General features: G+C 44.6%; 3 protein-coding genes and 1 long non-coding RNA gene across 27 annotated transcripts in view; 2 read left to right on the top strand and 2 right to left on the bottom strand.

Annotated features, from left to right (window-relative positions):
* LOC110509197 (neurocan core protein) overlaps nt 1-97,657 on the top strand; it is a 115,007-nt gene extending 17,350 nt beyond the window's left edge. For 3 of the 6 annotated variants that reach the window (XR_005040219.2, XR_016492973.1, XR_016492974.1), the window contains 19 exons: nt 42,711-42,790; nt 46,796-47,014; nt 47,253-47,435; nt 48,543-48,717; nt 48,944-49,071; nt 49,279-49,593; nt 50,243-50,392; nt 50,507-50,590; nt 50,713-50,912; nt 51,057-51,222; nt 51,745-52,551; nt 59,768-59,884; nt 78,491-78,604; nt 88,399-88,450; nt 91,955-92,144; nt 92,378-92,522; nt 95,826-96,008; nt 96,182-97,072; nt 97,182-97,657. Coding sequence is in view for 3 of the 6 variants with exons in the window: in XM_036966522.2 (XP_036822417.2) it covers nt 42,718-42,790; nt 46,796-47,014; nt 47,253-47,435; nt 48,543-48,717; nt 48,944-49,071; nt 49,279-49,593; nt 50,243-50,392; nt 50,507-50,590; nt 50,713-50,912; nt 51,057-51,222; nt 51,745-52,551; nt 59,768-59,884; nt 78,491-78,604; nt 88,399-88,450; nt 91,955-92,144; nt 92,378-92,522; nt 95,826-96,008; nt 96,182-96,306 (3,426 nt within the window). In the remaining 3 variants the exon portion in view is untranslated. Of the gene's footprint in view, nt 1-42,710; nt 42,791-46,795; nt 47,015-47,252; nt 47,436-48,542; nt 48,718-48,943; nt 49,072-49,278; nt 49,594-50,242; nt 50,393-50,506; nt 50,591-50,712; nt 50,913-51,056; nt 51,223-51,744; nt 52,552-59,767; nt 59,885-78,490; nt 78,605-88,398; nt 88,451-91,954; nt 92,145-92,377; nt 92,523-95,825; nt 96,009-96,181 lie in introns of all 6 variants that reach the window. The other 3 variants (XM_036966522.2, XM_036966523.2, XM_036966524.2) reach the window with 1 other exon arrangement.
* On the bottom strand, nt 83,636-87,211 carry LOC118944845 (uncharacterized). Its single transcript, XR_016492975.1, has 2 exons — nt 84,804-87,211; nt 83,636-84,613 (listed from the first exon to the last, which is right to left on the bottom strand). It is a non-coding gene; the product is annotated as an uncharacterized LOC118944845 (long non-coding RNA).
* Nucleotides 97,658-117,496: 19,839 nt separating the features above from the next.
* Nucleotides 117,497-266,457, top strand: LOC110509196 (myomegalin). 11 transcript variants are annotated; one of them, XM_090225947.1, is made up of 46 exons: nt 117,497-117,749; nt 135,551-135,609; nt 136,430-136,497; nt 194,876-194,986; nt 220,773-220,849; nt 224,117-224,240; nt 224,376-224,527; nt 224,671-224,827; nt 226,685-226,738; nt 236,751-236,888; nt 237,058-237,177; nt 237,301-237,393; nt 237,744-237,968; nt 238,066-238,224; nt 238,319-238,420; nt 238,832-238,969; nt 239,082-239,261; nt 239,587-239,781; nt 240,020-240,190; nt 240,314-240,556; nt 240,688-240,794; nt 241,016-241,155; nt 245,917-246,035; nt 246,404-246,585; nt 247,227-247,680; nt 250,292-250,496; nt 250,679-250,795; nt 251,180-251,445; nt 251,585-251,802; nt 252,418-252,535; nt 252,639-252,756; nt 252,928-252,982; nt 254,089-254,339; nt 254,450-254,710; nt 255,466-255,717; nt 255,948-256,196; nt 256,338-256,527; nt 256,816-256,916; nt 257,204-257,491; nt 257,815-257,919; nt 258,177-258,379; nt 258,544-258,690; nt 258,902-259,040; nt 260,096-260,142; nt 260,378-260,432; nt 263,688-266,457. In XM_090225947.1, the coding sequence occupies exons 1-46, from the start codon at nt 117,703-117,705 to the stop codon at nt 263,825-263,827; spliced, it is 7,140 nt and encodes a 2,379-aa protein (XP_090082073.1). In that variant the 5' UTR covers nt 117,497-117,702; the 3' UTR covers nt 263,828-266,457. The 11 variants fall into 11 exon arrangements, with proteins under 11 accessions (XP_090082073.1, XP_090082072.1, XP_090082074.1 ...); XM_090225946.1 differs by having other exon boundaries at nt 241,013-241,155; XM_090225948.1 differs by lacking the exon at nt 257,815-257,919.
* Nucleotides 266,458-267,030: 573 nt separating this feature from the next.
* On the bottom strand, nt 267,031-284,890 carry LOC100653486 (5'-AMP-activated protein kinase subunit beta-2). 9 transcript variants are annotated; one of them, XR_016492971.1, is made up of 10 exons: nt 284,503-284,641; nt 284,294-284,378; nt 276,168-276,357; nt 275,720-275,871; nt 275,496-275,589; nt 270,845-270,959; nt 270,031-270,164; nt 269,812-269,880; nt 268,922-269,580; nt 268,135-268,880 (listed from the first exon to the last, which is right to left on the bottom strand). XR_016492971.1 is itself a non-coding variant. In XM_021588846.3 (9 exons), the coding sequence occupies exons 3-9, from the start codon at nt 276,324-276,326 to the stop codon at nt 269,503-269,505; spliced, it is 801 nt and encodes a 266-aa protein (XP_021444521.1). In that variant the 5' UTR covers nt 276,327-276,357; nt 284,294-284,378; nt 284,503-284,646; the 3' UTR covers nt 267,031-269,502. The 9 variants fall into 9 exon arrangements, 6 of the variants coding, with proteins under 6 accessions (XP_021444521.1, XP_090082077.1, XP_090082080.1 ...); XR_016492972.1 differs by having other exon boundaries at nt 284,473-284,538; XM_021588846.3 differs by having other exon boundaries at nt 267,031-269,580; nt 284,503-284,646.
* Nucleotides 284,891-288,358: the final 3,468 nt, after the last annotated feature.

The raw sequence follows: 288,358 nt of genomic DNA, 5'->3' as shown, positions 1-288,358 counted from the left end.
ACGAAACTTACTCTCCGTATTTCTCTGATTCCTCCCTGATTCCTCTACTCACCTCTCCTTTCCTCTCAGCCTGGTCTCAGAGCCATATGAAACTTACTCTCCGTATTTCTCTGATTCCTCCCTGATTCCTCTACTCACCTCTCCTTTCCTCTCAGCCTGGTCTCAGAGCCAAACGAAACTTACTCTCCGTATTTCTCTGATTCCTCTACTCACCTCTCCTTTCCTCTCAGCCTGGTCTCAGAGCCATACGAAACTTACTCTCCGTATTTCTCTGATTCCTCTCTGATTCCTCTACTCACCTCTCCTTTCCTCTCAGCCTGGTCTCAGAGCCAAACGAAACTTACTCTCCGTATTTCTCTGATTCCTCCCTGATTCCTCTACTCACCTCTCCTTTCCTCTCAGCCTGGTCTCAGAGCCATACGAAACTTACTCTCCGTATTTCTCTGATTCCTCCCTGATTCCTCTACTCACCTCTCCTTTCCTCTCAGCCTGGTCTCAGAGCCAAACGAAACTTACTCTCCGTATTTCTCTGATTCCTCCCTGATTCCTCTACTCACCTCTCCTTTCCTCTCAGCCTGGTCTCAGAGCCAAACGAAACTTACTCTCCGTATTTCTCTGATTCCTCCCTGATTCCTCTACTCACCTCTCCTTTCCTCTCAGCCTGCTCTCAGAGCCATACGAAACTTACTCTCCGTATTTCTCTGATTCCTCCCTGATTCCTCTACTCACCTCTCCTTTCCTCTCAGCCTGGTCTCAGAGCCATACGAAACTTACTCTCCGTATTTCTCTGATTCCTCTCTGATTCCTCTACTCACCTCTCCTTTCCTCTCAGCCTGGTCTCAGAGCCATACGAAACTTACTCTCCGTATTTCTCTGATTCCTTTCTGATTCCTCTACTCACCTCTCCTTTCCTCTCAGCCTGGTCTCAGAGCCATACGAAACTTACTCTCTGTATTTCTCTGATTCCTCCCTGATTCCTCTACTCACCTCTCCTTTCCTCTCAGCCTGGTCTCAGAGCAAAACGAAACTTACTCTCCGTATTTCTCTGATTCCTCTCTGATTCCTCTACTCACCTCTCCTTTCCTCTCAGCCTGGTCTCAGAGCCATACGAAACTTACTCTCCGTTTTTCTCTGATTCCTCTACTCACCTCTCCTTTCCTCTCAGCCTGGTCTCAGAGCCAAACGAAACTTACTCTCCGTATTTCTCTGATTCCTCCCTGATTCCTCTACTCACCTCTCCTTTCCTCTCAGCCTCGTCTCAGAGCCATACGAAACTTACTCTCCGTATTTCTCTGATTCCTCCCTGATTCCTCTACTCACCTCTCCTTTCCTCTCAGCCTGGTCTCAGAGCCATACGAAACTTACTCTCCGTATTTCTCTGATTCCTCTCTAATACCTCTACTCACCTCTCCTTTCCTCTCAGCCTGGTCTCAGAGCCATACGAAACTTACTCTCCGTATTTCTCTGATTCCTTTCTGATTCCTCTACTCACCTCTCCTTTCCTCTCAGCCTGGTCTCAGAGCCATACGAAACTTACTCTCTGTATTTCTCTGATTCCTCCCTGATTCCTCTACTCACCTCTCCTTTCCTCTCAGCCTGGTCTCAGAGCAAAACGAAACTTACTCTCCGTATTTCTCTGATTCCTCTCTGATTCCTCTACTCACCTCTCCTTTCCTCTCAGCCTGGTCTCAGAGCCATACGAAACTTACTCTCCGTATTTCTCTGATTCCTCTACTCACCTCTCCTTTCCTCTCAGCCTGGTCTCAGAGCCATACGAAACTTACTCTCCGTATTTCTCTGATTCCTCCCTGATTCCTCTACTCACCTCTCCTTTCCTCTCAGCCTCGTCTCAGAGCCATACGAAACTTACTCTCCGTATTTCTCTGATTCCTCCCTGATTCCTCTACTCACCTCTCCTTTCCTCTCAGCCTGGTCTCAGAGCCATACGAAACTTACTCTCCGTATTTCTCTGATTCCTCCCTGATTCCCCTACTCACCTCTCCTTTCCTCTCAGCCTGGTCTCAGAGCCACACGAAACTTACTCTCCGTATTTCTCTGATTCCTCTCTGAATCCTCTACTCACCTCTCCTTTCCTCTCAGCCTGGTCTCAGAGCCATACGAAACTTGCTCTCCGTATTTCTCTGATTCCTCTACTCACCTCTCCTTTCCTCTCAGCCTCGTCTCAGAGCCATACGAAACTTACTCTCCGTATTTCTCTGATTCCTCCCTGATTCCTCTACTCACCTCTCCTTTCCTCTCAGCCTGGTCTCAGAGCCATACGAAACTTACTCTCCGTATTTCTCTGATTCCTCTCTGATTCCTCCCTGATTCCTCTACTCACCTCTCCTTTCCTCTCAGCCTGGTCTCAGAGCCATACGAAACGTACTCTCCGTATTTCTCTGATTCCTCTCTGATTCCTCTACTCACCTCTCCTTTCCTCTCAGCCTGGTCTCAGAGCCATACGAAACTTACTCTCCGTATTTCTCTGATTCCTCTACTCACCTCTCCTTTCCTCTCAGCCTGGTCTCAGAGCCATACGAAACTTACTCTCCGTATTTCTCTGATTCCTCTCTGATTCCTCTACTCACCTCTCCTTTCCTCTCAGCCTGGTCTCAGAGCCATACGAAACTTACTCTCCGTATTTCTCTGATTCCTCTACTCACCTCTCCTTTCCTCTCAGCCTGGTCTCAGAGCCATACGAAACTTACTCTCCATATTTCTCTGATTCCTCCCTGATTCCTCTACTCACCTCTCCTTTCCTCTCAGCCTGGTCTCAGAGCCATACGAAACTTACTCTCCGTATTTCTCTGATTCCTCCCTGATTCCTCTACTCACCTCTCCTTTCCTCTCAGCCTCGTCTCAGAGCCATACGAAACTTACTCTCCGTATTTCTCTGATTCCTCCCTGATTCCTCTACTCACCTCTCCTTTCCTCTCAGCCTGGTCTCAGAGCCATACAAAACTTACTCTCCGTATTTCTCTGATTCCTCTCTGATTCCTCTACTCACCTCTCCTTTCCTCTCAGCCTGGTCTCAGAGCCATACGAAACTTACTGTCCGTATTTCTCTGATTCCTCTACTCACCTCTCCTTTCCTCTCAGCCTTGTCTCAGAGCCATACGAAACTTACTCTCCGTATTTCTCTGATTCCTCTCTGATTCCTCTACTCACCTCTCCTTTCCTCTCAGCCTGGTCTCAGAGCCATACGAAACTTACTCTCCGTATTTCTCTGATTCCTCTCTGATTCCTCTACTCACCTCTCCTTTCCTCTCAGCCTGGTCTCAGAGCCATACGAAACTTACTCTCCGTATTTCTCTGATTCCTCTACTCACCTCTCCTTTCCTCTCAGCCTGGTCTCAGAGCCATACGAAACTTACTCTCCGTATTTCTCTGATTCCTCCCTGATTCCTCTACTCACCTCTCCTTTCCTCTCAGCCTCGTCTCAGAGCCATACGAAACTTACTCTCCGTATTTCTCTGAATCCTCCCTGATTCCTCTACTCACCTCTCCTTTCCTCTCAGCCTGGTCTCAGAGCCATACAAAACTTACTCTCCGTATTTCTCTGATTCCTCTCTGATTCCTCTACTCACCTCTCCTTTCCTCTCAGCCTGGTCTCAGAGCCATACGAAACTTACTCTCCGTATTTCTCTGATTCCTCTACTCACCTCTCCTTTCCTCTCAGCCTTGTCTCATAGCCATACGAAACTTACTCTCCGTATTTCTCTGATTCCTCCCTGATTCCTCTACTCACCTCTCCTTTCCTCTCAGCCTGGTCTCAGAGCCATACGAAACTTACTCTCCGTATTTCTCTGATTCCTCTCCGATTCCTCCCTGATTCCTCTACTCACCTCTCCTTTCCTCTCAGCCTGGTCTCAGAGCCATACGAAACTTACTCTCCGTATTTCTCTGATTCCTCTCTGATTCCTCTACTCACCTCTCCTTTCCTCTCAGCCTAGTCTCAGAGCCATACGAAACTTACTCTCCGTATTTCTCTGATTCCTCTACTCACCTCTCCTTTCCTCTCAGCCTGGTCTCAGAGCCATACTAAACTTACTCTCCGTATTTCTCTGATTCCTCTTTGATTCCTCTACTCACCTCTCCTTTCCTCTCAGCCTGGTCTCAGAGCCATACGAAACTTACTCTCCGTATTTCTCTGATTCCTCTACTCACCTCTTCTTTCCTCTCAGCCTGGTCTCAGAGCCATACGAAACTTACTCTCCGTATTTCTCTGATTCCTCCCTGATTCCTCTACTCACCTCTCCTTTCCTCTCAGCCTGGTCTCAGAGCCATACGAAACTTACTCTCCGTATTTCTCTGATTCCTCTCTGATTCCTCCCGGATTCCTCTACTCACCTCTCCTTTCCTCTCAGCCTGGTCTCAGAGCCATACGAAACTTACTCTCCGTATTTCTCTGATTCCTCTCTGATTCCTCTATTCACCTCTCCTTTCCTCTCAGCCTGGTCTCAGAGCCATACGAAACTTACTCTCCGTATTTCTCTGATTCCTCTACTCACCTCTTCTTTCCTCTCAGCCTGGTCTCAGAGCCATACGAAACTTACTCTCCGTATTTCTCTGATTCCTCCCTGATTCCTCTACTCACCTCTCCTTTCCTCTCAGCCTGGTCTCAGAGCCATACGAAACTTACTCTCCGTATTTCTCTGATTCCTCTCTGATTCCTCCCGGATTCCTCTACTCACCTCTCCTTTCCTCTCAGCCTGGTCTCAGAGCCATACGAAACTTACTCTCCGTATTTCTCTGATTCCTCTCTGATTCCTCTATTCACCTCTCCTTTCCTCTCAGCCTGGTCTCAGAGCCATACGAAACTTACTCTCCGTATTTCTCTGATTCCTCTACTCACCTCTCCTTTCCTAACAGCCTGGTCTCAGAGCCATATGAAACTTACTCTCCGTATTTCTCTGATTCCTCTCTGATTCCTCTATTCACCTTTCCTTTCCTCTCAGCCTGGTCTCAGAGCCATACGAAACTTACTCTCCGTATTTCTCTGATTCCTCTACTCACCTCTCCTTTCCTCTCAGCCTGGTCTCAGAGCCATACGAAACTTACTCTCCATATTTCTCTGATTCCTCCCTGATTCCTCTACTCACCTCTCCTTTCCTCTCAGCCTGGTCTCAGAGCAATACGAAACTTACTCTCCGTATTTCTCTGATTCCTCCCTGATTCCTCTACTCACCTCTCCTTTCCTCTCAGCCTGGTCTCAGAGCCATACGAAACTTACTCTCCGTATTTCTCTGATTCCTCCCTGATTCCTCTACTCACCTCTCCTTTCCTCTCAGCCTGGTCTCAGAGCCATACGAAACTTACTCTCCGTATTTCTCTGATTCCTCTCTGATTCCTCTACTCACCTCTCCTTTCCTCTTAGCCTGGTCTCAGAGCCATACGAAACTTACTCTCCGTATTTCTCTGATTCCTCTACTCACCTCTCCTTTCCTCTCAGCCTCGTCTCAGAGCCATACGAAACTTACTCTCCGTATTTCTCTGATTCCTCCCTGATTCCTCTACTCACCTCTCCTTTCCTCTCAGCCTCGTCTCAGAGCCATACGAAACTTACTCTCCGTATTTCTCTGATTCCTCCCTGATTCCTCTACTCACCTCTCCTTTCCTCTCAGCCTGGTCTCAGAGCCATACAAAACTTACTCTCCGTATTTCTCTGATTCCTCTCTGATTCCTCTACTCACCTCTCCTTTCCTCTCAGCCTGGTCTCAGAGCCATACGAAACTTACTGTCCGTATTTCTCTGATTCCTCTACTCACCTCTCCTTTCCTCTCAGCCTTGTCTCAGAGCCATACGAAACTTACTCTCCGTATTTCTCTGATTCCTCTCTGATTCCTCTACTCACCTCTCCTTTCCTCTCAGCCTCGTCTCAGAGCCATACGAAACTTACTCTCCGTATTTCTCTGATTCCTCCCTGATTCCTCTACTCACCTCTCCTTTCCTCTCAGCCTGGTCTCAGAGCCATACGAAACTTACTCTCCGTATTTCTCTGATTCCTCCCTGATTCCCCTACTCACCTCTCCTTTCCTCTCAGCCTGGTCTCAGAGCCACACGAAACTTACTCTCCGTATTTCTCTGATTCCTCTCTGAATCCTCTACTCACCTCTCCTTTCCTCTCAGCCTGGTCTCAGAGCCATACGAAACTTGCTCTCCGTATTTCTCTGATTCCTCTACTCACCTCTCCTTTCCTCTCAGCCTCGTCTCAGAGCCATACGAAACTTACTCTCCGTATTTCTCTGATTCCTCTCTGATTCCTCTACTCACCTCTCCTTTCCTCTCAGCCTGGTCTCAGAGCCATACGAAACTTACTCTCCGTATTTCTCTGATTCCTCTCTGATTCCTCCCTGATTCCTCTACTCACCTCTCCTTTCCTCTCAGCCTGGTCTCAGAGCCATACGAAACGTACTCTCCGTATTTCTCTGATTCCTCTCTGATTCCTCTACTCACCTCTCCTTTCCTCTCAGCCTGGTCTCAGAGCCATACGAAACTTACTCTCCGTATTTCTCTGATTCCTCTACTCACCTCTCCTTTCCTCTCAGCCTGGTCTCAGAGCCATACGAAACTTACTCTCCGTATTTCTCTGATTCCTCTCTGATTCCTCTACTCACCTCTCCTTTCCTCTCAGCCTGGTCTCAGAGCCATACGAAACTTACTCTCCGTATTTCTCTGATTCCTCTACTCACCTCTCCTTTCCTCTCAGCCTGGTCTCAGAGCCATACGAAACTTACTCTCCATATTTCTCTGATTCCTCCCTGATTCCTCTACTCACCTCTCCTTTCCTCTCAGCCTGGTCTCAGAGCCATACGAAACTTACTCTCCGTATTTCTCTGATTCCTCCCTGATTCCTCTACTCACCTCTCCTTTCCTCTCAGCCTGGTCTCAGAGCCATACGAAACTTACTCTCCGTATTTCTCTGATTCCTCTCCGATTCCTCCCTGATTCCTCTACTCACCTCTCCTTTCCTCTCAGCCTGGTCTCAGAGCCATACGAAACTTACTCTCCGTATTTCTCTGATTCCTCTCCGATTCCTCCCTGATTCCTCTACTCACCTCTCCTTTCCTCTCAGCCTGGTCTCAGAGCCATACGAAACTTACTCTCCGTATTTCTCTGATTCCTCTCTGATTCCTCTACTCACCTCTCCTTTCCTCTCAGCCTAGTCTCAGAGCCATACGAAACTTACTCTCCGTATTTCTCTGATTCCTCTACTCACCTCTCCTTTCCTCTCAGCCTGGTCTCAGAGCCATACGAAACTTACTCTCCGTATTTCTCTGATTCCTCTCTGATTCCTCTACTCACCTCTCCTTTCCTCTTAGCCTGGTCTCAGAGCCATACGAAACTTACTCTCCGTATTTCTCTGATTCCTCTACTCACCTCTCCTTTCCTCTCAGCCTCGTCTCAGAGCCATACGAAACTTACTCTCCGTATTTCTCTGATTCCTCCCTGATTCCTCTACTCACCTCTCCTTTCCTCTCAGCCTCGTCTCAGAGCCATACGAAACTTACTCTCCGTATTTCTCTGATTCCTCCCTGATTCCTCTACTCACCTCTCCTTTCCTCTCAGCCTGGTCTCAGAGCCATACAAAACTTACTCTCCGTATTTCTCTGATTCCTCTCTGATTCCTCTACTCACCTCTCCTTTCCTCTCAGCCTGGTCTCAGAGCCATACGAAACTTACTGTCCGTATTTCTCTGATTCCTCTACTCACCTCTCCTTTCCTCTCAGCCTTGTCTCAGAGCCATACGAAACTTACTCTCCGTATTTCTCTGATTCCTCTCTGATTCCTCTACTCACCTCTCCTTTCCTCTCAGCCTGGTCTCAGAGCCATACGAAACTTACTCTCCGTATTTCTCTGATTCCTCTCTGATTCCTCTACTCACCTCTCCTTTCCTCTCAGCCTGGTCTCAGAGCCATACGAAACTTACTCTCCGTATTTCTCTGATTCCTCTACTCACCTCTCCTTTCCTCTCAGCCTGGTCTCAGAGCCATACGAAACTTACTCTCCGTATTTCTCTGATTCCTCCCTGATTCCTCTACTCACCTCTCCTTTCCTCTCAGCCTCGTCTCAGAGCCATACGAAACTTACTCTCCGTATTTCTCTGATTCCTCCCTGATTCCTCTACTCACCTCTCCTTTCCTCTCAGCCTGGTCTCAGAGCCATACAAAACTTACTCTCCGTATTTCTCTGATTCCTCTCTGATTCCTCTACTCACCTCTCCTTTCCTCTCAGCCTGGTCTCAGAGCCATACGAAACTTACTCTCCGTATTTCTCTGATTCCTCTACTCACCTCTCCTTTCCTCTCAGCCTTGTCTCATAGCCATACGAAACTTACTCTCCGTATTTCTCTGATTCCTCCCTGATTCCTCTACTCACCTCTCCTTTCCTCTCAGCCTGGTCTCAGAGCCATACGAAACTTACTCTCCGTATTTCTCTGATTCCTCTCCGATTCCTCCCTGATTCCTCTACTCACCTCTCCTTTCCTCTCAGCCTGGTCTCAGAGCCATACGAAACTTACTCTCCGTATTTCTCTGATTCCTCTCTGATTCCTCTACTCACCTCTCCTTTCCTCTCAGCCTAGTCTCAGAGCCATACGAAACTTACTCTCCGTATTTCTCTGATTCCTCTACTCACCTCTCCTTTCCTCTCAGCCTGGTCTCAGAGCCATACGAAACTTACTCTCCGTATTTCTCTGATTCCTCTCTGATTCCTCTACTCACCTCTCCTTTCCTCTTAGCCTGGTCTCAGAGCCATACGAAACTTACTCTCCGTATTTCTCTGATTCCTCTACTCACCTCTCCTTTCCTCTCAGCCTCGTCTCAGAGCCATACGAAACTTACTCTCCGTATTTCTCTGATTCCTCCCTGATTCCTCTACTCACCTCTCCTTTCCTCTCAGCCTCGTCTCAGAGCCATACGAAACTTACTCTCCGTATTTCTCTGATTCCTCCCTGATTCCTCTACTCACCTCTCCTTTCCTCTCAGCCTGGTCTCAGAGCCATACAAAACTTACTCTCCGTATTTCTCTGATTCCTCTCTGATTCCTCTACTCACCTCTCCTTTCCTCTCAGCCTGGTCTCAGAGCCATACGAAACTTACTGTCCGTATTTCTCTGATTCCTCTACTCACCTCTCCTTTCCTCTCAGCCTTGTCTCAGAGCCATACGAAACTTACTCTCCGTATTTCTCTGATTCCTCTCTGATTCCTCTACTCACCTCTCCTTTCCTCTCAGCCTGGTCTCAGAGCCATACGAAACTTACTCTCCGTATTTCTCTGATTCCTCTCTGATTCCTCTACTCACCTCTCCTTTCCTCTCAGCCTGGTCTCAGAGCCATACGAAACTTACTCTCCGTATTTCTCTGATTCCTCTACTCACCTCTCCTTTCCTCTCAGCCTGGTCTCAGAGCCATACGAAACTTACTCTCCGTATTTCTCTGATTCCTCCCTGATTCCTCTACTCACCTCTCCTTTCCTCTCAGCCTCGTCTCAGAGCCATACGAAACTTACTCTCCGTATTTCTCTGATTCCTCCCTGATTCCTCTACTCACCTCTCCTTTCCTCTCAGCCTGGTCTCAGAGCCATACAAAACTTACTCTCCGTATTTCTCTGATTCCTCTCTGATTCCTCTACTCACCTCTCCTTTCCTCTCAGCCTGGTCTCATAGCCATACGAAACTTACTCTCCGTATTTCTCTGATTCCTCCCTGATTCCTCTACTCACCTCTCCTTTCCTCTCAGCCTGGTCTCAGAGCCATACGAAACTTACTCTCCGTATTTCTCTGATTCCTCTCCGATTCCTCCCTGATTCCTCTACTCACCTCTCCTTTCCTCTCAGCCTGGTCTCAGAGCCATACGAAACTTACTCTCCGTATTTCTCTGATTCCTCTCTGATTCCTCTACTCACCTCTCCTTTCCTCTCAGCCTGGTCTCAGAGCCATACGAAACTTACTCTCCGTATTTCTCTGATTCCTCTCTGATTCCTCTACTCACCTCTCCTTTCCTCTCAGCCTGGTCTCAGAGCCATACGAAACTTACTCTCCGTATTTCTCTGATTCCTCTACTCACCTCTCCTTTCCTCTCAGCCTGGTCTCAGAGCCATACGAAACTTACTCTCCGTATTTCTCTGATTCCTCCCTGATTCCTCTACTCACCTCTCCTTTCCTCTCAGCCTCGTCTCAGAGCCATACGAAACTTACTCTCCGTATTTCTCTGATTCCTCCCTGATTCCTCTACTCACCTCTCCTTTCCTCTCAGCCTGGTCTCAGAGCCATACAAAACTTACTCTCCGTATTTCTCTGATTCCTCTCTGATTCCTCTACTCACCTCTCCTTTCCTCTCAGCCTGGTCTCAGAGCCATACGAAACTTACTCTCCGTATTTCTCTGATTCCTCTACTCACCTCTCCTTTCCTCTCAGCCTTGTCTCATAGCCATACGAAACTTACTCTCCGTATTTCTCTGATTCCTCCCTGATTCCTCTACTCACCTCTCCTTTCCTCTCAGCCTGGTCTCAGAGCCATACGAAACTTACTCTCCGTATTTCTCTGATTCCTCTCCGATTCCTCCCTGATTCCTCTACTCACCTCTCCTTTCCTCTCAGCCTGGTCTCAGAGCCATACGAAACTTACTCTCCGTATTTCTCTGATTCCTCTCTGATTCCTCTACTCACCTCTCCTTTCCTCTCAGCCTAGTCTCAGAGCCATACGAAACTTACTCTCCGTATTTCTCTGATTCCTCTACTCACCTCTCCTTTCCTCTCAGCCTGGTCTCAGAGCCATACTAAACTTACTCTCCGTATTTCTCTGATTCCTCTTTGATTCCTCTACTCACCTCTCCTTTCCTCTCAGCCTGGTCTCAGAGCCATACGAAACTTACTCTCCGTATTTCTCTGATTCCTCTACTCACCTCTCCTTTCCTCTCAGCCTGGTCTCAGAGCCATACGAAACTTACTCTCCGTATTTCTCTGATTCCTCCCTGATTCCTCTACTCACCTCTCCTTTCCTCTCAGCCTGGTCTCAGAGCCATACGAAACTTACTCTCCGTATTTCTCTGATTCCTCTCTGATTCCTCCCGGATTCCTCTACTCACCTCTCCTTTCCTCTCAGCCTGGTCTCAGAGCCATACGAAACTTACTCTCCGTATTTCTCTGATTCCTCTCTGATTCCTCTATTCACCTCTCCTTTCCTCTCAGCCTGGTCTCAGAGCCATACGAAACTTACTCTCCGTATTTCTCTGATTCCTCTACTCACCTCTCCTTTCCTAACAGCCTGGTCTCAGAGCCATATGAAACTTACTCTCCGTATTTCTCTGATTCCTCTCTGATTCCTCTATTCACCTCTCCTTTCCTCTCAGCCTGGTCTCAGAGCCATACGAAACTTACTCTCCGTATTTCTCTGATTCCTCTACTCACCTCTCCTTTCCTAACAGCCTGGTCTCAGAGCCATATGAAACTTACTCTCCGTATTTCTCTGATTCCCCCCTTGTTCCTCTACTCACCTCTCCTTTCCTCTCAGCCTGGTCTCAGAGCCAAACGAAACTTACTCTCCGTATTTCTCTGATTACTCTCTGATTCCTCTACTCACCTCTCCTTTCCTCTCAGCCTGGTCTCAGAGCCAAACGAAACTTACTCTCCGTATTTCTCTGATTCCTCTCTGATTCCTCTACTCACCTCTCCTTTCCTCTCAGCCTGGTCTCAGAGCCAAACGAAACTTACTCTCCGTATTTCTCTGATTCCTCTCTGATTCCTCTACTCACCTCTCCTTTCCTCTCAGCCTGGTCTCAGAGCCATACGACACTTACTCTCCGTATTTCTCTGATTCCTCTACTCACCTCTCCTTTCCTCTCAGCCTGGTCTCAGAGCCATACGAAACTTACTCTCCGTATTTCTCTGATTCCTCTCTGATTCCTCTACTCACCTCTCCTTTCCTCTCAGCCTGGTCTCAGAGCCATACGAAACTTACTCTCCGTATTTCTCTGATTCCTCTACTCACCTCTCCTTTCCTCTCAGCCTGGTCTCAGAGCCATACTAAACTTACTCTTCGTATTTCTCTGATTCCTCTCTGATTCCTCTACTCACCTCTCCTTTCCTCTCAGCCTGGTCTCAGAGCCATACGAAACTTACTCTCCGTATTTCTCTGATTCCTCTCTGATTCCTCTACTCACCTCTCCTTTCCTCTCAGCCTGGTCTCAGAGCCATACGAAACTTACTCTCCGTATTTCTCTGATTCCTCTACTCACCTCTCCTTTCCTCTCAGCCTGGTCTCAGAGCCATACGAAACTTACTCTCCGTATTTCTCTGATTCCTCCCTGATTCCTCTACTCACCTCTCCTTTCCTCTCAGCCTGGTCTCAGAGCCAAACGAAACTTACTCTCCGTATTTCTCTGATTCCTCTCTGATTCCTCTACTCACCTCTCCTTTCCTCTCAGCCTGGTCTCAGAGCCAAACGAAACTTACTCTCTGAATTTCTCTGATTCCTCCCTGATTCCTCTACTCACCTCTCCTTTCCTCTCAGCCTGGTCTCAGAGCCATACGAAACTTACTCTCCGTATTTCTCTGATTCCTCCCTGATTCCTCTACTCACCTCTCCTTTCCTCTCAGCCTGGTCTCAGAGCCATACGAAACTTACTCTCCGTATTTCTCTGATTCCTCCCTGATTCCTCTACTCACCTCTCCTTTCCTCTCAGCCTGGTCTCAGAGCCATACGAAACTTACTCTCCGTATTTCTCTGATTCCTCTCTGATTCCTCTACTCACCTCTCCTTTCCTCTCAGCCTGGTCTCAGAGCCATACGAAACTTACTCTCCGTATTTCTCTGATTCCTCTACTAACCTCTCCTTTCCTCTCAACCTCGTCTCAGAGCCATACGAAACTTACTCTCCGTATTTCTCTGATTCCTCCCTGATTCCTCTACTCACCTCTCCTTTCCTCTCAGCCTGGTCTCAGAGCCATACGAAACTTACTCTCCGTATTTCTCTGATTCCTCCCTGATTCCTCTACTCACCTCTCCTTTCCTCTCAGCCTGGTCTCAGAGCCATACGAAACTTACTCTCCATATTTCTCTGATTCCTCCCTGATTCCTCTACTCACCTCTCCTTTCCTCTCAGCCTGGTCTCAGAGCCATACGAAACTTACTCTCCGTATTTCTCTGATTCCTCTCTGATTCCTCCCGGATTCCTCTACTCACCTCTCCTTTCCTCTCAGCCTGGTCTCAGAGCCATACGAAACTTACTCTCCGTATTTCTCTGATTCCTCTCTGATTCCTCTACTCACCTCTCCTTTCCTCTCAGCCTGGTCTCAGAGCCATACGAAACTTACTCTCTGTATTTCTCTGATTCCTCTACTCACCTCTCCTTTCCTAACAGCCTGGTCTCAGAGCCATATGAAACTTACTCTCCGTATTTCTCTGAATCCCCCCTTGTTCCTCTACTCACCTCTCCTTTCCTCTCAGCCTGGTCTCAGAGCCAAACGAAACTTACTCTCCGTATTTCTCTGATTCCTCTCTGATTCCTCTACTCACCTCTCCTTTCCTCTCAGCCTGGTCTCAGAGCCATACGAAACTTACTCTCCGTATTTCTCTGATTCCTCTACTCACCTCTCCTTTCCTCTCAGCCTGGTCTCAGAGCCATACGAAACTTACTCTCCGTATTTCTCTGATTCCTCCCTGATTCCTCTACTCACCTCTCCTTTCCTCTCAGCCTGGTCTCAGAGCCATACGAAACTTACTCTCCGTATTTCTCTGATTCCTCTCTGATTCCTCCCGGATTCCTCTACTCACCTCTCCTTTCCTCTCAGCCTGGTCTCAGAGCCATACGAAACTTACTCTCCGTATTTCTCTGATTCCTCCCTGATTCCTCTACTCACCTCTCCTTTCCTCTCAGCCTGGTCTCAGAGCCATACGAAACTTACTCTCCGTATTTCTCTGATTCCTCTCCGATTCCTCCCTGATTCCTCTACTCACCTCTCCTTTCCTCTCAGCCTGGTCTCAGAGCCATACGAAACTTACTCTCCGTATTTCTCTGATTCCTCTCTGATTCCTCTACTCACCTCTCCTTTCCTCTCAGCCTAGTCTCAGAGCCATACGAAACTTACTCTCCGTATTTCTCTGATTCCTCTACTCACCTCTCCTTTCCTCTCAGCCTGGTCTCAGAGCCATACTAAACTTACTCTCCGTATTTCTCTGATTCCTCTCTGATTCCTCTACTCACCTCTCCTTTCCTCTCAGCCTGGTCTCAGAGCCATACGAAACTTACTCTCCGTATTTCTCTGATTCCTCTACTCACCTCTTCTTTCCTCTCAGCCTGGTCTCAGAGCCATATGAAACTTACTCTCCGTATTTCTCTGATTCCTCCCTGATTCCTCTACTCACCTCTCCTTTCCTCTCAGCCTGGTCTCAGAGCCATACGAAACTTACTCTCCGTATTTCTCTGATTCCTCTCTGATTCCTCCCGGATTCCTCTACTCACCTCTCCTTTCCTCTCAGCCTGGTCTCAGAGCCATACGAAACTTACTCTCCGTATTTCTCTGATTCCTCTCTGATTCCTCTATTCACCTCTCCTTTCCTCTCAGCCTGGTCTCAGAGCCATACGAAACTTACTCTCCGTATTTCTCTGATTCCTCTACTCACCTCTCCTTTCCTAACAGCCTGGTCTCAGAGCCATATGAAACTTACTCTCCATATTTCTCTGATTCCCCCCTTGTTCCTCTACTCACCTCTCCTTTCCTCTCAGCCTGGTCTCAGAGCCAAACGAAACTTACTCTCCGTATTTCTCTGATTACTCTCTGATTCCTCTACTCACCTCTCCTTTCCTCTCAGCCTGGTCTCAGAGCCATACGAAACTTACTCTCCGTATTTCTCTGATTCCTCTCTGATTCCTCTACTCACCTCTCCTTTCCTCTCAGCCTGGTCTCAGAGCCATACGAAACTTACTCTCCGTATTTCTCTGATTCCTCTACTCACCTCTCCTTTCCTCTCAGCCTGGTCTCAGAGCCATACGAAACTTACTCTTCGTATTTCTCTGATTCCTCTCTGATTCCTCTACTCACCTCTCCTTTCCTCTCAGCCTGGTCTCAGAGCCATACGACACTTACTCTCCGTATTTCTCTGATTCCTCCCTGATTCCTCTACTCACCTCTCCTTTCCTCTCAGCCTGGTCTCAGAGCCATACGAAACTTACTCTCCGTATTTCTCTGATTCCTCTCTGATTCCTCTACTCACCTCTCCTTTCCTCTCAGCCTGGTCTCAGAGCCATACGAAACTTACTCTCCGTATTTCTCTGATTCCTCTCTGATTCCTCTATTCACCTCTCCTTTCCTCTCAGCCTGATCTCAGAGCCATACGAAACTTACTCTCCGTATTTATCTGATTCCTCTACTCACCTCTCCTTTCCTCTCAGCCTGGTCTCAGAGCCATACGAAACTTACTCTCCATATTTCTCTGATTCCCCCCTTGTTCCTCTACTCACCTCTCCTTTCCTCTCAGCCTGGTCTCAGAGCCATACGAAACTTACTCTCCGTATTTCTCTGATTCCTCTACTCACCTCTCCTTTCCTCTCAGCCTGGTCTCAGAGCCAAACGAAACTTACTCTCCGTATTTCTCTGATTCCTCTCTGATTCCTCTACTCACCTCTCCTTTCCTCTCAGCCTGGTCTCAGAGCCAAACAAAACTTACTCTCTGAATTTCTCTGATTCCTCCCTGATTCCTCTACTCACCTCTCCTTTCCTCTCAGCCTGGTCTCAGAGCCATACGAAACTTACTCTCCGTATTTCTCTGATTCCTCCCTGATTCCTCTACTCACCTCTCCTTTCCTCTCAGCCTGGTCTCAGAGCCATACGAAACTTACTCTCCGTATTTCTCTGATTCCTCCCTGATTCCTCTACTCACCTCTCCTTTCCTCTCAGCCTGGTCTCAGAGCCATACGAAACTTACGCTCCGTATTTCTCTGATTCCTCTCTGATTCCTCTACTCACCTCTCCATTCCTCTCAGCCTGGTCTCAGAGCCATACGAAACTTACTCTCCGTATTTCTCTGATTCCTCTACTAACCTCTCCTTTCCTCTCAGCCTCGTCTCAGAGCCATACGAAACTTACTCTCCGTATTTCTCTGATTCCTCCCTGATTCCTCTACTCACCTCTCCTTTCCTCTCAGCCTGGTCTCAGAGCCATACGAAACTTACTCTCCGTATTTCTCTGATTCCTCCCTGATTCCTCTACTCACCTCTCCTTTCCTCTCAGCCTGGTCTCAGAGCCATACGAAACTTACTCTCCGTATTTCTCTGATTCCTCCCTGATTCCTCTACTCACCTCTCCTTTCCTCTCAGCCTGGTCTCAGAGCCATACGAAACTTACTCTCCGTATTTCTCTGATTCCTCTCTGATTCCTCCCGGATTCCTCTACTCACCTCTCCTTTCCTCTCAGCCTGGTCTCAGAGCCATACGAAACTTACTCTCTGTATTTCTCTGATTCCTCTACTCACCTCTCCTTTCCTAACAGCCTGGTCTCAGAGCCATATGAAACTTACTCTCCGTATTTCTCTGATTCCCCCCTTGTTCCTCTACTCACCTCTCCTTTCCTCTCAGCCTGGTCTCAGAGCCAAACGAAACTTACTCTCCGTATTTCTCTGATTACTCTCTGATTCCTCTACTCACCTCTCCTTTCCTCTCAGCCTGGTCTCAGAGCCAAACGAAACTTACTCTCCGTATTTCTCTGATTCCTCTGTGATTCCTCTACTCACCTCTCCTTTCCTCTCAGCCTGGTCTCAGAGCCAAACTAAACTTACTCTCCGTATTTCTCTGATTCCTCTCTGATTCCTCTACTCACCTCTCCTTTCCTCTCAGCCTGGTCTCAGAGCCATACGACACTTACTCTCCGTATTTCTCTGATTCCTCTACTCACCTCTCCTTTCCTCTCAGCCTGGTCTCAGAGCCATACGAAACTTACTCTTCGTATTTCTCTGATTCCTCTCTGAATCCTCTACTCACCTCTCCTTTCCTCTCAGCCTAGTCTCAGAGCCATACGACACTTACTCTCCGTATTTCTCTGATTCCTCCCTGATTCCTCTACTCACCTCTCCTTTCCTCTCAGCCTGGTCTCAGAGCCATACGAAACTTACTCTCCATATTTCTCTGATTCCTCTCTGATTCCTCTACTCACCTCTCCTTTCCTCTCAGCCTGGTCTCAGAGCCATACGAAACTTACTCTCCGTATTTCTCTGATTCCTCTACTCACCTCTCCTTTCCTCTCAGCCTGGTCTCAGAGCCATACGAAACTTACTCTCCATATTTCTCTGATTCCCCCCTTGTTCCTCTACTCACCTCTCCTTTCCTCTCAGCCTGGTCTCAGAGCCATACGAAACTTACTCTCCGTATTTCTCTGATTCCTGCCTGATTCCTCTACTCACCTCTCCTTTCCTCTCAGCCTGGTCTCAGAGCCAAACGAAACTTACTCTCCGTATTTCTCTGATTCCTCTCTGATTCCTCTACTCACCTCTCCCTTCCTCTCAGCCTGGTCTCAGAGCCAAACGAAACTTACTCTCTGAATTTCTCTGAATCCTCCCTGATTCCTCTACTCACCTCTCCTTTCCTCTCAGCCTGGTCTCAGAGCCATACGAAACTTACTCTCCGTATTTCTCTGATTCCTCCCTGATTCCTCTACTCACCTCTCCTTTCCTCTCAGCCTGGTCTCAGAGCCATACGAAACTTACTCTCCGTATTTCTCTGATTCCTCTACTCACCTCTCCTTTCCTCTCAGCCTCGTCTCAGAGCCATACGAAACTTACTCTCCGTATTTCTCTGATTCCTCCCTGATTCCTCTACTCACCTCCTTTCCTCTCAGCCTGGTCTCAGAGCCAAACGAAACTTACTCTCCGTATTTCTCTGATTCCTCTCTGATTCCTCTACTCACCTCTCCTTTCCTCTCAGCCTGGTCTCAGAGCCATACGAAACTTACTCTCCGTATTTCTCTGATTCCTCTACTCACCTCTCCTTTCCTCTCAGCCTGGTCTCAGAGCCATACGAAACTTACTCTCCGTATTTCTCTGATTCCTCTCTGATTCCTCTACTCACCTCTCCTTTCCTCTCAGCCTGGTCTCAGAGCCATACGAAACTTACTCTCCGTATTTCTCTGATTCCTCCCTGATTCCTCTACTCACCTCTTCTTTCCTCTCAGCCTGGTCTCAGAGCCATACGAAACTTACTCTCCGTATTTCTCTGATTCCTCCCTGATTCCTCTACTCACCTCTCCTTTCCTCTCAGCCTGGTCTCAGAGCCATACGAAACTTACTCTCCGTATTTCTCTGATTCCTCTCTGATTCCTCCCGGATTCCTCTACTCAACTCTCCTTTCCTCTCAGCCTGGTCTCAGAGCCATACGAAACTTACTCTCCGTATTTCTCTGATTCCTCCCTGATTCCTCTACTCACCTCTCCTTTCCTCTCAGCCTGGTCTCAGAGCCAAACGAAACTTACTCTCCGTATTTCTCTGATTCCTCTCTGATTCCTCTACTCACCTCTCCTTTCCTCTCAGCCTGGTCTCAGAGCCAAACGAAACTTACTCTCTGAATTTCTCTGATTCCTCCCTGATTCCTCTACTCACCTCTCCTTTCCTCTCAGCCTGGTCTCAGAGCCATACGAAACTTACTCTCCGTATTTCTCTGATTCCTCCCTGATTCCTCTACTCACCTCTCCTTTCCTCTCAGCCTGGTCTCAGAGCCATACGAAACTTACTCTCCGTATTTCTCTGATTCCTCTCTGATTCCTCCCGGATTCCTCTACTCACCTCTCCTTTCCTCTCAGCCTGGTCTCAGAGCCATACGAAACTTACTCTCTGTATTTCTCTGATTCCTCTACTCACCTCTCCTTTCCTAACAGCCTGGTCTCAGAGCCATATGAAACTTACTCTCCGTATTTCTCTGATTCCCCCCTTGTTCCTCTACTCACCTCTCCTTTCCTCTCAGCCTGGTCTCAGAGCCAAACGAAACTTACTCTCCGTATTTCTCTGATTACTCTCTGATTCCTCTACTCACCTCTCCTTTCCTCTCAGCCTGGTCTCAGAGCCAAACGAAACTTACTCTCCGTATTTCTCTGATTCCTCTGTGATTCCTCTACTCACCTCTCCTTTCCTCTCAGCCTGGTCTCAGAGCCAAACTAAACTTACTCTCCGTATTTCTCTGATTCCTCTCTGATTCCTCTACTCACCTCTCCTTTCCTCTCAGCCTGGTCTCAGAGCCATACGACACTTACTCTCCGTATTTCTCTGATTCCTCTACTCACCTCTCCTTTCCTCTCAGCCTGGTCTCAGAGCCATACGAAACTTACTCTTCGTATTTCTCTGATTCCTCTCTGAATCCTCTACTCACCTCTCCTTTCCTCTCAGCCTAGTCTCAGAGCCATACGACACTTACTCTCCGTATTTCTCTGATTCCTCCCTGATTCCTCTACTCACCTCTCCTTTCCTCTCAGCCTGGTCTCAGAGCCATACGAAACTTACTCTCCATATTTCTCTGATTCCTCTCTGATTCCTCTACTCACCTCTCCTTTCCTCTCAGCCTGGTCTCAGAGCCATACGAAACTTACTCTCCGTATTTCTCTGATTCCTCTACTCACCTCTCCTTTCCTCTCAGCCTGGTCTCAGAGCCATACGAAACTTACTCTCCATATTTCTCTGATTCCCCCCTTGTTCCTCTACTCACCTCTCCTTTCCTCTCAGCCTGGTCTCAGAGCCATACGAAACTTACTCTCCGTATTTCTCTGATTCCTGCCTGATTCCTCTACTCACCTCTCCTTTCCTCTCAGCCTGGTCTCAGAGCCAAACGAAACTTACTCTCCGTATTTCTCTGATTCCTCTCTGATTCCTCTACTCACCTCTCCCTTCCTCTCAGCCTGGTCTCAGAGCCAAACGAAACTTACTCTCTGAATTTCTCTGAATCCTCCCTGATTCCTCTACTCACCTCTCCTTTCCTCTCAGCCTGGTCTCAGAGCCATACGAAACTTACTCTCCGTATTTCTCTGATTCCTCCCTGATTCCTCTACTCACCTCTCCTTTCCTCTCAGCCTGGTCTCAGAGCCATACGAAACTTACTCTCCGTATTTCTCTGATTCCTCTACTCACCTCTCCTTTCCTCTCAGCCTCGTCTCAGAGCCATACGAAACTTACTCTCCGTATTTCTCTGATTCCTCCCTGATTCCTCTACTCACCTCCTTTCCTCTCAGCCTGGTCTCAGAGCCAAACGAAACTTACTCTCCGTATTTCTCTGATTCCTCTCTGATTCCTCTACTCACCTCTCCTTTCCTCTCAGCCTGGTCTCAGAGCCATACGAAACTTACTCTCCGTATTTCTCTGATTCCTCTACTCACCTCTCCTTTCCTCTCAGCCTGGTCTCAGAGCCATACGAAACTTACTCTCCGTATTTCTCTGATTCCTCTCTGATTCCTCTACTCACCTCTCCTTTCCTCTCAGCCTGGTCTCAGAGCCATACGAAACTTACTCTCCGTATTTCTCTGATTCCTCCCTGATTCCTCTACTCACCTCTTCTTTCCTCTCAGCCTGGTCTCAGAGCCATACGAAACTTACTCTCCGTATTTCTCTGATTCCTCCCTGATTCCTCTACTCACCTCTCCTTTCCTCTCAGCCTGGTCTCAGAGCCATACGAAACTTACTCTCCGTATTTCTCTGATTCCTCTCTGATTCCTCCCGGATTCCTCTACTCAACTCTCCTTTCCTCTCAGCCTGGTCTCAGAGCCATACGAAACTTACTCTCCGTATTTCTCTGATTCCTCCCTGATTCCTCTACTCACCTCTCCTTTCCTCTCAGCCTGGTCTCAGAGCCAAACGAAACTTACTCTCCGTATTTCTCTGATTCCTCTCTGATTCCTCTACTCACCTCTCCTTTCCTCTCAGCCTGGTCTCAGAGCCAAACGAAACTTACTCTCTGAATTTCTCTGATTCCTCCCTGATTCCTCTACTCACCTCTCCTTTCCTCTCAGCCTGGTCTCAGAGCCATACGAAACTTACTCTCCGTATTTCTCTGATTCCTCCCTGATTCCTCTACTCACCTCTCCTTTCCTCTCAGCCTGGTCTCAGAGCCATACGAAACTTACTCTCCGTATTTCTCTGATTCCTCTCCGATTCCTCCCTGATTCCTCTACTCACCTCTCCTTTCCTCTCAGCCTGGTCTCAGAGCCATACGAAACTTACTCTCCGTATTTCTCTGATTCCTCTCTGATTCCTCTACTCACCTCTCCTTTCCTCTCAGCCTAGTCTCAGAGCCATACGAAACTTACTCTCCGTATTTCTCTGATTCCTCTACTCACCTCTCCTTTCCTCTCAGCCTGGTCTCAGAGCCATACTAAACTTACTCTCCGTATTTCTCTGATTCCTCTCTGATTCCTCTACTCACCTCTCCTTTCCTCTCAGCCTGGTCTCAGAGCCATACGAAACTTACTCTCCGTATTTCTCTGATTCCTCTACTCACCTCTTCTTTCCTCTCAGCCTGGTCTCAGAGTCATACGAAACTTACTCTCTGTATTTCTCTGATTCCTCCCTGATTCCTCTACTCACCTCTCCTTTCCTCTCAGCCTGGTCTCAGAGCCATACGAAACTTACTCTCCGTATTTCTCTGATTCCTCTCTGATTCCTCCCGGATTCCTCTACTCACCTCTCCTTTCCTCTCAGCCTGGTCTCAGAGCCATACGAAACTTACTCTCCGTATTTCTCTGATTCCTCTCTGATTCCTCTATTCACCTCTCCTTTCCTCTCAGCCTGGTCTCAGAGCCATACGAAACTTACTCTCCGTATTTCTCTGATTCCTCTACTCACCTCTCCTTTCCTAACAGCCTGGTCTCAGAGCCATATGAAACTTACTCTCCATATTTCTCTGATTCCCCCCTTGTTCCTCTACTCACCTCTCCTTTCCTCTCAGCCTGGTCTCAGAGCCAAACGAAACTTACTCTCCGTATTTCTCTGATTACTCTCTGATTCCTCTACTCACCTCTCCTTTCCTCTCAGCCTGGTCTCAGAGCCATACGAAACTTACTCTCCGTATTTCTCTGATTCCTCTCTGATTCCTCTACTCACCTCTCCTTTCCTCTCAGCCTGGTCTCAGAGCCATACGAAACTTACTCTCCGTATTTCTCTGATTCCTCTCTGATTCCTCTACTCACCTCTCCTTTCCTCTCAGCCTGGTCTCAGAGCCATACGAAACTTACTCTCCGTATTTCTCTGATTCCTCTACTCACCTCTCCTTTCCTCTCAGCCTGGTCTCAGAGCCATACGAAACTTACTCTTCGTATTTCTCTGATTCCTCTCTGATTCCTCTACTCACCTCTCCTTTCCTCTCAGCCTAGTCTCAGAGCCATACGACACTTACTCTCCGTATTTCTCTGATTCCTCCCTGATTCCTCTACTCACCTCTCCTTTCCTCTCAGCCTGGTCTCAGAGCCATACGAAACTTACTCTCCGTATTTCTCTGATTCCTCTCTGATTCCTCTACTCACTTCTCCTTTCCTCTCAGCCTGGTCTCAGAGCCATACGAAACTTACTCTCCGTATTTCTCTGATTCCTCTACTCACCTCTCCTTTCCTCTCAGCCTGGTCTCAGAGCCATACGAAACTTACTCTCCATATTTCTCTGATTCCCCCCTTGTTCCTCTACTCACCTCTCCTTTCCTCTCAACCTGGTCTCAGAGCCATACGAAACTTACTCTCCGTATTTCTCTGATTCCTCCCTGATTCCTCTACTCACCTCTCCTTTCCTCTCAGCCTGGTCTCAGAGCCAAACGAAACTTACTCTCCGTATTTCTCTGATTCCTCTCTGATTCCTCTACTCACCTCTCCTTTCCTCTCAGTCTGGTCTCAGAGCCAAACGAAACTTACTCTCTGAATTTCTCTGATTCCTCCCTGATTCCTCTACTCACCTCTCCTTTCCTCTCAGCCTGGTCTCAGAGCCATACGAAACTTACTCTCCGTATTTCTCTGATTCCTGCCTGATTCCTCTACTCACCTCTCCTTTCCTCTCAGCCTGGTCTCAGAGCCATACGAAACTTACTCTCCGTATTTCTCTGATTCCTCCCTGATTCCTCTACTCACCTCTCCTTTCCTCTCAGCCTGGTCTCAGAGCCATACGAAACTTACGCTCCGTATTTCTCTGATTCCTCTCTTATTCCTCTACTCACCTCTCCTTTCCTCTCAGCCTGGTCTCAGAGCCATACGAAACTTACTCTCCGTATTTCTCTGATTCCTCTACTAACCTCTCCTTTCCTCTCAGCCTCGTCTCAGAGCCATACGAAACTTACTCTCCGTATTTCTCTGATTCCTCCCTGATTCCTCTACTCACCTCTCCTTTCCTCTCAGCCTGGTCTCAGAGCCATACGAAACTTACTCTCCGTATTTCTCTGATTCCTCCCTGATTCCTCTACTCACCTCTCCTTTCCTCTCAGCCTGGTCTCAGAGCCATACGAAACTTACTCTCCGTATTTCTCTGATTCCTCCCTGATTCCTCTACTCACCTCTCCTTTCCTCTCAGCCTGCTCTCAGAGCCATACGAAACTTACTCTCCGTATTTCTCTGATTCCTCCCTGATTCCTCTACTCACCTCTCCTTTCCTCTCAGCCTGGTCTCAGAGCCATACGAAACTTACTCTCCGTATTTCTCTGATTCCTCCCTGATTCCTCTACTCACCTCTCCTTTCCTCTCAGCCTGGTCTCAGAGCCATACGAAACTTACTCTCCGTATTTCTCTGATTCCTCTCTGAATCCTCTACTCACCTCTCCTTTCCTCTCAGCCTGGTCTCAGAGCCATACGAAACTTACTCTCCGTATTTCTCTGATTCCTCTACTAACCTCTCCTTTCCTCTCAGCCTCGTCTCAGAGCCATACGAAACTTACTCTCCGTATTTCTCTGATTCCTCCCTGATTCCTCTACTCACCTCTCCTTTCCTCTCAGCCTGGTCTCAGAGCCATACGAAACTTACTCTCCGTATTTCTCTGATTCCTCCCTGATTCCTCTACTCACCTCTCCTTTCCTCTCAGCCTGGTCTCAGAGCCATACGAAACTTACTCTCCGTATTTCTCTGATACCTCTCTGATTCCTCTACTCACCTCTACTTTCCTCTCAGCCTGGTCTCAGAGCCATACGAAACTTACTCTCCGTATTTCTCTGATTCCTCTACTCACCTCTCCTTTCCTCTCAGCCTCGTCTCAGAGCCATACGAAACTTACTCTCCGTATTTCTCTGATTCCTCTCTGATTCCTCTACTCACCTCTCCTTTCCTCTCAGCCTGGTCTCAGAGCCATACGAAACTTACTCTCCGTATTTCTCTGATTCCTCTACTCACCTCTCCTTTCCTCTCAGCCTGGTCTCAGAGCCATACGAAACTTACTCTTCGTATTTCTCTGATTCCTCTCTGATTCCTCTACTCACCTCTCCTTTCCTCTCAGCCTAGTCTCAGAGCCATACGACACTTACTCTCCGTATTTCTCTGATTCCTCCCTGATTCCTCTACTCACCTCTCCTTTCCTCTCAGCCTGGTCTCAGAGCCATACGAAACTTACTCTCCGTATTTCTCTGATTCCTCTCTGATTCCTCTACTCACCTCTCCTTTCCTCTCAGCCTGGTCTCAGAGCCATACGAAACTTACTCTCCGTATTTCTCTGATTCCTCTACTCACCTCTCCTTTCCTCTCAGCCTGGTCTCAGAGCCATACGAAACTTACTCTCCATATTTCTCTGATTCCCCCCTTGTTCCTCTACTCACCTCTCCTTTCCTCTCAACCTGGTCTCAGAGCCATACGAAACTTACTCTCCGTATTTCTCTGATTCCTCCCTGATTCCTCTACTCACCTCTCCTTTCCTCTCAGCCTGGTCTCAGAGCCAAACGAAACTTACTCTCCGTATTTCTCTGATTCCTCTCTGATTCCTCTACTCACCTCTCCTTTCCTCTCAGCCTGGTCTCAGAGCCAAACGAAACTTACTCTCTGAATTTCTCTGATTCCTCCCTGATTCCTCTACTCACCTCTCCTTTCCTCTCAGCCTGGTCTCAGAGCCATACGAAACTTACTCTCCGTATTTCTCTGATTCCTGCCTGATTCCTCTACTCACCTCTCCTTTCCTCTCAGCCTGGTCTCAGAGCCATACGAAACTTACTCTCCGTATTTCTCTGATTCCTCCCTGATTCCTCTACTCACCTCTCCTTTCCTCTCAGCCTGGTCTCAGAGCCATACGAAACTTACGCTCCGTATTTCTCTGATTCCTCTCTTATTCCTCTACTCACCTCTCCTTTCCTCTCAGCCTGGTCTCAGAGCCATACGAAACTTACTCTCCGTATTTCTCTGATTCCTCTACTAACCTCTCCTTTCCTCTCAGCCTCGTCTCAGAGCCATACGAAACTTACTCTCCGTATTTCTCTGATTCCTCCCTGATTCCTCTACTCACCTCTCCTTTCCTCTCAGCCTGCTCTCAGAGCCATACGAAACTTACTCTCCGTATTTCTCTGATTCCTCCCTGATTCCTCTACTCACCTCTCCTTTCCTCTCAGCCTGGTCTCAGAGCCATACGAAACTTACTCTCCGTATTTCTCTGATTCCTCTCTGAATCCTCTACTCACCTCTCCTTTCCTCTCAGCCTGGTCTCAGAGCCATACGAAACTTACTCTCCGTATTTCTCTGATTCCTCTACTAACCTCTCCTTTCCTCTCAGCCTCGTCTCAGAGCCATACGAAACTTACTCTCCGTATTTCTCTGATTCCTCCCTGATTCCTCTACTCACCTCTCCTTTCCTCTCAGCCTGGTCTCAGAGCCATACGAAACTTACTCTCCGTATTTCTCTGATTCCTCCCTGATTCCTCTACTCACCTCTCCTTTCCTCTCAGCCTGGTCTCAGAGCCATACGAAACTTACTCTCCGTATTTCTCTGATACCTCTCTGATTCCTCTACTCACCTCTACTTTCCTCTCAGCCTGGTCTCAGAGCCATACGAAACTTACTCTCCGTATTTCTCTGAATCCTCTACTCACCTCTCCTTTCCTCTCAGCCTCGTCTCAGAGCCATACGAAACTTACTCTCCGTATTTCTCTGATTCCTCCCTGATTCCTCTACTCACCTCTCCTTTCCTCTCAGCCTGGTCTCAGAGCCAAACGAAACTTACTCTCCGTATTTCTCTGATTCCTCTCTGATTCCTCTACTCACCTCTCCTTTCCTCTCAGCCTGGTCTCAGAGCCATACGAAACTTACTCTCCGTATTTCTCTGATTCCTCTACTCACCTCTCCTTTCCTCTCAGCCTGGTCTCAGAGCCATACGAAACTTACTCTCCGTATTTCTCTGATTCCTCTCTGATTCCTCTACTCACCTCTCCTTTCCTCTCAGCCTGGTCTCAGAGCCATACGAAACTTACTCTCCGTATTTCTCTGATTCCTCCCTGATTCCTCTACTCACCTCTTCTTTCCTCTCAGCCTGGTCTCAGAGCCATACGACACTTACTCTCCGTATTTCTCTGATTCCTCCCTGATTCCTCTACTCACCTCTCCTTTCTTCTCAGCCTGGTCTCAGAGCCATACGAAACTTACTCTCCGTATTTCTCTGATTCCTCTCTGATTCCTCCCGGATTCCTCTACTCACCTCTCCTTTCCTCTCAGCCTGGTCTCAGAGCCATACGAAACTTACTCTCCGTATTTCTCTGATTCCTCTCTGATTCCTCTACTCACCTCTCCTTTCCTCTCAGCCTGGTCTCAGAGCCATACTAAACTTACTCTCCGTATTTCTCTGATTCCTCTACTCACCTCTCCTTTCCTCTCAGCCTGGTCTCAGAGCCATACGAAACTTACGCTCCGTATTTCTCTGATTCCTCTCTGATTCCTCTACTAACCTCTCCTTTCCTCTCAGCCTCGTCTCAGAGCCATACGAAACTTACTCTCCGTATTTCTCTGATTCCTCCCTGATTCCTCTACTCACCTCTCCTTTCCTCTCAGCCTGGTCTCAGAGCCATACGAAACTTACTCTCCGTATTTCTCTGATTCCTCCCTGATTCCTCTACTCACCTCTCCTTTCCTCTCAGCCTGGTCTCAGAGCCATACGAAACTTACTCTCCGTATTTCTCTGATTCCTCCCTGATTCGTCTACTCACCTCTCCTTTCCTCTCAGCCTGGTCTCAGAGCCATACGAAACTTACTCTCCGTATTTCTCTGATTCCTCCCTGATTCCTCTACTCACCTCTCCTTTCCTCTCAGCCTGGTCTCAGAGCCATACGAAACTTACTCTCTGTATTTCTCTGATTCCTCTACTCACCTCTCCTTTCCTAACAGCCTGGTCTCAGAGCCATATGAAACTTACTCTCCGTATTTCTCTGATTCCCCCCTTGTTCCTCTACTCACCTCTCCTTTCCTCTCAGCCTGGTCTCAGAGCCAAACGAAACTTACTCTCCGTATTTCTCTGATTACTCTCTGATTCCTCTACTCACCTCTCCTTTCCTCTCAGCCTGGTCTCAGAGCCATACTAAACTTACTCTCCGTATTTCTCTGATTCCTCTACTCACCTCTCCTTTCCTCTCAGCCTGGTCTCAGAGCCATACGAAACTTACGCTCCGTATTTCCCTGATTCCTCTCTGATTCCTCTACTCACCTCTCCTTTCCTCTCAGCCTGGTCTCAGAGCCATACGAAACTTACTCTCCGTATTTCTCTGATTCCTCTACTAACCTCTCCTTTCCTCTCAGCCTCGTCTCAGAGCCATACGAAACTTACTCTCCGTATTTCTCTGATTCCTCCCTGATTCCTCTACTCACCTCTCCTTTCCTCTCAGCCTGGTCTCAGAGCCATACGAAACTTACTCTCCGTATTTCTCTGATTCCTCCCTGATTCCTCTACTCACCTCTCCTTTCCTCTCAGCCTGGTCTCAGAGCCATACGAAACTTACTCTCCGTATTTCTCTGATTCCTCCCTGATTCCTCTACTCACCTCTCCTTTCCTAACAGCCTGGTCTCAGAGCCATATGAAACTTACTCTCCGTATTTCTCTGATTCCCCCCTTGTTCCTCTACTCACCTCTCCTTTCCTCTCAGCCTGGTCTCAGAGCCAAACGAAACTTACTCTCCGTATTTCTCTGATTACTCTCTGATTCCTCTACTCACCTCTCCTTTCCTCTCAGCCTGGTCTCAGAGCCAAACGAAACTTACTCTCCGTATTTCTCTGATTCCTCTGTGATTCCTCTACTCACCTCTCCTTTCCTCTCAGCCTGGTCTCAGAGCCAAACTAAACTTACTCTCCGTATTTCTCTGATTCCTCTCTTATTCCTCTACTCACCTCTCCTTTCCTCTCAGCCTGGTCTCAGAGCCATACGACACTTACTCTCCGTATTTCTCTGATTCCTCTACTCACCTCTCCTTTCCTCTCAGCCTGGTCTCAGAGCCATACGAAACGTACTCTTCGTATTTCTCTGATTCCTCTCTGATTCCTCTACTCACCTCTCCTTTCCTCTCAGCCTAGTCTCAGAGCCATACGACACTTACTCTCCGTATTTCTCTGATTCCTCCCTGATTCCTCTACTCACCTCTCCTTTCCTCTCAGCCTGGTCTCAGAGCCATACGAAACTTACTCTCCATATTTCTCTGATTCCTCTCTGATTCCTCTACTCACCTCTCCTTTCCTCTCAGCCTGGTCTCAGAGCCATACGAAACTTACTCTCCGTATTTCTCTGATTCCTCTACTCACCTCTCCTTTCCTCTCAGCCTGCTCTCAGAGCCATACGAAACTTACTCTCCGTATTTCTCTGATTCCTCCCTGATTCCTCTACTCACCTCTCCTTTCCTCTCAGCCTGGTCTCAGAGCCATACGAAACTTACTCTCCGTATTTCTCTGATTCCTCCCTGATTCCTCTACTCACCTCTCCTTTCCTCTCAGCCTGGTCTCAGAGCCATACGAAACTTACTCTCCGTATTTCTCTGATTCCTCTCTGAATCCTCTACTCACCTCTCCTTTCCTCTCAGCCTGGTCTCAGAGCCATACGAAACTTACTCTCCGTATTTCTCTGATTCCTCTACTAACCTCTCCTTTCCTCTCAGCCTCGTCTCAGAGCCATACGAAACTTACTCTCCGTATTTCTCTGATTCCTCCCTGATTCCTCTACTCACCTCTCCTTTCCTCTCAGCCTGGTCTCAGAGCCATACGAAACTTACTCTCCGTATTTCTCTGATTCCTCCCTGATTCCTCTACTCACCTCTCCTTTCCTCTCAGCCTGGTCTCAGAGCCATACGAAACTTACTCTCCGTATTTCTCTGATACCTCTCTGATTCCTCTACTCACCTCTACTTTCCTCTCAGCCTGGTCTCAGAGCCATACGAAACTTACTCTCCGTATTTCTCTGAATCCTCTACTCACCTCTCCTTTCCTCTCAGCCTCGTCTCAGAGCCATACGAAACTTACTCTCCGTATTTCTCTGATTCCTCCCTGATTCCTCTACTCACCTCTCCTTTCCTCTCAGCCTGGTCTCAGAGCCAAACGAAACTTACTCTCCGTATTTCTCTGATTCCTCTCTGATTCCTCTACTCACCTCTCCTTTCCTCTCAGCCTGGTCTCAGAGCCATACGAAACTTACTCTCCGTATTTCTCTGATTCCTCTACTCACCTCTCCTTTCCTCTCAGCCTGGTCTCAGAGCCATACAAAACTTACTCTCCGTATTTCTCTGATTCCTCCCTGAATCCTCTACTCACCTCTTCTTTCCTCTCAGCCTGGTCTCAGAGCCATACGAAACTTACTCTCCGTATTTCTCTGATTCCTCCCTGATTCCTCTACTCACCTCTCCTTTCCTCTCAGCCTGGTCTCAGAGCCATACGAAACTTACTCTCCGTATTTCTCTGATTCCTCTCTGATTCCTCCCGGATTCCTCTACTCACCTCTCCTTTCCTCTCAGCCTGGTCTCAGAGCCATACGAAACTTACTCTCCGTATTTCTCTGATTCCTCTCTGATTCCTCTACTCACCTCTCCTTTCCTCTCAGCCTGGTCTCAGAGCCATACTAAACTTACTCTCCGTATTTCTCTGATTCCTCTACTCACCTCTCCTTTCCTCTCAGCCTGGTCTCAGAGCCATATGAAACTTACTCTCCGTATTTCTCTGATTCCCCCCTTGTTCCTCTACTCACCTCTCCTTTCCTCTCAGCCTGGTCTCAGAGCCAAACGAAACTTACTCTCCGTATTTCTCTGATTCTCCCCTTGTTCCTCTACTCACCTCTCCTTTCCTCTCAGCCTGGTCTCAGAGCCAAACGAAACTTACTCTCCGTATTTCTCTGATTACTCTCTGATTCCTCTACTCACCTCTCCTTTCCTCTCAGCCTGGTCTCAGAGCCAAACGAAATTTACTCTCCGTATTTCTCTGATACCTCTCTGAATCCTCTACTCACCTCTCCTTTCCTCTCAGCCTGGTCTCAGAGCCAAACGAAACTTACTCTCCGTATTTCTCTGATTCCTCTCTGATTCCTCTACTCACCTCTCCTTTCCTCTCAGCCTGGTCTCAGAGCCATACGACACTTACTCTCCGTATTTCTCTGATTCCTCTACTCACCTCTACTTTCCTCTCAGCCTGGTCTCAGAGCCATATGAAACTTACTCTCCGTATTTCTCTGATTCCCCCCTTGTTCCTCTAATCACCTCTCCTTTCCTCTCAGCCTTGTCTCAGAGCCAAACGAAACTTACTCTCCGTATTTCTCTGATTCCCCCCTTGTTCCTCTACTCACCTCTCCTTTCCTCTCAGCCTGGTCTCAGAGCCAAACGAAACTTACTCTCCGTATTTCTCTGATTACTCTCTGATTCTTCTACTCACCTCTCCTTTCCTCTCAGCCTGGTCTCAGAGCCAAACGAAACTTACTCTCCGTATTTCTCTGATTCATCTCTGATTCCTCTACTCACCTCTCCTTTCCTCTCAGCCTGGTCTCAGAGCCAAACGAAACTTACTCTCCGTATTTCTCTGATTCCTCTCTGATTCCTCTACTCACCTCTTCTTTCCTCTCAGCCTGGTCTCAGAGCCATACGACACTTACTCTCCGTATTTCTCTGATTCCTCTACTCACCTCTCCTTTCCTCTCAGCCTGGTCTCAGAGCCATACGAAACTTACTCTCCGTATTTCTCTGATTCCTCTGTGATTCCTCTACTCACCTCTCCTTTCCTCTCAGCCTGGTCTCAGAGCCAGACGAAACTTACTCTCCGTATTTCTCTGATTCCTCTACTCACCTCTCCTTTCCTCTCAGCCTCGTCTCAGAGCCATACGAAACTTACTCTTCGTATTTCTCTGATTCCTCTCTGATTCCTCTACTCACCTCTCCTTTCCTCTCAGCCTGGTCTCAGAGCCATACGACACTTACTCTCCTTATTTCTCTGATTCCTCTCTGATTCCTCCCTGATTCCTCTACTCACCTCTCCTTTCCTCTCAGCCTGGTCTCAGAGCCATACGAAACTTACTCTCCGTATTTCTCTGATTCCTCTCTGATTCCTCTACTCACCTCTCCTTTCCTCTCAGCCTGGTCTCAGAGCCATACGAAACTTACTCTCCGTATTTCTCTGATTCCTCTACTCACCTCTCCTTTCCTCTCAGCCTAGTCTCAGAGCCATACGAAACTTACTCTCCGTATTTCTCTGATTCCTCTACTCACCTCTCCTTTCCTCTCAGCCTGGTCTCAGAGCCATACGAAACTTACTCTCCGTATTTCTCTGATTCCCCCCTTGTTCCTCTACTCACCTCTCCTTTCCTCTCAGCCTGGTCTCAGAGCCATACGAAACTTACTCTCCGTATTTCTCTGATTCCTCCCTGATTCCTCTACTCACCTCTCCTTTCCTCTCAGCCTGGTCTCAGAGCCATACGAAACTTACTCTCCGTATGTCTCTGATTCCTCCCTGATTCCTCTACTCACCTCTCCTTTCCTCTCAGCCTGGTCTCAGAGCCATACGAAACTTACTCTCCGTATTTCTCTGATTCCTCTCTGATTCCTCTACTCACCTCTCCTTTCCTCTCAGCCTGGTCTCAGAGCCATACGAAACTTACTCTCCGTATTTCTCTGATTCCTCCCTGATTCCTCTACTCACCTCTTCTTTCCTCTCAGCCTGGTCTCAGAGCCATACGAAACTTACTCTCCGTATTTCTCTGATTCCTCCCTGATTCCTCTACTCACCTCTCCTTTCCTCTCAACCTGGTCTCAGAGCCATACGAAACTTACTCTCCGTATTTCTCTGATTCCTCTCTGATTCCTCCCGGATTCCTCTACTCACCTCTCCTTTCCTCTCAGCCTGGTCTCAGAGCCATACGAAACTTACTCTCCGTATTTCTCTGATTCCTCTCTGATTCCTCTACTCACCTCTCCTTTCCTCTCAGCCTGGTCTCAGAGCCATACTAAACTTACTCTCCGTATTTCTCTGATTCCTCTACTCACCTCTCCTTTCCTCTCAGCCTGGTCTCAGAGCCATATGAAACTTACTCTCCGTATTTCTCTGATTCCCCCCTTGTTCCTCTACTCACCTCTCCTTTCCTCTCAGCCTGGTCTCAGAGCCAAACGAAACTTACTCTCCGTATTTCTCTGATTCTCCCCTTGTTCCTCTACTCACCTCTCCTTTCCTCTCAGCCTGGTCTCAGAGCCAAACGAAACTTACTCTCCGTATTTCTCTGATTACTCTCTGATTCCTCTACTCACCTCTCCTTTCCTCTCAGCCTGGTCTCAGAGCCAAACGAAATTTACTCTCCGTATTTCTCTGATTCCTCTCTGAATCCTCTACTCACCTCTCCTTTCCTCTCAGCCTGGTCTCAGAGCCAAACGAAACTTACTCTCCGTATTTCTCTGATTCCTCTCTGATTCCTCATCTCACCTCTCCTTTCCTCTCAGCCTGGTCTCAGAGCCATACGACACTTACTCTCCGTATTTCTCTGATTCCTCTACTCACCTCTACTTTCCTCTCAGCCTGGTCTCAGAGCCATATGAAACTTACTCTCCGTATTTCTCTGATTCCCCCCTTGTTCCTCTAATCACCTCTCCTTTCCTCTCAGCCTTGTCTCAGAGCCAAACGAAACTTACTCTCCGTATTTCTCTGATTCCCCCTTGTTCCTCTACTCACCTCTCCTTTCCTCTCAGCCTGGTCTCAGAGCCAAACGAAACTTACTCTCCGTATTTCTCTGATTACTCTCTGATTCTTCTACTCACCTCTCCTTTCCTCTCAGCCTGGTCTCAGAGCCAAACGAAACTTACTCTCCGTATTTCTCTGATTCATCTCTGATTCCTCTACTCACCTCTCCTTTCCTCTCAGCCTGGTCTCAGAGCCAAACGAAACTTACTCTCCGTATTTCTCTGATTCCTCTCTGATTCCTCTACTCACCTCTTCTTTCCTCTCAGCCTGGTCTCAGAGCCATACGACACTTACTCTCCGTATTTCTCTGATTCCTCTACTCACCTCTCCTTTCCTCTCAGCCTGGTCTCAGAGCCATACGAAACTTACTCTCCGTATTTCTCTGATTCCTCTGTGATTCCTCTACTCACCTCTCCTTTCCTCTCAGCCTGGTCTCAGAGCCATACGAAACTTACTCTCCGTATTTCTCTGATTCCTCTACTCACCTCTCCTTTCCTCTCAGCCTCGTCTCAGAGCCATACGAAACTTACTCTTCGTATTTCTCTGATTCCTCTCTGATTCCTCTACTCACCTCTCCTTTCCTCTCAGCCTGGTCTCAGAGCCATACGACACTTACTCTCCGTATTTCTCTGATTCCTCTCTGATTCCTCCCTGATTCCTCTACTCACCTCTCCTTTCCTCTCAGCCTGGTCTCAGAGCCATACGAAACTTACTCTCCGTATTTCTCTGATTCCTCTCTGATTCCTCTACTCACCTCTCCTTTCCTCTCAGCCTGGTCTCAGAGCCATACGAAACTTACTCTCCGTATTTCTCTGATTCCTCTACTCACCTCTCCTTTCCTCTCAGCCTAGTCTCAGAGCCATACGAAACTTACTCTCCGTATTTCTCTGATTCCTCCCTGATTCCTCTACTCACCTCTCCTTTCCTCTCAGCCTGGTCTCAGAGCCATACGAAACTTACTCTCCGTATGTCTCTGATTCCTCCCTGATTCCTCTACTCACCTCTCCTTTCCTCTCAGCCTGGTCTCAGAGCCATACGAAACTTACTCTCCGTATTTCTCTGATTCCTCCCTGATTCCTCTACTCACCTCTCCTTTCCTCTTAGCCTGGTTTCAGAGCCATACGAAACTTACTCTCCGTATTTCTCTGATTCCTCTTCTCACCTCTCCTTTCCTCTCAGCCTGGTCTCAGAGCCATACGAAACTTACTCTCCGTATTTCTCTGATTCCTCTCTGATTCCTCTACTCACCTCTCCTTTCCTCTCAGCCTGGTTTCAGAGCCATACGAAACTTACTCTCCATATTTCTCTGATTCCTCCCTGATTCCTCTACTCACCTCTCCTTTCCTCTCAGCCTGGTCTCAGAGCCATACGAAACTTACTCTCCGTATTTCTCTGATTCCTCTCTGATTCCTCTACTCACCTCTCCTTTTTTCTCAGCCTGGTTTCAGAGCCATACGAAACTTACTCTCCGTATTTCTCTGATTCCTCCCTGATTCCTCTACTCACCTCTCCTTTCCTCTCAGCCTGGTCTCAGAGCCATACGAAACTTACTCTCCGTATTTCTCTGATTCCTCCCTGATTCCTCTACTCACCTCTCCTTTCCTCTCAGCCTGGTCTCAGAGCCATACGAAACTTACTCTCTGTATTTCTGAGCACCTCCAAGGCGTTTGATACCTACAAATGGACTAGTTACTTTAGACAGAAACAAAAGTAGGGAGGTTGGTCGGGGAGGATGGGTGGTCGTAATCCGCGACCATCTAGCATTCCAAATGTTGCATGTTCGAGTCACGTTTGGAACAACTGTAGAATTTTAGCTGACCCCTTCCCCTAACCCTTATTCTAAACTTAACCCAATTCACCTCACCTTTGTCCTTTTAGTTCCCCCAACTTTAGAAGTGAATGATCGTAACCTTTGTTGTTAGTTCACCTCACCACCAATGTAAATTCTCCATTGTTGTTACAATGCAACAAACAAGCTGGTCTCAGAGAAAGACATATAATACTATACGTTCTCCAAGACATATGATAACTTACATCACCCAATTCATATGATATGTATAGTACTATATATCCTCTAATTTGTATGCTATTGTATGGCCAGGTAAGATGTATAGTACTATATATTCAAATTCATATGCTATTGTATGGTCAGGTAAGATGTATAGTACTATATATCCTCTAATTCATATGCTATTGTATGGTCAGGTAAGATGTATAGTACTATATATTCTAATTCGTATGCTATTGTATGGCCAGGTAAGATGTATAGTACTATATATTCTAATTCGTATGCTATTGTATGGCCAGGTAAGATGTATAGTACTATATATTCTAATTCATATGCTATTGTATGGCCAGGTAAGATGTATAGTACTATATATTCTAATTCGTATGCTATTGTATGGCCAGGTAAGATGTATAGTACTATATATTCTAATTCATATGCTATTGTATGGTCAGGTAAGATGTATAGTACTATATATCCTCTAATTCATATGCTATTGTATGGTCAGGTAAGATGTATAGTACTATATATTCTAATTCGTATGCTATTGTATGGCCAGGTAAGATGTATAGTACTATATATTCTAATTCGTATGCTATTGTATGGCCAGGTAAGATGTATAGTACTATATATTCTAATTCATATGCTATTGTATGGCCAGGTAAGATGTATAGTACTATATATTCTAATTCGTATGCTATTGTATGGCCAGGTAAGATGTATAGTACTATATATTCTAATTCATATGCTATTGTATGGCCAGGTAAGATGTATAGTACTATATATTCTAATTCGTATGCTATTGTATGGCCAGGTAAGATGTATAGTACTATATATTCTAATTCATATGCTATTGTATGGCCAGGTAAGATGTATAGTACTATATATTCTAATTCGTATGCTATTGTATGGCCAGGTAAGATGTATAGTACTATATATTCTAATTCATATGCTATTGTATGGCCAGGTAAGATGTATAGTACTATATATTCTAATTCATATGCTATTGTATGGCCAGGTATGCTATTGGAAGACCGCTATTCCATTTATAATTGAACCTAACCTAACGTAACATCATACTAAATGGAGTGTCCCAGAATAATACCCATTTCCCTGAGACCACGTTGCTCCTTTTAGAGCCTCTCTCTTCTCACGATTCCCACCAGCAGCATTTCATGAGTCATTAGCTGTTTTGAGTGTGATTATTCACCAGACTTATTCGACACACAAGTGGAAAGTGTGTGTGTCACTAGGCAAACACACAGATCAAAATACCTGGGGGAGGGTAGCAGGGAGAGAATAATGCCTGATTCAGCTCCATTACCTTTCCTGGTGTTCAGATCTTCAGATGAGGATTTGGATTTGGCGGGTGGAGGGGAGTTGTAGTCGGGTAGCTACTTCTGATAATGTCTTAAGTAATTACTGTGCAATTCTTTGTCTACTTCCTATTTCCTAGACAAATGTGCCCGTGGCTTAGGTTTTTCTGTTGCTGAGTCATTTAGTCTTTCCTGTTATTATGTCACAATGCCATGCTGAGCCTATAGGGATAAAGAATGATGTTCTCACAGATGATCAAATATTACCTAGCACATTACCTTTTCAAAATGATGGCACAAACAATGTTCTGCTCCTAGAAGTATAGCAATTAAAACCCATCCTCAATGTCAAAGCGCAAGACCACCTGTGAGGTACAGCCCCAGTCCACACTGTATCACAGCAATGCGAATAGCATTATAGCGAATAGCACTGTGCCAGCCTGTCCATTTTCAAAGAGCTTTTAAATTTCAAATTGGCAGTTCGATTTGGCATTATTTTACTAGTTGGTTTGAAAGTGGCCCTCGCCTCTCCTCTCTACCCCTCACTTAGTCTGTCCATCATTTGGAGCCCTCCGCCGCTCTGAAGAGGTCATTGTTTTTGTAAGACATGATTAAGGAGGAGGAAAGAGAGGAAAGTCATTTTCAGCTGCCAGGTCCCCAGCGAGAGTAAAAAAACATGACGCAACGTCTGACAGTTTTGCTTTATGAAACGGTTTCTCTTTATAAAACAATGCTATGCTCTATGCTCTATGCTCTATAAAAGAGAAACACTTACACAGGCACACACACACACACACACACACACAGTCATCATGACTGAACGTTCCATTGTCGTCCTCTTTGTTTCTCTTCTTTCATCTCTTCCTAGATTGACATGTAATGAAATATCAAGGGAAGTTTAATAGTCTGTTGCATCAACCGGGGCCTGCAATCTTTTCCCCAGGTTGTTGTTGTCAACGAAAGTGTGTCCTCTTAATTAACTCATGAAACACTATTGAACAGTTACTGACCTCCTCCTTTTCCCAGGAGGCATTGAGACTTGCAGTGCCTTCCCAAAGTATTCATACCCCTTGACTTATACCCCTTGATATTCCAAATGTTGTTGTTACAGCCTGATACGTCATCCCATCTGGTTTGCGCTTAGTGGGACTATCATTTGTTTGCCAAGAGTACAATGACCCACCACACCTCCAGGCTGTGTAAAGGCTATTAGACCAAGAAGGAGAGTGATGCATCAGATGACCTGCTCTCCACAATCACTTGACCACAACCAAATTGAGATGGTTTGGGATGAGTTGGACCGCAGGGTAAACGAAAAGCAGCCAACAAGTGCTCAGCATTTGTGGGAACTCCTTCAAGAATGTTGGAAAAGCCTTCCAGGTGAAGCTGTTTGCGAGAATGCCGAGAGTGTGTAAAACTGTCATCAAGGCAAAGGGTGATTATTTGAAGAATCTGAAATATAAAATATGTTACATTTGTGTTTTCATTGTGTTTTAATTTGTGTTACAGTTTTTTTGGTTACTGCATGATTCCATATGTGTTATTTCACAGTTCTGATGTCTTCACTATTATTCTACAATGTAGAAAATAGTCAAATTAAGAAAAACCCTTGAATGAGTAAGTGTTCTAAAACTTTTCACTGGTAGTGTACGTATTCACACCCCTGTGTCAATACATGTTAGAATCACCTTTGGTAGCTGTGAGTCATTCTGGGCAAGTCTCTAAAAGCTTTGCATACCTGGATTGCACACTGCACATTATCTTTTAAAAAATTATTTAAGCTCTGTCAAGTTGGTTGTTGATCATTGCTAGACAGACTTTCAGAAAGTATTCAGACCCCTTTACTTTTTCCACATTTTGTTAAATTACAGCTTTATTCTAAAATTGATTATATAGTTTTTTCCCCTCATCAATACCCCATAATGACAAAAACTGTTTTTTAGAAACTTTTGCATATGAAAAAAATAAAAATAAAATAATAAATAAATAAAATATCAAATTTACATAAGTATTCAGGCTCTTTACTCAGTTGTTGAAGCACCTTTGGCAGTGATTACAGCCTCGAGTCTTCTTGGCTATGATGCTTGGCACACCTGTATTTGGGGAGTTTCTCCCATTCTGCTCTGCAGATACTCTCAGACTGTGAGATTGGATGGGGAATGTTACTGCACAGAGCCCGTACAGGGTTCAAGTACGGGCTCTGGCCACTCAAGGACATTCAGAGACTTGTCACGAAGCCAATCCTGCGTTGTCTTGGCCAATTGCTTAGGGTCGTTGTCCTGTTGGTAGGTAAACCTTCACCCCAGTCTGAGGTCCTGACACCACCATGCTTCACGTTAGGGATGATGCCAGGGTTCCTCCAGACATGACGCTTTGCAGTCAGGCCAAAGAGTTCAATCGTGGTTTCATCAGACCAGAGAATATTGTTTCTCATGGTCTGAGAGTCATTTAGGTGCCTTTTGGCAAACTCCAAGTGGACTGTCATGTGCCTTTTACTGGGGAGTGGCTTCTGTCTGGCTACTCTACCATAATGGCCTGATTGGTGGAGTGCTGCAGAGATGGTTGTCCTTCTGGAAGGTTCTCCCATCTCCACAGTGGAACTCTAGAGCTCTGTCCGAGTGACCATCAGGTTCTTGGTCACCTCCCTGACCAATGCCCTTCTCCCCCGATTGCTCAGTTTGGCTGGGCAGCCAGCTCTAGGAAGAGTCTCGGTGGTTCCAAACTTCCATTTAAGAATGAGGGAGACCACTGTGTTCTTTGGGACCTTCAATGTTGCAGACATTTTTTTTGGTATCCTTCCCCAGATCTGTGCCTTGACACAATCCCGTCTCTGAGCTCTACGGACAATTCCTTCGACCTCATGACTTGATTTTTTCTCTGACATACACTGTCAACTGTGGGACCTTATATAGACAGGTGTGTGCCTTTCCAAATCATGTCCAATCAATTGAATTTACCACAAGTGGACTCCAATCAAGTTGTAGAAACATCTATGGAAACATTGATCAGTTTTGAGTCTCATAGCAAAGTGTCTGAATACTTATATAAATACAATATTTCAGTTTTTTATTTTAATACATTTGCAAAACCTATTTTTGTTTCGTCATTATGGGGTATTTTATGTAAATTGATGATAATTTTTTTTTTTTGAAGAAGGCTGTAAGGTGATACTTTCTGAATGCACTGTAAGTCAAAACTGTAATTTGGCCACTCAGGAACATTCAATGTTGTCTTGATAAGCAACTCCAGTGTATGTTTGAATTTGTGTTTTAGGTTATTCTCCCTCTGAAAGGTGAACATTCCACCCAGTGTCTGTTGAAAAGCATGCTAAACCAGGTTTTCCTCTAGGATTTTTAGCTCTATTCCGTTTATTTTTACCCCCCCCCCCCCCCAAAAAAAACAACAACAACAACCTAGTTCTTGCAGATAAGAAGCATACCCATAACATGATGCAGCCACCACCATGCTTGAAAATATGAAGCGTGGTACTCAGTGACGTGCTGTGTTGGATTTTCCCCAAATATAAAGTGAATTCTTTGCCACATTTTTTACAGTTTTACTTTAGCACTTTATTGCCAACAGGATTGTTTTGGAATATTCTGGCTTCCTTCTTTTCACTCTGTCATTTGTAAGTATTGTGGAGTAACTACAATGTTGTTGATCCCATCCTCAGTTTTCTCCTATCACAGCCATTCAACTCTGTAACTGTTTTAAAGTCATCATTGGCCTCATTGTGAAATCCCTGAGCAGTTTCCTTCCTCTCCAGCAACTGAGTTAGGAAGGACGCCTGTATCTTTTTAGTGACAAGGTGTGCTGATACACCATCCAAAGTGTAATTAATAATTTCATCATGCTCAAAGGGATACTCAGTGTAAATCACGTTAAACACACTATTATTGCACACAGAGTGTGTCCATGCAACTTATAATGTGACTTGTTAAGCACATTTTTACTCCTGAACTTAGTTAGGCTTTCCATAACAAAGGGGTTGAATACTTATTGACTCAAGACATTTCGGCTTTTCATTTTGTATTCTTTTGTAAAAAAATATATATATATAAAAACACATACTTCCACTTTGACATTATGGGGTATTGACATTATGGGGTATTGACATTATGGGGTATTGACATTATGGGTATTGACATTATGGGGTATTGACATTATGGGGTATTGACATTATGGGGTATTGCGTGTAGGCCAGTCACACAAAATCTCAATTGAATCCATTTTCAATTCAGGCTGTAACAGAAGAAAAAGTGGAAAAAGGGGTGTGAATACTCTCTGAAGGCCGTGTAGGTCCTCTGCCAGTGGAAGGAGACTAGAGCGAGACTCTATCCACGGCCAGGTAGAGGGGACAGCAGATCCCACAAAGAACATACGGGGTTTGTTATGTGTTGTATGTGTGACGTGTGTCAGCATGGCGTGTGTGTGCGCACGTTGCTTTTCTTGCCTCCTCTGGGAAAGAGCATTCCCACTGGGCTGGTGGTAATTTGTGTGTGTTTGTGTGTGTCACTGAGACAGATGAAGTGTTCTCAGGTGCCTGTGTATCATGAATCCAGACCGGAGCAGCCAGTGGGTTGATTAACTGAAGGGACTGAACGGCCCTCAGTCACTGCTGACTCTATTTATGTGAGTCTGAGCTGAGTTGGAAGGCGTATACTGTAGAGATACACACACACACACACACACACACACACACAAGCCTGCTCATATCTGTGGTAATGAGAGCGGGCCGGGGAGAGAGCTCATGCCCACTAGATGTATGCGATCGTAGGGAGTAATTTAGAGGTGTCCCCCTTCCTTACACAAACATGGGGTGGAAAGATGGATGGATCAATGCTGTGTATTTCACTGGTTTTCAATTTCTCTTGTGGCGCATAGCAGTTTCATCCTTCAATTTCCATTTAGGTTTGGAAGTGCCGGAAATCCTCCATAGCAAGCTTTAAGGGAGAATCCCACTGAAAGACTTGGTGGAATGCTTTGAGGCAGGGGGGTGGGAGGGGGGGATAGGCTTCCTTTCCTGCTGAAGTCATGATAGCTAAGGCATGAGTTCAGGGCCTTTGCTGTTCTGCACTGATGGACAGCAGCTCAACACAGAGCAAGACTGTATCTCCCTTCTCCCAGACCTGTCTATCACAGTGGTGGTTGCCTGGTTAGATCTCTACTGTGTGCTCTGTCGGCCCTCTTTGAATGTCTTGTAGTCAGCCCATACATTCAGAATGGACAGCCCCATTCACCGACACAGTCTAGAGCCTCTTTGAGTTATTTTCTCCGCCTAAGACAACTCTGGTTGTGAAATAAGGGAAGACGTGCAGAAAGGAGTCTTAGAAGAGGGCATCAACGACATCCAATGGCTGTAGTCAGTAGGGTGAGGCTGGTTAGTATACAGCTGGAGTTGCCCTGGTACATGCAAAACCGTCTGAACACAGGATTTCCCAGTTGCCAGTTCTTCGCACAAATCATTTGATCTTTACGTAGCTTGTCTATACACCCTTTGAATGCTCGACTGATTTTCCTCATCCTATGGACATGTCCTCTAAGCCATTTAAATTCAGAGCTGATTGTATTGCAAGCGTGGCTGTACAGTAGGCGAAGAGGCGACGCATTTTCAGGAATGGGAGAAAGATGGAATAAAACGTTATTGTCAGTTTGCACAGTTTCCTCCTATACCACAAAGATACCAAACCCACATTCCATTTCTTTGAATGCTCCATCCCCCTCAGCCATTCTTAGATGCTCTACTGTCAATGTTACTTCTGTCTTGTCTTTCTGTGTTGACTGAGAGGGGTTGGGCACGCAGCCAGGCTCTCTGCACGACTCCCTCTCTGCCAGAGGCTCATTCCTCATGTGGTTCAGGATTTCCAACATGGATAATAGGTCAAAGGTCGCCATGTCTGCGCACATTGAAAGTGATCTAGCAGCTCAACAGGGCGTAGCGCAAAGATTCTGTCCTCTTGCATAATACAATAGAAGAATGGAGACAAAATAAGCTTTTAATATCTATGCAGCTCACTCTTTGGTGAGGGGATGCAACACGAGGTACACATACAGGACAGGACACACGGAACACACACAGTGTACGTGCTCATAGCCCATTGACCTACAGAATGTACCTGGGGAGAAGTGGAAGAGAGAGAGTGAGAGATTGACAGACAAATACTACTTTAACCATGCAACGTGAATCTTAATGGTCTCTGTCCCCGTCTATCCCCCTCTCACTCTCTCCCCTCTCTGCCTCTCTTTCACCCCCTCTCTCCCTCTCTCTCTCCCCCCCCCCCCCCCCCCCCCCCTCTCTCTCTCTCTCTTTGCAGGTCCAGGATGGCTGTGGCTGTGCATGTACCTGGTCGACAGGCTGTCCCGTCTCTGCTGCTGCTTCTGTGTGCTGGCCTAGGTGAGTGCTCTTATCTGTGCTCATCCACTCGTTTCAGCCCTCAGTTTCTGCTCATCCTTCATTCTGACACACTGGTTTCAGCCCTCAGTTTCTGCTCATCCTTCATTCTGACACACTGGTTTCAGCCCTCAGTTTCTGCTCATCCTTCATTCTGACATGCACACTGGTTTCAGCCCTCAGTTTCTGCTCATCCTTCATTCTGACACACTGGTTTCAGCCCTCAGTTTCTGCTCATCCTTCATTCTGACATGCACACTGGTTTCAGCCCTCAGTTTCTGCTCATCCTTCATTCTGACATGCACACTGGTTTCAGCCCTCAGTTTCTGCTCATCCTTCATTCTGACACACTGGTTTCAGCCCTCAGTTTCTGGGAAGCTGGTGGACAACACATCATCAACACGAGGTGCTGCTGGAAATCCCAGGCACAATTTTTGGAAAATAGAAGCCGAAAATGTGGCCTGAGCGAACAAGTTTCGGATCAGTAGTAATGTTGACTGCTACTACTTTTTGATTGTGTAGTTTGAATGTTGTAACGGAGAAACACGATGTGGATGTTTGCAGACAGGCTCTGTGGGAGTGTGCTGGAACTGTTCCAGACCCATTGATGGTAATTTAGTTGACCGTCTGTTCAATTACACTGCGTCAAATTGTCCTGCGCTGGAGCAACGAAAACAGGAAGTATATCTAAGCATGTGGTTAAAACCTGTGATGTTACAGGAACCACAAACTGACTGTGTCCCAATAGGCTTAGATACAGATGTAGGATCTTCATTTGACCCAGTTTGCTACTGCAGAATAATAATCATTCAGCAACAGGAAATGGGAATTATTATGTGGATTCTTTTTTGTAGGGATTGATACAATTTTTGATTAATCAAATCTGACATTAAAGTGGAAATGACAAACTTTAGAAGCCTTTCAGAACCTCTAATACACTACAGGTTTGCATTTCCTGCCAGGAAAAGTGTAAGCAACAAAAGAGTGATCAAATTAAGGTCCTACGTCTGTAGTTACCATCCTTTCCTCGTTTCGTCTCCGTCATGGTCTACATTATTTGAACTTAATGGGATTTGGCTCAAAAGCAGATACTGTAATGTAATTGAGTGTGAGAGAGAGTGTGTGTGTGTGTGCGTGCGTGTCTGGTACACGCGTGCATGTACGTGTGTGTTATTGCTCTCTGTTGCTCAGATGGACGAAGGGTCTCAGAGGCCACTCACAGGTTACGGTATATCACTCTCCTACCTAACCTTCCCCCACACACCACACAACCTATCTGGACACTATCCTCCAGCTGCTGTTGCCATGGATATCCCAGCTAATAGATGGATGGCTGGGGGATGGAAAGGCATGCATTTGCTGGGAGAGAATGCCTCAAGGTCTTTGACTCTGCTGGGCTTTGATGTGTGTGTGTGTGATTGTATATCTATCACTTATTGACATGAAGCTGAGGAACCATCACTTGTGCCGGGCTCGTCAAATAGGAAGACAGTTATGCAGTAGCAGAACAGACACGACTGAATAACGTGCTTCTCTCTCATATCACTGTCAGGGCTCCTGTATGTCAGCGCTGCACTGCATGAAACTTGTCAACCATTAGTAATAGGCAGGGACAAGAATGAGACAAATGAGAGGAACAATACATCCTTGATTGACACTTCGTAAGGCCTAATACTGGCAAGATCTACACACGGTTTGCCACTCTGACGAGCATACAATAGTAGAGCGGCTTCTGTTGATGACAGTAAAAGTCCTCCGTGTCATCACCCCCCTTATTTCCATTTTTAGAAGTCTCCCTCTTTCCTTTTTCTGCTGTCAATTCCATCTGTTTTTCCATTCACAGTTATCTGTGTTCATCTCTCTGTCTGTCTCTCTCTCTCTCCACGTACCAAACAATGTTTGTGATTACTTCTGGCTTGGGGATAAAGCTGATTGTTAGAATACTGACATGGGGATTCTCTCTAGGGGGGGGGGGGGGGTTCCACTAGTGAAGACATTCCAATCTAAATGCAGATGGGAGAGCCTTGTAGTTGGCCTTTACCGGTATTCCCATTTCCATGGTTACCCTGAGGCTGTATCTCACGGCATCTGGAGTGAGCGAACTACTGATGCCCACCTGCAGAGTGATGAACCCTGTTCTTTGTGCGGCAAACACCGTCCCGACACATTTACGTCCAATCAAATCAAAGAGAGGGGAGGGGAGGGGAGAGGGAGTGAGGGAAAGGAGAAGAGAGGAAAGGGGGGACAGAGAGGTTAGTGGTAGAGAGGGGAGAGAATGAAAGAGGGGGAAAAGAAACAGGGGGATGGGGGACAGAAAAAGAGAGAGGAGAAAGAGAGCGAGAGAGGGAAAGCAGGTGCATGAATGCAGATATGAATGTGATGAAATAAGCATACTGAAATTGGAATTAATTATCTGTCTACCCAGCCATGTGTCAAGTGTGTGCGTGTGCATGCACGCACGTGTGTGTGTGTGTGTGTGTGTGTGTGTGTGTGTGTGTGTGTGTGTGTGTGTGTGTGTGTGTGTGTGTGTGTGTGTGTGTGTGTGTGTGTGTGTGTGTGTGTGTGTGTGTGTGTGTGTGTGTGTGTGTGTGTGTGTGTGTGTGTGTGTGTGTGTGCGTGCGTGTGTGTGTGTGTGACTCTACACAGTGCTGTTGTGTCACCTCTACTGGAATGGAGTTTCACCGAGTTGGGTTCCGGAACATTCTCTGAGTGTTACTCTGGTAATGAATCCCAGAGGTCTGGTTAAGTATGGCTCCCTGGAATCTCAGCTCCTCTCATTCCTCTTCTGCTCTCTCAATAGGTAATTGGCTTGGCTCTAATAGACCAAACTGACGGAACTAACCATTACTCCTGTCTGTCTTAGCTTACTTGAGGATCTTACATAGAAATAGAATTACCATTCAAGCCAATGATGGGTAGATAGGCCCCCATATTGAGTGAACGCATAGGAGTACATTTGATCTCTTCTTCCCTTTTTCCCTCATGACCCTGTCTCTTCTTCTCTTTTTCCCTCATGACCCTGTCTCTTCTTCTCTTTTTCCCTCATGACCCTGTCTCTTCTTCTCTTTTTCCCTCATGACCCTGTCTCTTCTTTTCTTTTTCCCTCATGACCATGTCTCTTCTTCTCTTTTTCCCTCATGACCCTGTCTCTTCTTCTCTTTTTCCCTCATGACCCTGTCTCTTCTTCTCTTTTTCCCTCATGACCCTGTCTCTTCTTCCCTTTTTCCCTCATGACCCTGTCTCTTCTTCTCTTTTTCCCTCATGACCCTGTCTCTTCTTCTCTTTTTCCCTCATGACCCTGTCTCTTCTTCTCTTTTTCCCTCATGACCCTGTCTCTTCTTCTCTTTTTCCCTCATGACCATGTCTCTTCTTCTCTTTTTCCCTCATGACCCTGTCTCTTCTTCTCTTTTTCCCTCATGACCCTGTCTCTTCTTCTCTTTTTCCCTCATGACCCTGTCTCTTCTTCCCTTTTTCCCTCATGACCCTGTCTCTTCTTCTCTTTTTCCCTCATGACCTTGTCTCTTCTTCTCTTTTTCCCTCATGACCCTGTCTCTTCTCTTTTTCCCTCATGACCCTGTCTCTTCTTCTCTTTTTCCCTCATGACCCTGTCTCTTCTTCTCTTTTTCCCTCATGACCCTGTCTCTTCTTCTCTTTTTCCCTCATGACCCTGTCTCTTCTTCTCTTTTTCCCTCATGACCCTGTCTCTTCTTCTCTTTTTCCCTCATGACCCTGTCTCTTCTTCTCTTTTTCCCTCATGACCCTGTCTCTTCTTCTTCCTCTCCTTAGGCGTGAGCGAGGCAGCCTCCATAGTGAACATGCGTAGAGTCATCCACCCTGCCTCTTCTTCTTCCTCTCCTTAGGCGTGAGTGAGGCAGCCTCCATAGTGAACATGCGTGGAGTCATCCACCCTGCCTCTTCTTCTTCCTCTCCTTAGGCGTGAGCGAGGCAGCCTCCATAGTGAACATGCGTAGAGTCATCCACCCTGCCTCTTCTTCTTCCTCTCTTTAGGCGTGAGCGAGGCAGCCTCCATAGTGAACATGCGTAGAGTCATCCACCCTACCGTACAAGAGCCACTGGCCGGGTTCGCTCACCTCCCCTGCGTCTTCACCCACAAGCCCAGTGAGCCCAGCCCCTCTAGCCAGCCTCCCCATATCCAGTGGACCCGAACCTGGGTACTGCGTGGAGGAATGGGGGATCCCCTGGAGCAGATGGTTCTCTCAGCCAAAGGTAAAGAAAGTAACAATAGTCTGAAATTAAAGCTAATGATTCAATGATAGTGTTTCAACCAACATGGTCGTAGACTGTTTCAACCAGTAGGATATTCATTTCAATCAACACTTACACACGCCACATTTGGATTTTTGTATTACACTATGAAATAAACAGGTCATTCATTATGACCAAATTATGTAGAGTATACACTTTCATAGAAAAAACAAACATATTTTGTAACTCTTTGCCAAAGGTGACGTGGTGAAGGTGAATAAGGCTTTCGCTGGGCGGGTCAGGTTGCTTGGATACGCTGCCAACAACCTAAATGCTACCATGGAGATCTCAGGCCTCCGTAGCAACGACACAGGCACCTACCACTGCCAGGTTGTCGTGGGCGACAACTACGAGCGAGACGTATTGCCCCTTGTGGTCATGGGTGAGGAGTTTATACTGTAACTGACTGCATGTCGTTGTAATTGAAGTTTTCTCTCCGATTTAATACAGTATATCTTTGTTTGCAACAATTACAAGAAGTACCTTCTTTGAATTCTTGAATTAGTGTGTTTTGTGAGTCACTTCTCATTTTTTACAGTTGTGGAGTAGAGTTCATCAATAGTGAAAAAGCCTACTTATTATATTTCTGAAAGCTCGACAAATCCATACGGTGGATAACCAAGCTCTTTGTCCCTTCAAATGATCATTAATGGCATCTTAGAAACCTCAGTGTGAAAATGTGACCTTTTACTTAATGACCATTGGTCCTTCCCATTGAGTGTTGGGACAAAGCCTCCTTTATCTCATTCAACACTAATTACATTGATTCATCATATCAATATCACAATTACTTTCTCCAGTCTTACTTTTCTGTGCTTCTGTTTGTGTTGTCATTACGGGTTCATATTAACTGACTAATAGTCAGTAACACTGTCATTAATATTAAGCACATGGATTGAATACCAATGACAAGTACCCTGTGACTGCTCTTCCATGAAAAGCAGCTAAAAGAGCACAGCGGTTTTCCAATTGATCTGTTTCCAATGGGAACGGTGAACCTATTTGGTTGCCGACCAGCGCACCTGTATAATCTGTCAAAGTCGGGCAATATCACGGACATCCGATATACTGCTGCAGATGCAGGGGAGGGAACAAAAGGGAGAAAAAACATCTTCTACATTCCGATGTTAATATTAGCATAATCATTTAGTGTCTTACAATGCCACATGGAGAGTAACATTTCATTGGGTGACCTTCGCCAGTGAATGAACATCCTAATGATCTAATTGGTTGTACAAGCTCCCATCTGTTTGTCTGAGACAAATACACACTTGGCATCACAACCCAAACCTGTGTGTGGCTGTGTCGTACGCTGCTCAAATTGAGTGCTTGTTTTTGTTGTTGTTGTGAATACGTGTGCTGTATGTGTGTGTCCTTGAGGTGTTGAGCAAGAAAGAGAAAAATACAAGCGAGGGGGAGAGAGAGAGAGAGAGAGAGAAGAAAGAGAATGTGTCTGTCTGTCACCTCACCTCTGTGTCTCTCCTCTCAGGTGTTGTGTTCCATTACCGGTCTCCTAGTGACCGTTACGCCCTCTCATTCGATGACGCCCAGTGGGTCTGTCAGGAGAACTCTGCCCTCATCGCCACGCCGACCCAGCTGTGGGCAGTTTTCTACAATGGCTATGCAAACTGTGCTGCCGGATGGCTCTCCGACCAGACTGTCCGGTGGGCACACACACACACACACACACACACACACACACACACACACACACACACACACAAACACTCTCTCTGACCCAGTCACCCCTGTCACATCCAAACACTCGCTCACAATACAACGAAGACCGCATACTGTTTGGAGGACAGCCGTAGTTTGATATTTTGAACATCTGGTGCGAACACAGAGCCTAGTTTTCTGACTCTGATCCTATTAATATTATCTCCACAGCTATCCCATCCAGTCACCAGAGCGTGGTTGCTATGGACAACAAGAGTACTCGGCTGGTGTGAGGAATTATGGGAAGAGAGACCCTAATGAGCTGTTTGATGTCTACTGTTTCGCCGGGGAACTGGACGGTGAGACACACACGCACGCATACACATGTCCACACACACACACACAGGCAGACACACACAGAAACATCTCACTTCCACTCCTGAGTCACTTTAATAATATTGCCTTGTGAATTTGTAGGCTTGTGAAAGAACAATAAAGATATCTGAGTCAGAACCTCCTCTCTCTCGATCCCCTCTTCCCCCCTCCACCCACCTCTCTCTATCCAGGTGAGGTATTCCACTCATGGGTCCCAGGGCGTCTGACTCTACCCTCTGCCTCAGAACGCTGCATCTCCCTGGGGGGACAGTTGGCCACGGTGGGGCAGCTCTACCTGGCCTGGAAGGCTGGGCTGGACAGCTGTGCTCCAGGCTGGCTCTCTGACGGCAGTGTCCGCTACCCTATCACCCAGCCCAGGCAGGGCTGTGGAGGGGACCAGCCAGGGGTCTGGACCGTCGTTCCCAACACCAGTGAAACCACAACCAGCAGCGGATCTGCTAATGCTACGGACGCCACACCACTCTATGATGCCTATTGCTACAGAGGTGAGAATGAAGTCCAGATCTGGAGTCCAAGAGTTCAAAGTTCATAGGTTACATTGTCAGTGTTAGGCTAAAATGGAAACTTCTCTTACACGAGTCACTGATTAACACAAAGTTCATAATGTAACATCACGATGATAAAACATCCAAGGCCTTTCCTCCATTCACTGATTCTTAGAGGTGTAGCTACAGTATGATTTAACCATCTCTACTGAATCGCCATGTCATTGAAATGGATGGTTTGAGAAGTAAGCATGACGATGCTGTTGCCCACCGTGACATGCGTTGCCAAGGATGTAACCACAGCAACACTGGTTAAGACAACCTAATAATTCCATGAGGAAGCTTTTGAAAATAATTTGATTCATGAGACCACCGCTGTTGCAAACTACTATAGCATAGCTGGTCCCTTTGTTAAGAAATATTCCTAAATTATGCAAAGAGTTGTGGGATATTAGAATCCTCTTGTTACACTGGAAGTGCTGGATAGACTTGTAGGAAGTGGAAGAGAGCGTAAGAGAGAGGAGAGAGATGATTCATTAGACAGGTATGTATTGCACATACTGACCATGAACCGTCAGTCATTGTTCATTCATTGGGTTGTGACGTCTCCTGCACATGTATGCTCTTCAATTCCTCATGGTTTCATCAGGGAACGTAAAGAAGCCAGGCCCCATCTCTAAAATCTACACGTCTCTGTGGAAGCCCTGGAGCTACCTGACCGGCCCCAGCGACACAGGCACTCCAGGAACAGGCAGCCTTTCCCTGGCTACTGAGACCAGCAGCAGCCCCCCGACCACAGGTGGGTGTGGAGATGAATGGATAGATGTAGAGTAATGGGTGTTCAACATGGTTGAATGGCAAGAAGGTTTTTCTCATTTTGTGAATAATCCTCCCTTCTCTCCCATCTTCACAGGGAGCCGTAACCTTTCACCTTCTGGTGACCTCACACCTTCGACCTGGTCAGGATTGATTGATCTGGAGGAAGAGGCCCGCTCTTGTAAGAAACTTGAACCACATCTAAAAGGATATTATATTGCACATATAGAGCATTCCTTTTGACCAAAGCACCTGCTTTTGGTTGATTATTGTTACTGTAATTCAATGTGTTGATCTTCTCAGCTTCAGACCCCTGGTCCTCAGAGTCCTCTGAGGGGTATGTCACCCTGCAGCTGAGCCCAGGAGAGAGCTCTCTAGCCTGGGGAGATCTGGGAGACATGGACCCTAACTCTGGAGTTTTCCTCAGACCTCCAGCCACGCCCAGCCACGGTCCAAGTTCTACCACACAGAAAGAGGAGTTATCAGCCCCCACTGACAGAAAGGTTGCTACATTTTTACAATATCGATTTATTACAAGTACTGTATAATCAGGGTACTTTGGCATACTGGCACTTTGTGGCTCTAGTATTGTTAATTGTATTACAGTAAATTCATTGTATTGGCTGTATGGTGGTCTCTGTCTAAAGGTGATGGCCAAGATAGTGAAGTCCATGTGGAAGCCGTGGAACTACCTGGCAGGGGTGACAGAAGGTACCCCAGGAAGAGGCAGTCCAGAGGTGGAGAGAAGGGGAACTACGGGGGGGACTGAGAGCGGGACTGTGCCCACCGGTTCTCCTGGCTCTCCTGCTCCAGGTTAGTGTGGACTTTTTGCTTTATTTTGGTTGTGATACTGAGACAAACAGCTAGAGAGAAAGAAAAGAGAGAAAGAGACACTGTGTTTGTGAGTGTGTGCTTGCCTGTTAGTCTGGGTCAGAAACTGTTTTACTGCCCTTTTCAGTAGTCTAAGCTTCATTATTACAGATATGTTCTCTGGCCCCATTCAACTCAAAGGCATACATGTTTAACAGAGAAAGGAACCTTAGGCATTGTTGCCTGCATTATTTAAGCCTTTTCTTCTAATGGAGGGTTTTCTGGGATGGTAAAACTATAAAACATAAAAGAAATAGAGGCACAATAGAAGACAAAAGCTTAGAGGTATTGGTTTTGTATCTTAGGGAGCACAGTGTATATACAATATGCTCTCCGCTATGCTCTGGCAGGATCTCTCGCTCTCTCGTTCTTCTTACAGCTCCTGCCCCTTCCCTCTTCTCCTTCCTTCTCTATCCTATCTCTCCCACTGCCTCCTCTAACTTCTTCTCTTTCTTCCCCCTGCAGGTTTACTCTCATGGGGTCATGGGTGGTGGGATAGCTTAGGGCTGGGGGAACTAGATGATATACCACCCACTGGTGAGCCCTCGTCCTCCCCAGCCCGGCTCACCTCTACCCCAGCCTCGGAGAGCCAGTCCTCTGCCTCCTCCTCCACCCCTGGAGGACGGGAGGCTGTCCCAGACACCACTCAGCCCAAAGGGGGGACGTTGGTACATGTGGCCCCATCAAAAGTTGAGATCTCGCCCCAGCCGGATTATATTCCCACTAGAGCAGATGGCCTGGCCAGTGTTGGGAGAGAGAGAGTGATGGTGAAAGAGGAGGGGAGTGCTGAGGGGGCCTCCGAAGAGGCGGGAGGGAAGATCCAGTTCACCCGTCTCCCCGTTGGAACCAGAAAACCCATAATCAGAGTCCCTCCATCCAACGAGAGAACCACAAGGAAGGATCAGTCAGGAGCCAGTCGCAGCACAACTCAACCACCAGTCAGCAGCTCCCCTGCTGGGTCAGACAGCAGAGACTCTTTCCCTCCATCCAGACCAGGTACTGGAGCTCTAGCCCCTCCACCCTCAGCCTCAGTCATCCAGGGAAGCTCCAAGGAGGCCTCATGGTCCCTCTCCTGGGTCTCAGTGGAGAGATCTGCAGAGCAGGGAGGTGAGGGTCCAGAAAGTGGGCCCTTGGCGCTGCCCTCCGGACCCCCAGTGGAAGAAGATACAGCCTGGTCTCACGCACTGGGCTCTGGTTTGCCTAGCAACCTGGGAGAGGAGGGTGGCAGGAGTGCAGGATTCAACCGGAGCAACAGAACTCTGGGCTCAGCTGGTAAGTTCTGTCTGCCTGTAGGCCATGGTGCTTACAACACCAAGGGTTGTGGGTTTGATTCTTGTTGGGGCCACCCATACAACAAATTAATGTGTCGTGTCTGGACTATCATTAAATGTGAAGACTTATTTATATCAAATCAGTGCTCCTAGGTTTAAATATTACGTGATTAAACAAATCATGTAAACATTAATTTCACTAGGAAGTCGGGGCACCACAGAAACTGTTTTCTGAACATATCTGATCAATTAGTCTTCAATTAATTAATTATTAATTGTTACCTCATCAGTTCTCATTACTAAACATCGCAAACTCTTGGATATCTGCACCAACCCTAAGTTTCCATAATGAATCAGCAATATACAAATTGGCTTAATTATTTATTTTCTAACTAACTAATCACAGAAATACTTAAACAAACAGTAGATATTGTTTACTAACAATGATAGAAAAGTCCCTAGTGGGCGATATGACGGCTTGGTAGACAAAGGAAAGGGGTGGGGACTGAGAAAGAGCGGGAAAGACAAAATGGACCCACTACACACAGTGGATAATTATAATCATTGAAATGCTAATCCTTTGTACATGAACGGCCGCTCATTCGAGAATAATTGCAATGTATATATTTCTGCTCGTATGTCTTTGTTGTCTTCTCTGTTGAAATCCTCAATCATCCTGTAGAGTTCATCAATGTCTTTCATGGTTGTCGGTGGTTATAATGGATACTTCAGAGTACCATTTGGAAATGTTCTCAAAGAATAGATGCTTCGGCGGTTGTCGGTATTCTCGTTCTAGACTTATGTCATTCCTAGCAGCAGACTAGTAATTATGCGTCTAGAATTTGCTCCTGTAGTGATCGATAGTCTCAGAGTTGAACCATTTCCAGCCGTGTAGCCAAAACTACAGCTGTATGGTCTAATGGTCTATAGAATTGTAGCCATTCCAATGTGGGAACTCCGTCCCGGCGTTCTCTGACTTAATGTATATTTTGTAGGATGGTGTTTTATACTTGTGGAAGAAGGGGTGGTTCTATGACACCTAATGGGATGTCTGGGCTCACGGGGGCGTGGCCACTGACTAGTTCAGCTTTATATGAAAATCCATACTCTCATTTAGAAGGTTAACATGACATTACAACAAATTACTACATTACTACAAATAGTTTCATGTTTAATCACATACGTTTCACAATATTTAAATGTAAAACCTGACAGCTGGGAAATGTACACTTTAAAAGATACAGTTATGTGTGTTTCCTGTCCTTCATGAGATCACCAAATGAAACACACTCGACACGACTGTCCCTTAAGTGTCCACGGACCATTCCCACATTCTCAAAAGTAGAAATATTGTTTAGTTCTCCCATTTTGGGGATTGGGAGTTTTAAACTAAGAGAAGCTCTTTGTTCTGGTACTCTCTCCCTCAGTACTGCATGGCAGTTTCTACCAGGTATTTATGACCTATCGTAAAACTTGCGATGGGGAGAGTGAGAGAGGCGGGAAGCCACGATATACACCCCCAAAGGGCCACGTCGTGACATATGCATGCACGACAGTAAGTCGCTTTGGATAAAGGCGTCTGCTAAATGGCATATTATCATGATTAATATTCATAGAATTCTTACTATTATTAGATTTTATTTTTTATCAACAAAATTACATGCAAAGCTGAACAAAACACCAACATTATATTTTCCCATGTCTGTACAATCCTCTCTGTACAATCCTCACAATCCTCACAGTTGTTTCTTCGCTGATGTTATTCAATCTGTTTTTCAATTCAGAGATAATACCGCGTTGCGTTTCGACCTACAATACACCTCGTACCAGACCCATGCTGTATGTAGTCCAACTAGGGACTAGGAAGGTAGTCATGCCTCCATAGATACAGCCCTGATTAAGTTCACAGGCAGGTTTGTGTTTTGTAAATCTAGCACCTGCTTTAGTGTCTCTCTCTCCAGAGCTATTTCTCACCTGATAATGAATGAGGCTTGTAGCTGGATATAACCTCTCCCTTAGGCATTCCTGCACTACACATTTCTGTGGTGATTTATTTTTGCTCTCTTAGCATCATTGCTCAACATTGCTAGATATCAAGGATTTATACAGTACCAGTCAAAAGTTTGGACACACCTACTCATTCAAGGGTTTTTCTTTATTTTTACTATTTTCTACATTGTAGAATAATAGTGAAGACATCAACACTATGAAATAACACATGGAATCATGTAGTAACCCAAAAGATTCTGAGATTCCTAATGTTACTGTCCCCACTACAACAACACAAGTATGTAAATACATGTAATTTTGTCCTTGAAACATTACATTTAAATACTGTATAATTCCATTGATTCCTATAGAGGACTGCTCCTCTGGGGAGTGCCAATATGGCCGTCCGGTGGCTGCGAAACCTCTCAATGGTGGCCATTACATAGCATTAGCAATCTAGGGTTTATAAACGTCACTGGTAGATATGTTGTGTGTTCTGAGATGTGATGAGTAAATGTGTAACCAAAGACTTTGGGTTATAACAGCGAATAGTATTGACAGGGACTTTAGAGAATGTTATGTGGTGTTGTTCATTGAGTTGATAGCCTCTGGAGGTAAAGAAAGCATTGGGCCACTTTACTGACCCTGTATTAACCCCTTATTTCCATCCCGTACAGTACATTAGCAGCCCCATTGCTGCACAAACAGAAAAAATCTATTTGAGGAGCTCATGGGATACTGGGTCTCGTTCTCTCTCTCTCTCTCTCTCTCTCTCTGTGTTCTGTCTGAGTAGAGAGGTGGCTAATGTTTGTTTTTGCTGACTGGATCAGAGTGGACCTCATCAGGCTGTGTAATCAATAAAGGGCTGCAGGAGAAGCTGCTCATGTTTTATATACAAGCCTCAAGGGCCCTTCTCTCTCTCTATCCCAAACTCTATCACATCCTCCTTTACCTCTTTCTCACATTCTTTCTTTCTCTCCTTCTCTATCTCAACCTTTCACCTCTCTTTCTCACCCACTCTCTCTCACGCTCTTACCGCTCTCTTTCCTTCGCTCTCCATTTCTCTATCCCTCTCCCTTCTCTCACTGTGGCAAGGAATGAGCAAGAGTTGCATCAAGAGCTGTAGGCCAAAACAAGCAGCTTCTCTGAGTCGTTTGGTCTGTTTGTCTATTGGTGTGCTGTTTTGTTGCATATGTCTTGGTGTCAGGCGCAAGGTGAAGGCATAGCCTGTCAGCTCATTCTCTGCCCTGTTGATTTCTCTGCTCCACTCACTTTAATGAACAACCAGCCACTGTAGGCTAATCTGTGTTACACACACACACACACACACACACACACACACACACACACACACACACTGAATTATTTTATTGGTCCTCTGGCTATTATAAAGGCTCCAAACAGTGATGTTTGTGATGGCTTGTCCTGACTTTGACTGTTAGAACAATATACTAGTGGCACGGTAGCAGCAACACATCGCTAGCCTTAGCACCTGACCTCAGCAAGAAATTGACCTTAGAAGGATAAACACAGTGGGTCAAACATACATCTATAATCCAAAGCGTACAGTAGCACTGGGAAAGGGACAAGAGGATACCTAGTGAGTTGTACAACTGAATGGATCAACTGAAATGTGTCTTCTACTATTAACCCAACCAGAGGCAGAACGACAGCTGGACAGAAGTGATGACTATGTTCATAGAACATATCAAGGATTTACTTTGCTCAGTTCCTGTGGTTTTACTCCTGTTAGAAGTTCATCTGTCTAGTATTGTTGGCCTAAACGAATAGCCAGCATGATGATTATTGTGAGGATGTCTTTAAGAGACGCGTGCTATGTAGAAGATGGAATCAGGCTACAGGCTAATCATAGCCTGGGTCAAAGCTGGGCTAAATGGACAAGGATGCTGTAGCTATCAATTGTCCCATTTAACAATCACCTATATTAGCAAACTTATTTTCATTCAAACTTCACATTTCTCTAGTGAAGGCTACTTATCATAATGAACGATTTCAGAAAAATGCCCACAATAAGTGGTCGGTGTAGTCGGTGTCAATCATTTTCGGTTTATTGTCCCAGCTCTAGCCTAGGTATTCCTTTTTACCCTTTGTGTGATGGGTAAACACACACACGCATGGTACACACAATCACGTAGACACACTCTGTCTCTTATATACACACACACACATGCATGTGCACGTCACATGTGCACACACACACACACACACACACACAAGATTGTGCTGTCTACAATCTCTGCCGTTCGTTCCAATATATCATGATTGTGTTGTATCATAATTCATATCAGCAGTTTAAGTGATGAGCTATTTAGCCTCAGACATAATGAGACAAGATGGAAATTAGCATAAATGTAATGCAAATTCAAATCACTTTGATTATACACACACACACACTCACACACACACAATGTAAGGAAGAACACACACACACACATACACGCATAGATCCACACACTCCTAGGTGTCAGAGGGCGGGAACAGAACATTCTTAGCGGGTGAGTCGGCACCTTCAAAGGCCTCAAGGTTCCTTAACGATCCACTTATGAGACAACCAGGCGTCATGGCGACCGTTGATATGGAAATGATTAATTATCCTGTGAACAATGATTGGCTGAATTATAGGGGGGCCTGAGAGATCAGTAGGTGGTCTGTTCCTTTCTCTATTCTTCATACCACATCTGAAGTTCTTTCTTGATCCAAGGATCACTTTCCATATGGTAACCATGACAACAGAGACGAGGAGAAAGGTGACGGGTGGTTGAAGTTTGAGTCTAGACATAGTGTCTTTCAGAAGAAACAGGAAAATAAATATTTATGTAGAAGCATTAGTTATAGTTATGATGATGCCCACACTACCACCATTACTCCAGAATGGTTGTGTATACAGATCATGACTGTTCACTACCACACTCAACTCCCATCACTACTCTATCCACAATGCACTGTGTGAATGTGCTCCTGCGGTGTGGTTGGTTGACTGTCCTTCCTGGTGCCAGTGGTGTTTTAACCCAATAGCAGCAGACTCGGCAGAGCACTGTGGTTACGTTGCACTTCCCTGCCTGTTCAATGGAGTTGAGGTCAAGGGATTTGGAAGAGAGCGAGGGAGAGAGCTGCATGAACTGCATGGCTCAGTAATTTTATGTAGCGGTGTGTGTGTGTGTGTGTACTGTGAAGGCTATGAGCCTATATACTGTACAGATTAGAGAAAGAGAAACAAACTATATGAGAAGGACAGAAAGGGGTGGATCAGAAGTGTATGTGTTCTTGGCAACGTTTAGTTGCTGCTAGATGCATTTATGTACTCTTGAGGATGTTCATTGTAAAAAAGAGTACTGCCCTCCAGTCTAAGGATATCTCAATACCTTATATCTGACAACAGCAGGGCAAAAACATAGATCTAAATGCACACTGTTTGACCGCAACCATACTGCCTTAGGGAATTGCTGCACCTCGTCTGGTTGTGCTTAGATAGCTAAACCTGGTGTCTTGCTTATCGCTGAAATTAGAGTAGGAAAGCTGGTCATTTCAGCTGCACTGCCCTCCCTCTCTTTCAGGAAGATATCCAGGAGATGCTAACTTCTCCTGTGCTGCCCTCCCTCTCTTTCAGGAAGATATCCAGGAGATGCTAACTTCAGCTGCACTGCCCTGCCTCTCTTTCAGGAAGATATCCAGGAGATGCTAACTTCTCCTGTGCTGCCCTCTCTCTCTTTCAGGAAGATATCCAGGAGATGCTAACTTCTCCTGTGCTGCCCTCCCTCTCTTTCAGGAAGATATCCAGGAGATGGTAACTTCTCCTGTGCTGCCCTCCCTCTCTTTCAGGAAGATATCCAGGAGATGCTAACTTCTCCTGTGCTGCCCTCCCTCTCTTTCAGGAAGATATCCAGGAGATGGTAACTTCTCCTGTGCTGCCCTCCCTCTCTTTCAGGAAGATATCCAGGAGATGCTAACTGCAGCTGCACTGCCCTCCCTCTCTTTCAGGAAGATATCCATGAGATGCTAACTTCAGCTGCACTGCCCTCCCTCTCTTTCAGGAAGATATCCAGGAGATGCTAACTTCTCCTGTGCTTTACTATCTCCAAGGGGACTCGGAGGACAGCTACTCTTTCATATCGAGTCAAGTCGTTTTCACCAAAATGCGTTGTCCCCCCATAGAGTCAAGAAGCTGTGTTTAAACCGTGACAGGACGCCAAAGTGTGGACTGAGGACTGTGTCCTCTCTGAGGACTGAGGACTGTGTGTCCTCTCTGAGGACTGAGGACTGTGTCCTCTCTGAGGACTGAGGACTGTGTCCTCTCTGAGGACTGAGGACTGCGTCCTCTCTGAGGACTGAGGACTGAGGACTGTGTCCTCTCTGAGGACTGAGGACTGAGGACTGTGTCCTCTCTGAGGACTGAGGACTGTGTGTCCTCTCTGAGGACTGAGGACTGTGTCCTCTCTGAGGACTGAGGACTGTGTGTCCTCTCTGAGGACTGAGGACTGTGTCCTCTCTGAGGACTGAGGACTGTGTCCTCTCTGAGGACTGAGGACTGTGTCCTCTCTGAGGACTGAGGACTGAGGACTGTGTCCTCTCTGAGGACTGAGGACTGTGGACTGTGTCCTCTCTGAGGACTGAGGACTGTGTCCTCTCTGAGGACTGAGGACTGTGTCCTCTCTGAGGACTGAGGACTGTGTGTCCTCTCTGAGGACTGAGGACTGTGTGTCCTCTCTGAGGACTGAGGACTGTGTCCTCTCTGAGGACTGAGGACTGTGTCCTCTCTGAGGACTGAGGACTGTGTCCTCTCTGAGGACTGAGGACTGTGTGTCCTCTCTGAGGACTGAGTGTCCTTTCTGAGGACTGAGTGTCCTTTCTGAGGACTGAGGACTGTGTGTCCTCTCTGAGGACTGAGGACTGTGTCCTCTCTGAGGACTGAGGACTGTGTGTCCTCTCTGAGGACTGAGGACTGTGTGTCCTCTCTGAGGACTGAGGACTGTGTCCTCTCTGAGGACTGAGGACTGTGTCCTCTCTGAGGACTGAGGACTGTGTGTCCTCTCTGAGGACTGAGTCTTCTCTGAGGACTGAGGACTGTGTCCTCTCTGAGGACTGAGGACTGTGTGTCCTCTCTGAGGACTGAGGTCTGTCCGAGAGTCACAAGTCTTGCATGCATCTAAAAATGAACAAAAAATCTCTTAATTCTCCATTATCTAATCCCCCCCCTTCCTCTCTCTCAGGTGAGGGGGAGCCCTGTGTGACCAACCCATGTCTGCATGGAGGGCAGTGTGTGCCTCAGGGCAAGGGCTACAGCTGCTACTGCCCACAAGGCTTCACGGGGGAGAACTGTGAGATCGGTGAGTTTACAATACACACACACACACACACATGGACACATGCATGTGTATGTATTTGTGTGTAACTGAGTCTTAAAATATATTAGTGGTAGGTCTAAGGTCAAGTTCTCCATCACCCTTTAGACAGGGGTTTGGGGGTTAGAGGTTAGAGGTCAGAAGTATTGTTGTGGTTGGCAAGGTCAATCTCCTCTCTGTGCCTGCTGGCTCTCACTTGGATGGCTTTGTTACACACACACAATGAAAGGTTCGATCAGAAACACCAACTAAACCAAATCCTGTTGTTTACCAGTGTGTGTGTGGTGACTTCCGACTTTAGTTTACAGCAACTGTCTGAATACTGTCAGGACATGAACTACTTTAGGTAGTAACTACTTTAGGTAGTAACGTGTTGGCTATGAATCTCAGTGACTTTCTCCCATTAGGTTGACTAACATCTCTACCTCAGCCCTGACCCAGACTCACAAACCCTGCAGGATCATCTCCCATCTTACAGCAACAGGGCGGCAGGTTGCCTAGTGGTTAGAGCATTGGGCCAGTAACTGAAAGGATGCTGGTTCGAATCCCCAAGTTGACAAGGCTCTGTCAATGTGCCCTTGAGCAAGCCACTTAACCCTAATTGCTCTGGATAAGAGCGTCTGCTAAATGACTAAAATGTCAATGTAAATACCCGAGAGATGAGACAGCGCCAGACATTCATTGTATTTACCTGTCTGCTGTGGTGAGGAGGTACACTACATGACCAAAAGTATGTGGACATCTGCTTGTTGAACATCTCATTTCAAAATCATGGGCATTAATATGGAGTTGGGCCCCCCTTTGCTGATGAAACAGCCTCCACTCTTCTGGGAAGTCTTTCCACTAGATGTTGGAACATGGCTGCGGGGACTTGCTTCCATTCAGCCACAAGAGCATTAGTGAGGTTGGGCGGTTAGGCCTGGATCGCAGTCGGTGTTCCAATTTATCTCAACGTTTTCGATGGGGTTGAGGTCAGGGCTGTGTGCAGGCCAGTCAAGTTCTTCCACACAAATCTCGACAAACCATTTCTGTATGGACCTCGCTTTGTGCATATGGACATTGTCATGCTGAAACAGGAAGGGCCTTCCCCAAACTGTTGCCACAACGTTGGAAGCACAGAATCGTCTAGAATGTCATTGTATGCTGTAGCATTGTGATTTCCCTTCACTGGTACTAAGTGACCCAGTCTGAACCATGAAAAACAGCCCCAGACTATTATTCCTCCTCCACCAAACTTTACAGTTGGCACTTTGCATTTAGGCAGGTTCTCCTGGCATCCACCAAACCCAAATTCGTCCGTCGGACTGGCAGATGGTGAAGCGTGATTCACAACTCCAGAGAATGCGTTTGTTGCTCTTAGACGTTTCCACTTCACAATAACAGCACTTACAGGGCAGCTCTAGCAGGGCAGAAATTTGACAACCTGACTTGTTGGAAAGGTGGCATCCTATAACGGTTCAAGTTAAAGTTACTGAGCTCTTCAGTAAGGCCATTCTACTGCCAATTTTTGTATATGGAGATTGCATCGCTGTGTGCTCAATTTTACACACTGAAATAGCCTAATCCACTAATTTGAAGGTGTATCCACATACTTTTGTATATATAGTATATTTGCCTAACTGGGTACTGCTGGCTTCTAGAGCTGTGAGACAGAGAATGGGCTGCACTGCCCTCCCTCTCTTTCAGGAAGATATCCAGGAGATGCTAACTTGATGATGCCCATTGATGCCAAGGCAGGGCTGTGTGTGTGCGTGTGCATCAGTATTTGTGGTATTATCTCTCTCAGGAGCAGTGGTGTAAAGTACTTAACAAAAATACTTTAAATTACTACTTAAGTAGTTTTTTTATGCTTTGCTTTACTATTTATATTTTTACAACTTTTACTTTTACTTCACTACATTCCTAAAGATAATGATGTACTTTTTTACTCCATACATTTTCCCTGACACCCAAAAGTACTCGTTAGATTTTGAATACTTAGCAGGACAGGAAAATGGTCTTCAATTCACACATCCCTGGTCATCCCTTCTGATCTGACAGTCTCACTAAACACATGCTTAGTTTGTAAATTATGTCTATGTGAAGGAACGTGAAATAAATAAATAAATAAATAATAATGTAAAAACGATACGGTCTGGTTTGCCTAATATAAGTCATTTGAAAGAATGTATACTTGTACATTTACTTTTGATACTTAAATATATTTAAAACCAAATAGTTTTAGACTTTTACTCAAGTAGTATTTTACTGGGTGACTTTCACTTTTACTTGAGTCATTTTCTATTAAGGTATCTTTACTTTTACTCAAGTATGACCAATGGGGCAACTTTTTCCACCAGTGGTCAGGAGCCCTAACTCCTCTGCATTACGCATGACAGGATTAAACATTCATGTGTGTTTTGAGACAAGGTGTGTGTATGCATGTGGGTTGATACTGTACAGTATATTGGCAAATGTTGACTTGGAGGTGAGAGAAAGGTTACGGGGTGAAGAGATGACCAAGCTCATGCTGGGGTGAAGAGATGACCAAGCTCATGCTGCGGTGAAGAGATGACCAAGCTCATGCTGGGGTGAAGAGATGTTTAAGCTCATGCTGGGGTGAAGAGATGTTCAAGCTCATGCTGGGGTGAAGAGATGTTTAAGCTCATGCTGGGGTGAAGAGATGTTCAAGCTCATGCTGGGGTGAAGAGATGTTCAAGCTCATGCTGGGGTGAAGAGATGTTCAAGCTCATGCTGGGGTGAAGAGATGTTCAAGCTCATGCTGGGGTGAAGAGATGTTCAAGCTCATGCTGGGGTGAAGAGATGACCAAGCTCATGCTGGGGTGAAGATATGTTTAAGCTCATGCTGGGGTGAAGAGATGTTTAAGCTCATGCTGGGGTGAAGAGATGTTCAAGCTCATGCTGTGGTGAAGAGATGTTTAAGCTTATGCTGGGGTGAAGAGATGTTCAAGCTCATGCTGGGGTGAAGAGATGTTCAAGCTCATGCTGGGGTGAAGAGATGTTCAAGCTCATGCTGGGGTGAAGAGATGACCAAGCTCATGCTGGGGTGAAGAGATGTTTCAGCTCATGCTGGGGTGAAGTGATGTTTAAGCTCATGCTGGGGTGAAGAGATGTTCAAGCTCATGCTGGGGTGAAGAGATGTTTAAGCTTATGCTGGGGTGAAGAGATGTTCAAGCTCATGCTGGGGTGAAGAGATGACCAAGCTCATGCTGGGGTGAAGAGATGTTTCAGCTCATGCTGGGGTGAAGTGATGTTTAAGCTCATGCTGGGGTGAAGAGATGTTCAAGCTCATGCTGGGGTGAAGAGATGTTTAAGCTTATGCTGGGGTGAAGAGATGTTCAAGCTCATGCTGGGGTGAAGAGATGTTCAAGCTCATGCTGGGGTGAAGAGATGTTCAAGCTCATGCTGGGGTGAAGAGATGACCAAGCTCATGCTGGGGTGAAGAGATGTTTCAGCTCATGCTGGGGTGAAGTGATGTTTAAGCTCATGCTGGGGTGAAGAGATGTTCAAGCTCATGCTGGGGTGAAGAGATGTTTAAGCTCATGCTGGGGTGAAGAGATGTTCAAGCTCCTGCTGTGGTGAAGTGATTACCAGAGATAAAAGACAGCGACACTGACTCCAAAGATAGTGATGCCTATGGAATTGAAGTTCTGATGAAGGACAAGTGATGAAGAGCAGAACCATTTTAGACTATTGAGATGCACCCCTAGAACAGTCATGGTAGTATGTACTGCAAAACAACCTTCAGTTGATAGTACACTCTTTGAAAAAATTATATTATCTAGAACCTAAAAGGGTTCTTCGGCTGTCCCCATAGGAATAACTTTGAATAACCCTTTTTGGCTCTAAGTAGAACCCAATTTGTTCCAAGCAGAACTGTTTTGGGTTTCATGTACAGTAGAACCCTTTCCTCAGATGGTTCTACCTGGAATCAAAAAGGGTTCTCCTATGGGGACAACTGAAGAACCCTTTGGGAACCCTTTTTTTCTAAGAGTGTAGTGACTGAGTTCTTTACATTTAATTTCTATTTTATGTAGTCTAGAACCTGTCAGTTGAATTCAAAGCCCATGTGCTATGTTTGTCCAGACATGCAGAACTCGGGGTTAATGGTTCAAAGGTCCCATCAGAAAGTCTTGGCTGTCTGGATTTGATTTGTCTGACAACCTTTCTGCAACATTCTTCCTGAGGGCTTTTCTTTGCTTCGTTTTCAAGCCCTTATCAACTATCAGAACATAGGATATCGTTTAGTTTGAAGTGACCTTGAAAGCACAATTTGGTGCCTTTCAACCTTGAATTGAAGGATGAATTGATATGACGCTTCTACTTACCCAACCTGCCAACTTTAAACGCAGTGTCTCCCGCGTGCTAGCGTAGTAACGACTTCCCTGTTCCATCTATTGCTGTTCACTGGACCCTATGATCACTTGGCTACATAGCTGATGCCTGCTGGACTGTTCATTAATCACGGTACTCCATTCTGTTAGTTTTTTGTTTATCTGTCGGCCCCAACTCATGCCCTGTGTGTAGTTAACCGACCCTCTCTGCCCATTCATCGCCATTTTACCTTTTGTTGTCTTAGCTGATTGGCTGTTGTTGTCTTACCCGTTGTTGCCTTAGCTAGCTCTCGCAATCAACACCTTTATGCCTCGCTTTATGTCTCTCTCAAAATGTCAATATGCCTTGTACACTGTTGTTTGGAATAGTTATTATTGTCTTAGTTTATTGCAGAGCCCCTAGTCCCACTTGACATTTTTTATTTATTTTATTTATATTTCACCTTTATTTAACCAGGTAGGCAAGTTGAAAACAAGTTCTCATTTACAATTGCGACCTGGACAAGATAAAGCAAAGCAGTTCGACACATACAGCGACACAGAGTTACACATGGAGTAAAACAAACATACAGTCAATAATATAGTAGTAACAAGTCTATATACGATGTGAGCAAATGTAGTGAGATAAGGGAGGTAAAGGCAAAAAAAAGGCCATGGTGGCGAAGTAAATACAATATAGCGTGTAAATCACTGGAATGGTCTATTTGCAGTGGAAGAATGTGCAAAGTAGAAATACAAATAATGGGGTGCAAAGGAGCAAAATAAATAAATAAAATAAATACAGTAGGGAAAGAGGTAGTTGTGCCTCAGATACCTCCTTTGTCCCACCTCCCACACATGTGATGACTTCACCCAGCATAACTAGCCCATCCAGAGATGCAACCTCTCTTATCATCACTTGGTGCCTGGGTTTACCTCCACTGTACCCGCTCCCCACCATACCCCTATTATGCCCTGAGTTTATTCTACCATGCCCAGAAATCTGCTCCTTTTATTCTCTGTCCCCAACGCACTAGATGACCAGCTTTGATAGCCTTTAGCCGTACCCTCATCCTACTCCTCCTCTGTTCCACGGGTGATGTGGAGGTTAACCCAGGCCATGCGTGTTCCCGGGCACTCTCATTGGTTGATTTCTGTAACCAAAAAAGCCTTGGTTTCATGCATGTTGAAACTTCTTAGGGCTGCAATCCCGTTAATGGGATGATATGATAACAGCCAGTGAAAGTGCAGGGCGCCAAATTCAAAACAACAGAAATCTCATAATTAAAATTCCTCAAACATACATGTACCGTTATACCGTTTTAAAGGTAATATTGTTGTTAATCCCACCACAGTGACCGATTTCAAATATGCTTTACAGCGAAAGCACCACAAATGATTATGTTAGGTCACCACCAAGCCACAGAAAAAAACAGCCATTTTTCCAGCCAAAGAGAGGAGTCACGAAAAGCACAAATAGATAAAATGAATCACTAACCTTTGATGATCTTCATCAGATGACACTCATAGGACTTCATGTTACACAATACATGTTTTGTTTGATAAGGTTCATATTTATATCAAAAATCTGAGTTTACATTAGCGCGTTACGTTCACTAGTTCCAAAAACATCCAGTGATTTTGCATAGCCACATAGATGCAACAGAAATATTCATAATAAATGTAGATGATAATACAAGTTATACACATGGAATTATAGATATACCTCTCCTTAATGCAACCGCTGTGTCAGATTTAAAAAAAACTTTACGGAAAAAGCAAACCATTCAATAATCTGAGACTTTAAACTTGGCCCACGATTAATCAAATTAGCCGCCATGTTGGAGTCAACAGAAACCAGAAATTACATGATAAATATTCCCTTACCTTTGATGATCTTCATCAGAATGCACTCCCAGGAATCGCAGTTCCAAAATAAATGCTTGATTTGTTCGATAATGTCCGTTATTTATGTCCAAGTAGCTACTTTTGTTAGCGTTAGGTACACATATCCAAATGCTTGTGCGTTTGGACAAAAGCTTCGGACAAAACTTTAAAAAGTTATATTACAGGTCGAAGTAACATTTCAAACTAAGTATAGAATCAATCATTAGGATATTTTTATCATAAATCTTCAATAAAGTTCCAACCGGAGAATTCCTTTGTGTCTACAGGGCGATATCATGTTGAATGCGCGTGACCAGGAAATGGCCGTGTCTGAATCCTGGCTAAGGAAGGCCACCAAAAATTCTGAGATTTCCATTTCCAACAACAAAATTTTTCTGTCAAGATAGAACTGCCAAAAGGGGAGGAGTTGCAATCTACTGCAGAGATAGCCTGCAAAGTTCTGTCATACTTTCCAGGTTTATGCCCAAACAGTTTGAGCTTCTAATTTAAAAAAATAATCTCTCCAGAAATAAGTCTCTCACTGTTGCCGCCTGGTATAGACCCCCATCAGCTCCCAGCTGTGCCCAGGACACCATATGTGAAATGACTGCACCCCATCTATCTTCAGAGTTCGTTCTGCTAGGTGACCTAAACTGGGATATGCTTAACACCCCGGCAGTCCTACAATCTAAGTTAGATGCCCTCCATCTCACACAAATTATCAAGGAATCCACCAGGTACAACCCTAAATCCATTAACATGAGCACCCTCATAGATATTATCCTGACCAACTTGCCCTCCAAATACCCCTTCGCTGTTTTTAATCAGGATCTCAGTGATCACTGCCTCATTGCCTGCATCCGCTATGGGTCCGCGGTCAAACAACCACCCCTCATCACTGTCAAACACTTCTGCGAGCAGGCCTTTCTAATCGACCTGGATACCTGGAAGGATATTGACCTCATTCCGTCAGTCGAGGATGCCTGGTTGTTCTTTAACCTTTCTGATCTCCCCATCCCGGATCCGGGATCGTGAATACAGACTCAAGCTCATTACCATAACGCAACGTTAACTATTCATGAAAATCGCAAATGAAATTAAATAAATATGCTAGCTCTCAAGCTTAGCCTTTTGTTAACAACACTGTCATCTCAGATTTTCAAAATATGCTTCTCAACCATTGCAAAACAAGCATTTGTGTAACAGTATTGTAGGCTAACGTAGCATTTAGCATTAGCATTCAGCTGGCAACATTTACACAAAAAAACAGAAAAGCATTCAAATAAAATCATTTACCTTTGAAGAACTTCAGATGTTTTCAATGAGGAGACTCTCAGATAGCAAATGTTCAGTTTTTCCTGAAAGATTATTTGTTTAGGACAAATCGCTCCGTTTTCTGCGTCACGTTTAGCTATGAAAAAACCCCTGTATCCATGATTGTGTAAATCTATCAGCAAGCTCATTAGCATAACACAACGTTAACTATTTATGAAAATCGCAAATGAAATGAAATAAATATGCCATCTCTCAAGCTTAGCCTTTTGTAAACAACACTGTCATCTCAGATTTTCAAAATATGCTTCTCAACCATAGGAAAACAATCATTTGTGTAAAAGTAGCTAGCTAGCGTTAGCATTTCGCGTTAGCATTTAGCGTTAGCATTAGCGTTAGCATCCAGCACGCAACATTAACAAAAACATAAAAGCCTTCAAATAAAATCATTTACCTTTGAAGAACTTCTGATGTTTTCAATGAGGATACTCTCAGTTAGATAGCAGATGCTCAGTTTTTCCAAAAAGATTCCTTGTGTATTAGAAATAGCTCCGTTTTATACATCACATTTGGCTACCAAAAAAAATCCGAAAATTCAGTCCTCAAAACGCGAACTTTTCTCCAAATTAACTCCATAATATCGACTGAAAACATGGCAAACGTTGTTTAGAATCAATCATCAAGGTGTTTTTCACATATCTCTTCATTGATACATCGTTCTTGGACACATGCTTTCTCCCCTGAATCAAATGGTAAAGTAGAAGCAGCTGGCAATTGCGCACCGAATTCGACGCAGGACACCAGGCGGACACTTGGAAAATGTAGTCTCTTATGGTCAATCTTCCAATGATATGCCTACAAATACGTCACAATGCTGCTAAGACCTTGGGCGAACGACAGAAAGTGTAGGCTCATTCGTTGCGCAATCACAGCCATATAAGGAGAGAATGGAAAACAGAGCTTCAGAAATTCTGCTAATTCCTGGGTGATGCATCATCTTGGTTTCGCCTGTAGAATGAGTTCTGGGGCACTTACAGACAAAATCTTTGCAGATTCTGAAACTTCAGAGTGTTTTCTTTCCAAAACTGTCAAGAATATGCATAGTCGAGCATCTTTTCGTGACAAAATATCGCGCTTAAAACGGGAACGTTTTTTATCCAAAAATGAAATAGCGCCCCAGGAGCTCTAACAGGTTAAAAGTAATTTCCTCACCATCATAAATATGCATGCCCCTTTCAAAAAAATGTAGAACTAAGAACAGATATAGCCCTTGGTTCACTCCAGACCTGACTGCCCTCGACCAGCACAAAAACATCCTGTGGCTGACTGCACTAGCATCGAATAGTCCCCACGATATGCAACTTTTCAGGTAAATCAGGAACCAATACACGCAGTCAGTCAGGAAAGCTAGGCTAGCTTTTTCAAACAAAAATTTGCATCCTGTAGCTCTAACTCCAAAATGTTTTGGGACACTGTAAAGTCCATGGAGAATAAGAGCACCTCCTCCCAGCTGCCCACTGCACTGAGGCTAGGTAACACTGTCACCACCGATAAATCCACGATAATCGAGAATTACAATAAACATTTCTCTACGGCTGGCCATGCTTTCCTCCTGGCTTTCGACACTGTCAATCACCGTATCCTTATCGGCAGACTCAACAGCCTTGGTTTCTCAAATGACTGCCTCGCCTGGTTCACCAACTACTTCTCAGACAGAGTTCAGTGTGTCAAATTGGAGGGCCTATTGTCCGAACCTCTGGCAGTCTCTATGGGGGTACCACAGGGTTCAATTCTCAGGCCAACTCTTTTCTCTGTATATATCAACGGTGTCGCTCTTGCTGCGGGGGATTCCCTGATCCACCTCTACGCAGACGACACCATTCTGTATACATCTGGCCCTTCTTTGGACACTGTGTTAACTAACCTCCAAACGAGCTTCAATGCCATACAACACTCCTTCCGAGGCCTCCAACTGCTCTTAAACGCTAGTAAAACCAAATGCATGCTTTTCAACCGTTTGCTGCCCGCACCCGCCTGCCCGACTAGCATCACTGCTCTGGACGGTTCTGACTTAGAATATGTGGACAACTATAAATACCTAGGTGTCTGGCTGGACTGTAAACTCTCCTTCCAGACTCATATTAAACATCTCCAATCCAAAATCAAATCTAGAATCGGCTTTCTATTTCGCAACAAAGCCTCCTTCACTCACGCCGCCAAACATACCCTCATAAAACTGACTATCCTACCGATCCTCGACTTCTGCGATGTCATTTACAAAATAGCTTCCAATACTCTACTCAGCAAACTGGATGCAGTCTATCCCAGTGCCATTCGCTTTGTCACCAAAGCTCCTTATACAGTACCACCCACCACTGCGACCTGTATGCTCTAGTCGCCAGACTCACTGGCTCCAGGTTATCTATAAGTCTATGCTAGGTAAAGCTCTGCTTTATCTCAGCTCACTGGTCACCATAAAAACACCCACCAGTAGCACGCGCTCTAGCAGGTATATCTCACTGGTCGTCCCCAAAGCCAACACCTCCTTTGGCTGCCTTTCCTTCCAGTTGTCTGCTGCCAATGACTGGAACGAATTGCAAAAATCGCTGAAACTGGAGACTTATATGTCCCTCACTAACTTTAAACATCAGCTATCTGAGCAGCTAACCGATCGCTGCAGCTGTACATAGCCCATCTGTAAATAGCCCACCCAATCTACCTACCTCATCCCCATATTGTTTGAATTTACTTTTCTGCTCTTTTGCACACCAGTATTTCTACTTGCACATCATCATCTGCTCATCTATCACTCCAGTGCTAATTTGCTAAACTGTAATTAGTTCACTACTATGGCCTATTTATTGTCTTACCTCCTCACGCCATTTTGACACACTGTATATAGACTTTCTTTTTTTTATATTGTGTTACTGACTGTACGCTTGTTTATTCCATGTGTAACTCTGTTGTTGTTTGTGTCACACTGCTTTGGTTTTATCTTGGCCAGGTCGCAGTTGTAAATGTGAACTTGTTCTCAACTAGCTTACCTGGTTAAATAGAGGTGAATTACAGTGCCTTGCAAAAGTATTCGGCCCCCTTGAACTTTGCGACCTTTTGCCACATTTCAGGCTTCAAACATAAAGATATAAAACTGTATTTTTTTGTGAAGATTCAACAACAAGTGGGACACAATCATGAAGTGGAACGACATTTATTGGATATTTAAAACTTTTTTAACAAATCAAAAACTGAAAAATTGGGCGTGCAAAATTATTCAGCCCCCTTAAGTTAATACTTTGTAGCGCCACCTTTTGCTGCGATTACAGCTGTAAGTCGCTTGGGGTATGTCTCTATCAGTTTTGCACATCGAGAGACTGACATTTTTTCCCATTCCTCCTTGCAAAACAGCTCGAGCTCAGTGAGGTTGGATGGAGAGCATTTGTGAACAGCAGTTTTCAGTTCTTTCCACAGATTCTCGATTGGATTCAGGTCTGGACTTTGACTTGGCCATTCTAACACCTGGATATGTTGATTTTTGAACCATTCCATTGTAGATTTTGCTTTATGTTTTGGATCATTGTCTTGTTGGAAGACAAATCTCCGTCCCAGTCTCAGGTCTTTTGCAGACTCCATCAGGTTTTCTTCCAGAATGGTCCTGTATTTGGCTCCATCCATCTTCCCATCAATTTTAACCATCTTCCCTGTCCCTGCTGAAGAAAAGCAGGCCCAAACCATGATGCTGCCACCACCATGTTTGACAGTGGGGATGGTGTGTTCAGCTGTGTTGCTTTTACGCCAAACATAACGTTTTGCATTGTTGCCAAAAAGTTCAATTTTGGTTTCATCTGACCAGAGCACCTTCTTCCACATGTTTGGTGTGTCTCCCAGGTGGCTTGTGGCAAACGTCAAACAACACTTTTTATGGATATCTTTAAGAAATGGCTTTCTTCTTGCCACTCTTCCATAAAGGCCAGATTTGTGCAATATACGACTGATTGTTGTCCTATGGACAGAGTCTCCCACCTCAGCTGTAGATCTCTGCAGTTCATCCAGAGTGATCATGGGCCTCTTGGCTGCATCTCTGATCAGTCTTCTCCTTGTATGAGCTGAAAGTTTAGAGGGACGGCCAATTCTTGGTAGATTTGCAGTGGTCTGATACTCCTTCCATTTCAATATTATCGCTTGCACAGTGCTCCTTGGGATGTTTAAAGCTTGGGAAATCTTTTTGTATCCAAATCCGGCTTTAAACTTCTTCACAACAGTATCTCGGACCTGCCTGGTGTGTTCTTGTTCTTCATGATGCTCTCTGCGCTTTTAACGGACTTCTGAGACTATCACAGTGCAGGTGCATTTATACGGAGACTTGATTACACACAGGTGGATTGTATTTATCATCATTAGTCATTTAGGTCAACATTGGATCATTCAGAGATCCTCACTGAACTTCTGGAGAAAGTTTGCTGCACTGAAAGTAAAGGGGCTGAATAATTTTGCACACCCAATTTTTCAGTTTTTGATTTGTTAAAAAAGTTTGAAATATCCAATAAATGTCGTTCCACTTCATGATTGTGTCCCACTTGTTGTTGATTCTTCACAAAAAAATACAGTTTTATATCTTTATGTTTGACGCCTGAAATGTGGCAAAAGGTCGCAAAGTTCAAGGGGGCCGAATACTTTCGCAAGGCACTGTATATATAGATTTTTTTAAATGTAAGTATTCAATGTTTTCATTTACAATTGCAACCAGGCCAAGATAAAGCAGAGCAGTTCGACACATACAACAACACAGAGTTACACATGGAGTAAAACAAACATACAGTCAATAATACAGTATAAACAGGTCTATATATACGATGTGAGCAAATGAGGTGAGATAAGGGAGGTAAAGGCAAAAAAAGGCCATGGTGGCGAAGTAAATACAATATAGCAAGGAAATCACTGGAATGGTAGATTTGCAGTGGAAGAATGTGCAAAGTAGAAATAAAAATAATGGGGTGCAAAGGAGCAAAATAAATAAATAAATAAAATAAATACAGTAGGGAAAGAGGTAGTTGTTTGGGCTAAATTATAGGTGGGCTATGTACAGGTGCAGTAATATGTGAGCTGCTCTGACAGTTGGTGCTTAAAGCTAGTGAGGGAGATGTGTTTCCAGTTTCAGAGATTTTTGTAGTTCGTTCCAGTCATTGGCAGCAGAGAACTGGAAGGAGAGGCGGCCAAAGAAATAATTGGTTTTGGGGGTGACTAGAGAGATATACCTGCTGGAGCGTGTGCTACAGGTGGGTGATGCAATGGTGACCAGCGAACTGAGATAAGGGGGGACTTTACCTAGCAGGGTCTTGTGTATTTGGAAACAGTATTTTCAAATACTTATTTCAAATACTATTCACCTGGGTTAAATCCATGGGAGTGTATTTGAGTCTGTGTATTTGAGTATTTCAAATACAATTTGGCAGATTATTTGGTTTTTACAAATACAATTCAAATACTCAAATAAAAGTACTTGTTTTGAGCTGTGTATTAAATACCAGCTACTGAAATACACATGTATTTGAACCCAGATCTGTGAGAGAAAGAATTAAGGAAAGCTTTGAGAATGTAGACTCAGTGAGCATGGCCTTGCTATTGAGAAAGGCCACGGTAGGCAGACATGGCTCTCAAGAGAAAACAAGCTATGTGCTCACTGCCCACAGAATGAGGTGGAAACTTAGCTGCACTTCATAACCTCCTGCCCAATGTATGACCATATTAGAGACACATATTTCCCTCAGATTACACAAAGCATTCCAAAGCAAATCCAATTTTGATAAACTTCCACATCTATTGGGTGAAATACCACAGTATGCCATCACAGCAGCAAGGGCAACCAGTGAAGAACACTATTGTACATTTTTTATTTTATTTAACCTTTATTTAACGAGGCAAGTCAGTTAAGAACAAATTCTTATTTACAATGATGGCCTACCAAAGGGCAAAAGGCGTCCTGCTGGGATGGGGGCCTGGAATTAAAAAAATAAATACAATATAAATATAGGACAAAACACACATCACAACAAGAGAGACACAACACCACATAAAGAGAGACCTAAGACAACAACGTAACAAGGCAGCAAAACATGATTACACAGCATGGTAGCAACACCACATGACAACAACATGGTAGCAGCACAACATGGTAGCACTACAAAACAAGGTACAAACATTATTGGGCAAAGTCAACAGCACAAAAGTCAATAAGGTAGAGAAAACAATACATCGTACAAAGCAGCCACAACTGTCAGTAAGTGTCCATGATTGAGTGTTTGAATGAAGACATGGAGATAAAACTGTCCAGTTTGAGTGTTTGTTGCAGCTCGTTCCAGTCGCTAGCTGCAGCGAACTGAAAAGAGGAGCGACCCAGGGATGCGTATGCTTTGGGGACCTTTAACAGAATGTGACTGGCAGAACGAGTGTTGTATGTGGAGGATGAGGGCTGCAGTAGATATCTCAGATAGGGGGGAGTCAGGCCTAAGAGGGTTTTATAAATGAGCATCAACTAGTGGGTCTTGCGACAAGTATACAGAGATGACCAGTTTACAGAGGAGTATAGAGCATTTTTGGCAAATATGATGGCCCAATGGTAAAGAACATCTAGCCGCTTGAGAGCACCCTTACCTGACGATCTATAAATTATGTCTCCGTAATCTAGCATGGGTAGTATGGTCGTCTGAATCAGGGTTAGTTTGGCAGCTGGGGTGAAAGAAGAGCGATTACGATTGAGGAAACCAAGTCTAGATTTAACTTTAGCCTGCAGCTTTGATATGTGCTGAGAGAAGGATAGTGTACTGTCTAGCCATACTCCCAAGTACTTGTATGAGGTGACTACCTCAAGCTCTAAACCCTCAGAGGAAGTAATAACACCTGTGGGAAGAGGGGCATTATTCTTACCAAATGACCTTTGTTTTGGAGGTGTTCAAGGTTGAGGTTAAGGGTAGAGAAAGCTTGTTGGACACTAAGAAAGCTTTGTTATAGAGCATTTAACACAAAATAAAGTAACTCAACTTTGGCCTTTCCGATAGCCTGAGTGCACTTATTTCTCATTTGCCTGAACGATACCCAGTCAGTCTGAGTATGCGTGTGCCGAGCCTTTCGCCAAATGTAATTCTTGAGGCGGAGTAACTCTGCAAGATCACGGTCGAACCAGGGGCTGAACCCGTTTTTAATTCTAATTTTCTTTACGGGGCGTGTTTGTTAACAATACCACTGAAAATATCAAAAAAGATGGTTCAAGTGTCTTCGACAGAGGGGATCAAGCTGATTCTATACCAATTTACAGAGGCCAGTTCATGAAGGAAGGCTTGCTCATTAAAGTTTTGTGGCAAGCGTCTATGACATATCAGGACAGGTCATTTCACTGAGCAGCCTTTACGAACACAGGTTATAAAACAGTGATCACTAAGATCATTACAGAAAACACCAGACTAATAGCTATCAGGATTATTTGTGAGGATAACATTGAGGAGAGGAGCATTTTCTGGGTGTTTGGAGTCATACCTCGTGGGATTGGTAATAATCTGAGAAAGATTTAGGGAGTCCCATTACTTTAGGACTTGGTGAGGTGGGTTAAGTATGTCCCAGTTTAGGTCACCTAGCAGGACAAATTCAGACTTAGTGTAAGGGGCCAGGAGAGAGCTTAGGACAGGTAGGGTACAGGCCGGTGCTGATGGAGGACGATAGCTATTTGAATGTTTAATGCTTAAAACCAGCAAATAAAATTGTTTGGGGACAGATTTGGTGGAGACAACCGAGCACTGAAGGTGATCATTGGTAAAGATTGCCACTCCCCCACCTTTGGAAGATCTGTCTTGCCGAAAAGGTTATAACCAGTAAGGTTAATATCAGTATTCAAAACACTCTTCCTTAACCACGTCTCAGTAATAACCAACACATCTGGATTGGAGCTGTGAACCCACACATTCAATTGATCCATTTTAGGTAATAAGCTTCTAGTGTTAACGTGCAGAAAACCCAGGCTTTTACGAGATAATAAATCAGTGAAGCAGATATCAGAGCACAAGTCAGAATTGAGTCTAGCAACTGTAGGTGGGCCAGGATGTACATGGACATTTCCAGATATCATCAACAGTAATACAATCAAGGCACGGCAGAGGACAGGGAGAGCTCTGCAGTGTTGATTTATGACATCTGAATGTGCATCAGATGGCAACAAGATCATATTGTACAGCAATTTCATCAGGTAACCTGAACACAAAGCCAACGAGAGGTAAATACAACCCATATTTATGTTTATTTATTTTCCCTTTTGTATATAGTCATAATATGACATTTGAAATGTCTCTATTCTTTTGGAACTTTAGTGAGTGTAATGTTTACTGTTCATTTTTGATTATTTCACTTTTGTTTATTATCTATTTCACTTGCTTGGCAATGTAAACATATGCTTCCCATGCCAATAAAGCCCCTTGAATTGATGGAGAGAGAGAGATGGCTCTCGCTACCTTGAGCTTGGCACAGGAATAATGAAATAAGTGAATTGGCTCTGAAGTACTCTCAGGGCGCCCTGATTCATAAAGTAGGAAGGAGAGGGACAAAGAACAGGAAAACAGAAACATCCACAGTAATCTTGAGTTGCCATGGTGAGAATTAAATTATCCTTCTCCCTTACAAAACATTTACCTTTACATTTGAGTAATTTTGTAGAAGCTCTTACCCAGAACCACTTACAGTCGGTGCATTCACAGTAACTTTTACTCAATAAAGCAGCCATTGGCAAAGTCAGTGCTAGTAAGAAAAGACACGTGTTAGTGCAAGAAATCGAAGGGGGATACGAAGTCAGTTGCACAACTGAATGCATTCACCCAAAATGTATCTTCCATATTTAACCCAACCCCTCTGAATCAGAGAGGTGCGGGGCGCTGCCATATCGACATCCACGTCATCGGCACCGGGGGGGACAGTTTTTGTTGGGGGTTATCCACCCATCTCTGGGAATTGAACCAGCGACCTTTCGACTTAGTGGCCCAACGCTCTTAACTGCTCGGCTAAAGACACAGAGAAGTAGCCAAATCTTCCAAAAGCTCTAACGGTTTGTCTAACTTGTTGGGGGTAGTGGTCAAAACAGACATTGTTTGCAAAAATGTTACAGAAAATGTTGTTGAGGTCAAGAGTGGTCTTCAAAATGGTTGGATTTGGATACAATTTCCTGGTGAATTTAGTTAGTGTGGCGAGTGGCACAGTGGTCTAAGACACTGCATCTCAGTGCAAGAGGTGTCACTGCAGTACCTGGTTTGAATCCAGGCTGCATCACATCTGGCCGTGATTGGGAGTCCCATAGGACGAGGCACAATTGGCTCAGCGTCGTCCAGGTTTGGCCAGGGTAGACCATCATTGTAGATAAGAATTTGTTCTTTACCGACTTGCCTAGTTAAATAAATCAAATAAAAGTGTTGTTCCCACAGCAACCACTGCTGCAGTTGATGGACATAGAAAACATCTTTCCTTTGTGTTACACCAATGAATCAAATTGCTGGAATTTTTCCACAATTTGCCCACTGTCGTCAAATGCTTGGTTTACAGGAAAAGTATTTGTGCAAGGTCTGTGCGCATAGCCAGTGAACTTGAGTGAACGAGTCTAAACCTCTCCCTCAACGTGATCAAGACAAAGGAGATGATTGTGGACTACAGGAAAAAGAGGACCGAGCACGCCCCCATTCTCATCGACGATGCTGTAGTGGAGCAGGTTGAGAGCTTCATGTTCCTTGATGTCCACATCACCAACAAACTAACATGGTCCAAGCACACCATGACAGTCGTGAAGAGGGCACGACAAACCTATTTCCCCTCAGGAGACTGAAAAGATTTGGCATGGGTCCTCAGATCCGCAAAAGGTTCTACAGCTGCACCATCAAGAGCATCCTGACTGGTTGCATCACTGCCTGGTATGATAACTGCGCGGCTTCCGACCGCAATGCACTACAGAGGGTAATGCGAACGGCCCAGTACATCACTGGGGCCAAGTTTCCTGCCATCCAGGACCTATATACCAGGCGGTGTCAGAGAACTCCAGCCACCCCAGTCATAGACTGTACTCTCTGCTACCGCATGGCAAGCAGTACCGGAGCGCCAATTCTAGGTCCAAGAGGCTTCTAAAAAGCTTCTACCCCCAAGCCATAAGACTCCTGAACATCTAGTCAAATGGCTACCCAGTCTATTCACATTGCCCCCCCCCCCCTCCCCTCTCCTCTCCACACCACTGCCACTCTCTGTTGTCATCTATGCATAGTCACTTTAATTAACTCTACCTACATGTACATACTACCTCAACTAACCGCCCCCACATTCACTCTGTACCGGTACCCTCTGTATATAGCCTCCACATTGAGTCTGTACCAGTATCCCCTGTATCTAGCCTCCACATTGACTCTGTACTGGTACCCCCTGTATATAGCCTCCACATTGACTCTGTACCGGTACCCCCTGTATATAGCCTCCACATTGACTCTGTACCGGTACCCCCTGTATATAGCCTCCACATTGACTCTGTACCGGTACCCCCTGTATATAGCCTCCACATTGACTCTGTACCATAATACCCTGTATATAGCCTCCACATTGACTCTGTACTGGTACACCCTGTATATAGCCTCCATATTGACTCTGTACTGGTACCCCCTGTATATAGCCTCCACATTGACTCTGTACCGGTACCCCCTGTATATAGCCTCCACATTGACTCTGTACCGGTACCCCCTGTATATAGCCTCCACATTGACTCTGTACTGGTACCCCCTGTATATAGCCTCCACATTGACTCTGTACCGGTACCCCCTGTATATAGCCTCCACATTGACTCTGTACCGGTACCCCCTGTATATAGCCTCCACATTGACTCTGTACCGGTACACCCTGTATATATTGTTATTTTTTTTACTGCTCCTCTTTTATCTCTTATTCTTACCTGTATTTTTGTAAACTGCATTGTCGGTTAGGGGCTCATAAGTAAACATTTCACTGTAAGGTCTAACTGTTGTATTCGGCGCATGTGACTAATACAATTTGATTTGATTTAAAGTGGACGGTTACTCTAGGACTCTCCAACCGGTGCTGTGTGTGTTTTTTCTAACAGACGTGGATGACTGCCAGTCCAGTCCATGTCTAAACGGAGGCACCTGCATCGACAAGATCCACTCGTTTGTCTGCCTCTGTCTGCCCAGCTACGCAGGAGACACCTGTGAGAAGGGTAAGACAGTGAATACACACTGGTCAACACATGGCGCAAGCATGGAAACACACTATAGTCAATACACACAGCCTAAACAGAGAGAGACTTTCATCTAATATACACTTCTCCAAATTATACAGGCGCATGTTTTAATGGAGCTTTCAATCAAGTCTCACATTTAACCATAACTCACATTTAACCATTTAACCTTATGGAAAATAATGTTGATGTTTTGTTTTTGCTACTTCTATATGTGTAGCTCTATAAACGTGTCGACAGTAAATACCTAGATACAGTATCTACAGGGATCAGGATGATGTTGCCTGTCTGCTATCAGCAGTCTACAGCAGCCGGCTGTGATCCAGATCATCTTGATCAGCATTATGTGCAGTATCGGCTTACAGCTGGATCAGCGGCTAACATCACAGTGCACTATCAATCAATCAATCAATCAGTCAAATGTATTTATAAAGCCCTTTTTATATCAGCAGATGTCACAAAGTGTTATACAGAAACCCAGCCTAAAACCCCAAATAGCAAGCAATGCAGGTGTAGAAGAACAGTGGCTGGGAAAAACTCCCTAGAAAGGCAGGACCCTAGGAAGAAACCTAGAGAGGAACCAGGCTCTGAGGGGTGGCCAGTCCTCTTCTGGCTGTGTTCTTATAGCCCTTAGCCGTACCCTTATCCTACTCTGCTCCTCTGGTGATGTAGAGGTTAACTTCACTCCCATTCCCCAGGCGCTCTCATTTGTTGACTTCTGTAACCGAAATAGCCTTGGTTTCATGCATGTTAACATTTGAAGCCTCCTCCCTAAGTTTGTTTTATACACTGCTTTAGCACACTCTGCCAACCCGGATATCCTAGCCTTGTCTGAATCCTGGATTAGGAAGGCCACCAAAAACCCTGAAATTTCAATCTCTAACTATAACATTTTCCGACAAGATAGAATTGCCAAAGGGGGCATAGTTGCAATCTACTGCAGAGATAGCCTGCAGAGTTCTGTCTTACTATCCAGGTCTGTGCCCAAACAATTTGAGCTTGTACTTTTAAAAATCCACCTTTCCAGAAACAAGTCTCTCACCATTGCCGCTTGCTATAGACCACCTTCTGACCCCAGCTGTGCTCTGGACACCATATGTGAATTGATTGCCCCCCATCTATCTTCAGAGCTTGTGCTGTTAGGTGACCTAAACTGGGACATGCTTAACACCCCGGCCATCCTACAATCTAAGCTTAATGCCCTCAATCTCACACAAATGATCAATGAACCTACCAGGTACAACCCCAAATCCGTAAACACAGGCACCCTCATAGATATCATCCTAACCAACCTGCCCTCCAAATACACCTCTGCTGTCTTCAACCAGGATGTCAGCGATCACTGCCTCATTGCTTGCATCCGTAATGGATCTGTGGTCAAACGACCACCCCTCATCACTGTCAAACGCTCCCTAAAACACTTCAGCGAGCAGGCCTTTCTAATTGACCTGGCCCGGGTATCCTGGAAGGGTATTGACCTTAATCCATCAGTAGAAGATGCCTGGCTATTCTTTAAAAGTGCTTTCCTCACAATCTTAAATAAGCATGCCCCATTCAAAGAAATTTGAACCAGGAACAGATATAGCCCGTGGTTCGTTCCAGACCTGACTGCCCTTGACCAGCACAAAAACATCCTGTGGCGTACGGCATTAGCATCGAATAGCCCCCACGATATGCAACTTTTCAGGGAAGTTATGAACCAATGTACACAGGCAGTTAGGAAAGCAAACGCTAGCCTTTTCAAACAGAAATTTGCATTTTGCAGCACAAACTCCAAAAAGATCTGGGATACTGTAAACTCCATGGAGAATATGAGCACCTCCTCCCAGCTGCCCACTGCACTGAGGCTAGGAAACACTGTCACCACCGATAAATCCACAATAATTAAGAATTTCAATAAGCATTTACCCAGGTCAACAGCCCTGCAACCCCCACAGCAACTTGCGCAAACCTCCACCATTTCTCCTTCACTCAAATGTTCTGAAAGAGCTGCAAAATCTGGACCCCTACAAATCAGCAGTGCTAGACAATCTGGACCCTCTCTTTCTAAAATTATCAGCCGAAATTGTTGCAACCCCCTATTACTAGCCTTTTCAACCTCTCTTTCGTATCGTCTGAGATCCCCAAAGATTGAAAAGCTGCAGCGGTCATCCCCCTCTTCAAAGGGAGAGGCTCTCTAGATCCAAACTGCTACAGACCTATATCTATCCTACCCTGCCTTTTTAAGGTCTTCAAAAGCCACGTTAACACACAGATCACCAACCATTTCGAATCCCACCGTACCTTCTCCGCTATGCAATCTGGTTTCCGAGCTGGTCATAGGTGCACCTCAGCCACGCTCGAGGTCCTAAACGATATCATAACCGCCAATGATGAGAGACAATACTGTGCAGCTGTATTCATCCATCTGACCAAGGTTTTTGACTCTGTCAATCACCACATTTTTATCGGCAGACTCAACAGCCTTGGTTTCTCAGATGACTGCCCCGCCTGGTTTACCAACTACTTCTCAGATAAGAGTTCAGTGTGTCAAATCGGAGGGCCTGCTGTCCGGACCTCTGGCAGGCTCTATGGGGGTGACACAGGGTTAGATTCTCGGGCCGACTCTTTTCTCTGTATACATCAATGATGTCGCTCTTGCTGCTGGTGATTCTTTGATCCACCTCTACGCAGACAACACCCTTCTGTATACTTCTGGCCCTTCTTTGGACACTGTGTTAACTAACCTCCAGACAGGCTTTAATGTCACACAACTCTCCTTCCATGGCCTCCAACTGCACTTACAGTTTTTCTCAATTGCTAAAACACAACCTTGCTCCATTTCCTGAAAACATTAAACACAAAACCTCATCTTCAGGCACTATTTACATAACCTCTGACTCCTCTCGCAAAAATGAAACATTCGCTTCAAAACAGTGTTACCTGTGTTCAAAATCAAACACTGCTCTCAAATCATAAACAAAGTGATCAAAATGATATACATTCTCAAGCAGTCAGTAAACAATACACCGAAAAATAGAAAACACATTGTTCAAAACATACAATTCTCAGGGAGAAGTACATTTTTAATCTAAAAAAATATTCATATTTTTCCGTCATTGTCTTTTGATGAACGAAAACATGTTCTATCATCGCAGCTCAAAATTGATCAGAAATTACTACTCTGCTTTGCTCTTTGCAATTTTGTTTTTTGTTCTTCCTCCTCCCTGTACCCCTATTTGTACAGTACTGTACCCTGCATCTCACAAACTTGTCCTTTGTCTCCGTGATACTGTAATTCTTGTTCTTTGTTGATATGAACCTGCAACCAGTCAAAATCTATTGAGCAGTCAGTACTGTTAATAAATGGAAATAAATGGAAAGCACAATGTTCAGGGCCATACAATTTGTCCATTGTACAGTATACAGCCTACAATGCACTGTACTACAGTATGCAATACTAAAAGGGACAAAAACCAAAGGAGTAAACATGTGATCAATGTGCTTCTTCTTGTCTTTGGGCTGGGTCAGGCCAGAGCACTTCGTCGACATCACAAGCAATATTGTCTCTCCTGAGGCAACGGGGGAAGAAGCCTCTTGTGTGCCGTATCCAGCCCTGACATGATTCCTCACCTATATCACCACAGGCTAAATCAATGGCTTGCAGCAGATTTACTCTGGTGTAGGGTTGTCTATCATACACTTTCCATCTCCAAGAGGAGAAAAACTCCTCAATCGGATTCAAGAAAGGCGAGTATGGAGGGAGGTACAAGTTCATAAACTGCCCATTGATGTTAAACCATTCCCTTACCTGAGCAGCTCGGTGGAAACTGACATTGTCCCACACTATCACATAGGTGGGAATTGGATTCTCATTTAGCTCTTGACCCTGCTGCTCTTGAACCTGCTGCTCAAATAAAATATCTCTTAGATTGGCAATAAGTCTTAGAAGGTGCTGGGTGTTATATGGCCCGAGTGTAACATGATGATGTAGAACACCATGGTTGCTGATAGCAGCACAGATTGTGACATTGCCACCTCGTTAACCAGGGACTTCAACAATGGCCCGCTGTCCAATCATGTTTTGGCCTCTCCTTCTCCTCTTTGTTAGATTGAAGCCTGCTTCATTGACAAAGATGAACTCATGGGGTCTGTCCAAGGATTCCAAGTCAAATATTGTCTGTGTAGAAATACAATATACTGTATGTAGGATTTTGTAAGTCGTACAGAGACAGTGCTATACTGTAGAGTACAATTAGGCTTCTGATTCACATACATTGTATGTATTGAAGAGTAATGTCATTCACATAGTATGTGTTAGTACTGTAGACAATCTGGATTACAGTAAATGTTTCTGAATGTATACTTACAGTACTTGTACATACTGAGCTCGCAGTTCTGGCTCTATGGTTCAGGCTCTATGGGGGTGACACAGGGTTAGATTCTCGGGCCGACTCTTTTCTCTGTATACATCAATGATGTCGCTCTTGCTGCTGGTGATTCTTTGATCCACCTCTACGCAGACAACACCCTTCTGTATACTTCTGGCCCTTCTTTGGACACTGTGTTAACTAACCTCCAGACAGGCTTTAATGTCACACAACTCTCCTTCCATGGCCTCCAACTGCACTTACAGTTTTTCTCAATTGCTAAAACACAACCTTGCTCCATTTCCTGAAAACATTAAACACAAAACCTCATCTTCAGGCACTATTTACATAACCTCTGACTCCTCTCGCAAAAATGAAACATTCGCTTCAAAACAGTGTTACCTGTGTTCAAAATCAAACACTGCTCTCAAATCATAAACAAAGTGATCAAAATGATATACATTCTCAAGCAGTCAGTAAACAATACACCGAAAAATAGAAAACACATTGTTCAAAACATACAATTCTCAGGGAGAAGTACATTTTTAATCTAAAAAAATATTCATATTTTTCCGTCATTGTCTTTTGATGAACGAAAACATGTTCTATCATAGTAGCTCAAAATTGATCAGAAATTACTACTCTGCTTTGCTCTTTGCAATTTTGTTTTTTGTTCTTCCTCCTCCCTGTACCCCTATTTGTACAGTACTGTACCCTGCATCTCACAAACTTGTCCTTTGTCTCCGTGATACTGTAATTCTTGTTCTTTGTTGATATGAACCTGCAACCAGTCAAAATCTATTGAGCAGTCAGTACTGTTAATAAATGGAAATAAATGGAAAGCACAATGTTCAGGGCCATACAATTTGTCCATTGTACAGTATACAGCCTACAATGCACTGTACTACAGTATGCAATACTAAAAGGGACAAAAACCAAAGGAGTAAACATGTGATCAATGTGCTTCTTCTTGTCTTTGGGCTGGGTCAGGCCAGAGCACTTCGTCGACATCACAAGCAATATTGTCTCTCCTGAGGCAACGGGGGAAGAAGCCTCTTGTGTGCCGTATCCAGCCCTGACATGATTCCTCACCTATATCACCACAGGCTAAATCAATGGCTTGCAGCAGATTTACTCTGGTGTAGGGTTGTCTATCATACACTTTCCATCTCCAAGAGGAGAAAAACTCCTCAATCGGATTCAAGAAAGGCGAGTATGGAGGGAGGTACAAGTTCATAAACTGCCCATTGATGTTAAACCATTCCCTTACCTGAGCAGCTCGGTGGAAACTGACATTGTCCCACACTATCACATAGGTGGGAATTGGATTCTCATTTAGCTCTTGACCCTGCTGCTCTTGAACCTGCTGCTCAAATAAAATATCTCTTAGATTGGCAATAAGTCTTAGAAGGTGCTGGGTGTTATATGGCCCGAGTGTAACATGATGATGTAGAACACCATGGTTGCTGATAGCAGCACAGATTGTGACATTGCCACCTCGTTAACCAGGGACTTCAACAATGGCCCGCTGTCCAATCATGTTTTGGCCTCTCCTTCTCCTCTTTGTTAGATTGAAGCCTGCTTCATTGACAAAGATGAACTCATGGGGTCTGTCCAAGGATTCCAAGTCAAATATTGTCTGTGTAGAAATACAATATACTGTATGTAGGATTTTGTAAGTCGTACAGAGACAGTGCTATACTGTAGAGTACAATTAGGCTTCTGATTCACATACATTGTATGTATTGAAGAGTAATGTCATTCACATAGTATGTGTTAGTACTGTAGACAATCTGGATTACAGTAAATGTTTCTGAATGTATACTTACAGTACTTGTACATACTGAGCTCGCAGTTCTTTCACCCTTGGTGAGTTGTGCTCAAAAGGTACTCTGTATACTTGTTTCATTCGCATCCTGTTATGATGGAGGACACGGTCAATTGTGGAAATGCTCACACTGTCAATTCCCTGGAAGTGTGTGTTGTCTTGTATCACTCGTTCCTGGATTTCTCTGAGTCGTATTGAAGGACCATGCCAACTATAAGGGCCTCTTGCTGCTGAGTGAATATAGCTGTCCTTCCACCTGCATGTGGCAACCTTGCAATTCTACAAAAAGTAGTTGTGCAGTTACAAAACATATTCATGCAGTACAATACATACAGTGATTAACTTTACAAATGTCTATTGAAACAGCTGCATATAGTATAGTACAGTAAATTTGCAATTACAAAAATACAGTAGTATACTGTACCTGTTCTCTTCTCTGAATGTCCTTACTATGGTGGACACAGAAAATCGGCTCAAATTGGGTTGCACTCTAAGTCCTGCTTCCCTCATTGTCAGTCCATGGACAAGAACATGGTCTATAACTGTTGCTTGAATTTTATCAGATATTTCCACTCTTTGTCTTCCTCTTCCTCTTCGTCCTCCTCTTCGTCTTTCTTGCCCTCCTCCTCGTCGCCCACCTCGCATACGCACTCGTCCTCGTCCTCTCACATTGTTTCTTCTATCCATTCTCAGACTTTCTCCTTCCCACCTTCAACATCCTGTTTGCTCTCTGAACTGGCTTATATAGGTTGTGTCGCATCATTTGAAACAGGTTAAATCAATTTTGAGTGCTTGTGTTGAATCAATGACATGTCTTCTCTACTTGTATTTGATTGCCACTTGTGTTTACCAGTATGGATGACATGTGCATTAGAGTGCAGAATGTGTTTTGAGAATGAGAATGTGTTTATAGTTTTGCTGAAAAGACTAAGTGAGATCTGAAAATTGTGTTTTACCATGTGAAATGGTTTAAGGTACTGACAACAGACTGCATAATTAGCTAAATGAGTCCAGGCAACTGAGAACTTTGTTCAGCCAATGGGTTTTAGTGTTTTAGCAATTGAGAAAAACTGTGAATGCAAGTAAAATTAAATCAACCGATCGCTGCCCATACCTGCCCGCCCGTCCAGCGTCACTACTCTGGACGGTTCGGACTTAGAATATGTGGACAACTACAAATACCTAGGTGTCTGGTTAGACTGTAAACTCTCCTTCCAGACTCACATTAAGCATCTCCAATCCAAAATTAAATCTAGAATCTGCTTCCTATTTCGCAACAAAGCATCCTTCACTCATGCTGCCAAACATACCCTCGTAAAACTGACTATCCTACCGATCAGATTGACTTTGGCGATGTCATTTACAAAATAGCCTCCAACACGCTACTTAGCAAATTGGATGCAGTCTATCACAGTGCCATCCGTTTTGTTACCAAAGGCTCATATACAACCCACCACTGCGACCTGTATGCTCTCGTTGGCTGGCTCTCACTTCATATTTGTCGGCAAACCTCCTGGCTCCAGATCATCTAAGTCTTTGCTAGGTAAAGCCCCACCTTATCTCAGCTCACTAGTCACCATAGCAGCACCCACCCATAGCACGTGCTCCAGAAGGTATATTTCACTGGTCACCCTAAAAGCTAAATCCTACTTTGGCCTCCTTTCCTTCCAGTTCTCTGCTGCCAATGACTGGAACAAATTGCAAAAATCACTGAAGCTGGAGACTCATATCTCCCTCACTAACTTTAAGCACCAGCTGTCAAAGCAACTACCTCATCCCCATACTGTTATTTATTTGTTTTGCTCCTCTGCACCCCAGTATCTCTACTTGCACATTCATCTCTACTTGCACATTCATCTTCTGCACATCTATCACGCCAGTGTTTAATTGCTAAATTGTAATTATTTTTCGCCACTGTGGCCTATTTATTGTCTTACCTCTCTTATCTTACCTCATTTGCACACACTGTATATATACTTTTTTCTATTGTGTTATTGACTGTATGTTTGTTTATTCCATGTGTAACTCTGTGTTGTTGTTTGTGTTCCTCATCTGTCTCTTTTACCTCGTCCCTGAGCTTCCTTCAATTATGCTTTGCTTTATCTTGGCCAGGTCGCAGTTGTAAATGAGAACTTGTTCTCAACTAGCCTACCTGATTTTAAGTACCTCAGGAGTAAATGTTAGTTGGCCTTTCATAGCCGATCATTAAGAGGTCTAGACAGCAGGTGCGGTAGAGAGGAGGAGAAGGTTGAAAACAGCAGGTCGGGGACAAGGTAGCACATCCGTTGAACAGGTCAGGGTTCCCTAGCCGCAGGAAGAACTGTTGAAACTGGAGCAGCAGCACGACCAGGGGGACTGGGGACAGCCAGGAGTCATCAGGCCAGATAGTCCTGAGGCATGGTCCTAGGGCTGGGAGAGAGAGAGGGAGAGAATTGGAGGGATCATACACCAGATACAACAGACTGACCCTAGTCCCCCGGTACATAGACTATTGCAGCATAAATACTGGAAACTGAGACAGGGGTGGGTCGGGGGGACACTGTGGCCCCGTCCGACGATACCCACGGACAGGACCAACCAGGCAGGATATAACCCCACCCACTTTGCCAATGCACAGCCCCCACAACACTAGAGAGATATCAACAGACCACCAACATAGTACCCTGAGACAAGGCTGAGTATAGCCCACGAAGATCTCCTCCACCGCACAAGCCCGAGGTGGTACAAAACCGGACAGGAAGATGACGTCTGTGACTCAACCCACTCGAGTGAAGCACCCCTCCTAGGGACGGCATGGAAGAGCACTAGTAAGCCAGTGACTCAGTTCCCGTAATAGGGTCAGAGGCAGAGAATCCCAGTGGAGAGAGGGGTGCTGGACAGGCAGAGACAGCAAGGGCAGTTCGTCGCTCCAGTGCCTTGCCATTCACCTTGGCACCCCTGGAGTATCACTCACTGGCTATCAGGCATTATATCTGTACCTGTCACTGTGCTGCAGAGAGCTGCCTGATATATGTACACCGAAACACACGCACGCACACACTGAAAGGAGCGCAGACACGCACACACCTCGCTGGCTTCAGAGTCAGACAGCCGCCCACAACTCCTCATTTGTCCTCCCCCGTGTGTGCAGAAACACTAATAGCAATGAGGATGAATGAATACATAACCCGTAGTTATTAATGGGTCCTCGTAATGCACAATAATGAGTCCTGCCTATGCAGAAAAGGGAACAACGTGTGCTGAGAATGGAAATGCAGGATCCATGATTGTAGGTTTAGTGTTTCATTCACTCTCACAGGATCTTAACACCATTAATATGTGTCCTTACAGGTCCTGAGAGGTACAATACTGGATGGAAGGTTGAAAGGGTATATAGAATAATCTTCTCTCCTTTTGATCCACCTCTCGCTCTTCTTTTCTCTGTCACTGTCCCTCTTTTCATCTCTCTTTCCCTCCCCTATCTCTTTCACTCAATCTCTTTCTCTCTTCCTTGCCTCCTTTATCTGTCTCCCATCTTCCACACACTTACCTCTCTCGCCTATCCCTCTCTCCTCCCTCCATCCCTCCACCTCTCTCCTTTCTCCCTCTACTCTTAGATGTTGAGAGTTGTGAACATGGATGGAGGAAGTTCCATGGCCACTGCTACAGGTGCGTGTGAAAATAATACCGTTCTACAAACTTTGCATCTAAACATTCATCGCAAATCAAACAGTGTCATATACAGTGCCTTCGGAAAGTGTAGAGACCCCTTGACTTTTTCCACATTTTGTTATGTTACAGCCTTATTCTAAAATTGATTAAATATTATTTTTTCCTCAGCAATCTACACACAACACACCATAATGATAAAGAAAAAACTGATTTTTAGAAATGTTTGTCAATTTTATTTTAAAAACATACCTTATTTACAGTGCCTTGCGAAAGTATTCGGCCCCCTTGAACTTTGCGACCTTTTGCCACATTTCAGGCTTCAAACATAAAGATATAAAACTGTATTTTTTTGTGAAGAATCAACAACAAGTGGGACACAATCATGAAGTGGAACGACATTTATTGGATATTTAAAACTTTTTTAACAAATCAAAAACTGAAAAATTGGGCGTGCAAAATTATTCAGCCCCAGTGCAGCAAACTCTCTCCAGAAGTTCAGTGAGGATCTCTGAATGATCCAATGTTGACCTAAATGACTAATGATGATAAATACAATCCACCTGTGTGTAATCAAGTCTCCGTATAAATGCACCTGCACTGTGATAGTCTCAGAGGTCCGTCAAAAGCGCAGAGAGCATCATGAAGAACAAGGAACACACCAGGCAGGTCCGAGATACTGTTGTGAAGAAGTTTAAAGCCGGATTTGGATACAAAAAGATTTCCCAAGCTTTAAACATCCCAAGGAGCACTGTGCAAGCGATAATATTGAAATGGAAGGAGTATCAGACCACTGCAAATCTACCAAGACCTGGCCGTCCCTCTAAACTTTCAGCTCATACAAGGAGAAGACTGATCAGAGATGCAGCAAGAGGCCCATGATCACTCTGGATGAGCTGCAGAGATCTACAGCTGAGGTGGGAGACTCTGTCCATAGGACAACAATCAGTCGTATATTGCACAAATCTGGCCTTTATGGAAGAGTGGCAAGAAGAAAGCCATTTCTTAAAGATATCCATAAAAATTGTCGTTTAAAGTTTGCCACAAGCCACCTGGGAGACACACCAAACATGTGGAAGAAGGTGCTCTGGTCAGATGAAACCAAAATTGAACTTTTTGGCAACAATGCAAAACGTTATGTTTGGCGTAAAAGCAACACAGCTGAACACACCATCCCCACTGTCAAACATGGTGGTGGCAGCATCATGGTTTGGGCCTGCTTTTCTTCAGCAGGGACAGGGAAGATGGTTAAAATTGATGGGAAGATGGATGGAGCCAAATACAGGACCATTCTGGAAGAAAACCTGATGGAGTCTGCAAAAGACCTGAGACTGGGATGGAGATTTGTCTTCCAACAAGACAATGATCCAAAACATAAAGCAAAATCTACAATGGAATGGTTCAAAAATAAACATATCCAGGTGTTAGAATGGCCAAGTCAAAGTCCAGACCTGAATCCAATTGAGAATCTGTGGAAAGAACTGAAAACTGCTGTTCACAAATGCTCTCCATCCAACCTCACTGAGCTCGAGCTGTTTTGCAAGGAGGAATGGGAAAAAATGTCAGTCTCTCGATGTGCAAAACTGATAGAGACATACCCCAAGCGACTTACAGCTGTAATCGCAGCAAAAGGTGGCGCTAAAAAGTATCAACTTAAGGGGGCTGAATAATTTTGCACGCCCAATTTTTCAGTTTTTGATTTGTTAAAAAAGTTTAAAATATCCAATAAATGTCGTTCCACTTCATGATTGTGTCCCACTTGTTGTTGATTCTTCACAAAAAAATACAGTTTTATATCTTTATGTTTGAAGCCTGAAATGTGGCAAAAGGTCGCAAAGTTCAAGGGGGCCGAATACTTTCGCAAGGCACTGTACATAAGTATTCAGACCTTATGCTATGAGACTCTAAATTGAGCTCAAGTGCATCCTGTTTCCATTGATCATCCTTGAGATGTTTCTACAACTTGATTGGAGTCCACCTGTGGTAAATTCACTTGATTGGACATGATTTGATGCACCAGTCTATATTAGGTCCCACAGTTGACAGTGCATATAAAATCAAAAACCAAGCCATGAGGTTGAAGAAATTGTCAGTAGAGCTGATCCCAAACCATCTCAATTGGGTTGAGGTTGGGTGATTGTGGAGGCCAGGTCATCTGATGCAGCACTCCATTACCCTCCTTCTTGGTCAAATAGCTCTTACACAGCCTGGAGGTGTGTTGGGTCATTGTCCTGTTGAAAAACAAACGATAGTCCCACTAAGCCCAAACCAGATGGGATGGCGTATCGCTGCAGAATGCTGTAGTAGCCATGCTGGTTAAGTGTGACTTGAATTCTAAATAAATCACTGACAGTGTCACTAGCAAAGCACCATCACACCTCCTCCTTCATGCTTTACGGTGGGAAATACACATGTAGAGATAATCCATTCACCCTCACGTATCACAAAGACACAGCGGTTGGAACCAAATATCTCAAATTTGGACTCATAAGACCAAAGGACAGATATCCAACGGTCTAATGTCCATTGCTCGTGTTTCTTGGCCCAAGCAAGTCTCTTATTATTATTAGTGTCCTTTAGTAGTGGATTCTTTGCAGCATTTTGACCATGAAGGCCTGATTCACGCCGTCTCCTCTGAACAGGTTGATGTTGAGATGTGTCAGTTACTCTGTGAAGCATTTATTTGGGCTGCAATCTGAGGTGCAGTTAACTGTAATGAACTCTGGGTCTACCTTTCCTGTGGCGGTCCTCATGAGACAGTGCATTCATCATAGCGATTAAGTTTTTGAAATTTCCGTATTGACTGACCTTCATGTCTGAAAATAATGATGGACGGTAATTTCTCTTTGCTTATTTGAGCTGTTCTTGCCATACTATGGACTTGCTCTTTTAGCAAATAGGGCTTTTGTATACCCCCCTACCTTGTCACAAAACAACTGATTGGCTCTAATGCATTAAGAAGGAAATAAATTCCACAAATTAACTTTTAAAAAGGCAAACCTGTTCATTTAAATGCATTTCAGATGACTACCTCCATGAAGCTATTTGAGAAAATGCCAAGAGTGTGCAAAGCTGTCATCAAGTCAAAAGGTGGCTATTTGAAGAATCTCAAATATAAAATATATTTAGATTTGTGTTAACACATTTTTGGTTATTACATGATTCCATATGTGTTATTTCATAGTTTACTAGTATTTCATTTCTTCACTAGTATTCTACAATGTAGAAAATAGTCCAAATAAATAAAAACCCTGGAATGAGAACGTTATTCTGAAACTTTTGGACGGTAGTGTACATTTGCTTTGTCATTATGACGATTTAGAATAAGGCGATAACGTAACAAAATGTTGGAAAAAGTCAAGGGCTCTGAGTACTTTCTGAATGCACTGTACAGAGGTTACAACCGGGTGGAAACAGTGCTATGAAATACCTCTCAACATAATAGCAATAATATATCCTATGTTATTCTACTGAAATGACATCCTACCTGTTTCTCCACTTCAGGTACTTCTCTCACAGACACACCTGGGAGGATGCAGAGAAGGACTGCAGAGTGCACAGCGCCCATCTTAGTAGTATCACCTCAGTCACAGAGCAGGAGTTCATCAATGGTCTGGGCCATGATAACGCCTGGATTGGCCTGAATGATCGCACAGTGGAGGAGGACTTCCAATGGACTGATGTCAATGACCTGGTGAGATTCGATATTCCTCTCTGTCAATAAGATGTCATATTGTGCTCAGTTTGTGAATATATGTGATTTATACCTGTACTTGATACTCACAGTTGGAATAATATGTGTAAAGTTGAACTACAGATGTATAACTGGGTGATTATTAGTTTATAACAGATTTAAAGCCAATTTAGCATGACTACAGTATAATAGAAAATTATTACAATGTAACATACTTGTGTGGTATTGTGTAGGTATATGAGAACTGGCGAGAGAGCCAGCCTGATAACTTCTTCGCGGGTGGAGAGGATTGTGTGGTGACCATCGCCCATGAGGACGGCAAGTGGAACGATGTGCCCTGCAACTATAACCTGCCCTACGTCTGCAAGAAAGGCACAGGTAAAACAACAATGATGCATTTACATGGCAATAACGTCCTCTGTAAGGGTTTTTGAAACGGCGGGTTCCTATTAGACTGGGCTGTGCCTAGAAACAGGATGTTATGTTCATTTGGCTTTAGTTGAGTCATCACGGCAAATAACGATTTTGGAAATACTGTTTCATATTGCGTTCCACAGCCTTCATTTTCCTCTACAAAGCCTTGTATCCCCTGGTGACTGTTCTGTTTTGTCAATAGAATGTCTGGCAGTGAAACGCACAAACTTCACATCAGCCCTGAGTATAAGAGCATAATGACAGTTTTATCAACGGAAAATGCCAGAAGAAATATGGCTCTTTGGTTAAATGTGTCAATCTAGAATTTAGTTCAACAGGTTATTATTGACTAGCATCAGACATAGTGTCATGCATCATTTTTTGTTTGCCTTATCGACAGACAGAAGATAGTGCTATTTCTAAACCACTGAAATTCCCCTAGAAACAACCCAATTAATACGCGGGCTGCCAAACCTCAATAGGCAGCAGTGTGACAAGCAGCTTTTAAGGGCTTGATTCAATCAGATCTGCTTTAGCCAACATCAACATAGCGGTTGTTTTGGCGGTGTTGGAGGTGTCAAATCATGCTGGAAACCCTAGACCCACTACAAATCGCATACCGCCCCAACAGATTCACAGAGCCGCAATCTCAAATCGCACTCCACACTGCCCTTTCCCACCTGGACAAAGGGAACACCTATGTGTGAATGCTGTTCATTGACTAGAGCTCAGTGTTCAACACCATAGTGCCCACAAACCTCATCACTAAGCTAAAGACCCTGGGACTAAACATCTCCCTCTGCAACTGGATCCTGGACATCATGACAGGCTGCCCCCAGGTGGTATGGGTAGGCAACAACACATCTGCCACGCTGATCCTCAACACTGGGGCCCCTCAGGGGTGCGTGCTTAGTCTCCTCCTGTACGCCCTGTTCAGGAGGTCAGAAACCTGGCAGGACAACAACCTCTAACTCAACGTGAGCAAGACAAAAGAGCTGATCGTGGACTATAGGAAAAGGAGGGCTGAACAGACCCCCATTAACATCGACGGGGCTGAAATTGAGCGGGTCGAGAGTTTCAAGTTCCTTGGTGTCCAACGAACTATCATGGTCCAAACACACCAAGACAGTTGTGAAGAGGGCACGACACCTTTTCCCCTCAGGAGACTGAAAAGATTTGGCATGGGTCCTCAGATCCTCAAAAGGTTTTACAGCTGCACCAGTACATCACTGGGCCCCAGCTTCCTGACATCCATATACTAGGTGATGTCAGAGGAAGGCCCAAAAAATGGTCAAAAACTCCAGTCACCCAAGTCATAGACTGTTTTCTCTGCTACCGCACGGCAAGCGTTACCGGAGTGCCAAGTCTAGGACCAAAAAAGTCCTTAACAGCTTCTACGCCTGCTGAACAATTAATCAAATGGCCACCCGGACTATTTACATTGACATTGTTTTTACACTGCTGCTACTCACTGTTAATTATCTATGCATAGTCACTTTACAAATGACCTCGACTAACCTGTAGTCGAAAATGACCTGACTAACCCCCGCACATTGACTGTACCCCCTGTATATAGCCTCATTATTGTTATGTCATTTTCTTGTTACTTTTATGATTTTTTGGGGTTTGCTTGTTGTTGTTTTTTTCACTTTAGTTTATTAAGTAAATCATTTCTTAACTCTATTTCTTGAACTGCATTGTTGGTTAAGGGCTTTTAAGTAAGCATTTCATGGTAAGGTCTGCACTTGTTGTATTCGGCGCATCTGACAAGTAAAATTTGATTAGATTTGATTTGAAATCCCAAGTGTCTCCCGGCATTACACCTAAAGCGGACATTGCCATTGCTGCACGGAGTCACATTAACAGAAATCCCATTCTTTACAAATTCAAACACTGAAATATGAGATGTAATCTACACCTAGATAAGGCTGATAGAAATCCTCATTATTTCATACAATTATTTTTCAATTTGAGTGTAATTATTTCTACAGTATATAGCCTACACCTTCTCGTTCTGAACCTCTATCTGGAGTGGGGCAGGTGTGGCTTCGTGACAATGACCACAGCTGCTCACCTATTTGATGGCTCCAACGCAGTTCCACCTGCGACACCGCCAAAACATCCGCTATGCAGGTGTCTGCTATCGCCAGTTAACGCTTGAACTGATTGAATCTAGGTGTAAATGTGGGAAGAGATGCTTGTGTATGAAGCTCAAAACAAACATATAACACAGAAGTCTGAATTGCATGTTTTTTTTTTAAACTCCTAGTTGATCTAAACAGAAAACTCCATCTCTCTCTGTTGCCATTTTATCTCACCCTACGGATAATTACTTGGGCTACAAAGCCACCATTTGCCATCTTGTATAAAGCTGGCATTAAATTACCATTGACTGTTTTGCCCTCAGATCTGCCCCCGAAGTCCCAAAATGCATCTCTTTGTTACCCTGATGTAATTGTGACACTGTGGAATGAGAACAGGAGCAAGGATATATGAGATAGCCGGAAGCCTAGCTCCTTGAATACAGAGCGTAGAAGAGCGAGACAGACAGAGAGAGAGAAAGAGAGAGGCAGAGCAGAGAGAGAGGCAGAGAGCAAGAGAGAGGGAGAGAGAAATAGATGGAGAGGCAGAGAGTGAGAGAGAAATAGATGGAGAGGCAGAGTGAGAGAGAGGGAGAGAGAAATAGATGGAGAGGCAGAGCAGAGAGAAATAGATGGAGAGGCAGAGTGAGAGAGAGGCAGAGAGGGAGAGATAAATAGATGGAGAGGCAGAGTGAGAGAGAGGCAGAGAGGGAGAGAGAAAGAGGGAGGGGAGAATATGGGAGCTGTCTTGGCTCTCTGTTACTTGACACTGCTCCATAACAACCCAGTTTCCACCCTTTGGCCAGCACTCAATCTCGCCAACTGTCTTCAGGTGGGATTCAGTAGCAATAGCGCAACCTAGGGAGAGAAGAAAGGAACTGCAAGCAAGATACCATACAGAAACATGCAGGATCTTAATTTGAGCCAGTTAACAACAGCAGGAAAATAATCCTGCATCAACAGGAAATGTGAATTATTATGTGTATTATAATTAATGGAAATGTTTTAGGGGTTGATGCATTTTTCAAAGTGGAAATTACAAACTTCAGAAGCCTTTTCCTGCAAAATGTATCCTGCAACAGGGTCATCAAATGAAGATCCTACATCTGTAGCTACATACAGTATCTTGTGCTTTTGCTTTGTTGCTCAACACAGACTTTTTTGTTATTGTCGGCCCGTCTGACAGTGCTGTGTGGAACCCCACCCGCCGTGGAGAACGCCCATCTGATTGGCCGTCGGCGGTCCCACTATGACATACATGCTGTTGTGCGTTACCAGTGTACTGAAGGTTTCTACCAGCGCCACATCCCCACTGCGCGTTGCCGGGCCAACGGCATCTGGGACCGGCCCAAGATCATCTGCACAAAGTGTGAGTGACAAGCACCAGAAAAAAACACATTTGTTATGTTATGCAACCTTTTTTGGATAACAAACCTATTCACCCAGGTCAGCCATAAACGTGTGTATTCCCTCTAATATGGGCTCAATAAGAAACAGAATGGGAAATGTTGTCACTGCACCCTCTGTGTTCCCCTCCGTCAGCTCAGCGATCCCACCGGTACCGCCGCAACCACCACCACGGCCAGCGCCGGGAGCGCAGGAACCACAGGAGACATGGAGGAGAGGGCCACAGGGAGAGGGAAGATGATGCCCACAGCCCCTACTGAACCAAATACTACACTTCCCATAATGCCCTGTGCCGGACCCCTGACAATAGTTGACGTTTATTTTTTCCTGACCTATTTCAGTCTGTCTCTTTGGGTTAAATCCTCACTTGAGATACTGTATGTGTGCAAAACTTTTATTCAAATGACCTATTGACATCAGTGCAAAAAAAGTGAATTGTTCACACGTACATATCTAAAGTGAGGATTTGTTCCTTTGTTGTTGATTTTGTTTACCCCAGGTCCATTACAACAGTAATACTTGTTCTCTCGCTAACACGGTCGCTAATATCTAAGAAACAGCAAATCCTTGGCATGTGTATGGATAACCTATTCTCGCTGTCTAAACATAGACAGTGACGTGTGTGTGTGTGTGTGTGTCAGGGTGTCTATGCTATGCGAGTGTATGTGTTCTGCAACGTTTGAAGCTTGTTCTACATCTCAGAACTCATTTTAATATTCTGTTTCTAAAGCACAAATGTAATTAATGCCAGTGAGCTAGTTAGCTTTCAGTCTCAAATATCCCAGAGCTTTTGTATGTATACTGTATTTGTTATGTTTCTTTAGGACTCCTGAATAGCAGGTCTGTTTTATTATTCAACTTTCATGCCATTTTTAATATTTGCTATCTCTTCATGTAATGTTACTATTTATTATGGACTCTTCGCAAGTTAATATACAGTATGTTGATTTGTTTTGACATAATCCAACGAGGCAATGTAATACCTTTTTGTTGTATATACCATTCTTACAATCAAAAGTAATGAAGGTAACCCAAGTTAATATACAGTATGTTGATTTGTTTTGACATAATCCAACGGAGGCAATGTAATACTTTTTTGTTGTATATACCATTCTTACAATCAAAAGTAATGAAGGTAACCCTTTGATGGCCTGTCTCTGTACTGTAAATACTGTGGTGTTTTGTTTGTTTGTTATTGACTGGTATCTGATTGATACCTGAGCCTTGTCATGACCCAGTCATGTACCAGTCATGACCCAGTCATGTACCAGCCATGACCCAGCCATGTACCAGTCATGTACCAGTCATGTACCAGCCATGACCCAGTCATGTACCAGTCATGTACTCCGTATCGCCCTCTCAAATAACAACTAAAACACACCCATTGATCTAGATGGAATAGGATAGATCGAAATACTGCGGACTGGGACAAAACTTAACTTGGTAATCTTTGCCCGGCTCCAATATGTGAGGGGCAGGATGCCATGATTCGTAATACATATGGTTCTTCTGATATTTGATTGGGCGTAATCCCTTTTTGTTGGTGTTATGACTTCCTGTCCTGCTGTTGTGTTCCATTCTTAATAAAGCTGCAGAAACGTAATGAACGACGACAATGTATCTGGTCAGTTTTGTGATTAAGCTGGGCTCTATCGCTATTATTCCAGTGTTTCTGAGTTTTCTTTCTGTTTCCCGACCACATCATTTCTATACACTACCTCAAACACTGAAGATTGAGAGTGGTTTGTGTCTAACCCATGCCTCCTATAGCCAAAGAATGAACCCAACTGAAAGTCTTTGTATTTCTGTGACCTCTATTTACTTAATTCTCTACCCAGAGAAAGAGGACATTCTGGCCAATAGTTTCATCCTGTTGGGATCAAATAAGCAGTTTTCTCCTCTCTCTGGTCTCTATTGAAAAGATTGTGGAGGGAAAGTACATCTAAAATAATGGACCCAATAGATGAAAATAAATCTAAAATGGGGATCTTCAACCTTTTTTTTGGCCAGGGACCACCTCCCAGGTAAACCGGTGATCCAAGCACCCCAAGCATTTGGGGGGGGGGGGGGGAGAAATATGTGTCTTGTCTTATTAGGTGAATGATAATGGCAAGGGGAAGTAATCAACATTTTAAGTGAATAGGTTTGGTAGATAGTTGCATTATTGTGATCTCCTCACATTATCATTGAACGAGGGAGTGTAAACATAGACTATTAGCTAGAAAGGTCATTCTACACATTTTCACTAAGAACAGCTGTTTAGCTGGTTAAACAAAGACTAGCCATGTGCTGGAAAAAATGTACAATACCAGTCAAAAGTTTGGACACACCTACTCATTCAAGGGTTTTTCTTTATTTGACTATTTCTACATTATAGAATAATAGTGAAAACATCCAAATGATTAAATAACACATGTATCATGTAGTAACCAAAAAAGTGTTGAATAAATTGAAATATATTCTATATTTGAGAATCTTCAAAGTAGCATTCAAAATGGAATGCTCTTTTTGTGTCTTAAAAAAAAAGGTTTTTTTCTCCCCAATTTCGTGGTATCCAATTGTTTAGAAGCTTGTCTTATCGCTACAACTTCCGTACGGGCTTGGGAGAGACGAAGGTTGAGAGTCATGCCGATAGACAGCGCCGTCCAACCCGGAAGCCAGCCTCACCAATGTGTCAGAGGAAACCCCTGGCAACCTTGGTTAGTGCGCACTGTGCCCGGCCCGCCACAGGAGTCGCTGGTGCGCGATGAGACAAGGATTTCCCTACCGGCCAAACCCTCCCTAACCCGGACGACGCTAGGCCAATTTTGCATCGCCACACGGACCTCCCAGTCGCGGCCAGTTACAGCAGGGCCTGGGCACGAACCCAGAGTCTCTGGTGTCACAGCTGGCGCTGCAGTACAGCGCCCTTAACCACTGCACCACCCGGGAGGCTCAACAGGTGTGCCTTCTTAAAAGTTATTTTGTGGAATTTCTTTACTTCTTAATGCGTTAGAGCCAATCAGTTTTAATGTGACAAGGTAGGGGCGGTATACAGAAGATAGCCCTATTTGGTAAAAGACCAAGTCCATATTATGGCAAGAACAGCTCAAATAAGCAAAGAGAAATGACAGTCTATCATTACTTAAAAACATGAAGGTAGGTCAATCCAGAAGATTTCAACAACTTTCTGTCTGGCAACCCTAGATGTGGCCTCCAGCTGTTTAGACATACCAGTGAGTGCATCACGGGGGTAATTCACAAAACGCTGTTGATCATAGTAGATGTAATTAATCCATGCAGTCTGTCTAGCATCCACTATGGCTGGACCTATAATAGGTAGTAAGTGCCAGAGTCCATCATTCCTACCCAAGGCCTGAAACTCATGAGGAAGCCCCACTAGCACCCCCAACAGGTTAGTGTGGATGTCAACTACATCCTCTGTCCATGGAGCACTACGTCTATGTCTCCCATGGGATGGAATGTTTTCAGGTCCCCTGGATACAGAACCCAACAGCTGTTCAGCAGTAACATCAACAATGGTCAGTGGAATTATCAAACTGGTCAGAGCACACGTACCTTGCCAGTCTCCTCTAAGAATGGGTCTCAGCACTCTTTTGGGTCCACATATCCACCACACATCAGCCAGACCACTAGTTTTGTTTAGGCCTGTAACTGGCCAAGTGGCATTAATGGTTATGTTACTACTGCAATCAGCTTCAGGCAATCTCCCATAATCAATGCCATTACCTGTACCCGTGATGCAACTGTAATTGCCCCCATATGCCTTAACACCCCAAGGGGCCCGATGAGGAGGTACTGTAGGAAACACAAGGCTCAAAGAGGAACAGAGAGTTGAATTGGGCTGAACCTGGTAAAAACCTCTCAGAATACACAACCACCCCTCTCCTTCTCCTATAGCAAATGGGTGCGTAGCCAGAACAGGTCTAGCATGACCAATGTTTCATGTAACTCATGCAGTCCTTTCTTTTCAGGGTCTTAGCTGTATACTTCATATAGGACAGCCACAAATTGTCACTACCATCAAAACCAGTCTCAGTGCCTAATTGATCAATAGCTGAATAGTCTCTAACGTTAATTACCTGAATGAGATTTGACACAGTGGTGGTGGGTGGCAGGTTCGGTCCAGGGGTGGTAGAGGAGTGTGTCTGGCTCTGGTTCGTCTGGGACCTCTGTGGTTTTGGCAGCACCTTAATAGTAAACACACCCATCGTGTCTGTCCTGGTCCTTTGTAGTCCGAGGGTGTAAGTGCCTGCATCAGAGAGCTTAATAGTTTTGATGGTTAGTAGGATTTCATCACCTTTACAAAGTTCAACAGTGCTCCCAGTTTTCCCAAGGCATTCCCAAATGTACAAGGGAGCATAATCCTGTCCAATCTGTCGGTAAAACCTCACCCTGACATCATTTCTCAAGAGTACTGTACCGGGCCAAACGGTAATAATCTCCTCCGGTCACTGTAAAGGGAGGAACCTGTGGATATAAATCGTGCAAGTCAATGCAACTGTCATTATCTGGCATTCCTGCTTTCGTGAACAGCTTTACCATACTGGCCTAAACTCCTCTACCCAGAACCATACTAGGGTGTCGACCAAAACCTGGTCATATCCATCATACCACAACCCTAGATCCTCCTTCATTACTGTTTAAAGGGTTAGGCGTATCTTTATGCAATGCATCCCTCTCTCCGGATTACAATCAAAAACTCTCACCTTCACTATACTCCACCTCCTTCCATACTGGGTGAGTGGATTCATATAGCCCTCTCTCTCCAAATGAGCTATGACCTGTGTCCACGATCAATATGGGAACCTGCACCGATATATGCCATAATGGCTCAGAGTCCTAGACTGCCGTGTAGTTAGAGACCCCATTTGGTCTACATAAAACTCCATTGAGAGATCCTTCCCAACCTCTACTCTAACTTCCTGTCTACCCAGATCTAGGGATCTCTTATGCTTGTTTTGGAACAAAATCCTCATCGTCTAAACCATGGGCAAATTATCACTCTCCACATACTCAAGTAGGACGTGCTGTATCAGGAATATGGCACCCACGATAAGACAGCTCAGACGAACAGCTTCCATGTGAAGCCCCACCCTCTCCCCGAGAACACATCACTAGCAAGAGCCAGACACACCTTCAGTTCTATGAACAAAAACAGGGGTGATAGGACAGGGAGGATTACTTAATTCGAGAGATGGCCCCCGGAATTCTGTTAATTCCAGTTCTCCTCTCGAACACTGTTTATTGTTCGACAGTGTCAAGATGTCTTACCCTCCCGCTGTGCGATATGAATCCGGGTAGCTCTTTCAGCTAGCTGTCACCAGGAGTCCTTGGTATGGTCCTCCCAACAAGCCTCTGGGACTGGATTGAGTGACTTCACCTGTAGTTCACCTGTAATGCATAAAATCCTGGACATACAGGCTTGGTTAACAAACAGTTTCTCATATGTTTTATCTGATTATATCTTTAACTTCTAGGTCTATTTGTTAGCATTTTATTTATTTATTATTAGTTTCTTATCCAATAGGCCCCATCCTATCCTAGACCACAATTTACCCATCCCCCTTTTGATACCTGGCTCTGCCCAGGTAACAACCTTACCTACTCTAAATAATGACTTAGGTAAGATTAGTATATTATCCTTCTGTTCTGACATTATCATGTAGGAGCGACCCCTTTCATTCTCCACATGTCCAATTCTCCTTTTTGTCTCCACTCAGTAACTGTTATCTACACATTCTGTTATCTTTGCTCGTCCTGGCTCCCCTTCTAAAACTTATCCTCTCTGCTCTCCAACCTTCAAGGTCTCTGCAGTGCGGGGGGAGGGCTCTTCTGTCTGCCTTTTCCCCCTATCTGTCTGTAGCTCTTTTTCTCATGTTTCCAAATTTGAACTAAATGTCTCACTGTTTGGCTTTATCTAAACTCATGGATTTTTTTATTTATTAGAAAAACATGTGGCAATTTCTAAAGTCCTTATATAGGTTAATTAAACTCCACTATAATTAATTTACCTTAAAAAATAAAAAAATGAAAAATAAACAGTATTACCCATGACCACAAATTAATTATTCAAATGGCACCCCCTTGTGGCTGATCAGGCAACCCGAGAGAGCCATGAAAGCAGGTCAAAGGTTACACCATCCCCTTACATTCGTGTTCCATACCATATTAGACATATTAAAGAACCCTTTATCTTAAAAAATTAACTTGTGTAATTAAAACTCAGAAAATAAAACTCCTAATATTCCACATGTGAGTGTACCCCTTAAAGAGGCTGCGAATTTTTGCAGCTTTTTGTTAAAAATCGCGCAAACTTTCAACGTCCTGCTACTCATGCCAGGAATATAGTATATGCATATGATTAGTATGTGTGGATAGAAAACACTCTGAAGTTTATGAAACTGGTTAAATCATGTCTGTGACTATAACAGAACGTGTATAGAAGGCAAAATCCCAAGGAAAACTGTTCATAAAAAACACAAAAAAAATATCCCTCCGCCAGTCTTTGTATTGTCTATGGCAAGGGAAAATAGATAGCGTCCAGTTTACAATGCCTACAGCTTCCACACGATGTCGCCAGTACTGGCAATTGAGTTGAAGTTTGAGGAATAGGCACTTTCTGTCGTCGAGTACACAGGAGGAAGTTTTGATAGAGAAAATATGGACCATGATTTCAAGACTTGCTGCTATTGAATACAGATCGCCCCGTGATCAATTTGATCGATTATTATCGTTTACTAATACCTAAAGTTGGATTACAAAAGTAGTTTGAAGTGTTTTGTCAAAGTTTATAGGCAACTTTTTAAATTTAAAAAAATTACGTTGCGTTTTGGAACGGTGCTTTTTCATGGATCAGACGGGCTTCATAAATGGACATTTTGGGTATACATGGACGGATTTAATCGAAAAAAATACCCAATTGTGATGTTTATGGGACATATAGGAGTGCCAACAAAGAAGCTCGTCAAAGGTAATGAATGTTTTATATTTTATTTCTGCGTTTTGTGTAGCGCCGGCTACGCTAATTATTTTGTTTACGTCCCCTTTGGGTATTTCGGGGGGTTGCATGCTATCAGATAATAGCTTCTCATGCTTTCGCCGAAAAGCATTTTAAAAATCTGACATGTTGGCTAGATTCACAACGAGTGTAGCTTTAATTGAGTACCCTGCATGTGTGTTTTAATGAAAGTTTGAGTTGTATCGAGTACTATTAGTTGTCACTCTGACATTTCCGCTGATGTTGATCCCTGTACAGGGACAGCAGCCATAAAACGTTTTAAATTAAGATATCATGTCTCTGGGAACATGGAAATCCCCTTAACCCAAACGTTTACTACAAAAACAAAACCTAATAATTATGATAATCCCCTCAAACTCAAATAATTTGTCTCGATGTTTCATGTTTTATTCGTGTTTCTCCAAATTGTCTCCCCAAAATACTTCTTAAATACCCAGCCATTAGACACACACATGTGTGATAAACGTATACTGTCCCTTTAACATAAAAAACTCAGCCTGCAATCCACTCTGCGGGCCTTTCATTGTTCCCCATAATGAAAACAGATTCTAATGTTAGTATACCTTAACCTCCTGTTTAATTTCAATGATGTTATCTGAACAATCAAACCAAAATCAATACCTGTGAAGTACTTGTGTAAATTAATTAAAAGAACAAAATAAATCTACCTTATTTCTCAGCACTTGGTTAGAACATCACTCCCGTTTTACATCGAACACACCCTTCGCCCCGTCTCCCGTACTTAGTGTATATCTTATCTATTACTCAGTGGCTCAATTAATGTTTAACGTAAGTATGTTCAGATGTTGAGTATGTAATTCTACAATATCAGTATAGTTCAAACCTCATAATATAAATCTACACACAGAATTTTACGTTAATAGAGTTTAACACTTTTTCCCACAGTCATGCACACCCCCTCAATATTCTATGATATAACTCTGTGCAAACATCTCATCAGCAAGCCTGCGACTTTTTCAACATTCTCACCGGTACCAGCTCCAACTGAAATACCTAATGTACCACACTCGCTTGGTCCCCGACCTCATTCATACCGATATTAGTCCCCGACTGAATATCAAGCGTATTTCATGCACACGATTTGAGTCTCATAAATCTTCATTCACGCCAGTAAGCTTCAATTTACACCATACACACACAAATCTTCATTCACCCCAGTAAGCAGACCAGTGGGAGACGCAATGGCCCCGCCTTCTATCCATTCTCTGTACAGCTTCTCACCCCGTCTCTTCCACTCCTTACCCTCTCTGCCTTCATTCACTTCTAGAGTGGACTTCAGCGTTTTCAACACCTTTTCTATTTCCAAAGACATTTTATGTACACTACAATACTGTCAACAACCTATGCCTTTACTCAAACCCAAGTGATACCCTTTCCTTACGGCTAAATCGGCCCCCAATTAGGTCTAAAGTAAGACCTCAATTATGCACTGTGGGTCCCCTGGGATATTAAGTAGTCTAGTGTCCCCCGGATTTTCAACTTTACTTCAATACCAAATGTACAAAATAAAAAATACAATCACTCCATATGACTAACGTGTCAACCGGATCACGTTTCTAGAACAACTTAATGTCTCATTCAAACTTGGTAGTCAGTGCGCCGACTTTACTACCCGATGTACTTCACACACTCCTATGCTTTGTTAGGACCTTAGAGAGACCCTTTCCCAAAGGCTAAATCGGTCTCAAATCCAATTAATCAATTTAAATATCCGTCATTCACACTTGGCCCTGCCTAGTACATCACATTCGCATCATATGGCTTTCCATTCGCACTTTGGTGGTCACTCGTTACCCACCACTCATACATGTAGTCCCAGACTATACAGTCACACTTTTAGAATCAGCTAGAATGAATCATACATGTAGTCCCAGACTATCCATTCACACTTTGGTGGTCACCCGTTACCCACCATTCATACATGTAGTAAGTGTTCTCTGTTACCACCTACCAGCCAGGCATACTAGTACATCCCATACACAATGCATCATTAAGTATTGTTGATCAATAATAAAATTGCAGTTGCCAATGGAGATATTACTTTCTCAACTATTTTCCAATCTCACACATCATAATAGTTAAAATTTAGTAACTTACATCAAACAGGTGTCTCACAAAACTACATTTGGATAACGCCAATGTGCAGGACTTTAGTTTTTCACAACAGGTGTCTGCTTACCTCTTTTAGTTGACCGGTCAGGATTTGTGAGACACACCGTCCGACGACAGTACTGGCCAATCGGCCCGGACAATTTCCAGCGTCGTCCTTCTACCAGATCACGTCGGTGGTCACCATGTTAGAGTTGCGTGAATTCGAATCTGGTATCAGGATAAATATAACAATGAGTCACCGATTTTGTACTATGTATTTTTTATTAGCTAAGTAATAAATGGCAAATGCAACTTTCGTATATATGGGCTCACTGTAATGCCACGCAGGGCAGAACAGAGAACTGACAAGATGTATGTAAACAGTATACTTTATATTGTGATAGACAGTTCCAACCCGTCTGTTGGCCTATCACAGTAGAGACTGGGCGTGGTTTAAACTTGCTCAGCCTATTGCAGGCGCTCAGGCGGGTCCCCGCCTCTTGGCGCTTCTGTTGATAGATGTAACTGTTGCTGTGAAGAACATCCATGCGCTCATGCTCCATACCGTTATCTCGCACCTGGCTCCTGTTATCTAACAAAAGACCGCTTGTTCTGCAACACCCCATGCTACTCTGTATTTTTCCATCATGAGAAAGGCCCATGGCATTGACACTTTTAACAATGTTTCAAGTCATCTATGTTGCATAACACATACATATATCCACACAAGCCAACAGCAGATAATATTCAATCATATATATGGTAATGGCTATAATGTAAAACACAGGATCCAACAATACGCCATCCCATCTGTGGGACAATCATTTGTTTTTCAAAAGGACAATGACCCAAAACACCTCCAGGCTGTGAAAGGGCTATTTGACCGAGAAGGAGAGTGATGGAGTGCTGCATCAGACGACCTGGCCTCCACAATCACCCAACCTCAACCCAGTTGAGATGGTTTGGGATGAATTGGACCACAGAGTGAATGAAAAGCAGCCAACAAGTGCTCAGCATATGTGGAAACTTCAAGAATCTGATCCACAACCAGGCTGGTATGTCATTTTCATGTTATTACATAGACCTGATCCACAACCAGGTTGGTATGTCATTATCATGTTAATACATGGACCTGATCCACAACCAGGTTGGTATGTCATTATCATGTTATTACATGGACCTGATCCACAACCAGGTTGGTATGTCATTATCATGTTATTACATAGACCTGATCCACAACCAGGTTGGTATGTCATTATCATGTTAATACATGGACCTGATCCACAACCAGGTTGGTATGTCATTATCATGTTATTACATAGACCTGATCCACAACCAGGTTGGTATGTCATTATCATGTTAATACATGGACCTGATCCACAACCAGGTTGGTATGTCATTATCATGTTATTACATAGACCTGATCCACAACCAGGTTGGTATGTCATTATCATGTTAATACATGGACCTGGTCCACAACCTGGCAGGTATGTCATTATCATGTTATTACATAGACCTGATCCACAACCAGGTTGGTATGTCATTATCATGTTAATACATGGACCTGATCCACAACCAGGTTGGTATGTCATTATCATGTTATTACATAGACCTGATCCACAACCAGGTTGGTATGTCATTATCATGTTAATACATGGACCTGATCCACAACCAGGTTGGTATGTCATTATCATGTTATTACATAGACCTGATCCACAACCAGGTTGGTATGTCATTATCATGTTATTACATAGACCTGATCCACAACCAGGTTGGTATGTCATTATCATGTTATTACATGGACCTGATCCACAACCAGGCTGGTATGTCATTATCATGTTATTACATGGACCTGATCCACAACCAGACTGGTATGTCATTATCATGTTAATACATGGACCTGATCCACAACCTGGCAGTTATGTCATTATCATGTTAATACATGGACCTGATCCACAACCTGGCAGGTACAGTATGTCATTATAATGCTAATACATGGACCTGATCCACAACCTGGCTGGTACAGTATGTCATTATCATGTTATAACATGGACCTGATCCACAACCTGGCAGGTACAGTATGTCATTATCATGTTATTACATGGACCTGATCCACAACCTGGCAAGTACAGTATGTTATTATAATGCTAATACATGGACCTGATCCACAACCTGGCAGGTACAGTATGTCATTATCATGTTATTACATGGACCTGATCCACAACCTGGCAAGTACAGTATGTTATTATAATGCTAATACATGGACCTGATCCACAACCTGGCAGGTACAGTATGTCATTATCATGTTATTACATGGACCTGATCCACAACCTGGCAGGTATGTCATTATCATGTTAATACATGGACCTGATCCACAACCTGGCAGGTATGTCATTATCATGTTAATACATGGACCTGATCCACAACCTGGCAGGTATGTCATTATCATGTTAATACATGGACCTGATCTACAACCAGGTTGGTATGTCATTATCATGTTAATACATGGACCTGATCCACAACCAGGTTGGTATGTCATTATCATGTTATTACATGGACCTGATCCACAACCAGGTTGGTATGTCATTATCATGTTAATACATGGACCTGATCCACAACCAGGTTGGTATGTCATTATCATGTTATTACATAGACCTGATCCACAACCAGGTTGGTATGTCATTATCATGTTAATACATGGACCTGGTCCACAACCAGGTTGGTATGTCATTATCATGTTATTACATAGACCTGATCCACAACCAGGTTGGTATGTCATTATCATGTTATTACATAGACCTGATCCACAACCAGGTTGGTATGTCATTATCATGTTAATACATGGACCTGATCCACAACCAGGTTGGTATGTCATTATTATGTTATTACATAGACCTGATCCACAACCAGGTTGGTATGTCATTATCATGTTATTACATAGACCTGATCCACAACCAGGTTGGTATGTCATTATCATGTTATTACATGGACCTGATCCACAACCAGGCTGGTATGTCATTATCATGTTATTACATGGACCTGATCCACAACCAGACTGGTATGTCATTATCATGTTAATACATGGACCTGATCCACAACCTGGCAGTTATGTCATTATCATGTTAATACATGGACCTGATCCACAACCTGGCAGGTACAGTATGTCATTATAATGCTAATACATGGACCTGATCCACAACCTGGCTGGTACAGTATGTCATTATCATGTTATAACATGGACCTGATCCACAACATGGCAGGTACAGTATGTCATTATCATGTTATTACATGGACCTGATCCACAACCTGGCAAGTACAGTATGTTATTATAATGCTAATACATGGACCTGATCCACAACCTGGCAGGTACAGTATGTCATTATCATGTTATTACATGGACCTGATCCACAACCTGGCAAGTACAGTATGTTATTATAATGCTAATACATGGACCTGATCCACAACCTGGCAGGTACAGTATGTCATTATCATGTTATTACATGGACCTGATCCACAACCTGGCAGGTATGTCATTATCATGTTAATACATGGACCTGATCCACAACCTGGCAGGTATGTCATTATCATGTTAATACATGGACCTGATCCACAACCTGGCAGGTATGTCATTATCATGTTAATACATGGACCTGATCTACAACCAGGTTGGTATGTCATTATCATGTTAATACATGGACCTGATCCACAACCAGGTTGGTATGTCATTATCATGTTATTACATGGACCTGATCCACAACCAGGTTGGTATGTCATTATCATGTTAATACATGGACCTGATCCACAACCAGGTTGGTATGTCATTATCATGTTATTACATAGACCTGATCCACAACCAGGTTGGTATGTCATTATCATGTTAATACATGGACCTGGTCCACAACCAGGTTGGTATGTCATTATCATGTTATTACATAGACCTGATCCACAACCAGGTTGGTATGTCATTATCATGTTATTACATAGACCTGATCCACAACCAGGTTGGTATGTCATTATCATGTTAATACATGGACCTGATCCACAACCAGGTTGGTATGTCATTATTATGTTATTACATAGACCTGATCCACAACCAGGTTGGTATGTCATTATCATGTTATTACATAGACCTGATCCACAACCAGGTTGGTATGTCATTATCATGTTATTACATGGACCTGATCCACAACCAGGCTGGTATGTCATTATCATGTTATTACATGGACCTGATCCACAACCAGACTGGTATGTCATTATCATGTTAATACATGGACCTGATCCACAACCTGGCAGTTATGTCATTATCATGTTAATACATGGACCTGATCCACAACCTGGCAGGTACAGTATGTCATTATAATGCTAATACATGGACCTGATCCACAACCTGGCTGGTACAGTATGTCATTATCATGTTATAACATGGACCTGATCCACAACCTGGCAGGTACAGTATGTCATTATCATGTTATTACATGGACCTGATCCACAACCTGGCAAGTACAGTATGTTATTATAATGCTAATACATGGACCTGATCCACAACCTGGCAGGTACAGTATGTCATTATCATGTTATTACATGGACCTGATCCACAACCTGGCAAGTACAGTATGTTATTATAATGCTAATACATGGACCTGATCCACAACCTGGCAGGTACAGTATGTCATTATCATGTTATTACATGGACCTGATCCACAACCTGGCAGGTATGTCATTATCATGTTAATACATGGACCTGATCCACAACCTGGCAGGTATGTCATTATCATGTTAATACATGGACCTGATCCACAACCTGGCAGGTATGTCATTATCATGTTAATACATGGACCTGATCCACAACCTGGCAAGTACAGTATGTTATTATAATGCTAATACATGGACCTGATCCACAACCTGGCAGGTACAGTATGTCATTATCATGTTATTACATGGACCTGATCCACAACCTGGCAGGTACAGTATGTCATTATCATGTTATTACATGGACCTGATCCACAACCTGGCAGGTACAGTATGTCATTATAATGCTAATACATGGACCTGATCCACAACCTGGCAAGTACAGTATGTCATTATAATGTTAATACATGGACCTGATCCACAACCTGGCAGGTACAGTATGTTATTATCATGTTATTACATGGACCTGATCCACAACCTGGTAAGAATGCTATTATGTTATCTTTCGGCAACTTCGATAAGGGGGGAAAAATCTGGGGTTTTCTTCAGAAAGAGAACACTCCCAACAAATCACAAGACAGACATGACAGAACGTTGTGATTCGAAAGCGAAGTTTGCATGCAAACCATCTGTGGTGGTTTAAGTGAAGGTAGTTGATGCAAACTAGCCACTTGCAAAAAGCACTCATTAAAAATAACCTCCCTGATCTCCATCTTGCTAGATACCATTTTGTATTTTATTCACACGGATAAGGCAGTGAAGTAGTTCCTCTATGCCAAAAGAGTCCGTCAATGAAACCAGGGCCATAGCCACAAAGCCACATAGCCACTTACGACCAATGTAAAACATTGGTCATAAGTGCTGAGAATAGAGACATTTTACTCCTACTCTTAAGGGTAAAAATCAAATCTATGCATGAAGTCTCTTTAGTCATAAGAGTCACACCTAGTCGACAGATATTTCGGAAACCTCATGAGCTGTCCTAACCAGTTAAGAGGTACCAGCAGATTTCTTGATAACAGTGGCGAACCGTGACTATTGGAGCTAGGTCCTCAGTTGAGGAAAAAGACCTGATGTCATACATAGAGATAGAGAACTCGGATGCCTGGGGATACAGAGCATGACTTGAGACCTTTCTTTTGCAGACCTATGTAAGAGAAGCAATTATTTGATGACAGATTCAAACGGTCCTAAGCCACGCCTTGGCTGTGGCTCACAGAAGCAGCACACCTACACAACGGTTGCAAATATCGATAGCAGGAACCACGTTAGAGGAAAAGACGCTTGCGTCGTTTCAAAGAAACATTTGCCAAAACAAACAGTCACTCAAATAGTGGTGGAATAAATTCAACCACACAACTACTCACATTGTTTCAAGACCTTGTACAGTATATGCTGTCAGAGAGAAAAAAGTTGCACTGTATCGCCAGCATGCACAATAAAAAAAATGCACCACAACGCGAAATGTCATGTACCCACTACTTCCAATTGTAACGTCATTACCTCTGTTTTTACCACACAACCAGGGGTCTAAAGCTGAAATAATACGTTACACATTGTACTCAAAATGATATGAACGAGATAGCAGCAAAAAGCAAGCTGTAGATGAAAACAAAAAGTCCCCTCACCATTATGATTATCATTTCAAAGTCCATTCACCTGTCCTTCTTTATGAAATGGGAAATGGCAGGTTGCTTGTCTTTTGATTTTAAAGTTATTTTTTGATTGAGATCAAAGCCAGGGCCGACAGTCGAGCCGATCCAGTGTTGTTCCTGGAATGTGTCTCGATCCTTTTTAGTGCAGAACATTTTCTTTCTACTGATGCAGTGGACACTGGAATGGTCAAAACTAGTCAGGAAAGCAAATACATTTGGTGCATACTATCAATTAGTCTCTTCTGCTGGAGAAAGTGGAGCAGATCAGCTCTTACCCTCGAAGTCAGACATTGAGCACATAACGATGAGATCTGTTTTAAGCCGCGGCAAATCAAAATTAGGGCCATAGACTATGGAAACACAGCGTTTGGAAAATTTGCCGTTTCCCTATATATTTGGAACTTTTGTGGGTCAAGGAGGGCAAGGAACATGAGCCTTTCATGGTCATTGAACCTGTTTCTTAGCTGAGTGGCAATGTTGTCGATGATCGCACTGTGTGTCTGTTGGTACTGCCCGCGGACGTCTCCTTGCATATGTGTCCTGCTCCCCATTGGTACTCCGGTCTCACTCAGTGTAGCTGTTGGTACTGCCCGCGGACGTCTCCTTGCATATGTGTCCTGCTCCCCATTGGTACTCCGGTCTCACTCAGTGTAGCTGTTGGTACTGCCCGCGGACGTCTCCTTGCGTATGTGTCCTGCGCCCCCTTGGTACTCCGGTCTCACTCAGTGTCCTCGTAGATGGAATCGAATTGTCTTTTTCCCCTCTCTGTGGTGTTGCAGAAGTCGTCCACCCTGGACAAGCAGAACTGCATGTCAAACTCCCTGTTCTGCAGTGTCCCAAACAGCACGTCGGAGTACATATGGAGTAGAACGCGGATAGCAGGCAGCAGAACTCAAAGCTTGTCAGGTGCATCATGTATCCATCTGCGCTGTGAACGGTGTCTTCATCAGAGTCATCGTGACGGTCCACTAGGTATTAAAGAGTTCAATGAGTTCCGCCTTGTTTCATACACAGTGCACATAGCAATGAATGAACAGAGCTTGCGGGATAGATTCTTTCACCTTGTACTCCGTTCATACCAGAGGCCATGACTGCGGCCCCATCATAACATTGTGCCACTAGGCAGTGCATTCACTTTGGCAGTGCATTCACACTCCTCTAAAAAGCTGACAATTCGGGCAGCAACCGCTTCTGCCCGTTTATCCTCAGTTCCATCCTCAAATTTAAAAAAAACGTTCCTTCACACCACCATCGGTAGTGTAACGCAACACATAAGACATTTGGGCTTCATTGCTGATGTCTGTCGTCTCGTCAAACATAATGGTTACAAAGGGGGGTTTCGCCAATTCTTCCTTCATGACATCTGTCATTGCATTCACGACCGCGTGTATCAGGTCATTTTGGATTTTGCTGGAAGTACCTGTGAACACGGTAGCCATATCCAAATGGCAGTTTAAAGTGCTGTCATACTCAGCCAAGAAATCCAGTATTTCCAAGTAGTTTCCCTTATTAGCTGATTCTTTACCCTCATCATGTCCTCTGAATGCTAATTCTTGCTTGCCTAAAAACACAACCGTATGAATAAGGCGCTTCAGAATCTCCCTGTTGTGCCTGACTTTATCATTGTGAGCAAGTGTCTCATTACGCCGCTGCTCGTTAAGAAGGTCTACTCTTGTTTCCCCAAATGTTTTTAAACTCACTGTAGCTCTCAGGTGTGAAGTTGAGTTTTGGTGTCAAAGTGCTGACTTTGTCAAACAGGCTAAATCTTTGAAACCAGTTGTCCAGGTTGAGCTGTTATCCATGGTGAAGCAATTCCAACAGTAAAGCTTTTTTGTCAGCTCACAGCCGAGTATCCACGGATAGTGCTCATAATTATTAACTTGAAAATGCCTTTCAAAACTCTTTCCTCATTGCACCAAATCAGGCAGTGCAGGATTTGGTCTCCTGGTCTGTACAAGATTGAACTTTTCATTAAAAGTTAGTCTTGAAAAGGGCGATGCCAACAATTTAGCCACCACATCATCCTTGATTACTCTCTCTGCAGTTGCCCTCGCTATCATTACATACACTCGTTACACACACTCACTGCAAAAAGCTAGCCAGCTAGCTAGGCTCAGCGTGAGAAAACAAGATAAGGCTCGCTATTGGCTCTGAATTAGTAACGTATACTGAGGCCCTAGAGGGCCCTGAAGCATCATACAATTGTCCCACCTATTACAAGACAATATGTGATTGGTTGATTCTACTGTCATTCCAAAATGCTGCTCAAATTGAAGTCAGTGTCAATGACGTTGGCTGGTGCCTTCTATTCAAAGCCTGAGGGCCTAGCTAATGAGAGTCGAGCTGAGCTAGATTATTACTACCAAGATACTCCCAAAGAAAAATTCTGATTGGATATTTTTTTCTCTTGGATATTAACCCTTCTTTTTCCAACACGAACTGAAGAAATGCAATAGGAAGTCCGTTACAATTAAGGCAAAAAAAAGATTCATTGTTATAATATATAAAAATATATACAGATTTGTATCTGTCCTTAGGCCCTCTCTGCATAGAGGGCCATGACGGTTCCCCACTGCTTGATAATAGCAAAATGCAGCTAGTCAGTGGTCCCTGCTCCACATGCAATTACTTTGTTAGTTAAACTCTGATGCCCTCTGGGTCCCATTTTCTAAGTAACACAGATATTGTAAACTACCTTCATTAGATACACTTCGATTTCAAAACTATAAGTCCTATAAACACATGCAATCAACCTCACAGTGCTTCCCTGCAACATCTGTCAATTTATCAACACCTGACCCCATAGTTCTGCCTCACGTCCCTCCCCCACTACCTGTCCGTTCGGGGAGCAGCCAGAGGTGACGGTGAACGTGTGTGAGGCCAAGGATGTGCTAGGTTCATTGCTGACTGGCTTCCAGACACCAAATCAGAGCTATAGGAGGTTTGCAAGGTAGAGAACATCAAGGAGCAGGTCATGGAGGGGAACCAACCCCTGTCATCTGGGTCATCTCCAATGGTAACCTGAATGAGCCACACCCGCCCTGTTCCGGACCCCGCATGGTTTTTGGGAAGATGCATAAATGGAGACATACGGGGAAGCCAGACAGGAGTGGACCTAGAAATTGAAATAATAGAGAGGAAACAGAGAAACCATGTGAGTTTTCTAACAAGACTTTAAACTGATGTGATACACTTTTTTTGTAGCTTGTCTGTGACCCATCTAAAGCACTATCACAGTTTTCTGGTGACACAGCTGATAAACAAAACAATATTTCAAGCCTAAACTGAACCCCCTTTGCGATTACCAAAAGCCACAGAAACTTGAGAGGACACAAACTGTACAGATCTATAGCTTGTTTCAAGATTGTGTCAGATATTTTTCAGCTGATGCATGTTTTTAATGTTGAACTCTTTAACTTCTAATGGTTGACATATTCAAGTTATTATTGTAGTATTCAAACACAATACAGTCACCCACACTAGGTTGCTGGTTAAACAGTAATTGTAAAGCTTATGGGGACATCTAGTGCCTCTTAGGGACATTACAACTCATTTACACCCATGACATTCTAGGTGACCATAGACAGTATGTACCTCAACATCATTTCACGCACACAGTAACACAGGTAAGCTATTCTGTATCACACATGTGCATAATTCACATTATTCCAATAACAAAACAGTAAAACAGTCACATTTCTCAAAACTCCATGATAAACCTATTGGATTGTTACCGAGTTGCCCCTGGTCTTCTGTGTTCTCTTTTACCTGAGCTACATTCACCTATCAATTTTGAAGTAAGACATTTGGTCTAAACCTTTTTGAAAATGAGGCTAAAGAGAACAGTGAATCATCACATAAATACAGTCAGCTTGCTGTATCCAGTGGCAATTTTAGCATGTAAATCTTGGTTTGACAAACTCCCCAAAATGTTATTAGGTGCATGCCAGCAAAGCCACTATACAACACAACACTAAACAATACATTAATTCCACTATAACAGTCACAAACAGTGCCCACAAACTGTCCCAACATCAGAGTCCCAACAGCAGAGTCCCAACACCTTACCACTGCTACACCTGGCTATCAGCGGAGCCTTGTCTGGCAGCGAAACAGTTCAATCAGCCTCATTTACTGCCTTCAAAAAAACATAGCTGATATGGCTGACTTGTTTAAACAAATGTAGTTTCTACTAACAATTGAGATGTACAAACTATGCCAAAAGGGGACGACAAGCGGATAAGAGGCAATCCGTAATTTCGATTAAGATATTAATGAGCGAGCTAGGATGGACGTAGTCAATATAACTATTTGTTCAGCACTTTTGAAATGTACAGTACCAGATTTCAGAACATTGGCCGTTCTTACAGTACTCTCCCTGTACACCAAGTCAGAACCGTATGATAAATAAAGGGGGCATTTATGCAAACAATGAAAGCATAGAGAAATTATTAAATTTATCTAAAAACAGGCTATACGCTACATGTGCACCACCAAGTCAAAACAGAAGGCTAAGTTAAGAGGGGAAAAGGGACCAAATTATTAAGGTGAGGCACATGGGTTAGTGACAGCTTACTACACAACATACACTTAGTATTACTTTCTTAGCTACAGTATACATATCTCCCTGGTATATTACATCATTTATGCAGCAGCATACAATACATTTTTGAACTCACCTTCTTGTGCTGTGCTCACTTGAACAGGATGGTGGCGCGGTGGTCCATCGTGGGCAAGTTTTGTCATCAAACTTTGTCATCAAAGTCTGGAATTCTCTGGATTGATGGTGCTTTTAATACAACTGGGAACAACAAGATTGAATCATAACGTCAGTGATCTTTTCCGGTTGGAGCTCTAGAAAGAGGCCTGAGTTCCCGACATGGAATTCCCAGTTGGATGACTGTTCAAAACATATTTTCATAGTCGGAGCTCGTGTTTTTTCAGAGTTCCCAGTTGTCTTGAATTTACTAAAGTCTGAGATTTCCCAGTTCCGAGTTTACAGTTGTTTTGACAGTGGCAGAAGTCATGTTGGATTAACAGCAAGCTTTGAAACGAGGCCCTTTAACCCAGACGTGGACCACACACCCACTTCACTGAATAGCAGGCTAGTGAATGCTTTGCAATGCTTGCAGTTAGCCACTGATTCCTTCCAAATCACTCATTGTTGAATATGCGATATCCAACTTGTTGTGTAATGTTTATGTCCAATGGCCGATGAGCACCGATCCGTTGTATCTGTAGTTTCTCTAAATTATTAATCTTCATCTGACAAGGATTTAAAAGGATTTACCAGTAGATTGTCGAATTGATTCATGATGATGAGTGCTAGCTAAGACTTTAAAAGTATGATATTGACATGATCAATCCAATCAAAGCTACTCTAGATATAATGTAATTTGACATAATTTTATCTGTGGCCAATGACCTTGAGCCTTTTGGATGGGCACTTCTATGTAAATTTATGGCAGCCCCCAAGGGGCTTGAATTTTCAGCTCTCCCGGTAGAGTTTGCTGAGGTAGTGTCCCCATGAGTGACAGAACACTGAGCCAATCACGGTGCAAAACGAGAACAGTACCAACCCCTACGCTCCGTATATTCCGCTGGCTGCCCCACAACCACCGAAAGCATTGAGCTAGGCTGAAACACCTGCATTTTGGAGCTGCCTTACTCAAGAAAGCAAAAAAGAGAACATGCTTGTATTATTATTATTTACATTGTTTGCAAACAGATATGTGACAAGTATTATTTCCAAAATAACATGCAAAACAGGCAACAACAAAAAATATATATGTATTTTTTAGCTAACCCCCACCTGCCCTGAATGACGGGTCGCCACTGACTGTATCTACCCATTCAAAAAATATGCCCATTCTGAAAATTCTTGTTGTCAGACATTCTATCTAAAACATCCTATTCTCCTAAACCCCATAGACACTTTAGAAACATTCGAGGCAACACTGCGACTTTTATGTTGAGCTGGAGGAGGGGTGTAGAGGGTCGTGTGTATGACAATACCCCCCCGCCGCCTCCTTGGCACATTTCAAGGCGTGCAGCCTCTTCCAAACGCAGTAATGGTTGGAGAACCCATCACAGACATGTCGTGTTTTTATCGAAACCTTTAATGGCAGGATGATGTGCTCGGGTTTCCCCGCAAGGTTACCCTTTAACTGACGGAATATATGGATTGGACCTCGTTGCCAGAACAGACCTGGAGCGAGTCTGAAAGGTAAAAATCTCGTTCTATGATTCGGGCTTGAGAATGTGAATGGTGGCATGATTGAATAGCATGCAGTCTAATATTATTGTTATCGGAATAACGGTTTAATTTCCACGGTGGTGTTTTCACAATTACAATGGTCGTTGAGGGTAAAATCGAAAATATCAACTGGAATTGTGTTCTCAACAATAACCAACTTGCGATAATTTATCCGCGCTATTTACATAGCCTACAAGGCCTTTGTTATTATGGTGTTAACAGCATATTTGCATGATCTCCTAAACATTTACAAACCGAACAACATTTTCTGGCGTGTATATTTACATGTACATTTAATATTGGGATCATTATGTGGAGATAATATTTTGTAGAAATAAGAACACCCTGTCATAAACTCGCGTGTCCAAGCTATGGCCTATGCAATTTAGGCCATTAATTAGGCCATGTAATAAATTATTTAATAATAATTCATTCAATTTATATAGAGCTTTTCAACTAATCTCAAAGCGCATATCATAGTACACAAAAAAGACAAGTAATTTAGAAAACCAAGTACCTGAAGAGGATTTGGACGGTTTTAGATACATTTACTTACTCATACATCGTTTGATGTTGGACAGATGGCTATTGGCGCGTTCCTCTGCCCAGGAGTTGCCGATGCCTGCCAGATCTTACAACACCTGTATAGATATTTTAAATATCAGCAATCCACATCATATGTTATAGCAGTCTGTCAGTCGATGAAACAGTTGATTACGTGTCACGCAACCATTGGTTGATGCACGCAACGTCTGACCAAGGGAATTGACGATCTCAGCCTGCCAGTCACGTGACACCTTGAGGTGTGCAATAGAGTCAACATTTGGATGCTATGTATGGAACGCCTTTTGAGTCTTTACATGTCAAAAATACAAGTCAACTGTCAAATAACACTATTTGACGTGTCAAATAAGCTTGTTGACCAATCAGAACCTGAATATGACTGCACTTCACATAATCATTTAACAGGCACATACATTTTTTACGTAGTTATTACACATTGATTACACTATCACTTGTATTTCAATGTCACAATGATTAATTGATAAGTATTGCTATGATGCTGGTAAAGTTGTCTCGCGCACCTGCCCTTCCCCAAGCTCTGGACAGTGCTGTCTTCCCCAATCTCTGGACAGTGCTCCCTTCCCCAAGCTCTGGACAGTGCTCCCTTCCCCAATCTCTGGACAGTGCTGCCTTCCCCAAGCTCTGGACAGTGCTGTTTTCCCCAATCTCTGGACAGTGCTGTCTTCCCCAATCTCTGGACAGTGCTCCCTTCCCCAATCTCTGGACAGTGCTGCCTTCCCCAAGCTCTGGACAGTGCTGCCTTCCCCAAGCTCTGGACAGTGCTGTCTTCCCCAAGCTCTGGACAGTGCTGTCTTCCCCAATCTCTGGACAGTGCTGTCTTCCCCAAGCTCTGGACAGTGCTGTCTTCCCCAAGCTCTGGACAGTGCTGTTTTCCCCAAGCTCTGGACAGTGCTGCCTTCCCCAATTTGTGGACAGTGCTGCCTCCCCAAGCTCTGGACAGTGCTGTTTTCCCCAATCTCTGGACAGTGCTGTCTTCCCAAGCTCTGGACAGTGCTGCCTTCCCCAAGCTCTCGACAGTGCTGTTTTCCCCAATCTCTGGACAGTGCTGCCTTCCCCAATCTCTGGACAGTGCTGCCTTCCCCAATCTCTGGACAGTGCTCCCTTCCCCAATCTCTGGACAGTGCTGCCTTCCCCAATCTCTGGACAGTGCTCCCTTCCCCAATCTCTGGACAGTGCTGCCTTCCCCAAGCTCTGGACAGTGCTGTTTTCCCCAATCTCTGGACAGTGCTGTCTTCCCCAATCTCTGGACAGTGCTCCCTTCCCCAATCTCTGGACAGTGCTGCCTTCCCCAATCTCTGGACAGTGCTGCCTTCCCCAATCTCTGGACAGTGCTGCCTTCCCCAATCTCTGGACAGTGCTGCCTCCTCAAGCTCTGGACAGTGCTGCCTTCCCCAATCTCTGGACAGTGCTGCCTTCCCCAATCTCTGGACAGTGCTGCCTCCTCAAGCTCTGGACAGTACTGGTCGTAAAAAAGTTAACTATCTGATGGATTTGATGCAAACAATGTTCTTCCCCAAAAAACAAATCAAAACGATAAGTTGTATTGGTGCTAACTAGGCTAAAGCTAGCTAAATAGCAAAGAAGTTGCGGTCGAACAAATAATGCCTTATTACCAACACAGTATTGTAAACACATCCTTCGTGGCCAGTGGGTGCTTCTTTGCAAACTTTTTGTACAGCTTTGACAGTGCCTCTGATAGTAGTGGTGGCACTTGGTTTGCACGTGCAAATTCATCACACACAACATTCTATAATACAATTTTGTTATTTGACGTGTCAAATTAAAAGCTTATTTTACGTGTATATTTTTTTGACACGTAAAGACCCAAACGGCATTCCATAACTATGGCATGCTTTTATAAACTCAGCAAAAAAATAAATGCTTCTCACTGTCAACTGCGTTTATATTCAGCAAACTAAACGTGTGTAAATATTTGTATGAACATAAGATTCAACAAATTAAGCATAAACTGAACAAGTTCCACAGACAAGTGACGAACAGAAATGGAATAATGCGCCCCTGAACAAAGGGTGGGGGGGGGGTCAAAATCAAAAAAGCAACAGTCAGTATCTGGTGTGGCCACCAGCTGCATTAAGCACTGCAGTGCATCTCCTTTTCATGGACTGCACCAGATTTGCCAGTTCTTGCTGTGAGATGTTACCCCACTCTTCCACCAAGGCACCTGCAAGTTCCCGGACATTTCTGGGGGGAATGGCCCTAGCCCTCACCCTCCGATCCAACACGTCCCAGACGTGCTCAATGGGATTGAGATCCAGGCTCTTCGTTTGCCATGGCAGAACACTGACATTCCTGTCTTGCAGGAAATCACGCACAGAACGAGCAGTTTGGCTGGTGGCATTGTCATGCTGGAGGGTCATGTCAGGATTTCGCTACACTCGCATTAACATCTGCTAACCATGTGTATGTGACAAATAAAATTTGATTTGATTTAGGATGAGCCTGCACGAAGGGTACCACATGAAGTAGGAGGATGTCTTCCCTGTAACGCACAGCATTGACATTGCCTGCAATGACAACAAACTCAGTCCGATGATGCTGTGACAGATAGCCCCAGACCATGACGGACCTTCCACCTCCAAATCGATCCCGCTCCAGAGTACAGAAAACCAAAACCCTGTCGCGAACACTGATGTCTTGCTCCCAGACAAACTAAACAACTTCTTTGCTCGCTTTGAGGACAATACAGTGCCACTGATACGGCCCGCTACCAAAACCTGCAGGCTCTCCTTCACCGCAGCCAATGTGAGTAAAACATTTAAACGTGTTAACCCTCGCAAGGCTGCCTGCCCAGACGGCATCCCTAGTCGCGTCCTCAGAGCATGCACAGACCAGCTTGCTGGAGTGTTTACGGACATATTCAATCAATCCCTATCCTAGTCTGCTGTTCCCACATGCTTCAAGAGGGCCACCGTTGTTCTTGTACCCGAGAAAGCTAAAGTAACTGAGTTAAATTACTATCGCCCCATAGCACTCACTTCCGTCATCATGAAGTGCTTTGAGAGACTAGTCAAGGATCATATCGGCTCCACCCTACCTGACACACAAGACCCACTCTAATTTGCTTTCCGCCCCAATAGGTCCACAGACGACGCAATCGCAATCACACTGCACACTGCCCTAACCCATCTGGACAAGAGGAATACCTATGTAAGAATGCTGTTCATCAATTACAACTCAGCATTTAACACCATAGTACCCTCCAAACTCGTCATTTAGCTCAAGACCCTGGGTCTCGACCCCGCCCTGTGCAACTGGGTCCTGGACTTTCTGAGGGTAGGAAACAATATCTCCACACCGCTGATCCTCAACACAGGGGCCCCACAAGCGTTCTCTGCCCTCTCCTGTACTCCCTGTTCACCCATGATTGCGTGGCCATTTACGCCTCAATCATCACGTTTGCAGACGACACCACAGTGGTAGGCTTAATTACCAACAACGACGAGACGGCCTACAGAGAGGAGGTGAGATCTCTCGGAGTGTGGTGTCAGGAAAATAACCTCACACTCAACATCAACAAAACAAAGGAGGTGATCGTGGTCTTCAGGAAACAGCAGAGGGAGCACCCCCGTATCCACATCGACGGGACAGTAGTGGAGAAGGTGGAAAGTTTTAAGTTCCTTGGCGTACACATCACAGACAAACTGAAATGGTACACCCACACAGACAGCATGGTGAAGAAGGCGCAACAGCACAAAAAATACTCACAAACTTTTACAGATGCACAATCGAGACCATCCTGTCAGGCTGTCACCGCCTGGTACGGCAACTGCTCTGCCCACAACCGTAAGACTCTCCAGAGGGTAGTGAGGTCTGCACAAAGCATCACCGGGGGCAAACTATCTGCCCTCCAGGACACCTATACCATCGGATGTCACAGGAAGGCCAAAAAGATCATCAAGGACAACAACCACACGAGCCACTGCCTGTTCACCCCGCTATCATCCAGAAGGCGAGGTCAGTACAGGTGCATCCAAGCTGGGACCGAGAGACTGAAAAACAGCTTCTATCTCAAGGCCATCAGACTGTTAAACAGCCAACATCGAGTGGCTGCTGCCAACATACTGACTCAAATCTCTAGCCACTTTAATAATAAAAAATTGGATGTAATAAATGTATCACTAGTCACTTTAAACAATGGCACTTTATATAATGTTTATATACCCTACAATACTCATCTCATATGTATATACTGTACTTTATACCATCTACTGCATCTTGCCTATGCCATTCGGCCATCGCTCATCCATATATTTATATGTACATATTCTTAATAATTCCTTTAAACTTGTGTGCATAAGGCAGTTGTTGTTGCCATCCTGTACCTGTCCCGCAGGTGTGATGTTTGGATGTATCGATCCTGTGTAGGTGTTGTTACACGTGGTCTGCCACTGCGAGGACGATCAGCTGTCCGTCCTGTCTCCCTGTAGCGCTGTCTTAGGCGTTTCACAGTACGGACATTGCAATTTTTTGTCCTGGCCACATCTGCAGTCCTCATGCCTCCTTGCAGCATGCCTAAGGCATGTTCACGCAGATGAGCAGGGACCCTGGGCATCTTTCTTTTGGTGTATTTCAGAGTCAGTAGAAAGGCCTCTTTAGTGTCCTAAGTTTTCATAATTGTGACCATAATTGCCTCCCGTCTGTAAGCTGTTAGTGTCTTAATTGCTGTTCCACAGGTGCATGTTAGTTAATTGTTTATGGTTCATTAAACTAGACGAGGTAGGATCACAAATATCCTACCAACAGGATATCAAAAACTGTAATATCCTATGTTTCACGGAATCGTGGCTGAATGACAACGTGGATATTCAGCTAGCGGGATAAACGCTGCACCGGAAAGATAGAACAGCACACTCCGGTAAGACGAGGGGGGCGGTCTGCGCATATTTGTTAACAACAGCTGGAGCCTGAAATCTAAGGAAGTCTAGATTTTGCTTGCCTGAAGTAGAGTATATTGTGATAAAATGCAGGCCACACTACTTGCCTAGAGAGTTTTAAGCTATACTTTTTGTGGGTGTTTATTTACCACCACAGACAGATGCTGGCACTAAGACCGCACTCAGTCAGCTGTATAAGGAAATAAGCAGACAGGAAACCACTCACCCAGAGGCGGCGCTCCTAGTGGCCAGAGACTTTAATGCAGGGAAATTTCCATCAACATGTTAAATGTGCAACCAGGGGGAAGACAATTCTAGATCACCTGTACTCCACACACAGAGACGCATACAAAGCTCTCCCTCGCCCTCCATTTGGTAAATCCGACCACAACTCTTTCCTCCTGATTCCTGCTTACAAGAAAAAATTAAAACAGGAAGCACCAGTGACACGGTCTATAAAAAAGTGGTCAGATGAAGCAGATGCTAAACTACAGGACTGTTTTGCTAGCACAGATTGGAATATGTTCCGGGATTCTTCCAATGGCATTGAGGAGTACACCACATCAGTCACTGGCTTTATCAATTGTGCATCGAGGACGTCGTCCCCACAGTGACTGTACATACCCCAACCAGGAGCCATGGATTACAAGCGACATTCACACTGAGCTAAAGGGTAGAGCTGATGCTTATAAGAATTCCTGCTATGCCCTGCGACGAACCATCAAACAGGCAAAGCGTCAATACAGGGCTAAGATTGAATCATTACACCGGCTCCGACGCTCGTCTTATGTGGCAGGGCTTGCAAACGATTACAGACTACAAAGGGAAAAACAGCCGCGAGCTGCCCAGCTAAATCACTTCTATTCTCGCTTCGAGGCAAACAACACTGAGGCATGCATGAGAGCATCAGCTGTTCCAGGCGACTGTGTGATCACACTCTCCATAGCCGATGTGAGTAAGACCTTTAAACAGTTCAACATACACAAGGCTGCGGGGCCAGACGGATAACCAGGACGTGTGCTCCGGACATGTGCTGACCAACTGGCAGGTGTTCACTGACATTTTCAACATGTCCCTGATTAAGTCTGTAATACCAACATGTTTCAAGCAGACCACCATAGTCCCTGTGCCCAAGAACACAAAGGCAACCTGCCTTAATGACTACCAACCCGTAGCACTCACGTCCGTAGCCATGAAGTGATTTGAAAGGTAGGTAATGGCTCACATCAACACCATTATCCCAGAAACCCTAGACCCACTCCAATTTGCATACCGCCCAAACAGATCCACAGATGATGCAATCTCTATTGCACTCCACACTGCTCTTTCCCACCTGGATAAAAGGAACACTTATGTGAGAATGCTATTCATTGACTACAGCTCAGCGTTCAACACCATAGTACCCTCAGAGCTCATCACTAAGCTAAGGATCCTAGGACTAAACACCTCCCTCTGCAACTGGATCCTGGACTTCCTGACGGGCCGCCCCCAGGTGCTGAGGGTAGGTAGCAACACCTCTGCCACGCTGATCCTCAACACTGGAGCTCCCCAGGGGTGCGAGCTCAGTCCCCTCCTGTACTCCCTGTTCACCCACGACTGCATGGCCAGGCATGACTCCAACACCATCATTAAGTTTGCAGACGACACAACAGTGGTAGGCCTGATCACCGACAACGACGAGACAGACTATAGGGAGGAAGTCGGAGACCAGGCTGTGGTGCCAGAATAACAACCTATCCCTCAACGTAATCAAGACTAAGGAGATGATTGTGGACTACATTGACGGGGCTGTAGTGGAGAAGGTTGAGAGCTTCAAGTTCCTTGGTGTCGACATCAACAACAAACTAACATGGTCCAAACACACCAAGACAGTCGTGAAGAGGGCACGACAAAGCCTATTCCCCCTCAGGAAACTAAAAAGATTTGGCATCGGTCCTGAGATCCTCAAAAGGTTCTACAGCTGCAACATCGAGAGCACTGGTTGCATCACTGCCTGGTATGGCAATTGCTTGGCCTCTGACCACAAGGCACTACAGAGGGTAGTTCGTACGGCCCAGTACATCACTGGGGCTAAGCTGCCTGCCATCCAGGACCTCTACACCAGGCAGTGTCAGAGGAAGGCCCTAAAAATTGTCAAAGACCCCAGCCACCCCAGTCATAGATTGTTCTCTCTACTACCGCATGGCAAGCAGTACCGGAGTGCCAAGTCTAGGACAAAAAGGCTTCTCAACAGTTTTTACCCCCAAGCCATAAAACTCCTGAACAGGTAATCAAATGGCCACCCGGACTATTTGCATTATGTGCCACCCCCCAGCCCCTCTTTTTACACTGCTGCTACTCTCTGTTTATCATATATGCATAGTCACTTTAACTATACATTCATGTACATACTACCTCAATTGGGCCGACCAACAAGTGCTCCCGCACATTGGCTAACTGGGCTATCTGCATTGTGTCCCACCCACCACCTGCCAACCTCTCTTTTACGCTACTGCTACTCTCTGTTCATCATATACAGTATGCATAGTCACTTTAATCATATCTACATGTGCATACTACCTCAATCAGCCTGACCTGGTGTCTGTATGTAGCCTCGCTACCTTTATAGTCTCTCTACTGTACATAGCCTGTCTTTTTACTGTTGTTCAGGAATGCCCAAGTGACTAATGCCCACATGCAGGAATGCCCCAAATTGCATGCTGCAGTTGAACCCTTCTCCCAAATGTCTGATCTGCAGCAACTGCCTTTTGTTTACCCATCAGCAGCAGGGCCAGTGGGCCACCATCATATTAATGTTCTTGTGCAAGATGGCGGTCAGTTCAAATGTGTTTTTTTTGGTAGCTGAAGGAATTATTGGATTTCCTCACCCAAATATGACCATTTGGTCATTTCTAAGGTCATAAAACCCGTATGAATATGGTTTAGTTTGTTTACCAAAGTAATTGATTACTTTCTGAAAGTTATTCACCTCTAAAACTATTAAGTTAGCGACAACACTAGATCAGCTAGCTAGCTCCAAAACTAGGCTCCAAGAAAATTCCAGAGCTAGTAATATATTTACATCATTTCCCATCAATTCCCATTATTAAAGTGGCTGGAGTTGAGTCAGTGTCAGTGTGTTGGCAGCAGCCACTCAATGTTAGTGGTGGCTGTTTAACAGTCTGATGGCCTTGAGATAAAAGCTGTTTTTCAGTCTCTCGGTCCCAGCTTTGATGCACCTGTACTGACCTCGCCTTCTGGATGATAGCGGGGTGAACAGGCAGTGGCTCGGGTGGTTGATGTCCTTGATGATCTTTATGGCCTTCCTGTGACATCGGGTGGTGTAGGTGTCCTGGAGGGCAGGTAGTTTGCCCCCGGTGATGCGTTGTGCAGACCTCACTACCCTCTGGAGAGCCTTACGGTTGAGGGCGGAGCAGTTGCCGTACCAGGCGGTGATACAGCCCGCCAGGATGCTCTCGATTGTGCATCTGTAGAAGTTTGTGAGTGCTTTTGGTGACAAGCCGAATTTCTTCAGCCTCCTGAGGTTGAAGAGGCGCTGCTGCGCCTTCTTCACAATGCTGTCTGTGTGAGTGGACCAATTCAGTTTGTCTGTGATGTGTATGCCGAGGAACTTAAAACTTGCTACCCTCTCCACTACTGTTCCATCGATGTGGATAGGGGGGTGTTCCCTCTGCTGTTTCCTGAAGTCCACAATCATCTCCTTAGTTTTGTTGACGTTGAGTGTGAGGTTATTTTCCTGACACCACACTCCGAGGGCCCTCACCTCCTCCCTGTAGGCCGTCTCGTCGTTGTTGGTAATCAAGCCTACCACTGTTGTGTCGTCCGCAAACTTGATGATTGAGTTGGAGGCGTGCGTGGCCACGCAGTCGTGGGTGAACAGGGAGTACAGGAGAGGGCTCAGAACGCACCCTTGTGGGGCCCCAGTGTTGAGGATCAGCGGGGAGGAGATGTTGCCACCTGGGGGCGGCCCGTCAGGAAGTCCAGTACCCAGTTGCACAGGGCAGGGTCGAGACCCAGGGTCTCGAGCTTGATGACGAGCTTGGAGGGTACTATGGTGTTGAATGCCGAGCTGTAGTCGATGAACAGCATTCTCACATAGGTATTCCTCGTGTCCAGATGGGTTAGGGCAGTGTGCAGTGTGGTTGAGATTGCATCGTCTGTGGACCTATTTGGGCGGTAAGCAAATTGGAGTGGGTCTAGGGTGTCAGGTAGGGTGGAGGTGATATGGTCCTTGACTAGTCTCTCAAAGCACTTCATGATGACGGAAGTGAGTGCTACAGGGCGGTAGTCGTTTAGCTCAGTTACCTTAGCTTTCTTGGGAACAGGAACAATGGTGGCCCTCTTGAAGCATGTGGGAACAGCAGACTGCTATAGGGATTGATTGAATATGTCCGTAAACACACCGGCCAGCTGGTCTGCGCATGCTCTGAGGGCGCGGCTGGGGATGCCGTCTGGGCCTGCAGCCTTGCGAGGGTTAACACGTTTAAATGTCTTACTCATCTCGGCTGCAGTGAAGGAGAGACCTCATGTTTTCGTTGCAGGCCGTGTCAGTGGCACTGTATTGTCCTCAAAGCGGGCAAAAAAGTTATTTAGTCTGCCTGGGAGCAGGACATCCTGGTCCGTGACTGGGCTGGATTTCTTCCTGTAGTCCGTGATTGACTGTAGACCCTGCCACATGCCTCGTGTGTCTGAGCCGTTGAATTGCGATTCTACTTTGTCTCTGTACTGACGCTTAGCTTGTTTGATAGCTTTGCGGAGGGAATAGCTGCACTGTTTGTATTCGGTCATGTTACCAGACACCTTGCCCTGATTAAAAGCAGTGGTTCGCGCTTTCAGTTTCACGCGAATGCTGCCATCAATCCACGGTTTCAGATCTAGCTTTTTGAAAAAATCTATGGGGTAACAATATCTGGTTATCATATGGCAACAACCACTCTGTAGGTGTAGCAGTTTTAAGAGGTGCATTTAAAGGGAAGGTCATCTGTAGTAAGACTCACCACTCTGGACTTTGGTTCATTTTAACAGTGAATTTGAACAGTGAAATCTTCTTATTAGGGAATATAAATGCATCAAACAACAAACAAAACAACAGGTTATGATTTCAAGAATTTGAAGAAGAGATTAACCTCTACGTGATGGGTTTCCCTAAACCCGGACGGCTGTTTCTGACGTGTGCTAATGTGACTAGAATGACATTGTGTACAACAGCCAACTTTCCGGGACTTAGTCATGTCTTATGTGAGCGGAAAGATACATTTCTTGTTAATCTAACTGCAGTGTCCAATTAACGTTAGCTATTACAGTGGAAAAATACCATGCTATTGTTTGAGGAGAGTCCACAACAACAAAACATTTATCACGGCTACTGGTTTGATACATTCACCTCTGAAGGTAAATAATGTACTTACATGCAGTAATCTTGCTCTGATTTGTCATACTGAAGGTCCCAGAGATAAAAATGTATTATATTTTTGTTTGATAAAATCTATTTTTTGTTCAAATGTAGGAACTGGGGTCGACAGTTTGACCCCACTGCTGTCTCTGGCTCCACACCCACCCCTCCAGGCCATCTAGATGTGTGAAAGTTAGTGTATAAGCTAATGATCCATCATGTATGACATTCCTGGGAGTGTTTAAACTAAAAAAAATGTATTACCATAGGATTTTTGTATGTTCTCTGTAGTTATGCACTTGGAAAATATATAAATTGACCAATTCGGCACATTTGGGCAAACTCTTGGCAGACTTGATATAAAATATTGTGCGGTAATGTAATTCTTCACTGGATCAGTCTGAAACGTTGCACACACAGTGCTGCCATCTGGTGGCCTAAATTATACATAGACTCTGATCTGAAAGTATGGCCTTTCTCTTGCATTTCAAATATGATGAAAAAAAAAAACTAAACAAAAAAACATGTTTTTTTGGTTTGTATTATCTTTTACCAGATCTAATGTGTTATATTCTCCAACATTAATTTCACATTTTCACAAACTTCAAAGTGTTTCCTTTCAAATCGCATCAAGAATATGCATATTCTTGATTCAGGTCTTGAACTACAGGCAGTAAGATTTGGGTATGTAATTTTAGGTGAAAATTGATTTAAAAAATTTTAGAGTTAAAGGTGTATTTCAGGATATCAAAATGATCTTACGTATATATTTTAATTCTGTATCTAATGTGATGATTGACAGATATCCCCCACTGAACAGATCCAGCATTGTTAATCCTGAGTTTAATAATCTATGTCTTGGTCTTGGATTATTAGATATTTGGAGATCTAAATATCCTGATGAAAAGGACTTTGGGGCCTCCCGGGTGACGCAGTTATTAAGGGCGCTGTACTGCAGCGCCAGCTGTGTCACCAGAGACTCTGGGTTCGCGCCCAGGCTCTGTCGTAACCGGCCGCGACAGATTTTTGGGGTTTTGATGAATATGTTCAAAGTGTAATTAAGACACTTTACAATAATAGTAACAGCTCTGTTAAATTATCCCATGGAACATCACAGAGATTCAACATTAGATGCGGAATTAAACAAGGATGCCCAATTTCTTATTTTAATTGTTCACACAAGTTATGGCACTTCATATCAATAAGGATAGTTTTAGGGGTATTCTATCACGACTCAGGATAAGACTCAGATGCAGACAGTTCAAATCACAGATGTTTATTGACAAAAGCGGGGGCAAATAAATGACAGGTCAAGGGCAGGCAGAGGTCAGTAATCCAGGGCAGAGTCAGTAAGGTCCGACCACCGTAAAGACCTGACAGGGAATAAAGCCACTCTCCAGGTGGTGTAGTGCCCGGGAGAAGGTCGATGGCACAGTCATAGGGCAGATGCGGAGGAAGGGAGGTGGCTGAAAACCTTCCAGAAGTCCTGGTATTCCGCGGGAACGGCGGAGAGGTCCGGGGCAGGCTGCGCCGACTTCAATCAATGAGCATGGAAAAACGGTCTCCAACCCTTGATCGAATCCACAGTCCAGTCATCAAGGGGATTGTGTTTCTGGAGCCATGAAAACCCCAACCCCACGGGTACCTGAGGGGATTTGATAAGTAGAAACTGGATCGACTCGCAATGGTTGCCTGACACTCGCAGGTTGATAGGGACCGTGTTGTGGGTGACTCTGCCAATCAAACGCCCATTAAGCGCTCTGACATCCATGGGAATGGAGAGGGGTTGAGTGGGGTAACATCCATAAAACTCTCATCTGCCCCAGAGTCAATGAGTACCCGAAGAGATTTGGACCGGTTACCCCACAGCAGGATGACATGGAGAGGGGTATGAGTAAGGGGAGACTGGACATTCTCAGTAATGCCCACCAGCGTACTCATACCTCCTGATGAGCCAGGTCTTTTTACAGGATAGGTAGAAATGTAATGACCTGTAGTCCCACAATACAGACAGCTCTTGGTGTTCAGTATGTGTAACGGTTCGGCTTGAGACAACCTAGCTCTGCCAAGTTGCATAGGCTCTGGAGGAGGCGAGTCATCAGACCTCTGTGATTCCCGGGTGAACTCGGGTAACCTCGGATTCTCGCTGAAATGTAGATGTCAAGGACTTCCGGGATTCCTCCTACGTTCCTGTAGTTGCCCATCAATCTGGATGTTCAAGGCGATGAGAGGGTCAAGATCGATGGGCAGCTCCCGGGTTGCGAGCTCATCTTTCACCTCCTCCGATAACCCGTGAAGGAATGTGTCGAACAGGGCTTCCAGGTTCCAGGCACTCTCAACGGCCATATCGACCGCATAGTCTGCCACACTACTGGAGTCTTGGCGTCGCGGGAGTAGCTTTCGAGCAGGCTTTCTCTCTGAACACAGAGACTCAAACACCTTCTTCACCTCCACCATGAACTCCTCTAGACTGAAACACACGGTGGCATGTTGCTCCCAAACTGCGGTAGCCCAGGCTAGAGCCCTCCCAGACATCACTGTTATAAGGTACGCTACCTTTGAGCGGTCCAAGGGAAGAGACGAGGGCTTTAGCTCAAAGATGAGGGAGCACTGATAGAGAAATGCCCCACATGTCCCTGAATCTCCAGCGGACCGTTCCAGAGGAGGTAAGCAGGGTTCTCGGGAAGCCGGGGTTGGCTGGGGGGGATGCGCTGCTGACAGCGGGGTTACTGAGAGGTTGGGAGGTAATGGCAGTGGCTGGCTGTCGAATAGACAATACATGGACTTGCTCCAGCAATGTATGTAAAGCTTGGTCGTGGCGTTCCACCAAGGTCTGGAATCCTTCCATAAGACCTCGAAGTAACTGCTCGTGTCTCCCAATGGTGGCTCCTTGGGAGAAGTGTGCGTTGCGGAGCTGGTCCAAGTCTGCTGGGTCAGACTCAGTATAAGACCCACATGCAGACAGTTCGAATCATAGATGTTTATTGACAAAACTGGGGGCAGGCAAACAACAGGTCAAGAGCAGGTTGGTTAGTAATCCAGGGCACAGTCAGTAAGGTACAGATAGGCAGGCAGGCTCAGGTCAGGGCAGGCAGAATGGTCAAAACCCGGGAAAACTAGAAAACAGGGACTAGAGAGAACAGGAGTAGGGGAAAACCGCTGGTAGGCTTCACGAGACAAGACGAACTGGCAACAGACAAACAGAGGACACAGGAATAAATGCACAGGGAATAATGGAGGAAATGGGCGACAACTGGAGGGGGTGGAGACAAGCACAAGACAGGTGAAACAGATCAGGGTGTGTCATATTCAGATACACAAGATAAAGAGATACAGATCATAATGATGCCTTCTCACATGAAGCAAGTTTATCTGAATATTAGGAAATGTGAATTATTTGCGTTGAAAAGATGTGACTTAACCTCAGTATGTAATATCCCTGTAAACGTTGTGATCACATATCTAAAAGTTAGCAAAGTTCAGAAAGAGCGGGCCAATTTAAATTTCTCTCCTATTGTAGAGAAAATTGAAAAGAGATTTAACTTCTGGTTATGAAGAGATCTTTCTTTATCTGGACATGTACTTTTGTCAAAATCTGAAGGTCTGTCCAGATTAATTTATATATCCCTTGCCTTGGACGTTCTTCTAAAATTGTTGATACTAAATTATTTAACTTCATATGGAGGAATAAACCTCATTATTTAAGAAAAGTGGTTATATGCTCTGGACTTTAGAACCTCTAATATAATCTTCAAGATCAAATGGATACAAAACTATTTAAGAAATAAGGATTGCATTTGGACTATAATCCCTAATTTAATATTCCAACAGATTGGTGGTCTAGAATTCTTATTCAAATGCAACTTTGATGTGGGCAAAATCCCTATTAAGCTTGCTAACTATCATAAACAAGTACTTCTAACTTGGAACCTGTCACACCCTGATCTGTTTCACCTGTATTTGTGCTTGTCTCCACCCCCTTCCAGGTATTGCCCATTTTCGCATTATTCCCAGTGTATTTATACCTGTGTTCTTTGTTTGTCTGTTGCCAGTTCATTTTGTCTCGTGAAATCTACCAGCGGTTTTCCCCTTGCTCCTGTCTGTTCTAGTTCCTGTTTTCTAGTTTTGACCTTTCTGCCTGCCCTGACCCTGAGCCTGCCTGTCGTTCTGTACCTTGTCACACCACTCTGGATTATTGACCCCTGCCTGCCCTGACCCTGAGCCTGCCTGTCGTTCTGTACCTTGTCACACCACTCTGGATTATTGACCCCTGCCTGCTCTGACCCTGAGACTGCCGTTCTGGACCTTTTGAACCCTATCTGGACCTCTGCCTGCCCCTGACCTATCGTTTTGCCTGCCCCTGTATTAGTGATAAACTTTAGTTTCTTCTGCATCTGGGTCTTACCTGAAACGTGTTAGAACCTTATATACAAAAAATTTTCCCCACATAGATTTACAATCTGAAATAATAAAGACATAAATTACAAAAACAAGTCTTTGTTTTTACAGAACTGGTTTGACAGCAGCATTATCTGGGTTAAACAATTATTGAATAATGATGGACAACTATATGATTATCCTAAATTCATGAGAACACACAACGTTACATTCACTCCTGAGGAGTTTCAAATAGTTGTTATAAATGTAATAACATGTATATAAGGAAACTATGTCAATGTGTTACTATTCCCTCTGCTAAAATGTACTGGATTGCAGCCCTAGGACAAGTGAACTGGAACAATGTCTCGTTGTTGTCTGGTAAATATCGTATATCATAAAAACTCTATCATAGAATCTACCCTGTAAAGACCTTTATTATACACAGATTTAAAATAGCTATTAATAACAAATGTGTATTTTGTGGTTGTGACCCAGAAACTATTGATCATATATTTTGGGACTGTTCTTATGTCAGAAGATTTTATTTGAAAAGAAGTGACTATTAATGTTAATCTGAGAGACCCTGATTTAACTTTCATTTGTTTATTTTTCATGGCAGATTCTTTCTCCATAAAATGAAGTGGGTGGAGAACAAACCCCTTTTCACATTATTTAAGATAGAATTGAAATGTTTGTTTCAAATTATCCGTAAGTGTAAAAACAAAAAAAGGAATACGTACCGTGAAACATTTTGACAAATTGAAAATGTATGTAATAGATATGTTAGGTTTATGTACTCTTGTTTGTATATTTCTGTTTTTGTATTTGTATTGTTCATAATAATAAATTATTATTATAATAATACATAATTGAATATATATATATATATATATATTTTTTTTTTTTAAATAATAATTGTTCTTGCCATCCAGGATCCTAGGGACTTCCATACCACATTGAATTTGACATTTGAAAATAGTTAAGGTAAGGGTTGTGGTTATGGTTAAAGCCAGACTCAGTATGTCTCATTTATGTCATTTATATTTATGCAACGTCAAACTGCCGTGCGACAAAACAAAACCAGGCAGGACATAAATGTAAACAAACCCAGGCAAGACGTTATAATGTGATCTATCAGAGTCCTCAAGCGGCAGCTAGGCCCTTTGATCAGTCAGTATCAGAAGCTGGTGTTCTCCTTTGCTTGCTACAAGCATAAAGGCAGCCTACTGCTGTCCAACGACAGTGCCGTTATCCGCTTGATCTCTTGCAGTGCAAACACTTGCCTGGAAAAGTTGGCCCAGTGCACTACTTTTGTGAAACAAATATTAAAACACAGTTTATTTTATTTAAAATTCAGATTTTTCAGGGGCATCCCTACTTCCCGTGGCTATAGGCTTATCACCCACCGGTAGGCTATGCACATTTGCAAGCAATGCGTTGCTTCACTTACCAGTAGACAGAGCTGGCTTTCGTGATTATTATCCATAGTGTCCAGCATGCACTGGTCTTGTTGAGGAGTCTAAATTATGGTGCAACAAAGCAAGAAAATATACTTAATCCCCTGATGAGTGAAAATCACCCACAATTCCATTTTTCATTAAGAAACTCTAAACTAGCAATAACAAAGCAACTTTTTGACCCGCCAGTGTTTCAAAAATCTGAGCTCCTGCGCATCATCAGCTGTCACAGACAGATGGACTGACAGCCAGGCTCAAATATTTTTCACCGTTATGACATGTATTTGCCAGCTAAATTACGCTGTTATTCTGTATCACTCAACTTTCATTTATAATGAGTCTCGTTTGTAAGGAGATGGATATAGCTAGATATATGTGTTGTTGATATGTTGCTGTCAGGTGCAGACATGAAACAGAAAACAACTACCCACGAAACCCAAACGGAAAAGAACAACTTATATATGATCCCCAATCAGAGACAACGATAGACAGCTGCATAGAAATATAGAAACTAGAATGCCCACCCTAGTCACACCCTGGCCTAACCAAAATAGAGAATAAAAACCTCTCTATGGCCAGGGCATGACACCAGGGCGTGACAGCTGTAGTCGTGGATGGCTCATAGGAACAGATAGAACTTGTGGGGGAGAAATGATCAATTGGATTATGCCTCATAATTACCTGGATAAATCTGACTTGTAAATGTATAAATAAAGCTGACAATTCGTAAAACCTTCATTTTTATCACTTTGAAATGACCTCCTGATGGGATTCAACTCTGACCCCATGTGTCTGCCACCCTATCCCTAACCTCCCACACCCTCATCCTTTACCCTCCGCCCCCCCGAATCTCTCCCCCACTGTGTGACTCCACCACTCTCCCATAGATGTTTTAATGGGATACTGTTATTATAAAGGGGAGCCTCTTCATTTCTTTGCCTATCCCTCTTGTTCCATTTTATAATGTATGTATGTAGTATGCTAAAAATGATCTATTTCTGTAAAGCAATATTGACCACAGAGCCACTCTAGTTAAATGTGTGTGTGTTTATGTGCGTGTAGGCTTCTCACCGTGTCCCACTCTGAGGAGTCCTCATCCAGGAGCACAGGTCACATGACAGGTAACCCCTTTTATTTTGACTTCCTGATTCTCCCAAAGCTTTGACCCAGGAAAAACGTTAAGTACTCCAACCACCCAAGCCATAGACTATTCTCTCTGCTTCCGCAAGGCAGGCAATACCGGTGCATCAAATCTGACACCAACAAGCTCTTGAACAGCTTCTATCCCCAAGCAATAAGACTGATAAATAGCTACACTGACTATCTGCGTTAACCTTGTATCTTTATTGACCTCTCTATACACACTCACAGGGCCCTACACCACTCACCGGGCCCTACACACTCACAGGGCCCTACACACTCACCGGGCCCTACACACTCACCGGGCCCTACACACTCACTTCATCATCTGTTCACTCACACATAATACGCACATACATTTATACTGACTCTACACACGCACACACACTCACATACTGCTACTCTGTTCACCTTACATCCTTGCCTAGTCACCTTACCCCTATACATATCTACATCCATCACTACAGTATCCCTGTACATTGTAAATATGGTACTGGAACTGACCCTGTATATAGTTTTCTTACTTACTTACACTTATTGTGTTCATATTTCTTCTTATTTCTCATGTGTTTTTTCTGGTATTATATTTTTATTGATTATTACATTGTTGGATTTTGAGTTTTCTAGAAAGACATTTCACTGTACTTGTGCATGGGACATTAAAACGTGAAACTTGAAACAGTTGCAGGCTAAAGTAGTAAGAATGTGACTAAAGTGCAATAACAATTTTACCTGCCTATGTAATAACTGTAATGATATACTAAAGATGTTTCAAATGGTTCTGATGTTCTCTCGATGCAGATATACGTAGTGATAAAACAGACAACTCTCCTCCTCTCCAACCTCACACTCTGAGAGAGTTTGAACAGGTGAGCTCTCCTCTTTCTCTTTTGGGCCATAATTCAATGCTCAAAACCTTTGTATCCTCACTGTGTTAACTTGTTGTCTCCATCTTGTGGGCCCAAAATGTACTGTAATGAAGCTGACTGAAAACTGACTGAAATCTGTGAGGAGCAGATCAAGTAGGCCATCTGCTGTTGCAAGAGCCTGGATGTTAAAGTCAATTATTCAGTCTACGAAAAGCACAAAAATCTACACAACGAAAATCTGGAGAGAAAAAAAACGATAACTAAGAAGACCGAACCACGTGACCTCACCAGAACTTGTTTTTTTCCTGGTCAGGTCGGCCATTCCGATCGTGTACATGTAATGTTGGAAAGTCTTTGTTGTTGTTTAGATCCCTGGCTAAAGCACTTTGTTCTGGGGAAACTGTCTGAGGGATGGAACATCCCCAACACAGCTTCGTCCCCACAGCATGCCTCGGGCTAAAGCTTGTCCCAGTTATAGAGCTTATAATCTGGCTCAAAGTCACAAAGAAGACTATTTCTGGACCCTGAATTCATGCCAAACACATTTTTATTTTTTTTACTTTTGATTTGATGCCACACTATGTGATATGAAAACCGGTTTGTCTGCTAGTCACACCACTCTTTCTTTCTCACTGTTCTCCATCTGATCTACTTTACCTCTCATTCCACCCCCCCCCCCCCCACATTCTGTCCCTCACTCTATTCCACACATCACTCTTCCTCTACCTCCCGACCTCTCCCCCTCCACCAACTCTGTTCTCTCATCAATCTCAAATCACTTTAGAAACAGTCCATGGTTCAAACACATTCCAAATCAAAATATCTTACTAGTGGGAGTCATGCACAAACAATTAAGTTTATAGAATGTAGATTCTCCTCCTTTAATGCAATTCTGGAGGCTTTGCTGCTCTCTGGTAAAATGGGATGTACAGCCAGCTTCTCACGAAAGCAGAGGTTCCACTCTAAAAGAGCGTATAAGCATGCTCACACACACACACACACACACACACACACACACACACACACAATCATGGTACAGTATAGTGGACAGAGTGTGGGATAGGAAGGTACAGTATAATGGACAGAGTGTGGGATAGGAAGGTACAGTATAGTGGACAGAGTGTGGGGTAGGAAGTTACAGGATAGTGGACAGAGTGTGGGGTAGGAAGGTTCAGGATAGTAGACAGAGTGTGAGATAGGAAGGTACAGTATAATGGACAGAGTGTGGGATAGGAAGGTACAGTATAATGGACAGAGTGTGGGATAGGAAGGTACAGTATAGTGGACAGAGTGTGGGATAGGAAGGTACAGTATAATGGACAGAGTGTGGGATAGGAAGGTACAGTATAATGGACAGAGTGTGGGATAGGAAGGTACATTATGGTGGACAGAGTGTGGGATAGGAAGGTACAGTATTGTGGACAGAGTGTGGGATAGGAAGGTACAGTATAATGGACAGAGTGTGGGATAAGAAGGTACAGGATAGTGGACAGAGTGTGAGATAGGAAGGTACAGTATAATGGACAGAGTGTGGGATAGGAAGGTACAGTATAATGGACAGAGTGTGGGATAGGAAGGTACAGTATAGTGGACGAGTGGGATAGGAAGGTACATTATAGTGGACAGAGTGTGGGATAGGAAGGTGCAGTATTGTGGACAGAGTGTGGGATAGGAAGGTACATTATAGTGGACAGAGTGTGGGATAGGAATGTACAGTATTGTGGACAGAGTGTGGGATAGGAAGGTACAGTATAGTGGACAGAGTGTGGGGTAGGAAGGTACAGTATAATGGACAGAGTGTGGGATAGGAAGGTACAGTATAGTGGACAGAGTTTAGGATAGGAAGGTACAGTATAGTGGACAGAGTGTGGGATAGGAAGGTACAGTATAGTGGACAGAGTGTGGGATAGGAAGGTACAGTATAATGGACAGCGTGTGGGATAGGAAGGTACAGTATAATGGGCAGACTGTGGGTTAGGAAGGTACAGTATAGTGGACAGAGTGTGGGATAGGAAGGTACAGTATAGTGGACAGAGTGTGGGATAGGAAGGTACAGTATAATGGACAGAGTTTGGGATAGGAAGGTACAGTATAGTGGACAGAGTGTGGGATAGGAAGGTACAGTATAATGGACAGAGTGTAGGATAGGAAGGTACAGTATAATGGACAGAGTGTGGGATAGGAAGGTACAGTATAATTGACAGTGTGGGATAGGAAGGTACAGTATAATGGACAGAGTGTGGGATAAGAAGGTACAGTATAGTGGACAGAGTGTGGGATAGGAAGGTACATTATAGTGGACAGAGTGTGGGATAGGAAGGTGCAGTATTGTGGACAGAGTGTGGGATAGGAAGGTACATTATAGTGGACAGAGTGTGGGATAGGAATGTACAGTATTGTGGACAGAGTGTGGGATAGGAAGGTACAGTATAGTGGACAGAGTGTGGGGTAGGAAGGTACAGTATAATGGACAGAGTGTGGGATAGGAAGGTACAGTATAGTGGACAGAGTTTAGGATAGGAAGGTACAGTATAGTGGACAGAGTGTGGGATAGGAAGGTACAGTATAGTGGACAGAGTGTGGGATAGGAAGGTACAGTATAATGGACAGCGTGTGGGATAGGAAGGTACAGTATAATGGGCAGACTGTGGGTTAGGAAGGTACAGTATAGTGGACAGAGTGTGGGATAGGAAGGTACAGTATAGTGGACAGAGTGTGGGATAGGAAGGTACAGTATAATGGACAGAGTTTGGGATAGGAAGGTACAGTATAGTGGACAGAGTGTGGGATAGGAAGGTACAGTATAATGGACAGAGTGTAGGATAGGAAGGTACAGTATAATGGACAGAGTGTGGGATAGGAAGGTACAGTATAATGGACAGAGTGTGGGATAGGAAAGTACAGTATAGTGGACAGAGAGTGGGATAGGAAGGTACAGTATAGTGGACAGAGTGTGGGATAGGAAGGTACAGTATAATTGACAGTGTGGGATAGGAAGGTACAGTATAATGGACAGAGTGTGGGATAAGAAGGTACAGTATAGTGGACAGAGTGTGGGATAGGAAGGTACAGTATAATGGACAGAGTGTTGGATATGAAGGTACAGTATAGTTGACAGAGTGTGGGATAGGAAGGTACAGTATAATGGGATAGGACGGTGCAGTATAATGGACAGAGTGTGGGATAGGAAGGTACAGTATAATGGACAGAGTGTGCGATAGGAAGGTACAGTATAGTGGACAGAGTGTGGGATAGGAAGGTACAGTATAATGGACAGAGTGTGGGATAGGAAGGTACAGTATAATTGACAGTGTGGGATAGGAAGGTACAGTATAGTGGGAAAAGGAAGGTACAGTATAGTGGACAGAGTGTGGAATACGAAGGTACAGTATAGTGGTCAGAGTGTGGGATAGGAAGGTACAGTATAGTGGACAGAGTGTGGGATAGGAAGGTACAGTATAATGGACAGAGTGTGGGATAGGAAGGTACAGTATAGTGGACAGAGTGTGGGATAGAAAGGTACAGAATAGTGGACAGAGTGTGGGATAGGAAGGTACAGTTTAATGGACAGAGTGTGGGATAAGAAGGTACAGTATAGTGGACAGAGTGTGGGATAGGAAGGTACAGTATAGTGGACAGAGTGTGGGATAAGAAGGTACAGTATAATGGGATAGGACGGTGCAGTATAATGGACAGAGTGTGGGATAGGAAGGTACAGTATAATGGACAGAGTGTGGGATAGGAAGGTACAGTATAGTGGACAGAGTGTGGGATAGGAAGGTACAGTATAATGGACAGAGTGTGGGATAGGAAGGTACAGTATAATTGACAGTGTGGGATAGGAAGGTACAGTATAGTGGGAAAAGGAAGGTACAGTATAGTGGACAGAGTGTAGGATAGGAAGGTACAGTATAATGGACAGAGTGTGGGATAGGAAGGTACATTATAATGGACAGAGTGTAGGATAGGAAGGTACAGTATAATGGACAGAGTGTGGGATAGGAAAGTACAGTATAGTGGACAGAGAGTGGGATAGGAAGGTACAGTATAGTGGACAGAGTGTGGGATAGGAAGGTACAGTATAATTGACAGTGTGGGATAGGAAGGTACAGTATAATGGACAGAGTGTGGGATAAGAAGGTACAGTATAGTGGACAGAGTGTGGGATAGGAAGGTACAGTATAGTGGACAGAGAGTGGGATAGGAAGGTACAGTATAGTGGACAGAGTGTGGGATAGGAAGGTACAGTATAATTGACAGTGTGGGATAGGAAGGTACAGTATAATGGACAGAGTGTGGGATAGGAAGGTACAGTATAGTGGACAGAGTTTAGGATAGGAAGGTACAGTATAGTGGACAGAGTGTGGGATAGGAAGGTATAGTATAGTGGACAGAGTGTGGGATAGGAAGGTACAGTATAATGGACAGCGTGTGGGATAGGAAGGTACAGTATAATGGGCAGAGTGTGGGTTAGGAAGGTACAGTATAGTGGACAGAGTGTGGGATAGGAAGGTACAGTATAGTGGACAGAGTGTGGGATAGGAAGGTACAGTATAATGGACAGAGTTTGGGATAGGAAGGTACAGTATAGTGGACAGAGTGTGGGATAGGAAGGTACAGTATAATGGACAGAGTGTAGGATAGGAAGGTACAGTATAATGGACAGAGTGTGGGATAGGAAGGTACAGTATAATGGACAGAGTGTGGGATAGGAAAGTACAGTATAGTGGACAGAGAGTTGGATAGGAAGGTACAGTATAGTGGACAGAGTGTGGGATAGGAAGGTACAGTATAATTGACAGTGTGGGATAGGAAGGTACAGTATAATGGACAGAGTGTGGGATAAGAAGGTACAGTATAGTGGACAGAGTGTGGGATAGGAAGGTACAGTATAATAGACAGAGTGTTGGATATGAAGGTACAGTATAGTTGACAGAGTGTGGGATAGGAAGGTACAGTATAATGGGATAGGACGGTGCAGTATAATGGACAGAGTGTGGGATAGGAAGGTACAGTATAATGGACAGAGTGTGCGATAGGAAGGTACAGTATAGTGGACAGAGTTTGGGATAGGAAGGTACAGTATAATGGACAGAGTGTGGGATAGGAAGGTACAGTATAATTGACAGTGTGGGATAGGAAGGTACAGTATAGTGGGAAAAGGAAGGTACAGTATAGTGGACAGAGTGTGGAATAAGAAGGTACAGTATAGTGGTCAGAGTGTGGGATAGGAAGGTACAGTATAGTGGACAGAGTGTGGGATAGGAAGGTACAGTATAATGGACAGAGTGTGGGATAGGAAGGTACAGTATAGCGGACAGAGTGTGGGATAGAAAGGTACAGAATAGTGGACAGAGTGTGGGATAGGAAGGTACAGTTTAATGGACAGAGTGTGGGATAAGAAGGTACAGTATAGTGGACAGAGTGTGGGATCGGAAGGTACAGTATAGTGGACAGAGTGTGGGATAAGAAGGTACAGTATAATGGGATAGGACGGTGCAGTATAATGGACAGAGTGTGGGATAGGAAGGTACAGTATAATGGACAGAGTGTGGGATAGGAAGGTACAGTATAGTGGACAGAGTGTGGGATAGGAAGGTACAGTATAATGGACAGAGTGTGGGATAGGAAGGTACAGTATAATTGACAGTGTGGGATAGGAAGGTACAGTATAATGGACAGAGTGTGGGATAGGAAGGTACAGTATAGTGGACAGAGTTTAGGATAGGAAGGTACAGTATAGTGGACAGAGTGTGGGATAGGAAGGTATAGTATAGTGGACAGAGTGTGGGATAGGAAGGTACAGTATAATGGACAGCGTGTGGGATAGGAAGGTACAGTATAATGGGCAGAGTGTGGGTTAGGAAGGTACAGTATAGTGGACAGAGTGTGGGATAGGAAGGTACAGTATAGTGGACAGAGTGTGGGATAGGAAGGTACAGTATAATGGACAGAGTTTGGGATAGGAAGGTACAGTATAGTGGACAGAGTGTGGGATAGGAAGGTACAGTATAATGGACAGAGTGTAGGATAGGAAGGTACAGTATAATGGACAGAGTGTGGGATAGGAAGGTACAGTATAATGGACAGAGTGTGGGATAGGAAAGTACAGTATAGTGGACAGAGAGTTGGATAGGAAGGTACAGTATAGTGGACAGAGTGTGGGATAGGAAGGTACAGTATAATTGACAGTGTGGGATAGGAAGGTACAGTATAATGGACAGAGTGTGGGATAAGAAGGTACAGTATAGTGGACAGAGTGTGGGATAGGAAGGTACAGTATAATAGACAGAGTGTTGGATATGAAGGTACAGTATAGTTGACAGAGTGTGGGATAGGAAGGTACAGTATAATGGGATAGGACGGTGCAGTATAATGGACAGAGTGTGGGATAGGAAGGTACAGTATAATGGACAGAGTGTGCGATAGGAAGGTACAGTATAGTGGACAGAGTTTGGGATAGGAAGGTACAGTATAATGGACAGAGTGTGGGATAGGAAGGTACAGTATAATTGACAGTGTGGGATAGGAAGGTACAGTATAGTGGGAAAAGGAAGGTACAGTATAGTGGACAGAGTGTGGAATAAGAAGGTACAGTATAGTGGTCAGAGTGTGGGATAGGAAGGTACAGTATAGTGGACAGAGTGTGGGATAGGAAGGTACAGTATAATGGACAGAGTGTGGGATAGGAAGGTACAGTATAGCGGACAGAGTGTGGGATAGAAAGGTACAGAATAGTGGACAGAGTGTGGGATAGGAAGGTACAGTTTAATGGACAGAGTGTGGGATAAGAAGGTACAGTATAGTGGACAGAGTGTGGGATCGGAAGGTACAGTATAGTGGACAGAGTGTGGGATAAGAAGGTACAGTATAATGGGATAGGACGGTGCAGTATAATGGACAGAGTGTGGGATAGGAAGGTACAGTATAATGGACAGAGTGTGGGATAGGAAGGTACAGTATAGTGGACAGAGTGTGGGATAGGAAGGTACAGTATAATGGACAGAGTGTGGGATAGGAAGGTACAGTATAATTGACAGTGTGGGATAGGAAGGTACAGTATAGTGGGAAAAGGAAGGTACAGTATAGTGGACAGAGTGTAGGATAGGAAGGTACAGTATAATGGATAGAGTGTGGGATAGGAAGGTACAGTATAATGGACAGAGTGTAGGATAGGAAGGTACAGTATAATGGACAGAGTGTGGGATAGGAAGGTACAGTATAATGGACAGAGTGTGGGATAGGAAAGTACAGTATAGTGGACAGAGAGTGGGATAGGAAGGTACAGTATAGTGGACAGAGTGTGGGATAGGAAGGTACAGTATAATTGACAGTGTGGGATAGGAAGGTACAGTATAATGGACAGAGTGTGGGATAGGAAGGTACAGTATAATTGACAGTGTGGGATAGGAAGGTACAGTATAGTGGGAAAAGGAAGGTACAGTATAGTGTACAGAGTGTAGGATAGGAAGGTACAGTATAATGGACAGAGTGTGGGATAGGAAGGTACAGTATAATGGACAGAGTGTAGGATAGGAAGGTACAGTATAATGGACAGAGTGTGGGATAGGAAAGTACAGTATAGTGGACAGAGAGTGGGATAGGAAGGTACAGTATAGTGGACAGAGTGTGGGATAGGAAGGTACAGTATAATTGACAGTGTGGGATAGGAAGGTACAGTATAATGGACAGAGTGTGGGATAAGAAGGTACAGTATAATGGACAGAGTGTGGGATAGGAAGGTACAGTATAGTGGACAGAGAGTGGGATAGGAAGGTACAGTATAGTGGACAGAGTGTGGGATAGGAAGGTACAGTATAATTGACAGTGTGGGATAGGAAGGTACAGTATAATGGACAGAGTGTGGGATAGGAAGGTACAGTATAGTGGACAGAGTTTAGGATAGGAAGGTACAGTATAGTGGACAGAGTGTGGGATAGGAAGGTACAGTATAGTGGACAGAGTGTGGGATAGGAAGGTACAGTATAATGGACAGCGTGTGGGATAGGAAGGTACAGTATAATGGCAGAGTGTGGGTTAGGAAGGTACAGTATAGTGGACAGAGTGTGGGATAGGAAGGTACAGTATAGTGGACAGAGTGTGGGATAGGAAGGTACAGTATAATGGACAGAGTTTGGGATAGGAAGGTACAGTATAGTGGACAGAGTGTGGGATAGGAAGGTACAGTATAATGGACAGAGTGTAGGATAGGAAGGTACAGTATAATGGACAGAGTGTGGGATAGGAAGGTACAGTATAATGGACAGAGTGTGGGATAGGAAAGTACAGTATAGTGGACAGAGAGTGGGATAGGAAGGTACAGTATAGTGGACAGAGTGTGGGATAGGAAGGTACAGTATAATTGACAGTGTGGGATAGGAAGGTACAGTATAATGGAGATAGTGTGGGATAAGAAGGTACAGTATAGTGGACAGAGTGTGGGATAGGAAGGTACAGTATAATGGGATAGGACGGTGCAGTATAATGGACAGAGTGTGGGATAGGAAGGTACAGTATAATGGACAGAGTGTGCGATAGGAAGGTACAGTATAGTGGACAGAGTTTGGGATAGGAAGGTACAGTATAATGGACAGAGTGTGGGATAGGAAGGTACAGTATAATTGACAGTGTGGGATAGGAAGGTACAGTATAGTGGTAAAAGGAAGGTACAGTATAGTGGACAGAGTGTGGAATAAGAAGGTACAGTATAGTGGTCAGAGTGTGGGATAGGAAGGTACAGTATAGTGGACAGAGTGTGGGATAGGAAGGTACAGTATAATGGACAGAGTGTGGGATAGGAAGGTACAGTATAGCGGACAGAGTGTGGGATAGAAAGGTACAGAATAGTGGACAGAGTGTGGGATAGGAAGGTACAGTTTAATGGACAGAGTGTGGGATAAGAAGGTACAGTATAGTGGATAGAGTGTGGGATAGGAAGGTACAGTATAGTGGACATAGTGTGGGATAAGAAGGTACAGTATAATGGGATAGGACGGTGCAGTATAATGGACAGAGTGTGGGATAGGAAGGTACAGTATAATGGACAGAGTGTGGGATAGGAAGGTACAGTATAGTGGACAGAGTGTGGGATAGGAAGGTACAGTATAATGGACAGAGTGTGGGATAGGAAGGTACAGTATAATTGACAGTGTGGGATAGGAAGGTACAGTATAGTGGGAAAAGGAAGGTACAGTATAGTGGACAGAGTGTAGGATAGGCAGGTACAGTATAATGGACAGAGTGTGGGATAGGAAGGTACAGTATAATGTACAGAGTGTAGGATAGGAAGGTACAGTATAATGGACAGAGTGTGGGATAGGAAGGTACAGTATAATGGACAGAGTGTGGGATAGGAAAGTACAGTATAGTGGACAGAGTGTGGGATAGGAAGGTACAGTATAATTGACAGTGTGGGATAGGAAGGTACAGTATAGTGGGAAAAGGAAGGTACAGTATAGTGGACAGAGTGTAGGATAGGAAGGTACAGTATAATGGACAGAGTGTGGGATAGGAAGGTACAGTATAATGTACAGAGTGTAGGATAGGAAGGTACAGTATAATGGACAGAGTGTGGGATAGGAAGGTACAGTATAATGGACAGAGTGTGGGATAGGAAAGTACAGTATAGTGGACAGAGAGTGGGATAGGAAGGTACAGTATAGTGGACAGAGTGTGGGATAGGAAGGTACAGTATAATTGACAGTGTGGGATAGGAAGGTACAGTATAATGGACAGAGTGTGGGATAGGAAGGTACAGTTTAATGGACAGAGTGTGGGATAGGAAGGTACAGTATAGTGGACAGAGTGTGGGATAGGAAGGTACAGTATAGTGGACAGAGTGTGGGATAAGAAGGTACAGTATAATGGGATAGGACGGTGCAGTATAATGGACAGAGTGTGGGATAGGAAGGTACAGTATAATGGACAGAGTGTGGGATAGGAAGGTACAGTATAGTGGACAGAGTGTGGGATAGGAAGGTACAGTATAATTGACAGTGTGGGATAGGAAGGTACAGTATAGTGGGAAAAGGAAGGTACAGTATAGTGGACAGAGTGTGGAATAAGAAGGTACAGTATAGTGGTCAGAGTGTGGGATAGGAAGGTACAGTATAGTGGACAGAGTGTGGGATAGGAAGGTACAGTATAATGGACAGAGTGTGGGATAGGAAGGTACAGTATAGTGGACAGAGTGTGGGATAGAAAGGTACAGAATAGTGGACAGAGTGTGGGATAGGAAGGTACAGTTTAATGGACAGAGTGTGGGATAAGAAGGTACAGTATAGTGGACAGAGTGTGGGATAGGAAGGTACAGTATAGTGGACAGAGTTTGGGATAAGAAGGTACAGTATAGTGGACAGAGTGTGGGATAGGAAGGTACAGTATAATTGACAGTGTGGGATAGGAAGGTACAGTATAATGGACAGAGTGTGGGATAAGAAGGTACAGTATAGTGGACAGAGTGTGGGATAGGAAGGTACAGTATAATGGACAGAGTGTGGGATAGGAAGGTACAGTATAGTGGACAGAGTGTGGGATAGGAAGGTACAGTATAATTGACTGTGTGGGATAGGAAGGTACAGTATAGTGGGAAAAGGAAGGTACAGTATAGTGGACAGAGTGTGGGATAAGAAGGTACAGTATAGTGGTCAGAGTGTGGGATAGGAAGGTACAGTATAGTGGACAGAGTGTGGGATAGGAAGGTACAGTATAGTGGACAGAGTGTGGGATAAGAAGGTGCAGTATAGTGGACACAGTGTGGGATAGGAAGGTACAGTATAATGGACAGAGTGTGGGATAGGAAGGTACAGTATTGTGGACAGAGTGTGGGATAGGAAGGTACATTATAGTGGACAGAGTGTGGGATAGGAATGTACAGTATAGTGGACAGAGTGTGGGATATGAAGGTACAGTATAATGGACAGAGTGTGGCATAGGAAGGTACAGTATAATGGACAGAGTGTGGGATATGAAGGTACAGTATAGTGGACAGAGTGTGGGATAGGAAGGTACAGTATAGTGGACAGAGTGTGGGATAAGAAGGTGCAGTATAGTGGACACAGTGTGGGATAGGAAGGTACAGTATAATGGACAGAGTGTGGGATAGGAAGGTACAGTATAGTGGACAGAGTTTGGGATAAGAAGGTACAGTATAGTGGACAGAGTGTGGGATAGGAAGGTACAGTATAATTGACAGTGTGGGATAGGACGGTACAGTATAATGGACAGAGTGTGGGATAAGAAGGTACAGTATAGTGGACAGAGTGTGGGATAGGAAGGTACAGTATAATGGACAGAGTGTGGGATAGGAAGGTACAGTATAGTGGACAGAGTGTGGGATAGGAAGGTACAGTATAATTGACTGTGTGGGATAGGAAGGTACAGTATAGTGGGAAAAGGAAGGTACAGTATAGTGGACAGAGTGTGGGATAAGAAGGTACAGTATAGTGGTCAGAGTGTGGGATAGGAAGGTACAGTATAGTGGACAGAGTGTGGGATAGGAAGGTACAGTATATTGGAGAGAGTTTGGGATAAGAAGGTGCAGTATAGTGGACAGAGTGTGGGATATGAAGGTACAGTATAATGGACAGAGTGTGGCATAGGAAGGTACAGTATAATGGACAGAGTGTGGGATATGAAGGTACAGTATAGTGGACAGAGTGTGGGATAGGAAGGTACAGTATAGTGGACAGAGTGTGGGATAAGAAGGTACAGTATAATTGACAGTGTGGGATAGGAAGGTACAGTATAGTGGGAAAAGGAAGGTACAGTATAGTGGACAGAGTGTGGAATAAGAAGGTACAGTATAGTGGTCAGAGTGTGGGATAGGAAGGTACAGTATAGTGGACAGAGTGTGGGATAGGAAGGTACAGTATAATGGACAGAGTGTGGGATAGGAAGGTACAGTATAGCGGACAGAGTGTGGGATAGAAAGGTACAGAATAGTGGACAGAGTGTGGGATAGGAAGGTACAGTTTAATGGACAGAGTGTGGGATAAGAAGGTACAGTATAGTGGACAGAGTGTGGGATCGGAAGGTACAGTATAGTGGACAGAGTGTGGGATAAGAAGGTACAGTATAATGGGATAGGACGGTGCAGTATAATGGACAGAGTGTGGGATAGGAAGGTACAGTATAATGGACAGAGTGTGGGATAGGAAGGTACAGTATAGTGGACAGAGTGTGGGATAGGAAGGTACAGTATAATGGACAGAGTGTGGGATAGGAAGGTACAGTATAATTGACAGTGTGGGATAGGAAGGTACAGTATAGTGGGAAAAGGAAGGTACAGTATAGTGGACAGAGTGTAGGATAGGAAGGTACAGTATAATGGATAGAGTGTGGGATAGGAAGGTACAGTATAATGGACAGAGTGTAGGATAGGAAGGTACAGTATAATGGACAGAGTGTGGGATAGGAAGGTACAGTATAATGGACAGAGTGTGGGATAGGAAAGTACAGTATAGTGGACAGAGAGTGGGATAGGAAGGTACAGTATAGTGGACAGAGTGTGGGATAGGAAGGTACAGTATAATTGACAGTGTGGGATAGGAAGGTACAGTATAATGGACAGAGTGTGGGATAGGAAGGTACAGTATAATTGACAGTGTGGGATAGGAAGGTACAGTATAGTGGGAAAAGGAAGGTACAGTATAGTGTACAGAGTGTAGGATAGGAAGGTACAGTATAATGGACAGAGTGTGGGATAGGAAGGTACAGTATAATGGACAGAGTGTAGGATAGGAAGGTACAGTATAATGGACAGAGTGTGGGATAGGAAAGTACAGTATAGTGGACAGAGAGTGGGATAGGAAGGTACAGTATAGTGGACAGAGTGTGGGATAGGAAGGTACAGTATAATTGACAGTGTGGGATAGGAAGGTACAGTATAATGGACAGAGTGTGGGATAAGAAGGTACAGTATAGTGGACAGAGTGTGGGATAGGAAGGTACAGTATAGTGGACAGAGAGTGGGATAGGAAGGTACAGTATAATGGACAGAGTGTGGGATAGGAAGGTACAGTATAGTGGACAGAGTTTAGGATAGGAAGGTACAGTATAGTGGACAGAGTGTGGGATAGGAAGGTACAGTATAGTGGACAGAGTGTGGGATAGGAAGGTACAGTATAATGGACAGCGTGTGGGATAGGAAGGTACAGTATAATGGCAGAGTGTGGGTTAGGAAGGTACAGTATAGTGGACAGAGTGTGGGATAGGAAGGTACAGTATAGTGGACAGAGTGTGGGATAGGAAGGTACAGTATAATGGACAGAGTTTGGGATAGGAAGGTACAGTATAGTGGACAGAGTGTGGGATAGGAAGGTACAGTATAATGGACAGAGTGTAGGATAGGAAGGTACAGTATAATGGACAGAGTGTGGGATAGGAAGGTACAGTATAATGGACAGAGTGTGGGATAGGAAAGTACAGTATAGTGGACAGAGAGTGGGATAGGAAGGTACAGTATAGTGGACAGAGTGTGGGATAGGAAGGTACAGTATAATTGACAGTGTGGGATAGGAAGGTACAGTATAATGGAGATAGTGTGGGATAAGAAGGTACAGTATAGTGGACAGAGTGTGGGATAGGAAGGTACAGTATAATGGGATAGGACGGTGCAGTATAATGGACAGAGTGTGGGATAGGAAGGTACAGTATAATGGACAGAGTGTGCGATAGGAAGGTACAGTATAGTGGACAGAGTTTGGGATAGGAAGGTACAGTATAATGGACAGAGTGTGGGATAGGAAGGTACAGTATAATTGACAGTGTGGGATAGGAAGGTACAGTATAGTGGTAAAAGGAAGGTACAGTATAGTGGACAGAGTGTGGAATAAGAAGGTACAGTATAGTGGTCAGAGTGTGGGATAGGAAGGTACAGTATAGTGGACAGAGTGTGGGATAGGAAGGTACAGTATAATGGACAGAGTGTGGGATAGGAAGGTACAGTATAGCGGACAGAGTGTGGGATAGAAAGGTACAGAATAGTGGACAGAGTGTGGGATAGGAAGGTACAGTTTAATGGACAGAGTGTGGGATAAGAAGGTACAGTATAGTGGATAGAGTGTGGGATAGGAAGGTACAGTATAGTGGACATAGTGTGGGATAAGAAGGTACAGTATAATGGGATAGGACGGTGCAGTATAATGGACAGAGTGTGGGATAGGAAGGTACAGTATAATGGACAGAGTGTGCGATAGGAAGGTACAGTATAGTGGACAGAGTTTGGGATAGGAAGGTACAGTATAATGGACAGAGTGTGGGATAGGAAGGTACAGTATAATTGACAGTGTGGGATAGGAAGGTACAGTATAGTGGTAAAAGGAAGGTACAGTATAGTGGACAGAGTGTGGAATAAGAAGGTACAGTATAGTGGTCAGAGTGTGGGATAGGAAGGTACAGTATAGTGGACAGAGTGTGGGATAGGAAGGTACAGTATAATGGACAGAGTGTGGGATAGGAAGGTACAGTATAGCGGACAGAGTGTGGGATAGAAAGGTACAGAATAGTGGACAGAGTGTGGGATAGGAAGGTACAGTTTAATGGACAGAGTGTGGGATAAGAAGGTACAGTATAGTGGATAGAGTGTGGGATAGGAAGGTACAGTATAGTGGACATAGTGTGGGATAAGAAGGTACAGTATAATGGGATAGGACGGTGCAGTATAATGGACAGAGTGTGGGATAGGAAGGTACAGTATAATGGACAGAGTGTGGGATAGGAAGGTACAGTATAGTGGACAGAGTGTGGGATAGGAAGGTACAGTATAATGGACAGAGTGTGGGATAGGAAGGTACAGTATAATTGACAGTGTGGGATAGGAAGGTACAGTATAGTGGGAAAAGGAAGGTACAGTATAGTGGACAGAGTGTAGGATAGGAAGGTACAGTATAATGGACAGAGTGTGGGATAGGAAGGTACAGTATAATGTACAGAGTGTAGGATAGGAAGGTACAGTATAATGGACAGAGTGTGGGATAGGAAGGTACAGTATAATGGACAGAGTGTGGGATAGGAAAGTACAGTATAGTGGACAGAGTGTGGGATAGGAAGGTACAGTATAATTGACAGTGTGGGATAGGAAGGTACAGTATAGTGGGAAAAGGAAGGTACAGTATAGTGGACAGAGTGTAGGATAGGAAGGTACAGTATAATGGACAGAGTGTGGGATAGGAAGGTACAGTATAATGTACAGAGTGTAGGATAGGAAGGTACAGTATAATGGACAGAGTGTGGGATAGGAAGGTACAGTATAATGGACAGAGTGTGGGATAGGAAAGTACAGTATAGTGGACAGAGAGTGGGATAGGAAGGTACAGTATAGTGGACAGAGTGTGGGATAGGAAGGTACAGTATAATTGACAGTGTGGGATAGGAAGGTACAGTATAATGGACAGAGTGTGGGATAGGAAGGTACAGTTTAATGGACAGAGTGTGGGATAGGAAGGTACAGTATAGTGGACAGAGTGTGGGATAGGAAGGTACAGTATAGTGGACAGAGTGTGGGATAAGAAGGTACAGTATAATGGGATAGGACGGTGCAGTATAATGGACAGAGTGTGGGATAGGAAGGTACAGTATAGTGGACAGAGTGTGGGATAGGAAGGTACAGTATAATTGACAGTGTGGGATAGGAAGGTACAGTATAGTGGGAAAAGGAAGGTACAGTATAGTGGACAGAGTGTGGAATAAGAAGGTACAGTATAGTGGTCAGAGTGTGGGATAGGAATGTACAGTATAGTGGACAGAGTGTGGGATAGGAAGGTACAGTATAATGGACAGAGTGTGGGATAGGAAGGTACAGTATAGTGGACAGAGTGTGGGATAGAAAGGTACAGAATAGTGGACAGAGTGTGGGATAGGAAGGTACAGTTTAATGGACAGAGTGTGGGATAAGAAGGTACAGTATAGTGGACAGAGTGTGGGATAGGAAGGTACAGTATAGTGGACAGAGTTTGGGATAAGAAGGTACAGTATAGTGGACAGAGTGTGGGATAGGAAGGTACAGTATAATTGACAGTGTGGGATAGGAAGGTACAGTATAATGGACAGAGTGTGGGATAAGAAGGTACAGTATAGTGGACAGAGTGTGGGATAGGAAGGTACAGTATAGTGGACATAGTGTGGGATAAGAAGGTACAGTATAATGGGATAGGACGGTGCAGTATAATGGACAGAGTGTGGGATAGGAAGGTACAGTATAATGGACAGAGTGTGGGATAGGAAGGTACAGTATAGTGGACAGAGTGTGGGATAGGAAGGTACAGTATAATGGACAGAGTGTGGGATAGGAAGGTACAGTATAATTGACAGTGTGGGATAGGAAGGTACAGTATAGTGGGAAAAGGAAGGTACAGTATAGTGGACAGAGTGTAGGATAGGAAGGTACAGTATAATGGACAGAGTGTGGGATAGGAAGGTACAGTATAATGTACAGAGTGTAGGATAGGAAGGTACAGTATAATGGACAGAGTGTGGGATAGGAAGGTACAGTATAATGGACAGAGTGTGGGATAGGAAAGTACAGTATAGTGGACAGAGTGTGGGATAGGAAGGTACAGTATAATTGACAGTGTGGGATAGGAAGGTACAGTATAGTGGGAAAAGGAAGGTACAGTATAGTGGACAGAGTGTAGGATAGGAAGGTACAGTATAATGGACAGAGTGTGGGATAGGAAGGTACAGTATAATGTACAGAGTGTAGGATAGGAAGGTACAGTATAATGGACAGAGTGTGGGATAGGAAGGTACAGTATAATGGACAGAGTGTGGGATAGGAAAGTACAGTATAGTGGACAGAGAGTGGGATAGGAAGGTACAGTATAGTGGACAGAGTGTGGGATAGGAAGGTACAGTATAATTGACAGTGTGGGATAGGAAGGTACAGTATAATGGACAGAGTGTGGGATAGGAAGGTACAGTTTAATGGACAGAGTGTGGGATAGGAAGGTACAGTATAGTGGACAGAGTGTGGGATAGGAAGGTACAGTATAGTGGACAGAGTGTGGGATAAGAAGGTACAGTATAATGGGATAGGACGGTGCAGTATAATGGACAGAGTGTGGGATAGGAAGGTACAGTATAGTGGACAGAGTGTGGGATAGGAAGGTACAGTATAATTGACAGTGTGGGATAGGAAGGTACAGTATAGTGGGAAAAGGAAGGTACAGTATAGTGGACAGAGTGTGGAATAAGAAGGTACAGTATAGTGGTCAGAGTGTGGGATAGGAAGGTACAGTATAGTGGACAGAGTGTGGGATAGGAAGGTACAGTATAATGGACAGAGTGTGGGATAGGAAGGTACAGTATAGTGGACAGAGTGTGGGATAGAAAGGTACAGAATAGTGGACAGAGTGTGGGATAGGAAGGTACAGTTTAATGGACAGAGTGTGGGATAAGAAGGTACAGTATAGTGGACAGAGTGTGGGATAGGAAGGTACAGTATAGTGGACAGAGTTTGGGATAAGAAGGTACAGTATAGTGGACAGAGTGTGGGATAGGAAGGTACAGTATAATTGACAGTGTGGGATAGGAAGGTACAGTATAATGGACAGAGTGTGGGATAAGAAGGTACAGTATAGTGGACAGAGTGTGGGATAGGAAGGTACAGTATAATGGACAGAGTGTGGGATAGGAAGGTACAGTATAGCGGACAGAGTGTGGGATAGAAAGGTACAGAATAGTGGACAGAGTGTGGGATAGGAAGGTACAGTTTAATGGACAGAGTGTGGGATAGGAAGGTACAGTATAGTGGACAGAGTGTGGGATAGGAAGGTACAGTATAATTGACTGTGTGGGATAGGAAGGTACAGTATAGTGGGAAAAGGAAGGTACAGTATAGTGGACAGAGTGTGGGATAAGAAGGTACAGTATAGTGGTCAGAGTGTGGGATAGGAAGGTACAGTATAGTGGACAGAGTGTGGGATAGGAAGGTACAGTATATTGGAGAGAGTTTGGGATAAGAAGGTGCAGTATAGTGGACAGAGTGTGGGATATGAAGGTACAGTATAATGGACAGAGTGTGGCATAGGAAGGTACAGTATAATGGACAGAGTGTGGGATATGAAGGTACAGTATAGTGGACAGAGTGTGGGATAGGAAGGTACAGTATAGTGGACAGAGTGTGGGATAAGAAGGTGCAGTATAGTGGACACAGTGTGGGATAGGAAGGTACAGTATAATGGACAGAGTGTGGGATAGGAAGGTACAGTATAGTGGACAGAGTGTGGGATAAGAAGGTGCAGTATAGTGGACAGAGTGTGGGATATGAAGGTACAGTATAATGGACAGAGTGTGGCATAGGAAGGTACAGTATAATGGACAGAGTGTGGGATAGGAAGGTACAGTATAGTGGACAGAGTGTGGGATAGAAAGGTACAGTATAGTGGACAGAGTGTGGGATAGGAAGGTACAGTATAAAGGACAGAGTGTGGGATAAGAAGGTACAGTATAGTGGACAGAGTGTGGGATAGGAAGGTACAGTATAGTGGACAGAGTGTGGGATAAGAAGGTACAGTATAGTGGACAGCGTGTGGGATAGGAAGGTACAGTATAATTGACAGTGTGGGATAGGAAGGTACAGTATAATGGACAGAGTGTGGGATAGGAAGGTACAGTATGATGGACAGAGTGTGGGATAGGAAGGTACAGTATAGTGGACAGAGTGTGGGATAGGAAGGTACAGTATAATGGACAGAGTTTGGGATAGGAAGGTACAGTATAGTGGACAGAGTGTGGGATAGGAAGGTACAGTATAATGGACAGAGTGTAGGATAGGAAGGTACAGTATAATGGACAGAGTGTGGGATAGGAAGGTACAGTATAATGGACAGAGTGTGGGATAGGAAAGTACAGTATAGTGGACAGAGAGTTGGATAGGAAGGTACAGTATAGTGGACAGAGTGTGGGATAGGAAGGTACAGTATAATTGACAGTGTGGGATAGGAAGGTACAGTATAATGGACAGAGTGTGGGATAAGAAGGTACAGTATAGTGGACAGAGTGTGGGATAGGAAGGTAGAGTATAATGGACAGAGTGTTGGATATGAAGGTACAGTATAGTTGACAGAGTGTGGGATAGGAAGGTACAGTATAATGGGATAGGACGGTGCAGTATAATGGACAGAGTGTGGGATAGGAAGGTACAGTATAATGGACAGAGTGTGCGATAGGAAGGTACAGTATAGTGGACAGAGTTTGGGATAGGAAGGTACAGTATAATGGACAGAGTGTGGGATAGGAAGGTACAGTATAGTGGACAGAGTGTGGGATAAGAAGGTGCAGTATAGTGGACACAGTGTGGGATAGGAAGGTACAGTATAATGGACAGAGTGTGGGATAGGAAGGTACAGTATAGTGGACAGAGTTTGGGATAAGAAGGTACAGTATAGTGGACAGAGTGTGGGATAGGAAGGTACAGTATAATTGACAGTGTGGGATAGGACGGTACAGTATAATGGACAGAGTGTGGGATAAGAAGGTACAGTATAGTGGACAGAGTGTGGGATAGGAAGGTACAGTATAATGGACAGAGTGTGGGATAGGAAGGTACAGTATAGTGGACAGAGTGTGGGATAGGAAGGTACAGTATAATTGACTGTGTGGGATAGGAAGGTACAGTATAGTGGGAAAAGGAAGGTACAGTATAGTGGACAGAGTGTGGGATAAGAAGGTACAGTATAGTGGTCAGAGTGTGGGATAGGAAGGTACAGTATAGTGGACAGAGTGTGGGATAGGAAGGTACAGTATAATGTACAGAGTGTAGGATAGGAAGGTACAGTATAATGGACAGAGTGTGGGATAGGAAGGTACAGTATAATGGACAGAGTGTGGGATAGGAAAGTACAGTATAGTGGACAGAGAGTGGGATAGGAAGGTACAGTATAGTGGACAGAGTGTGGGATAGGAAGGTACAGTATAATTGACAGTGTGGGATAGGAAGGTACAGTATAATGGACAGAGTGTGGGATAGGAAGGTACAGTTTAATGGACAGAGTGTGGGATAGGAAGGTACAGTATAGTGGACAGAGTGTGGGATAGGAAGGTACAGTATAGTGGACAGAGTGTGGGATAAGAAGGTACAGTATAATGGGATAGGACGGTGCAGTATAATGGACAGAGTGTGGGATAGGAAGGTACAGTATAGTGGACAGAGTGTGGGATAGGAAGGTACAGTATAATTGACAGTGTGGGATAGGAAGGTACAGTATAGTGGGAAAAGGAAGGTACAGTATAGTGGACAGAGTGTGGAATAAGAAGGTACAGTATAGTGGTCAGAGTGTGGGATAGGAATGTACAGTATAGTGGACAGAGTGTGGGATAGGAAGGTACAGTATAATGGACAGAGTGTGGGATAGGAAGGTACAGTATAGTGGACAGAGTGTGGGATAGAAAGGTACAGAATAGTGGACAGAGTGTGGGATAGGAAGGTACAGTTTAATGGACAGAGTGTGGGATAAGAAGGTACAGTATAGTGGACAGAGTGTGGGATAGGAAGGTACAGTATAGTGGACAGAGTTTGGGATAAGAAGGTACAGTATAGTGGACAGAGTGTGGGATAGGAAGGTACAGTATAATTGACAGTGTGGGATAGGAAGGTACAGTATAATGGACAGAGTGTGGGATAAGAAGGTACAGTATAGTGGACAGAGTGTGGGATAGGAAGGTACAGTATAGTGGACATAGTGTGGGATAAGAAGGTACAGTATAATGGGATAGGACGGTGCAGTATAATGGACAGAGTGTGGGATAGGAAGGTACAGTATAATGGACAGAGTGTGGGATAGGAAGGTACAGTATAGTGGACAGAGTGTGGGATAGGAAGGTACAGTATAATGGACAGAGTGTGGGATAGGAAGGTACAGTATAATTGACAGTGTGGGATAGGAAGGTACAGTATAGTGGGAAAAGGAAGGTACAGTATAGTGGACAGAGTGTAGGATAGGAAGGTACAGTATAATGGACAGAGTGTGGGATAGGAAGGTACAGTATAATGTACAGAGTGTAGGATAGGAAGGTACAGTATAATGGACAGAGTGTGGGATAGGAAGGTACAGTATAATGGACAGAGTGTGGGATAGGAAAGTACAGTATAGTGGACAGAGTGTGGGATAGGAAGGTACAGTATAATTGACAGTGTGGGATAGGAAGGTACAGTATAGTGGGAAAAGGAAGGTACAGTATAGTGGACAGAGTGTAGGATAGGAAGGTACAGTATAATGGACAGAGTGTGGGATAGGAAGGTACAGTATAATGTACAGAGTGTAGGATAGGAAGGTACAGTATAATGGACAGAGTGTGGGATAGGAAGGTACAGTATAATGGACAGAGTGTGGGATAGGAAAGTACAGTATAGTGGACAGAGAGTGGGATAGGAAGGTACAGTATAGTGGACAGAGTGTGGGATAGGAAGGTACAGTATAATTGACAGTGTGGGATAGGAAGGTACAGTATAATGGACAGAGTGTGGGATAGGAAGGTACAGTTTAATGGACAGAGTGTGGGATAGGAAGGTACAGTATAGTGGACAGAGTGTGGGATAGGAAGGTACAGTATAGTGGACAGAGTGTGGGATAAGAAGGTACAGTATAATGGGATAGGACGGTGCAGTATAATGGACAGAGTGTGGGATAGGAAGGTACAGTATAGTGGACAGAGTGTGGGATAGGAAGGTACAGTATAATTGACAGTGTGGGATAGGAAGGTACAGTATAGTGGGAAAAGGAAGGTACAGTATAGTGGACAGAGTGTGGAATAAGAAGGTACAGTATAGTGGTCAGAGTGTGGGATAGGAAGGTACAGTATAGTGGACAGAGTGTGGGATAGGAAGGTACAGTATAATGGACAGAGTGTGGGATAGGAAGGTACAGTATAGTGGACAGAGTGTGGGATAGAAAGGTACAGAATAGTGGACAGAGTGTGGGATAGGAAGGTACAGTTTAATGGACAGAGTGTGGGATAAGAAGGTACAGTATAGTGGACAGAGTGTGGGATAGGAAGGTACAGTATAGTGGACAGAGTTTGGGATAAGAAGGTACAGTATAGTGGACAGAGTGTGGGATAGGAAGGTACAGTATAATTGACAGTGTGGGATAGGAAGGTACAGTATAATGGACAGAGTGTGGGATAAGAAGGTACAGTATAGTGGACAGAGTGTGGGATAGGAAGGTACAGTATAATGGACAGAGTGTGGGATAGGAAGGTACAGTATAGCGGACAGAGTGTGGGATAGAAAGGTACAGAATAGTGGACAGAGTGTGGGATAGGAAGGTACAGTTTAATGGACAGAGTGTGGGATAGGAAGGTACAGTATAGTGGACAGAGTGTGGGATAGGAAGGTACAGTATAATTGACTGTGTGGGATAGGAAGGTACAGTATAGTGGGAAAAGGAAGGTACAGTATAGTGGACAGAGTGTGGGATAAGAAGGTACAGTATAGTGGTCAGAGTGTGGGATAGGAAGGTACAGTATAGTGGACAGAGTGTGGGATAGGAAGGTACAGTATATTGGAGAGAGTTTGGGATAAGAAGGTGCAGTATAGTGGACAGAGTGTGGGATATGAAGGTACAGTATAATGGACAGAGTGTGGCATAGGAAGGTACAGTATAATGGACAGAGTGTGGGATATGAAGGTACAGTATAGTGGACAGAGTGTGGGATAGGAAGGTACAGTATAGTGGACAGAGTGTGGGATAAGAAGGTGCAGTATAGTGGACACAGTGTGGGATAGGAAGGTACAGTATAATGGACAGAGTGTGGGATAGGAAGGTACAGTATAGTGGACAGAGTGTGGGATAAGAAGGTGCAGTATAGTGGACAGAGTGTGGGATATGAAGGTACAGTATAATGGACAGAGTGTGGCATAGGAAGGTACAGTATAATGGACAGAGTGTGGGATAGGAAGGTACAGTATAATTGACAGTGTGGGATAGGAAGGTACAGTATAATGGACAGAGTGTGGGATAGGAAGGTACAGTATGATGGACAGAGTGTGGGATAGGAAGGTACAGTATAGTGGACAGAGTGTGGGATAGGAAGGTACAGTATAATGGACAGAGTTTGGGATAGGAAGGTACAGTATAGTGGACAGAGTGTGGGATAGGAAGGTACAGTATAATGGACAGAGTGTAGGATAGGAAGGTACAGTATAATGGACAGAGTGTGGGATAGGAAGGTACAGTATAATGGACAGAGTGTGGGATAGGAAAGTACAGTATAGTGGACAGAGAGTTGGATAGGAAGGTACAGTATAGTGGACAGAGTGTGGGATAGGAAGGTACAGTATAATTGACAGTGTGGGATAGGAAGGTACAGTATAATGGACAGAGTGTGGGATAAGAAGGTACAGTATAGTGGACAGAGTGTGGGATAGGAAGGTAGAGTATAATGGACAGAGTGTTGGATATGAAGGTACAGTATAGTTGACAGAGTGTGGGATAGGAAGGTACAGTATAATGGGATAGGACGGTGCAGTATAATGGACAGAGTGTGGGATAGGAAGGTACAGTATAATGGACAGAGTGTGCGATAGGAAGGTACAGTATAGTGGACAGAGTTTGGGATAGGAAGGTACAGTATAATGGACAGAGTGTGGGATAGGAAGGTACAGTATAGTGGACAGAGTGTGGGATAAGAAGGTGCAGTATAGTGGACACAGTGTGGGATAGGAAGGTACAGTATAATGGACAGAGTGTGGGATAGGAAGGTACAGTATAGTGGACAGAGTTTGGGATAAGAAGGTACAGTATAGTGGACAGAGTGTGGGATAGGAAGGTACAGTATAATTGACAGTGTGGGATAGGACGGTACAGTATAATGGACAGAGTGTGGGATAAGAAGGTACAGTATAGTGGACAGAGTGTGGGATAGGAAGGTACAGTATAATGGACAGAGTGTGGGATAGGAAGGTACAGTATAGTGGACAGAGTGTGGGATAGGAAGGTACAGTATAATTGACTGTGTGGGATAGGAAGGTACAGTATAGTGGGAAAAGGAAGGTACAGTATAGTGGACAGAGTGTGGGATAAGAAGGTACAGTATAGTGGTCAGAGTGTGGGATAGGAAGGTACAGTATAGTGGACAGAGTGTGGGATAGGAAGGTACAGTATATTGGAGAGAGTTTGGGATAAGAAGGTGCAGTATAGTGGACAGAGTGTGGGATATGAAGGTACAGTATAATGGACAGAGTGTGGCATAGGAAGGTACAGTATAATGGACAGAGTGTGGGATATGAAGGTACAGTATAGTGGACAGAGTGTGGGATAGGAAGGTACAGTATAGTGGACAGAGTGTGGGATAAGAAGGTGCAGTATAGTGGACACAGTGTGGGATAGGAAGGTACAGTATAATGGACAGAGTGTGGGATAGGAAGGTACAGTATAGTGGACAGAGTGTGGGATAAGAAGGTGCAGTATAGTGGACAGAGTGTGGGATATGAAGGTACAGTATAGTGGACAGAGTGTGGGATAGGAAGGTACAGTATAGTGGACAGAGTTTGGGATAAGAAGGTACAGTATAGTGGACAGAGTGTGGGATAGGAAGGTACAGTATAATTGACAGTGTGGGATAGGACGGTACAGTATAATGGACAGAGTGTGGGATAAGAAGGTACAGTATAGTGGACAGAGTGTGGGATAGGAAGGTACAGTATAATGGACAGAGTGTGGGATAGGAAGGTACAGTATAGTGGACAGAGTGTGGGATAGGAAGGTACAGTATAATTGACTGTGTGGGATAGGAAGGTACAGTATAGTGGGAAAAGGAAGGTACAGTATAGTGGACAGAGTGTGGGATAAGAAGGTACAGTATAGTGGTCAGAGTGTGGGATAGGAAGGTACAGTATAGTGGACAGAGTGTGGGATAGGAAGGTACAGTATATTGGAGAGAGTTTGGGATAAGAAGGTGCAGTATAGTGGACAGAGTGTGGGATATGAAGGTACAGTATAATGGACAGAGTGTGGCATAGGAAGGTACAGTATAATGGACAGAGTGTGGGATATGAAGGTACAGTATAGTGGACAGAGTGTGGGATAGGAAGGTACAGTATAGTGGACAGAGTGTGGGATAAGAAGGTGCAGTATAGTGGACACAGTGTGGGATAGGAAGGTACAGTATAATGGACAGAGTGTGGGATAGGAAGGTACAGTTTAATGGACAGAGTGTGGGATAAGAAGGTACAGTATAGTGGACAGAGTGTGGGATAGAAAGGTACAGAATAGTGGACAGAGTGTGGGATAGGAAGGTACAGTTTAATGGACAGAGTGTGGGATAAGAAGGTACAGTATAGTGGACAGAGTGTGGGATAGGAAGGTACAGTATAGTGGACAGAGTTTGGGATAAGAAGGTACAGTATAGTGGACAGAGTGTGGGATAGGAAGGTACAGTATAATTGACAGTGTGGGATAGGAAGGTACAGTATAATGGACAGAGTGTGGGATAAGAAGGTACAGTATAGTGGACAGAGTGTGGGATAGGAAGGTACAGTATAATGGACAGAGTGTGGGATAGGAAGGTACAGTATAGCGGACAGAGTGTGGGATAGAAAGGTACAGAATAGTGGACAGAGTGTGGGATAGGAAGGTACAGTTTAATGGACAGAGTGTGGGATAGGAAGGTACAGTATAGTGGACAGAGTGTGGGATAGGAAGGTACAGTATAATTGACTGTGTGGGATAGGAAGGTACAGTATAGTGGGAAAAGGAAGGTACAGTATAGTGGACAGAGTGTGGGATAAGAAGGTACAGTATAGTGGTCAGAGTGTGGGATAGGAAGGTACAGTATAGTGGACAGAGTGTGGGATAGGAAGGTACAGTATATTGGAGAGAGTTTGGGATAAGAAGGTGCAGTATAGTGGACAGAGTGTGGGATATGAAGGTACAGTATAATGGACAGAGTGTGGCATAGGAAGGTACAGTATAATGGACAGAGTGTGGGATATGAAGGTACAGTATAGTGGACAGAGTGTGGGATAGGAAGGTACAGTATAGTGGACAGAGTGTGGGATAAGAAGGTGCAGTATAGTGGACACAGTGTGGGATAGGAAGGTACAGTATAATGGACAGAGTGTGGGATAGGAAGGTACAGTATAGTGGACAGAGTGTGGGATAAGAAGGTGCAGTATAGTGGACAGAGTGTGGGATATGAAGGTACAGTATAGTGGACAGAGTGTGGGATAGGAAGGTACAGTATAGTGGACAGAGTTTGGGATAAGAAGGTACAGTATAGTGGACAGAGTGTGGGATAGGAAGGTACAGTATAATTGACAGTGTGGGATAGGACGGTACAGTATAATGGACAGAGTGTGGGATAAGAAGGTACAGTATAGTGGACAGAGTGTGGGATAGGAAGGTACAGTATAATGGACAGAGTGTGGGATAGGAAGGTACAGTATAGTGGACAGAGTGTGGGATAGGAAGGTACAGTATAATTGACTGTGTGGGATAGGAAGGTACAGTATAGTGGGAAAAGGAAGGTACAGTATAGTGGACAGAGTGTGGGATAAGAAGGTACAGTATAGTGGTCAGAGTGTGGGATAGGAAGGTACAGTATAGTGGACAGAGTGTGGGATAGGAAGGTACAGTATATTGGAGAGAGTTTGGGATAAGAAGGTGCAGTATAGTGGACAGAGTGTGGGATATGAAGGTACAGTATAATGGACAGAGTGTGGCATAGGAAGGTACAGTATAATGGACAGAGTGTGGGATATGAAGGTACAGTATAGTGGACAGAGTGTGGGATAGGAAGGTACAGTATAGTGGACAGAGTGTGGGATAAGAAGGTGCAGTATAGTGGACACAGTGTGGGATAGGAAGGTACAGTATAATGGACAGAGTGTGGGATAGGAAGGTACAGTTTAATGGACAGAGTGTGGGATAAGAAGGTACAGTATAGTGGACAGAGTGTGGGATAGAAAGGTACAGAATAGTGGACAGAGTGTGGGATAGGAAGGTACAGTTTAATGGACAGAGTGTGGGATAAGAAGGTACAGTATAGTGGACAGAGTGTGGGATAGGAAGGTACAGTATAGTGGACAGAGTTTGGGATAAGAAGGTACAGTATAGTGGACAGAGTGTGGGATAGGAAGGTACAGTATAATTGACAGTGTGGGATAGGAAGGTACAGTATAATGGACAGAGTGTGGGATAAGAAGGTACAGTATAGTGGACAGAGTGTGGGATAGGAAGGTACAGTATAATGGACAGAGTGTGGGATAGGAAGGTACAGTATAGCGGACAGAGTGTGGGATAGAAAGGTACAGAATAGTGGACAGAGTGTGGGATAGGAAGGTACAGTTTAATGGACAGAGTGTGGGATAGGAAGGTACAGTATAGTGGACAGAGTGTGGGATAGGAAGGTACAGTATAATTGACTGTGTGGGATAGGAAGGTACAGTATAGTGGGAAAAGGAAGGTACAGTATAGTGGACAGAGTGTGGGATAAGAAGGTACAGTATAGTGGTCAGAGTGTGGGATAGGAAGGTACAGTATAGTGGACAGAGTGTGGGATAGGAAGGTACAGTATATTGGAGAGAGTTTGGGATAAGAAGGTGCAGTATAGTGGACAGAGTGTGGGATATGAAGGTACAGTATAATGGACAGAGTGTGGCATAGGAAGGTACAGTATAATGGACAGAGTGTGGGATATGAAGGTACAGTATAGTGGACAGAGTGTGGGATAGGAAGGTACAGTATAGTGGACAGAGTGTGGGATAAGAAGGTGCAGTATAGTGGACACAGTGTGGGATAGGAAGGTACAGTATAATGGACAGAGTGTGGGATAGGAAGGTACAGTATAGTGGACAGAGTGTGGGATAAGAAGGTGCAGTATAGTGGACAGAGTGTGGGATATGAAGGTACAGTATAATGGACAGAGTGTGGCATAGGAAGGTACAGTATAATGGACAGAGTGTGGGATAGGAAGGTACAGTATAGTGGACAGAGTGTGGGATAGAAAGGTACAGTATAGTGGACAGAGTGTGGGATAGGAAGGTACAGTATAAAGGACAGAGTGTGGGATAAGAAGGTACAGTATAGTGGACAGAGTGTGGGATAGGAAGGTACAGTATAGTGGACAGAGTGTGGGATAAGAAGGTACAGTATAGTGGACAGCGTGTGGGATAGGAAGGTACAGTATAATTGACAGTGTGGGATAGGAAGGTACAGTATAATGGACAGAGTGTGGGATAGGAAGGTACAGTATGATGGACAGAGTGTGGGATAGGAAGGTACAGTATAGTGGACAGAGTGTGGGATAGGAAGGTACAGTATAATGGACAGAGTTTGGGATAGGAAGGTACAGTATAGTGGACAGAGTGTGGGATAGGAAGGTACAGTATAATGGACAGAGTGTAGGATAGGAAGGTACAGTATAATGGACAGAGTGTGGGATAGGAAGGTACAGTATAATGGACAGAGTGTGGGATAGGAAAGTACAGTATAGTGGACAGAGAGTTGGATAGGAAGGTACAGTATAGTGGACAGAGTGTGGGATAGGAAGGTACAGTATAATTGACAGTGTGGGATAGGAAGGTACAGTATAATGGACAGAGTGTGGGATAAGAAGGTACAGTATAGTGGACAGAGTGTGGGATAGGAAGGTACAGTATAATGGACAGAGTGTTGGATATGAAGGTACAGTATAGTTGACAGAGTGTGGGATAGGAAGGTACAGTATAATGGGATAGGACGGTGCAGTATAATGGACAGAGTGTGGGATAGGAAGGTACAGTATAATGGACAGAGTGTGCGATAGGAAGGTACAGTATAGTGGACAGAGTTTGGGATAGGAAGGTACAGTATAATGGACAGAGTGTGGGATAGGAAGGTACAGTATAGTGGACAGAGTGTGGGATAAGAAGGTGCAGTATAGTGGACACAGTGTGGGATAGGAAGGTACAGTATAATGGACAGAGTGTGGGATAGGAAGGTACAGTATAGTGGACAGAGTTTGGGATAAGAAGGTACAGTATAGTGGACAGAGTGTGGGATAGGAAGGTACAGTATAATTGACAGTGTGGGATAGGACGGTACAGTATAATGGACAGAGTGTGGGATAAGAAGGTACAGTATAGTGGACAGAGTGTGGGATAGGAAGGTACAGTATAATGGACAGAGTGTGGGATAGGAAGGTACAGTATAGTGGACAGAGTGTGGGATAGGAAGGTACAGTATAATTGACTGTGTGGGATAGGAAGGTACAGTATAGTGGGAAAAGGAAGGTACAGTATAGTGGACAGAGTGTGGGATAAGAAGGTACAGTATAGTGGTCAGAGTGTGGGATAGGAAGGTACAGTATAGTGGACAGAGTGTGGGATAGGAAGGTACAGTATATTGGAGAGAGTTTGGGATAAGAAGGTGCAGTATAGTGGACAGAGTGTGGGATATGAAGGTACAGTATAATGGACAGAGTGTGGCATAGGAAGGTACAGTATAATGGACAGAGTGTGGGATATGAAGGTACAGTATAGTGGACAGAGTGTGGGATAGGAAGGTACAGTATAGTGGACAGAGTGTGGGATAAGAAGGTGCAGTATAGTGGACACAGTGTGGGATAGGAAGGTACAGTATAATGGACAGAGTGTGGGATAGGAAGGTACAGTATAGTGGACAGAGTGTGGGATAAGAAGGTGCAGTATAGTGGACAGAGTGTGGGATATGAAGGTACAGTATAATGGACAGAGTGTGGCATAGGAAGGTACAGTATAATGGACAGAGTGTGGGATAGGAAGGTACAGTATAGTGGACAGAGTGTGGGATAGAAAGGTACAGTATAGTGGACAGAGTGTGGGATAGGAAGGTACAGTATAAAGGACAGAGTGTGGGATAAGAAGGTACAGTATAGTGGACAGAGTGTGGGATAGGAAGGTACAGTATAGTGGACAGAGTGTGGGATAAGAAGGTACAGTATAGTGGACAGCGTGTGGGATAGGAAGGTACAGTATAATTGACAGTGTGGGATAGGAAGGTACAGTATAATGGACAGAGTGTGGGATAGGAAGGTACAGTATGATGGACAGAGTGTGGGATAGGAAGGTACAGTATAGTGGACAGAGTGTGGGATAGGAAGGTACAGTATAATGGACAGAGTTTGGGATAGGAAGGTACAGTATAGTGGACAGAGTGTGGGATAGGAAGGTACAGTATAATGGACAGAGTGTAGGATAGGAAGGTACAGTATAATGGACAGAGTGTGGGATAGGAAGGTACAGTATAATGGACAGAGTGTGGGATAGGAAAGTACAGTATAGTGGACAGAGAGTTGGATAGGAAGGTACAGTATAGTGGACAGAGTGTGGGATAGGAAGGTACAGTATAATTGACAGTGTGGGATAGGAAGGTACAGTATAATGGACAGAGTGTGGGATAAGAAGGTACAGTATAGTGGACAGAGTGTGGGATAGGAAGGTACAGTATAATGGACAGAGTGTTGGATATGAAGGTACAGTATAGTTGACAGAGTGTGGGATAGGAAGGTACAGTATAATGGGATAGGACGGTGCAGTATAATGGACAGAGTGTGGGATAGGAAGGTACAGTATAATGGACAGAGTGTGCGATAGGAAGGTACAGTATAGTGGACAGAGTTTGGGATAGGAAGGTACAGTATAATGGACAGAGTGTGGGATAGGAAGGTACAGTATAATTGACAGTGTGGGATAGGAAGGTACAGTATAGTGGGAAAAGGAAGGTACAGTATAGTGGACAGAGTGTGGAATAAGAAGGTACAGTATAGTGGTCAGAGTGTGGGATAGGAAGGTACAGTATAGTGGACAGAGTGTGGGATAGGAAGGTACAGTATAATGGACAGAGTGTGGGATAGGAAGGTACAGTATAGCGGACAGAGTGTGGGATAGAAAGGTACAGAATAGTGGACAGAGTGTGGGATAGGAAGGTACAGTTTAATGGACAGAGTGTGGGATAAGAAGGTACAGTATAGTGGACAGAGTGTGGGATCGGAAGGTACAGTATAGTGGACAGAGTGTGGGATAAGAAGGTACAGTATAATGGGATAGGACGGTGCAGTATAATGGACAGAGTGTGGGATAGGAAGGTACAGTATAATGGACAGAGTGTGGGATAGGAAGGTACAGTATAGTGGACAGAGTGTGGGATAGGAAGGTACAGTATAATGGACAGAGTGTGGGATAGGAATGTACAGTATAATTGACAGTGTGGGATAGGAAGGTACAGTATAGTGGGAAAAGGAAGGTACAGTATAGTGGACAGAGTGTAGGATAGGAAGGTACAGTATAATGGATAGAGTGTGGGATAGGAAGGTACAGTATAATGGACAGAGTGTAGGATAGGAAGGTACAGTATAATGGACAGAGTGTGGGATAGGAAGGTACAGTATAATGGACAGAGTGTGGGATAGGAAAGTACAGTATAGTGGACAGAGAGTGGGATAGGAAGGTACAGTATAGTGGACAGAGTGTGGGATAGGAAGGTACAGTATAATTGACAGTGTGGGATAGGAAGGTACAGTATAATGGACAGAGTGTGGGATAGGAAGGTACAGTATAATTGACAGTGTGGGATAGGAAGGTACAGTATAGTGGGAAAATGAAGGTACAGTATAGTGTACAGAGTGTAGGATAGGAAGGTACAGTATAATGGACAGAGTGTGGGATAGGAAGGTACAGTATAATGGACAGAGTGTAGGATAGGAAGGTACAGTATAATGGACAGAGTGTGGGATAGGAAAGTACAGTATAGTGGACAGAGAGTGGGATAGGAAGGTACAGTATAGTGGACAGAGTGTGGGATAGGAAGGTACAGTATAATTGACAGTGTGGGATAGGAAGGTACAGTATAATGGACAGAGTGTGGGATAAGAAGGTACAGTATAGTGGACAGAGTGTGGGATAGGAAGGTACAGTATAGTGGACAGAGAGTGGGATAGGAAGGTACAGTATAGTGGACAGAGTGTGGGATAGGAAGGTACAGTATAATTGACAGTGTGGGATAGGAAGGTACAGTATAATGGACAGAGTGTGGGATAGGAAGGTACAGTATAGTGGACAGAGTTTAGGATAGGAAGGTACAGTATAGTGGACAGAGTGTGGGATAGGAAGGTACAGTATAGTGGACAGAGTGTGGGATAGGAAGGTACAGTATAATGGACAGCGTGTGGGATAGGAAGGTACAGTATAATGGGCAGAGTGTGGGTTAGGAAGGTACAGTATAGTGGACAGAGTGTGGGATAGGAAGGTACAGTATAGTGGACAGAGTGTGGGATAGGAAGGTACAGTATAATGGACAGAGTTTGGGATAGGAAGGTACAGTATAGTGGACAGAGTGTGGGATAGGAAGGTACAGTATAATGGACAGAGTGTAGGATAGGAAGGTACAGTATAATGGACAGAGTGTGGGATAGGAAGGTACAGTATAATGGACAGAGTGTGGGATAGGAAAGTACAGTATAGTGGACAGAGAGTGGGATAGGAAGGTACAGTATAGTGGACAGAGTGTGGGATAGGAAGGTACAGTATAATGGAGATAGTGTGGGATAAGAAGGTACAGTATAGTGGACAGAGTGTGGGATAGGAAGGTACAGTATAATGGGATAGGACGGTGCAGTATAATGGACAGAGTGTGGGATAGGAAGGTACAGTATAATTGACAGTGTGGGATAGGAAGGTACAGTATAATGGAGATAGTGTGGGATAAGAAGGTACAGTATAGTGGACAGAGTGTGGGATAGGAAGGTACAGTATAATGGGATAGGACGGTGCAGTATAATGGACAGAGTGTGGGATAGGAAGGTACAGTATAATGGACAGAGTGTGCGATAGGAAGGTACAGTATAGTGGACAGAGTTTGGGATAGGAAGGTACAGTATAATGGACAGAGTGTGGGATAGGAAGGTACAGTATAATTGACAGTGTGGGATAGGAAGGTACAGTATAGTGGTAAAAGGAAGGTACAGTATAGTGGACAGAGTGTGGAATAAGAAGGTACAGTATAGTGGTCAGAGTGTGGGATAGGAAGGTACAGTATAGTGGACAGAGTGTGGGATAGGAAGGTACAGTATAATGGACAGAGTGTGGGATAGGAAGGTACAGTATAGCGGACAGAGTGTGGGATAGAAAGGTACAGAATAGTGGACAGAGTGTGGGATAGGAAGGTACAGTTTAATGGACAGAGTGTGGGATAAGAAGGTACAGTATAGTGGATAGAGTGTGGGATAGGAAGGTACAGTATAGTGGACAGAGTGTGGGATAAGAAGGTACAGTATAATGGGATAGGACGGTGCAGTATAATGGACAGAGTGTGGGATAGGAAGGTACAGTATAATGGACAGAGTGTGGGATAGGAAGGTACAGTATAGTGGACAGAGTGTGGGATAGGAAGGTACAGTATAATGGACAGAGTGTGGGATAGGAAGGTACAGTATAATGTACAGAGTGTAGGATAGGAAGGTACAGTATAATGGACAGAGTGTGGGATAGGAAGGTACAGTATAATGGACAGAGTGTGGGATAGGAAAGTACAGTATAGTGGACAGAGAGTTGGATAGGAAGGTACAGTATAGTGGACAGAGTGTGGGATAGGAAGGTACAGTATAATTGACAGTGTGGGATAGGAAGGTACAGTATAATGGACAGAGTGTGGGATAAGAAGGTACAGTATAGTGGACAGAGTGTGGGATAGGAAGGTACAGTATAATGGACAGAGTGTTGGATATGAAGGTACAGTATAGTTGACAGAGTGTGGGATAGGAAGGTACAGTATAATGGGATAGGACGGTGCAGTATAATGGACAGAGTGTGGGATAGGAAGGTACAGTATAATGGACAGAGTGTGCGATAGGAAGGTACAGTATAGTGGACAGAGTTTGGGATAGGAAGGTACAGTATAATGGACAGAGTGTGGGATAGGAAGGTACAGTATAATTGACAGTGTGGGATAGGAAGGTACAGTATAGTGGGAAAAGGAAGGTACAGTATAGTGGACAGAGTGTGGAATAAGAAGGTACAGTATAGTGGTCAGAGTGTGGGATAGGAAGGTACAGTATAGTGGACAGAGTGTGGGATAGGAAGGTACAGTATAATGGACAGAGTGTGGGATAGGAAGGTACAGTATAGCGGACAGAGTGTGGGATAGAAAGGTACAGAATAGTGGACAGAGTGTGGGATAGGAAGGTACAGTTTAATGGACAGAGTGTGGGATAAGAAGGTACAGTATAGTGGACAGAGTGTGGGATCGGAAGGTACAGTATAGTGGACAGAGTGTGGGATAAGAAGGTACAGTATAATGGGATAGGACGGTGCAGTATAATGGACAGAGTGTGGGATAGGAAGGTACAGTATAATGGACAGAGTGTGGGATAGGAAGGTACAGTATAGTGGACAGAGTGTGGGATAGGAAGGTACAGTATAATGGACAGAGTGTGGGATAGGAAGGTACAGTATAATTGACAGTGTGGGATAGGAAGGTACAGTATAGTGGGAAAAGGAAGGTACAGTATAGTGGACAGAGTGTAGGATAGGAAGGTACAGTATAATGGATAGAGTGTGGGATAGGAAGGTACAGTATAATGGACAGAGTGTAGGATAGGAAGGTACAGTATAATGGACAGAGTGTGGGATAGGAAGGTACAGTATAATGGACAGAGTGTGGGATAGGAAAGTACAGTATAGTGGACAGAGAGTGGGATAGGAAGGTACAGTATAGTGGACAGAGTGTGGGATAGGAAGGTACAGTATAATTGACAGTGTGGGATAGGAAGGTACAGTATAATGGACAGAGTGTGGGATAGGAAGGTACAGTATAATTGACAGTGTGGGATAGGAAGGTACAGTATAGTGGGAAAATGAAGGTACAGTATAGTGTACAGAGTGTAGGATAGGAAGGTACAGTATAATGGACAGAGTGTGGGATAGGAAGGTACAGTATAATGGACAGAGTGTAGGATAGGAAGGTACAGTATAATGGACAGAGTGTGGGATAGGAAAGTACAGTATAGTGGACAGAGAGTGGGATAGGAAGGTACAGTATAGTGGACAGAGTGTGGGATAGGAAGGTACAGTATAATTGACAGTGTGGGATAGGAAGGTACAGTATAATGGACAGAGTGTGGGATAAGAAGGTACAGTATAGTGGACAGAGTGTGGGATAGGAAGGTACAGTATAGTGGACAGAGAGTGGGATAGGAAGGTACAGTATAGTGGACAGAGTGTGGGATAGGAAGGTACAGTATAATTGACAGTGTGGGATAGGAAGGTACAGTATAATGGACAGAGTGTGGGATAGGAAGGTACAGTATAGTGGACAGAGTTTAGGATAGGAAGGTACAGTATAGTGGACAGAGTGTGGGATAGGAAGGTACAGTATAGTGGACAGAGTGTGGGATAGGAAGGTACAGTATAATGGACAGCGTGTGGGATAGGAAGGTACAGTATAATGGGCAGAGTGTGGGTTAGGAAGGTACAGTATAGTGGACAGAGTGTGGGATAGGAAGGTACAGTATAGTGGACAGAGTGTGGGATAGGAAGGTACAGTATAATGGACAGAGTTTGGGATAGGAAGGTACAGTATAGTGGACAGAGTGTGGGAAAGGAAGGTACAGTATAATGGACAGAGTGTAGGATAGGAAGGTACAGTATAATGGACAGAGTGTGGGATAGGAAGGTACAGTATAATGGACAGAGTGTGGGATAGGAAAGTACAGTATAGTGGACAGAGAGTGGGATAGGAAGGTACAGTATAATTGACAGTGTGGGATAGGAAGGTACAGTATAGTGGTAAAAGGAAGGTACAGTATAGTGGACAGAGTGTGGAATAAGAAGGTACAGTATAGTGGTCAGAGTGTGGGATAGGAAGGTACAGTATAGTGGACAGAGTGTGGGATAGGAAGGTACAGTATAGCGGACAGAGTGTGGGATAGAAAGGTACAGAATAGTGGACAGAGTGTGGGATAGGAAGGTACAGTTTAATGGACAGAGTGTGGGATAAGAAGGTACAGTATAGTGGATAGAGTGTGGGATAGGAAGGTACAGTATAGTGGACAGAGTGTGGGATAAGAAGGTACAGTATAATGGGATAGGACGGTGCAGTATAATGGACAGAGTGTGGGATAGGAAGGTACAGTATAATGGACAGAGTGTGGGATAGGAAGGTACAGTATAGTGGACAGAGTGTGGGATAGGAAGGTACAGTATAATGGACAGAGTGTGGGATAGGAAGGTACAGTATAATGTACAGAGTGTAGGATAGGAAGGTACAGTATAATGGACAGAGTGTGGGATAGGAAGGTACAGTATAATGGACAGAGTGTGGGATAGGAAAGTACAGTATAGTGGACAGAGAGTTGGATAGGAAGGTACAGTATAGTGGACAGAGTGTGGGATAGGAAGGTACAGTATAATTGACAGTGTGGGATAGGAAGGTACAGTATAATGGACAGAGTGTGGGATAAGAAGGTACAGTATAGTGGACAGAGTGTGGGATAGGAAGGTACAGTATAATGGACAGAGTGTTGGATATGAAGGTACAGTATAGTTGACAGAGTGTGGGATAGGAAGGTACAGTATAATGGGATAGGACGGTGCAGTATAATGGACAGAGTGTGGGATAGGAAGGTACAGTATAATGGACAGAGTGTGCGATAGGAAGGTACAGTATAGTGGACAGAGTTTGGGATAGGAAGGTACAGTATAATGGACAGAGTGTGGGATAGGAAGGTACAGTATAATTGACAGTGTGGGATAGGAAGGTACAGTATAGTGGGAAAAGGAAGGTACAGTATAGTGGACAGAGTGTGGAATAAGAAGGTACAGTATAGTGGTCAGAGTGTGGGATAGGAAGGTACAGTATAGTGGACAGAGTGTGGGATAGGAAGGTACAGTATAATGGACAGAGTGTGGGATAGGAAGGTACAGTATAGCGGACAGAGTGTGGGATAGAAAGGTACAGAATAGTGGACAGAGTGTGGGATAGGAAGGTACAGTTTAATGGACAGAGTGTGGGATAAGAAGGTACAGTATAGTGGACAGAGTGTGGGATCGGAAGGTACAGTATAGTGGACAGAGTGTGGGATAAGAAGGTACAGTATAATGGGATAGGACGGTGCAGTATAATGGACAGAGTGTGGGATAGGAAGGTACAGTATAATGGACAGAGTGTGGGATAGGAAGGTACAGTATAGTGGACAGAGTGTGGGATAGGAAGGTACAGTATAATGGACAGAGTGTGGGATAGGAAGGTACAGTATAATTGACAGTGTGGGATAGGAAGGTACAGTATAGTGGGAAAAGGAAGGTACAGTATAGTGGACAGAGTGTAGGATAGGAAGGTACAGTATAATGGATAGAGTGTGGGATAGGAAGGTACAGTATAATGGACAGAGTGTAGGATAGGAAGGTACAGTATAATGGACAGAGTGTGGGATAGGAAGGTACAGTATAATGGACAGAGTGTGGGATAGGAAAGTACAGTATAGTGGACAGAGAGTGGGATAGGAAGGTACAGTATAGTGGACAGAGTGTGGGATAGGAAGGTACAGTATAATTGACAGTGTGGGATAGGAAGGTACAGTATAATGGACAGAGTGTGGGATAGGAAGGTACAGTATAATTGACAGTGTGGGATAGGAAGGTACAGTATAGTGGGAAAATGAAGGTACAGTATAGTGTACAGAGTGTAGGATAGGAAGGTACAGTATAATGGACAGAGTGTGGGATAGGAAGGTACAGTATAATGGACAGAGTGTAGGATAGGAAGGTACAGTATAATGGACAGAGTGTGGGATAGGAAAGTACAGTATAGTGGACAGAGAGTGGGATAGGAAGGTACAGTATAGTGGACAGAGTGTGGGATAGGAAGGTACAGTATAATTGACAGTGTGGGATAGGAAGGTACAGTATAATGGACAGAGTGTGGGATAAGAAGGTACAGTATAGTGGACAGAGTGTGGGATAGGAAGGTACAGTATAGTGGACAGAGAGTGGGATAGGAAGGTACAGTATAGTGGACAGAGTGTGGGATAGGAAGGTACAGTATAATTGACAGTGTGGGATAGGAAGGTACAGTATAATGGACAGAGTGTGGGATAGGAAGGTACAGTATATTAGACAGAGTTTAGGATAGGAAGGTACAGTATAGTGGACAGAGTGTGGGATAGGAAGGTACAGTATAGTGGACAGAGTGTGGGATAGGAAGGTACAGTATAATGGACAGCGTGTGGGATAGGAAGGTACAGTATAATGGGCAGAGTGTGGGTTAGGAAGGTACAGTATAGTGGACAGAGTGTGGGATAGGAAGGTACAGTATAGTGGACAGAGTGTGGGATAGGAAGGTACAGTATAATGGACAGAGTTTGGGATAGGAAGGTACAGTATAGTGGACAGAGTGTGGGATAGGAAGGTACAGTATAATGGACAGAGTGTAGGATAGGAAGGTACAGTATAATGGACAGAGTGTGGGATAGGAAGGTACAGTATAATGGACAGAGTGTGGGATAGGAAAGTACAGTATAGTGGACAGAGAGTGGGATAGGAAGGTACAGTATAGTGGACAGAGTGTGGGATAGGAAGGTACAGTATAATTGACAGTGTGGGATAGGAAGGTACAGTATAATGGAGATAGTGTGGGATAAGAAGGTACAGTATAGTGGACAGAGTGTGGGATAGGAAGGTACAGTATAATGGGATAGGACGGTGCAGTATAATGGACAGAGTGTGGGATAGGAAGGTACAGTATAATGGACAGAGTGTGCGATAGGAAGGTACAGTATAGTGGACAGAGTTTGGGATAGGAAGGTACAGTATAATGGACAGAGTGTGGGATAGGAAGGTACAGTATAATTGACAGTGTGGGATAGGAAGGTACAGTATAGTGGTAAAAGGAAGGTACAGTATAGTGGACAGAGTGTGGAATAAGAAGGTACAGTATAGTGGTCAGAGTGTGGGATAGGAAGGTACAGTATAGTGGACAGAGTGTGGGATAGGAAGGTACAGTATAATGGACAGAGTGTGGGATAGGAAGGTACAGTATAGCGGACAGAGTGTGGGATAGAAAGGTACAGAATAGTGGACAGAGTGTGGGATAGGAAGGTACAGTTTAATGGACAGAGTGTGGGATAAGAAGGTACAGTATAGTGGATAGAGTGTGGGATAGGAAGGTACAGTATAGTGGACAGAGTGTGGGATAAGAAGGTACAGTATAATGGGATAGGACGGTGCAGTATAATGGACAGAGTGTGGGATAGGAAGGTACAGTATAATGGACAGAGTGTGGGATAGGAAGGTACAGTATAGTGGACAGAGTGTGGGATAGGAAGGTACAGTATAATGGACAGAGTGTGGGATAGGAAGGTACAGTATAATTGACAGTGTGGGATAGGAAGGTACAGTATAGTGGGAAAAGGAAGGTACAGTATAGTGGACAGAGTGTAGGATAGGAAGGTACAGTATAATGGACAGAGTGTGGGATAGGAAGGTACAGTATAATGTACAGAGTGTAGGATAGGAAGGTACAGTATAATGGACAGAGTGTGGGATAGGAAGGTACAGTATAATGGACAGAGTGTGGGATAGGAAAGTACAGTATAGTGGACAGAGAGTGGGATAGGAAGGTACAGTATAGTGGACAGAGTGTGGGATAGGAAGGTACAGTATAATTGACAGTGTGGGATAGGAAGGTACAGTATAATGGACAGAGTGTGGGATAGGAAGGTACAGTTTAATGGACAGAGTGTGGGATAGGAAGGTACAGTATAGTGGACAGAGTGTGGGATAGGAAGGTACAGTATAGTGGACAGAGTGTGGGATAAGAAGGTACAGTATAATGGGATAGGACGGTGCAGTATAATGGACAGAGTGTGGGATAGGAAGGTACAGTATAATGGACAGAGTGTGGGATAGGAAGGTACAGTATAGTGGACAGAGTGTGGGATAGGAAGGTACAGTATAATTGACAGTGTGGGATAGGAAGGTACAGTATAGTGGGAAAAGGAAGGTACAGTATAGTGGACAGAGTGTGGAATAAGAAGGTACAGTATAGTGGTCAGAGTGTGGGATAGGAAGGTACAGTATAGTGGACAGAGTGTGGGATAGGAAGGTACAGTATAATGGACAGAGTGTGGGATAGGAAGGTACAGTATAGTGGACAGAGTGTGGGATAGAAAGGTACAGAATAGTGGACAGAGTGTGGGATAGGAAGGTACAGTTTAATGGACAGAGTGTGGGATAAGAAGGTACAGTATAGTGGACAGAGTGTGGGATAGGAAGGTACAGTATAGTGGACAGAGTTTGGGATAAGAAGGTACAGTATAGTGGACAGAGTGTGGGATAGGAAGGTACAGTATAATTGACAGTGTGGGATAGGAAGGTACAGTATAATGGACAGAGTGTGGGATAAGAAGGTACAGTATAGTGGACAGAGTGTGGGATAGGAAGGTACAGTATAATGGACAGAGTGTGGGATAGGAAGGTACAGTATAGTGGACAGAGTGTGGGATAGGAAGGTACAGTATAATTGACTGTGTGGGATAGGAAGGTACAGTATAGTGGGAAAAGGAAGGTACAGTATAGTGGACAGAGTGTGGGATAAGAAGGTACAGTATAGTGGTCAGAGTGTGGGATAGGAAGGTACAGTATAGTGGACAGAGTGTGGGATAGGAAGGTACAGTATAGTGGACAGAGTGTGGGATAAGAAGGTGCAGTATAGTGGACACAGTGTGGGATAGGAAGGTACAGTATAATGGATAGAGTGTGGGATAAGAAGGTACAGTATTGTGGACAGAGTGTGGGATAGGAAGGTACATTATAGTGGACAGAGTGTGGGATAGGAATGTACAGTATAGTGGACAGAGTGTGGGATATGAAGGTACAGTATAATGGACAGAGTGTGGCATAGGAAGGTACAGTATAATGGACAGAGTGTGGGATATGAAGGTACAGTATAGTGGACAGAGTGTGGGATAGGAAGGTACAGTATAGTGGACAGAGTGTGGGATAAGAAGGTGCAGTATAGTGGACACAGTGTGGGATAGGAAGGTACAGTATAATGGACAGAGTGTGGGATAGGAAGGTACAGTATAGTGGACAGAGTTTGGGATAAGAAGGTACAGTATAGTGGACAGAGTGTGGGATAGGAAGGTACAGTATAATTGACAGTGTGGGATAGGACGGTACAGTATAATGGACAGAGTGTGGGATAAGAAGGTACAGTATAGTGGACAGAGTGTGGGATAGGAAGGTACAGTATAATGGACAGAGTGTGGGATAGGAAGGTACAGTATAGTGGACAGAGTGTGGGATAGGAAGGTACAGTATAATTGACTGTGTGGGATAGGAAGGTACAGTATAGTGGGAAAAGGAAGGTACAGTATAGTGGACAGAGTGTGGGATAAGAAGGTACAGTATAGTGGTCAGAGTGTGGGATAGGAAGGTACAGTATAGTGGACAGAGTGTGGGATAGGAAGGTACAGTATATTGGAGAGAGTTTGGGATAAGAAGGTGCAGTATAGTGGACAGACTGTGGGATATGAAGGTACAGTATAATGGACAGAGTGTGGCATAGGAAGGTACAGTATAATGGACAGAGTGTGGGATATGAAGGTACAGTATAGTGGACAGAGTGTGGGATAGGAAGGTACAGTATAGTGGACAGAGTGTGGGATAAGAAGGTGCAGTATAGTGGACACAGTGTGGGATAGGAAGGTACAGTATAATGGACAGAGTGTGGGATAGGAAGGTACAGTATAGTGGACAGAGTGTGGGATAAGAAGGTGCAGTATAGTGGACAGAGTGTGGGATATGAAGGTACAGTATAATGGACAGAGTGTGGCATAGGAAGGTACAGTATAATGGACAGAGTGTGGGATAGGAAGGTACAGTATAGTGGACAGAGTGTGGGATAGAAAGGTACAGTATAGTGGACAGAGTGTGGGATAGGAAGGTACAGTATAAAGGACAGAGTGTGGGATAAGAAGGTACAGTATAGTGGACAGAGTGTGGGATAGGAAGGTACAGTATAGTGGACAGAGTGTGGGATAAGAAGGTACAGTATAGTGGACAGCGTGTGGGATAGGAAGGTACAGTATAATTGACAGTGTGGGATAGGAAGGTACAGTATAATGGACAGAGTGTGGGATAGGAAGGTACAGTATGATGGACAGAGTGTGGGATAGGAAGGTACAGTATAGTGGACAGAGTGTGGGATAGGAAGGTACAGTATAATGGACAGAGTGTGGGATAGGAAGGTACAGTATAATTGACTGTGTGGGATAGGAAGGTACAGTATAGTGGGAAAAGGAAGGTACAGTATAGTGGACAGAGTGTGGGATAAGAAGGTGCAGTATAGTGGACAGAGTGTGGGATAGGAAGGTACAGTATAATGGACAGAGTGTGGCATAGGAAGGTACAGTATAATGGGCAGAGTGTGGGATAGGAAGGTACAGTATAATGGACAGAGTGTGGGATAGGAAGGTGCAGTATAATGGACAGAGTGTGGGATAGGAAGGTACAGTATAGTGGACAGAGTGTGGGATAGGAAGGTACAGTATAATGGGCAGAGTGTGGGATAGGAAGGGACAGTATAGTGGACAGAGTGTGGGATAGGAAGGTACAGTATAATGGGCAGAGTGTGGGATAGGAAGGGACAGTATAGTGGACAGAGTGTGGGATAGGAAGGTACATTATGGTGGACAGAGTGTGGGATAGGAAGGTACAGTATAATGGACAGAGTGTGGGATAGGAAGGTACAGTATAATGGACAGAGTGTGGGATAAGAAGGTACAGGATAGTGGACAGAGTGTGAGATAGGAAGGTACAGTATAATGGACAGAGTGTGGGATAGGAAGGTACAGTATAATGGACAGAGTGTGGGATAGGAAGGTACAGTATAGTGGACGAGTGTGGGATAGGAAGGTACATTAGAGTGGACAGAGTGTGGGATAGGAAGGTACAGTATTGTGGACAGAGTGTGGGATAGGAAGGTACATTATAGTGGACAGAGTGTGGGATAGGAATGTACAGTATTGTGGACAGAGTGTGGGATAGGAAGGTACAGTATAGTGGACAGAGTGTGGGGTAGGAAGGTACAGTATAATGGACAGAGTGTGGGATAGGAAGGTACAGTATAGTGGACAGAGTTTAGGATAGGAAGGTACAGTATAGTGGACAGAGTGTGGGATAGGAAGGTACAGTATAGTGGACAGAGTGTGGGATAGGAAGGTACAGTATAATGGACAGCGTGTGGGATAGGAAGGTACAGTATAATGGGCAGAGTGTGGGATAGGAAGGTACAGTATAGTGGACAGAGTGTGGGATAGGAAGGTACAGTATAGTGGACAGAGTGTGGGATAGGAAGGTACAGTATAATGGACAGAGTTTGGGATAGGAAGGTACAGTATAGTGGACAGAGTGTGGGATAGGAAGGTACAGTATAATGACAGAGTGTGGGATAGGAAGGTACAGTATAATGGACAGAGTGTGGGATAGGACGGTACAGTATAATGGACAGAGTGTGGGATAGGAAGGTACAGTATAGTGGACGGAGTGTGGGATAGGAAGGTACAGTATAGTGGACAGAGTGTGGGATAGGAAGGTACAGTATAGTGGACAGAGTGTGGAATAGGAAGGTACAGTATAATGGACAGAGTGTGGGATAGGAAGGTACAGTATAGTGGACAGAGTGTGGGATAGGAAGCTACAGTATAGTGGACAGAGTGTGGGATAGGAAGGTACAGTATAGTGGACAGAGTGTGGGATAGGAAGGTACAGTATAGTGGACAGAGTGTGGGATAGGAATGTACAGTATAGTGGACAGAGTGTGGGATAGGAAGGTACAGTATAATGGACAGAGTTTGGGATAGGAAGGTACAGTATAGTGGACAGAGTGTGGGATAGGAAGGTACAGTATAATGGACAGAGTGTGGGATAGGAAAGTACAGTATAGTGGACAGAGAGTGGGATAGGAAGGTACAGTATAGTGGGATAGGAAGGTACAGTATAGTGGACAGAGTGTGGGATAGGAAGGTACAGTATATTTGACAGTGTGGGATAGGAAGGTACAGTATAATGGGATAGGAAGGTACAGTATAATGGACAGAGTGTAGGATAGGAAGGTACAGTATAATGGACAGAGTGTGGGATAGGAAGGTACAGTATAATGGACAGAGTGTGGGATAGGAAAGTACAGTATAGTGGACAGAGAGTGGGATAGGAAGGTACAGTATAGTGGACAGAGTGTGGGATAGGAAGGTACAGTATAATTGACAGTGTGGGATAGGAAGAAACAGTATAATGAACAGAGTGTGGGATAAGAAGGTACAGTATAGTGGACAGAGTGTGGGATAGGAAGGTACAGTATAATGGACAGAGTGTTGGATATGAAGGTACAGTATAGTTGACAGAGTGTGGGATAGGAAGGTACAGTATAGTGGACAGAGTGTGGGATAAGAAGGTACAGTATAATGGGATAGGACGGTGCAGTATAATGGACAGAGTGTGGGATAGGAAGGTACAGTATAATGGACAGAGTGTGGGATAGGAAGGTACAGTATAGTGGACAGAATGTGGGATAGGAAGGTACAGTATAATGGACAGAGTGTGGGATAGGAAGGTACAGTATAGTGGACAGAGTGTGGGATAGGAAGGTACAGTATAATGGACAGAGTGTGGGATATGAAGGTACAGTATAGTGGACAGAGTGTGGGATAGGAAGGTACAGTATAGTGGACAGAGTGTGGGATAAGAAGGTGCAGTATAGTGGACACAGTGTGGGATAGGAAGGTACAGTATAATGGACAGAGTGTGTGATAGGAAGGTACAGTATAGTGGACAGAGTGTGGGATAAGAAGGTGCAGTATAGTGGACAGAGTGTGGGATATGAAGGTACAGTATAATGGACAGAGTGTGGCATAGGAAGGTACAGTATAATGGACAGAGTGTGGGATAGGAAGGTACAGTATAGTGGACAGAGTGTGGGATAGAAAGGTACAGTATAATGGACAGAGTGTGGGATAGGAAGGTACAGTATAAAGGACAGAGTGTGGGATAAGAAGGTACAGTATAGTGGACAGAGTGTGGGATAGGAAGGTACAGTATAGTGGACAGAGTGTGGGATAAGAAGGTACAGTATAGTGGACAGCATTTGGGATAGGAAGGTACAGTATAATTGACAGTGTGGGATAGGAAGGTACAGTATAATGGACAGAGTGTGGGATAGGAAGGTACAGTATGATGGACAGAGTGTGGGATAGGAAGGTACAGTATAGTGGACAGAGTGTGGGATAGGCAGGTACAGTATAATGGACAGAGTGTGGGATAGGAAGGTACAGTATAATTGACTGTGTGGGATAGGAAGGTACAGTATAGTGGGAAAAGGAAGGTACAGTATAGTGGACAGAGTGTGGGATAAGAAGGTGCAGTATAGTGGACAGAGTGTGGGATAGGAAGGTACAGTATAATGGACAGAGTGTGGGATAGGAAGGGACAGTATAGTGGACAGAGTGTGGGATAGGAAGGTGCAGTATAATGGGCAGAGTGTGGGATAGGAAGGGACAGTATAATTGACAGTGTGGGATAGGAAGGTACAGTATAATTGACAGTGTGGGATAGGAAGGTACAGTATAATGGACAGAGTGTGGGATAAGAAGGTACAGTATAGTGGACAGAGTGTGGGATAGGAAGGTACAGTATAATGGACAGAGTGTGGGATAGGAAGGTACAGTATAGTGGACAGAGTGTGGGATATGAAGGTACAGTATAATTGACTGTGTGGGATAGGAAGGTACAGTATAGTGGGAAAAGGAAGGTACAGTATAGTGGACAGAGTGTGGGATAAGAAGGTACAGTATAGTGGTCAGAGTGTGGGATAGGAAGGTACAGTATAGTGGACAGATTGTGGGATAGGAAGGTACAGTATAGTGGACAGAGTGTGGGATAGGAAGGTACAGTATATTGGACAGAGTTTGGGATAAGAAGGTGCAGTATAGTGGACAGAGTGTGGGATATGAAGGTACAGTATAATGGACAGAGTGTGGCATAGGAAGGTACAGTATAATGGACAGAGTGTGGGATATGAAGGTACAGTATAGTGGACAGAGTGTGGGATAGGAAGGTACAGTATAGTGGACAGAGTGTGGGATAAGAAGGTGCAGTATAGTGGACACAGTGTGGGATAGGAAGGTACAGTATAATGGACAGAGTGTGGGATAGAAAGGTACAGTATAGTGGACAGAGTGTGGGATAGGAAGGTACAGTATAAAGGACAGAGTGTGGGATAAGAAGGTACAGTATAGTGGACAGAGTGTGAGATAGGAAGGTACAGTATAGTGGACAGAGTGTGGGATAAGAATGTACAGTATAGTGGACAGCGTGTGGGATAGGAAGGTACAGTATAATTGACAGTGTGGGATAGGAAGGTACAGTATAATGGACAGAGTGTGGGATAGGAAGGTACAGTATGATGGACAGAGTGTGGGATAGGAAGGTACAGTATAGTGGACAGAGTGTGGGATAGGAAGGTACAGTATAATGGACAGAGTGTGGGATAGGAAGGTACAGTATAATTGACTGTGTGGGATAGGAAGGTACAGTATAGTGGGAAAAGGAAGGTACAGTATAGTGGACAGAGTGTGGGATAAGAAGGTGCAGTATAGTGGACAGAGTGTGGGATAGGAAGGTACAGTATAATGGACAGAGTGTGGCATAGGAAGGTACAGTATAATGGGCAGAGTGTGGGATAGGAAGGTACAGTATAATGGACAGAGTGTGGGATAGGAAGGTGCAGTATAATGGACAGAGTGTGGGATAGGAAGGTACAGTATAGTGGACAGAGTGTGGGATAGGAAGGTACAGTATAATGGGCAGAGTGTGGGATAGGAAGGGACAGTATAGTGGACAGAGTGTGGGATAGGAAGGTACAGTATAATGGGCAGAGTGTGGGATAGGAAGGGACAGTATAGTGGACAGAGTGTGGGATAGGAAGGTACATTATGGTGGACAGAGTGTGGGATAGGAAGGTACAGTATAATGGACAGAGTGTGGGATAGGAAGGGACAGTATAGTGGACAGAGTGTGGGATAGGAAGGTACAGTATAATGGGCAGAGTGTGGGATAGGAAGGGACAGTATAGTGGACAGAGTGTGGGATAGGAAGGTACATTATGGTGGACAGAGTGTGGGATAGGAAGGTACAGTATAATGGACAGAGTGTGGGATAAGAAGGTACAGGATAGTGGACAGAGTGTGAGATAGGAAGGTACAGTATAATGGACAGAGTGTGGGATAGGAAGGTACAGTATAATGGACAGAGTGTGGGATAGGAAGGTACAGTATAGTGGACGAGTGTGGGATAGGAAGGTACATTAGAGTGGACAGAGTGTGGGATAGGAAGGTACAGTATAATGGGCAGAGTGTGGGATAGGAAGGGACAGTATAGTGGACAGAGTGTGGGATAGGAAGGTACAGTATAATGGGCAGAGTGTGGGATAGGAAGGGACAGTATAGTGGACAGAGTGTGGGATAGGAAGGTACATTATGGTGGACAGAGTGTGGGATAGGAAGGTACAGTATAATGGACAGAGTGTGGGATAAGAAGGTACAGGATAGTGGACAGAGTGTGAGATAGGAAGGTACAGTATAATGGACAGAGTGTGGGATAGGAAGGTACAGTATAATGGACAGAGTGTGGGATAGGAAGGTACAGTATAGTGGACGAGTGTGGGATAGGAAGGTACATTAGAGTGGACAGAGTGTGGGATAGGAAGGTACAGTATTGTGGACAGAGTGTGGGATAGGAAGGTACATTATAGTGGACAGAGTGTGGGATAGGAATGTACAGTATTGTGGACAGAGTGTGGGATAGGAAGGTACAGTATAGTGGACAGAGTGTGGGGTAGGAAGGTACAGTATAATGGACAGAGTGTGGGATAGGAAGGTACAGTATAGTGGACAGAGTTTAGGATAGGAAGGTACAGTATAGTGGACAGAGTGTGGGATAGGAAGGTACAGTATAGTGGACAGAGTGTGGGATAGGAAGGTACAGTATAATGGACAGCGTGTGGGATAGGAAGGTACAGTATAATGGGCAGAGTGTGGGATAGGAAGGTACAGTATAGTGGACAGAGTGTGGGATAGGAAGGTACAGTATAGTGGACAGAGTGTGGGATAGGAAGGTACAGTATAATGGACAGAGTTTGGGATAGGAAGGTACAGTATAGTGGACAGAGTGTGGGATAGGAAGGTACAGTATAATGGACAGAGTGTGGGATAGGAAGGTACAGTATAATGGACAGAGTGTGGGATAGGACGGTACAGTATAATGGACAGAGTGTGGGATAGGAAGGTACAGTATAGTGGACGGAGTGTGGGATAGGAAGGTACAGTATAGTGGACAGAGTGTGGGATAGGAAGGTACAGTATAGTGGACAGAGTGTGGAATAGGAAGGTACAGTATAATGGACAGAGTGTGGGATAGGAAGGTACAGTATAGTGGACAGAGTGTGGGATAGGAAGCTACAGTATAGTGGACAGAGTGTGGGATAGGAAGGTACAGTATAGTGGACAGAGTGTGGGATAGGAAGGTACAGTATAGTGGACAGAGTGTGGGATAGGAAGGTACAGTATAGTGGACAGAGTGTGGGATAGGAAGGTACAGTATAATGGACAGAGTGTGGGATAGGAAGGTACAGTATAGTGGACAGAGTGTGGGATAGGAAGGTACAGTATAATGGACAGAGTGTGGGATAGGAAAGTACAGTATAGTGGACAGAGAGTGGGATAGGAAGGTACAGTATAGTGGGATAGGAAGGTACAGTATAGTGGACAGAGTGTGGGATAGGAAGGTACAGTATATTTGACAGTGTGGGATAGGAAGGTACAGTATAATGGGATAGGAAGGTACAGTATAATGGACAGAGTGTAGGATAGGAAGGTACAGTATAATGGACAGAGTGTGGGATAGGAAGGTACAGTATAATGGACAGAGTGTGGGATAGGAAAGTACAGTATAGTGGACAGAGAGTGGGATAGGAAGGTACAGTATAGTGGACAGAGTGTGGGATAGGAAGGTACAGTATAATTGACAGTGTGGGATAGGAAGAAACAGTATAATGGACAGAGTGTGGGATAAGAAGGTACAGTATAGTGGACAGAGTGTGGGATAGGAAGGTACAGTATAATGGACAGAGTGTTGGATATGAAGGTACAGTATAGTTGACAGAGTGTGGGATAGGAAGGTACAGTATAGTGGACAGAGTGTGGGATAAGAAGGTACAGTATAATGGGATAGGACGGTGCAGTATAATGGACAGAGTGTGGGATAGGAAGGTACAGTATAATGGACAGAGTGTGGGATAGGAAGGTACAGTATAGTGGACAGAGTGTGGGATAGGAAGGTACAGTATAATGGACAGAGTGTGGGATAGGAAGGTACAGTATAGTGGACAGAGTGTGGGATAGGAAGGTACAGTATAATGGACAGAGTGTGGGATATGAAGGTACAGTATAGTGGACAGAGTGTGGGATAGGAAGGTACAGTATAGTGGACAGAGTGTGGGATAAGAAGGTGCAGTATAGTGGACACAGTGTGGGATAGGAAGGTACAGTATAATGGACAGAGTGTGGGATAGGAAGGTACAGTATAGTGGACAGAGTGTGGGATAAGAAGGTGCAGTATAGTGGACAGAGTGTGGGATATGAAGGTACAGTATAATGGACAGAGTGTGGCATAGGAAGGTACAGTATAATGGACAGAGTGTGGGATAGGAAGGTACAGTATAGTGGACAGAGTGTGGGATAGAAAGGTACAGTATAATGGACAGAGTGTTGGGATAGGAAGGTACAGTATAAAGGACAGAGTGTGGGATAAGAAGGTACAGTATAGTGGACAGAGTGTGGGATAGGAAGGTACAGTATAGTGGACGAGTGTGGGATAGGAAGGTACAGTATAATGGACAGAGTGTGGGATAGGAAGGTACAGTATAATGGACAGAGTGTGGGATAGGAAGGTACAGTATAGTGGACGAGTGTGGGATAGGAAGGTACATTAGAGTGGACAGAGTGTGGGATAGGAAGGTACAGTATTGTGGACAGAGTGTGGGATAGGAAGGTACAGTATAGTGGACGAGTGTGGGATAGGAAGGTACAGTATAATGGACAGAGTGTGGGATAGGAAGGTACAGTATAATGGACAGAGTGTGGGATAGGAAGGTACAGTATAGTGGACGAGTGTGGGATAGGAAGGTACATTAGAGTGGACAGAGTGTGGGATAGGAAGGTACAGTATTGTGGACAGAGTGTGGGATAGGAAGGTACATTATAGTGGACAGAGTGTGGGATAGGAATGTACAGTATTGTGGACAGAGTGTGGGATAGGAAGGTACAGTATAGTGGACAGAGTGTGGGGTAGGAAGGTACAGTATAATGGACAGAGTGTGGGATAGGAAGGTACAGTATAGTGGACAGAGTTTAGGATAGGAAGGTACAGTATAGTGGACAGAGTGTGGGATAGGAAGGTACAGTATAGTGGACAGAGTGTGGGATAGGAAGGTACAGTATAATGGACAGCGTGTGGGATAGGAAGGTACAGTATAATGGGCAGAGTGTGGGATAGGAAGGTACAGTATAGTGGACAGAGTGTGGGATAGGAAGGTACAGTATAGTGGACAGAGTGTGGGATAGGAAGGTACAGTATAATGGACAGAGTTTGGGATAGGAAGGTACAGTATAGTGGACAGAGTGTGGGATAGGAAGGTACAGTATAATGGACAGAGTGTGGGATAGGAAGGTACAGTATAATGGACAGAGTGTGGGATAGGACGGTACAGTATAATGGACAGAGTGTGGGATAGGAAGGTACAGTATAGTGGACGGAGTGTGGGATAGGAAGGTACAGTATAGTGGACAGAGTGTGGGATAGGAAGGTACAGTATAGTGGACAGAGTGTGGAATAGGAAGGTACAGTATAATGGACAGAGTGTGGGATAGGAAGGTACAGTATAGTGGACAGAGTGTGGGATAGGAAGCTACAGTATAGTGGACAGAGTGTGGGATAGGAAGGTACAGTATAGTGGACAGAGTGTGGGATAGGAAGGTACAGTATAGTGGACAGAGTGTGGGATAGGAAGGTACAGTATAGTGGACAGAGTGTGGGGTAGGAAGGTACAGTATAATGGACAGAGTGTGGGATAGGAAGGTACAGTATAGTGGACAGAGTTTAGGATAGGAAGGTACAGTATAGTGGACAGAGTGTGGGATAGGAAGGTACAGTATAGTGGACAGAGTGTGGGATAGGAAGGTACAGTATAATGGACAGCGTGTGGGATAGGAAGGTACAGTATAATGGGCAGAGTGTGGGATAGGAAGGTACAGTATAGTGGACAGAGTGTGGGATAGGAAGGTACAGTATAGTGGACAGAGTGTGGGATAGGAAGGTACAGTATAATGGACAGAGTTTGGGATAGGAAGGTACAGTATAGTGGACAGAGTGTGGGATAGGAAGGTACAGTATAATGGACAGAGTGTGGGATAGGAAGGTACAGTATAATGGACAGAGTGTGGGATAGGACGGTACAGTATAATGGACAGAGTGTGGGATAGGAAGGTACAGTATAGTGGACGGAGTGTGGGATAGGAAGGTACAGTATAGTGGACAGAGTGTGGGATAGGAAGGTACAGTATAGTGGACAGAGTGTGGAATAGGAAGGTACAGTATAATGGACAGAGTGTGGGATAGGAAGGTACAGTATAGTGGACAGAGTGTGGGATAGGAAGCTACAGTATAGTGGACAGAGTGTGGGATAGGAAGGTACAGTATAGTGGACAGAGTGTGGGATAGGAAGGTACAGTATAGTGGACAGAGTGTGGGATAGGAAGGTACAGTATAGTGGACAGAGTGTGGGATAGGAAGGTACAGTATAATGGACAGAGTGTGGGATAGGAAGGTACAGTATAGTGGACAGAGTGTGGGATAGGAAGGTACAGTATAATGGACAGAGTGTGGGATAGGAAAGTACAGTATAGTGGACAGAGAGTGGGATAGGAAGGTACAGTATAGTGGGATAGGAAGGTACAGTATAGTGGACAGAGTGTGGGATAGGAAGGTACAGTATATTTGACAGTGTGGGATAGGAAGGTACAGTATAATGGGATAGGAAGGTACAGTATAATGGACAGAGTGTAGGATAGGAAGGTACAGTATAATGGACAGAGTGTGGGATAGGAAGGTACAGTATAATGGACAGAGTGTGGGATAGGAAAGTACAGTATAGTGGACAGAGAGTGGGATAGGAAGGTACAGTATAGTGGACAGAGTGTGGGATAGGAAGGTACAGTATAATTGACAGTGTGGGATAGGAAGAAACAGTATAATGGACAGAGTGTGGGATAAGAAGGTACAGTATAGTGGACAGAGTGTGGGATAGGAAGGTACAGTATAATGGACAGAGTGTTGGATATGAAGGTACAGTATAGTTGACAGAGTGTGGGATAGGAAGGTACAGTATAGTGGACAGAGTGTGGGATAAGAAGGTACAGTATAATGGGATAGGACGGTGCAGTATAATGGACAGAGTGTGGGATAGGAAGGTACAGTATAATGGACAGAGTGTGGGATAGGAAGGTACAGTATAGTGGACAGAGTGTGGGATAGGAAGGTACAGTATAATGGACAGAGTGTGGGATAGGAAGGTACAGTATAGTGGACAGAGTGTGGGATAGGAAGGTACAGTATAATGGACAGAGTGTGGGATATGAAGGTACAGTATAGTGGACAGAGTGTGGGATAGGAAGGTACAGTATAGTGGACAGAGTGTGGGATAAGAAGGTGCAGTATAGTGGACACAGTGTGGGATAGGAAGGTACAGTATAATGGACAGAGTGTGGGATAGGAAGGTACAGTATAGTGGACAGAGTGTGGGATAAGAAGGTGCAGTATAGTGGACAGAGTGTGGGATATGAAGGTACAGTATAATGGACAGAGTGTGGCATAGGAAGGTACAGTATAATGGACAGAGTGTGGGATAGGAAGGTACAGTATAGTGGACAGAGTGTGGGATAGAAAGGTACAGTATAATGGACAGAGTGTTGGGATAGGAAGGTACAGTATAAAGGACAGAGTGTGGGATAAGAAGGTACAGTATAGTGGACAGAGTGTGGGATAGGAAGGTACAGTATAGTGGACAGAGTGTGGGATAAGAAGGTACAGTATAGTGGACAGCATTTGGGATAGGAAGGTACAGTATAATTGACAGTGTGGGATAGGAAGGTACAGTATAATGGACAGAGTGTGGGATAGGAAGGTACAGTATGATGGACAGAGTTTGGGATAGGAAGGTACAGTATAGTGGACAGAGTGTGGGATAGGAAGGTACAGTATAATGGACAGAGTGTGGGATAGGAAGGTACAGTATAATTGACTGTGTGGGATAGGAAGGTACAGTATAGTGGGAAAAGGAAGGTACAGTATAGTGGACAGAGTGTGGGATAGGAAGGTACAGTATAATGGACAGAGTGTGGGATAGGAAGGTACAGTATAATGGACAGAGTGTGGGATAGGAAGGTACAGTATAGTGGACGAGTGTGGGATAGGAAGGTACATTAGAGTGGACAGAGTGTGGGATAGGAAGGTACAGTATTGTGGACAGAGTGTGGGATAGGAAGGTACATTATAGTGGACAGAGTGTGGGATAGGAATGTACAGTATTGTGGACAGAGTGTGGGATAGGAAGGTACAGTATAGTGGACAGAGTGTGGGGTAGGAAGGTACAGTATTGTGGACAGAGTGTGGGATAGGAAGGTACAGTATAGTGGACAGAGTGTGGGATAGGAAGGTACAGTATAGTGGACAGAGTTTAGGATAGGAAGGTACAGTATAGTGGACAGAGTGTGGGATAGGAAGGTACAGTATAGTGGACAGAGTGTGGGATAGGAAGGTACAGTATAATGGACAGCGTGTGGGATAGGAAGGTACAGTATAATGGGCAGAGTGTGGGATAGGAAGGTACAGTATAGTGGACAGAGTGTGGGATAGGAAGGTACAGTATAGTGGACAGAGTGTGGGATAGGAAGGTACAGTATAATGGACAGAGTTTGGGATAGGAAGGTACAGTATAGTGGACAAAGTGTGGGATAGGAAGGTACAGTATAATGGACAGAGTGTGGGATAGGAAGGTACAGTATAATGGACAGAGTGTGGGATAGGACGGTACAGTATAATGGACAGAGTGTGGGATAGGAAGGTACAGTATAGTGGACGGAGTGTGGGATAGGAAGGTACAGTATAGTGGACAGAGTGTGGGATAGGAAGGTACAGTATAGTGGACAGAGTGTGGGATAGGAAGGTACAGTATAGTGGACATAGTGTGGGATAGGAAGCTACAGTATAGTGGACAGAGTGTGGGATAGAAAGGTACAGTATAATGGACAGAGTGTGGGATAGGAAGGTACAGTATAGTGGACAGAGTGTGGGATAGAAAGGTACAGTATAATGGACAGAGTGTGGGATAGGAAGGTACAGTATAAAGGACAGAGTGTGGGATAAGAAGGTACAGTATAGTGGACAGAGTGTGGGATAGGAAGGTACAGTATAGTGGACAGAGTGTGGCATAGGAAGGTACAGTATAATGGACAGAGTGTGGGATAGGAAGGTACAGTATAGTGGACAGAGTGTGGGATAGAAAGGTACAGTATAATGGACAGAGTGTGGGATAGGAAGGTACAGTATAATTGACAGTGTGGGATAGGAAGGTACAGTATAATGGACAGAGTGTGGGATAGGAAGGTACAGTATAATGGACAGAGTGTGGGATAGGAAAGTACAGTATAGTGGACAGAGAGTGGGATAGGAAGGTACAGTATAGTGGACAGAGTGTGGGATAGGAAGGTACAGTATAATTGACAGTGTGGGATAGGAAGAAACAGTATAATGGACAGAGTGTGGGATAAGAAGGTACAGTATATTGGACAGAGTGTGGGATAGGAAGGTACAGTATAATGGACAGAGTGTTGGATATGAAGGTACAGTATAGTTGACAGAGTGTGGGATAGGAAGGTACAGTATAGTGGACAGAGTGTGGGATAAGAAGGTACAGTATAATGGGATAGGACGGTGCAGTATAATGGACAGAGTGTGGGATAGGAAGGTACAGTATAATGGACAGAGTGTGGGATAGGAAGGTACAGTATAGTGGACAGAGTGTGGGATAGGAAGGTACAGTATAATGGACAGAGTGTGGGATAGGAAGGTACAGTATAGTGGACAGAGTGTGGGATAGGAAGGTACAGTATAATGGACAGAGTGTGGGATATGAAGGTACAGTATAGTGGACAGAGTGTGGGATAGGAAGGTACAGTATAGTGGACAGAGTGTGGGATAAGAAGGTGCAGTATAGTGGACACAGTGTGGGATAGGAAGGTACAGTATAATGGACAGAGTGTGGGATAGGAAGGTACAGTATAGTGGACAGAGTGTGGGATAAGAAGGTGCAGTATAGTGGACAGAGTGTGGGATATGAAGGTACAGTATAATGGACAGAGTGTGGCATAGGAAGGTACAGTATAATGGACAGAGTGTGGGATAGGAAGGTACAGTATAGTGGACAGAGTGTGGGATAGAAAGGTACAGTATAATGGACAGAGTGTGGGATAGGAAGGTACAGTATAAAGGACAGAGTGTGGGATAAGAAGGTACAGTATAGTGGACAGAGTGTGGGATAGGAAGGTACAGTATAGTGGACAGAGTGTGGGATAAGAAGGTACAGTATAGTGGACAGCATTTGGGATAGGAAGGTACAGTATAATTGACAGTGTGGGATAGGAAGGTACAGTATAATGGACAGAGTGTGGGATAGGAAGGTACAGTATGATGGACAGAGTGTGGGATAGGAAGGTACAGTATAGTGGACAGAGTGTGGGATAGGAAGGTACAGTATAATGGACAGAGTGTGGGATAGGAAGGTACAGTATAATTGACTGTGTGGGATAGGAAGGTACAGTATAGTGGGAAAAGGAAGGTACAGTATAGTGGACAGAGTGTGGGATAAGAAGGTGCAGTATAGTGGACAGAGTGTGGGATAGGAAGGTACAGTATAATGGACAGAGTGTGGCATAGGAAGGTACAGTATAATGGGCAGAGTGTGGGATAGGAAGGTACAGTATAATGGACAGAGTGTGGGATAGGAAGGTGCAGTATAATGGACAGAGTGTGGGATAGTAAGGTACAGTATAGTGGACAGAGTGTGGGATAGGAAGGTACAGTATAATGGGCAGAGTGTGGGATAGGAAGGGACAGTATAGTGGACAGAGTGTGGGATAGGAAGGTGCAGTATAATGGGCAGAGTGTGGGATAGGAAGGGACAGTATAGTGGACAGAGTGTGGGATAGGAAGGTACAGTATAATGGGCAGAGTGTGGGATAGGAAGGGACAGTATAGTGGACAGAGTGTGGGATAGGAAGGTACAGTATAATGGACAGAGTGTGGGATAGGAAGGTACAGTATAGTGGACAGAGTGTGGGATAGGAAGGTACAGTATAATGGACAGAGTGTGGGATAGGAAGGGACAGTATAATGGACAGAGTGTGGGATAGGAAGGGACAGTATAATGGACAGAGTGTGGGATAGGAAGGTACAGTATAATGGACAGAGTGTGGGATAGGAAGGTACAGTATAATGGACAGAGTGTGGGATAGGAAGGTACAGTATAATGGACAGAGTGTGGGATAGGAAGGTGCAGTATAATGGACAGAGTGTGGGATAGGAAGGTGCAGTATAATGGACAGAGTGTGGGATAGGAAGGTACAGTATAGTGGACAGAGTGTGGGATAGGAAGGTACAGTATAGTGGACAGAGTGTGGGATAGGAAGGTACAGTATAATGGACAGAGTGTGGGATAGGAAGGTACAGTATAGTGGACAGAGTGTGGGATAGGAAGGTACAGTATAATGGACAGAGTGTGGGATAGGAAGGTGCAGTATAATGGACAGAGTGTGGGATAGGAAGGTGCAGTATAATGGACAGAGTGTGGGATAGGAAGGTACAGTATAATTGACAGAGTGTGGGATAGGAAGGTACAGTATAATGGACAGAGTGTGGGATAGGAAGGTACAGTATAGTGGACAGTGTGGGATAGGAAGGTACAGTATAGTGGACAGAGTGTGGGATAGGAAGGTACAGTATAGTGGACAGTGTGGGATAGGAAGGTACAGTATAGTGGACAGAGTGTGGGATAGGAAGGTACAGTATAGTGGACAGAGTGTGGGATAGGAAGGTACAGTATAATGGACAGAGTGTGGGATAGGAAGGTACAGTATAGTGGACCGAGTGTGGGATAGGAAGGTACAGTATAGTGGACAGAGTGTGGGATAGGAAGGTACAGTATAGTTGACAGAGTGTGGGATAGGAAGGTACAGTATAGTGGACAGAGTGGGATAGGAAGGTACAGTATAGTGGACAGAGTGTGGGATAGGAAGGTACAGTATAGTGGACAGAGTGTGGGATAGGAAGGTACAGTATAATGAACATAGTGTGGGATAGGAAGGTACAGTATAGTGGACAGAGTGTAGGATAGGAAGGCACAGTATAATGGACAGAGTGTGGGATAGGAAGGTACAGTATAGTGGACAGAGTGTGGGATAGGAAGGTACAGTATAGTGGACAGAGTGTGGGATAGGAAGGTACAGTATAATGTTTACGTTGACTGACATGTTTCATAAGATGTTGTCAGGGTACAGAGTTTCAGCTGGTCATTAACATGTGTTTTAATGTTTACACATAGTAATGCGGGGGGGACAGAGAGAGAATATGTACGATCATTCAGACCACCTAGCACCTCTTCCTATTTACCTAAATCTCTCTCTCTGGAATTATCGCCTTACATGTCACAAGTGCGTGCCATCCCATATAACTGCCCCCGCCACAGTCCCTCTCCCTCTTCCTCTCTCCTGGCTGTCTGAGATTCCAGGCATGTGTGTGTCAGTAAAATAAGCTCCTGTGTTCGGCCCCTTCTTATCCAGAACACACTATGGAGCCGCCATGGCCACAGCTCTGAAAGCCTGGGCCGCGGAGTAGCCCTCTGCATCCCTGAACGGCCCAACGACACTCCCATGTCTGTGTGTTTTAGCGTTAGTGTGTGTGTTTGGATTCGCTGTGGTTTCCAAGAGGAAGTTGTAGTATTTTTTTTCTCCCGTTGTTTTTTCACTTGACACCGCAAGACCGATGACTGATATATTGTGCCCACCGGGAAGAAGACATAGCATATCTAACGATTACCGGACTTTCTGATCTATATCACGGACATCTCAAACGGTTCACGTATTTTCCTGTAGCACGGCCATGTCAAATGAGTACCGTGTTCTCTGACGTATAAGGGCCATGTCTGCGGGTGGCCGTTGTTTTTAAAGTGACATGTCTAACGGTCACCGTACTCTGTCGCAGCACCTCAATGACTTGAAGAAGGAGAACTTCAGCCTCAAGCTCCGCATCTACTTCCTGGAGGAGAGGATCCAGCAGAAGTTCGAGGACAGCAGCGACCATGTCTACCGCACAGTGAGTGACTGGCACACATTAATACACACTGCCTGTCGTTGGTCCTGTTTGAAATAGAACTGAGCCAAACTCTAGCTGGAGGAGAAGGGGCGAGTTGATACACTCAACGATGCTTTAGCACATCTGTAGGGAACGTAGGTTCTGGAATGTCTCAATACCCGCAGGCTTTCATTCCATTGAGGCACTCAAACATTTAAATAAATATATATGACCTTTTCTTCATGATGAGTATTGTTTAGCGCGACTATGACCATAGGAGTTGGAAAGACAACACAAACAGATTTGGGACCAGGCTACCGTGTGTGTCCCCCCCGTGGAGAATCTGGCACTTCCTTCCCCTGTGATGTCATTGTCCTACCACAGGGAACCATGCAGTGAGTGTTTGTATAGATATTATAGTTCCTATGCCTTACCCTCAGTATGATGGTAAACAGACAGCTCCTAATCCCAGGGAAAGGGCAGCAGTCTGGGGGCACAGGGTGTTAGCCTGCTGCCTGCATGTTCAAAGGGGGTAGACGGGAGGGTGTGTGAGATCATACACTGTGTGACTCTTATTAAACCAGCTGTTCTCTGTGTGCATATGGAAACTGGTCAATTCTCCAGAATCCCCGTAGACCACCACTCCAGATGGGTAGATAGATTAGCGTGCGTGGCTATGTGCTGCGTGTGTGTTTGTATTTTTCCAAGATGGCTGACCTGATCCAAACAAACAAGACCTGAATGTGCTCGGACTTATCATCCTTTATCTCTACATGCCACAGCTAACTGAGTGGAGAGAGGTTCGACCAAACTGTCACTTTCATGTTTGAGCATGTTATAGTAGGGTATTAAGAGCTCAATATCTCATGTACGGTTAAAGCTTCATCGGTTTATTAACCTTTTATTCATATAAGGGGAGTCTCACTTCAAGACCGTGCAAGACAATATGATGATACGGTCACTTCATTATCTTCATGTTTACATATCTTGCATCACTCATCTCAGCTGTGTACACTGTATTTTATACCATCTATTGCATCTTACCTATGCCACTGTCATTGCTCATCCATATATTTATATGTATATATTCTTATTTCATTCCTTTACTTAGATTTGTGTGTAGTAGGTAGCTGTTGTGTAATTGTTAGATTACATGTTAGATATTGCTGCACTGTCGGAACTAGAAGCACACGCATTTCCCTACACTCGCAATAACATCTGCTAACCATGTGTATGTGACCAATAACATCTGCTAACCATGTATATGTGACCAATAACATCTGCTAACCATGTGACCAATAACATCTGCTAACCATGTGTATGTGACCATTAACATCTGCTAACCGTGTGTATGTGACCAATAACATCTGCTAACCATGTGTATGTGACCATTAACATCTGCTAACCGTGTGTATGTGACCAATAACATCTGCTAACCATGTGTATGTGACCATTAACATCTGCTAACCGTGTGTATGTGACCAATAACATCTGCTAACCATGTGTATGTGACCAATAACATTTGATTTGATTGTCTCAGATAAAGATTGGTGTTGGATTGTTTCTTTGGAGATCCGCATGATCCAGTTAATTCCCTGGCACCGTTTCTGTTGTCTTGGTTTACACTCACTGCTCAGACCAACAGTAGGAATCAGAGGGATTCTATGTGTAGTCCAAGAGTGCAATCATTTATTTAACACATTTGTTCTTCTGCAAAGGGTTTCAACTGTGCTTTTTCATCCCAATCGATGTGCGTATGTCAGTATAGGGATCTATCTGTGGTGTATACTGTATGTGGGTGCCCTGTGTGTGTATGTCAGTATAAGGATCTATCTGTGGTGTATACTGTATGTGGGTGCCCTGTGTGTGTATGTCAGTATAGGGATCTATCTGTGGTGTATACTGTATGTGGGTGCCCTGTGTGTGTATGTCAGTATAGGGATCTATCTGTGGTGTATACTGCATGTGGGTGCCCTGTGTGCGTATGTCAGTATAGGGATCTATCTGTGGTGTATACTGTATGTGGGTGCCCTGTGTGCGTATGTCAGTATAGGGATCTATCTGTGGTGTATACTGTATGTGGGTGCCCTGTTTGTGTATGTCAGTATAGGGATCTATCTGTGGTGTATACTGTATGTGGGTGTCCTGTGTGAGTATGTAAGCGAATAGGCCTATTACTACTCTTAATCCCAGGTCTAGGCCAATCACGGCCGCCTCTTCCCATTCCGGTGCATGTCTAGTTATAAGGGGAACTGTTGCTGTGGGCCAAGGGGGCGGGGGGGGGGGGGGGGGGGGCAATAGCAGGTGCACCATAGACTGCTATATTTAGAGCTGTGTGGATAACAGGAAAACATCCCAGTTACTGTCTGCCTGTCATGCAGTGACGCATGATGTGAAAAGTAATGCTTTATAAAATAAGATTTCAAGTTTTTATGTCATGGCAAATGGCAAAGTACAGTGAAATGTCTTTCTTGCCAGCTCTGAAACCCAACAATGCAGTAATCAATATCAATGTAGCACTAAAAAATAACTTAAGGTAGAGTAAAAACACACCAGAATTTTAAAAGTAGAAAACGAGAAAGTAAGAAGCTGGTCAGTTCCAGTACTATATATACAATGTGCAGGGATAATGGAGTGATAGAGGACAACAGACACACCGGTCTCTACATTGCAGATGAGCTGAAGGCAGTCATCAATGACCTTGGACCACAGGCTGCTTGGTCTAAAGTGGAGGAGTCCTGCCTTCACATCACACCCATTGGCTGTGCTGCTCATGCATTGAATCTGCTCCTCGAGGACATCATGGCACTGAAAACAATGGATACACTCTACAAGAGAGCCAAGGAAATGGTTAGGTATGTGAAGGGTCATCAAGTTATAGCAGCAATCTACCTCACCAAGCAAAGTGAGAAGAGTAAGAGAACCACATTGAAGCTGCCCAGCAACACCCATTGGGGTGGTGTTGTCATCATGTTTGACAGTCTCATGGAGGGGAAGGAGTCTATCCAAGAAATGTCCATATCACAGTCTGCCGATATGGACAGCCCCATCAAGAGGATCCTCCGGGATGATGTATTTTGGGAGAGAGTGGTAAGCAGCCTGAAACTCCTGAAACCTATAGCAGTAGCCATTGCATAGATTGAGGGAGACAATTCCATCCTGTCCATTCATCTGCTTGCAGATGTAAGAGAAGAAATCCGTACTGCCCTGCCCACTTCCAAGCAAGAGCTTTGGGATGGAGATGCAATATGGCAGTCGTGCCAACATATCTCATCAGTCACCTGGTGGAGGGGACTTTGTGGATCTGAGGATTTTTCCCCTGTTGCCTCCATCATCCTCCAAATCCCACCAACATCAGCTGCCTCAGAGCGCAACTGGTCCTTCTTTGGGAACACACGCCAAAGCACGCAACAGGCTGACCAATGCAAGGGTTGAAAAATTGGTGGCCATCCGGGCAAATTTGAGGCTTTTTGAGCCTGACAACAAGCCATCCTCAACAAGGTTGGAACGTGACAGTGAAGATGAGGCCTCAGTCTCAGTTGAGGAGGTCCAGGGAGAAGACATGGAAGCCTGAGAGGAAGACAACCAAAGCTTTATTTTCTAGACTATCATTTTACAGATTTTTGGGAGATGCGTTGGATCACTGGGGATCAGTCAATATTCCCTGTCTTTTGTTGTTCAGTTAAATCATCCCATGTGATGAGTCAACTCATTTAATTAAAGTTCAATACGTAACAAAATGGTTTGTTTTTTATTTCTATTGGAAGGATTTAATAATTTGCAATTATGTCTACTTATGATAAGGTAAAAGGTTTATGTTTCTGTCTCCATATGATATGGTAAATATATCCAATGCAAAACACATCTACATTTAAATGGTGTTAATATTAATATGCATATATTCACGTTAATTCTCATATATTCCCATCAATTCCCACGGAAAGTTTCCACCTCTGAATATTCCCCAAAATGTGCAACCCTAGTGTAGAGTCAGCATACATTTGTGTGCATGTTATGTGTGTGTTAGAGTGTCAGTGCCTCTTGCCGTGTGGAAGTATACAGAACAGTCTATGCCTCGGGTGGCTGGAAGCTTTAACTATTTTCCGGGCCTTTCTATCACACCGCCTGATATAGTACTGGGCTATCTGCACCCCCCCTCTGTAGCGCCATGCGATCGAGGGTGGTGCTGTTGCCATTCCAAGTAGTGATGCAGCCAGTCAGGATGCTCTCAGTGGTACAGCTGTAGAACGTTTTTGAGGATCTGAGGGCCCATACCAAATCTTTTCAACCTCCTGAGGGGCCTTCTTCACGAATGTACGCGTGTGAGTGGACCATTTTAAGTCCTTAGTGGTTTAGACCGAGGAACTTGAAGCTCTCGACCTGCTCCACGGCAGCCCCGTTGAAATGGATGGGGGCGTGCTCACCCCATTCCCTTTCGTCCACGATCAGCTCCTTGGTCTGACTGAAGTTGAGGAAGAGGTTGTTGTCCCGGCACCACACTGCCAGGTCACTGACCTCCCTGTAGGCTGTCTCATCGTCGCCGGTGATCAGGCCTATCATGGTGATGATGGCGTTGGAGAGAGAAAGAGATTAAGAGAAAGAGAGGGAGAGAGACTGTCCACTCAAAATTGGACAATCACATTCCCAAGACATTTTTCAAATCCCAAATCACTGGCCTCAGGGCCCTGTCCTGTCCTGGCTTGCTGTGTCTGTTAGAGCAGACAAAATGTGTATCTTAACCCCTGACTCCTGGTATAAGCCCCAGAGCTGCTCTGCATTCCCCCTGGTCTAAATATAACGTCTGTGACATCGGAATGCCATGTTCCCACTGATGTTACATTACACCAGCAGTACAGGTTCTTTGCTGCACCGTAGCTCTCAAACACCTCTCATCTTTTATCTGGAGAATCCCAGCTGAGGTTTGTCATAGACAGGTGGCAGAAAATAGAACAAGGGCAACACCTGCACTGAGGCATCAGCACAGAGTCAGCTACAGTCCATACCACAGTCCAGATACAATCCACACATTCCATACCGCAGTCCATCTACAGTAGTCCATCTACAATCCATCTACAGTAGTCCATACAGCAGTCCATACAGCAGTCCATCCATTCCAAACCAAATTCCATCTACAGTCCATCTACAGTCCATCTACAGTCCATACAGCAGTCAATCTACAGTCCATACCACAGTCCATACCGCAGTCCATACCACAGTCCATACCGCAGTCCAGACGTCCATCTACAGTTCATCCCACAGTCCATACAGCAGTCCATCTACAGTCCATACCACAGTCTGTCAGGACCCGGTTACGAACTCAGGTCTCCGGTGTGAGAAACAGTCACTTAGTAAACTGAGCCACTAATAGTCGGCAGAACCCAGAAGATGAGGCAGACACAGCAGTACTAGAGAAGGTGATTTTATTTTTTTTTTTTAAATATATCCTCCAAAAATAAAATAAAAAACAAACAAGAACAAAACCAGAAAACCTCAAGAAAATCCAACTAGAGAAACACAAGTTCACAGCATTGCTGGGGCTGGGTGCTAGCATACAAACAAAGAGCAAAGAACTGAGGAAAACTAAGGGTTTAAATACAATCAAGGGAAACGAGGCACAGGTGCAAATAATAACTGGGAACAAGGGAAAACAAAAGGGTCAAAAGCACAATGGGGGCATCTAGTGACCAAAACCGGAACAACCCTGGCCAAATCCTGACACAGTCCATCTACAGTCCATACAGCAGTCCATCTACAGTCCATACCACAGTCCATCTACAGTCCATACCACAGACCATCTACAGTCCATACCACAGACCATCTACAGTCCATACCACAGTCCATCTACAGTCCATACAGCAGTCCTTCTACAGTCCATACCACAGTCCATCTACAGTCCATACAGCAGTCCTTCTACAGTCCATACCACAGTTCATCTACAGTCCATACCACAGTCCATCTACAGTCCATACCACAGTCCATCTACAGTCCATACAGCAGTCCTTCTACAGTCCATACCACAGTCCATACCACAGTCCATCTACAGTCCATACAGCAGTCCTTCTACAGTCCATACCACAGTCCATCTACAGCCCATACCGCAATCCATCTACAGTCCATACAGCAGTCCATCTACAGTCCATCTACAGTCCATACCACAGTCCATCTACAGTCCAAACAGCAGACCATCTACAGTCCATACCACAGTCCATCTACAGTCCATCTACAGGCCATACCACAGTCCAGCTACAGTCCATACAGCAGTCCTTCTACAGTCCATACCACAGTCCATCTACAGTCCATACCACAGTCCATCTACAGTCCATACCGCAGTCCATCTACAGTCCATACCACAGTCCATCTACAGTCCATACCGCAGTCCATCTACAGTCCAGACGTTAGTCCATCTACAGTCCATCTACAGTTCATACCACAGTCCAGCTACAGTCCATCTACAGTCCATCTACAGTTCATACCACAGTCCAGCTGCAGTCCATACCACAGTCCAGCTACAGTCTATACCACAGTTCATCTACAGTCCTTCTACAGTCCATCCACAGTCCATCTACAGTGCATCTACAGTTCATACCACAGGCCAGCTACAGTCTACACAGTTCATACCACAGTCAATCTACAGTCCATCTACAGTTCATACCACAGTCCAGCTACAGTCTACACGGTTCATACCATAGTCCATCTACAGTCCATCTACAGTTCATACCACAGTCCAGCTACAGTCCATCTACAGTTCATACCACAGTCCATCTACAGTCCATACCACAGTCCAGCTACAGTTCATAACACAGTCCAGCTACAGTCTACACAGTTCATACCACAGTCCATCTACAGTCTACACAGTTCATACCACAGTCCATCTACAGTCCATCTACAGTCCATCTACAGCCCTTACCACAGTCCAGCTACAGTCCATACCACAGTCCATCTACAGTTCATACCACAGTCCAGCTACAGTCCATCTATAGTTCATTCCACAGTCCAGCTACAGTCTACACAGTTCATACCACAGTCCATCTACAGTCCAAACAGCAGTCCATCTACAGTCCATACCACAGTCCATCTACAGGTCATACCGCAGTCCATCTACAGTCCAAACAGCAGTCCATCTAGAGTCCATACCACAGTCCAAACCACAGTCCATCTACAGTCCATACCACAGTCCATCTACAGTCCAAACAGCAGTCCATCTACAGTCCATACCACAGTCCATCTACAGTCCATACCACAGTCCATCTACAGGTCATACCGCAGTCCATCTACAGTCCATACAGCAATCCATCTACAGTCCATACCACAGTCCATACCGCAATCCATCTACAGTCCATACAGCAGGCCATACCACAGTTCATACCACAGTCCAGCTACAGTCCATACCACAGTCCAGCTACAGTCTACACAGTTAATACAACAGTCCATCTACAGTCCATACCGCAGTCCATCTACAGTCCATACCACAGTCCATCTACAGTCCATACCACAGTACATCTACAGTCCATACCACAGTCCATCTACAGTCCATCTACAGTCCATACCACAGTCCAGCTACAGTCCATACCACAGTCCAGCTACAGTCTACACAGTTAATACCACAGTCCATCTACAGTCCATCTACAGTCCATACCACAGTCCATCTACAGTCCATCTACATGTCATACCACAGTCCAGCTACAGTCCATACCACAGTCCATCTACAGTCCATTTACAGGTCATACCACAGTCCATACCACAGTCCATACCACAGTCCATCTACAGTCCATGCAGCAGTCCTTCTACAGTCCATACCACAGTTAATCTACAGTCCATACCACAGTCCATCTACAGCCCATACCGCAGTCCATCTACAGTCCATACAGCAGTCCATCTACAGTCCATCTACAGTCCATACCACAGTCCATCTACAGTCCAAACAGCAGACCATCTACAGTCCATACCACAGTCCATCTACAGTCCATCTACAGGCCATACCACAGTCCAGCTACAGTCCATACAGCAGTCCTTCTACAGTCCATACCACAGTCCATCTACAGTCCATACCACAGTCCATCTACAGTCCATACCGCAGTCCATCTACAGTCCATACCACAGTCCATCTACAGTCCATACCGCAGTCCATCTACAGTCCATACCACAGTCCAGCTACAGTTCATACCACAGTCCAGCTACAGTCTACACAGTTCATACCACAGTCCATCTACATTCTACACAGTTCATACCACAGTCCATCTACAGTCCATCTACAGTCCATCTACAGCCCTTACCACAGTCCAGCTACAGTCCATACCGCAGTCCATCTACAGTTCATACCACAGTCCAGCTACAGTCCATCAATAGTTCATTCCACAGTCCAGCTACAGTCTACACAGTTCATACCACAGTCCAAACCACAGTCCATCTACAGTCCATACCACCCCATACCGCAGTCCATCTACAGTCCATACAGCAATCCATCTACAGTCCATACCACAGTCCATACCGCAGTCCATCTACAGTCCAAACAGCAGTCCATACCACAGTCCATACCACAGTCCATCTACAGTCCATACCACAGTCCATCTACAGTCCATCTACAGTCCATCTACAGTCCATACCACAGTCCATCTACAGTCCATCTACAGTCCAAACAGCAGTCCATCTACAGTCCATACCACAGTACAAACCACAGTCCATCTACAGTCCATACCACAGTCCATCTACAGTCCAAACAGCAGTCCATCTACAGTCCATACCACAGTCCATCTACAGGTCATACCGCAGTCCATCTACAGTCCATACAGCAATCTATCTACAGTCCATACCACAGTCCATACCACAGTCCATCTACAGTCCATACAGCAGGCCATACCACAGTCCATACCACAGTCCATCTACAGTCCATACCACAGTCCAGCTACAGTCAACATAGTTAATACAACAGTCCATCTACAGTCCATACCACAGTACATCTACAGTCCATACCACAGTCCATCTACAGTCCATCTACAGTCCATACCACAGTCCATACCACAGCCCATACCACAGTCCATCTAAAGTCCATACCACAGTCCATCTACAGACCATACCGCAGTCCATCGACAGTCCATACAGCAGTCCATCTACAGTCCATACGTTAGTCCATCTACAGTCCATACCACAGTCCATCTACAGTCCATACGTTAGTCCATCTACAGTCCATACCACAGTCCATCTACAGTTCATACCACAGTCCAGCTACCATTCATACCACAGTTCAGCTTGAGAGTACACAGTTCATACCACAGTCCATCTAGAGTCCATCTACAGTTCATGCCACAGTCTACACAGTTCATACCACAGTCCATCTACAGTCCATACCACAGTCCATCTACAGTCCAAACAGCAGTCCATCTACAGTCCATACCACAGTCCATCTACAGGTCATACCGCAGTCCATCTACAGTCCATACAGCAATCTATCTACAGTCCATACCACAGTCCATACCACAGTCCATCTACAGTCCATACAGCAGGCCATACCACAGTCCATACCACAGTCCATCTACAGTCCATACCACAGTCCAGCTACAGTCAACATAGTTAATACAACAGTCCATCTACAGTCCATACCACAGTACATCTACAGTCCATACCACAGTCCATCTACAGTCCATCTACAGTCCATACCACAGTCCATACCACAGCCCATACCACAGTCCATCTAAAGACCATACCACAGTCCATCTACAGACCATACCGCAGTCCATCGACAGTCCATACAGCAGTCCATCTACAGTCCATACGTTAGTCCATCTACAGTCCATACCACAGTCCATCTACAGTCCATACGTTAGTCCATCTACAGTCCATACCACAGTCCATCTACAGTTCATACCACAGTCCAGCTACCATTCATACCACAGTTCAGCTTGAGAGTACACAGTTCATACCACAGTCCATCTAGAGTCCATCTACAGTTCATGCCACAGTCTACACAGTTCATACCACAGTCCATCTACAGTCCATCTACAGTTCATACCACAGTCCAGCTACAGTCCATTTACAGTTGATACCACAGTCCAGCTTCAGTCTACACAGTTCATACTACAGTCCATCTACATTCCATCTACAGTCCAGCTACAGTCCATACCACAGTCCAGCTACAGTCCATACCACAGTCCAGCTACAGTCCATACCGCAGTCCATCTACAGTCCATACAGCAGTCCTTCTACAGTCCATACCACAGTCCATACCACTGTCCATCTATTGTCCATACAGCAGTCCTTCTACAGTCCATACCACAGTCCATACCACTGTCCATCTACAGTCCATACAGCCGTCCAAACAGCAGACCATCTACAGTCCATACCACAGTCCATCTACAGTCCATCTACAGGCCATACCACAGTCCAGCTACAGTCCATACCGCAGTCCATCTACAGTCCATACAGCAGTCCTTCTACAGTCCATACCACAGTCCATCTATCAAATCAAATCAAATCAAATCAAATGTTATTTGTCACATACACATGGTTAGCAGATGTTAATGCGAGTGTAGCGAAATGCTTGTGCTTCTAGTTCCGACAATGCAGTAATAACAAGTAATCTAACTAACAATTCCAAAACTACTGTCTTGTACACAGTGTAAGGGGATAAAGAATATGTACATAAGGATATATGAATGAGTGATGGTAAAGAGAAGCATAGGCAAGATACAGTAGATGGTATCGAGTACAGTATGTACAAATGAGATGAGTATGTAAACAAAGTGTTATAGTTTAAAGTGGCTAGTGATACATGTATTACATAAGGATACAGTCGATGATATAGAGTACAGTATATACGTATGCATATGAGATGAATAATGCAGGGTAAGTAACATTATATAAGGTAGCATTGTTTAAAGTGGCTAGTGATATATTTACATCATTTCCCATCAATTCCCATTATTAAAGTGGCTGGAGTTGAGTCAGTGTCAGTGTGTTGGCAGCAGCCACTCAGTGTTAGTGGTGGCTGTTTAACAGTCTGATGGCCTTGAGATAGAAGCTGTTTTTCAGTCTCTCGGTCCCAGCTTTGATACACCTGTACTGACCTCGCCTTCTGGATGATAGCGGGGTGAACAGGCAGTGGCTCGGGTGGTTGATGTCCTTGATGATCTTTATGGCCTTCCTGTGACATCGGGTGGTGTAGGTGTCCTGGAGGGCAGGTAGTTTGCCCCCGGTGATGCGTTGTGCAGACCTCACTACCCTCTGGAGAGCCTTACGGTTGAGGGCGGTGCAGTTGCCATACCAGGCGGTGATACAGCCCGCCAGGATGCTCTCGATTGTGCATCTGTAGAAGTTTGTGAGTGCTTTTGGTGACAAGCCGAATTTCTTCAGCCTCCTGAGGTTGAAGAGGCGCTGCTGCGCCTTCTTCACGATGCTGTCTGTGTGAGTGGACCAATTCAGTTTGTCTGTGATGTGTATGCCGAGGAACTTAAAACTTGCTACCCTCTCCACTACTGTTCCATCGATGTGGATAGGGGGGGTGTTCAGTCCATACCACAGTCCATCTACAGTCCATACCGCAGTCCATCTACAGTCCAGACGTTAGTCCATCTACAGTCCATCTACAGTTCATACCACAGTCCAGCTACAGTCCATCTACAGTAATCTACAGTCCATCTACAGTTCATACCACAGTCCAGCTACAGTCCATACCACAGTCCAGCTACAGTTTATACCACAGTCCATCTACAGTCCTTCTACAGTCCATCAACAGTCCATCTACAGTGCATCTACAGTTCATACCACAGGCCAGCTACAGTCCATCTACAGTTCATACCACAGTCCAGCTACAGTCTACACGGTTCATACCATAGTCCATCTACAGTCCATCTACAGTTCATACCACAGTCCAGCTACAGTCCATCTATGGTTAATACCACAGTCCATCTACAGTCCAAACCACTGTCCAGCTACAGTTCATACCACAGTCCAGCTACAGTCTACACAGTTCATACCACAGTCCATCTACAGTCTACACAGTTCATACCACAGTCCATCTACAGTCCATCTACATTCCATCTACAGCCCTTACCACAGTCCTGCTACAGTTCATACCACAGTCCAGCTACAGTCCATCTATAGTTCATTCCACAGTCCAGCTACAGTCTACACAGTTCATACCACAGTCCATCTTCAGTCCATCCACAGTCCATACCACAGTCCGTCTACAGTCCAAACAGCAGTCCATCTACAGTCCATACCACAGTCCAAACCACAGTCCATCTACAGTCCATACCACAGTCCATCTACAGTCCAAACAGCAGTCCATCTACAGTCCATACCACAGTCCATCTACAGTCCATACCACAGTCCATCTACAGGCCATACCGCAGTCCATCTACAGTCCATACAGCAATCCATCTACAGTCCATACCACAGTCCATACCGCAGTCCATCTACAGTCCATACAGCAGTCCATACCACAGTCCATACCACAGTCCATCTACAGTCCATACCACAGTCCATCTACAGTCCATCTACAGTCCATACCACAGTCCATCTACAGTCCATCTACAGTCCAAACAGCAGTCCATCTACAGTCCATACCACAGGCCAAACCACAGTCCATCAACAGTCCATACCACAGTCCATCTACAGTCCAAACAGCAGTCCATCTACAGTCCATACCACAGTCCATCTACAGGCCATACCGCAGTCCATCTACAGTCCATACAGCAATCCATCTACAGTCCATCTACAGTCCATACCACAGTCCATCTACAGTCCATCTACAGTCCAAACAGCAGTCCATCTACAGTCCATACCACAGTCCAAACCACAGTCCATCTACTGTCCATACCACAGTCCATCTACAGTCCAAACAGCAGTCCATCTACAGTCCATACCACAGTCCATCTACAGGCCATACCGCAGTCCATCTACAGTCCATACAGCAATCCATCTACAGTCCATACCACAGTCCATACCGCAGTCCATCTACAGTCCATACAGCAGTCCATACCACAGTTCATACCACAGTCCAGCTACAGTCCATACCACAGTCCATCTACAGTCCATACCACAGTCCATCTACAGTCCATACCACAGTCCATCTACAGTCCATACCACAGTACATCTACAGTCCATACCACAGTCCATCTACTGTCCAACTACAGTCCAGCTACAGTCCATACCACAGTCCAGCTACAGTCTACACAGTTAATACCACAGTCCATCTACAGTTCATCTACAGTCCATACCACAGTTCATCGACAGTCAATCTACAGTTCTTACCACAGTCCAGCTACAGTCCATACCACAGTCCAACTACAGTCTACACAGTTCATACCACAGTCCATCTACAGTCCATCTACAGTCCATACCACAGTCCAGCTACAGTCCATCTACAGTCCATCTACAGTTCATACCACAGTCTAGCTACAGTCCATTTACAGTTCATACCACAGTCCATCTACAGTTCATACCACAGTCCAGCTACAGTCTACACAGTTCATACCACAGTCCATCTGCCGTTCATACCACAGTCCAGCTACAGTCCATCTACATTTCATACCACAGTCCATCTACAGTCCATCTGCAGTCCATCTACAGTCCATACCACAGTCCAGCTACAGTCCATACCACAGTCCAGCTACAGTCTCCACAGTTCATACCACAATCCATCTACAGTCCATCTACAGTTCATACCACAGTCCAGCTTCAGTCTACACAGTTCATACCACAGTCCATCTACAGTCCATACAGCAGTCTATCTACAGTCCATACCGCAGTCCATCTACAGTCCATACCACAGTCCATCTACAGTTCGTACCACAGTCCATCTAAGGTTCATACCACAGTCCAGCCACAGTCCATTTACATTTCATACCACAGTCCAGCTACAGACCATACCACAGTCCATCTACAGTTCATACCACAGTCCATCTACAGTTCATACCACAGTCCAGCTACAGTCCATACAGCAGTCCATCTACAGTCCATAACACAGTCCATCTACAGTCCATACCACAGTCCAGCTACAGTCCATTTACAGTTCATACCACAGTCCATCTACAGTTCATACCACAGTCCATCTACAGTTCATACCACAGTCCAGCTACAGTCTACACAGTTCGTACCACAGTCCATCTACAGTCCATCCACAGTCCATACCACACTCCAGCTACAGTCTACACAGTTCATACCACAGTCCATCTACAGTCGATCTACCGTTCATACCACAGTCCAGCTACAGTCCATCTACATTTCATACCACAGTCCATCTACAGTCCATCTGCAGTCTATGTACAGTCCATACCACAGTCCAGCTACAGTCCATACCACAGTCCAGCTACAGTCTACACAGTTCATACCACAGTCCATCTACAGTCCATACCAAAGTCCAGCTACAGTCTACACAGTTCATACCACAGTCCATCTACAGTTCATCTACAGTTCATACCACAGTCCAGCTACAGTCCATCTACAGTTCATACCCCAGTCCAGCTTCAGTCTACACAGTTCATACCACAGTCCAGCTACAGACCATCTACAGTTCATACCACAGTCCAGCTACAGTCCATACCACAGTCCAGCTACAGTCTACATAGTTCATATCATAGTCCATCTATAGTCCATACCACAGTCCAGCTACAGTCCATACCACAGTCCAGCTACAGTCCATCTACAGTCCATCTACAGTTAATCTACAGTTCATACCACAGTCCAGCTACAGTCCATCTACAGTCCATCTACAGTCTATCTACACTCCATACCACAGTCCAGCTACAGTCTACACAGTTCATACCACAGTCAATCTACAGTGCATCTACAGTTCATACCACAGACCATCTACAGTCCATCTACAGACCATACCACAGTCCAGCTACAGTCCATACCACAGTCCATCTACAGTTCATACCACCGTCCAGCTACAGTTCATACCACAGTCCAGCTACAGTCTACACAGTTCATACCACAGTGCAGCTACAGTTCATACCACAGTCCAGCTACAGTCCATCTGCAGTTCATACCACAGTCCAGCTACAGTCTACACAGTTCATACCACAGTCCAGCTACATTCCATCTACAGTTCATACTACAGTCCAGCTTCAGTCTACACAATTCATACCACAGTCCATCTACAGTCCATACAGCAGTCCATCTACAGTCCATACCGCAGTCCATCTACAGTCCATACCACAGTCCATTTACAGTCCATCTACAGTCCATACCACAGTCCATCTATAGTCCAAACAGCAGTCCATCTACATTCCATACCACAGTTCATCTACAGTCCATACCGCAGTCAATCTACAGTCCATACAGCAGTCCATCTACAGTCCATACCGCAGTCAATCTACAGTCCATACAGCAGTCCATCTCAGTCCATCTACAGTCCATACCGCTGTCCATCTATAGTCCATCCCGCAGTCCATCTACAGTCCATCTACAGTCCATACCGCTGTCCATCTACAGTCCATCCCGCAGTCCATCTACAGTCCATCTTCAGTCCATACCGCTGTCCATCTACAGTCCATACGTTAGTCCATCTACAGTCCATCTACAGTCCATACAGCAGTCCATCTCTAGTCCATCTACAGACCATACCACAGTCCATCTACAGTCCATACCGCAGTCCATCTACAGTCCATCTACAGTCCATACAGCAGTCCATCTACAGTCCATTCTGCAGTCCATCTACAGCCCATACAGCAGTCCATCTACAATCCATACAGCAGTCCATCTACAGTCCATACCACAGTCTATCTACAGTCCATCTTCAGTCCATACAGCAGTCCATCTACAGTCCATACCACAGTCCATCTACAGTCCATACAGCAGTCCATCTACAGTCCATACCGCAGTCCATCTACAGTCCATACGTTAGTCCATCTACAGTCCATACAGCAGTCCATCTACAGTCTATCTACAGTCCATACAGCAGTCAATCTACAGTCCATCTACAGTCCATACGTTAGTCCATCTACATTCCATACCGCAGTCCATCTACAGTCCATACGTTAGTCCATCTACAGTCCATACAGCAGTCCATCTACAGTCCATCTACAGTCCATACAGCAGTCCATCTACAGTCCATACCGCAGTCCATCTACAGTCCATACGTTAGTCCATCTACAGTCCATACAGCAGTCCATCTACAGTCTATCTACAGTCCATACAGCAGTCCATCTACAGTCCATCTACAGTCCATACGTTAGTCCATCTACAGTCCATACCGCAGTCCATCTACAGTCCATACGTTAGTCCATCTACAGTCCATACAGCAGTCCATCTACAGTCCATACAGCAGTCCATCTACAGTCCATACCGCAGTCCATCTACAGTCCATACGTTAGTCCATCTACAGTCCATACCGCAGTCCATCTACAGTCCATACAGCAGTCCATCTACAGTCCATTCAACAGTCCATCTACAGTCTATCTACAGTCCATACAGCAGTCCATCTACAGTCCATACCGCAGTCCATCTACAGTCCATACGTTAGTCCATCTACAGTCCATACCGCAGTCCATCTACAGTCCACACAGCAGTCCATCTACAGTCCATTCAACAGTCCATCTACAGTCTATCTACAGTCCATCTACAGTCTATCTACAGTCCATACCGCAGTCCATCTACAGTCCTTCTACAGTCCATCAACAGTCCATCTACAGTGCATCTACAGTTCATACCACAGGCCAGCTACAGTCTACACAGTTCATACCACAGTCAATCTACAGTCCATCTACAGTTCATACCACAGTCCAGCTACAGTCTACACGGTTCATACCATAGTCCATCTACAGTCCATCTACAGTTCATACCACAGTCCAGCTACAGTCCATCTATGGTTAATACCACAGTCCATCTACAGTCCAAACCACTGTCCAGCTACAGTTCATACCACAGTCCAGCTACAGTCTACACAGTTCATACCACAGTCCATCTACAGTCTACACAGTTCATACCACAGTCCATCTACAGTCCATCTACATTCCATCTACAGCCCTTACCACAGTCCTGCTACAGTTCATACCACAGTCCAGCTACAGTCCATCTATAGTTCATTCCACAGTCCAGCTACAGTCTACACAGTTCATACCACAGTCCATCTTCAGTCCATCCACAGTCCATACCACAGTCCGTCTACAGTCCAAACAGCAGTCCATCTACAGTCCATACCACAGTCCAAACCACAGTCCATCTACAGTCCATACCACAGTCCATCTACAGTCCAAACAGCAGTCCATCTACAGTCCATACCACAGTCCATCTACAGTCCATACCACAGTCCATCTACAGGCCATACCGCAGTCCATCTACAGTCCATACAGCAATCCATCTACAGTCCATACCACAGTCCATACCGCAGTCCATCTACAGTCCATACAGCAGTCCATACCACAGGCCATACCACAGTCCATCTACAGTCCATACCACAGTCCATCTACAGTCCATCTACAGTCCATACCACAGTCCATCTACAGTCCATCTACAGTCCAAACAGCAGTCCATCTACAGTCCATACCACAGGCCAAACCACAGTCCATCAACAGTCCATACCACAGTCCATCTACAGTCCAAACAGCAGTCCATCTACAGTCCATACCACAGTCCATCTACAGGCCATACCGCAGTCCATCTACAGTCCATACAGCAATCCATCTACAGTCCATCTACAGTCCATACCACAGTCCATCTACAGTCCATCTACAGTCCAAACAGCAGTCCATCTACAGTCCATACCACAGTCCAAACCACAGTCCATCTACTGTCCATACCACAGTCCATCTACAGTCCAAACAGCAGTCCATCTACAGTCCATACCACAGTCCATCTACAGGCCATACCGCAGTCCATCTACAGTCCATACAGCAATCCATCTACAGTCCATACCACAGTCCATACCGCAGTCCATCTACAGTCCATACAGCAGTCCATACCACAGTTCATACCACAGTCCAGCTACAGTCCATACCACAGTCCATCTACAGTCCATACCACAGTCCATCTACAGTCCATACCACAGTCCATCTACAGTCCATACCACAGTACATCTACAGTCCATACCACAGTCCATCTACTGTCCAACTACAGTCCAGCTACAGTCCATACCACAGTCCAGCTACAGTCTACACAGTTAATACCACAGTCCATCTACAGTCCATCTACAGTCCATACCACAGTTCATCGACAGTCAATCTACAGTTCTTACCACAGTCCAGCTACAGTCCATACCACAGTCCAACTACAGTCTACACAGTTCATACCACAGTCCATCTACAGTCCATCTACAGTCCATACCACAGTCCAGCTACAGTCCATCTACAGTCCATCTACAGTTCATACCACAGTCCAGCTACAGTCCATTTACAGTTCATACCACAGTCCATCTACAGTTCATACCACAGTCCAGCTACAGTCTACACAGTTCATACCACAGTCCATCTGCCGTTCATACCACAGTCCAGCTACAGTCCATCTACATTTCATACCACAGTCCATCTACAGTCCATCTGCAGTCCATCTACAGTCCATACCACAGTCCAGCTACAGTCCATACCACAGTCCAGCTACAGTCTCCACAGTTCATACCACAATCCATCTACAGTCCATCTACAGTTCATACCACAGTCCAGCTTCAGTCTACACAGTTCATACCACAGTCCATCTACAGTCCATACAGCAGTCTATCTACAGTCCATACCGCAGTCCATCTACAGTCCATACCACAGTCCATCTACAGTTCGTACCACAGTCCATCTAAGGTTCATACCACAGTCCAGCCACAGTCCATTTACATTTCATACCACAGTCCAGCTACAGACCATACCACAGTCCATCTACAGTTCATACCACAGTCCATCTACAGTTCATACCACAGTCCAGCTACAGTCCATACAGCAGTCCATCTACAGTCCATAACACAGTCCATCTACAGTCCATACCACAGTCCAGCTACAGTCCATTTACAGTTCATACCACAGTCCATCTACAGTTCATACCACAGTCCATCTACAGTTCATACCACAGTCCAGCTACAGTCTACACAGTTCGTACCACAGTCCATCTACAGTCCATCCACAGTCCATACCACACTCCAGCTACAGTCTACACAGTTCATACCACAGTCCATCTACAGTCGATCTACCGTTCATACCACAGTCCAGCTACAGTCCATCTACATTTCATACCACAGTCCATCTACAGTCCATCTGCAGTCTATGTACAGTCCATACCACAGTCCAGCTACAGTCCATACCACAGTCCAGCTACAGTCTACACAGTTCATACCACAGTCCATCTACAGTCCATACCAAAGTCCAGCTACAGTCTACACAGTTCATACCACACTCCATCTACAGTTCATCTACAGTTCATACCACAGTCCAGCTACAGTCCATCTACAGTTCATACCCCAGTCCAGCTTCAGTCTACACAGTTCATACCACAGTCCAGCTACAGACCATCTACAGTTCATACCACAGTCCAGCTACAGTCCATACCACAGTCCAGCTACAGTCTACATAGTTCATATCATAGTCCATCTATAGTCCATACCACAGTCCAGCTACAGTCCATACCACAGTCCAGCTACAGTCCATCTACAGTCCATCTACAGTTAATCTACAGTTCATACCACAGTCCAGCTACAGTCCATCTACAGTCCATCTACAGTCTATCTACACTCCATACCACAGTCCAGCTACAGTCTACACAGTTCATACCACAGTCAATCTACAGTGCATCTACAGTTCATACCACAGACCATCTACAGTCCATCTACAGACCATACCACAGTCCAGCTACAGTCCATACCACAGTCCATCTACAGTTCATACCACCGTCCAGCTACAGTTCATACCACAGTCCAGCTACAGTCTACACAGTTCATACCACAGTGCAGCTACAGTTCATACCACAGTCCAGCTACAGTCCATCTGCAGTTCATACCACAGTCCAGCTACAGTCTACACAGTTCATACCACAGTCCAGCTACATTCCATCTACAGTTCATACTACAGTCCAGCTTCAGTCTACACAATTCATACCACAGTCCATCTACAGTCCATACAGCAGTCCATCTACAGTCCATACCGCAGTCCATCTACAGTCCATACCACAGTCCATTTACAGTCCATCTACAGTCCATACCACAGTCCATCTATAGTCCAAACAGCAGTCCATCTACATTCCATACCACAGTTCATCTACAGTCCATACCGCAGTCAATCTACAGTCCATACAGCAGTCCATCTACAGTCCATCTACAGTCCATACCGCAGTCAATCTACAGTCCATACAGCAGTCCATCTCAGTCCATCTACAGTCCATACCGCTGTCCATCTATAGTCCATCCCGCAGTCCATCTACAGTCCATCTACAGTCCATACCGCTGTCCATCTACAGTCCATCCCGCAGTCCATCTACAGTCCATCTTCAGTCCATACCGCTGTCCATCTACAGTCCATACGTTAGTCCATCTACAGTCCATCTACAGTCCATACAGCAGTCCATCTCTAGTCCATCTACAGACCATACCACAGTCCATCTACAGTCCATACCGCAGTCCATCTACAGTCCATCTACAGTCCATACAGCAGTCCATCTACAGTCCATTCCGCAGTCCATCTACAGCCCATACAGCAGTCCATCTACAATCCATACAGCAGTCCATCTACAGTCCATACCACAGTCTATCTACAGTCCATCTTCAGTCCATACAGCAGTCCATCTACAGTCCATACCACAGTCCATCTACAGTCCATACAGCAGTCCATCTACAGTCCATACCGCAGTCCATCTACAGTCCATACGTTAGTCCATCTACAGTCCATACAGCAGTCCATCTACAGTCTATCTACAGTCCATACAGCAGTCAATCTACAGTCCATCTACAGTCCATACGTTAGTCCATCTACATTCCATACCGCAGTCCATCTACAGTCCATACGTTAGTCCATCTACAGTCCATACAGCAGTCCATCTACAGTCCATCTACAGTCCATACAGCAGTCCATCTACAGTCCATACCGCAGTCCATCTACAGTCCATACGTTAGTCCATCTACAGTCCATACAGCAGTCCATCTACAGTCTATCTACAGTCCATACAGCAGTCCATCTACAGTCCATCTACAGTCCATACGTTAGTCCATCTACAGTCCATACCGCAGTCCATCTACAGTCCATACGTTAGTCCATCTACAGTCCATACAGCAGTCCATCTACAGTCCATACAGCAGTCCATCTACAGTCCATACCGCAGTCCATCTACAGTCCATACGTTAGTCCATCTACAGTCCATACCGCAGTCCATCTACAGTCCATACAGCAGTCCATCTACAGTCCATTCAACAGTCCATCTACAGTCTATCTACAGTCCATACAGCAGTCCATCTACAGTCCATACCGCAGTCCATCTACAGTCCATACGTTAGTCCATCTACAGTCCATACCGCAGTCCATCTACAGTCCACACAGCAGTCCATCTACAGTCCATTCAACAGTCCATCTACAGTCTATCTACAGTCCATCTACAGTCTATCTACAGTCCATACCGCAGTCCATCTACAGTCCATACGTTAGTCCATCTACAGTCCATCTACAGTCCATACGTTAGTCCTTCTACAGTCCATACCGCAGTCCATCTACAGTCTATACAGCAGTCCATCTACAGTCCATACAGCAGTCCATCTACAGTCCATCTACAGTCCATACAGCAGTCCATCGACAGTCCATACCTCAGTCCATCTACAGTCCATACGTTAGTCCATCTACAGTCCATACCACAGTCCATCTACAGTCCATACGTTAGTCCATCTACAGTCCATACCACAGTCCATCTACAGTCCATACCGCAGTCCATCTACAGTCCATACGTTAGTCCATCTACAGTCCATACCACAGTCCATCTACAGTCGATACCGCAGTCCATCTACAGTTCATACGTTGGTCCATCTACAGTCCATACCACAGTCCATCTACATTCCATACCGCAGTCCATCTACAGTCCATACTTTAGTCCATCTACAGTCCATACCACAGTCCATCTACAGTCTATCTACAGTCCATACAGCAGTCCATCTACAGTCCATCTACAGTCCATACGTTAGTCCATCTACAGTCCATACCGCAGTCCATCTACAGTCCATACGTTAGTCCATCTACAGTCCATACAGCAGTCCATCTACAGTCCATACAGCAGTCCATCTACAGTCCATACCGCAGTCCATCTACAGTCCATACGTTAGTCCATCTACAGTCCATACCGCAGTCCATCTACAGTCCATACAGCAGTCCATCTACAGTCCATTCAACAGTCCATCTACAGTCTATCTACAGTCCATACAGCAGTCCATCTACAGTCCATACCGCAGTCCATCTACAGTCCATACGTTAGTCCATCTACAGTCCATACCGCAGTCCATCTACAGTCCACACAGCAGTCCATCTACAGTCCATTCAACAGTCCATCTACAGTCTATCTACAGTCCATCTACAGTCTATCTACAGTCCATACCGCAGTCCATCTACATTCCATCTACAGTCCATACGTTAGTCCTTCTACAGTCCATACCGCAGTCCATCTACAGTCTATACAGCAGTCCATCTACAGTCCATACAGCAGTCCATCTACAGTCCATCTACAGTCCATACAGCAGTCCATCGACAGTCCATACCGCAGTCCATCTACAGTCCATACGTTAGTCCATCTACAGTCCATACCACAGTCCATCTACAGTCCATACCGCAGTCCATCTACAGTCCATACGTTAGTCCATCTACAGTCCATACCACAGTCCATCTACAGTCGATACCGCAGTCCATCTACAGTTCATACGTTGGTCCATCTACAGTCCATACCACAGTCCATCTACATTCCATACCGCAGTCCATCTACAGTCCATACTTTAGTCCATCTACAGTCCATACCACAGTCCATCTACAGTCGATACCGCAGTCCATCTACAGTTCATACGTTGGTCCATCTACAGTCCATACCACAGTCCATCTACATTCCATACCGCAGTCCATCTACAGTCCATACTTTAGTCCATCTACAGTCCATACCACAGTCCATCTACAGTCCATACGTTAGTCCATCTACAGTCCATACCACAGTCCATCTACAGTCCATACCGCAGTCCATCTACAGTTCATACGTTAGTCCATCTACAGTCCATACCACAGTCCATCTACAGTCGATACCGCAGTCCATCTACAGTTCATACGTTGGTCCATCTACAGTCCATACCACAGTCCATCTACATTCCATACCGCAGTCCATCTACAGTCCATACTTTAGTCCATCTACAGTCCATACCACAGTCCATCTACAGTCGATACCGCAGTCCATCTACAGTTCATACGTTGGTCCATCTACAGTCCATACCACAGTCCATCTACATTCCATACCGCAGTCCATCTACAGTCCATACTTTAGTCCATCTACAGTCCATACCACAGTCCATCTACAGTCCATACGTTAGTCCATCTACAGTCCATACCACAGTCCATCTACAGTCCATACCGCAGTCCATCTACAGTTCATACGTTGGTCCATCTACAGTCCATACCACAGTCCATCTACATTCCATACCGCAGTCCATCTACAGTCCATACTTTAGTCCATCTACAGTCCATACAATTTGTGTTTCTGCCCATAATTTAATTTAAAGTACTATAAAGTTCATTCTTTATATCATTGATCTTGGCTTCATATAACCGTTTCTTCTTCTTTTTGTTGAGTTTAGTCACATAATTTCTTATTTTGCAGTAAGTCAGCCAGTGAGATGTGCAGCCAGACTTATTAGCCACTCCACTCAGTCCATACGTTAGTCCATCTACAGTCCATACAGCAGTCCATCTACAGTCCATACAGCAGTCCATCTACAGTCCATACCGCAGTCCATCTATAGTCCATACGTTAGTCCATCTACAGTCCATACAGCAGTCCATCTACAGTCTATCAACAGTCCATACAGCAGTCCATCTACAGTCCATCTACAGTCCATACGTTAGTCCATCTACAGTCCATACCGCAGTCCATCTACAGTCCATACGTTAGTCCATCTACAGTCCATACAGCAGTCCATCTACAGTCCATACAGCAGTCCATCTACAGTCCATACCGCAGTCCATCTACAGTCCATACGTTAGTCCATCTACAGTCCATACCGCAGTCCATCTACAGTCCATACAGCAGTCCATCTACAGTCCATTCAACAGTCCATCTACAGTCTATCTACAGTCCATACAGCAGTCCATCTACAGTCCATACCGCAGTCCATCTACAGTCCATACGTTAGTCCATCTACAGTCCATACCGCAGTCCATCTACAGTCCACACAGCAGTCCATCTACAGTCCATTCAACAGTCCATCTACAGTCTATCTACAGTCCATCTACAGTCTATCTACAGTCCATACCGCAGTCCATCTACAGTCCATACGTTAGTCCATCTACAGTCCATCTACAGTCCATACGTTAGTCCTTCTACAGTCCATACCGCAGTCCATCTACAGTCTATACAGCAGTCCATCTACAGTCCATACAGCAGTCCATCTACAGTCCATCTACAGTCCATACAGCAGTCCATCGACAGTCCATACCGCAGTCCATCTACAGTCCATACGTTAGTCCATCTACAGTCCATACCACAGTCCATCTACAGTCCATACGTTAGTCCATCTACAGTCCATACCACAGTCCATCTACAGTCCATACCGCAGTCCATCTACAGTCCATACGTTAGTCCATCTACAGTCCATACCACAGTCCATCTACAGTCGATACCGCAGTCCATCTACAGTTCATACGTTGGTCCATCTACAGTCCATACCACAGTCCATCTACATTCCCTACCGCAGTCCATCTACAGTCCATACTTTAGTCCATCTACAGTCCATACCACAGTCCATCTACAGTCCATACGTTAGTCCATCTACAGTCCATACCACAGTCCATCTACAGTCCATACCGCAGTACATCTACAGTTCATACGTTGGTCCATCTACAGTCCATACCACAGTCCATCTACATTCCATACCGCAGTCCATCTACAGTCCATACTTTAGTCCATCTACAGTCCATACAATTTGTGTTTCTGCCCATAATTTAATTTAAAGTACTATAAAGTTCATTCTTTATATCATTGATCTTGGCTTCATATAACCGTTTCTTCTTCTTTTTGTTGAGTTTAGTCACATCATTTCTTATTTTGCAGTAAGTCAGCCAGTGAGATGTGCAGCCAGACTTATTAGCCACTCCTTTTGCTCTGCAGGGTGGCAGGTAGCCTAGTGGTTAGAGCACTGGACTAGTAACCAAACAGTTGCAAGATCAAATCCCAGAGCTGACAAGGTAAAAATCTGTCATTCTGCCCCTGAACAAGGCAGTTAACCCACTGTTCCTAGGCCAACATTGAAAATAAACATTTGTTTTTAACTGACTTGTCTAGTTAAATAAAGGTGTAAAAAATTACATCAGATCAACAAATATTTTTATCATCATCCACATAAGAGTCAAAAAAATTTAGGCCCAGCTGTTGGAACTTCGGCTTTCCTGGATATAGCCACTGTGATTATGGTTCTGTATCGGTCACTGTGTATAGCTGATGTGAGACTGCAATGCTCCTCCTGTGTTTTACAGTGCTAATTGTGTCTGTACTTCTTTGAGTTTCTATGACTTCATTGACTTGTTTTAAAATGTCTATTTGATATTCGTTATCTTTGGAGATGAATCGTTTTGATGTAGGCTAGGAGGAGGATAATACAATGTCATGTCTCCTGTCATACATCATTCTTGTACAATAAGCAATCATTCCATGTTCCATCCCACCTCTATTCCAGAACATCGAGTTGAAGGTAGAAGTGGAGAGCTTGAAGCAGGAGGTGCAGGAGAAACAAGACCTTCATGAGAAGGCTCTGTAAGTACAGCACGACACATCCAGACTGACTGTTGACCGACTGTAGTCATCTAATCTGAATATCTCACACTTCTTACACTGGCTTCAAATTTAAATGTGAGGTAGACTGACCGCCAACCAACAGATTGTAACCATGCACTGTGAATGGCCTTAATTGCCTAGCAATGACATCACCAATGCTACATACTGTATCCACCCAGATAATACTGTCCTTTTATCCTTCCTGAAATGCCCTTCGAGAATTTTCTCAATGTTTTCCAAAGACCGACAGGACTAAATGTGACATGCTTCGCTCGTATTCAGAAATACAATTTACCCAAGTGATTATGGACGGGTTTAAACACCCTGGTGAGTGTTAGTCTTTGATGGGCCTTAACAAGGCTGTTTCTCACTAAAATGGTGTTATAGCTGGCTAACAAGCCTATAGCAGCCTAAAACTGTAGGCATAGACCAGTGATCTGTAGGGAGTCCTCACAGGGTACAATCTTTTAGAGATAACACCACAGATCATGTTTCCACAGCTGGTGGGGGGAAAGAGGACAGGACACACACACACACAGGAGCGTACACACACACACACATGCACTCCTGGTGTCCAACCCAATGGGATCGCACACTCGCCAGCTACAAAAGGGCAATGCTGATATCTTGGCGTGCAGACGGGATATGAAAGGCAATACCTGGCACGTCAACCCTAACCCCTCACCCCCTGCTGTTGCCGCTAGGCTTTGAATTTCATACCCCCCCTGAAGCGGAATTAATTTGATGGACATATTCTGTGTATTCATCAGATTGCTATGAGATTAAAGGTCCACTCTGCTGGCTCGTGCCTCCAGCCTAGAGTCCAAAGCTTGAGATCAGAGGGGGCATGTGTTGGAGATGGGGGGGGGGGGTCTCAGTAGTAAATATGTTGCTGACGGAGGGGACCCTTTAGCATGCTAGCTCCTAATCACTGCCAGCTCCACAGCTGGTGTGATGGGTACATTGTGTTCCCCCTGTCTTTCTGCTCACGTGGCTGCTAATCAGCATTACATTACTGTATTAATGTGGAGATCAGAATAGCTGAGTCATTATTACCCCACATGGAGTCATCAAGAGCTGGACAGAACACTTGTTCTGAGTTTGTTGTTTTTGAGTTCAGTTCAGTCTGGGTAATCCAGTGACGGTCTGGACTGTATGTCAAGCATAGTGTATGCAAGGGCCTTTGTGTAAGGGCATTTCTACAATGTAAAAGCGCTTGTGTGTGTGTGTGTGTGTGTGTGTGTGTGTGTGTGTGTGTGTGTGTGTGTGTGTGTGTGTGTGTGTGTGTGTGTGTGTGTGTGTGTGTGTGCGTGTGTGCGTGCGTGTGTGTGTGTGCTGTGAATATATTCATGCGTGTGGGGGAGTGTGTGTTGAGTTCATTGTCATAATATAAATATCTAGTTGAGTTATTAAAGGACTAATCTTCTCCTAACTGCCACCAGTTAGACTGTAACAGCCAGTCGATGCAGACAGACAGTAGCATTACACAGTCTGGTTGAAAATAATCCTAGTTATCTGAGCTGCCGTCTGCTATAGTCAGATGGTCCGGGTTAAAAACAGAGGATGAGAGGACAGGAGGAATAGAGTATACATACAGAGCAGACGGGATGGTGCCATTTTGGGATGCACAGCAGGAATTCTGGGATGGCGTCGTTGAGTGACTCAGTGAAACAGATACTTAAAGACATGCACACACACACACGCACATACACATTTAAAGTTAAATAGGTTCTCCAGCTCAAAATGCATATCAGCCAATGAAAAGCAATGATGTACTTGCATGTGACAGAACGCTAAATTGTAGCTGGTGACATCCATGTAATATAGCCTATGCAATATGATTATTAGGCAATAGCAGTGTTTGTGTGCAAGGCTGAAGAAAGAGGTAGCTCGTTCAATTCATTAATAATCTTTGTTTTCAAGCTGTTGGCATCCTTTTTCAGCACTCTATTACACAATGCATGTAAATAAACATTTAAATTAGGGGAATCTCATGTGAGACTCAAACCCACAATCTGCGACAATTAGGACTAGGCACTTCATACAGAGAGCAATTTGATCAGTCAGTCAAAGAATGTGCTGTTAGATACAGTATGTCCATGAACAAGTGTTGGAACATGTCCAACTACTTCAACATTTGATTGGCTGATGCACTTGTGCCATGATATAATCAGGGCCACCTGTCGAAGATGGCATAGGGCTAAAGTGTGCCATGTTATCTGATGGGCCAAGCTACAATTTAGCGTTCTGTCACATGCAAGTACATCCACAATTTGAATCGTTTGATACGCATTTTGAGCTGGAAGAACCCATTTAACTCAACGGTTGCTTATGTTCGCAAGTATGGCCCAAATGTGTGTGGTGGGTGGGGGCGGTAATTTGTAAACAAAGACTCTGCATAATGATCAGTCAGGTCCCCCGTGATACAAGTCAGTATTCGACATCCATCCATGTCTGAGGATATCAGGAGATGGAAACTGGCCACTAGGGGCAACAGTGAGCACGGTTACCTTCAGGTAGGTTTGGGACATTGCAGATTGGTGGAGGCAACCACCTCTGGTGCTAAAGGTTGCATGTTCAATTTCAGTGATAAAAAGTTGGATTTTGAGATAAAAAAAAATTCAAACCTTAACCTTACCTTAACTATTTAATGCCTGCCCTTAAGATTATAAGAGTTAATGCCTAAACTTAGCCCTAACCTTAAAAATTCAGAGTTAATGTCTAAACTTAGCCTTTAAACACTTTGAAATGTAACGTTTGGGAGAAGTTTGAAACATGGATGAACATCTAATTCTGACGTGAGACTGTGAGAGCTAGTTGATAAAGATAGCTACGTCACGTTCGACTGGATTCCAGCCTTGGTCTGTGTGATGTTTTTGTTGCGCTCACACAGAACTACAAGTTAACTCAATAAAATGTTACACCCTGGGTGTGTGACTGGTCTCTACGCGTAGCTCGGAGGTGTAGGGTATCACATGAGCTATAGCAGGGAGAATTCAAATGACTTCATATCCTGTCTTAGTCCTGACCTGACCACACTACAAACCTAAAACGTCCCAGGTCGGACGTCACTGCCCGGCACCGATGGCACAATAACAAGCAACACCAGTGTGTATGCACGTGCACAGTGGATGACTGTTGGTAGTTATTGATAGATGTTGCCTCTTGTTTCATTTCTGTGATAGGACAACAGAAGACACCCTGACCAATCACAATGCTCCCTCATTTCTTCCTCTCTTCTTAAAGGACGACAGCAGAGAGCCTGTCCAGTCACAATGAGGCAGAGCTGCAGAGACGATGTGAGGAGAGAAAGCAGGAGATCGACCACATGCAGGAGTTGCTGGAGACCAAGATACAACTCCTGCAGGAGGTACACACACACACATAATTAAACTGTTCCAACAATGGTTGCCTTATTTGTTGAGATGAAATGAGTTGTTCGATTATTAGATCAGCTTTCAAATATACAGACGGACACCCAGACCTTTTCATGTGTTTCCTCCAGGAGGCCCAGCTAGCGCGAGGTGAGGTTGAGAGGATGGCCTCCCTGACTGGGTCGAGCCCCCAGCCCCTCTTGGAGGATATGGAGGACAGCCAAGAGGAGGAGAACCTCCAGACCCAGTCTCACCACCCCGCATCACACACCTACAGAGACAGGTAAACACAAGTACCTGCTCATTCGAGACACATTTGAACCAGTGACCTAAAAGTTGCAATCCACACCTTCACACTTATTGAGGAAGTCAAACTTTGCCCACCGTGTCTATGGCATGGACCCCTCTGTCCTTCCCCTCCTGTAGGGTGATCGAGGAGCTGACCAGTGCTCTGCGCTGTAAGGAGGCTATGATCACTGAGCTGAGTGGACAGAAGAGTGTTCTGACACTGAGGGTGGGAGAGCTGGAGGGAGAGGTAGAGGACCTCTCCTCCTCCCTGCTGCAGAAAGAGAGCGATGCGGAGGTACGTAGGATCCCTATTATGTGAAAATTGCCTGTGTCGGGGCTGCATTGGGTTATTTTATGTATTGTATGTATTTGACTGATTGAGTTCCTGTAGTGTGTACAGACCTATAATAACAGGTGCATAGCTTAATTCACAGGGTTTCTGGGATACCTCACCCAGTGGTGATTTTTAGCATGTTAATCCTGGGTGGGGCAAAATCAACCAATTTTTTAATATGCATTCCAGCAAAGTCACTACAAAACACTAAACAAAACATGAATTGCACTATACTGGTGACAAACGTTGCCCACAAACTGTTAGGGCCGACATAAAGCAGTCCCGACAGCGGAGCTTTTCCTTTTTTGTTGTTGATCGTTATATTATTATATATATTATCATTTGTATTTGATTAATTTTTTTAGCTAAACCGGTGGGGCTCAAAACAAGTGGGGCAGAATGACTGACGGGTTGACTCTGACCTTTAGTTTTAGTGTCCCCAGTTTATGGAATAACCTTTCATTTTGATTCCCTGGTGCTACTAGGCCTGTTTACAGCTCTGGTGTTACATGAATTCATTGAGGATTGAAGTTGTTTTGAATGATTGTAATGGTCTATTTGTTGAAATTGTATTATTGTAACCTTTTGTTGTTGATCTTGTTTTATTTGGTTCCTTTTTCTTGATTCTGAACATTGATGTACTCAGGGCACCGTTGTGAATGAGACCCTGTTCTCAGTTCCCTGAATAAATAAAAGGACAAAAAAATGATTCATAATCATACAAATAATCACCCATACCCATTCTTCTCCCATACCTCTCCTCCTCTTCGTCATATCTCCCCTGTCCCCACACACGCAAACACGTCTGTCTATTATGTGGAAACACACCTATAGCTAACACAGCGCAACACACACATAAACACCCCTGTCAAAAAGCACATAGCGACATGCCTATTTGTGTGTTCAAGCCTATTTGTGTTCAAGCCTATTTGTGTTCAAGCCTATTTGTGTTCAAGCCTATTTGTGTTCAAGCCTACTTCAGTCCACTAAAGGTTACTAAAGGTATTTACCCAATAAAAATATGACTTATTTTTCTATATCCTTTCAGTTGTCAAAATCGAACATTGTCTTGATTTAGGAGTCAGACACCCATTTGTCATTGTCGATGGAGTTGTCATAAGATGGAGAAGTAAAACGTAATGCTTTAATCTGGTTCAGAATCAGTTCATTTCATTTATATCTACTGTAACCCATGCAGCTGGTTCTGTTCAATCTGTCTGTTGTGTTGTGTGATGTGTTGTGTTGTTGTGGTAGCAGGCAGGGAGGGGTAGTGTTGCTACTCTCTGAATGATCAATTCATTTCATGTATATCTACTGTAACCCATGCAGCTGGTTCTGTTCAATCTGTCTGTTGTGTTGTGTGATGTGTTGTTGTGGTAGCAGGCAGGGAGGGGTAGTGTTGCTACTCTCTGAATGATCAATTCATTTCATTTATATCTACTGTAACCCATGCAGCTGGTTCTGTTCAATCTGTCTGTTGTGTTGTGTGATGTGTTGTGTTGTTGTGGTAGCAGGCAGGGAGGGGTAGTGTTGCTACTCTCTGAATGATCAATTCATTTCATGTATATCTACTGTAACCCATGCAGCTGGTTCTGTTCAATCTGTCTGTTGTGTTGTGTGATGTGTTGTGTTGTTGTGGTAGCAGGCAGGGATAGGTAGTGTTGCTACTCTCTGAATGATCAATTCACCACTACAGCTGTTGTACTTCGTTAGTGAGAGTGAGATATTACCCTCTGTCGGACAGATATCACCATCACTCAAACACAACGCACATACACACACACGCCTAATTTTCTAACCCGGCTGTTTCCCCTACAGTTCTACCAGGAAGAGCTGGGCAGGGAGAGGCTGCGCATTGAGCAGGAGATGCAGGTGAGTGAATCCTGAAGTGAGCACAGAAACACACTTAATATCGCAGCTTTGAGTTCTTTATTAAGTTAAATAAAGAGTGCGCACTTTGAGGTGTTAGGCCTGCACCAGATCCCACTCTGTTGGTGAGAGCAGGCCCTCTACTGGATAACAAATGCATAGCAGACAGACAGGCACACCAATTAAGGTAACATCCACTACAGAATATGTAGTCACCATCTAAAGAAAAGTACATGAAAATCAACTAACCCACTAAAGTATTTGTTTCCTTGCAATTGATTGAATTCATGGAAAGTAAAGTAGCCATTGTTAGATGATAAACACATGCGTTGTGGGTAAAGAGCAGTTGATTGAATTCATGGAAAGTAAAGTAGCCATTGTTAGATGATAACCACATGCGTTGTGGGTAAAGAGCAACTGCTAGACCTGAGTAATAAAGCATTACCAGATCCGTCTGCGTTGATGTCTCTATGGCTGTTAATCCCTGTGTATTGTGTTGGGAGCTGTCGGCCCGAAGGGAGGGGGACCTGGGTTATTTCAGTCTGTGATAAACAAATGATGTGAAGATGTATTTATGAACAGACAACACACATTCTCCAGTCTCATCAGTCATGTTCTGAGAGGAGGGGCTCTCAAATTACACAGATAGCAGCATAACAGGCTTATGAGTGTGTGTTGACTGGAGTTGGAGCTAGGTGATAGAAATGAAATAGGTATTGTGTGGTACTGTGTGTCAAGTGAAAAGAAATCTAACGTTATTTCAAGTGTAAAGAAGTGTCACAACACCTCACAGGCCTACAATTGAAATATAGCTGCAGTACAGTGTAGTGTATCCATACTGTATACCTGTCAGTTTGAGCAAGATAGTTTGGTTGATCGTTGTCACTTGTTAGTTTTGGTAATCAACAGTTATCTCTTCTGAGCCATTATCACTTATTAGTCATTATCTATTGCTAGTCATTACAATTCATTAGTATGATATGATCATGTGTATTTCTCTCATTTTGACTCCTAAGGCTCTTGGCTCTATTCATCTGGCGACAGCTTTGAATCTTACACATATTTGTTGTAGTGGGACTTTCTCAATAGAAGCAGTCAAAGCCCCAACGTTCCTCTAAAGGCATTTTACCTTGTAAATCAGCTTGGCTCTGGGATGCAAATGTGCCTGCCAGGACCGATATCAGCTCAGATTTCACACAGTGACGCTGTCCCACTGCCCAGGGCCACCACCGCTGGCTGGCTGTCACTTAGGCTGAATGGATCATTGTTGCATTTAAAGGGCCAATCGATGTCAGGAGGAGGGGTCTTTGCAAGTGGAAAACGAATGAATGAGAGGAACAGGCATAGGCAATGGCATACATTGAACTTTGTATTTATTTGCCACATTAATGACAGCAAATGACCTAAACACCATTATATTCTGGCCTGTAGTTCAGCCTTATAGTGAGGTAGAATTTGTTTTCACCTGTCTGTCAACGTGTTCTATATATGAACTCAATCGTCTGTACACAACTGTATACAAGACAGAAAGGTGTCTGTGTGCACTTGTAAGCTTCTGAATCAATAATTTATATATACACTAGATGACTGACTGGGGGTGCTGTTTTGAAGCCACAGAACCTCCATCTTGGCACTCCCCCACTGTAAAAATCCATGTACTTTGAGTGAGTGTGCGTGCAAGCATGTGTGTTTGTGTGCATTTAAGTGGCTTGTGTTTCAGCAAGGTTGTCAATAGGTCATGTTGGCCTTCTGGTGCTAACAATGACACACACGCAGATATCAAGTTGTGTTGTCTAAGACAGACACTAACACCTAGCTTCTAATTGGTTCCCCAGACACCACGGCTAATGAGGTCAATCAAAATGTCAGGAGAGAGAAATGTGGTGAAATAAATGTACTGTGATGGGCTGTAGGGAAAGGACAGAGGCAGCTGATGCTATTTATGCTAGGACACAAAATAAAATAAATGAACTCATTTGATGTTGTTCTCAAGAAGAGGAGAGAAAAGTGCTGTTTTTTTTGGTTTGTGATTTGTTATTTCCAGCTCTCTCTAGCTTGATTGCGGTCTATGCTTAAAGAGGAGTTTGGACCAACTCTGATTTAGCAGTGGACTCTACCGAAGAAGATTCTTCGTACTTAAGCAGTCCTCATTTTAAATCTCAAATCCTCAACAAGCTTAATCAAGGACCCCCAACCACTCTCAAACTATAATTTAAAGCCACTCATAATTAGGCACTGGTGAGGAGCTGAACCAGGACATAAGGTCAGCTCTGCCCTTAGGGAAAATGGCTGCCTCTTCATGCACTATCGTATAGCAAAGCACTGAAGCCTACATGGGTTTGAAAATGAAGCATAGTAAGTATGAGCACAATCCCAGGTTGTTGTTGTTGTGATTCATATCTTACTCTTGGCTTTATATAACACAGGTGTCCCTTTGTGGATAACACAATTCATTTTTCCAAGGGAGACCTGGGCCTAATAGTCATCTCTAGCCATGTAAAATTCTGATTTGAGGCGACACGTTATTTTGTCGACCAAAGCTGATAAGTGAAGTCACAGTGTGAGTGCATGACTGTCTGTCTGTACACCATCAGGGATACACTGTCACTGCAGATTCCATTGAGCTTAAAGCATAATGTAGTTTTGTGCAGCTAATTTATTCACACAGCCAAACCATATTTGAAATGTTGCGTTCTCATGGTGTAGCCAATGGGATTTTTTGATGTCAATGGTTTGCCCTTGTCAGTGAGTGAGTTTATATGATTGATATGCGGCAGCATCCCTCATGTTGCCAAAAATGCAATCATTCATTTCAATCAAAACATCAAAACCGGTTTACCTTCATTTCAACATATCACTCACTCTACATCCCTTCATTCACAGCACCTGCTACAATAGCGGTCAGCCGTCCACCGGGGCTTGTGCACACTGCACCACAAATGCCTCTCTCTTTGTTCTCTCCTTGTAGCATTTGTAGTCGTAGTAACCTGTTTTATGGCCCCCTTGTCCTACTGTGTCATGGTTTTTCGCTCTCTGCTTTACAGCATGGTTCCTCTCTGCCTTATGGCTAGTTGTGATGGATAGCTTAATGTAGTCATCTGTATATTAGATGCCTGTTTGAAGGCATTGGAGCCTGGTCCTCCTGGGATATACAGTTCTAGAATATAATACAATACAATATCCAATCATTTTTCTTCACCACGTGTCTTGATGGCCATGTGCTATAACTAGGGTCCAGATTTGTCCCTGGTCAGGGTATGTGGTCAGTCAGGCAAGAATGACTAGAATAGAAGCACTTTATTGCAGCACTTAGCAGCATCCGGAGCTGTGAGAGCCGTGGCCAGGCCATCTGTTCTGATCTGTTGTGTAACTAACACTGCTAGCCACCCACTACGGTTATATCCCACTCATACAATTATGTAATACATGACAGATCTGGACTTTATGGTTTTCTTCCCATAATCATTATTAATGATCGAGCTAGAGTGACCACCTTCACTATTATGGAAGCATTTTCCTGATATGTTTTGACAATAGGAAAATCTATGTAAAATGTCTCCCCTCTGCTTTGAAATGCATTAATGGCCTTTACTTGTAAGTCTATTTAGGAAATCTTATTTGCATATAGAAGAGGCTAGAAACACAAGGATGGAAAGGTTATGGAGCCTGCTCTACCCGTTCACTGAAAATTATACTGAAGTCCAACTCTCTGGCTGGCTGACTGTGTGTGCCATTATCTTTTTTTTCCTGTGTATATTTTACCCCGTTTTCCCAATTTCAATCTTGTCTCATCGCTGCAACTCCCCAACGGGCTCGGGAGAGGCGAAGGTCGAGTCATGCATCCTCCGAAACATGACCCGCCAAACAGCGCTCCGAGTGGGGCAGCGGTATAAGGCACTTCATTGCAGTGTTGTGACGTCACTAGAGCCTGGGGTTTGAGCCCAATAGCGGCTGTGACCGGGAGTCCCATAGGGCGGCGCCGTCCGGGTTTGGCTGAGGGGGCTTTACTGAGCTCATCGTACTCTAGCGACTCCTTGTGGTGGGCCTGCAGGCTGACTTCGGTCATCAGTTGAACAGTGTTTCCTCCAACACATTGGTGCAGCTGGTTTCCGGGTTAAATGAGCGGTTGTTAAAAAGCTTGATTTGGTGAGTCATGTTTTGGAGGACACATGACTTGACCTTCGCGTCTCCCGAGCCCTTTGGGGAGTTGCAGTGATGAGACAGGATCGTAATCACGAAATTGGGAGAAAAAGGGGGTACAAATTAAATAGTTTATTTTTTAATAAGAAATTGATATTGCCCCCATAAAAGCCCAATTATATATATATTTTTTTTTAACCTTTATTTAACTAGGCAAGTCAGTTAAGAACAAATTCATATTTACAATGATGGCCTTACGACACTGGGCCAATTGTGCACCGCACTATGGGACTCCCAATCACAACCAGATGTGATTCAGCCTGGATTCGAACCAGGGACTGTAGTGACGCCTTTTACACTGAGATGCAGTACCTTAGACCACTGCGTCACTCGAGAGCCCTAATCTGGTGGTTATTATGACCAAATTTAGAGAAAAGAATGTTATTATTTTTTATTATTATATAAAATATATGTACTGCTTTACATGGTGTAAGAGTTTACGCAAACACTAATGTCACTTATATGCTACTAAATGGTAGTAGGCATTTCACCTGCTCACTAAAGCGAATACAAAGTTTAGTGTAGACTGGACCAAAATAACTAATGGCACCCCGGGGGACATTTTGTAGATTATCAAAATATTTTATTCAACATTGACAAAATTGACCGAATTGTAGCTTTAAATGAACTTCTTATTATATGACAGTAGAACCGGTATTATCATGTCATATAGGACTACTTTTTAATATCTTGATATAGACGATCAGATATTTTAGCACCCCTAATGCGTGAAATGGTGCGCTCCGCCGCTGCAGCCGTTCTTGCCAGTGCTACAACGTTGCCACATCATTATCTGCCAAAAGGATCTACTATACCGCTGGGCTGAAGCGCGCCATCTTCACCGTTGATATAATACATCATGAATGATTGTCAAGGGATTGCGGAGGACCTGATTGCCGCTACCGAAATAATTGTTTTGGTGTGTCACTTCTCTGCAGTGACGGTGTTTGGTTAAAGGGATACGGTGGTAGTCTACCGGTGATGATCAACCTGACAGCGGGAGCCTCCCATGACAGCCAAACCAAGTGATGCAGCGGAACGTACGCGTGTTTTTCTTGTGTCGGGAAACGCGAAATGAAACAACCGGGAGCGAAAGGAGGAAAGGCTCGTGTGTATTTAGGGAATATAACACTAGAATGACTTTATATTTCCCTTTCGGATTTAAGTCATTGCATCAGAATTTCCATTACGGAATGCAACAGAATCGGTGACCAAGGATACTGGACGACTTGCTGTCTGCCATCTGCTGCTCTAAGAAGCAATATGCTATTAGAATCCATCCAACGTCTTTATACTCCTATGGAAACAGCAACTCTGGCAGAATGTGAAGAGGGGAAAAAGGCATTCTATCTAGAGGATTGGATTTTGTGAGCATCTCTTGCTTGCTGCTGTCTGCTTTTCCTTTGCAGGCTACCAGTAACAATATTTGAGTTTCTCCAATGACTCTCTATCTGTTGTTTATATTGAATTTTAGTGGTATATATTTGTCTGAAACCACGTGGTTGCTATTTGTTTTGCATCTCTTCTGAAGAGAGAGAAGCAGATAAGAGGACTGTTACATACAATATGCCAACATTTACATCTTAATAAATGATTTAATACACAGATGTTGATGGATGAGCAGTCATACTGGAGCTAATAACAGCATCGCATCATCTCATTCAACTCCATCAATCAAATGTTATTTATTATTTATACAACACTTAACGGCAACCGGGACCTCAACCCCACCAAGGAGCGTCCGAGGTGACGTCAGTGGAAGAACTCTGGGGATATGGGAGCGCCATTCATTCTTCTTCAGGAAAATGGAAGTTTAATACAAAGGTTTATCATACAAAATAAAGGTGTTTTCGGCATTAGACTAAAGTCTTCACACAAAACACCAAGCTCAGGTGAATGACCTCCGTCTTGACTGTGTGCGTGTGGAATGCTGGACATCAGAATGAAGGAGGCGTGTCGTATCTGCGCGAGGGAGCTCTGCGGTAACCAACGGCGATGGATCTTCCACCCCGCCTCCAAACTCAACCTGCAGGTGCTCCTGTCCCACGCCCTGGGGCGAGAGCTGATCCGCGACGGCCGCGGCGAGTTCGCCTGCTCCAAGTGTGCCTTCATACTGGAGCGCATGTATAGGTTTGACACGGTGATTGCCCGGGTGGAGGCCCTGTCCATTGAACGGCTGCAGAGGCTGCTCCAGGAGAAACACCGGCTACGGGGCCTCATCGGTGGCCTCTACCTGAAGACCAACAGGGAGGATGGAGGCGGTTCTGCAGGGGCCGTTACTGGGCCTGGGGATACGGGAGGAGGGGGAGGAAGGGTACAGGGGGATGGTATGGTGGACATGTCCGGTCTGACCCATGCTAAGTACTGTGCTCTGCTCCAGGAGGACTTGGTGTACTCTCTGTATGAGTCCTGGGCTGAGGAGGGGTTAGAGTTCGGGGGTCATAATCATCATCATCATAGGCATCCCCCACAATGCGCAGGGCCTGCGCCAGAGGTGACGGCTGTGGGGTCACAGCGCTGTGGGACTGTCACGCCTTCACCCAGGAAGTGCCGAGGGTGCACGGCGTGGCGAGTGGCGGACTCAGACTACGAGGCTGTGTGTAAAGTACCCAGGAAGTTGGCACGGAGTATTTCCTGTGACCCATCGACGAGGTATTCGGTCAGCATGATTGGAGGAGGACGTGCAAGTGGAGGAGGAAGAGGAGGGGATAAAGATCCAGAGGGGACCCCCTCCTCGCTCACACTGATCCCTGGGTCCAACCCTACGCCCCGGGCTTCGGACAGCGACCCTACCCTGGTGGGCCGAGCCAGCTCCAGCCCCTCTGTAGACTCCCTGGACATAACCGGAGAATCTACCCAGCTGTCTGCAATCCAAGATGGGCACGAGGGGCTAGAGTATCCCCAGGACCCCCTGGATGATCGGTTCTCCGACTCCCTCTCCGAGGAGCACCACCTGGTGACTCCACTGAGGTCAGCCTCCCGCCTCTCACTGGCCCTCTGCCTGGTCCAGAACTGTGTGTACCGGCCAGTCCAGAGCCCCAAGGGAAGCAGACTGCCTGTACTCAACAGACAGAGCCCCAGCAGGCGAGGCTCCAGACTGAGCTTCCATGAGCCGGCCTTGGGGTTGCTGTATGGAGGTCTGAATGGAGACGGGGAGATTCATGTCCATGTGCCCGACCTGGAGGCCCCTCTGATCAGGCTGGATGGAGGGATAGATGGGGGTCTGGACCTGGCTGAGATGGAGGAGCTGTGGGAGGATCTGTATCATGAGTGTCCTCCCCCACGCCCCCACCAGGTATAACACTGCAGCTCCTCAGTCAGCTCTGGCCATTGGTTCACCTCTGGTCTGTAGTTCCCACTTTTTAGCTACTGGAACAGTAACTGAAATCCAAGGAGTTTTTTATTTATTTCAATAGGATACCTTATTTTACTACAAACCTTTTTGTAGCTTATTTTAATCATCTACAGAGATACACATCTCAGAATATGGAGACTATTCCAGAAGGTTAGTTATCTGTGAATTCAGCAGACAGTGTAGTGCTCCCAACCGTGAGAACATTCTGTGATCTCACCACACTCCAGGCTAATTAACTGGATAATCCAGCTGTCCATCTACATCACTTTAACCTCTCCTTACCCCCCCCCCCCCTCTCCCTCCAGATAGGATGCACAGAGGATGTGCGCTCCGTAGCACTTGAATCAATGTGTGTATGTGTGCGGGTGCATCTGTGTCTGTGAGATCATTGTGTGACTCAGATGTCTACATGCCTAAAATGCACATCATTACAATCCTTCAGATGTGTGTTTTGTTTGTGTGTCTGTGTGTTAAAAGCAGTGAGGGATTCTCATGTAGAGCCCTCAGGCCAGTCAGTCATACTAATGAGTGAGTGTGCGCTCAGAGAGTGGAGCTGTCATGGTTGGCCAACCACAGAGGCACATTAACAAACCTAGAATGATATTGCCATCTTCACAGAACAGAGGTACTTCATTTGAGCCAGTTTGCTACAGCAGGAAAAGAATCCTGCAGCAACAGGAAATGTGAATTATTATAATTTATGGAAACCTTTGTAGAGGTGAATACATTTTTCGAAAGGGAAAATCAAGTCTGAAATCTTCCAAACTGGAAATGACTAACTTCAGAAGCCTTTATAAACCTTGAATACAATACATGTTTTAAATTTGTCACAACAGTGTGATCAAATTAAGATCCTACATCTGTAGAACCTGAGGTACTGTGTATGATCTATCTACAGTATACCAAACATTAGGAACGCCTTCCTAATATTGAGTTGCGCAATCCTCCTTTAACCTGTCTCCTCCCCTTCATCTAAACTGATTTGAAGTGGCTTTAACAAGTGACATCAATAAGGGATCATAACTTTCACCTGGATGTCGTACTGTTTTCTATACTCAGTGTATATCCTCAAATAATTTCTTGCTTGCAAATAGCAGGTATTTGCCTTGGGGCTGCTACAGAAATGGTGAGAACTGTGTTGATAAATCCAGGTTCTCTTTCCATAATCAAGTTTCGTCTGCTGAGTGGTGAGAACTGTGTTGACAAATCCAGGTTCTCTTTCCATAATCAAGTTTCATCTGCTGAGTGGTGAGAACTGTGTTGACAAATCCATGTTCTCTTTCCATAATCAAGTCTCGGACTCTTAAAGCTGTATCTCTCTACTTAAAGCTCAATGTATTGCTGCAAACAAAGAGTAGGCCGTCTCATGTCATGCTGCCTTGCAGTCTAACCAAGGTCGATGAAATGAAGAGCAAACATGGTGTACAGAAGATATGTAAGCGTCCTTTGGAATAAAATGAAGGTTCATTGGGTGCTTTGGTACAGTAGCTCTATGTAGCTCTCAAATTCCAATCATATTGACTCTAGCTCCTCTGTGAGCCTCAGTAGATAATAGACTGTGACAGAGATGCAGGCAGTGCCTGTGTCTGATTTAGGAGCATTCCTTAATGTGAATGGGATTTCAGGCCTCAGCCAGCCCCAGCCCTGTTCACTAAACTAGGTTAGCGCATGTGGGGACATGGAGTGGCACCACTATTGGCCTATTTTCACAGCAGCAATACGCCTCGGGGGCAGCAAACCCTGATAGTACCGTGCAATGTCAGACCAGGCTAGTGGATGTCATTATATTACAGCATTCACCATAGGCATATAATTACTAGAATTTACTTTCTAATTCAAAGTCAGTCTATTTCTATGGCATGTGCAGTATCTCTCCCTGCTACTCAAATGGCCTGGACTATGGCCATGTGGTATGTTTTTGGCTTGGACCTGTAGGTATCTATAGTCTGTACTGTAGCTCTTTGGACCTCTACTGTATGTATTACAGTATAAGAAGATCAATCCACATACCACCACATACATCTAGCCTGTGTTCCCATTCTAACAGGGATTTAACAGATTTATATTACGTACATGTGTGTGTGTGTTATAAATATAAATATAGGATGTGAGTGCTGTAAGGGAGATGGTGACACACTGGTTACGTAAGTTACGTTAGGGGCACCGCAGAGCACTTAACATACACAGGGAGAGAATATCCGCAGGATGGATCTGCTTTTAGCAGCATAGAAACATGGGTGAACAGAGCATTTGCTTTGGAAAGTACAGTCACCAACAGCCCAGCTCAGTGCATTGTCCCTTTTCCTTATACAGATGTGGCTAGAGCGGTTGGATATCAATACTGTGCCAAACTATTGTCTCTATCTCTCCCATAGTATTCATTTGTGAGCGAAGCGGGATTCGGTAAACGTGGACTGCAATGTGTGTGTGTTAACCCCTGTCTTTGTGTGTGTGTTCCAGACTCTGATCGAGGAGCAGCAGAGCCAGTTGAACCAGTATGAGTGTGCTGCAGGTCAGTGTGTCAGTGAGCTGCAGAAGGCCCAGCAGCAGGTCCAGTCCCTGCAGGCCAAGAGCCAGGAGAGCGAAGCCAACAACGCGGTACGGCTACAGAGAGACATTACCCATCTATACATGAAACGCATACCATACACACAAACACACACACACACTTTCTTGTCCCTTTGTCTCTCTCTCTCTCTCTCTACTTACTCATCCTCTCTCTCTCTCCCTTTCTCTCTCTCTGTTTCCCTCCTCCCTCCCGCTCCAGAAGTTGCAGGAGAAGCTCATTGAGATGGAGTGTGAACTGCGTTCCATCCGCCAGGGAGCTCAGAGCCAGGAGCGCACCATCCAATGCCTGACCGATTCTGTCAGTACCAAGGATAACGAGGTATGTGTGGTCTACACTGAGGCGACATTGCGGGACCATAAATGTTCTGAGACGCAGCCAGGGGATTACATTTGAGTACACACTCAGTAGTGATTTGCAGAATATTCCCTATGTCATCTTCAGGCCGTGGAGCTGTACCAGCTAATTGAGGGGCAGAACGCCACACTGTGTAAGCTGAGAGAGATGGCCCACCGCAACCAGATCACACACACTGAGGTGAGACCTCACACACCCCAGACAGGTCCAGACAAGCACTCAGCAGCATACCAGTTAATAAAAGGCTGTAATAACCCAACAGACAGACAGACAGACAGACAGACAGACAGACAGACAGACAGACAGACAGACAGACCAGACCAGACCAGACCAGACCAGACCAGACCAGACCAGACCAGACCAGACCAGACCAGACCAGACCAGACCAGACAAGACAAGTGATTGATTGATTGATTGATTGATTGATTGATTGATTGATTGATTGGACGGACGGACGGACGGACGGAGACGCCCTTTCTTCATGACCAGTCTAACCCCAATGGATTTGATTGTTTGGTCCTCTCTCCCAGGATCCAGAGGGGGGCAGTGAGGGTGCGAGTTTATCCCAGCTTAAGGGTGAGTTGGTGGGGTTACAGAGCTCTCTGTTCACCCTGGGTCTGGAGCTGGAAGCCAGTCAGAGAGCCCAGAGACAGAGCCAGAGACAGGCTGAGGACCTGAGCAGAGCTAAAGACAGACTCCACTCTGACCTAAAGGAGGCACTGCAGCACAGGGAGGTCACCGACAAACACAACCAGGTGCGTGTGTGTGTGCTCTGTGTGTGGATGTGTTGGTGTGGACCCCTGTAGTAATGATGTAGGTGGTGTGTGTAACCTATCCTCTGTCCCACTGTAGGACTTGCGCAGTGCCCTTGCTCAGTCTGGCTTTGAGCTGCGGACTAAAGAGGCTCAGCTGGAGGAGAGTAAGGCGGAGAGACGCACAGAAGTTCAGGAGAGAGACAAGAACATCACCCAGCTCAAACACTCCCTTCAGGACAAGGAGAGGCAGCTACAGGTGAGAGACATAACCCCCCCCCCCCCCCCCCCTCCCCCCACACATGAACACACACACACATACACACTGACCCTATCTCCCTCACCCTTTGTAGGAGTACTCTGAACTCCTGGAATCAGCAGACAGCTCCAAACCCAGAGATGCTCTGCTGGACAAACTGAGAGAACGCATCAGAGACAGGGACAGAGCATTGGAGGTAAGGACACTTACTCTTACTGGATGGATGGATGGATGGAAGGATGGATGGATGAAAGGATGGATGGATGGATGAAAGGATGGATGGATGGATGGATGGATGGAAGGAAGGAAGGAAGGAAGGAAGGAAGGAAGGAAGGAAGGAAGGAAGGAAGGAAGGAAGGAAGGAAGGAAGGAAGGAAGGATGGATGGATGGATGGATGGATGGATAGAAGGATGGATGGATGGATGAAAGGATGAAAGGATGGATGGATGAAAGGATGAAAGGATGGATGAAAGGATGGATGGATGAATGGAAGGATGGATGAAAGGATGAAAGGATGGAAGGATGGATGGATGGAAGGATGGAAGGATGGATGGATGGATAGATAGACACTAATAATAATGATTGATGTTCTCTTTCTCTGTCCAGCGGTCTATAGATGAGAAGTTCAGTGGTCTGGAAGAGAGGGAGGAGCAGGTGAGGAAACTACAGCTGGCCCTTCGAGAGAAGGAGCGAGACCTGGAGAGACTGCGCTGTATACTGTCCAACAACGAGGAGACCATCACGGTACAAACGCACGCACTAAAGGACGATACCTCGAGCAACCACGAGGATACACCCACTCTCACACACGGTACATCTATATACATTGACATGTTTAGACTGTGTGTTTGTATAGAGTCTGGATGCGTTGGTGCGGGGTAAGGAGCTGGACGTGGAGCAGACAGCAGAAGCCCACAGGAACCTGCAGTGGCTCCAGCAGCAGAGTGAGGAGAGAGAGAAGTGCACTCTGAGAGAGAGAGACACGCTCATCAGCCAGCTACAGACTGCCCTGCAGACACGCAGCCAGGAGACACAGGTAAACACACAGAAACACACACACGCACAAACACATACGCAAAACATGCGCGCGCTAAACGAGGTCAACAGCTCAGATAGGTCACACTAGTGAGGACTGGCTGTGCCACCAGTTTGCATTCTGTTTGTTCTTGTAACCAGTAGTTTCTCTCCAGTGTTGAAGTTTTTCATTGTTGGCTGATATTAATGACTTGCAGTGCTTTAACAACCTCAAACTAGTCCAATGAGGAAAAACCTGCTCTTATATCTGACCCCTCCAAAAACGACAGATATACTGACGTGTGTGTGTGTGTGTGTTTGTTTTGTTTTCTCCTATGTGTGTGTAGGACCTCACGGCAGCCCTCCTGGCTAAGGTCCAGGCAGGCCCCAGTGGGGTGGTGGAGGAGCTGAAGGCTCGCCTCGCGCTGAAGGAGAAACTGTTTCAGGAACTGTTGTCAGACCGCAGCCGCCAGAGCCACGAACACCAAGCACAGGTCCAGGATCTGCTCAGCACCATCAGCACTAAGGACCTGTACATACAGGTACCACACACACACACACACACACACACACGCACACACACCCCTGATCTAGGACCTATCTCTGAGAATATGAATGATGAGCTTATGTCAGCTGTACAGTGTACTCAGCCCAACATCACTAAGAAAAATCCAATAGTCTATTATAGAAATGGAAACATTTGTGATAGACTGGATGTAACATATACATTGACAGTCGATTTCAGAATCTCTCTTTTCTCCCTCCGACCTCCTCTCTCAGGACTGCTCTGATAGGCTCTCTCAAGTGATTGGCGAGCGGACGGGCCAGCTTCAGGAGCTGCGCAGGCAGCTGTCGTCACAGGAACGGGAGATGGGTGAGCTCCGGAAGGAGAGAATGGGAGAGGCAGAGCGACTGCAGAACCTGCTGAAGGAGAAAGAGGCTTTTATCCAGGTGAATTCTGGGACACTGGTTGACCACACACACACACACACACACACACACACACACACACACACACACACACACACACACACACACACACACACACTAACTGTCCTACTCCTCCCCACCCAGAGTCTGATGCAGAGCCAGGAGGAGAGCATGGAGCTCTCCACACCAGAGGGGGCAGAAGAGGTACAGGCCATTCGGGAGGAGCTGCAGCTGGTCAGGAAGAAGGAGAAGGGGGCTCAGCTGGAGATTTCAGTCCTGCGTTCAGATCTAGCTCAGGCCCAAGAGCAGGCCCAGAAGCAGGGGGATAGGTTTAAGATCCTGGCCCCAGGAGTAGTAGCCAGGGAGCCCTCCAACACTGACCACCAGGTATCCCTCTCCACCAAAGTTCTTTATTGTCTACAACATTGTCCTTGTTAGTTCAGTTAGGTCTGGTGCCTACTGAGTGGAGTGTGTGTTTATAATATTTCCCCCTTTCCTTTTCCCAACCTCTCTGTCAGAGTGTATTGGAGCAGTTGGCCAGTGAGTACCACAGGCTGAACGATGCTCTGAGGGCAGAGAAGAGGCTGTACCAGAGTCTGAGCCACATCCAGGCCAGAGGAAACAGGTAGGAGGTGGCCACAGAGGCCTTCACTGAGGCCAATAATAAACACATCTACAAATACACACACATGGGTGCCTACAAATACACACATTTGTGGACAGTGTAAGCTAGTGTCAGTACACATTGCTGCGTACAGTAGTAGGCTAGTAACAACTGTTAATACCACAATCAGTGTTTGAGGACGTTTGTGTGTGTGTGTGGTGTCATTGCCCCTCTCTCAGCAGCTCAGAGAAGACCCGAGCTCTGCACACCGAACTGGATTCTGTTCAGGCACTCCGAGGGCAGCTGGAGGAGGTCCTAGCCAGGACCCGGAAGACCGCCCTGGCACTGGAGAGGGCAGCTAAGAGGCAGTCTGACTTTGGAGGTGGGGACGGGCAGGGACTGGCCTCCAGGGCTACCTGGGGCACTGTTACTAATTCTGTAGGATATTCTGTCTAGCCACTGCACCAGCGAGTCAGACAAATGCACTGCAGGTAGAAGTTGCCCTTAGTCATCCAAACACTCAAAACTGACCTAAGGTCAGTGACTATGGGCAACTTCGTTCCTCTTTGGATGACACAGACACCACACAATAACCGATGCCTGTTCTAACCAACAACACATTTTTGGGGGTGGTTTTAATTACTGTATGAAGTGGCAACGTGCAACGTAGATGTTTTATTATTTATTATTATTCATATATTCCGTGAGTTGTGTTTGTATTGTTTTTACAAACCGCCTGCGTATTGCTTTGCAGTGCGGCTGTTCTGTAATGCTATGTTGTATTGTACTCCGTCTCTCGGTGTCAATGTGTCCAGCCTTACGGTAATGTGATGTGTTGTGTAGACAGTCCAGCTCATGCCTTACAGTAAATGTCTTCAAGTCATCCATCTTATTATTTAACACCATCTTTGTGTACATGCCGTATGCAGGCCCAAGATATATTAGCTGAAATCAAAAGGATGGCCAAGTAGTTAGTATTCCTCCGCAGATCTTCATTCCACAGGTTTTAAAGATCCTATCATAGTTGTTCTTAGTCTCAAAGACGATGCATGGACCACTAGGTGAGTAGTCAATAGTGTTTTCTTAATTAACAAAGTAAGAATCCTTATCTTAGTTATTTGTTAACCTTGTTATCCCTCTTCGATACCCCACAACCCAAGTATCTTAGATAGCAGGCCTATTTCTTGCATTTATTGATAGACTTTGTACCAATCACAATGTGATAAAGACATGATAATAAGATTATACCTAGTATCATTCGAGATTCGATTGGTCCAGATTGATTAGGTTTTAAGGATTTTAGGATTAGTGAAGGAATTTTCTATTAAGGTTTGGGGTGATGAAAACCACATTTTTTTTGTGCTTTGAAATGGAAAGTAAAATAAAATATTTCCTGTTTTTTTTTTTTTGTTGAAAGGATTTTTTTATTTGAATTGGGGACTGGATTCCCTCTCCCTTTTTGCCCCCTTATCCAATACAACAAACCCTCTCTTCTCCCCCAACTAGTAGAGAACAGATAACGGGTGTTCTGTCTATCCCTGAGGTGAAAGAAAGAGAAAGTGGTGATCATGTGCTTTTCTCATCCCTGTCTGAAGAGTCATCTCTGTCTCTACATTCTGTCTCCATAGTCTCTGTGTCAAAACACACTCTTAGACATTACCACCCACCAACACTTGCATACACACACACACACACACACACACACACACACACACACACGCGCGCGCATGCTCTCACACACGCTCACACATTCTAAGAATATCCTTATAAAATAAGTTTTCTTTCACAGAAGAAAGAGATCTCTCATGTTTTTAGGAAGTTACACTACCATCTCTGTCGTTAATGACTTCTCTGCCACGTGCATGGCATCCCAGCATGTTGTTTGCATGGCTAGTTTACTGTGATGTGGATTGACAACTTTGACACAGGTAAGTCACTATTAGGTATACGATAACATAGTCAGTATAGTATATTATGTGAAGCAGTCCTTCTGCCTCACACTAGTAATGATTTCCAATCATTATATCTAACCGGATAGATTATATAAGGTATATACAGATAGCACAGGAGGTTGGTGGCACCTTAATTGGGGAGGACTGGCTCCTGGTAATGGCTGGAGTGGAATTAGTGGACGGTATCAAATACATCAAACATGGTTTACATGTTAACTCTGTTCCGGCCATTATTATGAGCCATTTTCCCCTTAGCAGCCCATTATTATGAGCCATTTTCCCCTTAGCAGCCCATTATTATGAGCCATTTCCCCTTAGCAGCCCATTATTATGAGCCATTTTCCCCTTAGCAGCCCATTATTATGAGCCATTTTCCCCTTAGCAGCCCATTATTATGAGCCATTTTCCCCTTAGCAACCCATTATTATGAGCCATTTTCCCCTTAGCAGCCCATTATTATGAGCCATTTTCCCCTTAGCAGCCCATTATTATGAGCCATTTTCCCCTTAGCAACCCATTATTATGAACCATTTTCCCCTTAGCAGCCCATTATTATGAGCCATTTTCCCCTTAGCAGCCCATTATTATGAGCCATTTTCCCCTTAGCAGCCCATTATTATGAGCCATTTTCCCCTTAGCAGCACATTATTATGAGCCATTTTCCCCTTAGCAGCCCATTATTATGAGCCATTTTCCCCTTAGCAACCCATTATTATGAGCCATTTTCCCCTTAGCAGCCCATTATTATGAGCCATTTCCCCTTAGCAGCCCATTATTATGAGCCATTTTCCCCTTAGCAGCCCATTATTATGAGCCATTTTCCCTTAGCAGCCCATTATTATGAGCCATTTTCCCCTTAGCAGCCCATTATTATGAGCCATTTTCCCCTTAGCAGCCCATTATTATGAGCCATTATCCCCTTAGCAACCCATTATTATGAGCCATTTCCCCTTAGCAGCCCATTATTATGAGCCATTTTCCCCTTAGCAGCCCATTATTATGAGCCATTTTCCCCTTAGCAACCCATTGTTATGAACCATTTTCCCCTTAGCAGCCCATTATTATGAGCCATTTTCCCCTTAGCAGCCCATTATTATGAGCCATTTTCCCCTTAGCAGCCCATTATTATGAGCCATTTTCCCCTTAGCAGCACATTATTATGAGCCATTTTCCCCTTAGCAGCACATTATTATGAGCCATTTTCCCCTTAGCAACCCATTATTATGAGCCATTTTCCCCTTAGCAGCCCATTATTATGAGCCATTTTCCCCTTAGCAGCCCATTATTATGAGCCATTTTCCCCTTAGCAGCCCATTATTATGAGCCATTTTCCCCTTAGCAGCCCATTATTATGAGCCATTTTCCCCTTAGCAGCCCATTATTATGAGCCATTTTCCCCTTAGCAGCCCATTATTATGAGCCATTTTCCTCTTAGCAGCCCATTATTATGAGCCATTTTCACCTTAGCAGCCTCCTGTGAATTTAGCACATCACGTCTGCACGGATCTGTGTGCTTCATATGTGTCTCACCATCACCACCAGAGGCTCTGGTGAGGACTGGACATGGAGATGTCCGCCAATGGAAATGATTACTTCATATGGTTTGTATGTCATGATTTAACTGTAATATCATGTCATTATATAGCGTTCAACTATAAGTACATGAATATACCTTTTCATAACGCGCTGAGAGAGATGCTTCTATTGTACATACAGGTAACCACCAAAATAAATCAAACACAAGTAAATGAGGGATGCAAAGTATTTTGAAAGCAGGTGCTTCCACACAGGTGTGGTTCCTGAGTTAATTAGGCAATGAACGTCCCATTATGCTTAGGGTCGTTTACAAATTCCCAGTTGCCCATTTTTTAGCTACCATGGCTAGAAGAAGAGATCTCAGTGGTTTGAAAGAGGGTCTCACACGAACATAAAGAGTCTTGTAGGTGTCTGTCTCAGTCGCCAGATCTCAACCCAATTGAACACTTATGGGAGATTCTGGCGCGGCACCTAGGACAGTGTTCACCACCAGTATCAACAAACCACCAAGTTACGGAATTTCTGGAGGAAGACTGGTGTCACATCCCTCCGCTAGAGTTCCAGACACTTGTAGAATCTATGCCAAGGTGCATTGAAGCTGTTCTGGATCCTGGTGGCCCAACGTCCTACTAAGATACTTGTAGATTCTACGCCAAGGTGCATTGAAGCTGTTCTGGTGGCTCGTGGTGGCACAACACCCTACTAAGACACTTGTAGAATCTATGCCAAGGTGCATTGAAGCTGTTCTGGCTCGTGGTGGCCCAACGCCCTACTAAGACACTTGTAGAATCTATGCCAAGGTGCATTGAAGCTGTTCTGGCTCGTGGTGGCCCAACGCCCTACTAAGACACTTGTAGAATCTATGCCAAGGTGCATTGAAGCTGTTCTGGCTCGTGGTGGCACAACGCCCTACTAAGACACTTTATGTTGGTGTTTCCTTTCTTTCAGGACACACCAGCTCTGTCATAGTGCAGGACACACCAGCTCTGTCATAGTGCAGGACACACCAGCTCTGTCATAGTGCAGGACACACCAGCTCTGTCATAGTGCAGGACACACCAGCTCTGTCATAGTGCAGGACACACCAGCTCTGTCATAGTGCAGGACACACCAGCTCTGTCATAGTCTGTCATAGTCCCTCATTTTAAGTCATTGAATTTTAATTTTAATATGGTGAAACTACAACAACAAAAAATAAGCGTTGAACATCTAAATGTCAAATCATAGTGTAAAAGCAATGGCATGCCCTCTATTACAGAATGTTAAAAATAGATCTGTGTGGTTGTTATTACTTCGTGCCTCATAGCGCCACAGAGAGGGAGAGTGTGTGTGTGTGTGTGTGTTTCATATCCCCAGCACAGAGTGAACACATACACACTACAGGGTTGGGCAGAAGACAGAGGGGCTGTCCTATCCATGGCTGGGCTCAGTGTGTATGTTTGGCTGTCTACTCCTGACATAACATTTGATTCTGACCAGGGGAAGAGAGAAGGGAGAGAGAGAGGTAGAGAAAGAGGGAGGAAGAAAAATAAGAGGGAGAGTGGTAGAGTGTGATATAGACAAACTTGATAGGGGAGAGGTTGAGAGACAAAGGGAGGCGGAGAGAGGAAAGAAGGGTGAGGAAGTATCTGATCGGTTGCCTGTTGTGTTTTCAGAGCTCAGCACGGAGGAAGAGGAGGAGGGAGACGATGAACAGGGCAGCACTGATGAGTTCTCAGACAGTATCGAAGACGATGAGGATAAACTGACTGCCAAAAGCCTGGCCTCCACTAAGGTACATGTGACTTTTTACCTTTAAATCTTAAATTGTACACTAGCCTTGTGCCTCTCATCGTAGACTCTCTCGACAGACTGGTTGCCTCTCAATGTTCCAATGTTGTTGCCTTAGGTATGGGATTTCCAACACTTATCTCATCCCCTTGTACTTTAGAGCTTAATGTTGACAATCTTCCAGCCTGGTTGCCAGACTGTTTCTGTATTCAACAACACTGCATTGTTCCCTTGCCAAATAAGACAATAGCAAAGTGATTAGCTTAAGCAGACGCAGACCAGTACTCAGACTAACAAGTCCTTTTTCCTGTTATGAAACTGTAATTATGTCACCCCTCTCTCTAACTCTCTTTTCCTCTCTTTCTTGACCAGAACTCTGGAATGGCCTGTGGGCAGGGGGTGCTGTCTGGAGGACCTGTGAGTGGAGCACTGTCCCAGGGGGGCATGGGGCAGGTGAAGCACCTGGCTGAACAGAAGAGGGCAATAGAAGAAGAACTGGAGGAGATGAGAACACAGCTGGAGACCACCGGCTACTCCTCCCTAGCCCAGATGAGGTATGTACATACACAGTACCCACTCACCTGTGTATCTACTATTCGAACACATTAAATGGTCTATACCAGTGTTACTCACAATTTTTTGCAAGGGGGCCACTTTGGGTTGAGACAATCCTTCAGAGAGCCGCACAGATCTTTCATTTATTCTACTTTTTCTTCCAATATTATCAATTGAGAGCAAATTCAGAGCAATAGAGCACATACAATTGATTTGATGCACAGCACATCACAAATATATACATACACACATCAAATAGTCTACATCACATGTATACGACGCATATTAAGGGTCACCTCAGTAGTTGGATGGGCGAAAATGTCTCTTCTGCTCCTTGACTGAATTCATTCTAAATGTACAGTTGAAGTCGGAAGTTTACATACACCTTAGCCAAATACATTTAAACTCAGTTTTTGACATTTAATCGCAGTAAAAATTCCTTTTTTTAGGTCACTTAGGATCACCACTTTATTTTAAGAACGTGAAATGTAATAATAATAGTAGAGAGAATTATTTATTTCAGCTTTTATTTCTTTCATCACATCACAATAATAGTGGATAAGCAATTACAATAACACGTAAGCAGTGTAGTTGTTGTTATTCATACTGAATCCCATGGTTTACTTTCCATCTCGTGCAGGAGTACACTGCTGAGGCTGCAACAAGAGAACGAGGCCCTAAAAGAGAACCAAGGGGAGGTAGAAGGTCTAGGAGAGCGGGAAGATCCAACAGACACGTGCCAAGAGAACGAGGCCCTAAAAGATAACCAAGGGGAGGTAGAAGGTCTAGGAGAGCTGGAAGATCCAACAGACACGTGCCAAGAGAACGAGGCCCTGAAAGAGAACCAAGGGGAGGTAGAAGGTCTAAGAGAGCTGGAAGATCCAACAGACACATGCCAAGGATGGGAACAGAAAGAGGAAGAGGAGATGGAGGAGGAGGAAGAGGTACTACCAGCAGTGGGACCCACCCATAGCAAGCGTGGGCCCCCAGCAGTAAGGATGAGAGAGGGAAGGGGGAAGAGACAGTGTACCAGACCTCACTCCTTAGACCTGGGTACTCTCCTGTCCCACCGTCAGCCAGACCACACAGAGAAGGTAAAGGTACAATCCTCTACCCAAAACCAGTGCTTGCCGGAATAGTGTTAACATCTCACTCTATGTATAATTCAAAATGTTCATCTTACTCTCTGTCTCTCTATCTCATTCTCTCTCCCTCTCTCTTCCCTTATATTCTCTCCCTCCCCTACTCCCTATCTCTGTCCCCTGCCCCTTATCTATCCTCCCTTTCTCTCCCTCTCTCTCTCTCTCTGTCTACTTCCTTCCCCCTCTCCTCATATCTCTGTGTTGGTGTAGCTATAGCAGTCTATGTAGGGCAGTTTTCTTAGCCTGGGGATAGTTTATATAAGCAGCACTGGCTCTGGGCAGGCAACTGCTGCTCCTTTTTTTCAGGCGAGAGGAAAGGAGTGTTCTGTGTTTCAGCATGTGCTTTATGAAATAGGACACAGGACATCCAGTTGTAGTTGGAAGTTTACATACACCTTATCCAAATACATTTAAACTCCGTTTTTCACATTTCCTGACATTTAATCTGAGTAAAAATTCCATGTCTTAGGTCAGTTAGGATCACCACTTTATTTTAAGAATGTGATATGTCAGAATAATAGTAGAGAGAATTATTTATTTCAGCTTTTATTTCAGCTTTTATTTCTTTCATCACATTCCCAGTGGGTCAGAAGTTTACATACATTAAATTAGTATTTGGCAGCATTGGCTTTAAATTGTTTAACTTGGGTCAAACGTTGTGGGTAGCCTTCCACAAGCTTTCAACAATAAGTTGGGTGAATTTTGGCCCATTCCTCCTGACAGAGCTGGTGTAACTGAGTCAGGTTAGTAGGCCTCCTTGCTCACACACACTTTCTCAGTTCTGCCCACAAATGTTCTATAGGATTGAGGTCAGGGCTTTGTGATGGCCACTCCAATACCTTGACTTTGTTGTCCTTAAGCCATTTTGACACAACTTTGGAAGTATGCTTGGGGTCATTGTCCATTTGGAAGACCCATTTTGCAACCAAGCTTTAACTTTCTGACTGATGTCTTGAGCTATTGCTTCAATATATCCACAGTTTTCTTTCTTCATGATGCCATCTATTTTGTGAATTGCATCAGTCCCTCCTGCAGCATAGCACCCCCACAACATGATGCTGCCACCCCCGTGCTTCATGGTTGGGATGTTGTTCTTCGGGTTGCAAGCCTCCCATTTTTTCCTCCAAACATAACGATGGTCATTATGGCCAAGCAGTTCTATTTTTGTTTCATCAGACCAGAGGACATTTCTCCAAAAAGAATGATCATTGTCCCCATGTGCAGTTGCAAACCGTAGTGTCTTTTTTAATGGCGTTTTTTGAGCAGTGGCTTCTTCCTTGCTGAGCGGCCTTTCAGGTTATGTCGATATAGGACTCGTTTTACTGTGGATATAGATACTTGTGTACCTGTTTCCTCCAGCATCTTCACAGGGTCCTTTGCTGTTGTTCTGGGATTGATTTACACTTTTCGCACCAAAGTACGTTCATCTCTAGGAGACAGAACGCATCTCCTTCCTGAGCGGTATGACGGCTGCTTGGTCCCATGGTGTTTATGCTTGCGTACTATTGTTTGTACAGATGAACGTGGTACCATCAGGCGTTTGGAAATTGCTCCCAAAGATGAACCAGGCTTGTGGAGTTTTTTTCTGAGGTCTTGGCTGATTTCTTATGATTTTCCCATGATGTCAAGCAAAGAGGCACTGAGTTTGAAGGTAGACCTTGAAATACATCCACAACTACACCTCCAGTTGACTAAAATGATGTCAATTAGCCTATCAGAGGCGTCTAAAGCCATGACATCATTTTCTGGAATTTTCCAAACTGTTTAAAGGCACAGTCAACTTAGTGTATGTAAACTTCTGACCCACTGGAATTGTGATACAGTGAATTATAAGGGAAATAATCTGTCTGTAAACAACTGTTGGAAAAATGACTTGTGTCTTGCACAAAGTAGATGTCCTAACCGACTTGCCAAAACTATAGTTTGTTAACAAGACATTTGTGGAGTGGTTGAAAAACTAGTTTTAATGACTCCAACCTAAGTGTATGTAAACTTATGACTTCAACTGTATTAAGGCTTTTTCAATCTGCTATACATGTGAATGCTTTGTTTCCATAATGAATACAAATGTTTCCGACGTCTGTTTGCTGCTACCATTATATTTATTTTAGCTATAGATATAACAACATTTCAACCATTATGGTTTAAGCTCAACAGTTATGGTTTAAGCTTGTTCGGTTACTCATGTAAAAGTAAATCAGCAGGCATTGGTTAGTTTTTTTGTTACTCATGCTGCATTCATAATCAATTGGGAAGGTGTAAATTGCCAGTTGGATGCATTCAAATGCTTTGAACTCGTTTAGAAAATGCTAATTGGCTAATGGCCAACAAGCTGCGTCAATTATTAACTAAAAGTACAGCTATCATGTTTATAATTAAATGTTCAATGTTTTATAAATAATGTTTTGTTGTTACGTTTAACTGCCTGTTATCAAGGTATTTCTTTAGTTGGTGACGTCAGAGGCCAGCGTGTGGGAGAAGTCGGAACTTAAGGGTTATAGACGAGTTTCCCACTAGTTGGAGGGGCATTCAAGTGGATTTTGCCTTGTATTGATTCCTATAGGAGGCGGGGTCTGAGGATGTCACTGGTGATGTGGGCGGGTTCTGGCAGCATGTGGAGACGGGTCTCCGTGAGCATGTGGTTCGTCTGCGTTCTGATTTGGCGCTGAGCAGACAGGAGAGCAGAGAGCTGCAGGAGAGACTCATGGTGTCTGAGGCCACGGTCCACGCGCAGGCTGAACAACTCAAGGACTACAGGGAACTACTGAGTGAGTCATCATACACCTACGCCGAAAACATACATGCATACCACAGGATGCTGCTACGGAGGGGACTGCTCATAATAATGTCTGGAAAGTACACAATTAAATACAGTGTAGCTGATTCACTTCATTGAATCACTCAATGCAATTTACTCAAGGAGTAATGGTTCTCACGCACACTCTCACAGCGGAGACGTCAGTAGAGCAGGACAGCAAGCAGGTCCAGGTGGACCTACAGGACCTGGGCTATGAGACGTGTGGCCGTAGTGAGAACGAGGCAGAGAGAGAGGACGCCAGCAGCCCGGGTAACTGAGCTATGTCTCTCCTTTATTTGTCTCTCCAGTCTCACCTGTCTTTTCTCTCGCTCCGGCCTTGTCTTACGCCTCTCTCACCTGTCTTTTCTCTCGCTCCGGCCTTGTCTTACGCCTCTCTCACCTGTCTTTTCTCTCGCTCCGGCCTTGTCTTACGCCTCTCTCACCTGTCTTTTCTCTCGCTCCGGCCTTGTCTTACGCCTCTCTCACCTGTCACCTCACTGCTTTTATCTCACTTTGCCACTTGAGACATCTCAAACTCGCCATACGGTAGCTACTTGACTTTTCACACACACCTCACCTGTCAGTACCTTACCTGTGCCGGGTGTGATGATCTGTACAACTTGTTAGTCTCTTCCTGTATCGCTCCTCCCTCAGAGCTTGATGATCTGGAGATGTGTACCTCACTGAGCCACCAGCAGGACTATGAGCCTGCCGGGGTTTGGTTCCATGGTGATGGGGGGGTGGGCGGGGCTTATGATGAGGGGGAGGGGTCAGTGACAGGCTCTCTACAGCAATTGGTCCAGGACCTGCGTTCTAAGCTGGCCCGCTGTCACAAGGTGATTCGTGGGTTGCAGCTACGTGTGCGTTCACTATCCACCACCAGCGACTACACATCCAGTCTGGAACACCCCCCACGCAAGGTACGTCATATACATGACATACAAGACCTGATTGATTGATCCAGTTGATTGATTGCTTCAGTGACTTGTTCGCTTCTTGCTTTATGGGCTGATATGATATTTTCTGTGACTATTCAGTCTTTTCTCTCCTCTCTATCAGGTGAACTGGGCATTCGAGGCCACCCCAGCCCCCAGCGGTGTGGAGGAGGATGAGGGCTGGATGTCCGACAGCCTGGGGCCTCGCATGGAACCCAAGCCCAGCCGGGAGCTGCGAGAGCTGATGTCCCGAGTGGCCTCACTGGAGGCGCAACTCAAGAGCTCCAGGCTGGAGGGGAAAGGAAGGGCGGTGGAGGAGGGGAAGTGTGCTACCTGGCCCGGGTGAGGAAATGAAGGAAGGAAATAATGATGAGATTGACTATGATAACAATGATAATGGTGATGATAACTATGATAATGGTGATGATGACTATAACAATGATAATGGTGATGATGACTATAACAATGATAATGGTGATGATAACTATGATAATGGTGATGATAACAATGATAATGGTGATGATAACTATGATAATGGCGATGGTAACTGTATAATGATAATGGTGATGATGACTATAACAAGGATAATGCTGACGATAACTACGATAATGGTGATGATAACTGTATAATGGTGATGATGACTACAACAATGATAATGGTGATGATGACTATGACAATGATAATGGTGATGATAACTATGATAATGGTGATGATGACTATGATACGGGTGATGATAACTATGATAATGGTGATGATAACTATGATAATGGTGATGATAACTATGATAATGGTGATGATAACTATGATAATGGTGATGGTGACTATGATACTGGTGATAATAACTATGATAATGGTGATGATAACTATGATAATGGTGAGGATAACTATGATAATGGTGATGATGACGATCTCTGTCTTTTATGTCTTGACCCCTCATCTTCCTCCCTCTCTGCACAGGAAGTACAACACTCTGATCCAGGCACAGGCCAGGGAGTTGTCCCACCTGCGTCAGATGATGAGGGAGGGCCGCGGAGTGTGTCACATCCTCACACAGCACCTGGGAGACACCACCAAGGTATGACACTCTGACGATCTCTCCACAGATCAGGACATTATGTACCACGTCGACAGTGATTGAATCAAATAAATGTAATTGAAGTAAAAATATATATATTTAGGCGTTTGAGGAGCTGCTGCGTGCCAACGACATCGACTACTACATGGGGCAGAGCTTCAGAGAGCAGTTGGCACAGAGCACTGCCCTGGCACAACGTGTGGGCACCAAGATCAGTGGGCGTGAGTGTGGAGAACACACACGCACAAACATATGCAGGCACAATCACACACACACACACATACACAAGTGGTTGCAATCGCACACACAGGCACACACGCACAGACACACACACATTCCCCGATCTTCTGTCCTCCCTTTCTTCTCCACTACCACTCCATCTCTCTCCTCAGGTGACCGTGCTGAGCTCCATGATGATAAGATGGGCCATGAGCTGCTTGCTTTACGGTGGGTTTTTATGACCTATTGATGTGTTTCTGGTGGCCTATGTCTGTCTGTACGTGTACACTACCGTTCAAATGTTTGGGGTCACTTGTAAATGTCCTTGTTTTTGAAAGAAAAGCACATTAAAATAACATCAAATTGATCAGAAATACAGTGTAGACATTGTTAATGTTGTAAATGACTACTGTAGCTGGAAAAGGCTGATTTTTAATGGAATATCTACATAGGCGTACAGAGGCTCATTATCAACAACCATCACTCCTGTGTTCCAATGGCACGTTGTGTTAGCTAATCCAAGTTTATAATTTTAAAAGGCTAGTTGATCATTAGAAAACACTTTTGCAATTATGTTAGCACAGCTGAAAACTGTTGTTCTGATTAAAGAAGCAATAAAACTGGCCTTCTTCAGACTAGTTGAGTATCTGGAGCATCAGCATTTGTGTTTTCAATTACAGAATAAAAATAGCCAGAAACAAATAACTTTCTTCTGAAACTCGTCAGTCTATTCTTGTTCTGAGAAATGAAGGCTATTCCATGCGAGAAATTGCCAAGAAACTGAAGATCTCGTACAACGCTGTGTACTACCCCCTTCACAGAACAGAGCAAACTGGCTCTAACCAGAATAGAAAGAGGAGTGGCAGGCCCCGGTGCACAACTAAGCAAGAGGACAAGTACATTAGAGTGTCTAGTTTGAGAAACAGACACCTCACAAGTCCTCAACTGGCAGCTTCATTAAATAGTACCCACAAAACACCAGTCTCAACGTCAACAGTGAAGAGGCGACTCCGGGATGCTGGCCTTCTAGGCAGAGTTCCTCTGTCCAGTGTTTGTGTTCTTTTGCCCATCTTAATCTTTTCTTTTTATTGGCCAGTCTGAGATATGGCTTTTTCTTTGCAACTCTGCCTAGAAGGCCAGCATCCCGGAGTCACCTCTTCACTGTTGACGTTGAGACTGGTGTTATTTTAATGGACAAAAAATGTGCTTTCCTTTCAACAACGAGGACATTTCTAAGTGACCCCAAACTTTTGAACGGTAGTGTATGTATTGTAGGAACTGAGTAAAGATCTGTAGCAAAGGATGAAATAATCAATCTCTTTTTCTCTCCCTAGGCTGAGTAAGGAGCTCCAGCAGAAAGATAAGATCATCGAGTCCCTCCACACCAAGCTACAGCAGCGTTCCGACACCCCCTGCAGCAGCCACGCCCACTCAGAGACCACCGACCAATCAGACAGGACCTCCTTTGTGTCAGACGAGTGCCGGACCAATGAGGACCTGGAGCTATGTTCAGATGTGGACGAAGCCAGCGAATACGCTCAGGGAGAGCAGGAACAGGTGGCGAGACATGGCCCAGGAAACACAGGTATAGCCACTTAAACTTAGGTAATATGTGCTATTCGTAGACACATACTCTAAACCTCCCTACATCCTCTTTCCAATCTCCTCTCATCCCTTTCACCACTCTTTTTCCAGACCTCCACCACTTCCTCCCTCCACCCTGTCTTAAGTCCTCCAGCAGCTGTCCTAACATGCTGTACTCCACCCCTGAGTTGGCCAGTCAGACTGGTCCTGTGTCCTGCTCCCTACCTGCCTCCCAGTCCCTCCCCGGCCTGAACCCTAACCATGACCCCTGGGGTCAGCATATGACCTTTAACCCCCAGTCCAGGACCTTGTCTATGGAAGCGAGGCAACAGGAGCTGGATACCCTGCACAGACAGATGGCTATGAATGAGAGTGAGCAGAGTTAGCGTTAGCATGTGTTTTTAGAGTGTACTAACTGAGGGACAGGCTTGGTGCTATGGATTGGGGGTGTACCAGAATGGAGTAGAATCTGTAGCATGTATTCGTGTGATACCGACAGGGACAGCATTGGCTGGAGTAGTGGCTTTATAAATACATGTGATTGATTGGATGATGTTAGGGCTAGCATAGCATGCCTAGAGTGGATCAGGATGAGACAGCGAATAGAGTGAAAGACTTGGTGTGGATGTGTCAATGTTGGGGTTGAGAGATCCCAGAAGCACCTGCTTCTGGTCCAGGTATACTGTAGTACCCTCTAACAAGTTTCTCTATAGAGATATAGCATATAGCATGTCTCGACCAGAAGCAGGCGCTGTATCATCAAACACAAGTTGGGGCCATATCACCTTAAAGTAACATCAAACCAAATATGGAGTTGATCTGAATTGATTTCAGGTTAATTGGACATCATTTTTTAAAACATGCCCACATGCCCCAATCACTTCCATTGATTGTTAGCGTGTGGTGGCTAAGGTTAGCTGAAGTTTGTAGTGGCTGTTTAAAGAAAAATGAACCATGGATTACAGTTTATCTTGGCCCATAGACTACTTCCAGGGTGAGGAACCATCTAACATCAAGTTTAAATTTAGTGAACTACTCCTTTAACAGCACCTAAGTTTGGCTCATAAATACAGACTCTGTTCTGTATGGCTGTGTTTCTGACATCTCTCCCATATCCATGGTTACAGGCTTTGTGGTTCCGCACGCCAACGCTCTGTCCAACCTCGCACCAGCCGCCCACCACCAGCCAGACCACTCCCCTTACGTCCAGATTACCCATCATGCCTTTTACCCACACCAGCTAGGCAGCCGACCCCCAGGCCAAGCCCTGAAGGCCAACACAGACCTGGTGGAGAATGGTGCATTGTGGGATATGGAGAACATGGTTCAGCCAGCCAGGGTTGGGTCATCAGGAAACAATTCAAGAAACAGCTTCACTGGCATGAAGACCCCTTTTCATTGATCAAATTATTTTCCATATAGATTACAAGTTGTGTTTATTCATAGGGCACTTGAAATATTTATCTTACCTTGCTAATCCATGAACTTTACATAATGGCTATACACTATTTTACAGCATCTCGGTTCATCTATGACCAAGGCATGCACAATATGCACTATGCACAAATATGCTAAACAAGAACTCTCTTCTCTGTCCTGCGTTCCCCAGGTGTGGACCTGATCGAAGAGCACCTGAGAGAGGTGCGGTGTCTGCGTCAGCGTCTGGAGGAGACCATCAGGACCAACGAGAGGCTCAGACAGCAGCTGGAGGAACGCCTGGCCACCACCGGCCGCGACGGAGGAGCCCCCACTAACATCTACATCCAGGGGCTGGACTCTGTCAGTCAGCTGTCCAATGAGATCAGAGTCCTGAAAGAGGAGAACCTGGCTCTCCAGGCACACCTGCAGGCCAGCTCAGGTACTGCATCTCCCCAACCCACGCTGTGGTCAACATAGAACCACGCATATTTGTTCTATATGGCTGAATCATTTAATCTTGTTCCAAAGGATGGGATGTAGTGTCTAACTTTGCCCCGCCATCATATGTGGTTCCCCTCAGATACGTGTGAGGAGGCGGAGCAGCTGCGTGAGGTGGTGGTGACGGGGCGTGCCCGCCTGAAGCAGGCGGAGCTAGAGGCGGAGCAGTGGAAGGAGGAGCTCCGACGGCTGCAGACACACAGCCAGGAGCAGGGACAGCAGATTCACACACTCAGACAGGAGAGGCAGAACAGCCATGACACGAACAATAGGTGTGTGTGTAGGGTGTGTGTGTGTGTGTAGTCACCCAGTATCTCTCTCTTGTCTCCAGGCTCCAGCAGCAGTTGTGTGTGAGCAGGGAGCTGCTCCACTCTCTGCAGAGTGAGCTGCAGGTGTACCACAGAGTGTGTGTGTGTGTGTGTGTGTGTGTGTGTGTGTGTGTGTGTGTGTGTGTGTGTGTGTGTGTGTGTGTGTGTGTGTGTGTGTGTGTGTGTGTGTGTGTGTGTGTGTGTGTGTGTGTGTGTGTATATAGTCACCCAGTATCTCTCTCTTGTCTCCAGGCTCCAGCAGCAGTTGTGTGAGAGCAGGGAGCTGCTCCACTCTCTGCAGAGTGAGCTGCAGGTGTACCACAGAGTGTGTGTCAACGCCAAGGGCAACCCAGGTCAGCTTACTCACTTCATCCACAAGCTAGTGGTTTCATATAGCACTGCAATTCAGGAGGTTGCCTTTAAATCAATGCTCACCAATGGAAACATTTGTTAAAATATTAACCTAACTATATTAACCTAACTTGAGATGCGTACACATAACTGGGACATTTGCATATATCAGACACTGCTTGCATAGAATTCCAAATTACACTCAGAAGTTTCTGTTTGGACTTTATACATGCTGTGGGCCTATGACATTCAGTGTTATATTGACTGACACTGTTATTGTGATTTTCAGGGTACCTGTGTGAGGGCCAGTACGGTGGGGTCCCTGCCCTGCCCGTGGAGCTGGGGGAGCTGCTAGGGGAGGTGAGGAGCCTCAGAGCCCAGCTCCAGTCTACTGTCCAGGAGAACAGTGTCCTGAAACAGCTGGAGCTCCACAAACACCTTGAGCAGAAGCTGGGAGGTGGGGTCCACGGAGGGGTGGGGGTCATTGGGGGGATGGAGCCCCCTCGTACCCCGTCTCTCAGTGCCCTTACAGCCAGCCCCCAGAGGGACAGCCTCTACAGACGGCAGCTACTGCATGGTAAGGGCGTGTTGTCTGGTGTAGTGGTGTGGTTTGGGGTTACAGTATGGAAATACATTTTGATATCAGCTTGATAGGCACCAATACTCAATACCAGCCTAAGCTTAATATTGGCCCACTCTTCAACACTATCAATGGGACCAACCGGTTTGTCTCGTGGAAATCCCATTGAACTGACTGATTGCTGTGTTTAATGAACAAATAACAACAGAGTAATGCCGTTTTTTTTTTTATTGAAAGCACTATCATTTAGTGAATGTTGAGTGTTCAGGGTTGTGTGTGTGGTGGCCGAGCATCCTTGTCTGTCTGTGTGTGTTCTGCAGACCCAGCTCCGTCTCCCCCGGTCAGAGACATTGGGCTGTTTAACTGTGGATCTCCATACCACGTTCTCTACACAGACCTGGAGGAGACCCCCCTCACTGCCAATGGTGTGACTCTAACACTAACTGCATCCTGTTTAATCGTGCTGTGACAAATGGGGAAAGGAGAGTTGTACATATCTGATTTTTAAATCTGTAGGATTTTACATAAGTCTGCTTATAAGGTTAAAATAGTCCAGGAAGGATGTTATTCCGGATGTTAATCACTCCATTACCTCAAAAAACAAATAACATCTCAAATTCTCTCGTTTACCAGTTAGTCTGACACTAAGCCCTTGTCTCTTCGTCTTCCTCCCCTCCTACAGATCTGGACCCCCACTCAGAGCTGGAGGGTGACGCCCCGGACGGCTCGTTCTCTAACCGGAACGGGCGCCATGCCATCGGGCACGTGGATGACTACAGCGCTCTGCAGCAGCAGGTCCTGGAGGGGAGGAGTCTGGTCCAGCGAATGGAAACAGCCCTGCAGGCCTGCCTCAGCCAATCAATGCTGGAGGGCAGCCACGACCAGGTAAGAGGGAAAATAGCACTATTTGCGCCAACAACTAAATTGGAGATCTAATCTCGAAACCCAGAACCAAATCATGTGCTTTGGCCACATACTCAAAGTAAACAGTCTGTTGCTACAGCTACGTTCAGGAAATTGAAGGTGTCTAGCCAACTGTCTCTGTGTAGGTCCTCCTGGACTATGGGCGCGTGAGGAGTCTGCTGTCTAACACCAAGACCCTGAGACAGATCCTAGAGGAGGTTGTGTCCCTGATCAAGATGTTTTGGAGGGCTGCCCTGCCCAGCACAGACCGTTACACCCATAACCTTAAGAAGGTGCACTATACATGGTTTACTACCAGTATATTATGAATCCTTTCGTTGTAATTGGTGGTTTGTCAACCATGTGATGGCTGTGAGACACTCTATTGGTAAGGCAGGCTGCTAGGCAGAGATGTGAACTGTTGTTTCGTTTATTGTTTGATTGAAATATTGAGTTGATTGATCATTGTATTGATTTATTGATTGATTGCTGTGACCCATGCAGGAGCAGTGTATGCAAGAGGAGATTCTGTCTCTGAGGGGGCGTATCTCGGAGCAGGGGGAGGTGCTTCAGGGAACCATCCAGAGACTGAGGAGCACCAGCCGCACCAAGGAAGGCATGGAGCACTTCATCGTCAACCAGCGTGAGTGTCTGTTTGTGGGTGGGTGTGTGTTTGGTCTGGTGTCCCAGTGTGTGTGTGTGTGTGTTTGGTCTGGTGTGTGTGTGTGTGTGTGTGTGTGTGTGTGTGGTCTGGTGTCCCAGTGTGTGTGTGTGTGTTTGGTCTGGTGTCCCAGTGTGTGTGTGTGTGTTTGGTCTGGTGTCCCAGTGTGTGTGTGTGTTTGGTCTGGTGTCCCAGTGTGTGTGTGTGTTTGGTCTGGTGTCCCAGTGTGTGTGTGTTTGGTCTGGTGTCCCAGTGTGTGTGTGTTTGGTCTGGTGTCCCAGTGTGTATGTGTGTTTGGTCTGGTGTCCTAATGTGTGTGTGTGTGTGTGTGTGTGTGTGTGTGTGTGTGTGTGTGTGTGTGTGTGTGTGTGTGTGTGTGTGTGTGTGTGTGTGTGTGTGTGTGTGTGTTTGGACTGGTGTCCCGATGTGTGTGTGTTTGGTCTGGTGTCCCGGTGTGTGTGTTTGGTCTGGTGTCCCAGTGTGTGTGTTTGGTCTGGTGTCCCAGTGTGTGTGTGTGGTCTGGTGTCCCAGTGTGTGTGTGGTCTGGTGTCCCAGTGTGTGTGTGTGTGTGTGGTCTGGTGTCCGTGTGTGTCCGTGTGTGTGTGTGTGTGTGTGTGTGTGTGTGTGTGTGTGTGTGTGTGTGTGTGTGTGTGTGTGTGTGTGTGTGTGTGTGTGTGTGTGTGTGTGTGTGTGTGTGTGTGTGTGTGTGTGTGTGTGTGTGTGTGTGTGTGTGTGTGTGTGTGTGGTATGGTGTCCCAGTGTGTGTGTGGTCTGGTGTCCCAGTGTGTGTTTGGTCTGGTGTCCCAGTGTGTGTGTGTGTGTGGTCTGGTGTCCCAGTGTGTGTGTGTGGTCTGGTGTCCCAGTGTGTGTGTGTGTGGTCTGGTGTCCCAGTGTGTGTTTGGTCTGGTGTCCCAGTGTGTGTGTGTGTGGTCTGGTGTCCCAGTGTGTGTTTGGTCTGGTGTCCCAGTGTGTGTGTTACAGAAAAAGGTCCTAGTTAGATGTTTCTTCTTATTGTACAGTTCCCCTTTTCATTGCAGTATCAAGGACTCGTGATGTGCTGAAAAAAGCCAGGACTAACTTGGAGGTAAGAGATTGTAATTGTCCTCAATACATACTGTATGTGGTATACCCAAGTATTCCCATCTTGTATACCACATAAAATGTTGTTCATGTGTTGTGTTCAGTATCTGGTTACCCAGTCCTAGTGTCAGTACTGTGTCTCTGTTTTGCACCCTGCCTGTCTGTTTCACCTGTTCCTTCATCCTGCGTTTGTCTCTTCCCTCCTTCCTCTCCTCCTCCTTTCCCCTGAGTACCTCCAGAAGAACGATCGGAGGATCTCCTCTCTAAGCTCCTCCTCTTCCACTCCTTATGCTGGTAAATGGTTTGGCACACTGTGGCTTGGCCTGTTGTGCCTGTCATGCTGTGTGACATCACTGTTTTACCATCCAATCAAACAACAGAAAAGTAATATTTAAGGACTATCATTTAAGTCATACAAATGGATGAATATAAGTCGTAGAAACCAATGCCTTGTCCTAAATCAACACCTCAATGAGTTTTTTATCACCCCTAGAATAATATTTAAATGCTGTTTATACACTGAACAAAAATATAAACGCAACTTGCAACAATTTCAAAGATTTTACTGAGTTACGGGCCCTAATCTATGGATTTTACATGACTGGGAATACCGATATGCATCTGTTGTTCACAGATACCTTAAAAAATAGGTAGGGTCGTGGATCAGAAAACCAGTTGGTATCTGGTGTGACGACCATTTGCCTCATACAGCCCGACACATGTCCTTCGCATAAAGTTGTTCAGGCTGTTGATTGTGGCCTGTGGAATGTTGTCCCACTCCTCTTCAATGGCTGTGCGAAGTTGCTGGATATTGGCGGGAACTGGAACGCGCTGTCATACACATTTCGATCCAGAGCATCCCAAACAGGCTCAATGAGTGACATGTCTGGTGAGTGTAGGCCATGGAAGAACTGGGACATTTTCAACTTCCAGGAATTGTGTACAGATCCTTGTGACATTGGGGCTCTGCATTATCATGCTGAAACATTAGGTGATGGCGGCAGGTGAATGGCACAAAAATGGACCTCAGAATCTCGTAAAAGGTATCTCTGTGCATCAGTGGAGGCTGCTGAGGGGAGGACGGCTCATAATAATGGCTGAAACGGAGCGTATGGAGTGGCATCAAACAAATGGAAACCATGGAAACCATGTGTTTGGTGTATTTGATACCATTAACCGCTCCAGCCATTACCATGAGCCCGTCCTCCCCAATTAAGGTGCCACCAACCTCATGTGCTGTGTATTCAAATTGCCATCGACAAAAAAAGTTAGTTTTTAAAACTTTTTACCCCTTTATCTCCCCACTTTTCGTGGTATCCAATTGGTAGTTACAGTCTTGTCCCATTGCTGCAACTCCTGTACGGACTCGAGAGAGAGAGAGAGAGAGAGAGAGAGAGAGAGAGAGAGAGAGAGAGAGAGAGAGAGAGAGAGAGAGAGAGAGAGAGAGAGAGAGAGAGAGAGAGAGAGAGAGAGAGAGAGAGAGAGAGAGAGAGAGAGAGAGAGAGAGAGAGAGAGAGAGAGAGAGAGAGAGAGAGAGAGAGAGAGAGAGAGAGAGAGAGAGAGAGAGAGAGAGAGAGAGAGAGAGAGAGAGAGAGAGAGAGAGAGAGAGAGAGAGAGAGAGAGAGAGAGAGAGAGAGAGAGAGAGAGAGAGAGAGAGAGAGAGAGAGAGAGAGAGAGAGAGAGAGAGAGAGAGAGAGAGAGAGAGAGAGAGAGAGAGAGAGAGAGAGAGAGAGAGAGAGAGAGAGAGAGAGAGAGAGAGAGAGAGAGAGAGAGAGAGAGAGAGAGAGAGAGAGAGAGAGAGAGAGAGAGAGAGAGAGAGAAAAAAAAAGATCAAGAAACAGGACCCTGCCAAGCCACACTGCTTCTTGACACACTGCTCGCTTAACCCGGAAGCCAGCCACACCAATGTGTCGGGGGAAACACTGTACAACTGATGACCAAAGTCAGCTTGCAGGCGCCTGGCCAGCCACAAGGAGTCGGTAGAGCGCGATAGGACAAGGAAATCCCATCCCGGGGCTGCAGTGACGCCTCAAGCACTGCGATGCAGTGCCTTAGGCCACTGCACCACTGGGGAGGCCTGATAAAATGCAATCGTGTTCGTTGTCCGTAGCTTATGTCTACCCATACCATAACTGCACTGCCACCATAAGACACCCTGGTGAGCTTCCCTGAGACGGTTTCTGACAGTTTGTGCAGAAATGATTTGGTTGTGCAAACCCACAGTTTCATCAGCTGTCTGGGTAGCTGGTCTCAGACGATCCCGCAGGTGAAGAAGCCGGATGTGGAGGTCCTGGGCTTGTGTGGTTACACGTGGTCTGCGGTTGTGAGGCCGGTTGGACGTACTGACAAATTCTCTGAAACGACGTTGGAGGCGGCTTATGGTAGAGAAATTAACATTACATTCTCTGGCAAAAGCTCTGGTGGACATTCCTGCAGTCATCTTGCCAATTGCGTGCTCCCTCAAAACATGAGACATCTGTGGCATTGTGTTTTGTGACAAAACTGCACATTTTAGAGTGGCATTTTATTGTCCCCAGCATAAGGTGCATATATGTAATGATCATGCTGTTTAATCAGCTTCTTGATATTCCACACATGTCAGGTGGATGTAATATCTTGGCAAAGGAGAAATGCTCACTAACAAGGATGTAAACAAATTTGTTCACAAAATTGGATGGAAATATTATTTTTGTGCATATAAAACATGTCTGGGGTATTTTATTTCAGCTCATGAAACATGGAACAAACACTTTACATGTTGTATTTATATTTTTGTTCAGTGTACTAAGGCTGTGTTTCCAATTCTGATGTTTTTTTCACTCATTTGTCTTTTGACCAATTACAATTACAAGATCTGATGTGATTATTCAAAAATCTATTAGTGCAAAAAAAGATCAGAATTGGGTTGCCTGTGTAAACGCAGCCTAAGTGATCCACTATGATTTTCTGTACCATTGCAAACTTTAAATGTATGCATAGTTTCCATTATCTGAAGGCAATCATTAAAATACTAGAAACTATTTATCTTCCAAGGACACAGACACACAAATATAGCCTGATAGCCTTTAAAAATACTAATTGCTGTCCTTCCTCAGAAGAGTAATGAAATAATTTGACAGTAGGGGGTGTGACTGGCTGAAAGCCAGGGCAGGCTGAATCTTTTCAATAGTTTTACCAGTAGTTACACTTAATACAGGTTACTTACTGAGGGAAGGTAACAGATTTTATATAACAATATACATGCTGCAACTATCACTCACTCAATGGCATTTTCAGCTTCTCATCATCTGCAAGCACTTACGCTAATTGTTGTGGTTTCATGCTAACAAAGCAATATTCCATTAACCTTTAACCGCAACAGATCTTCAAAATCGTTCCGGAATAACCTAACCTTTGCGCTCTCTACTCTTCATTGCAGTGTGAAGTTGTAACAGTTGTTCATAAACTTTTTGGCTGTGGCGTCCTCATCTGGGTGTGTAACAGGAGTGTACCAGTGAATAATAAATGTTTTCTTTCTTTCTCCCTGTTTTTCCATCTTCTCCCTCTTAGCTGAAGACCGAAGTCACGCCAATGAACGGCCTACTGATTGGAGTTTCTTGAAGCCTGGTGACGCCCCGGCAATGTCCAATCGGCGTCCGGGAACCAGGAAGCGTGGCAGCCAGTGCCTGCTCCAGGTGCTGACCTGTTAAAGAACCAGCCAGCTCAACACCACGACCTCTGACCCCACAACCCCTCCTCTGCCTCACCCATCACCCCATCCACCTCTCAGCCTAGTCTATAGCATCGAACGTCAACCCTCAGAGCACTCCATCCATTCTTTCTTTCTCCACCATTTCTTTCCTGCCGGCAATTCTTGCCCAAGACTCCTGCACCTCGAGCCTTACCTGAATTCGTCCTCCTTTAGTTTTCATTCCTCTACCCTTGTTCGACGGTTCTTCATTCATCCCTTTCTTTTTTCCCACCTCCACCCACCCCTGTTCTTCTGTTGGTGTCTTCTAGCTCCAGAGACTGTTGGTTCAGTCTGATGTTTGCCTTGTGAGTGTGAAGAAGAAGGTGGTTTGAAATGTGCCTCTGATGGTAACAGTAATGTGTGTCCTTGACTGCTGTAGAAGAAGTAGGATTAAGCTGCCCCTAGACACTGATCTAAGGTCAGATTAGATTTTTCCCTAATGGTTAAGGTAATGATGGGGGTAAGCTGGTCCTAAACACTGATCTAAGGTCAGATATGCTTTTTCCCTAATGGTTAAGGTAATGCTGGTCCTAGATCTGTGGCTGAGGGAAGCTTCTACCCAGAGCATAGATAGTGTGCTTCTCTGCCTGGTAGCTTTTGGATGGGATAAGTGTCAATGCATGTGAACTCAAAGCTTGAGAAAGGAAATGTATACAAACGTATACACACAAAGTACAGTACACACACATACATTCACATACATACATGATCAATCAATTTCTTTTCAAACAAATCTTCAACTTCAATTGCCACTGAAATGCAAGCTTTCTTCTTGTGGCATTTCATCAATGAGGACTTTCTTTGCAAATACAATGCAAAAAATACAATGACATCCACAATCTAGCATATCTGCTGGAATCACAGTGGAGGAATGTATAGGTGTGGCACTTCTAGGTAATTGTGTGCTATATTTATCTGTGGAGGATGATACCTCTGAATGGTCTGTCTGCCATTAGCCAAGGCTTCTGGATAGCAGAACAAAGGCCCCGTTCCATTTCAATCACTAACCCCTTCCCCATCGGTGTTCACAGATCTGAATGGGCCAGATAGGTGACAGCAATATGGTTATGGCTCCACCTAGCCCTCCGATGATCTAACACAGAATGGGTAATGGCTAAAGAAGGCGCTAGGGGCTGAAATGGACCGAGGCCGAACACGCGTATTCAAGCTCCTCTTTAGGAGTCCTCAGACGAGCATGTGCAATAATGAATGTTGTTATTTAAATGATCATGGCACGCCAGCTATTTTTCCTTTTTGCCTGACACTGGAACTTAAGCATTTAGCCACCCTTGATAAGGTGAAAAAGATCGTCAGTACAATATTATACTACTTACTATCCTGAATACTACTGAGTGAAATGAAATGTAGTTTTGGTGCAGTGTCGATGCATCAGAGATGTTTTAAAAAGGAACAGTCTCAACCTTTGTTCGTGGAACAGAGGATCACCATTACTTGCCAAAGTTTGAACTTTGAACTCTTCGCATACTTGTTTGCCTTACCTATGCAAATGACAGCCTACTATAAGCATGATGTGACTCTATAGGAAGACATCAGCCTAGTATATGAGACCATCTATGACATTATGATGGAGATATCATTTGATTGGCTGCTCTTTGAGAGCCATTTGAAGCAGAGACGGTAACCGTCAGATGATTGGTTCACTTTAGTTGGACATGTGCTTTATAAACGAGCACATCTTGTCATTAATGGACCAAACCTTTCAAAAGAGAATCTTTCACACTAGGCTACTACTGCTTTGTGAATGACAAAAAACTAAATTGGGCTGCTGTGAGAGATGTACCACAACACCAGAGAATATCATTCTGGATTGTTGCATTTCCATTGGACTTCTTCGAGGTATTTGTCTTGGTTTAGACCGCCATTGCATTCCCATGGTGTTATTGGCAACATGTTCCTTATTCTCCTACCTGTTCCAAACTTTGGCAGGGTACTGGTGGGACCAATGTTCTAGATTTCACAATCGGTGAAGCTGTCACCCCCAAAGGTGTTTCTTCCTATGCTGCTTTTGATTGTTTTAAGTGTTCTTGCTGTACATTTTTTTTTCACTGTATTCTGTTGACCTTTTTGTGTGTGGATAATCATGTCAGACTGTTGCTCTATACGCAAGCATTGAATATCTGGGTAGCTGTGCAATAGCTGTGCACGATCTGCTTTATTTTGATGTTAACAATCATTTTTATTAAGAATAGTTATGCGTCCTTGAGTGTTTTATTTTCTGCTCTGTATGGTTTATTAGATTTTGATAATGCCAGATTGTAATAAAATAGTCACAGCTATGAAATCATAAATGTATGCCTTTTCGTAGGATGTGACGGAAACCAAACAGTGGTATTACTTACACGCCCACCTAATATTAAGCTTTGGATAGATAATGTTGCTTTGCTTGCCTTTAAAATTTGCTCCTAACACTTACTTGGAGTTACTAGCGTTTGGTGTCTATCCTAGATATATATCACAGTAGATCTGCCAACAAGGTCTTGTTTGCACTCAACTCAATTGAAAGTCCCTAGAGGTAAATTGCCAAGCACTCTAAGATAAAACCCCATGCTGTGTGTTTCATTTGACAAATTAGGATTTGATGAGAAGATTGAGAACGATTAAGGAAAATGAATATTTTTCTACCAAAGCAGAAACACAAACCATAGATGTATAGGATTGTGTCAGAGTAGAACAGCACATTACCAGAGCACGTGAACAACGCGTTGTGTAGAAAGGAATCAAACAGCAGTGTTTAGCTGTGTCTAGTAGTACTTATGTAAATAATGCTATGTGATTGAAATCGAAGAGCAGCTTGGGTTGTCAGGTTGTGTGTGTGTGATGAAGCTAACTAGGATGCCGACACAGAGCTGGACCATGGGCTCTGTCTCTGAAGATGGTCACTGTGTGGGTGTGTTGTCACAGTGTTATCACAGAGGACTTTTTGTGTTAAAAAAATAAATAACAAGTTTTAAAAAATACCTTGTCACAACTTTTGGCGTTATAGGGGTGTCTGTACAGAGCAGGGGGAATGTACAGACATCTCCACATTTACTGATTCTGTTGATGCTTTTTCTATTGAATATGTTCTACAGCTAGGCCAGATAGAACACAGTCAGCCACATCAAACATCCGTCAGAGACACTACTTAGGCACGACTGATACTTTAGAGTCAACATGTCTCCCCTTTTTATTTGCAAACTGAAACAACCTTCTACAGTACTTGGCTTACAATGATGCTGCAAAGCATTTTGGAGAAGAAAAAAACATGTTAGCTAACAGATAAAAAATTCAAGTTTTGTTTTTACCTAATCAAGTTCCAGAATATCACATATCGTTCACTGAGTGTACAAAACATTAGGAACACCTGCTCTTTCCATGACAAACTGACCAGGTGAATCCAGGTGAAAGCTATAATCCCTTATTAAATCCACTTCAAATCAGTGTAGGTGAAGGGGAGGAGACCGGTTAAAGATGGATTTTTAAGCCTTGAGACATTGTGTATGTGGGCCATACAGAGGGTGAATGGGTCTGACAAAAGATTTAAGTAGCTTTGAGCTGGGTATGGTAGTAGGTCCCAGGCACACCAGTTTTAGTGTGTCAAGAACTGCAACGCTGCTGGGTTTTACACGCTCAGCGGTTTCCTGAGTGTATCAAGAATGGTCCACCACCCAAAGGACATCCAGCCAACTTGACACAACTGTGAGAAGCATTGGACTCAACATGGACCAGCATCCCTGTGGAACACTTGACAGCTTGTAGAGTCCATGGCCCTGCCCTGACGAATTGAGGCTGAGGGCAAAGCGAGGTGTAACTCAATATTAGGAAGGTGTTGCAGTGTATCGTCTCAGAGTGAGCTATGGCTTTTAGTAATCATTTCTTTAGTAAGTTTTTTCAAATAAAATCTCATATATATATTTATATTCTCTTTGGAGTATATACCTACATATCAGCCCACATTGATTACTGGTATCACAAGCAACAGGTACAGTACTCTAACAATGTACAAATATGAAATGGTGTATGGTCAAACATTTGAAGTTCGATTCACAGAACACTCAAATTTAACAATCTTGATGAAAGTAAATTACGCTTTTCCACATTCCATATTGGCCATTTTATACTTTACTGAATTACATTTTGAATCTGGATTGAAATCCATATTGGCCATTTTATACTTTACTGAATGACATTTTGAATCTTGATTGAAATCCATATTGGCCATTTTATACTTTACTGAATGACATTTTGAATCTGGATTGAAATCCATATTGGCCATTTTATACTTTACTGAATGACATTTTGAATCTGGATTGAAATCCATATTGGCCATTTTATACTTCACTGAATGACATTTTGAATCTTGATTGAAATCCATAAAATCCACCACATATTCTACAGTAACTGTTCGTACTAGACATTCAATTGCTCCACAACATTCAAGACAAACCAGTATTTGGGAGTGTAAGCTATAAATATGGCACACAGACAAATAGATTCCTATTGGATAAATAGAAAATGGGCTAGAGAGAGAAACACGTAGCACAGCCATTTCTGTATCTAAGGCCTAGAAAATGCAGCTTGGACACCGAGGTCCAACATAAAGCTACTGAGCAATATTTTTCCGTATACCTGCATAGTTAAAAGCTTATGTCAACAGTCCTGCTTAAAGCATTTGTTGGAGACGCATGGATGGGTAACTCAAGTGCTTGCATCACCGTGTCATAAAGACATAAAGCACTAAGCACAGGTCTACAGCCACGGCCCAACATTCCCCAACGAGAACCCCTCGTTAATATACTCTAATTAATACGAGGCCTCTACAGTAGTTTAAAGGGATTTTCACATTTTTCAAAAGTGTGAATCATATCCCAATGAGCACAGACGTCCTAACATTGAAATGACGTGGAAACAAAGTTGATTTGGCCAGTGTGATAGGCTTAAACGGGCTTTACGATATTATTCCCATCCTTTGTTATACTTTGACTTCCTTATAATTCAGCTCAATTTACAGCCTATCCAATTGCATATCATGGTTCGATTAATGGTCATCGACCCATTGGGACCAAACCAGGAAGAACCTGCAGTTACTCCAGTCATGTCCAACTACTGTATTAATATGGAGAAAGAATGGGAGTGTACCATAATCCAACCAGCGACATTCAACGGCCCTCTTTCCCTGTTCATATCTTTTAAAAGCTCATTTAATAAAACATAATCTTGATTATATGCATTTCCAAGTTCCATCAGGACTTTTCTTCAAACCTTCATGTTTTTAATGGAACTAAATGTTCTTTCTACACGCCCACATGCAAAGAAGTGCTCCACGCAAACACACACAGTAGTCTCCTTCTCAGTCCCTTTTCTTATCGCTATCAAACTGTGAATGCTAAGTATTTTCCCTTGTGAGGGTCACACGCTGAGACTCAAATGAAACCCTATTCCCCATCGAGTGCATTACTTTGAGCCCTTTGTGGAGCCCTGTAGGTCACTGGACAAGGAAAAGGGTGTCCTTTGATATTTGCCCCCAGTCTCATCAGTAAACTGTTAGTTTAGTGCAATCTCAGCTACACGATGGTTAAACCCAGTACAGTGTTAACATGCCGCCCTCTAGCACTCTGCACCTACACAGACAGGTTAGATGGGCTTGTAGAGCAGAGATGTGACGTACTTCTTCTTATATCTGTGAGTCGCACTGAGCACCATCACGCCATCCTGAGGGAGGGGAAAGGGAGTGAATGTGTGAGTGAGACAGATAGATCATGTAAAGTCGCACTAAGCACCATCACGCCATCCTGAGGGAGGGGAAAGGAAGTGAATGTGTGAGTGAGACAGATAGATTGTGTAAAGTCATACATTACTAATGCTATGTTATGAAAGGGACTGTTAATCTATAAGTAGTGCAGTAAGAAGTGGGATGGGGCTGTTGATGCCCTCCTACTGTACCTTTATTGAGAGAGCATAAAGGTGGTTGAGCATCACGTGGTTGGGTTCAGGCAGCAAGGCTGGGTCGCACTGTAGGAGAGGGAAAGACGGAAGACGAATGAGCAATCAAGAAGTTTCCAAATGTGTGTTTACCACACGCCGATGTGAGAGAGAGAAAGAGAACAGAGAGCAGGAGAGAGAGATAGAAAGAGAGGGAGACTGAGGAAGAAAGAAATTTACAGAGATGTTGGTGTCCTTGTTGAGGATGACTTGGAGGAGGTGTGGGGGGAGGATGGGCGGGGCTTTGAAGCGTTCCTCAGGCCTAAACATGTACTGCTCCTGTCCATAGGGCCCTGGAGGGGAGCTGGACAGATCTAAGAAGACACAATAACACACACACAGCATGACATTCATATACTCTCAAAGGGTGACACTGATTTCTTGTGTTTTCACCAACTTACATAACTTATCCTAAACACCTGCTCATGATTAATTCTACAACGGGTTGGTCAAAACAAGCATTGTGATTGGTTGAGAAGCGTTCTAAGCCATACTAAAAAAGCTGTTTATTACGGGTAAGCCTATGACACAAGAATTAGAATCTTGTTTTCTGTTCCATCTGAGAAATCCCTGCTCATCATCTGTCCCATCAGCTCAGCCAGCCAATTTATTAACATGATCTGCAACGTAAAAGGCATCTTGGGGGGGCATTATTGGGGGGGTTGTACAAATGTTTCTGTCTGTCTCTCGACATTTGCAACATAGTTTCAATGTTAAAATTCGATCTCCACTGTCCTATTCAGAATTATCGTTTCAGGACAAGACTGGCATATTTTCTCAGCCAGTCAAAATCATGACTCAGCATAATGTTTATGGGTATATACTAACATAAACGTCAATAGAAAAGCAGGTCAAACTAAATGAAACGCAACTACTTTGCTGTTCTTCTAGCTGCGCGGTTTAACGTGACTGTGTTAGCCTTGGCAGATCTTGGTCAGCACAATGCTATGCTTAACCCAAGAGGGACAACAGAGGATTTAGAGCGCCTACTGACCTGAGGTGTCGGTGGACTCCAGAGAGTCCACCTGCAGAGCATCGAACACCTCAAAGTCCGACTGCTTCACCTCGATCAGGTTGTTGATGGTGCCCAACTGGCTGGTCACCACTGGCTGCGGGAGGGAGTGTTATAGCAGGGTTAACCAGGGCTTATAAAGAGTTAATAACAAAGACAGTACAACTGGATCACCAAAACACTGGCTGCAGGAGGGAGTGTTATAGCAGGGTTAACCAGGGCTTATAAAGAGTTAATAACAAAGACAGTACAGCTGGATCACCAAAACACATGACTGCAGGAGGGAGTGTTATAGCAGGGTTAACCAGGGCTTATAAAGAGTTAATAACAAAGACAGTACAGCTGGATCGCCAAACCACTGGCTGCAAATGGCAATTTTCTTTGGGGGGGAGGGGGGGGGGGAATAGGCCTGGGTTACGTCTCAAAAATGACATGGAAATAAGTCAAGTCACTGACTTTATCCTGCTATCCCTGTCACGTTTTTGTACTGTGTGCATATGTAACTCAGTTGGTAGAGCGCATGGCACCTGTAACGCCATGGTAGTGGGTTTGATTCCCGGGACCACCCATATGTAAAACGTATGCAACGTACATGACTGTAAGTCGATTTGGATAAAATGGCATATACGTACAGTGCATTCGGAAAGTATTCAGAACCTTTCAGCCATTTCATCCAAAGCAACTTACAGTGATGCGTGCATACGTTTTACGTATGGGTGGTCCCGGGAATCAAACCCACTACCTTGGCGTTACAAGTGCCATGCTCTACCAACTGCAGACATCTCAGAACAAATTAGTCAGGATTATTCTTAAACTTCCAGCACTTACGCATCTTGACTGTTCCCACTTTGAAAGCCTTAGATGGCTCAAGGTAGAGGAGCCTCTCAGATTAAAATGTGTCTTGTACATAAGATTGTCCACAGTATGGTCCCCAGGTACCTACAGTGCTTTGCAAAAGTATTCACCCCCCATGGCATTTTTCCTATTTTGTTGCATTACAATAAATAGATTTTTATTTGGATTACATGTAATGGACATACACAAAATAGTCCAAATTGGTAAAGTGAAAAGAAAAAAATTACTTGTTTCAAAAAAATTATAAAACATAAAAAAAAAACAGTAAATTGGTGCATGCATATGTATTCACCCCCTTTGCTATGAAGCCTCTAAATAAGATCTGGTGCCACCAATTACCATCAGAAGTCACATAATTGGTTAAATAAAGTTCACCTGTGTCAAGTGTCACATGATCTGTCACATGATCTCAGTATATATACACACCTGTTCTGAAAGGCCCCAGAGTCTGCAACACCACTAAGCAAGGGGCACCTCCAAGCAAGTGGCAACATGAAGACCAACGAGCTCTCCAAACAGGTCAGGGACAAAGTTTTGGAGAAGTACAGATCAGGGTTGGGTTATACAAAAATATCAGAAACTTTGAACATCCCACGGAGCACCATTAAATTCATTATTAAAAAATGGAAAGAATATGGCACCACAACAAACCTGCCAAGAAAGGGCCGCCCACCAAAACTCACGGACCAGGCAAGGAGGGCATTAATCAGAGGCAACAAAGAGACCAAAGATAACTCTGAAGGAGCTGCAAAGCTCCACAGTGGAGATTGGAGTATCTGCCCATAGGACCACTATAAGCCGTACACTCCAAAGAGCTGGGCTTTACGGAAGAGTGGCCAGAAAACCTCATAGCTTGCTTAAAAAAAAAAAATAAGCAAACACGTTTGGTGTTCACCAAAGGGCATGTGGGAGACTCCCCAAACATATGGAAGAAGGTACTCTGGTCAGATGAGACAAATGTAGCTTTTTGGCCATCAAGGAAAACATTATGTCTGGCGCAAACCATTGCCATTGTTTTTCATCGGCAGGAACTGGGAAGCTGGTCAGAATTGAAGGAATGATGGATGGCGCTAAATACAGGGAAATTCTTGAGGGAAACCTGTTTCAGTCTTCAAGAGATTTGAGACTGGGACAAAGGTTCACCTTCCAGCAGGACAATGACCCTACGCATACTGTTAAAGCAACACTCGGGTAGTTTAAGGGGAAACATTTAAATGTCTAGGAATGGCCTAGTCAAAGCCCAGACTTCAATCCAATTGAGTATCTGTGGTATGACTTAAAGATTGCTGTACACCAGCGGAACTCATCCAACTTGAAGGAGATGGAGAAGTTTTGCCTTGAAGAATGGGTAAAAAGCCCAGTGGCTAGATGTGCCAAGCTTATAGAGACACACCCCAAGAGACTTGCAGCTGTAATTGCTGCAAAAGGTGGCTCTACAAAGTATTGACTTTGGGAGGGTGAATAGCTATTCACGCTCAAGTTCTGTTTTTTTGTCTTATTTCTTGTTTGTTTCACAATAAAAAATATGTTGCATCTTCAAAGTGGTAGGCATGTTGTGTAAATCAAATTATACAAACCCCCCAAAAATATATTTTAATTCCAGGTTGTAAGGCAACAAAATAGTAAAAATACCAAAGAGGGTGAATACTTTTGCAAGCCACTTTAAGTAAGTACTTTAACTTGGTACGAGATAACCATAACTATTCCACTACAAGGAGTGAAACTGACTTCCTTTTAGGTGTAAAAGTGGTTTGGGGAAACTTTTTCATACTCAGAATAGTCTTCTAAATAATCTGAAATGTAGAACCTCGAAATGTAGTTTCAAGTTCTCACTGAAAAAATGGCTAAATAGTAGCAAGTTTCAAAAGTGAGTCGTAAGATTATAGTACGTGGCTGAGAAGGAAATGCCTGGGATTGCATATAGTATTTTGGTGCCTGTTGTTCATCATATTGTGATTGTCTTGTATATATTAGGAATGTAATGTTTTATATATTAAGGGTATGTCCATAGTTGTTTATTAGGCAAGGGAATTGCACTAGTTATCTCATGTTATAAAACAAACAGTCTGCCATTGTCTGTTGCCATTACAATTGGCGCCTAACCTTGTTGCATTCCCCCTTCCCCTTCAGAAGGACCACAATGGACATAAGCTGTTAAGCTTTATTGTATTGTCCTTGATGATTTTCTTAAATTGTATGTGGAGGCGTCAGCGGCTGGAGCACCCTTATGTATGGATATAAATAATTGTCAAATAAATTAAATAAATCAACCAACCCCTTGAATTTACGCCTTATTCTAAAATTGATTAAAAAATAAAAACATTCCCTCATTGATCTACACACAATAACCCATAATGACAAACCAAAAACAGGTTTTTAGAAATGTTGGCAAATTCATAAAAAGTAAAACATTGAAATAGAACATTTACATAAGTATTCAGACCCTTTACTCAGTACTTTGTTGAAGCACCTTTGGCAGCGATTACAGGCTCGGGTATTCTTGGGTATGACGCTACAAGCTTGGCACACCTGTATTTGGGGAGTTTCTCCCATTCTTCTCTGCAGATCCTCTCAAGCCCTGTCAGGATGGATCAGGAACGTTGCTGCACAGCTATTTTCAGGTCTCTCCAGAGATGTTCGATCGGGTTCAAGTCTGGGCACTGGCTGGGCCACGCAAGGACATTCAGAGACTTGTCCTGAAGCCACTCCTGCATAGTCTTGGCTGTGTGCCTAGGGTCGTTGTCCTGTTGGAAGAATAACCTTCGCCCCAGTCTGAGATCCTGAGCACTCTGGAGCAGGTTTTCATCAAGGATCTCTCTGTACTTTGCTCCATTCATCTTTCCCTCGATCCTGACTAGTCTCCCAGTTCCTGCTGCTGAAAAACATTCCCACAGCATGATGCTGCCACCACCATGCTTCACTGCAGGGATGGTGCCAGAGTTCTTCCAGATGTGAGGCTTGGCATTCAGACCAAAGAGTTCAATCTTGGTTTCATCATACCAGAGAACCTTGTTTCTCATGGTCTGAGAGTCATTTAGGTGCCTTCTGGAAAACGCCAATCAGGCTGTCATGTGCCTTTTACTGACTAGTGTCTTCCGTCTGGCCACTCTACCATAAAGGCCTGATTGGTGGAGAGCTGCAGAGATGGTTTCTCCCATCTCCACAGAGGAACTCTGGAGCTCTGTCAGTGACCATCAGGTTCTTGGTCACCTCCCTGACCAAGGCCCTTCTCCCTTGATTGCTCAGTTTGGCTGGGCGGCCAGCACTAGGAAGAGATTTGTTGGTTCCAAACTTCTTCCATTTAAGAATGATGGAGGCCACTGTGTTCTTGGGGACCTTCAATGCTGCAGAAATGTTTTGGTATCCTTCCCCAGATCTGTGCCTCGACAAAATAATGTCTCGGAGCTCTACGGACAATTCCTTCGACCTCATAGCTTGGTTTTTGCTCTAACATGCACTGTCAACTGTGGGACCTTATATAGACAGGTGTGTGCCTTTCCAAATCATGTCCAATCAATTAAAGTTACCACAGGTGGACTCCAATTTGTTTGTTTTTAATAAACCTGCTTTCGCTTTGTCATTATGGGGTATTGTGTGTAGAATGATGAATTTTTTTTATTTTTTATCCATTTTAGAATAAGACTGTAACGTAAGAAATGTGGAAAATGTCAATGGGTCTGAATACTTTCCGAATGTACTTTATATGCATTTTTTACTGGAAAATAAAATCAATCAATCTAGTAGTCTACTTTAGGCCAGAGCCCTATGTAGGGTTTACCTCTGAGGGGTCATGGACCCACTGTCCGTCCACAAAGAACTTGTACTGGTGCTCTCCCTCTGGCAAGTCCAGGATCGCTACAAAGTCATTGTGGCTTGGGGGGGAAAAAAATCTGTGTTAATGTACTATTAAATGTGTCAAAATGGTGTCACTAATAAAAGGTAGTATATGAGTAATACAGTGTATCAGACCTTATTGGTAAGCCAGGGCCTCTCCTCTCCTACCTCTTATTGAGGGGGATCTTGTTGCCCCAGTTGTTGAAGGAGCCCGCGATATAGACCTCCTTCCCTCCTCCGGCCCAGCGGATTACTGTAGGTCTGGATTGAGGCCCCGTCTTCACCAAGTCATCCAGGTCAGGCTCCTCCTTGTCCGACGCCTGAGGGGAGAATCAGCTGAAATCACAACGTGGGAATGACAGGGTCTAGGTGTTCTTAGCTCTTGTTCATGGCGTCTACGTGCGACCTGGACCTGAGCTAAGGTGGCGTCATCTCCTTCAAATGGGCTGGACATTTCCCCCCACCTACATCGGTTTCCACACTCCTAAAACAGATTACATCTAACTGGTTTCATTACAACTTTTTGATGGGTTAGGGTAAAGGTTGGAGGCTACTGTGAGGGTCTTCACAGCCCTCCATAAAATAAATCTGATGATCCAGTGCAGTGCTGAGGTACCTTGGAGGACCCCAGTCCGTGTGTGTTGAAGATGTTAGGATCGTCTGTGCTGTCCACCATCTTGCTGGGCTCATGGTCTTTGTCGCTGCCTCTGCTGTCTGATCGATGGGCCTTAGCACCATGGCGATCACCGGACATCCGGTCACCTGTGTTACCCATGATCCTTCACTCAGTCTCCAGCCAGGACAAGCTGAAAGAAAACATACACAGTCATCATCACCCATAGCACACGCTCCAGCAGGTATATTTCACTGGTCATCCCCAAAGCCAACACCTCCTTTGGCTGCCTTTCCTTCCAGTTCTCTGCTGCCAATGACTGGAATGAATTGCAAAAATCACTGAAGTTGGAGACTTATATCTCCCTCACTAACTTTAAGCATCAGCTGTCAGAGCAGCTTACTGATCGCTGCAGCTATACACAGCCATCTGTAAATAGCCCATCCAACCAACTACCTACCTCATCCCCATATTTGTTTTTCTGCTCTTTTGAACACCAGTATTTCTACTTGCACATCCTCATTTGCACATCTATCACTCCAGTGTTAATTGCTAAATTGTAATTACTTTACCACTATGGCCTATTTATTGCCTTACCTCCTTACTTCATTTGCACACACTGTATACAGATTTTTATATTGTTATTGACTGTACGTTTGTTTATCCCATGTGTAATTCTGTGGTTTTTGACGCACTGCTTTGCTTTATCTTGGCCAGGTCGCAGTTGTAAATGAGAACTTGTTCTCAGCTGGCCTACCTGGTTAAATAAAGGTGAAATAAATAGAACAATCATCACCACCATCTTATAAACAAGACATAGCTTGCCACCCACACCAACCTCTGAGCATTTAGGGTCATTCCAGGTCATTTCAGCAAGGCATGACAACCACCATCGCAGAGTGTTCTGAAATTATTTCTGTACTTAGAAACAGATCAAATAAGCATTCAGGGAAACATTATTTTGTTGAAATGTAATTTGATCTGAGAAATTAAGCTAAAAGATTGCACACAAATTGTTCATTTTAATTTAAAGGATTCATATAATATTCAAATCATTATAGTACTTAACATCCGATTTGGACCAAACTTTTCAAATGCAAACTTTTTAGCATTTGTGGCAATAAATTCAACGCATGTCAATGGTACCTATATTAGCATGTTCATGCTTCATATCCAAATCATCTATTCGTAACATCATTGAGTTACACAATCCATTGTTAGATACTTTAGGATGATTTGGACATGAACTGTGAAAATGCTAAGTTTAGGTACCACGGAATTGCATTGGATTTGTGACACAATGTTAAAAGGTTAGAATTTGAAAGAGTGGCCAGAAACAAAACCAAAGCATCTGTTGCTGTCATACCTGGTCCATAGACTGCTTACAGGGTAGGAAAACCAATATGTCATTTTGTAATCACCTAATTGCAAGAAAACCTCCATCTAGTGGTCAGAACCTGGTAATATCAGGATGTAGGATGGGACAAAAACCCAACAACTAATGACTCATTTCTCTGAACAGGTTAAAAAAAACATAACCAAATTCAATGAGAGTACATTATATAGGATAAAGAAATAAAACTCTGGGCCGCAGCCCCGTACTACTTGTCAGACATAGAGAACTGATACTGTATACTCATTGTTGGGGTAGTATTGGCATGGAGTGTGGCTTTTGAGAATTTATTTGGATTCCTCATGTCTAACTCACTGTTAGAAAAAAAGTTTGGTCCAAATCGGATATTTGGTACTATGTTTATTGAATGTTACATGAATCCGAGAACAAACAAAAAATTGCCAATTAGGGTGCAATCAAAAATGATTTTTTAACAAAATAATGTTGCAGGAATGCTTATCTTATCTGTTTTTCTTACAACTGAAACATTTTTCAAAACAATTTGAGACGGTGGGTGTTGAAATTCACTTGATTGTACTTGTTGAGGTCGAACAACCCGGTAGGGCTCCTGAGTGGTGCAGACACCCTGGTTTGAATCCAGGCTGTATCACAACCGGCCGTGATTGGAACTCCCATAAGGCGGAGCACAATTGGCCCAGCGTCGTCCGGGTTTGGCCAGTGTAGGCCGTCATTGTAAATAAGAATTTGTTCTTAACTGACATGCCTGGTTAAATAAATAGATAAAGGTCAACAACAAAAGTTAACAGAAATACAAAAGAAAACATAGAATGCTTGATGTAGGCCTAGACCTCTTGAACTGAAGTGGAAGCAGCTGAGAGACCAAAGAAGGGGACTGAATGTTGAAAAGGCCAGTGCAGTCAAAAACATGATTTTCCTGTGCTTCATATAAACTCAGCGAAAAAAGAAACATCCCTTATTCAGGACCCTGTCATTCAAAGATCATTCGTAAAAATCTAAATAATTTCACAGATCTTCATTGTAAAGGGTTTAAACACTGTTTCCCGTGCTTGTTCAATGAACCATAAACAATTAATAAACATGCACCTGTGGAACTAACAGCTTACAATTAAGGTCAGAGTTATGAAAACTTAGAACACTAAAAGAGGCCTTTCTACTGACTGAAAAACACCAAAAGAAAGATGCCCAGAGTCCCTGCTCATCTGTGTGAACGTGCCTTAGGTATGCTGCAAGGAAGCATGAGGACTGCAGATGTGGCCAGGGCAATAAATTCCAATGTCCGTACTGTGAGACGTCTCAGACAGCGCAACAGGGAGACAGGGTGGACAGTTGATCGTCCTTGCAGTGGCAGACCACGTGTAACAACACCTGCACAGGATCGGTACATCCGAACATCACACCTGCGGGACAGGTACAGGATGGCAACAACAACTGCCCTAGTTACACCAGGAACGCACAATCCCTCAATCAGTGCTCAGACTGTCCGCAATAGGCTGAGAGAGGCTGGACTGAGGGCTTGTAGACCTTTGGTAAGGCAGGTCCTCACCAGACATCAACGACAACAATGTCCCCTATGGGCACAAACCCACCGTTGCTGGACCAAACAGGACTGGCAAAAAGTGCTCTTCACTGACGAGTCACGGTTTTGTCTCACCGGGGGTGATGGTCGGAATCGCATTTATCGTCGAAGGAATGAGCGTTACACCGAGGCCTGTACTCTGGAGCGGGATCTATTTGAAGGTGGAGGGTGCGTCATCGTCTGGGGTGATGTGTCACAGCATCATCGGACTAAGCTTGTTGTCATTTCATTGCAGGCAATCTCAATGCTGTGCGTTACAGGGAAGACATCCTCCTCCCTCATGTGGTACCCTTCCTGCAGGCTCATCTTGACATGACCCTCCAGCATGACAATATCACCAGCCATACTGCTCATTCTCTGCGTGATTTCTTGCAAGAAAGGAATGTCAGTGTTCTGCCATGGCCAGTGAAGAGCCCGGATCTCAATTCCATTGAGCACGTCTGGAACTAGTTGGATCGGTTAATCGGAATGGCCGATTAATTAGGGCCGATTTAAAGTTTTCATAACAATCGGAAATCTTTAACCTTTAACTAGGCAAGTCAGTTAAGAACACATTCTTATTTTCAATGACGGCCTAGGAACGGTGGGTTAACTGCCTTGTTCCGGGGCAGAACAACAGATTTTTACCTTCTCAGCTCAGGGATTCAATCTTGCAACCTTACGGTTAACTAGTCCAATGCTCTAACCACCTGCCTCACGAGGAGCCTGCCTGTTACGCGAAATCAGTAAGAAGCCAAGGTAAGTTGTTAGCTAGCATTAAACTTAATCAATCATAACCACTAGTTATAACTACACATGGTTGATATTACTAGTTTATCTAGCATGTCCTGCATTGCATATAATCGATGCAGTGCGCATTCGCAACCTGCATATTTAGCTAAAAGAAATCCAGGTTAGCAGGCAATATTAACCAGGTGAAATTGTGTCACTTCTCTTGCGTAGTATGCAACAATTTGGGCCGCCTGGCTCATGGAGAACTATAATTTGCCAGAATTTTACGTAATTATGACATGACATTAAAGGTTGTGCAATGTAACAGGAATATTTAGATTTATGGATGCCACCCGTTAGATAAAATAGGGAACGGTTCCGTATTTCACTGAAAGAATAAACGTCTTGTTTTCGAGATGATAGTTTCCGGATTCGACCATATTAATGACCTAAGACTCACATTTCTGTGTGTTATTATGTTATAATTAAGTCTATGATTTGATAGAGCAGTCTGACTGAGCGATGGTAGGCACCAGCAGGCTCATAAGCATTCATTCAAACAGCACTTTCGTGCGTTTTGCCAGCAGCTCTTCGTTGTGCTTCAAGCATTGCACTGTTTATGACTTCAAGCCTATTAACTCCTGAGATTAGGCTGGTGTAACCGATGTGAAATGGCTAACTAGTTAGCGGGGTGCGCGCTAATAGTGTTTCAAACGTCACTCGCTCTGAGACTTGGAGTGGTTGTTCCCCTTGCTCTGCATGGGTAACGCTGCTTCGAGGGTGGCTGTTGTCGTTGTGTACCTGGTTCGAGCCCAGGTAGCGGCGAGGAGAGGTACGGAAGCTATACTGTTACACTGGCAATACTAAAGTCCTTATAAGAACATCCAATAGTCAAAGGTATATGAAATACAAATGGTATAGAGAGAAATAGTCCTATAATTCCTATAATAACTACAACCTAAAACTTCTTACCTGGGAATATTGAAGACTCATGTTAAAAGGAACCACCAGCTTTCATATGTTCTTATGTTGTGAGCAAGGAACTTAAACATTAGCTTTCTTACATGGCACATATTGCACTTTTACTTTCTTCTCCAACACTTTGTTTTTGCATTATTTAAACCAAATTGAACATGTTTCATTATTTATTTGAGGCTAAATTGATTTTATTGATGTATTATATTAAGTTAAAATAAGTGCTCATTAAGTATTGTTGTAATTGTCATTATTACAAATAAATTGTAAAAAAAATTGGCCGATTAATCGGTATCGGCTTTTTTTTGTCCTCCAACAATCGGTATCGGTGTTGAAAAATCATAATTGGTCGACCTCTAGGGAGGACTAGGGCCATTCCACCCAGAAATGTCTGGGAACTTGCAGGTGCCTTGGTGGAAGAGCAGGGTAACATTTCACAGCAAGAACTGGCAAATCTGGTGCAGTCTATGAGGAAGAGATGCACTGCAGTACTTAATGCAGCTGGTGACCACACCAGATACTGACTGTTACTTTTGATTTTGACCCCCCCCCTCCTTTTGTTCAGGGACACATTATTCCATTTTCGTTTGTCACATGTCTGTGGAACTTGTTCAGTTGATGTCTCAATTGTTGAATCTTGTTATGTTCATACAAATATTTACACATGTTAAGTTTGCTGAAAATAAACGCAGTTGACAATGAGAGGACGTTTCTTTTTTTGATGAGTTTATATTCCCACACTATGAGGTTGGAATAATACTGTGAAATTGATAATGCCATTTTAGTGTAAGAGCTGTTTGAAAATACAGCCTGAAACTCCATCCCTGTTTGTTGGGATGGAGATTTGGCCTGCCTGGTGACATCACCAGGTGGTAAATTAGTCAACAGACCAATAAAAAAAGAGAGTTCCACTTCCAAACCTCTCTGTCAATAACAGCTAGTTTTCAGTTTTACCCTCCCCACTCAGACCATTCCCAGTCAGTCCATGCTAAATTCTTGCTTGAGAAATAGCTATTTGCTAAGAACAAGAAATAGCTATTAGCATTTTTTATTTTTTTTCATTTTAATTTAAAACAACCACAGTAAGGGATGGATCGAAATATACAGAATGTTTACCTGGAGGAAAATGTCATTTGTAATTGATGAAATGTCAATATTTCTCAGTGTTTTAGAATGAGTTGCTTATTAGGCTATATATCGATGCCTGCCTGATGCTTCCCTTCACGTGTGATTCTCCACTCGGCATTTCCAATATCAAGTGCGCCTATAGGCTATTTAGCGTGGTCTCAATCAAATGATCCGTAGCCTATGGGCTATTTAGCGTGGTCTCAATCAAATGATCCGTAGCCTATGGGCTATTTAGCGTGGTCTCAATCAAATGATCCGTAGCCTATAGGCTATTTAGCGTGGTCTCAATCAAATGATCCGTAGCCTATGGGCTATTTAGCGTGGTCTCAATCAAATGATCCGTAGCCTATGGGCTATTTAGCGTGGTCTCAATCAAATGATCCGTAGCCTATAGGCTATTTAGCGTGGTCTCAATCAAATGATCCGTAGCCTATGGGCTATTTAGCGTGGTCTCAATCAAATGATCCGTAGCCAATGGGCTATTTAGCGTGGTCTCAATCAAATGATCCGTAGCCTATAGGCTATTTAGCGTGGTCTCAATCAAATGATCCGTAGCCTATGGGCTATTTAGCGTGGTCTCAATCAAATGATCCGTAGCCTATGGGCTATTTAGCGTGGTCTCAATCAAATGATCCGTAGCCTATGGGCTATTTAGCGTGGTCTCAATCAAATGATCCGTAGCCTATAGGCTACGAAGTGGATGCTTGGAGAAGCACGGAGCAAAGTTATATTTATTGATTAAGCTATTCATTCACTTTCTGTACAATAGAAGATGTTTAAAACCAGACAGCTTTTAGGTAAACACTTGTGACCTTCTCTCATTAGGTTAAACCACAGAAGAAGAGTAGCCAGCAGTGAAAGCTTACATTTCTCTGCATCAGTAGGCCTTCTCTGTCTGGGGTGGAAAGGTAGGCCTAACTTTTGAAAGTATGCTCAGATTCCTACTAAGTTTCAGTTTTAATTATTTGCAAACAGGGAGTGTTTAGTTCCAAACAAGACGCACTGATTTGTCCTTGGATACATATCATATGAACACACACACGTAGGTTTACCTCTCTGTCCATTCTTATCCTGTAACTTTGGTCATTTGTGTGTTATTAAATTTTTAAAAATATGTTCATGCAATGCTTTTACCACCACTCTTGTCCACGGTGGTCTTCGAACCCAGAACCTTCTGGCCCGCAGCCCTATCAGAATTCCTGCTTTGCCATGTAATGCTTACAGGACGAAGAACAGTAAAACTGCATATCTAAGGCTCTGGTCTGTCCAAGAAGTGAGGGTAAATGGTAGACATGCTCTCTGCTATTCACTTCATGTTTTCATTATTATTCTGGGTGTAGGGGAGGGTCACTTGTTTTGTTTGTTTTTAGTGTTCAGGGAGGGTTTAGGTCAAATATATTTAGCTGAAGGGAGGGCCATACATTTTCATTTCAGAGGTCTGATTTTCTCCATATAACCCTTGTTATAAATAAGTACTTAAAAAAGGTGCAATATGAAGAAATCACTCCACCATTTCCTGGTTGCTAAAATGATAACAGTTCGCATAATTTCAGTTTATAAGGAACAATGATAGAGAATCATTGATAGAGAATCATTGTACCATCTAAATCGCTGTGAAATATATTTTCAATGACCAACAAAATGTATTTTCAGCTTCTTGAAGCTGGTGTAGAAAACCGAAAATAAAGTAAACAAAATTATGTATTTAAGAATGGGAAGGGTAGAAATAGCACACATAGAACTGATCTACCACTTCTTAGACTTGCTATCAATGAGAATAACAGATCTATAACTCACTTTTCTATGTGAATTTGGTTGGGTTACATATTACAGTTTTAATTATTACACAGAAATTATTTGATACCGAGATAAAAACGGATACATTGGACTTTTAAGCTAAATGTTTTGCCTTTTCATTTGTGCAACCCTGTCATTTGCATAACTAGCTAGCTATACAGAATAGCCAGCAAATCTGCGAACAATCCATGTCTAAAATTGGCGATAATGGTAACAGCTGAATATTGACTGTACTTAGCTAGCTAACGTTAGCTGCAACATAAATAGAAGCGCTCTGCTTGGCCCACCAGCTGTCTAGACACTTCTGACAATCATCAAGTCGGTCTTGGATTTGCTGCTCCAAAATAACGAAGAAACAAACTTGAACGACCAAGCAATCTGGCAATGATTATAGTCTACAGATCAAGTTCAATTGCTCCCTGATCGCAGCAGGGAATAGTTTTAGCTGGCTCAACACCTTTTGTGGGCTAGGCTATACTTAGGGTGTGAAATGTCAACACATGACATTATGCTAACATCATGACACCACATTTTAATCAATCGAGTCTGTATGTGGCAGTTACTCACCAAATTACACGATTTTGAGTTTGTTTACCACTGAGTCTTCCTCTTCAACAACATCAACATTCTTCTTCACAATGCGTATCACCAACTACGGATACACCACAAGGAAAAACTATACATACATTGGGACAAATAAAGAAACACGTTTCTTGAACTGAAAAGGTGATACACGTACACCTAACCTGGGCCCGGTTTCCCGAATTTAGGCTTACGAGTGTTTTAACGATGCATCTTTCCTTCAACAGTCGAAGATGGATCATGCGTTTCCCAAAACACTGCGCAGAGAGAAAACACCACCCAGAGAGAGCGGTCGCTGTGCGTCATTGGAGCATGTTTCGATACTGATAGGATAAAAACTTTTAAAAACGCAGCACTGCTTTCACCATATAATTATTTCACAATACTGCACGGATCAGCTCCTAGAGAAATATTACCACATATGGCAGCTTATTCTAATGACCCAATAAAAATACACTAAATACACTGAACGATTTGGCACATCATTGCGCAGATTATAAGCAAAACAATATTGGCTGAGGTGAGTAAGCGTGTTAACCCTCGCAAAGCTGCCGGCCAAACGGCATCCCTAGCAGCGTCCTCAAAGCCTGCGCAGACCAGCTGGCTGGTGTTTACATACATATTCAATCTCTCCCTATCCCAGTATGTTGTCCCCACATGTTTCAAGATGTCCACTATTGTTCCTGTACCCAGGAAAGCAAAGGTAACTGAACTAAATGACTATCGGCCCATAGCACTCACTTCTGTCATCATGAAGTGCTTTGAGAGACTAGTCAAGGATCATATCACCTCTACCTTACCTGACACCCTAGACCCACTACAAAACGCATTCTGTCTGTACTGGGTCTGAAGTTCAAATGCATGCAGATGATACAGTGATATATGTGCATGCAAAGAGCAAACAACAAGCTGCACAAGAACTCACTACTGTAATGGTCCAGGTTACAAAGTGGCTCAGTGACTCTTGTTTGCATCTCAATGTGAAAAAAACAGTTTGCATGTTCTTCACAAAGAGGGCAACAGATGCTACTGAACCAGATGTCTGTGTGTCAGGGGAGAAGCTCCAGGTGGTATATGAATTTAAGTACCTTGGCATCATACTCTCTTTTAAAAAGCATGTGGATAAAGGTCATTCATATAACCACATTCAACCTAGCTAATTTCCGATTTATACAAAATTGTTTGACTACAGAGGTAGCGAAACTGTACTTCAAATCTATGATACTCCCCCACTTAACATACTGCTTGACTAGTTGGGCCCAAGCTTGCTGTACAACATTAAAACCTATTCAGTCCGTCTACAAACAGGCTCTCAAAGTGCTTGATAGGAAGCCCAAAAGCCATCACTGTTACATCCTCAGAAAGCATGAGCTCCTGAGTTGGGAAAATCTTGTGCAATACACCGACGCATGTCTTGTATTCAAGATCCTAAATGGCCTGGCTCCCCCTCCACTCAGTATTTTTGTTAAACAGAAAACCCTAACATATGGCAGCAGATCCACAAGGTCTGCCATGAGAGGTGACTGTATTTTCCTTAAGGAAAAGCACCTTTAGTAAATCTGCTTTCACTGTGAGAGCTTCCCATGTCTGGAATACACTGCCATCAGACACACATAACTGCACCACCTATCACACTTTCACAAAATGTATGAATACATGCCTAAAGGTCAATCAGATTTGTGATCATAATCCCTAGCTGTGTATTGCCGCTTTCCATGTTGTCTGTAGCTTGTGAGGTGTGGAAACACTGTTGCTTTTATGAATTGTGTCTTGCTGCTTTTTGTTCTGTTGCTCTGTCTGTATGCTACGTTTTGCTTGTCCTATGTTGCTCTGTGTGTGCTCACTGCTCAATGATTGTCTATATTGTAATTGTTTTTAAATAACCTGCCCAGGGACTGCGGTTGAAAATTAACCGGCTGGCTAAAACCTGCACTTTTACTGAAACGTTGATTAATGTGCACTGTCCCTGTAAAAATAAAATAAACTCAAACTCAATTTGCTTACCGCCCCAATAGATCCACAGACGATGCTATCACACATCTGGACAAGAGGAATACCTAAGTAAGAATGCTGTTCATTGACTACAGCTCAGCCTTCAACACCATAGTACCCTCCAAGTTCTTCATTAAGGTACAACTGGGTCCTGACCTTCCTGATGGGCCGCCCCCAGGTGGTGAAGGTAGGAAACAACACCTCCACTTCGCTGATCCTCAACACTTGGGCCCCACAAGGATGCGTGCTCAGCCCCTTCCTGTACTCCCTAATCACCCATGACTGCGTGGCCACACATGCCTCCAACTCAATCATCAAGTTTGCAGACAACACAACAGTAGCAGGCCTGATGACCAACAATGACGAGACAGCCTACAGGGTGGAGGTGAAGGTCCTGGGAGTGTGGTGCCAGGAAAATAACCTCAACCAACAGCAACAAAACAAAGGAGCTGATTGTGGACTTCAGGAAACAGCAGAGAGAGCACACCCCAATCCACATCGATGGGACCGTAGTGGAGAAGGTGGAAAGCTTCAAGTTCCTCAGCGTACTCATCACTGACAAACTGAAATGGTCCACCCACACAGACAGTGTGGTGAAGAAGGTGCAACAGCGACTCTTCAACATCAGGAGGCTGGAAAATTTGGCTTGGCACCTAAAACCCTCACAAACTTTTACAGATGCACAATTGAGAACATCCTGTCGGCTGTATCACCGCCTGGTACGGCAACTGCACCGCCCGCAACCACAGGGCTCTCCAGAGGGTGGTGTGGTCTGCCCAACGCATCACCGGGGCAAACTACCTGCCCTCCAGGACACCTACAGCATCCGATGTCTCAGGAAGGTCAAAAAGATAATCAAGGACAACAATCATCCGAGCCACTGCCTGTTCACCCCATTATCATCCAGAAGGCGAGGTCGGTATAGGTGCATCAAAGCTGGGACCGAGAGACTGAAAAACAGCTTCTATCTCAAGGCCATCAGACTGTTAAATAGCCATCACTAGCACATTAGAGGCTGCTGCCCTGTACATAGACTTGAAATCACTTGCCACTTTAATAATGGAACACCAGTCACTTTAATAATGCTGAAATATTTTGCATTACTAATTATACACTGCTCAAAAAAATAAAGGGAACACTCAAATAACACATCCTAGATCTGAATGAATGAAATATTCTTATTAAATACTTTTTTCTTTACATAGTTGAATGTGCTGACAACAAAATCACACAAAAATGATCCATGGAAATCAAATGTATCAACCTATAGAGGTCTGGATTTGGAGTCACACTCAAAATTAAAGTGGAAAACCACACTACAGGCTGATCCAACTTGATGTAATGTCCTTAAAACAAGTCAAAATGAGGCTCAGTAGTGTGTATGACCTCCCTACAACGCCTGGGCATGCTCCTGATGAGGTGGTGGATGGTTTCCTGAGGGATCTCCTCCCAGACCTGGACTAAAGCATTCGCCAACTCCTGGACAGTCTGTTGGTGGATGGAGCGAGACATGATGTCCCAGATGTGTTCAATTGGATTCAGGTCTGGGGAACGGACGGGCCAGTCCATAGCATCAATGCCTTCCTCTTGCAGGAACTGCTGACACACTCCAGCTACATGAGGTCTAGCATTGTCTTGCATTAGGAGGAACCCAGGGCCAACCACACCAGCATATGGTCTCACAAGGGGTCTGAGGATCTCATCTCAGGACCTAATGGCAGTCAGGCTACCTCTGGCGAGCACATGGAGGGCTGTGTGGCCCCCCCAAAGAAATGCCACCCCACACCATGACTGACCCACCGCCAAACCGGTCATGCTGGAGGATGTTGCAGGCAGCAGAACGTTCTCCACGGCGTCTCCAGACTCTGTCACATCTGTCACGTGCTCAGTGTGAACCTGCTTTCATCTGTGAAGAGCACAGGGCGCCAGTGGCAAATTTGCCAATCTTGGTGTTCTCTGGCAAATGCCAAACGTCCTGCACGGTGTTGGGCTGTAAGCACAACCCCCACCTGTGGACGTCGGGCCCTCATACCACCCTCATGGAGTCTGTTTCTGACC

This window comes from Oncorhynchus mykiss, chromosome 28 (assembly GCF_057628025.1).
Source record: "Oncorhynchus mykiss isolate SJ-2025 chromosome 28, ASM5762802v1, whole genome shotgun sequence".
Lineage (NCBI taxonomy): Eukaryota > Metazoa > Chordata > Actinopteri > Salmoniformes > Salmonidae > Oncorhynchus > Oncorhynchus mykiss.
The sequence above is the reverse complement of the archived record's forward strand: the minus strand, read 5'-3'. Positions and strand labels throughout refer to the sequence as shown.

Coding starts and splice junctions, on each gene's coding strand:
- LOC110509196 (XM_090225939.1), top strand. CDS start 232,863: ATGCTGGACATCAGAATGAAGGAGGCGTGTCGTATCTGCGCGAGGGAG. Junction 237,178..237,300: donor TCAGTACCAAGGATAACGAG/GTATGTGTGGTC, acceptor TGTCATCTTCAG/GCCGTGGAGCTGTACCAGCT. Junction 237,969..238,065: donor TCACCGACAAACACAACCAG/GTGCGTGTGTGT, acceptor GTCCCACTGTAG/GACTTGCGCAGTGCCCTTGC.
- LOC100653486 (XM_090225951.1), bottom strand. CDS start 276,326: ATGGGTAACACAGGTGACCGGATGTCCGGTGATCGCCATGGTGCTAAG. Junction 270,960..275,495: donor GGGTCCATGACCCCTCAGAG/GTAAACCCTACA, acceptor TCCCTCCCGCAG/CCAGTGGTGACCAGCCAGTT. Junction 269,881..270,030: donor ACAAGGACACCAACATCTCT/GTAAATTTCTTT, acceptor CCTCTCCTACAG/TGCGACCCAGCCTTGCTGCC.